The sequence below is a fragment of the Pelobates fuscus genome, chromosome 5 (assembly GCF_036172605.1).
Source record: "Pelobates fuscus isolate aPelFus1 chromosome 5, aPelFus1.pri, whole genome shotgun sequence".
In the NCBI taxonomy this organism is placed as follows: Eukaryota; Metazoa; Chordata; class Amphibia; order Anura; family Pelobatidae; genus Pelobates; species Pelobates fuscus.
This window is the reverse complement of record NC_086321.1, coordinates 43,327,020-43,570,812: the sequence shown is the minus strand read 5'-3', so window position 1 is coordinate 43,570,812 and position 243,793 is coordinate 43,327,020. Positions and strand designations below refer to the sequence as shown.

Below are 243,793 nucleotides of genomic sequence, written 5' to 3'. Positions count from 1 at the left end.
TTGTCAGGAATTGAAAGCACATTTCAAACCTGTAGGACAAACTAGCTAAGCAGGAAGCATAGCTGGCGTGAGTTGTTTTCCACTTTGGCTATGTTTTTCCCACCAAAATTTTACTCTCTTTGTCTTCTCTTTGAATTCAAAACAAACAATTCACACTTTAGTGCATAGCCTCTTGTTTAATATATTTAATTTTATTAAATGCTGTAACATCCCTTTTTTACATTCTCCCCCCCACCTTCACCCTCCCAGTGATTGAGTGAAGCACTTTGCATATTGTAATATATTTAATAAAAGATATCTCTGCTTATTCTGCTGACAGGTTTAAGTTTCCTAGAATGTTATTGTCAGAGACCGTTTACTAATGAGACCCATGCCACGGTCACTGCTGCATTGTCTGAGATAGAGAGGATGGCTCGGAGCTAGAATAACCTGCCCGGCGTGTTCTGTTTAATACTGTCCTGGGTTTCCTAGGTGAAGCATAATACCAAGGAAGATTATAAACACACTTCTTCCTGAGCCTTTCCTGTGCCTGAAGGGGTTAACAGCATGCTGAGTAGCTCTGGCACTTGTCCTGTGCCCACCTTACAGTATTTCCCAGTCCACAGGTGTAATCTAATACCTGTTGTAAAAGAGAAAGTCCAAAGGCCAGCTTTTTTTATTTGCTCTGTCCTACCCAGCCCCGTCACCTGCCTGCCTGTCACAAGTGTCTGCTCTGTGTTAGTCCCCAGTGTCCTGCTGCTGGTTAGTAACGAGCCGTGTGAGGTGACACAAAGCCCCAGTCACGTCCGCCCCCCAATGGACTGCCACTTATGACCAGGGCTCAAGCAAGATTCGGATCCTGGAGATAAGTGAACTTGAACTGTGCCCAACGCTAGAGCCCCGAGGTAAGAGAGCAACTCTGTCACTTCGCTTTCCTTAACAGATCCTTTATGTGCTTACAGCATGTGAGTAATCCTCTGAGCCAAAAAGCTAGCACTCTAACTAGTGAGATGTGGATATTTACAGGTTTACCTGTTTGGCGTTAAAATAGTTAACCAGGTTAATTATTTGTAACCATTCACTAGTAATTAAATGTTAAATGTGACACTGAGCAACTTTGGGAGGTAGAGATTATAAATGACTAGGAATGGGCATTTAGTGAATATTACTAGGGATGGGTTCTGATTATATAATACTAGGGATGGGGTCTGATTATATATTACTAGGGATGGGGTCTGATTATATATTACTAGGGATGGGGTCTGATTATATATTACTAGGGATGGGGTCTGATTATATATTACTAGAGATGGGGTCTGATTACATATTACTAGGGATTGAGCTTGTACATTATTAAAAATTAGGTTCCTCCAAATAGATTTGTCCATAAAAAAAAAATATATACAAAATAAAAAATTCTGTGTCCATTCGGGAATCGTGGCCTCTCAGCTCAGATTAATTTCGCCTGTGCATTAATTTCAGGAAAATGATTTGGATGAACAAAAGGGTGCGAAAACAGGCCAGTCAGTGTACTGCAGAATATTAATGTAATATAAATATAACATATATATATGGAGCAATACATGGAACATATAAATATATATATAGCAATACACGGATAGGTGCATTTCCCGCCATTTGGGTCATAGATCAAGTGAAAAGGAGTAACCAATAGATGGGAAAAATGAGGAGCACTTAAAAATGAATAAATAAAAAGATTTTAAAATGATATTTATATATAAAATTTACGATACATTATACATTTTTTTTCCTGCTCTTCCTCCTGTTACAACTCACTGTGTCTGTGAATAAGATCAAATCTAGGGACTGTCCTGTAGCCATCAATTAACTCTCCCCCCCTCCCCCCCATCATTCGTTTCTTATATTTTTTTTTATTTTGGAGCCACGGACTGAGCTCACAATGACAAAGAAACAAAACTTTAGAAATTTAAACTTTTTGGGAATTTGGTTACATTTGAAGCTGACTGCACAAGTCTACTAGGGATGGGTTTCTAGTATTAATAGGGGAGGAGTGTGATTATATATCACTTGGTGACTGAGCAAATATAGCATAAAATGTGTTCTGATAATATATATATCCTAGTTTGATACTCTGGACAAACCTCCAGAAAGCACAAGTGCATCATTAAAGGATAACTGTCTTTACAACAGGTTACACCAAAGTTCCCTCCAGCGGCGTTCTCCGCTCCCAGCTTCTGCAATTTCAGTTTTATGCATTACGTGTCTCCAATGCTTTTTTAAACAGTGCTCTGCATATGGGTATTCCTGGGAGGATAGCTATCAGGGCTGGATGTCAGTACAATGTATGTGTGCCAGACTGGGGTCCCCCCACTGTGCCAGGCCCTCACTCAGTCCTGATAAGGTATCTCTCAATTTTGGCAATTCTGCCACATGTTCTTGGAGGGGCCTGCTTGCCAGCCTCCTGCCAAAAGACTATGGGCCCTTTAAAAACGTATGTGATTTATGTACGTTTGTACTGCAGAAAGAGAGACCAACCGTTGGCCCTAATTCCTTGGAAATGTTTTGGGCATAGGACCATGTGCACGGTCGGTCAAAATTATGACTTCCATGGAAATCCTGAACCCCTAAACTGATCTGGCTAATTCTTGGATATGTTGGTCCCCCAGATCAGGGCTATCAGGGGATGTGACTTATGTGGGGTTTCCATGTATTTTGGGGGTACTTTCAAGGTGTTGTTAAGATGTATGTTTTCTGTACCTGGAGATTATTGAGTCTAGTACAGTTCCTGACTCAATTATCTCTCAGGCACAGGGGAGGTATGATCCTGTTTTGTGTGGGAGTGTCCTGGACCTGAGATCCAATGGAATTATAGTGTGTACTTTGTCACAGTCCCCTCTCAGGTCCAGTGGAGAATGCCCCTGGAATATGTTATGGAAAACCCCTTGCATGGGGACCTGCATATAAGGCCAGTTGTGTCAGCCATTTATCAGTTCCTCTTCACCCTCAACATAGAGCCTTGTCTCATGTGTGGAGGGAACATCTGTATTCACTCTGCGGGTTGCTATACTCATTATACTCCCTTGGATTATAATCACTAGCTCTTGTAAGAGCTATCCTGCAATATTCTCTCGATTGGGAGAGGTCTACCCACTGAAAGCTGGGTCCTGGTCTTGGATCCAGGGTGGGTGGAGGACAGCGAGACCCCAATCAAGCTGTAACGCTGGCTGCGAGGTTAAGGTGGTTATGGTGTCTGGTGGAGTGCTTGGAGTACTAGATGAGCACTAGGAAGCATCGATTGGCGGAGGCACCCAGTTGGGGTGCCAGGCGGTACGCCACATATTGTAAATACTACTTGAAGACCTCTGTGTTTCTCAGGTTTAAGTGATCTTTTTAAATTACACAGCAATTCCAAATTACAGAGCTGCTCCCAGCTTTCCAAAGTGCAAGAAAGACTAAAAACGTCTTAGAAGAACCTGACAAGCCCCAATACCAGTAATATCACAAAACCTCAGATTGTTTGGATCTAGATGTCCTCAATCGAGACACCTGGGTTTAAGTAGAGGTTTGAGGTATCATCGAATCGTTGTAACAGTGAAACCCAGAGATTCTGCCCTATTACCCTGATACCGTGAAAATCTGACCATTTTGGATTGGGGCTCTAACAAGCTGCCCATTCACCCCAACAATGAGAATTTGCTCATCCGAAGACTCTGACAATCCATTCACACTAATCTGTTGTTTCGCTATGAAACCCTGAGAATCTGCTCCTTCATTTTAAGAACGAGGTTACTATAAGACGTGTTTCCTGTCTTCTAACAATGTGTTATCACAGGGGAGTTGGGCATGGTGAACTTTGATACATAGCTACTGCATGATGAAATGCATGAGGCGGCCACGTGTCGGCTTTTAGCACCTTACTGACAAAAGGTAGATCTGAATGGGATATATGCTGCACCTACTTTCAATCCTACACATAATAAGGAATTTTACGTATATAATACATAGGAATATCATGCATTGTATAGATGAAATTAATACATTTGTCTATTACCAAAATTAGGAATATATTTGTACTAATATTTTGGCAATGGCCATGCACATCATATCCTGCCTTTAATCAAACAAATCTGAGTGAGTATGTATTTGGATAGATACTTTGTAGCGTATACTTCCATAGTACCTTAGATCCAGCCAGACAGTCCTGATTCGAGACCTGAATCCAACTGTCCTAGTTTAAGGAGCGAAAAACAAGTAGCAAGAGAGGTGAGAACGGACAACAGCTCAACTAGTAGCCCTTCGGTTTGGTCCCCGCTCAGTTCTCAAGCTGGTTTTAGCTCATCTTGTGCCATTACGAAGAGAACATATCTGAAGCATATCAGACTGGTCCCACCTATACGGGCAGTCCAGATCTGAAATGCCAGCAAGTTCCATCTGCACAAGAGATACGGCAACCCCAGACGATCGTTTCAACCTTGTAAGGTATCATCAGTGAGGCATAGCCAATATCCCTCTAGGCACCGTGAGCAAGGGGTCCACGTCTGGATTGCCCTTTAAACTTAAAGAGAGAAAAACAAGGCGCAAGAGAGGTGACCTCAATTAGCCTGCCCTTCGGTGGGTCCCTGCTCAGATCTCAAGCTAGTTTTAGCTCAGTTTAAGTCTTTAGTGTTATGCTCCTCACAGCTTTGTACTCTTTACACTTTAGAATCCCTTTATTCTACAGTCATACAGTATATTTGGCCAGCATGATCTATTAAGAGTTGTTATTGTTAGTGTGTATTGTGTATTAGTGTGTAGTTCTATGTCACCTAATTTGTACACAGTACTTTGTAATACTACAGAGGTGCAGTTTGCTTTAACTCGTCATCTCATTACCGGTTGTCAGAAGTGAGGGGTTATGGGAACCATTATAACAAACTCCCCCCTCGTCTACACTAACATTTACACTCCATTCACACGGTTCAATTTATTACATGTATTTGGTAATTGCTGTAAGTAACAGTCTCTTTTGCTTAATGGAATGAAGTATGCTCACCTCACTACTTCATTCACTATACCAGGTGTTGTTTGGGGGTATGTCATACTCTCTTATATGATGTTATATATATTAATTTTCGGTTACTACGCAAGTCCTTCCTCGCTGTTATGTTTTGTCCTTCATCTTTCTGTAACAATGCCCAATAGCTCAAATCTTGTCTGGTTATCCACAGGGCGATATTTTATGGTTATGTACCCTCGCCTCTAGGTATTTAACTGACGGGGTCATGTTATTCATTTATACTAGCCACCACCTTCATGGCCTATATCATCTATCTATAAGAACATATCCGTACGTATGCTTCATACCAGCCTTTGAATATCTGAGGCTAGTTTTAACATATATGGTCAACTGGGTCATTTATTATACTGTTCAATTTTCTTTGGTTGGTTTTTGTAACAGGAATCTCTAGAGTATTTTGGTGTTCTGGGCTCATTTTACTTACTTTATCTACCTGACTGGCAATGACATTGCCACATTTTCACTGCGTTAGTGTCTAGGACTAATACAAACACACGCAAACTATGGAGCCCTTTCCCTATACACAAGTACATATTAGGTAGAGAAAGAAAAAAGGTAGAGAATAGTCAGAGACGCCAAGGTCAGGAGAGGAGACAGAACTATAATCATAGAACAAACCAAGGGACAAGGATACCAGAGTAACAGAAAAAAAGATACAATGCCAAAGTCAGAAACCAGAAAAGTTAGAACTATACGAATGACAAAGACCGCGACAGACAAGGAAGTGATGTCAAAGGGAGGAATAAATAGGTCTAGGTCTGTGTTGATAGGCTAGGGAACTAATTTTTATTTTTATATTTCAGAGTTTTATTACCTATTTATTTTTTATTTCAGAGTTCCTCTACCATTATGAACAGAGATATCCTCCTCAAACAATTTTAATTTAATATATATTTTGTTTATTTTTTCTTATTTCAAGACATCTCATTAATGCTGGATGATCTAGTTTACATTTATAATGTGTCTAGTTTTTAATTTATTATGTGAAGTATCTTGTATTACTTGTACTTGTATTTATATACTAGTTCTGTTATTTTGGAATGATTGTACTACATATCATAACATCAGATGACTGATTTATTTATCCATCCATCCATCGACTTACTTATGCATTTATTATCTGAGATTGCTCAGATTGCCAGAAAATTCAGTAAACCAATCAGACTAGGACCTTTATATAGATAGGGATCTATCTAATTCTTATTTTAATCTCATTTATTCTCATATCACATTTTCTACATCTTATATTTTATATATATTAGGACTATATATTTACTCGCACTACTAGTCAATATTACTCCCTTCATTCTTATTCATTCTATTCCTTTATTATTTGTTTCTATTTGTTTCTATCTCCATGTGTATTTATTTCTATTTTTATTAGCCTTGGATCTTTTTCTGAACCTTTTTTATCATCCTTGGATTTCCTTCTACATTCGTTTTTAATTTCTATTTACATCATCTAATTCCATCACTTACTCTTTATTCCAAGTTTAAATATAAGGTCTTGCTGCTTAATATCTTTACTTATGCTCAATTAACATCGATTAATTATTGTATACACTTTATTCTTCAAATGAATTATAGAAGAATAATCATGCCACTTTTATTTAATGTCCGCTTTATTAAATTGCTGTTATGTTTAACAGAAAGATATTTCTGTATTGCCACCACTGTTATCACTTTGTTAATTGAAGATGTATCATATCGTTTTATTGTCCAATAATCATCTAAGTGGATGTAAATTATTATTATCCATCAATTGAAAGTGTATTTAAATTGTCACTCAAGCACTAAACTGTATTCAGTCTCTGAAGAAGTGGGGCTGACTCCCACGAAACGCGTCAGACTGAACAAGCAGGCTACAGATTCCATCTATGTTCCAGCCAGTGGTGTAAAAATTTGACCGCGAAGCCTTCTCAGTCCCGGACCGGGAGGTCTGCATCACTCACCTCTCTGAGACGCACACCGTCTTTACCGGCAGCTGGCAGCTGGAAAGAGGAAAGTGTTCACACCATCCACAGCCATCCGAACCGGTCCTTGAGGCTGACTTCTATTACTCTCATCCACTGTGCTGGTAATCATTCTGGACTTCGTTCCTGACATATATTTTTATCTATATTTATTTTAAATTGTGGATAAACTGGTTTTTACTTTCACCCAGTTTTCTACTATTCCAATTATTTGTTCCAGTGGCACTTTACAGCGATATCACAATTATATTGCACTGCAGGAAACAGTTTTTTGCACATACTGTTTCTTCTGCCTTATTTGGTTTATATCTTTTCACTAAAAGTATATTATTTGGTGTTTATTCCATATATTCTGCTTATAGCCGTTCTTAAAGGTATACACACCATACATTTTTGCTGCACTTTATCCCAGTGTCCTTTTTGAAGTATTTTCATCACCCCTTTTTTTTATATATATATATATATATATATATTTCTAGGTCACTATTATACCACCACCACTATTTGTAATCCATTTATTTATTTATACATTTATATTTTCATATTTTTATTATTAGCCATTTTTGCAAAGTCAGCTCCTGGATCACGTACACTGCACTTAGGGTGTTACCCTTCATTATAGGGAACTAATCAGGTTAGTTAGTTAGTGAAAAAGTATAAATGGAGTGCATTTATTGGGCTATTTTAAGGAACCAAGAAAAATGACCAGGGGTAAGGCGCATGCCCCTTAGCTGTTATTGCGTTCATGCTCGCGTGTGAGCCCTCATGATGTTGGCTGAACCTCGGGACACCATGGGGCAGTAGATCCAGTGTCTGCAGAGACAGTGGAATCGAAGCGGAGCGGGCCGAGAGGAGGTATGACAGTAGTTCTAAATTATAAACAGTACGTTCTCTAGTGTCACTTTCCGTTTTGGGTTTAGGTTATTGAACCATGGTCCTCCACGTTTCTATTCACCTTTTCTTATTGTCAACTTCTAGCATTCTAACTTTCATCAATGTGCCAGGTGTATGTTTTTAGTCATGTCACAGTTTCAAGTGACTAATTTTTTACGAAACTACCTCCCTCCTTATGACAACCACTTGTTCTACAGAACATTAGGTTTAGCTTGGTCTGGCAGTTAGGGTACCCTAGGTGCCATAGATAGTGCTTTTTTTTTTTTTGCTTCTATAGTATTTTATTTTTTTGGCTGCTGCCATTACATAGCTGTCCCACAAGGCCAACTCCAATCCTCAATTAACAAGGCATTTCGCCCGTCGGCCCAAATCATTGTTAGTGCCTCACATCTCCTCCTTCTTGGCACAGCTGTTAGGGCCTCACCTCTCATCGCCACTTGGCAGCTAGTTACGTTCCCAAGTCTCTAATCTTAGCTTAATTGTTCCGCCACTTGGCATAACAACTAGTACCTGGGTATTATGCAGTTGTTCCCATTACCCACGATTTTCTGTTTCATGGTTATAACTGCCACTACCAAACATGATAGAGGGGAGAAGACAAAGAACAGGGGATTAGAGCTTCGATAAGCATTCTGATAATTAGTTTCAGGTCCAGTTCTGGAAGATGTAGTGAGAAACAAGCCTTGGGAAGAGTCACTATTTCCTAACAGCAGCTAGTACGAAGCACCACTCACATCCAATACATTGTGTTACAGCCAGCATAGTTTCACGTTTTTCTATATTCCACACTGTGTTACAGTATCATTTTTGCACAATTTGACCAATTAATTACATCTTTAAGTCCTCTATGTTTATCTGGGACGTTTCAACATTATGTAACAGTTGCTGTATCAGTTAAGGCACATATAAGCATAATCATAAAGGGGACTTTTTTAATTATGTAGTTACGAGTTTATGTAGTTTTTTTTTAACCTTTTTTTCAAGCCTACCTATTCGTCGGTTTAGGCACACCGAAACCGACTGCTACTACTGGTATAGCTCAAACTTATTGTATGCACTCAGCTCCCCACCACAAATATATCTGGTCTTACAATTCAACACTACGTTCCTCTTTAAAGAACTATATACCTAATTTACTGGAGCACAGGAGCTGCCTTTTTCTATGTCTGACTGATGGTGTGAATGCAGACTGTGTTGTCTGGGTGTGTTTAGCAGTTTATTTTTAAAGGATCACTATAGTGTCAGAAAAACAAACTCGTTTTCCTGACACTATATAATTCTTGGGGGACCCTCACCCTCAGGGTCACCCTCCCGCTGGGTTGAAGTGGTTAAAACCCCTTCAGCTACATACTTTAATCCAGCGCCGGGCTCCCTCGGCGCTGGTGAACTCTCCTCCCTTGCCGATGTCAGCTCCCGAATGGAGTGGAATGCGTATGCGCGGCAAGAGCCGCACGCGCATTCAACCAGTTCATAGGAAAGCATTTCTGCACGCTGGATTCGATTTTTGAATCCAGCGTCGCAGAAGCGCTTCTTGCAGCTGTCAGGAAGACCGCCACTAGAGTCTGTATTAACCCTGCAATGTAAACATAGCAGTTTCTCTGTAGCTGCTATGTTTACATGTGAAGGGTTAAAACCTGAGGGACCTGGCACCCAACGTCATTGAGCTGAAGTGGTTTGGGTGACTATAGTGTCCCTTTAAAGATGTCTGGATGTCCCTTATTCTCTTTTCTGCTGTTGTGCCATTTTGCTGCTTTTATCCTTTGGATATGAGATTTGCCGGTGAAGCACCATTTGAAGTCATTTTTTTGTATTGCTGCCCTGGGTCCTTGATGCCTGCTAAGACCCTTTACTATTTCCACTTTAACTTGCATTTCTTCAACATCGTCTGACATAATATTTTATATTCCCTTTATGCAGCCTCTCTGCACGACTGGCAGACCCTCACTGCTACCTACTTTAGAAGGATATTGTGCTATTTAAAATCAGTAGATAGCATGTAGATGCAGCAACATTCTTCATATTTTCTATTATTGTTTTATTAGGTAATAAGTCACAAAAAACAGCATTTATATACAGCAGCACAAAATACTGTCACACGAATTTACATTTTTTTTATTCTTTATTCACAAACAGAGAATTGCACAGTACACGTAAATGCCTGTTTTTTTTGTGCTCTCTAAGTTTAAAGGGTAATGCAGTCATGGACACCTTGCTCACGGTGCCTAGAGAGATATCGGCTATACCTAACTGATGATGCCTAACAAGGTTGAAACGATGGTCTGGGGTTTCTGTATTAGACATGTGCAATTTGTTTCGGTCCGAATATGTATTCGGAACAATTTCGGACAATTCGGACATTCGGGTACTTCCGAATGTCCGAATTGCCGAGGTCCCGAAGTTCCGAAGTGTCAAAGTGCCGAAGTTCCGAAGCACAGTATTGCCTAAGTACTAATATACTTACCCAGTGAAAGAAGAAGAATGTTACATTGTAAATAATTTTAAATAAAAAGTATACAAACATAGCTAGGATTCAGCTGTAAGCATTTGCAACATTTACAACAATCAAGTAACATATATTAATATAAAATTTAAGTTACTTAACCTGTCCATGTAATGACCGGAATGAATAAGTAGATAACTCCCTAATTCCCACGGTATTAGGGAGCTATCTAGTAAAAGGCTGAAAGACCTAAATTGGTCTTTCAGCCAAATTTACTAATACTAAGTAAAGATTACTTAGTATTAGTAAATTATGCCCCTACTCGCTATACCGCGAGTAGGGGCATGTCTATTTAACAGTGAGCAGCCTGTGGCTGCTCACTGTAAAAAAAATAAAAAATAAATTCCCCCCTCCCGAGCCCCTGGCCCCCACCCCTGAGCGGTGGGTGGGGGCCCTAATGTAAAATAATGGGTGGGGACCTATTGTCCTCACCCCGGGCCCCCACCCCTGAGCGGTGGGTGGGGGCCCTAAATCAGAATAAGGGGGGGACCTAATGTCCTCCCCCCTGGCCTCCACCCCTGAGCGGTGGGTGGGTGGGGGCCCTAAACTATAATAAGGGGGGGACCTAATGTCCTCCCCCTGGCCCCCACCCCTGAGCGTTGGGTGGGGGCCCTACAGTAAAATAAGGGGGGGGACCTAATGTCCTCCCTCCTGACCCCCACCCCTGAGCGGTGGGTGAGGGCCCTACAGTAAAAGAAGGGGGGGCCTAAGGTCCTCCCCCCTGGCCCCCACACCTGAGCGGTGGGTGGGGACCCTAAATACTAATAAGGGGGGGACCTAATGTCCTCCCCCCAGCCCCCAGCCCCCACCCCTGAGCGGTGGATGGGGCCCTACAGAAAATAAGGAAGGGGACCTAAGGTCCTCCCCCCTGGCCCCCACACCTGAGCGGCGGGTGGGGGCCCTAAATACTAATAAGGGGGGGGACCTAATGTCCTCCCCCCTAGCCCCCACCCCTGAGCGGCGGGTGGGGGCCCTAAATACTAATAAGGGGGGTCCTAATGTCCTCCCCCTGGCCCTCACCCCTGAGCGGCGGGTGGGGGCCCTAAATTGAAATAAGAGGGGGGGACCTATTGTCCTCCCCCCTGGACCCCACCCCTCAGCGGCGTGTGGGGGCCCTAAATACTAATAAGGGGATGGGACCTATGGTCATCCCCCTGGCCCCCACCCCTGAGCAGTGGGTGGGGGCCCTAAAAAAATCCCCCCCAGGTGACTAGGGGTCCCCAAACCCCTAGTCACCCCCCCAATAAAAATTATCCCCCTACCTACCCCCTCACCCTAAAAACTAATGAGGGGGGGGACCTTTAACTAAGTACCTGTAAAAAAAACTTACCATTCAATGTTTTCTTTCTTCTAAAAATACCATAATAACCGACACAATTATAATAAAAAAATTAAAAAACGAGCACAAAAAAAAAAATCCTTCTTCACCCGGCGAGGGCTCCACGCAGACTGAGCTCTGCAGGGAGGGGGAAGGCTTATAAAGCCTTGCCCCGCCTGCAATTAGGCTCAGAGCACTCTGATTGGTGAGTTTAAGCCATCCAATCAGACTGCTCTGACAGGTAAATGAAGAGACTGACAGGTAAGTCTCTACATTTACCTGTCACAGCACTCTGATTGGTTGGTTTGAAATCCACCAATCAGAGTGCTCTGTGTCATTTTACACAGCGTGGGAAAATTCTTTGGAATCTTCCCACGCTGTATAATTTGACTCATAACTCTCTGATTGGTGGATTAAGTAACCAATCAGAGAGTTATGAGTCAAATTACACACAAATTAGGGCCGGGGGGGGATTTTTTTTTTTTTAAAACAGTGAGCAGTCACAGGCTGCTCACTGTTTACTAAACATGGCCCTACTCGCGGTATAGCGAGTAGGGGCAAAATTTACTAATACTAAGTCATTTTTACTTAATATTAGTAAATTTGGCTGAAAGACCAATTTAGGTATTTCAGCCTTTTGGTAGATAACTCCCTAATACCGTGGGAATTAGGGAGTTATCTACCAAGCAGCTGCAAGAGAAGTCCTGAGGTGCCGAAGTGTCGAAGTTCCGAAGTGCCGAAGTTGCCGAATTTCCAAAGTGGTGAAGTGCCGAAGTTGCCGAAGTTCCGAAGTCTTGAAGTGCCGAATTGCCGAAGTCCCGAATTGCGAAAATCCCTAATTTCGGAATGCCTAACCGAACCGAACATTTTCCCCATGCACATGCCTATTCTGTATCTCTCTTGCAGGGAGAGAAAGCCTGCATTTCAGATCTGGACCACCCTTTTGGGTGAAATCAGTCTGATCTGCAAATGACCCTGGTTCTTTTTGTAATGGCACATGATGAGCTAAAACCAGCTTGAGGTCTGAGCGGGGACCCACCGAAGGGCAGGCTATTTGAGCTGTTGTACGTTCTCAGTGTTCTCTAGCACCTTGTTTTTCGAATTCCATACATGCTATTCCATATACAACTCAATATTAATTTTTTAACATTTAGTTCAGCTTTTAGATGACATTACTTTTTTTTTCTCTTCAAAAACTGTAATGAATAAAATTACCATAGAAACAAAATATGTGAAACGAGTAAGGGGAAGGGAAAGGGATGGGGTGCAAACCGCGGTGTGAAACTCCCAGCAGAGTTCTAGTTGGCCACACCAATTTTTAAGTGCAATTAACCGGCAGAGCATGGCATAGGTAAACCAGAAATAAATAAGTTTTCTTAGCAGTCCGAGGGTTTAGATAGATAACGCACTATATAGTGAGAAATGGAGCATGAAAACATACAAAAAGGAAAAACATTCCTCATGCAAACTAAGCACTAAATACGCCTTATGAAACATACCAACAGAGGAGGGTGAATGAAAGTACCCCACAGAGGTAATAGCCTACTAGAGCCGGTAGTATACTTGTTGCAGTAAACGTGAGAGGATAAGCAAAGCTATGCTAATGTCTTTTTAGACTACAGAGCCCAAAAAGAAAAACCAGGTTCTAGAAGTTTGAGAAAATGACTCCTGGTTATCAGGTTGTAGGGAAGTCACGTAATGTAATCCGTATCGGTCGCTGATACTGCTGATGGCTGGAACAATGGGAAACATGTCTCTATTAAATGACAGCTCGTGTTTTTAAAACCGTATAGAAGAATGTGAGGATGCAGATTATCCCCACATCTGCCATAAGTGATTTCTTGAGGTCCTGTAAGAGAGCCGTGAATATCCCATTTAGTTGGTAATTTCTTTGCGCCAGCTAAACAGAAAATGGCTAAAAAAACATAACAATTGGAGCCATTGGCTGCTATTTAGTGCCTGGATTTAAGTTCCAGCACTAAGTAAGTCTCCATCAATATTGCTGAAAGTTTGTAGACTCGCTAACAGACTTTTTAACGAGTAGAGACTGGTAGTAGAAAATAATTGGAAATTAATTCAACATTTTTTTAATAACAGCTGTCCTTTAATGGGGCACTTCCTTCATGCACAATTTGATTTTTATCAATAATATAGTGGGACAGGAAACTGAAAACTGGGATTATGCAAGTATGTTTGAGATCTTGCTTTAACTTACTGTTTAGTAGATTTATAGACTCAAACATAAGTTTTAGCTGGTACGAAAGAATCAAATGTTTTTTAATCTGTGGCTGAGTGATTCCATCTGTCCAGGATTTACCTGTGAAGTCTTGCTCATTGATAAAGACTCCACAGGTCATTCCCAGATGGGTCCATTCGTTAAACTGGACCCATCTGGGAATTCGTTGTCTATTTACAATGTAAGTTTGTTCGAGCAGGGCCCTTAATTAACCCCTTAAGGACACATGACATGTGTGACATGTCATGATTCCCTTCTATTCCAGAAGTTTGGTCCTTAAGGGGTTAAAGGGACACTATAGTCATCTGAACAACTTTAGCTTAATGAAGCAGTTTTTGTGTATAGAACATGCCCCTGCAGCCTCACTGCTCAAACCTCTGCCATTTAGGAGTTAAATCCCTTTGTTTATGAACCCTAGTCACACCTCCCTGCATGTGACTTGCACAGCCATCCATAAACACTTCCTGTAAAGAGAGCCCTATTTAGGCTTTCTTTATTGCAAGTTCTGTTTAATTAAGATTTTCTTATCCCCTGCTATGTTAATAGCTTGCTAGACCCTGCAAGAGCCTCCTGTATGTGATTAAAGTTCAATTTAGAGATTGAGGTACAATTATTTAAGGTAAATTACATCTGTTTGAAAGTGAAACCAGTTTGTTTTTCATGCAGGCTCTGTCAATCATAACCAGGGGAGGTGTGGCTAGGGCTGCATAAACAGAAACAAAGTGATTTAACTCCTGAATTACAGTGAATTGAGCAGTGAAATTGCAGGGAAATGATCTATACACTAAAACTGCTTTATTTAGCTAAAGTAATTTAAGTGACTATAGTGTTCCTTTAACACCCTCTGTTCCTGTGCGTCCAACTTGTCTTATTGCAAATACTTGTCTGTTCGGCCAGCTTTTGTATAGCGCTGCGGAATCTGTTGGTGCTTTATAAATAATAATAATAATAAACATTGCCTATAATCATATTTAAATTATATTTTTTTTTATCTTGCCTTATTGCACGGGTGTTCAGGGGTGAACTTTGGGGTCCCTGGCAAAATAAGACCCCAGGTCTATTTTTTTTCCTTTTGCCCTTCCTTTTCAAGCATCTATCTCTAACTTTTCCATCTCTATTTACCTCTCTCCATGCTCCCTGTTGTCTCTGTCAGGATGCTGCTCTCTCACCTTGGTGGCTGTGCGAGCGCTCTGCATAACAAGAGAGCGCAGGATGTAAAATCACTTCCTGTCCTCGCATTACACAGAGCGCCGCGCAGATCATGCTGCCAGATCTCACTTAGAAGTGGGGCAGTGTGATAGGTTTCTGGGGCCCTGCGCCTCATCACAGGCCCCATAACCTATTGAGAGAACAGATTTTGTAATTTTGTCTTTCCAGTTGTAGAGATCTGTAATCTCTTCAGCCGGAGCTGTAGCTCCTGGTGGTCTCGGGTCCTCTGCTAATGACCAAGTGCCCAAGTGGGCAGTCCGCCCCAAGTGTGATTAATTGAAAGTTCTCATCACCTGCTCTGTTAATAGCCTGTTAGAGCCTGCAAATCAAACCAATCAAATGCCTTTTAATCTAAGCTTGAATGAATCGTTCAGTCCAGGATTTACCTGTGGTGTCCTATTGATTGAATTAGATTCCACAGGTAAATCACGGATGGGTTGACTCGTTCGTCCAGCCGAAAAGCATTTGTGCGCAAGTCTAGTCTGCAGCAGCCTCCTGTGTATGTTTGGCAACAGAATGGATGTGACTAGCATGTCCCTTTAAATTATAAAAAAAAGTTCCATCCTTTTTTCCAAAACACACTTTTCTAACTCGCTCTTATCAGTGATTGTGTGGAGTAAACTGTCTTTAATGTTAGTGCCCCTTATGAACATTCCTTAGAAATATTTTTGTATTATTAGCAAGTCCTTTGAATGTAAATTGCTTAGAGTTGCTAGGTGGGACCAGACACACTCAGCATTGCAATGCTGTGACTTAATAAGTCAAATGTCCTCCTAACTGCGATTGTCTGAGTTTCTTTTTTCCATCTTTGCTGCTCAAGGAAAGTGAACGTTCAATGATCACTGGAAATACACCTACTGGGGTATGTTCTAGTTACCTGCCGGCTGTCTTGGATTGTCACTGTAATCAAGATTTGAAATAATGTCCAAATACTGTCCAATGAGTTTGCAGTGTGTTGGAATAAATAAATCACCTAATTAGTATTAGCTGTAAAAAGGCACACTACAGTTTTTCTAAACAGAACCATGCCTCCCAACCGTCCCAATTCTGGTGGGACAGTCTTGATTTTCATGGTCCTGTTCCCACCAGTTAACTGTCCCTAACAAGCATATCTTCATTAGACGTGCTCATACTATGTTCAGAGCAATAGGACCCTGCAGGGAGCATTGAAACAGTGCATCCTGCCAGGTCTGCCCTCAGTGGGCCATCGTGTCACTGTTCCGCCGATCGGCACCCATCCCACCGGTGTCCAAATTCTATGGGCATAGGAATTGGGGAGTAGTGAGATCCCAAACAGCATATCAACGATCAGGCCTCCCAACTATCCCAAGTCCAACAGGACAGTCCTGATTTTGGGATCCTGAGTATGTTCCCTGGTATCCCACTGTTGGAGACCAAGGAACTGTTTTTGAGAAGTTGTAGTGCAAGCGTATAATTAGAGTGCTTGCACTGTGCTAAGGACACTAAGCCCACTGAGCACACTGTAGGAGTCATGGTGCCCCCACTATAAGTAGTCAAACCATTTTAGAACGGTTTGCTTCCTTACCTGGGGGCTCCCTGCCTCCATGGCCCATCAGACAACTAGAAGCTCTCAGTTTGAATTAACCACAGAGGTGCAGGGCTTAAATCATTGGCTGACGCTCTCTGCCAACGAGTTAGGCCTGCACTGTATGGCTTATCTCGGGAGAGATGCTTAGAAGTTTACGGCTCTCCATAAGTGGAAGCAGAAGTGGTGCCACCAGCTAAGAATTCAAATCTTTCTAAACTGGTTTGACTTCTTACAAGGGCACACTTGGCACCATAACCGCTTCTGGTGCTCGGATGTTCCTTTAGTGGGGAGCAGTGTGTGTAATAAACCAAGTGACGTGAGCACTGAGGGTAATGGGCGTGCAGTATGTGTAATAATGAGAGGGGACAGCGAGTGAGTGGGATGGGCTGTGCAGTGTGTAATAATGAGAGGGGACAGCGAGTGAGTGGGATGGACTGTGCAGTGTGTAATAATGAGAGGGGACAGCGAGTGAGTGGGATGGACTGTGCAGTCTGTAATAATGAGAGGGGACAGTGAGTGAGTGGGATGGGCTGTGCAGTGTGTAATAATGAGAGGGGACAGCGAGTGAGTGGGATGGGCTGTGCAGTGTGTAATAAGGAGAGGGGACAGTGAGTGAGTGTGTGGGATGGGCTGTGCAGTGTGTAATAAGGAGAGGGGACAGTGAGTGAGTGTGTGGGATGGGCCGTGCAGTGTGTAATAATGAGAGGGGACAGCGTGTGAGTGGGATGGGCTGTGCAGTCTGTAATAATGAGAGGGGACAGTGAGTGAGTGGGATGGGCTGTGCAGTGTGTAATAATGAGAGGGGACAGCGAGTGAGTGGGATGGGCTGTGCAGTGTGTAATAAGGAGAGGGGACAGTGAGTGAGTGTGTGGGATGTGCAGTGTGTAATAATGAGAGGGGACAGCGAGTGAGTGGAATGGGCTGTGCAGTGTGTAATAAGGAGAGGGGACAGTGAGTGTGTGGGATGGGCTGTGCAGTGTGTAATAATGAAAGGTGACAGTGTGTGAGTGGGATGGGCTGTGCAGTGTGTAATAATGAGAGGGGACAGTGAGTGAGTGGGATGGGCTGTGCAGTGTGTAATAAGGAGAGGGGACAGTGAGTGAGTGTGTGGGATGGGCTGTGCAGTGTGTAATAATAAGAGGGGACAGCGAGTGAGTGGGATGGGCTGTGCAGTGTGTAATAATGAGAGGGGACAGTGAGTGAGTGGGTGGGATGGGCTGTGCAGTGTGTGTAATAAGGAGAGGGGACACTGAGTGAGATGGGCTTTGCAGTGTGTAATAAGGAAAGGGGAAACTGAGTGGGATGGGCTGTTGAGTGTGTGTAATAAGGAGAAGGGGCACTGAGTGGGATTGGCTGGGCAGTGTGTAATAAGGAGTGGGGACACTGAGTGGGATGGGCTCTGCAGTGTGTAATAATGAGAGGGGACACTGAGTGAGTGGGCTGTGCAGTGTGTGTAATAAGGGGAAGGGACACTGAGTGGGATGGGCTTTGCAGTGTGTAATAAGGGGAATGGATGCTGAGTGGGATGGGCTGTGCAGTGTGTAATAAGGAGAAGGGACACTGAGTGGAATTGGCTGCGCAGTGTGTAATAAGGAGAGGGGACACTGAGTGGGATGGGCTGTGTGGTGTATAAAAGGAGAGGAGATTCTTAGTGGGATGGGCTGTGCAGTGTGTAATAAGGAGGGGGGACACTGAGTGGGATTGGCTGTGCAGTGTGTGTAATAAGGAGAGGAGGCACTGAGTGGGATGGTCTTTGCAATGTGTGTGATAAGGAAAGGGGCACTGGGTGGGATGGTCTGCGCAGTGTGTGTAATAAGGGGACACTGAGTGGGATGGGCTATGCAATGTGTGTAATAAGGAGAGGGGAAACTGAGTGGGATGGACTGTGCAGTGTGTAATAAGGAGAGGGGACACTGAGTGGGATGGGCTGTGCAGTGTGTAATAAGGAGAGGGGGTCACTGAGTGGGATGGGCTGTGCAGTGTGTAATAAGGAGAGGGGACACTGAGTGGGATGGGCTGTGCAGTGTGTAATAAGGAGAGGGGACACTGAGTGGGATGGGCTGTGCAGTGTGTGTAATACGGAGAGGGGACATTGAGCGGGATGGGCTTTGCAGTGTGTAATAATGAGAGGGGATACTGGGTGGGATGGGCTGTGCAGTGTGTAATAAGCAGAGGGGACACTGAGTGGAATGCAGTATGTAATAAGGAGAAGAGGCACTGAGTGGGATTGGCTGTGCAGTGTGTACTAAGGAGAGGGGACACTGAGTGAGTGGGATGGGCTGCACAGTGTGTAATGAGAGTGGACACTGAGTTAGTGAGTGGGATGGGCTGTGCAGTGTGTAATAAGGAGAAGGGACACTAAGTGAGTGGTATTGGCTGTGCAGTGTGTAATAAGGAGAGGGGACACTGAGTGAGTGAGTGAGTGGGATGGGCTGTGCAGTGTGTAATACGGAGAAGGGGCACTGAGTGAGTGGGATGGGCTGTGCAGTGTGTAATTAGGAGAGGGGACACTGAGTGAGTGGGATGGGCTGTGCAGTGACTGTTATAAGGAGAGGGGCCACTGAGTGTGTGAGTGAGTGAGTGGGATGGGCTGTGCAGTGTGTGTAATAAGGAGAGGGGACACTGAGTGAGTGAGTGGGATGGGCTGTGCATTGTGTAATAAAGAGAGGGGACACTGAGTGAGTGAGTGAGTGAGTGAGTGGGATGGGCTGTGCAGTGTGTAATAAGGAGAGGGGACACTGAGTGAGTGAGTGAGTGAGTGAGTGAGTGAGTGAGTGGGGTGGGCTGTGCAGTGTGTAATAAGGAGAGGGGACACTGATTTAGTGAGTGGGATGGGCTGTGCAGTGTGTAATAAGGAGAGGGGACACTGAGTGAGTGAGTGAGTGAATGGGATGGGCTGTGCAGTGAATGTTATAAGGAGAGGGGACACTGAGTGTGTGAGTTAGTGGGATGGGCTGTGCAGTGTGTAATAAGGAGAGGGGACACTGAGTGAGTGAGTGGGATGGGCTGTGCAGTGAATGTTATAAGGAGAGGGGACACTGAGTGTGTGAGTGAGTGAGTGAGTGGGATGGGCTGCGCAGTGTGTAATAAGGAGAGGGGACACTGTGTGAGTGAGTGGGATGGGCTGTGCAGTGTGTGTAATAAGGAGAGGGGACACTGAGTGGGATGGACTGTGCAGTGTGTAATAAGGAGAGGAGACACTGAGTGGGATGGGCTGTGCAGTGTGTAATAAGGAGAGGGGACACTGATTGGGATGGGCTGTGCAGTGTGTGTAAAACGGAGAGGGGACATTGAGCGGGATGGGCTTTGCAGTGTGTAATAATGAGAGGGGATAGTGAGTGGGATGGGCTCTGCAGTGTGTAATAAGCAGAGGGGACACTGAGTGGAATGCAGTATGTAATACGGAGAAGGGGCACTGAGTGGGATTGGCTGTGCAGTGTGTAATAAGGAGAGGGGACACTGAGTGAGTGAGTGGGATGGGCTGTGCAGTGTGTAATGAGAGGGAACACTGAGTGAGTGAGTGGGATGGGCTGTGCAGTGTGTAATAAGGAGAAGGGGCATTGAGTGTGTGAGTGGGATGGGCTGTGCAGTGTGTAATAAGGAGAGGGGGCACTGAGTGAGTGAGTGGGATGGGCTGTGCAGTGTGTAATTAGGAGAGGGGACACTGAGTGAGTGAGTGAGTGGGATGGGCTGTGCAGTGAATGTTATAAGGAGAGGGGGCACTGAGTGAGTGAGTGGGATGGGCTGTGCAGTGTGTAATAAAGAGAGGGGACACTGAGTGAGTGAGTGGGATGGGCTGTGCATTGTGTAATAAGGAGAGGGGACACTGATTGAGTGAGTGGGATGGGCTGTGCAGTGTGTAATAAGGAGAGGGGACACTGAGTGAGTGGGGTGGGCTGTGCATTGTGTAATAAGGAGAGGGGACACTGATTGAGTGAGTGGGATGGGCTGTGCAGTGTGTAATAAGGAGAGGGGACACTGAGTGAGTGAGTGGGATGGGCTGTGCAGTGAATGTTATAAGGAGAGGGGACACTGAGTGTGTGAGTGAGTGGGATGGGCTGTGCAGTGTGTAATAAGGAGAGGGGAGAGGGGATACTGAGTGAGTGAGTGGGATGGACTGTGCAGTGAATGTTATAAGGAGAGGGGACACTGAGTGTGTGAGTGAGTGAGTTGGATGGGCTGTGCAGTGTGTAATAAGGAGAGGGGACACTGAGCGAGTGAGTGGGATGGGCTGTGCAGTGTGTGTAATAAGGAGAGGGGACACTGAGTGGGATGGACTGTGCAGTGTGTAATAAGGAGAGGGGACACTGAGTGGGATGGACTGTGCAGTGTGTAATAAGGAGAGGGGACACTGAGTGGGAGGGGCTGTGCAGTGTGTAATAAGGAGAGGGGACACTGAGTGGGAGGGGCTGTGCAGTGTGTAATAAGGAGAGGGGACACTGATTGGGATAGGCTGTGCAGTGTGTGTAAAAAGGGGACACTGAGTGGGATGGGCTGTGCAGTGTGTGTGTATTAAGGAAAGGGGGCACTGAGTGGGATGGGCTGTGCAGTGTGTGTAATATGGAGAGGGGACATTGAGCGGGATGGGCTGTGCAGTGTGTAATAAGCAGAGGGGACACTGAGTGGAATGCAGTATGTAATAAGGAGAAGGGGCACTGAGTGGGATTGGCTGTGCAGTGTGTAATGAGAGGGGACACTGAGTTAGTGAGTGGGATGGGCTGTGCAGTGTGTAATAAGGAGAAGGGACACTAAGTGAGTGGTATTGGCTGTGCAGTGTGTAATAAGGAGAGGGGACACTGAGTGAGTGAGTGAGTGGGATGGGCAGTGTGTAATTAGGAGAGGGGACACTGAGTGAGTGAGTGAGTGAGTGAGTGAGTGGGATGGGCTGTGCAGTGTGTAATAAGGAGAAGGGGCACTGAATGAGTGAGTGAGTGGGATGGGCTGTGCAGTGTGTAATAAGGAGAGGGGACACTGAGTGTGTGAGTGAGTGGGATGGGCTGTGCAGTGTGTAATAAGGAGAGGGGACACTGAGTGTGTGAGTGAGAGGGATGGGCTGTGCAGTGTGTAATAAGGAGAGGGGACACTGAGTGAGTGAGTGAGTGGGATGGGCTGTGCAGTGTATAATAAGGAGAGGGGACACTGAGTGAGTGGGATCGGCTGTGCAGTGAATGTTATAAGGAGAGGGCACACTGAGTGTGTGAGTGAGTGAGTGGGATGGGCTGTGCAGTGTGTAATAAGGAGAGGGGACACTGAGTGAGTGAGTGGGATGGGCTGTGCAGTGTGTAATAAGGAGAGGGGACACTGAGTGAGTGAGTGAGTGGGATGGGCTGTGCAGTGAATGTTATAAGGAGAGGGGACACTGAGTGTGTGAGTGAGTGAGTGGGATGGGCTGTGCAGTGTGTGTAATAAGTAAAGGGGACACTGAGTGAGTGAGTGGGATGGGCTGTGCAGTTACTACTTCCTCGGTCTGTTTGCAGTGTGAGGGAGGGGGGACCTGGAGCCATTCATGTATTTACTATCTGCAAGAAACAGAGTGAACTCAGCTCTGGGACCCTCCACTCCAGGCAACCAGACATCGCACTCACCGAGTGCCACTCACTGCCTTCCCCTGAGGACTGCCATGGCCAAGCTGCACTATACAGAGGGTCGTTATACAGGGTGAGCTGAGCCTTTTACTATCTCACTGTGCCAGATGGATCACTCAGTGCTGTAACACAGGGCTCGGGGTGTCTGTCCCTCCGGGCAGGGAAGGGGTTAATGCTAATGTCTCTGGAATGTGTGCCCGGGGGGGTTGGGGGGGAGGTGAAGCCTCATTAAGCGAGCTGTAGTATTAACCCCTGCTTGCCCGAGCTGTGAGTGGCTCCCTGTTTGGTGCTTTATATTTCTGTTATTATTGCACGTTATATGTTATTATCCAATGATATCACGGGCTGGCTGAGGGTCTGGGAGTTTTACTCCATTATAACCCCAAATTAAATACCGGTTTACCTGTGAATCGTAATAGCAGAGCCATTCACTAAACTGTGATTTGTAAAGAACTCGCCAGGAAATTGTGACTTTAATTCCAAATGTGCCTAACGACTGCAAACTACAAATACTTAACTAGAGGTTTATATATAAAAATAAAAAAGTAAACTGTAATGAATTTAAAGCCTCATGGACATATTTAGGCAAAAAGTTCAGAGACAACGTGTTCCAGGTCAACTATAGTCACATTTTGGCCATTTTATCTAACAGTTTGCAATTTAGTTTTCAGTTCACTGCAATTCACTTTTTAGTGAATAATCTCCTAATATACCCTGGATTTGCAAAGTTGGGTAAATATTCTCAAATGTTCCCCAGAATTCCAATGTGGATATTATCAAAGGAACATGATGCGCAATATAAATAAAACCACAACTTCTTCCTTTAAACTGTTTATTTACTTATAAATTAAAACATTTAGTGAATGGCCGTTACTTTTATTAGGGATTTCACAATTCTGATTTAATATCCATAATAAACTAAAAAATCATTAACCATTTCCAGGCTTCGCCCCTTTAGAGCCAGGAGCCATAAATATATATTTTCCAACCAAATAAACCAAATCCACCCTCCTGTGATGCCCAGAAGGGTGACTTATATCCCAAGGCCACCAAACTTGGTGGCCCACCAAAGCCCACGGCCATCTCCACCGTAGCCTGAATCCCCAAATGAAATATGCCTAATCCTATGTCTGACAAATGAATCGCATCGCTCCTATAAAAACCAATGTCGTTACCTCCTAAATGAACTATAATTAAATCTGGATAAGGAAAAAGCGATAAACACTGTTTCAACATTGCCAATAACTGTGACCACTTGGCACCACCGGTGCCTTTCCAAAATATTTTTACTGAAGTGCTCTTCAAACCAAGATTCTCTTCATATGTACGCTCATGTGCCCTCTTCTGGGCCCATGCCACAAACGGCAAACGGCGGCTTCTTATTTCCTAACAGAAAAATATTAATATATACCCCCATTGCATGAAAACCAATCTTTATGAACTGATTACCACTTACACGTGACATTCCTTGATCACAAACGCCCCCCTTTTTATTAATTTTTTTATAACAAATGAGGCCTGACATACAATTGGAATCTGTTAGAATCCCATCTTCCCAGCTTTTGAATGATTCCATCACTTAGACCTCACCTCGCCGCCTCCTGAATGAATGTGATGAATAATGCTCTTTACCTAAATCTAATTTTGCCAAGCACCCCTAAAAAAGTTTTAAAAATTGATATTAGTTAGCGGGCTAGAATCAACATGCAAAAAGAATTGGCCTTCCACTCTTGGTCGCATTAATAGAAAATTTCTAACGCTGCGAAAAAGGCTATGGTAAACAAACATCTAAATAAAACTAGCTCAAAGGGTGAATAACAAACTATTTTCAAAACTTCGAATAACTGTGCTAAAACTGAAAATGTAATGGGCTTTCCATTATCCATAACCCAAAACTTTCTACTATAACCCTTCAACAGCTGATGGATTATGAAATACTGTTTGATTGGCTTACAATCACACAATTTTCGAAAGAAATCCCGCCTTGCTAAATGTCCATGCCCTGACATAACCTATCCAAATAAAAGCGGCCACTGAATTCCTTAAAAAGGCACTTAACTGTCCCCAATCAATTCCCAAAGGTCTGGCAAGAACTGTATTCCTTTCGCCTCCGCTCAAGGTGCCATTTCCCGGAACTCCTGTAATTGCAATCGTGAAAGAGCATCAGCCAGTCTATTCAATTTACCTGGTATGCACCTAAAAACCAAATGCCTAAGCAAATTGATCACCTTTTTACACTTAGACTGCAACGAATTGATCACTATAACTACACTTAAATTGTCACATGTGGCAATCAAACGCCCTTTTCTCCACTCCTCCCCCCAAAGATATATGGCTGCTACGATGGGAAACCGTTCCAACAATGTTACATTTTTTGTTAACTCTCCTTGCGCCCACGACTCAGGCCATTCCAATATATACCGAAACCAATGGCCCCCGCTGCATCTGTGAACAGCTCCAGACTGTCAAAATCTGCGAACTCCCTTTGCCACAGCGACCTTGCATTAAAATCTTCTAAAAAACATCTTCCACGCTTTCAGGTCCTGTTTCACTTCCCTTGTTACGCTGATGTGTGCAAAGGGCGACTTAATGTTTTCCAATTTCCGTGCCCAACTTCCTAGAAAATGCTCTCCCCATCGGAATCACCCTTGGTGCAAATGTCAACACACCCAAAAACGACTGTAGCACCTTTTAAGGTCACTTTTTTACAATCCATTACCTGTTGAATCAGCATCTTAATCTTTGATATTTTTTCTTCTAGCAACCTAAACTCCTTGCTAGATGAATCAATGATTATACCAAGTGAGTAATATCGTCTTATCTGCAGCCAAAGGGATACCTAATTCGTGTGTCACCTTCTGAAAAAAACCCAATGAGTTAAATGACTCCGGGTGAATAGGTAACAACTGAAAGGCAGATTCTATATCCCCCCCTTCGCCATCAACGCTCCCTTTCCGCATCCCCTTACCAGGTTCAATGATTTATCAAACGTTGCATAAGACTCTGATCTCTCCTCTTTAGCAATCATGTCATTTAACGAATCACCTTTAGGATATGACAGGTGATATATTAGCCTACCTTCTTCTTTGGGACTAAGCCTAATGGGGTAACCGAAAACGCTTAAAAGGAGGGGCGTCAAAAGGGCCTTCTATTCTACCCAACTTTAACTCTTTAAAAATCTTCTCCCAAGTTATATCTGGCACCTCTAAAACTGATTTTAAATTCTCAACCCAACAACATTGAACCGAACTATAAACAGGCAACTTAAAACCGCTCTCAAATCCTTCCTTAATTAGCCTGGCTTTTGCCAAATTTGGATACATTTTGGCAGTAATTTTTACGACCTCACTGGATTCTGCGCTTTTCGAAACTGTGTTGTTTGACTGACTTCTTTTGAAACAACGAAAACTAGGGTGCACACCCGAACAGGTACAATTACTCAACCATTTACAATGAGATTCATTAAACGCCCAACAAACTCCTTTCTTTTGTGAAACATTCATACCAACCTGTCTGTTAACATAAGCTGGCTGTCTCTGTGGTAACCTCATGCTCACCCAAAAACCTACATCCTTCACACCCCATTTCAAATTACCGCTAACTTTTGATGGAAATGTTCATCATAATAAAAGCATGCATAACCCCCCAAAATTCTTATACGCCCCCAAAATAGTTTCTGCATGCTGAAATAAACCTCAACATAATTCAGGATATTTTTCACCTAATACACTGGACTAAATGGGGAAAAAAGGGCCTGAAGCCAATTAGTAAGTGACCAGGGTATAAATTGTTTTTTCTCTTCATTCCTTTTCTCCCTATCCGGCTTAGTAAACGCTTTTACTGTAGGTAAAAGCGAGAGGATATCAACGTACTCCCCCTTCCATATCCCATCTTTTATTAATTTATTTAAATGTAAGCCCAGAGGGGAGCCTTCACACCCTAACGCTTTCTACGCGTTTCTTTTACCCTAACCACCTCCCTCACAGACTGCGTCACTTTAGGACTAGCTGTGACTATTTCTTTGGCGTTTCTGCTCTGTTTCCACTGCCTCTTCTTACGTCTTATTAGAGATGGTGAAAAAGTCTCCCTGGATCTTGTAATCCTTGCCTCAACGCATCCTGCAAGCGCTGCTCTCACCAAATTTTTCTTTCAGTACTGGCCCCTTAATTGTAGGAGGGTAACAGCCAGCACCCTCCTCCATTGTCAGCTCCTCCTGTAGTTCCACCCCTTCCTCTTCCAATTCGGTCACACCTGAAGTACCAGGGGCTGACTCCGGGCATGCTTGCAGCCACTCAGTGTCACCACAGCTTAGCGCCTTCCTTTTCAGCTGTTCCAAAAGAAAATCCATTGTGCCGGACATATTCCTAAAGGTGAGGGCTTTATACTTACAACAGCCAATCTCCGATTTTGTTCTGTCACCGGCTGAGGTGAATTGAATTTTGGAGACTTTGAATATAACACCCCTGCGGTTCCCGTCACCCGGTGGCACGCGCTGCAACTAACTAATCAGGTACTTAATCTGAGCGCAAGCTTCCCGCCACAACCTGCTGCACGCACTGCCCTGCGTCTGACACCTACCCCGCGCTACCCCTGGAAATTGACCTGTTGATACTTACCCACAAACCTCCGCTCCATCACACCCCATGAGGCTGCTCCTTCTGGGTCCGTCCGCCCGCCTGACACTAGAGGAATACAAACATATATTTCTGACACTATTGTGCTGGAATAACCCCTGTCTCCAGAGATTAAAGGAGATTTTATTCACCTTTTCTCCCACATCTTGCCGGTCTCACATTCCCGCATCTTTTGCTGACATCGTCAGTTTTGATGGTCTCAATCTAATGCTTTACCATAAGAAAGCATGCGCTAGAAATCGCCGTGCTGCACCAAGCAGCACCTCCTCATAGAGACACTTTGAATCAATGCATTTCTATGGGGAACGTTCAGTGCCTCCATGCTTAGCGTCTGAGTGACTGCCACTAGAGGTGTAACTAGCCAGAAATTGCTAAGGATGCAGGGACATGCTATAGACACCAGAACCACTACATTAAAGGGACACTGTAGACACCCAGACCACTTCAGCTAATTGAAGTGTACTGGGTGCTGTGTCCCTTTTGCACTTAGTGCTGCAATGTTTACATTGCAGCATTAAGTCTGCCCTTAGTGGCTGTCTACCAGACAGCCACAGGGGGCTTTTCTGAAACCGAAACCGTAACTGCTCTGCATGAGTACCTCCAGCATCAGATTTTCCCCATAGGAAAGCATTGATTCAATGAGAGGGCGGAGCTTCGACCCAGCGCCGATATCCCTTTAATTACAGCATAGGAGGGGGCGAGAGGGAGGGGGACGCAAAGGGATCGGTAGTGCCAGGAGTACAGCTTTGTATTCCTTGCACTACAGTATCCCTATAAGCTGCAGTGTTTCTGGTGACTTTAGTGTCCCTTTAAGTGTAAGGCTGATTAAAGTACCGGACAGATGGTCCTTTGTGCCAGTCTCAATTTTAGATGAATTGATATAATTCTTGGCATTCAAACCTGGAGATAGCCCTCAGTTACCAGCCGGGAATGGCCCTATAACCTCTATTAACATAATTTAAAATCTACGAACATTGTTAGTACAACTGGGGCGTAATCCACATCCTTAATCACGGCCATTCACTACCTATTGATCGCATCAGCAGCTTGGAAGCATAAGTTATTATATACCACCACATATTATGAAGAAGCTAGGTAGATGGAAATTGCCAATTTCTGGCCCTAATTCTGTATTACCTGATACCTTTTCAAACTTGACTTTGTAATAGTAGTCTATTTGTATTTTAGTAAAGATGTTATGGGAGTTATATTGATTCTTATTTTATTCGCCGTCTTCCGGACTATCATAACCAGCGGCCCTGGCACACCTCGGTCTACATTATATGCTTATTTTTAGGCCAAGTCACAAGAGGCTTCTTTAACGGAGTGATTCACATCCTCCCGCTGTCTCCCATAGTTTGTCTTCACTACCCTGGGTGGCCATCTTTAGACCTACCTTAGCTGCAGGACCTGGCACACTTCAGAACGTACACTATAAGCTTACGTCTTAGGCGAACTCCGCAATGCAATTAAGGGATTTTTGGGGGAATGCTATTGGTTGTGCTCATGCAGTTTCAAGCAAATCAGTGTCTGTTAAAAAATGATCACCATAGCATTTTATTTTATTACACCAGGGATTAGGCATTTCCTGCCATGGCATTTTGTTATCATATTTTAGCCATATAGGGCAACTAGGCATTTATTGACATGATGCTTGAGGGGCCCTGAGCATCTATTCATTATAGTGTTAGGACTGGGTAAAGTGTTGGGTCTGGACACCTAATGCCATATTTATAACTTGCAGACTTGATAAAGACCCCATGGCGTGGTCGAAACATCATTTTAATGCACTCAAAAACTGCAATCTAACTCGTATCTGTAATGTTCATATTTATCACATGTATCAGCTGCAAACCGTATAATAGTTAAGAGCCTGTGTATGCTGTAGTGCCGCTTGGTGATTGTAAAATTAGCAAAATGTTAGGCAGAGAATCTTCACCATTGTTCATTGTATTATGGTAGAGGTTACATCTAGCAGATGACAAAAAGCTTTAAATTAAACACCGTATTACACCCCAGACAAGTTGCATTAAATAAAAAAAAAAAAAAATTGAATTGAAGTAAAAAGTGCAGGAGTTCATTTCCATTAGTTGTACAAAGCATTATACTAACTTTTACTCTAAAAATACAGTGTATGTTTATTTTCGGTAACTTGTAAAACTGCTAAGCGTGTATTATTCATGGGAGGTCAATTTCTCTTCTCAAAACTATGGTAAATAAAGGACCTTTAAAAAGCCCACAAAAGTTTAAACAAGTTAAGTTAAAATGAACTCAGTGCTCTTCCTTCTGGCCAAATACAAAATATGTTTGCAGCTACCATTAAATGGTTACGCTAACCTTTCTTCAATTTTTAAATCAATAATGCCGTATTGGGCCTTATTCTTTACCCCCCTACCCGAATGCTAAAACAAGTTATGAAGTTAGTTTAACTCACCTGAAACCCAGCGCCAGGCAGAGCCCCTTCTGATGTCACAGCAGCCACGGTGAGGTCCAATTAAAGTTTTCTCATAGAGAAACATTCGATTTGAGCATTTATATGGCTCCCGAGTTCATGTGCGCTCTCTGAGCTTGCGAGGGGGTGTGAGGAGAGTTGCTATGAGAGAGGGGAGACACAAGAATCAGATTACGTCTGTTGACAGGAAGCAGTGCGTGCTGACGATGGACTTAAATTTTGCACAGAATTGACATTTGGTCGTCGTACTGCCAAATAACTCAGGATGTTAAGTGTTTCAAGCAGAAACGCTGCACATCCAGATCCCTTCCTCCATGACCACTTAAAAAAGCAGAAGTGGTCATGGATGATGGTTTACTCTTTGAGATGTACTTGTTAGCAGCAACTTGAGTTGAACAGATGTTGGAGCCATTGAGAGTCAGTACTGGGGAGATTGTAATAATAGTGCATGGAAAATTAATTCACTAAACGTGGAATTGTGGAGAGCTGGGAAAAAAGCTACAAATGTGCGGCTGTATTGTCAATGCAGCTGGTTTTCTAGCTTGTCTATTCCATTCTACATGTTGCAGATTCCTTGCCAATTATTCACAGTTTCTGAGTTTAATAAATAAATCCAAGATTTCCACTCCCTGTTAAAGGATCAATCTTAAACCAGCATCTCAATGTAGTGGTTATGGTGCATGGGGTCTTTGGATGCCATCCCTCCTTTTTCATCACGCTGTTTTCAAGGGTTTACTAGCACTCAAAACCCAACATCTTTCCTGCTGCTCTGATAAGGTGCTAGCTTAACTCCCTAATTATCTATCTAAATCTGGGCATCAATGCAAGGCTGTGAGCAATGGGGTTTTTATCCAGGGCATCTGCTGAAGTTTAAATATGGTGGAGCGCTAGACTCTACCCCTTGAATTTGTCTATAATTCCTGCATTTGTAAGTACTGTTGTTACTCAATGACAGCCAAAGGGCATTAAGGATCTTCCGGACCAATGCAAAACCAATAGGTGACATCATAGATCCTGCTAAGCATGTCTAAAGGGTGTATACCTTGAAAATGGGAAAACCTTTCCGAAAATGCCCTAATATTTTGACCCGATTTGTTGCTCAGCCTCAAAAACGAGAGGGGTGGCACCGAACACTCCTTTCACCATAACCACTGCAATAAGCTGTATTGGCTATGGTTCTTAGAGTGTTCCTTTAACAAGGACTGATGCAGCGTCTAGAACATAGCACTCCGGTGAGCTCTATGTTACAACATGAAAGCAGCTTTTTTTATATATCTGAGTCACCGTATAAATATGTGTTCTGTATATGGGATAAGCAGTTGTCTGTGAGTACTTTGCATTATTCCAGGGTGTGTGGGTGCATGGATTCTGAGCCCACTCTCATAGCAGGTAAGTGGATTATAGCAGGTAAGTGTTGTAAAATCAGGCCGAGTGTCAATCACGCAGCCCGCGACTCCTATTTGTGGCTTGGCTACCAGGATCAACCTTGTCCGTACTCTTTCTCTCTACTTCATAGACAGAGAGCTGAGCTACACGTCTTAAATATGGGAAAAGGCATAAAGTAAAGGATTGTGCAGAAATCTGTGGATGAAAAATGTAAATGTGAATAGAAGACTTGTATAAAATATTTTAGTAATGTATTCTCTATATTATTAAATATATACGTGGGTTGATGTGGGGATTTGGAGAACGGCCCTTTGCTCAGGATAGAGAAAATAATGCAAAAAGCTTTCCATTTAAAGGGGCAGTCTAACCACCATAACCACTAGCACCAATCTGACTAGAACTGGTTGTCCCACAGGCACTTACTCGCCACATCACTAACATGTAAACGCCAGTTTAGCATTAGCAATATAATTGTATCCATATTTGGACCGCAGTGATAGGCTGAGAGAACATCGCCTAGTGGGCTTATCCTGTTACTGACATCCAAATGTAGGAATACAGTGGAATTGACGCAAATACGGCCACAGGTGCTTCGGACAACTTCTGTCTTTCCAAAATAGATTGAAAACTTTAGCATAATAGGCGGTGGGCAGGGGGTAGGGCACCCGCAGCCTCCTAGCACAATAACCACTACTGTAGTGGTTATAGTGCTTACACGGCTTCTTTTTGTAAATAAATAAAGGAAATAGAGAGATAATATGTATGGGATTACACAAGAGATAAAATGCCATGTAAATGGCAGAAGGTTGAACTATTTAACCTCTCGGGTACTGATGAGCACAAGATATGCCAATCACTGGGTCAGGTTACTGACAGGACATTTTCCAATTCTGGGCGTGGTTTCTGGAAGCCCATTACAGCGTCAGTCCTCAGCGTCTGCTGGAATTTTTACAGGAGTCACGTTGGGAGCTGTGGGTGGTTATCTTAAAACTATCTATTAAACAGGAACAGCTTATAACAATTTGCACCAGCTGGTTTCTTTCTTCTGTTTCCTGAACGGCAACTTCCCAAATTCACAAAACCATATAAACGTATATATATATTATTTGAGTGGGCGCGCTTTTAAAGTAGAGTTTATTCTGGAACGTAAATACTAAAGTAAAGAATTCTGAACTATTAACCAGATCCCTGCTACTCTGCCTGTTACTGTCTGTATGTAACTGATCATCTTGTGGAATGGCTTAGTGTGTGTTAGGACACCCTGCGTTACAAATGAAAATATTTTAAGAGCAGCTTTCACTACTGAGATTCTTGCACAATAGGAAAAGTTAGTTTCGTTTTGTTCTGCAGAATATTTTAGTTTTTTTCTCCATCTTTAAAAAATTTTCATTTGTAATTAAACTTACATTCAAGGCTGCTTAGGCACAACTTGGCATACAATGTAAATCTGTGGCGTGGATTGGTGTTATGTGTGTGAACGCACATAGGTATGATTTAGTAATTACCTACTAAGCCCTCAATGAATATTTTTTTTAACAACCTACTTCGTACCCCTACTTTTACCCTTTGTGTCACTATACCCCACTCCCCCTAGAATGTAAGCTCATTGAGCATGGCCCTCCACCTCTCTGTTCCTGTACATCCAATTGTCTGTTTAAAATTACATGTCTGTTAGTCCACCCATTGTACAGCGCTACGGAATATGATAAATAATAAATTACGGAATGTGATAAATAATAAATTACTAATAATAATAATATGGGATGTAGATCTCTGAATTTTTGCTTGAAGTATCCTTGAGGTGGACAACTTGCTTCCCATCCAACTCAGGTAAATGCATCAATACCATTTATTGGCTTATCAAGTCTGTCAACAACTCCAAGGTGACAATTATGACTAAATAAAGAAACCAAATGAAGGTGTTGATCACAAAAATCCTTTAATACTGACTCGAAGAGTTGATTTGTTCATAAATGTGTGTTTCTTCGTTTAAAAACAATGCAGAAGGGGGGCGGAGCCAGCGCCAGAGCCAGCAAGACGCACACTACCACAGCTCCGTCGGCTTAACCCGCAATTGACCGAATTCGGACACTAAAACGGCACATTGTCCGACTCTACACAGCTCCACAGGAGCCTTAAAGCATGGGGAAGAAAACTAAGAAGTCTCGAGCGGACCCCGGCCCGGGCTCCCAGGATATTGGGACTTTCATGCGCACGGCCATGCGGCCTGACATCCCCAAGATGGCGCGAGCTGAGGCCTACTCCTCTCCCTCGTCGGACGACGACGGCCTGATAAGCGACTCACCTGCTCCGGCTCGGACGAAGCCCACGGCACACATGGATCTGGGGGACACTGCCCCGGCCACAAAAGCCGACATAAAGCACCTGATGAAGGACATTCAAGCTATGTTCCAGGCCGATATGGCGCAGGTACGAGGGGAGGTCTCCACACTTACAAGCAAAGTAAACACGGTAGAAACAAATGTCCAAAACATTGGAACAACACAAATGGCCGCAGATACTGCCTTGCATTCCCTGCAGCAGCAATGTACCTTACTAACGGCACAAGTAGCCGACATAGAAGACAGGTCTAAAGCACGCAATTTGAGAATCCGAGGAATCCCCGAGAATATCACTGAGGCTGAGCTGCCACATTACTGCAGACGGCTCATAGCCACCCTCCTCTTGCCTAAACAAGTAAAACAGCTGGGAATTGACTCCTGCTTTCGCCTACCCAAAGCCAGCAAAGCACCAAAAGACACCCCGAGCGATGTCTTACTTAAATTTGTGAGAGACTCTGACCGAGGGGTGATCATGGGGGCGGCTAGAGGCTCTCCAACAATCCCCTTTGAAGGGGCTCACCTGGCATTCTTCAGGGATTACTCCAGACACACACTTACATGGCGGAGATCCTTTAAGCAAGTCACGCAGCAGCTCCGGGACAACTCCATACCATACAAGTGGGGACCCCATCGCCTGATAGCGGAGAAAGAAGGCAAGAAGCACCCTCTCTTTCAAGTCTCGGACGCTCCGGCTTTCCTCGAAGCTCTCGGGGTGCCGAATACAGCTCCACAAGCAGCGCAAAGTCAAACCTGGAATATGGCCGATATTAGACCTTTTGTACCAAGGGGACTTAAACCGAACACCTCCGAACCTCCTGCCTGAAGTTGCCGGCAGTTGCTCAACTGGGACTCTGTGGTTACGCCTTTATGTTTAGTTTATACCACTCGGTATCTATAGTTACACTGCTGTGATGTCCATTTCATTTTAAGTTTGCATTACTTTGTGTTTTATAATTTGTATATATACTCCAACTGGCTCCGTAAGCGCAAAATCAGACACCTAGCCTAAATTGCATCCCCCCCTACTACATTCAACGGGCCGTACGAAGCTCCCATCCATGCTGGTGCAAACCATTACTAGCACGCCCCGAGGCAGACCTAATATAGCCTGCTTTTATACCAGCTATCATGACACACGCCTTAGGTCACTAACCGCTCCTCAGGCTGAGCGACACCTCTTACATACAAGCGCCTTAGGCAACTATTCTAAAAGCCCTATACCTCCAGAAATCAGGGCGCACCCCGCTCTTACCAAGCACCCTCCAGTCCTAGTAATACGCGCTGTGGCGCAGACATGAGGGAATTTAGCAAACAAACTCCTAAACACTCACAAAAAAGGGGTTAACATGATGCATATGTTGTTGTACTATAACCTGAAACCGTGTTATTGTCTGTTCAATGTCTCTTTAACTTCAACTGAAAAGCTTTGTTATTAACAACCCGCAAAAATAAAGAATTTAAAAAAAAAAAAACACAATGCAGAAAAAACGTATTAAGTACATTTATGTTGACCCCAAAATAACCAGCATTAAGGAACCACTATTGTGCCAGGAAAACAAACTTGTTTTCCTGGCACTATAGTGTTAATAGGTATCTAGGGGGAGGAAGGGGTTAAAATCTTACCATTATCAATGCTTTCCTATGAAAGCCACAGTGAGAAGCGCGGAAGCGCCTCTAGCGGCTGTCAATGGGACAGCCACTAGAGGCTGGATTAACCCACAGGTAAACATAGCAGTTTCTCTGAAACTGCTATGTTTACAGCAGGCAGGGTTAACCCTAGATGGGCCTGGCACCCAGACCACTTCATTGAGCTGAAGTGGTCTGGGTGCCTATAGTGGTCCTTTAAAGATGTCCTTGGTGCTGCCATTTTCTGGCAGCCATGTTTCTCCACATATTTTCCATTATCACTTCATGGCGCTATTCTTGTGATGGCTCTACATTGCCAACAATGTAAGAATATGCGCAATGTGGGCCAAAGCACGGAAAGAGGTCTCTTTACATATTACACAGGATTAGTTTATGTTTGTTTCTAAACAGTTAAGAGTAAAGTTTGTCAGCTTCTGGTAGGGAATACAATGTTCCACATGTGCCACGCATGCTGGGATCACCAGCAATGCATTGTGGTTGTGTAGAGTCTCTCTCGATTTAATATTGTTGAATAAGTTTTTCAAATGATTTAATATTTTTGGATAAACTTTTAAAATGGTTTAAAGGTACATTATAGGCACCCAGACCACTTCAGCTCATTGAAGTGGCCTGGGTGCGGTGTCCCTTTTGCACTTAGTGCTGCAATGTTAAACATTGCAGTTCTAGAGAAACTGCAATGTTTACATTGCAGCTCTAAGTCTTCCTCCAGTGGCTCTCTACCAGACAACCACTATAGGGATCCTGGATTGAAACTGACTTTTGGTCTTCGGAGGACATCCAGCGTCAGATTTTTCCCCATAGGAAAGCATTTATTCGATGCTTTCCTATGGGGAGGACTAATACGCCGCACATGTGCATTAGTGCCGCTTCTAGTGGGCACTGAAAAAAGGTAAGTAAATAAAGTGTTTTTAACCCTTTTATTTACCACGGCCGGAGGCGGGAGGGAGGGGTGAGGCAGGGGAAGCGATAGTGCCAGCTTTGTATTCCTGGCACTATAGTATCCATTTAATATTAGGACATTGTTTTTAATTTTGTAATATTTTTTATATAAGTTTTATATATGGTACATTTGATATTTTAATATATTAATATGTAAAAAAAAATAATTTGAAAAGTTTATCCAAAAACATGAAACACTGTATTTTGACACTATGACTTATTGTAGTTGTTCTGGTGTCTATAGTCCATCCCTGCTGGCTTTTTAATATAAACACTGCCTTTTCAGTATAAAGGCAGTGTTTACTTTGCTCCCTAGGGACAGCACCCTTGACGGCCACCAGAGGTGTTTCCTGGGTCAGTGTTGCACAATATGCAGGACTTTAAGATTCCTTTAACCCCTTAAGGACCAAACTTCGGAAATAAAAGGGAATCATGACATGTCACACATGTCATGTGTCCTTAAGGGGTTAAGATTCTGGACTTTGAGGAATTGCTTCGAGTGGAGCTCCTTTGAGTAGGGCCCTCATCCCATTGTTCCTGTAACATTTTCTTATTTTGTTATTGTTAGATTTCCCCATTTATAATATTGTAAAGCGCTGCAGAATATGTTGGCGCTATATAAATGGCAATAATAATAATAGAATATGTATCTTTCAATTTATTTATCATTACATTTGTTTTCACATTATTGTTACTTGTATGGTTGTATTTTTTTATTTTTTTTTTCTGTGACATTTTGTTTTCTAGGTTATTAAGCTAAATATCAGCACCTTGTCATCTTTTTACACTGGTGACACTTTTTTAAAAAAAAATAAATAATTAAAACATTTGAAAAGCTTGTCCATCAATATCAAATCAAGGTCTATATATGTACATCTCTGGTGCGCGTTAAACCTTTCTTTGGGCTCACACTATTAACGTAAAGTGGCCTTAGCCCCAGTGATGTGTTCCTTCTCACAGCTCTAGGGACTTATTTTTGCACAAGAAGTGGTTAAACACGAGCTGCTTACAGATGCATGATGGGAAAGTCAACCCTGGCTGGGTTAGTCTGGAGAAGGAGGTGCGGCTCCTATTTTTGGGAAGAGTGTAGACAGCTATAGAGATAAACCAGCACAGGGAATGTCATTTTCACAGTAAAAATCATGTTCTATTAACCCATCGTGCTCCAGAGTGGTTTAAATTTAAATATAAATATTTCTTGAAATCACTGCACATCTGCTTGTATGCCAGCACTGATACTTTTTACCATTCAGTTAGCTCCGAACAACCCCACAGACAATGTGATTTACCTTTACAGAACTCTCACAAATGTGCGGTGTTCCGATTCGCTGCCGTGGTGGTTGTAGTGCGCACTGGTTCACTATCACACGTTTAGTGCACACTGGTTCTCTCTATCGTACATGTAATATGTTCTGATTTACTCCCTGATATGTGCAGTGCTTATTTATTTGCCCTCAGGCTTGTGCAAACAACGAAAGCAGCATTCACTGCTTTCCAGACCTGCTCTAGCATAGCTCGTCGGCAACAGAGCTATCGGTAGAAGAAAAAAAGACTCCTTGGCGGTCAGATACTCAGCCAGGAAGGTGTCCTGCCCTCGGTTAGAAAAGTGCTGATTTCTATTGAAATTAGCACATTTTTAAACTGTCGGAATAAAATGACAGACTCCAGACACATATAGCACTTAATGTGACTGTGGTGTTCCTATAAGAAGCCTGAAAATCAGGTGTTCACAAATATCCCTTTTTGCCTTCACTCGTTTACATGAATTAATTGTTTGAGTTACGGTAAGTGACTTCCTCCACTAGCAACTGTCTATCTCTTATAGTCCCCTGTGGTAAAAACTGTTAAGATTTATTGTCTTGAAAACTAAATTTTTATTTCTTTATCTCAAGGATAAATTTTATGTACCGTAATAATGAAATTGGCAAAACAGTCTATGTCTAGTTCTGCCAATTTATTTATCAGATACGATATTCTGAAATCAAGATGGGAAAATGTAGTTTTCAGCACAATAATCCTCAAATCAAAAGTTTATTTTTATTAATTTTGCTTTATGTGAATTGAAATCTTTAAAGGAACACTATAGTGTCAGGAATACAAACCGCTCTAGGTAAGGTCATCTCTGGACGGTAGCTGCAGATCTGTTTAAAGGACCACTACAGTGCCAGAAAAACATACTCGTTTTCCTGGCACTACAGTGCCCTGAGGGTGCCCCCACCCTCAGGGTCCCCCTCCTGCCGGGCTCTAGGGGGAGGAAATTTACCTCTTTCTCCAGCGCCGGGTGGGGAGCTCTCCTCCCTCTTCTTCCGTCACCTGCTGAATGCACATGCGCGGCAAGAGCCGCACGCACATGCAGCCAATCTCATTGGAAAGCATTATCAATGCTTTCCTATGGACGCTGGTGTCTTCTCACTGTAAAAATCACAGTGAGAAGTGCGGAGGCGCCTCTAGCAGCTGCCAATGAGACAGCCACTAGAGGCTGGATTAACCTTATTATAAACATAGCAGTTTCTCTGAAACTGCTATGTTTACAGAAAAAAAGGGTTAATCCTAGCTGGACCAGGCACCTAGACCACTTCATTGAGCTGAAGTGGTCTGGGTGCCTATAGTGGTCCTTTAATCTGTCCTGCGTTGGAAATTGGAGGATAGACACCGCAATGTCCTAATACCGTGTAACGCAATCTGTGGTTGATTTCCACCATTTTAAAATGTGGGTGTGTTTGATGTTGCCAGTAATAAACATTGTACTAGGTATTAAACAATATTGCACCATCTACTTTTACATCTGTTCTGGAGTTTTACAAAGAAGGCTATCCTAATACAGAGAAAAATCACCATTAGCTGTACAGAGTGAGAACAATAAATGTCTCTGCCTTTTAAAGCACATTGATAGGAACACTCCGAATATCATACCCACTATAGCCTGCTGTTGTGTTTATGGTGTCTGGAGAGCCAGGCGCTGTCCCGGTATGATCTGTCAGACTTGCTTGACACTTACCTGAGCCATGCCAGGCTCCCGCCCTGGTTCCAGTCTTCTTAAACAAGAGAAACCAGCTGGGCAATTCAGATAAACAAGCTGACATCCAACTTTGCCAGCTCTGGGAGCCCTGAAGTAGTGCCCAGCGTGCCCTATGTAAGCGTCAAAACGTGCTAACATGGTTTGATAGATTATACTTAGTGGTTATGGTACTTTGAGTGTTCCTTTAATAAACTATAATATGATTTTATTGCCTTTTTTGTTGGATCTTGGTTTTATGGTTTTGGTTAATTTAAGGTGAGAGTACAAATTTATTATTATTTATGTATAAAGTGGCAATATTTTCAGCTGTGTTGTGCGCAAGGCATGCAAATAAGCTCAAATCAAGTTTGTTTTACATTTTATTTTTTTTGCAGCACAAATATTTCGTATTGTAAATACTTTTTGTCTGCATGTTTATAATATATTCCCTACCTGACAAATCCTTCTCTCCACCCCACTCCAAGCAGGGTAAAAGAGGGAATTATGAGGCATTTGTGGGTTGACCCCTATTCAGTTCATTTTTAAAAAAACACTACCCAATATGCCCCGTGTACCTCCCAACCATGCTGCCTTAGGTTTTACAATCTTGAATTTGGGGTTCTGTTCCCCCGCCTGGCTGTACCCCCTACCTCACCCGAGAAAGTGCAAGAGCATTAGTAAGTGCGATTTAATCTGCACCCGGGGATTCAGGCCATGGGCCGAGCAATTAAACACATGGGAAGAACGGAGTTGGAATGGCTAGCAGTACAGTTATCCATCGTAGAATAATCTTTTTTATAATGTAACCTTTATTATCTAGTAAAATAAAGTGTACGCTATATAAAGTTTTTTTACATTTATTTTTATTTAAGACTATAAAGAATTTATTTCACACGGTGTGCGACAGACTTCCTCAGTGAAATTATTTATTAGTTTGTTCCTGCAACTGAACTAAAGTAAAAACAATCGTAGTCGTCAAAGTGTGAGAAATGTTGCCCTGTTTCCTGATGAGAAATTCTGTAATAATTTAACGTGTTTGGAAAGCAAATTATTGACTTAATGTGGCAGGTTGGCCTGACGTTATGAGAGCAGAGGAAGTTGATTGCATAATCCTCAAGTTAAGGACAAGTAGAACACAGAAAATCTCCAGTTCCCCTGAGTGCCGCACTGCGCCATTCTGATCATTCCTGATTCCAGTCTTTTGAATCAGGTACCAATAGAACGCTTGAGTTCTAAAAAATATCTGCAAACAGTTACTTTACAGACATGTATTTGTTAGTCAGATTACTGCTCAGCATGAAAGTCAAAAAGCTTAGCTTTGTACATTGGGCTGTATGGATTACGTACGTGTGTGTGTGTCAGAAATTGGTCACCGGCCTACCCAGTGCTATATCAGTGCTGTGCGGGTTTGTACGTGAGTTGGTGGTCCATAGTCTCAAGGCTCTCCAGCACAGGACAGATCCACTGGATGACTCCTGGGAGATTGCAGTATCCGAGGCCTAGCAGGCTGTCAGACACAATATGCATGTATAATGTGGAGCTGTTTAAAAGTGGCTAGACAGAACATGAGACATTGCCGTGAATGCTTTCATGGGAAACAAAGTTTAAAAAGTATGGGGCTATTCATTAAGGTCCTACTGGGGCACAACCATCAAGGTGCACACAGGGCCATTCGAGCTGCAAATTCCAGACATTGTGTTGGATTTTAATAAATTAATTTTAGCCGAAACCAAACGCTGCTGGACGACTGAGAGCCAGACCAGAATGCTTCAGATTCAAATGCTTTACCAAAAAAATAAATGAATTGGAAATATTTGGCCGCTGGAAGGCAAGCAGCCAGCAGTGAGAGGGTTAGTTAGAAAATAAGTAAATAAATAAAAAAAAAACCTACGGGAGTCAGCAAACCCCCCATATTAATAAAAGGAAGGTTTTAAAACCTTCCTATGCCTCCATCTACCATATGGCAGGTCTGGGCAGACATTGGTGGTTATTTAATAAAAGAAAGGGGGGCGATCTGTCCACCCACCATTATTTATTTTAAAGTCCTCTACCTGATGCCCATTGGGGGAACTATTGGGGGGACACTGCCAAGGGTTTTTAATTGTGCCTGCTGGTAGCACTTAAAAATAGTTTGATTATGCAGACCCTAATTTTGCGTGGATTTATAATTCTATTGGGCATAGTTATTTACTTTCATTGTTGGAGCACAGAGACGACTTGGGAGCCAAGATTTAATGAAAGCAGACAGATGATTTTCAGTAAAAAAAAAAAACTCTGGGAAGGAAATCTAAAATGCTAAAATGAGATTATTTAAAAATAGACGGAAAGAACAGAGAAGGAGAAAGCGAGTCATGGCCGAGACTAGTACGGAAGAGGGTTTATGCACCCTCGAAGTGGCCTCAGTAAACACAGGGTTAAATCCTAGAATTATTGTGCAGTGTTACGTAACAGATGCTGAGCCGACATGTTTCTGGTAGGAATAAATGACTCTCATTTGTTTGGAAATCACACTGTGTATATCCAGTTACAAGGAATCCTGAGGCTCTGCAGTTGGGTAATGTCTGAGCCCCTGTTACGTCTCACAAGAAGCCGTCTGGCATTGCAGAGTCTAACAGAGAGGATAGAAATATTGGCACCAGAGGTGAAAGTGACAACACGTATTCAAAAGGGTGGAGTAGGGAAAATTTTGCTAGAGTGTATTGTGTGTCATAGTAATTTATAGATCCGCTAATGACTTGATGGAAACAGCTCTTAACTCTTTTTTATTGTTTAACACACTGATGACTAACATTAGTAACCCCGAAGATTCTGAACTGTTTCCCATGATGCTCAGCCAACCTTATTGCACCTGGGGTGCCAACGTTTGTCATGTCAGGCCTGCAAAGCATTACAATCTTATTTATTCAGAAGGGTTTATGCATTGCAGCAGAAATCGTGCACAATTCACAAGGAAACTGCAAGGTTGAGGCTAAAATAGCGGAGGTTTAGAATTTAACAAATTGGACTATTTGTGGCCTAAAATTTCCAATTATCTACAGTTTAAATAGAACGAATAAACACCCAATGTGTTAACGGGATACCTGTGTGATGTTTATTATGATAATATAGACATCCTTCTGTTTCAGAGTTGGGGTTTATTCAATTAACTGTGAATTGCAGGGAATTGATACCAAAATGGGGGTGATTTCAGGTATCCCTTGATTTACTCAGGGATAGTTACCAACTAGTCGCTAAAAATCTGCCGTAGGCTGTCACTGTTAATAGGACACTATAGTCACCAAAACAACTTCAGCTTAATGAAGCGGTTTAGTAGTATAGATCATGCCTCTGCAGTCTCACTTCTTAATTCTGGCTTAGCTCATTGGCTGAGAATGGTCAGTTGACACTTTTAGATTAGTTTGACCATTTACCTGGATCTGCCTGGTGCCCTCAACACATCCGGTCTTTACCCAGCTAGAGCTCTAATCCACGGCCTGAGAGTGCTCACAAGATGCTAACAACCAACGAGAGCAGGCTAAGCTCATTGGATTTTAATAGAATGCTATTTTAATGGAGCTCTGTACCAGAGTAGGGTCTCTCCGTCACTTTGTCTCCCTCCTCAGTTCAGCTACCTCGGAATCAGCATAGCAGCCAATCCTTATCCCCATACACTAGTCGAGAGTAAAACAAGCACTGGTTTATTATCGAACACATATTTATACAGGGTTGACTATATGTTCACCCTCCAGGGGATGATCCACTTAACAAATACAGTTCCCTCCCCGGGGCCACCAAGTCTGGGTTGATAAAAGTTAATTAGATCAGTTCAGGCTAAACGACATTACCGATTTGCCGTGTTCTCCCCAGACAGGTGCGCCAGGGAATCTAAACCTTAAAAGTCCCCTTTCCCAACATGTAACTCCCAAACATTATATATCCCTGAACAGCTTGCAAACTCAGCTATCACCTTTACAAAGAGCGCCAGGATCAGGGGTACCCTGTCCAAGAAATAGTACTTAAAGTTTGGCTGGGTGGTGGCCATCCACTGATCCGGCACAGATGTCAGGGTACCTGAGGTCTCTACCTCTGAGAGAGGTAGAGACTTAGAAGTTTATCCGTCCGGACGGCATGTCTCCTCGGCCTCCCGCGGTTCACTCGGTCTTGCTAACGCCGGCCGCGAGGGAGTCACTTCCTTTTATAACAGGAGGACCGGAGGTAGACGTCATGACGCCAACCCGGAACGTCCTGTCACTCAAATCTCGGGAGACGAATCAGGACTCGCCGGAGGCGTGTCTTCTCTCCCTAGCCAGGATACTTAACAGTGGCTCTCTCATTCACTCATTGCCCTGTCGTGGTTCTAGTCCGCCTAGTCACACAGTGCTTTGTTATTCACTTGTCCTTTGGTTCTGACCCGGCTTTGTTGTTTACTCTCCTGCCTTTCTGTTATCCTTGACCCGGCTTGTCTCTCGCTTACCTGTTCTCTCGTTCCCTCGACCTCGGCTTGTCTCTGACCATTCTATTGTAGTTATACGTTAAGTCCGGCCATTCTAAGGACCGGTATACGTATCTGCTACTCTTTGTACTCTGCGTGTTGGATCCCTGACCCGATCCTGACATTACGACAGGGCCATGGATCCTGCAGGTACAAATTGTCAGCTTGGTTCTCCTGATCCTAGGTTTGACGCCATGGATCATAGGATGGATCAGATGGCTCTAGCACTACAGGCGCTGCTGTCTCGCCCTATTAATCCACCTGAGGAGATGCGTAATACGTCTGCTTCTTCTGTGGGTTCGGGGCTAGAGGTAGCTACTGTAGGTGCTTCTTCCCGAGTTACCCCACCTGTACGTTATGCTGGTTCTCCTGAGAGGTGTCGTGGCTTTTTGAACCAGATCAGTATTCATTTCGAGCTACAGCCCCGTTCATACCCTACTGATAGGGCAAAAGTGGGATTTATTATTACCTTACTCATTGAGAAAGCTCTGAGATGGGCTAATCCGTTGTGGGAGAATGATAATCCATTAGTCTATAACTATAATTCCTTTGTAGCTGCTTTTAAAAGAACTTTTGACCCTCCTGGCAGGAGGGCCAATGCAGCCAGATTACTGTTGCGCCTTAGACAAGACAACCAAACACTTGTGGATTATGCACTAGAGTTCAGGTCTTTGGCGTCAGAGGTAAAATGGAATGAACAGGCCTATATAGATGTATTCTTAAATGGATTATCTGATGTAATACTTGATGAGGTAGCGACAAGAGAGCTTCCCGAGAATCTGGAGGACTTAATTTCCTTTATCTCTCGTATTGACGAACGTCTAAGGGAGAGACAGAATACTCGAGATAGAACCGCTAAATCTTTCTCTAGACTAGCACCATCATTTCAAATTTCTGAAACCAAAAATCCACAGGTTTCAGAACCTATGCAGTTAGGCCTTACTCGTCTCTCAGAGGAGGAGAGACAGTACAGGAGAAGAGAGGGACTGTGTATGTATTGTGGGGCCAGAGGTCATGTACGTTTGAGCTGTCCCAGCCGTCCGGGAAACGCTCGCACCTAAGTTTCTCTAGAGGACAGACCTTGGGTGTTTCGATTTTGTCCTCTACTCATAACTACAAAGAACATAGACTCCTATTACCGGTCTCTTTAACTTGGGAGAAGGGAACTTTAGAGACTATGGCATTGATAGACTCTGGCGCTGCTGAGAGTTTTATCGACCAAAAGTTTCTCACCAAACACACTATCCCATCCCAGTTAAGGAAGACACCCTTGGCTGTTGAAGCCATTGATGGTAGACCTTTAGTTGAGCCTGTGATTTTCCGGGAGACCACACCTCTTTACTTAACTACTGGTATTCTACACAAGGAGGAAATATCCCTACTACTCATTTCATCCCCTTCTGTTCCCATAGTCCTGGGATACTCCTGGCTTAAGAGACATAACCCCGTTATAGATTGGAGATCAGGGGAAATAGTTTCGTGGGGTCAGAATTGTCAAGAGAATTGTTTAAAGAAAGTGTCACCTCTTTGTAGTGTCAACTCATTTAATAACGCTACCGACTCTACCAAAGTACAGATACCGTCCTTGTATCAAGATTTAAAGGCAGTATTTGACAAAAGAAAGGCTGATACCTTACCACCACATAGGCCTTTTGATTGCAAAATTAATTTACTTTCTGGTACCATGCCTCCCAGGGGTCATGTATATCCTTTGTCTACGAATGAAAACTTAGTTCTAGAGGAGTATATTCGTGAAAACCTAGACAAGGGGTTCATTAGAAGATCCTCCTCTCCTGCTGGGGCTGGATTCTTTTTTGTTAAAAAGAAGGATGGTTCTTTAAGACCTTGCATTGACTACCGAGGCCTTAACAAGATAACCATCAGAAATGTATATCCGATTCCCTTGATCACCGAGCTTTTTGATCGATTAAAAAGTTCTAAAATTTTCACTAAGTTAGACCTTAGAGGTGCTTATAATTTGGTGAGAATCCACGACGGTGACGAGTGGAAAACTGCATTCAATACTCGATTTGGGCACTATGAGTATACTGTAATGCCTTTTGGTCTCTGCAATGCCCCGGCGGTATTTCAGGACCTTATTAATGAGGTTCTTAGGGAGTTTCAAGATGACTGTGTGATTGTATACCTTGATGATATACTTATACATTCCAGGGATATTGAGACTCACCACGGACAAGTCAGAAGGGTTTTGCACAAACTTCTTCAGCATGGCTTATACTGCAAACTAGAGAAATGCAGCTTTGACCAATCCCAAACTACCTTTCTTGGTTATGTGATTTCTGGGGAAGGGTTTGAAATGGATCCGGAGAAGCTCCAATCCATATTAGAGTGGCCTTTACCTAAGGGTCTCAAGGCTATCCAGAGATTCATTGGTTTCTCTAATTACTACAGACGTTTCATTAAGGGATACTCCTCTATCATTGCTCCCATCACCAATATGACCAAACAAGGGGCTGAGACTAAGAATTGGTCTACTGAAGCACTTCTGGCTTTTAAGACACTCAAGGAGCTGTTTGCTTCCGCACCAATTTTAGTTCACCCTGATACTACTCTACCTTTCCTACTCGAAGTTGACGCTTCTGAGACAGGTATAGGTGCTGTTCTGTCCCAAAGGTTGGGTGTAGATAAACCATTACATCCTTGTGGATACTTTTCCAAAAAATTGTCAGGTACTGAAAGCAGATATGACATTGGTGACAGGGAACTACTAGCGGTTATAATGGCCTTGAAGGAGTGGAGACATTTATTGGAGGGTACTTTGCATCCTGTTACTATTTTGACAGATCATAAAAACTTATCCTATATTGGAGAGGCTAAACGACTATCATCTAGACAGGTTCGTTGGTCCATATTTCTCACTCACTTCAACTACGTACTCACATATAGGCCAGGTTCTAAGAATTCTAAAGCCGACGCCTTATCCCGCCAATATGAACCTGCTGCCGTATCTGAGCCGGTTTTGTCCTCTATAGTACCCAAGTGTAACATTATCGCTAACACTACTCTCAAAGTTCATTCTCCGCTACTTGATCAGATAAGGAACTTGCAGCATCTGGCACCTAGACTGACTCCGGCTTCCAGACTTTTCGTCCCTCCTGAACTCCAATTGGAGCTCTTACAGTGTCTTCACGAGAGTAAGGTGGCTGGTCATCCGGGTGTTCGCAAGACGTATTCTTTGATCTCCAAGGATTTCTGGTGGCCGTCGTTACGGAAGGATATTAAGGATTTTATCGGGGTTTGTGTGGTCTGTACTAAAACTAAACTACCGCATTCGCTTCCTTGTGGCCTTCTACAACCTCTGGAAATTCCTGACAAACCTTGGTCCTGTGTGGCAATGGACTTTATTGTGGATCTGCCTGTTTCTAAAAAGCACACTGTTATCCTCACCGTAGTCGATAGGTTTACCAAGATGGCACATTTCGTACCTTTGCCTAAACTCCCGACTTCCCCTGAATTGGCGGAAGTCTTTGCTAAAGAGGTTTTTCGCTTGCATGGGATTCCTTCGGAGATCACTTCTGATAGAGGCTCCCAATTTGTTTCACGTTTTTGGAGGTCGTTCTGTTCTCAATTAGGCATCAAATTGAATTTTTCGTCCGCCTATCATCCTCAGTCTAACGGAGCTGCTGAACGAACCAACCAGAAGATTGAGCAATACTTAAGTTGTTTTGTTTCCGAACACCAGGACGATTGGGTCGGTTTGATTCCTTGGGCGGAGTTTGCGCACAACAATCTCGTTTGTGACTCTACGCATTCAAGCCCCTTCTTCATGAACTATGGCTTTCATCCATCTATTCTTCCCCCGGTTTCTCCTTCCCAAGGAGTGCCGTCGGTTGATGTCCATGTGGCCAATTTGAGGAAGTTGTGGGATCAGACTCGACAGATTCTTCTACACAATTCTGTACTGGTTAAGAAACATGCTGACAAACGTAGAAGGGCGGCTCCGAATTTTGTTCCAGGCGATAGAGTGTGGTTGAGTACTAGGAATATTCGTCTTAAAGTTCCTTCCATGAAATTCGCTCCTCGTTATATTGGTCCCTACAGGATCTTGACTCGAATTAACCCAGTGGCGTATCGTCTAGCTCTTCCAGCTACTTTACGCATCCCGAATTCCTTTCACGTGTCATTGCTGAAACCTCTAATCTGTAACAGATTCTCCTCCACAATCGCCCCTCCGCGCCCTGTTCAGGTGGAGGGTCAGGAGGAGTATGAGGTTAACTCCATTATTGATTCTCGTGTCTCCCGGGGGCGAGTACAATATTTAGTTGACTGGAAGGGATATGGTCCTGAGGAGAGGAGTTGGGTACCACAAGAGGATGTTCATGCTCCTCGTCTTCGCAGGGCATTTCACTCCCGCTTTCCATCTCGCCCCGGCTCCTTCCGCCCGGTGGGCGTATCTGAGAGGGGGGGTACTGTCAGGGTACCTGAGGTCTCTACCTCTGAGAGAGGTAGAGACTTAGAAGTTTATCCGTCCGGACGGCATGTCTCCTCGGCCTCCCGCGGTTCACTCGGTCTTGCTAACGCCGGCCGCGAGGGAGTCACTTCCTTTTATAACAGGAGGACCGGAGGTATACGTCATGACGCCAACCCGGAACGTCCTGTCACTCAAATCTCGGGAGACGAATCAGGACTCGCCGGAGGCGTGTCTTCTCTCCCTAGCCAGGATACTTAACAGTGGCTCTCTCATTCACTCATTGCCCTGTCGTGGTTCTAGTCCGCCTAGTCACACAGTGCTTTGTTATTCACTTGTCCTTTGGTTCTGACCCGGCTTTGTTGTTTACTCTCCTGCCTTTCTGTTATCCTTGACCCGGCTTGTCTCTCGCTTACCTGTTCTCTCGTTCCCTCGACCTCGGCTTGTCTCTGACCATTCTATTGTAGTTATACGTTAAGTCCGGCCATTCTAAGGACCGGTATACGTATCTGCTACTCTTTGTACTCTGCGTGTTGGATCCCTGACCCGATCCTGACAACAGACCAGTACCATACAGTTTTGCTGCTACTCCCAGTCAGAGTTGAAGCAGTCTAGGAGCCAGGTAGATTGCGCATCCAACTCCTTGATACACCCAGATGACTCTTCACCTCCCTGACATCCTTCCCAAAGAGCACTGTGATTGGTGGTTAAGGCACCCAGCAACACCTGATAAAACATTCAACGGATAGCATCGCAGTTCCAATCCAGTGAATAGTTACATAGTGATTTATGGTATTTCCCAGTGAGGGGCTCGGTGTGATAATGGGTCCAGGCGATACCCACAGTTCAACTAGCTCCAGCTGGGGGGCAGGAGGGCTTAGAATGAGCCCCCACACACACATAAACCCCTTCCGCACAGGGACAATAGCTCTCTGGTTAATTTTAGACGATACTGGAACAAAGTCCATAGTCTGTGGGGAGGAGGTTGTCCTTCAAGCCCTGGATCGTAGGCATTCGTTACAACCATATTGGTAATGTATTTCTCCTTTAGGATGTATAGAGAGTTTGCGGATAACGTCTTTGCACCAGATAAGAGCAGGTGTTTTGAGGGTTAGTGTCAGTCATTAAACAGTAGCATCTGGGTTGGAACCAGTCAGAAACCAGTTTCTTAGTAGACGTCAGCGGCTCCCATGAGAATTATACATACACTTAAGCAAGTAGTGGCAGTCAGTAAAAAAGCAACAACACGGGAAACAAGTCTTGCCGTTTCATTTAAGTGAAGTTCTTTATTTTGTCATGGGATTATGTTTCATAGGATTAAACATTTGAGTTATGTTCGTATGTTTAGACATTACTGTGGCAGTATCTAATCACTGTTTTATCTTGTGCCTCGATGGTTTGTGTGGTTTGCGGCTTTAACTTGAGTGTATGAGTTTATCATTCTTGTTGTGCCCTTCTCTTACAACCTGCATTAGCAAAACAAAGCACGTTCCTGGGACCTCAAATAAGCGTGTTTCTCTGCTGGAAAAGGCCAAAGCAAATACACCTTAGCACATAACACAGCTCCTGTGCTATAAATAAATTAATGAAAGAAGTGTACAGCCAGACATGCTGATTAGAGACTTCTTCTTCCAATGTGCTCGATTTAACCGTGTGAAACAAAGCCGCGTTCAAATAGTGGAAATGTACCTGAGGTGTGTAACCACAAAACACAGCCTCGTCTAACATTCCCTAAATGTTCAGACAATCTGTCTGTGGTGTAAAGCATAGAGTATATAAGAGTATATTTGATGGTCAGTTCCGAAGGGAGGGCTTGGCACTTGGCAGCTATCCACATATTGTCGAGTTTCAACACTTGTCACACTCACCCAGACGGTGGGCTGTGAGTTACTCACAGGGGCCATAGATCAAAACAATGTTTCTGCTCCATTTTCACCCATACACTTTAAGTTATTGTATGGCATTTTGTGTAACCGTTATCACATAGGGTGTTATAATGACCACATCCTCCTTTTGTCTGTTCTGTTTATCAGATGTTGTGTTATTTTACTGAGTATTACGACATTCCTTTCTTCTGTTTCCTTCAAATTGGAATCCAGCATATAATAATAACAGTGTCACCTCTGAAAGAACTTGCAGAATGTTAACTCAATACCTGCCATGCGACCATGGAATGCTTTATTTTTTTATAGACCATATGAAAAGGAGCACTCTAATACCTCGTTTCCACTGAGCGGAACGGTTCGGGTCAGTACAGTTTGCAAGGTTTAGAATGGTCCAGCCTATTCAGGTGAGCGTTTCCACTGCAAGTCCGTCCGCCAGGGGCCATGCGGGGTTTAGAAAAAATGCATAGCGTGTCATGTCCTGTCCGCCAATCAATGGATTGTAAAGTGTGACGCTAGTAGCTCCGCCCCAACTGTACCGTACCATTTCGTATGGCCCTACATCTAAAGGAGGACCATGAATGGTGCGGTACGGTTCAGTTGTATGGGTCACTTTCATAATGGAAACACTCAAAATAGCGTACCGTACCTAACCGATCCGCTCACTGGAAACTAGGCATTAGTAACATAGCCAGTTCAGCGCCAGAAGTACAAGGTTTGTCAAGGTTTGACACTTACTTGGTCCCTTTGGGTGCCCGCGAGGTACCCAGTCTTTTCAGAGCTGAAGATTTGATACATCTATACCCATCTGGAGGGAGGTTCTGTATCTGGTGTATCTATCTCATCTGTCTGCACATGCTTTTTTTACACAAATAAAACGGATTGCTTCTTAAAGTGTGACAATAAAGAAAAAAAGTAGACATAATTATGCCAATAGTTGAAGTTTTACAGATTTTAGATTTCATTTGAAATAGTAATGGTTGCAGTTAAGCAAGTGCCAGGAATACTCTGCCTACCTCCTCCCTCTCCACCCCCAGCGGTAAAAAAAACCCGTTAATAACCCTTTCTTTACTTTCCTGTTCCCAGTGCAATGTACCTTGGTCTTGGGTCACGGCTCCGTCTCCTCCCAGGTCACTCGACGAGATGGTGCTAAGTACAGCGCGCCCATTAGGCCCTCCCTATAGGAAAGCTTTGAATCAATACTTTTCTATGGAGAAAAATCTCAGAGAGGATGTCTTCAGAGCGTGAAGACATCCAGCGTCAGTTACTGGACCAAAAGTCTGGTAAAATTCCAGAAGTGCCTCTAGTGGCTGTCTGGTAGACATGGCAGCACTAAGTGCAATAGGGACACTGTACCCAGACCACTTCAATGAGCTGAAGTAGGCTGGGTGCATACAGTATTATTTTACAATGTATAAAATGTTTATGTTAACTGAACAGTAGAAAGTTTTTGTTGAATTTTTTTGTAGATTGATCAACCCCTCCTATGCTGGTGTCTATTTTATATGTCATTCAATACATGGCAGCAGTTTTATTGATTAAAAGACTCGAGAGAGAGACTGTGCTTTCCAAGCTAATATTAACTACATATTGCCTTATATTGCCTTGCTGAAAACGTTTGCTGGTGTGTTTTTCTATAATGGAGCTAGTTGAATTTATGCATAGATACCCATGTAGGCGCCTGCCATACACATACGTACAGGGTTTGGGGAACTATTGCGCTCATTCAATAATTCCATACCTATGAGACAATGGGGTTATTGGAAATTATGCGATGGAAGGTGTTCATTGAGATGCTGGGAGAGAAATTACACTTGAAATTGTAGATTTTCTGAAGATTCTGGGCTAATGATGAATCAATGGTAAAAGCCCACTGTCCCCCTGTCACTGATTGTCAGAAAGGAAATGTAGTCATCCTTAGACGAGTTAGGGGATGTTTTTGCTTTATAATCCGTGAGATGCTGGTGAGTGAGGTACGTTTGAGAAGTATGTGGTAAAGGAGATAGTGTAAGTGCGAGGCGGAACGTGGAGGCTGTGGTTTTTCTATATGACCAGCAGCATCACTTGAAAGGTTATTTTATACACGGTTTGATTAGATTTGTAGCCTATCCTGGTTATAGTCAAGACTCAATGAAAAAGGCAATATTAACATTTCTCAGCTTGCCTTCCCGTGTGATATAACAGGAACAGGACACCTACTCAGATGGGAAATCAAAGCTTGTAAACTGGTTCGAATATATCTAACGCAAATATCACAAGAGGTTTAACAAAGTACAAAATGTTAAAGGAACACTATAATTCTGGAATAAAAGTTTAGGCATCCAGCCCCCCTCTCTGTGCAGCAAAAAGATAATTTTACTCACGTTTTCTCCATTACAGTGCTTGTCTCGCCACAGCAGTGGGAAGCCATTGCTCATGTGTGGCAAAACTCTACGCTGCACCAATTGGCATCTCCTTAATGCATCTCTATGGGGAGTGTTCAGTGTCTCCATGCAGAGAGTGAAGTCGCTGAACGTAGGTGCTGCATCTTTAGTAGCCGTCTGAGTGTCTGCCACTAGAGGTGTTAGGCACCAGTGTAAAAACTGCCTTTTCTCTGAAATGTCATTGTTGAGCCTGCAGGGACATGCTATAGACACCATAACCACTACATTAAGCTGTAGTGGTTCTGGTGACTATAGTGTCCATTTAATATTTTTTGTATAAAGAGTGGAGCTGCAATGTGAGGAAATGATCTAAGATGCAGGGACTTTAAAGGGACACTCTAAGCACGAAAAGCACTTCATCTTAATGGAAGGATTTTGATGCACAGATATTGTCTCGCTTTTTTGTAAAAAAAATAAATAAAATGACCTGTTTCAGAAAAATTACAATGCTTACAATTGTCCTATGCTATGCCCCAATGGAGGAAGCGACAGGTGCCTGGCAAACGGCAGAGAAGTTGTTAAACCGTTAGCAAATGGTTTGATTATACCGAGTCCTTTAATTAGTTATAGATGCGTGTGCTAGCATTCCAGCAGAGGTGGTAGAGACTCATACAATGGGCAAGTTTACAAAGGCATAGGAAAGATGCAGATTTTTGTTTCCTGAGCAGGGAACAAAATCCTGAATAAATATTATACTTTTTCATTGGAAATGGTCAGAATAGATGGTCAGTTATATCGTATCTGCTATCAAAATCAAATCGATATTTGCTATTTTGCACAGGCCTTTTGCAATCATAGGAAATTAAGCAAACGCGCCGCTATGTGCTTAAGATTCTGCCATAGAGTATCATTGAATACAATGATTCTCTATGGCAGACCGTGATGGCACAGCGTGACTGATGTCACGGCATGTTATAGTATGAAAGCCAGGAAGTAAGATTCTCGTCTCTCATACCTAGAGGCCTTGGATGCGTGGCTTGAAACTGTCCTTCCAAGCCTTCTTATTAGTGAAATAAAGAGTTTTGGGGTCTAAGAGGGTGCAGGTCTCAGGGACTATAACAACTTCAATGAGGTGAAGTTGTTAACGCACCTACAGTGTTAATTTAAGAACTATTAGACACTTATGTGACTCTGTCTGTTACCCCTAGTCCTTCCAGTGTCTTTGCTATGTTAAAGTGGAACTTCATACTTCTGCATTGTTACATTTTGTAAAAGATTTGACCGTTTACCGTGGGACTGGACCACTACTGTTTTCTGCAGTGGTTTTGGTGCTTAGAGTTTCTCTTTAACTCCACGTAGCAAAGGGTTAGCTGTGATTATATCTTCAGCATGTTATCTGACCATTAGAAGTTTAATGACAGTCCTTCTGTCGTACACGTATATAATTCTAACAATAACAGAGTTTTATGGCACTTGCCAATGTTGCAAAGGGTTTATTCGCTAAACAGTGAACATTTGTGAATTGAAACAAGAATTTGTTAAAATTATACCAGAATAGCAACACTGCGAATACAGGTGAGTCTGTAGATTAATCCAACTCTGGTATTTTGACCCACATTATGAAATCCAATTTTCAAATCAAATTTACCATAAATTCACTGTTTAGTAGATAAATCCCCTAAATCAACAACACCTGGCGCTACAAGGCTCTTTACTGTCCTTTGACCTTTATTTTATTAGTCTTTCTTTCTCTGGGTTGTGACATGGCTTATCGCCTGTTAACATCTTGGGATCAATAATTCAGAGAGATTTTATAGCTATAGAACAAGTACAGATTTGGCTGTAGTTGTAACTGCTTTGGGAAATAATTTACAGTAGGTAAACCCACTTTATATATTTACATATTCATTTATTAGAGCTGCTTTCCTATGAGGAGGGCCTAATGCGCTTGCAGATGACATCAGAGGAGGCAGAGCGACAACCCAGCGATAAGGAATATCAGTGTTGGAATCGGATAGGTGAATAAAGATTTTTTTAAAAACCTTTATGTGCCAGAGGTGCAAGGCAGGGGGAGAACAGATGGCAATATAGTATTGGGAATACAACTTTATATTCCTAATACTATAGAATCTCTTTAAGAAACAGCTTGAGAGGGGTTAATGCTGTAGTACAAGATCTATTTAGGATTAGTGTTGGGTTACATTTAGGAATTGCATTTTAGGAGTATTGTGTTTTGGGCTAGAGTGGGGTTAAATGTAGTATTGGGATACAAAATGTGTCAAGCTTTTAACCCCTTAAGGACCAAACTTCTGGAATAAAAGGGAATCATGACATGTCACACATGTCATGTGTCCTTAAGGGGTTAAGGAAGTTATGCTGTGAGTGTTGGAGTTTGATTGGTTATTTGTAAAGTACTCACCCTCCTATGTCTTCTGTAGACCAGTCAGATTGATGATATTAGAGCTGCAGGAGCTGTGATACAGTGTGCATCACTCAGAGCTTGCCCTGCTCCTCCTGCAAGGCATTTCCTGTGTGAGAGGCTGTTAGTGGGCAGATAGGAAGTGATCTCTCCCACTTCCTGTCCAGCCTCACACACACACTGGAGGAGCTGGGACAGCACTGCTCAAAAAGGCAAAATATTTAGAACAATAAACAGATGCCCTTTATTGGGCAGGTCCGGCTCTGGGTCCGACGTCTCATTTGATTGACTAGAATTTGGAGGTAGAAAAATACGATAACCAAGATTTATTTATAAAATATTTTACTAGGAAGAACACATGATATAACATCTGCCGTTTTCAATGTTCTACTCAAACCTACTTAAAATCTTGTTTTCCTTATAAAATCTTTTTTTTTTCTATCACTTATTTTGCCCTTTTAGATATGTAAAATAAATCTGCACTTGAAATTGTTAAAACCCTGATGATCATTAGTGCCCCAGAGTCTTTAAACTGTATATATATATTTCCACCAGCTAGAAAATCCAAATGCAACTGCTACTACTCTAAAGCTTGGCTGGCCAAGCATCTTGAGAGTCACAGTTCACGTCAGCTGGAGTGTCAATCATCTTTGACTTAATCTGTAACAATATAAGTATATTGTTAAAACGTGTAGTGAGATTGTCAACAGAGGAGAATTGGTACTTTGGAAAAACTGGGGTGAGTTTTACTACCCCTAAATATCTTATCAGGATATAATATAATAAAGTAAATATTGTAGCTCAGTCTTGGTACGAATTTAGAATATGTATAGCAAATAAAGGTAAGAATAATGATAAGGACATGTCACAAGGCTGATAAAACAGCTTTGCTGAATGGAAATAATTAAATAAATAGGAAATTGACTTGAAAACCTATAAATATGATTGATGAAGATAAATGGATGGATTTGTCCCTAGGGAAACATACAATGTTTTCTACGTTGGTTCTGGCAGTAGTGAGAATAGGCAAGACGAGACGCTTTGTAAATCGCAAGCCTCTCCACCAATACAGCCAGTACTGTTATCCCTACTGCACCCCTGATAGTTTGTGAAATGGCACACAGACTGCTTGATACTATGCCTAATTTCTGGAAAATATGGAAATCGTTGTAGGACCTCCTTCTCACCCGATGGACCACCTCTCTCTTGCTTTTTTTCGCACCCGCATCTGTTATGTTCTAATACTGAACGCTACCCTTCTTTTCTCCAACCCTTTACACTCCCCTACGAGTAGTCAGAGTATCAGCCAAGGTGTGCTCTGTTATCCTTTACTACCGCCATGCTCATACGTTCTTTTACAACCACATGTTGCTAATGCAGTGGGATTTAAACGAGTTTGCCTTAAAGGGACACTATAGGCACTCAGACCACGTCAGCTGATTGAAGTAGTCTGGGTGCAGTGTCCCAGTCCTACTTAGTCCTGCAATGGTAATCATTGCAGTTTTAGAGAAACTGCAATAATTACATTGCAGGACTAAGACCTCCTCCTGTGGCTGTCAATCAGAAAGCCACTAAAAGCACTTAATGCTTGCTAGGCGACTTTTGGCCACAAGGGAGGGGGGGGCGGACATAGGGAACTATAGTGTAAGAAATACAGCTTTGCATTCATTACATAATAGCAGTGGTTCTCAACCAGAGGCGTAACTAGAAATCACAGTTCAGTGCTATTGATTATGAATATTGACGGGAACTGGCTTTCTGCGCTGTGTGCGGGCGATCATTTTGCAAGCTATGCTATGGTAGAAGGAATGTAGTTGTAACGGATCGCCTGGCACCCCGATTGGGTACCTCCGTTAAAGGATGACTCTGGACTGGCTCATCCAGCCTGGCTTTTATTTCCATCTCACACATACAGGCCACACCCAGGGGAGGCATAAAATGACCAATAGTATCACGGGTGCAACCCACACATCCCCTCCCCTTAGTGTGACACATAATCCCATTATGCATACATTTTAAAATATACTTTTTACACAACTTTCATAACTCTAAAACCATACATCACATTCACATAAAAATACATATCCACAATCAATCCATTCAGGGGAACAACATATTAAAAAATGGCATGAATCCGACCAGGGGTTTAAAAGTTACTAAAAGTATCTTTTGTCCCTTACTAGCCGCATGGCAAACCGGTTTAGACAGGTTTTACATAGGCCTCTATCCTGGAGACAAAGAGGAAAGTAATCCAATTATCCAGGGCTAGAAGCAGACTCCATTAACCACATGGTTACAGAAAGACATAAAACACTTTAAAATACAGAAAGTTACTTTTTATCCATAACACACAGACATTTCACATATCCCCAGATAGCTGGGATCTGAGCGCACAAAACTACCGAATAGCGCGCAGATCCTATTCACACAGTACAATTGCCATGGAGCTAAAGTCTTTCCCATAGTCTTTCATTATATGAATAGGCTCCATGGTATAGCTATCTGGGGTATCACCGCTCACACAGGGCCATAATCACTGAATAAAAGTCCATACGTTTTCAGGGGCCATAGTCTTAAAGGGTATTGTTACCCAAAGTCTCAATATGTCCCCAGACAGTTCTTAAATGGCCAGCAGCAGTACAATAAAATACCATTCACTGTGCTTAAAGGGCCAGCAGTCGCACAATAAAATACAATATGCCCCAAATAACCCAGGGGCCATAGTCAGCAGGTAGGAGGCGGGCAAACAGGCTTCTCCAGGGCCCAGTGGCGAGGTTGGTTTCGCCACAGTAGTAAATACACTGATTGTACAGAAGTTGGGCTGTGGGGTGCGTGGATACATTAGGAAACGTGCTCTCTGCCCCATGTGGATTATAAGGATTCTAATTCTAGAAATGGTTCTGGAGGTATAAATCTGTATGTGCAGTGTTACTGCCCACGCGTCACGTTCCGGGCTGCCTAATGTCAATAATGTGCAAAAATGACGTATTGCATGCTGGCGACAGGCTTTATTAGCTTCTGCCCTTGCAGGCAGCGCTGTAAACTCCCTTTCTTGATGCACTCTGTCCATGCCTCCCTTTTTTGATTATATATGTATATTTATTTAGATTTTATTTATCTACCCTCCCTCCCTTGTCAACCCCCACTCTCTCCCTCCTTAGCTCAGAGCGTGCGCATGCACTCTGAGCCTATGAGAACTGTCCAATAAAATGCTTGAGAAGCATGCTGGATCTGGATTCCTGATAAGTTTTTTTTTTTAAAGGGCTTTTTAACTTAAAAAAAATATGGTGTGGACAAGCTGCAAGTGCCCAATAGGGAATTTTAAAATAAAAATAAAACTGTCCGTTTAAAAATGGGTTTATATGGACTTCTGATCTGCTTAGTACTGTACAATTATCAATAAACCGACTAAAACTCAAAGAAATTTTACTTCTGAATATCATCCACTCGTCAAGGATAAGTTACTTTTTATATAGGATAATATGACTTTTTATAAGACAATGTGTCGGCATTGAGTGAGATCTTAATTAGTTTTTCAGACTGTTTGTTCATAGCCTTCTCCAATGCCCAGCCAATCTGTGTTTGGCAGTGAGGAATAGGGGTTCTGATCTATTGCATGAATAACGATTCACAAACACCTAATCTGCTTGGTGGGATGTTTGGTCCACAGGGACAGGAGTTGCAGAGTTTGACCATCCCTGCTCGGAACGGAAATCGTTTTATTAGTAAGAGTTTTGACCTGAGAGGGTTTGGTCCAGAGCAGGAAGTTCTGCTGAAATGCAATAGAGAGAGTCTGTTTCTAAAAATAAATGTTTCTGTTATTCTCTTTTCCCACCAGGATTTCCATGGGATTGTAGCCAGCACCACATCTGGGGATGCCTCTGTTTGGGTTAAACTGCGGGAAGAAAAAGCTGGAAGGTAAGTTTTATTAACATATCAAATGAGACCATCCTTGTACCCCTTTATATTATGAAAATGACCAACTGAATCCATTAACTGCTCTACAGCTGAAACCAATTTTACTCTGTTTCTTAATACAGAGCTGCCACGACAATCTTTTGGTTTTGTCTTTTGAATCACATTAATGCCAGGCAGTGCCAAGTTTGAAACCTCGTCCATGGACAAGCAAAAGCTTTGGTCCATTCCCAGTTTGTGATCTCACACCGAGGGCTATATACTGAAAAACTGAAAACAATTTGGCGATTGTGACCTAAAATGTTAAATTTAGTTTGAATTACCAAACCTCCCCTTTTAGTGAGTAATCCTGACTTTATTGGGCTTAAATGTGTGCTAATATAGTTTGATAGAGCCACGTAGCTCTGTGGTGGTTTATCACTCCTAGAATCATGTGGTACAGGGATATGATGCGTTTATTGAAATGTGACTGTAATATTCTAATGCAGTAGCCACCAGTCGTAATACCCATATTTGAGGAAAAAACCCTGATAGCTATACATTAAACCTTCAAAGCTTATTAATATTATATCTGTGTGGTACACAAGGAGGGGGTGTGGTTTAGGTAATCTCACCCTAGCATTATTCATTATAGGGAACAAAGACCATAAATTAGGATTTCATAGTAAGATATTAATACTTTTTGAAGAATTCTTAATTAGATGGTTCATGTTTTTAAAATGTTATATATAGTTTTCGGTGCTAATCCGAGAGTATTGAATTGTTTGGGATTATTAAAGTAATTAAGGCATGGACTCCACACCACCTAGTCTGAACGTGTTCTGTTGTGTCTGGCACCAAGTCATTAGCAGCAGTTCCTTTAAGACCTGCAATGTGCAAGGTGGATCCTCCATGAATCGGATTTATTGTTCCAGCACATCTTATAGACGCTCAATCGGATTGAGATCTGGGAGAATTTGTAGGGCAAGGTAACACCTTGAACTCTTTGTCATGTTCTTCAAAACATTCCTTAACACTTTTTGCAGTGTGTCAGGGTGCATTATACTGCTGAAAAAGGTCAGTGCCATCAGGGTACAACATTGCCATAAAGGGGTGTAGGTGGTCTGCAACACCCAGGTGTTCTGTAGACAGTGGGTTTTACAGGGCAAGGCCCTGCCCCCTCAGGTAGGTTCTGCCGCATCTTGTAAGGCAACGCCCCTCACGAGGTGCACTTGGTTGCAGAAGGATGGGGCCCAACAAGAGGGGCAACCTACCTGAGGGGGTGGAGCCTGTGACAGGTTTGTGAGTCTATTGCGGTTATTCCTTCAATCCTTCACTAGTCCTAATTCCAGAGGTGCTGAATATAGTGAAGTATTTCCTATGTGTAGAGTTTCCCCAATATAATGGACGCAACCAGTCCTATTTGGTAAAAGTAGCAATCTGAACTTTATTAGGCCACACTCTGCTTCTTATGCAGTGCCCGTAGCATGGGGTTTCTAATACAAAATCACAGGGGTTTCCTTCCCACAAGCCATTGTGTTTCAGAGATAACTGAGCTCCAATTATGCTACTCCAATTCTCTCTCAAATAGGAAAACTTACATACAATTTTTACATATCACAAAAATACATGACAGCCGCATTGGAACCCTACAAAAATTATATTCCCGAATAGCCCCAATCTGAGTGCACAACATATCCAAAAAGCGCTCAGATCGGTTCCCGTAAAACAAAAATTATGTTCGTGCATATATGAACTGGCTGCTGGTAGAGGTGGTATTGTCAATTTCAAAAGGGGTTAATTTGATTCTAGGTAGGTCAGAGCTAACAACCTAAATTCCTCTTTGAAGCTGGGACCCCAGCAGAGCTACTCTGTAAGGTGTGAAAAGTCACAGATAAGTGGTCTGGAAGTCTGGTTTAAATATAAACTAACTCTCTAATTTGCCATATGTCTTGATTCCCTCTTAGATAGGGGGTCCTTTGATATCCATTGTACAGCGCTACGGAATTTGCTGGCGCTACATAAATAATAAACTAAAAATAATAATAATAATATGTTAATGGCCATTAGCCTTGTGTTCTAGTATCATATCCAAAAGGAACACTAATACCCACCCACAGATTAATAATCAAGCCTCATTCCTATCATATTTAGAATGGGAAAGCAAAATCTTCTTGTCAAGCCTAAACATGATTTGCGAAAAAAAAGGGGACCCTACAAACAATACATTGTTAAATAGCCCTGATCTGAGCGACCATGTTCTCCAAATAGCGCTCAGATCCATGCAGTGTATGGTAAACGCCACTGTGTTACAGTTCTGACCTGCCGCACACGTGGTCCTATGCCCAAAATAGTTCCAGGGCGTTTGGTGCTTTTGACGGTCAACTTTCGGGAGCTCCTGCGGCCGCAATACAGGGTGTTCCGCCTGGCTCTTATGTAGCTTTGTTCCCCTTAGTCTCAGGCACCCAGGGAAAGCTACTAATGGCGGCTGGGCAGGGTAACTCCCAAACGGTGTCCTAGACCTGGACCATAGTCGGTGGGCAGGAGGCCGGCTTCTACACTCCTCCAAGAGTCTGTGGCAAATTACGTGGGAAGGAGCATTTGCCAGAGAGCCTATCACTACACACCCAGCAGAGTACGTGGATGGTCTGCACCAACCCAGGATCAGCTCTGGCCTGCATATTGCTGCCTCCACCGGCCTGCCTACTTCCATATCTTCCCCAGATAAACAATGCACATGCAACTGGTCATTTACCTGATCTAAAAGAAAACGCAATTCATCAGACCAGGCAATGGACAGGGGTCATCATGTGCACTCTGACCGGTCTGCAGCTATGCAGCCCTATATGCAGCAAATTGCAATGCAATGTGTGCTCTGACACCTTTCTACCATGGCCAGCATTAAGTTTTTCATCAATTTGACCTACAGTAGCTTTTCTGTGTGATCAGACAAGATAGGCTAGCCTTCACTCCCCACGTGCATCAGTGAACCTTCGGTGCCCATGACCCTGACGCTGCTTCGACCAATTATTCTTCCTTGCACCACTTTTGGTAGGTACTAACCACTCCATACCGGGGACATCCCACAACACTTGCTCCTTTGGAAATGCTCTGACCCAGTCTTTTGCTTGCCCATTTTTCCTGCTTCCAACACATGAAATTCAAGAATTGACTGTTCACTTGATGCCTAATTTAACCCACTTTTTGACAGGTGCCATTGTAACAATATAATTAGGATTTTAGATATTGCCTTTTTGAATCCTATGTTGTCCTGTCTTTGACGAAAAAGTTTTATAAAAATGACTTTGTATATTAGATTTTGGAGTTTGATTAGTCATTTTATTAGATTAATAGTGTACAGTTTTAATCTAATGCCAAGTTAACACTTTTGTCTAATGAAATCATGACCATACTGGGAGATCTGCTCTGCTGTGTAACTGTGTGTTAGCACGTTCTTTCAGGCTTTTCTCATTTACTTTTTGGCATATCCTCAGTTTATTGTGTGTATATATATATATTGGCTAAATATGCAATTGACAACATCTGCTTTTGTGGCTGAGGTTGCCACGGCCTTCCTTTTTAGAATGTTGTATGATTCAGGAAGTATGTACATGAGTGACACTAACTGGGCACACGATTTTGTATACACACTCATTGTGCAAAAAGAAAAAACAGAGACACGCTACAATTTATTTTAAACATTTTTTTTAAAGTTTGTGTGATGCTCTGTCAAATGCCTACTTACAACCCCGTGGGCCTCAATCATTCTTTTACGTAGAGGACATATTTTGTTTTCCTGGTTATCCAAGATATATTTTTGCACATATCTAGTGAATTTTCTAGTGTAGTCCTATTGTTTGGGTAGTTTTTGTTTTAACATCCTACGTTTATAGATTTTTCAATAAGATACATACAGCACATATAAAAGGTACAAAGATAGTGTACAACAATATACAACAGTGTACAGCGACAGTTCTAGGAGAGCATTTAAGGAAACGTACATCAATGAAATACACTGGGATGCGTATCACAAATCGAGAGTAAGGAGACAGTATTTACTAGGCACATGAAAATACATTGAGTCATAGTGCTTCAAGGCGTTCAACAAAAGATCTGTGAGCTTAAGAATAAGGTTAGTATATTAGGACCAGATGTGCAGAAGGAGAGTATACTATCATCCCACCAGGACAGTAAAGTCTTATGTAATAAGGAGAAATAAGTATGCGATATGTAATCACTGATATGTATACATAGATATGTAGGTCCCCCAAGCGAAACTGCTTAAATGTAACAAAATAAACAAAACAAGGTCTAAGGAGATATGGCTCAGTAAAGGAGTCACAAAGAGGATTTGGGTAGTTTTTTGCCCCAGAATACTTTTACATGGATTTAGTGTACCGTAGAGAATAGATGCTTTCATATCTAATTCTAATACCATAAAACATCATCTCTATGAAAGAATAGTCTGTAGTAAAATCCTAGTATATCCTTGTCCCACAGTGAACTTCACTCATTCAAACACTCACATAATAAAGTTACTTTGAACGTTTGCAAGTTTAGTATAAGACGAATGTAACACTCCGGAATAGTGCAGTGTTTATTTAGTAAAAGAAAGAAAGTGATAGTAAAACAACACGTTACTTTGTTTTTTTGCAATAAAATCTCGTTTAGTCCGATGACAACAACATAATGAGCAGGAATTATGTAATGATTTGGTTTTAAAAGGGCGCTAGTTATGTATCTTCATGTTCTTATTACAGCCATCAATGACTTCTTGTAGCGTTACTTACCTTATCCAGGGGCCGGCCGCGGTCCTCTCTTCGAGCCGCACACGGTCCTGCTGCTGCACGAGCCGCGCGCGGCTCATCCGACGGCTGCAACAGGAAAGCGGGCAGTGACCCCGAGAAGCGGTCACGTGTCCCGCCTGAATCCCGCGGGTCTCGGGCGCGCTCTTGAAGAAACAGTGGGAGCCTAAATTGGCAAAAGGCTCCCATTGGTCCCTGTCATGCCACACTCCCCATACACTTACCTTTTGGGGGTGTGGATATGACAGGAGCCAATCACATTAATTTAGAAGGTACTTATACTCACCTTTTTCCCTTAGTCCTTGCCCTATCGTGGTTTCTGTTGCAGTTCCCTTTAGCGCTTGTTGTGTTCAGTAGTGTTCCTTTGTATTGACCTTGGCTATGTTTCTGACTATGTTATCTCTTTATCCTTATCTGTTCTGTTTGCCGGCTTGCTGTTTACTGTGTACCAGACCCCGGCTAGTCCTAGTTTACGCTGTCTCTTTGTGCCCTTGACCTCGGATCGTTCCTGACTCTGTCTCCTCTCATATACGTCGAGTCCGGCCATTCTAAGGTCCGGTAGACGTATCTCTCCTCTGTGTTGTCTTTTGTTGAGTTGAATCCTGCGAGTTGGGGTATATTTTCGTTACATTACGATAGGGCCATGGACCCCGCAGATTTAGCTCAGCAAATGGCTTCTCATGAGGCTAGGTTTGTAGAGCAGGACCACCGTATGGATCAGATAGCTCAGGCTCTCCAGACGCTCTTGTCTAGAACTATTCCTGCAACCGCACCTAACCCTCCTACACCTCTTCTTCCCGAAGTATCCACTATGCCTAATACTTCGCCCCATTTAACACCCCCTCCCAGGTATGGAGGGGAGGCTAAGACATGCAGAGGTTTCATTAATCAAATAGAATTCCACTTTGAGATGTATCCACGTTCCTTTCCCACTGATAGGTCTAACGTGGGGTTTTTGATGCATCAACTTACTGACAAAGCACTTGAGTGGGCAAATCCTATTTGGGAAGCAAATGGACCTATAGTGCATCATTTCAATAATTTCCTTACGGCTTTCCGTAGAACTTTTGACACCACTAAAAGGTCAAAGAATGCCGCCAGAACATTAATGAGAATCAAACAGGGCTCTAGGTCTGTGGCTGACTATGCCATTCCGTTTCGTACCCTTGCTTTACAGGTAGATTGGACCAACAATGGGTTACTAAGAATTTGCGTATTCCTAATGTCTTTCACACCTCATTGTTGAAGCCTTACGTACGCAACCGCTATACCCGGCATGCTCCCCCTCCCCCTCCTGTCTCTGTGGAGGGTCATGAGGAATTCGAAGTTTCTGCTGTTCTTGACTCTCGTTTCCTTAGGGGTCGACTTCAGTACTTGGTGCATTGGAAGGGCTATGGGCCTGAGGAGCGCAGTTGGATTTCAGCTGATGCTGTTCATGCTACTCGCCTTGTGCGTTCTTTCCACTCTCGTTTTCCTGCCAGACCTGGCCCTACCCGCCCGGAGGGCGTGTCCTCGGGGGGTAATGTAGCGTTACTTACCTTATCCAGGGGCCGGCCGCGGTCCTCTCTTCGAGCCGCGCGCGGTCCTGCTGCTGCACAAGCTGCGCGCGGCTCATCCGACGGCTGCAACAGGAAGGCAGGCAGTGACCGCGAGAAGCGGTCACGTGTCCCGCCTGAATCTAAGAGCGCACCGCGGGTCTCGGGCGCGCTCTTAAAGAGACAGTGGGAGCCTAAATTGCCAAAAGGCTCCCATTGGCCCCTGTCATGCCACACTCCACATACACTTACCTTTTGGGGGTGTGGATATGACAGGAGCCAATCACATTAGTTTAGAAGCTATTTAAACGTACCTCTCCCTTTATTCCCTGCCCTATCGTGGTTTCTGTTTCAGTTCCCTTTAGCGCTTGTTGTGTTCAGTTGTGTTCCTTCGTATTGACCTTGGCTTTGTTTCTGACTATGTTATCTCTTTATCCTTATCTGTTCTGTTTGCCGGCTTGCTGTTTACTGTGTACCAGACCCCGGCTAGTCCTAGTTTACGCTGTCTCTCTGTGCCCTTGACCTCGGATCGTTCCTGACTCTGTCTCCTCTCATATACGTCGAGTCCGGCCATTCTAAGGTCCGGTAGACGTATCTCTCCTCTGTGTTGTCTTTTGTTGAGTTGAATCCTGCGAGTTGGGGTATATTTTCGTTACACTTCTATAAAACGTGTGGCCTTCCTATTAAGATGCTAATTACGGGGAGGTTTGTGGTAATCACACTGGCATAGCAGTGGGCAAATTTTGTCCCCATAGAGGCCCCCTCATCATATTAAAAAAGAAAAAAATGGATGTAAAAAGGCTCTTTATAGCTTCCAAATGAATCCCATTAATTAAAAAAAATTGTATATGTATAGTAATGACTTTGAACATATAAACATTTAATGTTCAGATTCTCCTTTTTCAGTGTGTACTTAAAATGATATCATAAAAATCTTTACTTTAAATGGAGCTCCCTATTCAAACATGTTTTCCTGACCCTGTAGTGTTAAAACCACATCTATCCCCCATGTGCCCCTCACCCCCCCCCTCCCGCTTGCACCCCTAAATATAGTCAAATCTTACTTGTTTTCAAGTCTGAAGCTGCTGCCTCTGCCATTGACCTGTCTGCTTACAGCTGATATCATCAAAAGTGATTCTGGGAGCCAATCACAATGCTTTCCCATAGGAATGGCTGAGACTGTCAAGGAGGCAGACCAGGGGCACAGCCAGCACAAGTCAAACACATCTCTGGCAAATCAGCATCTCTTCACAGAGATGAATTGCATCAATGCATCTCTATGAGGAAAGTTCAGTGTCTGCATGCAGAGGTAATTTGTGAAAACAAAACAAGTGCACACTCTTACAGCTAAGTATAATCAGGCTGGCTCTAGTGATAGACGCCTTGGGATCTTTAAAAGGGGATCCACTACCCTCTCTTTATCTCCTCCTGGTTTCTTCCACTACCAAATGTAAAAGTAGAGATGTAGGCAGGAAGGTCTCCAAGAATGATCAAAATGTAATTTATTCAATGAAATCTACAAATAAAATAACTTAAAAGTTTCTACTGAATCAAGTTTACATAAAATAAATCCTTGAAATAAGTCCAAAACGCGTTTCGCCAGCGAACTGGCTTCCTCAGTTGGTGTGAAAATACAAATACAAACATACATACATACATACATCTGTGAGGGCGGGCATGTATGCGTTCCACTGTATCCGGAATTTGTATAGTCCGTAATTTAAATATAATCCAAGTGGTTTTAAGTTCATTCTCACATTGATGAGCATATGGAAGAAGGGGGAGGTTTGGGAAAGAAAAAAAAAGGGGGGGGGAAGGGGAGGAAAGGTATCAGATCTCAAATATATCGTTATAAATCTTAATAAAACGACATTAAATGAACTAGCATGAAAATATACAGTATGGGGATTTTTAAGAAACATAATAAATATGTAAGACTAAAAGTACAAAAGGGTAAAAGGCAATGTACATAATATAATTATGAATAGAAGATATATGAGATTTAAAGTACAAAAGGGTAAAAAGCAATTTACATAATATAATTATGAATAATGAATATATGGGGCTAAAAGTACAAAAGGATAAAAAGCAATATACATAATATAATAAGAATAGCAGGATAAAAATAGGAGTGTAAAGTGCACATAGTGAACATGGGCAGAAATTAGACCCCTTTACATGCATAGGCTTTGCATGCAGAGGGTTGAGACACTGAATGGCAGTGTTGCACAGTGTGCAGCACTGCCACAGGAAGCACCTCTAATAGCCTTTTGAGGAAAGTCCAGTGGAGTTATCACTAGGCTGTAATGTAAACACTGCGTTTTCTCTGAAAAGACAGTGTTTACTGCAAAAAAGCCCAAAAGGAATCATTCTACTACAATAAGCTGTAGTTGTTCTGGTGACTAGAGTGTCCCTTTAATAGGCTAAAGGGGATGAGATGCATCACTATACTTATAAGCCTACATCAAAATGGGGCTGTCGCGTCCAAATAATGTTTAATATAATGCTTAGTATCTTCACTATTTTGAATAAATGCCCGATAGTGAAGTATTAAAAATAAAATTATATTTAAAATTCCACATTATTATATTTAGCTGTACCCTGGAGCCGAGAACCTCCATCTTGGCTTACCGTCAATTATTTTGATAAACTCTGCCATTTGTGGCGTTGAACATATTATGTAATTGAGGAGAAAAAGATAAACATTTTCTTTCTTTCTTTCTTTCTTTCTTTTTTTTTTTGTAAGTAATTTTTATTGAAGATTACAACATTATAAAATGTTAACAGACCATGAATCCAGTAATACAGAATGTCACAATGTTAACAGAATATGACTCATAGAATATACAATTATACTATTAAGAACCGGGACGCTGGTCCCTTCATAAACTTTCCATTAGATATGTTACAGACGCAAAGCTATGAAGAAATTCTCTAAACAGACAGAAAATGTATTATATAACCTGTTTCTGGGTGTTATATCCACTCACAAAATAAAACATAGCTCTACAAAGCGAGCCAACTAAAGACAGAGATGGAGGAAAGAAAAAGGAGGGGGAAAAAGGAAAGCGGGGGTGACTATTCAAAGAAGACCCCCCACAAAAAAAACTGGGGGGGATAGCTTTGTCTTATAGTAAAGCCTGAGGTTCACAAAAGGCCGAGCTCTGCAGTCAATATAGTTTTACACATTGTAAGATGTCATCTATCCCATGGTTTTGCAAGATCATCCATAAACCGAGTATTGGGCAATCATGCATGCGCGAGAGTTCAGCAATAACATGGCTTCTGACAAATGAAGCACCAGGGGCCAAAAAAAACACCTACCTTGTGCTGGACCCTAACCAGAGATGTCTCCTTTGGGGCCTTTGCAAAATATGTAAAGACCCTCAAAAGTGACAGCTATGCTTTTATACAAATTATAGGTAAAATGGCCATATTTTATTCAGCGCTGTCATTTGCAGAGAAGTGAGAGTTTCCCGTTAACCTCATAAGGAGGGGAAAGGCTGTCTTCATCTCTTATCCGTAGCTTGTGTTTTGTTAATGTCACCAAGTCACAGTGTAGTGTCTGGAAACCAGACTGGGGTCATAGAAGGTTGCAGTTTCCTGAAGCCCTTGTAAACCAAGGCTGCTTAACACATCTAAGTCATTTTTCTCTTCTGGGAGAAAGGACAAATAACAAGTGGTCATGTAATAGGGAAGGTTAAATGGTAAATCTCTAAAGGCAAAAGCTTTCTTTTTATTCCATGCCAGCATTTAAAAGGGCAGCCAGCTGGAGCAAAACGCCTAACAGATTTTGCAGGACTTTGATAAATAAAACAAAATAAGTAATACAAATATATTTAGATGAGCAGGAACCAGAACTGACGTCGGCCCTAATCAAACAAGCTTACAGTCTACGGGAAATGGATAGTAATTAGTATATTCACACCAATGGAAAATTGCAGTGTATCTAGGGGGAAAGCTAGATTGCTAGGTGTACAATCTGTCACTAACAATATAAAAATGATAAGCTGTGTATTGTAACAATAGAGTAAGAATCTTTACCTCTGTTGTCGATGAACTTAATTTTGTCTGTGAATTGCGTGCCGCATTATATCTCCATTGTAAAATGCTGCGGACTATGTTTGCTCTGTATAAACGATGACACTGGTGATTGGTCTATGGGGAGAAATTGTATTTATTGAAGTACTACAGCAAACAGTACATCAGAAACCGTTAAGGAAGGACTAAGGAGAGAAAAGAAAAATCCAAACTGACCGTAAAATCCTTGTCATTAATAATTAATCGATGTTAAGGAGACATGTCAAGTGAACAGGTCTGTGGTGGTGTTTTATGGTGAAGATCAGACCTCTCTATAAATGTAAATTGAGGAATTGTTGGGGGGGGGAAAGGCAATTAACAGGTGCTGCTGTGTTTTCTTAGTGATGGTAACTCTATGACCAAGACAATGGATACTCAGCCGATACCAATAATAAAAATAAAATATCCCAGAGCACTGTTAACCTGACTCATTTTTATTGTTAAAGGACCACTATAGTGCCAGGAAAACAAACTTGATTTCCTGGCACTATAGTGGTAATAGGACCCCCCCTCCCCCTCCCCCTCATGGCCTCCCTCCCGCCGGGCTCAGGAATGGTTAAGGGGGTAAACTCTTACCTTTCTCCAGCGCCGGGCTCCCTCGGTGCTGGGGACTCTCCTCCCTCTTCCGACGCGCCCGCATTCAATCAGTCCATAGGAAAGCATTTCTCAATGCTTTCCTCTGGACGGCAGCGTCTTCTCACTGTGATTCTCACAGTGAGAAGCGCGGAAGAGGCTGGATTAACCCTATGTTTACAGCAGGCAGGGTTAACCCTAGATGGACCTGGCACCCAGACCACTTGATTGAGCTGAAGTGGTCTGGGTGCCTATAGTGGTCCTTTAACCCCTTAAGGACACATGACATGTGTGACATGTCATGATTACCCTTTATTCCAGAAGTTTGGTCCTTAAGGGGTTAATCTGATATCTGATAGTCCTGTCTGCATAATAAAACTCTCTTATTATTATTAATATTTAACAAATTCCTCAGCGCTGTACAATAGGTGAACTAACAGACATTTTTTTGTAACCAGACAAGTTGGACACACAGGAACAGAGGGGGTTGAGGGCTCAGGTCAAATGAGCTTACATTCTCTTATTTGTCTACATGTCTTTGGCTCTGTGTACACATAGCATTATTTAGACGTTGGCGTTTTTTGAGGAAATGCCCCGATGTTTCCACTCCGTAATTATGGAAATCGTAGAACCTGGTACAATTCACCACCTGTTTGATTACACCTTTACAACCCCAGCAGCTGGTAACCAGGCAACCTCTGATATTGACACACAATGGCCGCACAGGACATCCCTCCAGATGGCAAATAGTGCGTATAACTCACAATTAGTTAATTTTCTTACTAAGATTTCCAGTAAGATGTTGTGTGAGTGTCAATTGAGAATTGCCATTAACATCCCATGAGAAATGGTACTAATCCAATTTTTGACGCATTTAACATGCATTGTGCTTGGATGTGCTAGAGTATGTCTCTAGATTGGCACCTAATTAATGACGTTTGCCAATCGCATTTTAAACCACGCTTCCTGTCTAACATGTTATTCTCAAAATTCCCATTGGTGCTGTGTATTGCACACAGATGGCTGCTATTTACTTGTTTAAAGTGGCTGTTTCCACATTAAATATTTATACAACATTTTTTCCATGTATGGAAAAGTACAGCTATCCCCAAAACACAGTGTGAGAGATAACTAGTATCCTCTTTGATACTGTCTGAAAGTCTGCTTTTATAATGTACTCTTACCTTTTTGAGTATAATGTTGTAATAAAAGGTAATTATTTAGATATGATAATCTGAAAGTGTTGTTTTGTAACATTTTTAGACCCTTGACTCATAGGAAAAGATACATTCTAAGTGTCCTTCTTTAGTAGAGATAATTCCTATTTTGGACCCAAATCCATCTATTCAGCCCTTCAATTCAAGTGTCCACTTTTCTAGGTGTTCCAGAATGTTGGTGTTTCATGAGTAACAACAGAATTTAACGGTTAGAAAACTCACAATAAATTGCCGGTAAACTACAATACATTTGTTTAGAAATTAGCCTGTTCTGAATCAATTTTTCATATAGCAGGTTATCGATTCTCCTAAAATATTTTTAATGCCAACTCACCCAGGCATACCTCCTGCTCACACCTATCCATGGCCCTTCAAAATGCTGGGAGAGGGTGTAGTCCTATTTACTTATAGTGACTAAAAAGGCCAAGTTGTGTCTGCAGTTGAAATAGAGAAAAAAAATAATTATGCCTACATTTTGCTATTCCGATTTAATTCACCACAATTCACAGTTTAGTTAATAATCCTAAGAGTGAGTGTGTTAATTAACTGGACGTCATTTCAGATTAATTTTCTCTTAAAAGGTAATAGCACATTGTAAAACAAATTACATATTAGAAATTTCTTGTACTTTTATGTATTTACTTATCTTTGTATTTTTTTTCATTTGCATTAGGCACGTGAAACAACTTTGCATCAGATGCAAGTTAGTAAGTTTAGATAGAACAAAAAGGTTGGCTATTATTTGTGTTTTTTTTCTTTTTTTAAGATAAGCCTTTGTTTTATGGTTTTTTTTTTTCTTTTCACATTTGCATTTTCATCAAGTGCAGCCTGTAAAGGTGCATTTAATGCAAATGAACGTAGGCTCACAATTCCCTGCATGCGGATATTAATTGCTCGTGCTTGAACAGAGAGTTGTGGGTTACATACCCACCTAGCTTTAGTGGCCATGATGCTTAGAGCTCTCCTTAAATGCATTATCTATGTAATGCATGAAAAAAGAATGGGGGCCTTCTTTGAAATCTGCGTTCCAATTAATTCCAAAGCTGTTCAGTGCTCTATACAGGCCATTCGAGTTCCTCCACACTAAACTCGTCAAATCATATCTTCTTCTGTTCTGGACCATTTCTACATGGTAGCGCAGTTGTGCTTGAACAGCAAAGGGCTTTCCACAAACTGTTACCACAAAGTTGGAAGCATCTTATTGTCTAAAAGGTATGCTATATTCTTCAGCATTAAGATGACCCTTCATTTGAACTAAGGGGGCTATCCCAAACCTTGGAAAAAAGCCACAGCCCGTTATCACTCCTTTACCAAACTTTACCGTAGACAATGTGTGTTTTGGTAGGTAGCGTTTACTGCTCCCACTAACATGCATGCACACAGTCACTGACATGCAAACATGTACCCATGCATGCACAATTAATAATTGTACCAGCATATATCTGCTTATTAGGAAGAATGATACACATTAATGTCACATATAATTCTGGTCGATAGAGACATCTCATTTTTAAAATATGAAGTTAGTTGATTAACGACAGATAGCCAAACATTTTAGAAAACTCTGGATCAGTGTATAAGAGAAAGAAAAAGTAGACTAAGCAGCCAGAGACCCAACTTAATAAGATAAGCAGCACCGACCCAAGCTTCCTAAAACTTTGCCACTCAGTGGGAAGGCAAGTACACAATGTTGCACCAATGCTAACATTGCTCCAATCTGCTCCCTGATATGAATCACCCAAGAACTGTGGATTGTTAAGTAGCCCCCCTGGTTCCAGGAGCAGACAGCAGTCTCTTTTTTTCTCTGCTCAGGTCAAACATGAGCCTAAAATCGTGGCTCCTCGAATGTCCAAAATGTTGTGCCTAATCATTAAATTCATGAAGCACCAATATCCAAAACAAAAGTAATAATCAATACCTAATAAGGTTTAAAGCGACCCAATACAATATAAGTTGTACTCTCATTTAAGTTATTGCATGCATTCACATCAAACAGCTTAAGTATCCAGATATCAGTTTAAGTATACATCAACATTAGAGAAGCTTAGTTGTCACTCCGCTGCACACGACTGGGGGAACTCAGACAGTCAGACTTGGAGGGACCCTCTCTACTGGGAACAGCAAAGACCAGCAACACGTCCATATTACAGGTAGGTAGTTCTCAAAGGAAGTGCCAAGTCTCACCGTCTTTTATACCTTTTTACTAATGAGATGGATAGTCTGTACTTTTCCACCACTTTTCTTATCAGTCCAGTCCAGCATGTATATGTCATGCGCATTAAGTAATCTTTATGGTTGATCAGGCCAGTCATGACCACCCAAGGCTTATGCCAAACACATGCATTAACTTTTCTCTGAAGCTATGTCCCTATACTCAGTCTTTCTAAACATTGCTGGCACCAAATCTGACTTCCAAGCACGTAGGCCACTTTGGATATTGGCCAGACATGTTATAGAACATTCTATGCTTTGTCATCTTGTTTTTCTTAGTGCGACACAGTTTAAGACCAGTGTCATCTTAACTATCTATAATAGTTTAATTTGCTTAATAGTCATCAATCATTCTTAATAAATATGGAATAATATTATCACACCCACCTTAAGCCCCGCCAGCCAGGGATGCCATATGAGAGACTTTCTCCATATGCACAGCTGGGGATCCATAAATGGCTCTGGAACCAGGTGAGTTATCAGCATTCCCTGTCTCATCAGGAGGAACCTGCTGTAGTTCTGTCAAGTGTGGTCCTGGTAAAGCAGTCGAGTTGTTTGGCTTTGCACTTGCTCTGTGAGTCAGCTTCTCTCAGAAACAAGCACAGAGTTGATTGAAACTGACTCGCTAGCCCTTGGATTGATCTGTTGAGTCTGTGGGCTCCTCCTGTCTGCCCTGGGATGAGATGTCCGCTATTTTGAGTAAGAGGATTGTCAGATGTGGGACACAAATGCGGATTGATTGACTTGCTTGTAGCAAAGCTGGTTTAGATGAGGGTGCAACAGGGGAAGTTCAACTGCAACTCAGTGGTTAACAAAGCTGTCTCTTGACAAGGAAGTTAAGTGGAGGTGTGGCCACATTAGATGTGGAAGTTGGAGCTAAGACATAATGGTGCGATAGTGGAGTGAGGTAAAGGTGAGTCCTGACAGCGACGGTGAGTAGTTATAGGCCCAAAGTACCAATAGGTGCTGTGGTAAGTTTGGTGGGGATAACCGCCGCCAGTCCAATGGAGGGATCGGGTTCTGGTGACTCTGTCACGATAAGCAGTTTCTCTCCAGGCCTGGGGGTTAGCCACCTTTCCCGCCAGAACAGACGAGTAGCTGCAGGTGCTAACAAACATAAAATACAGGCAAGTCGCTAAACTCTTAAAGGAACACTATAGGATCAGAAACACAAACATGTATTCCTGACCCTATAGTGCAAAACTCACCATTAACATTGCTTGCCCCCCTCCCCCGCTTACCTTAAAAGCATGGAAAACTCACCTTATTTACAGTGCCGTGCGGGTCTGCTGGCACTGGCCCCACCCCCTTGGTGACATCATCAGAATAGACGAATTTTAGCCAATCCAATGCTTTCCCATTGGGGCAGGGCCAAACGCCATGCAGAGCGTGAAGACGCTGAACAGCACTGCTGCCTACTGTGCAGCACTGCCCCAGAATGCATCTTCAGTGACCATCTGAGGAGTGGCCACTTGGAGGTGTCCCTAGGGGCAATGTAAACACTGCCTTTTTTCTGAAAAGGCAGTGTTTGCATGGAAATGCCTGCATATAATGATTATATTGACCAGAACAACTACATTAAGCTGTAGTTGTTCTGGTGACTATAGCGTCCCTTTAAGATAGTTGAGTGCCTCACCGTTTCAAAGATCCAGGGAGTGTGACTGGATCAAGAACAAAAAAGCGATTCAAGCTCCTAATTAGCTAAATTGAGTTGAGTATCGAGGAACTTCTCTGCACGGTAGTCAGGCCCTGCCCCCTATGCACTATTATTTAAACTCTTCTCCCCAGCAGCCACCAGGGTACTTTACTGGTAACGCAGCCTGGCCTCTTCGCGACCCAGTCAGAGTCTCGGCCACTGTGAAATGATGACGTTGCATCCAGTAGGCCTTCAGCAGTTCGCCCCTAGAGAGAATGGCCCATTAGGAGATTTCCTTGTTTCTCCGTGGGTCAGTCCATATTTTATTTTTATTTATTTGATGGATTACTTGAAGACATTTATACTTCAGGCTTGCAGTATAATTATGGCTGTCCTGCAGGTTGTATAACAGCTGTTATACTTGTCATAAATACTATAGGCATCATTGGGTAAACCTGTTTTAAAAAAAAAATAAAAATCTAATTACCGTATATACTCGAGTATAAGACAAGTTTTTCGGCACATTTTTGGTGCTGAAAACCCCCCATTCGTCTTATACTCAAGTCAATGTCAGTATTATGGCAACTTACATTGCCATAATACAGACCAGGACCGCCGGGCTCATTACAAGCCCGGTGGTCCTGTTGGGGGCTGGGAGCAAGCTGTTACTTACCGTTACAGCAGCTCTGTTATGCTCCCTTCTCTTCCGTTCCGGTCAGCTCCACTGTAAGTCTCGCGAGAGCCGCGGCCGTCAGAGTGTTGCCACGGGTTACCGTGGCAACGCACCGCGCGGCATGCAAACCGCGAGACTTACAGTGACGCTGACCGGAATGGAGGAGAAGGGAGCTGAATGGAGCTACTGTAAAGGTAAGTAACAGCTTGCTCCCAGCCCCCTCCTGCACAGCCCATCCACTGGACCACCAGGGAATAATATAGCCCCCCTCCCTGGCCAGCTAACAAGCAGGGAGGGGGGACAAAAAAATAAAAATAAAAATTTAAATAATATTATAATAAAATAACAATTTAATAATATAAAAAAATAAAAATAAAATTTAATATTAAAATAATAATAATAATAAAAAAAAAAATGCCCACCCCCCACCAAGGTTACACACTGCATCACATACACAAACACACTCTGCATCACATACACACACTGCATTATATACACACACTGCATTCATACACACACACACACTGCATTATATACACACACTGCATTCATACACACACACACTGCATTCATACACACACACACACTCTGCATTCATTATATACACACACACTGCATTCATTATATACACACACTACACAAACACACACACACTCTACATTATATACACCCACACACTGCATTCATTATACACACACTGCATTCATTATATACACACACACTACACAAACACACACACACACACTGCATTCATTAACTACACACACTGTAAATAAATATTCAGTAAATATAATTGTTTTGGGATCTAATTTTATTTAGAAATTTACCAGTAGCTGCTGCATTTCCCACCCTAGTCTTATACTCGAGTCAATACGTTTTGACCGTTTTTGGGGGTAAAATTAGGGGCCTCGACTGATATTCGGGTCGACTTATACTCGAGTATACACGGTAATTTAAATATATTGTTAATATTTGTATTCTGTTAGTGCCTCTTAAATAAATGATATTATTAGCTGAGCCCAACTGCCACAGGCTTAGAGAATAAGGAATGTTTACATACTTTAATATCTCTGTAAATCTTAGCAACTCCCCTCCTGCTCAATACAACAAATAAATTGGACACAGCTCAAAATAGAAATGTTTTCATAAGTCCAACGCGCCAACTAAAGCCATTACCTCTTAGGTGGCCCCATACACATATTGTTTATAGTATTAAAGAACTTGCAGCCCAGCATGACAGCGTCCAGAGTAATGTGCCCATCATGGAATGGGTTAATAAATGCATGCTTTATTACAGTGCAGCACATAATTACATTACTCCTCTGGCCGGCTCTGGGCAATAGAGAGCAGGCTTAGATTTAATTAGATCTGCGTTTATGTATAATAATATTCAATTAATTGGATGAGACAGGGCAGGCAATGTCAATTGCACTTAATCTTTGCCTATTGTTCTAATCTATACAGTGGGGTTCTAGTCTTGCATGTAGAAGATGAACTCTTAAAGAGATACTCCACTGCCTAAATAAAAAATAAATAAATGAAATGAAAACTTGCAGGCATTTAATTATGCACTTTTTCACTGAGGGTATTTCTAAAAACACCTTGGAAAACCTGAAATTCTATTGTCTGCTGCCTTTGCAAACACTCCCCAATTGACCCCGCCCAGACTTTCTGAAGCTGTCCAATCACAGACTTCCCAATGCAGCTCAATGAAAAGTATTTGCAACGCAGGTGCTCTGAGTACTCTGAGGTGCTCGTAGCTCTCCACTGAGCTAACCAAACCAGGCAGTAACCGACCAGAGTCTAATGGACAGTCAAGGGGGTGTAACAAGGTTAATTTATAAAAAATAGCAATTTCTAATTAAATCTGCACTTTTTGTAAAATGGAAAAAAAGAGGACATAGTCTTCACACATAAAGGTTTTCAGTGTCCCTTTAATAGGGCTGATGATCCTTATTTAAAGGTACAATCCAAACACACACAAAAAATTTTTTTTTGCAAAGTATATGGAGTAATGAGGTCCCCAGCCCCCGTCTCCTTGCACATGCATTTTTATAACTGCAGTGTTTGCAATAATTTCTATAGTTGCAAGACCATCATCACCTCACTGTGAGCTACTTTCGGCATAAGCAGAAAGAGCAATTTCTGTCATCTGATGCTGAATTGCCAGAGGAAATAATGAGAGCATCAGGATTTGCTGAGCTACTTACTGGTTTGGTGAGTGCTCACTGCAGACGCTGCAAACCCTAGGTGTTTTCTGCAAATGCAGGAGCATCAAAGGTGAGGCGTGTTTTTTTTTTTGTTTTTTTTTTTAAATATCTCATTATAGCATGTAAAATATTAAATTTTTTATATTATTATTTTATATGTATTTCAGATTGATGTATGGTTGATCATGAGGGTCATGAATAGATGACAATAGGTGTTGCAAGCTTTTTTCTATTTTTGAGTGTTCATGGTTATTTTTATGTGACACAGAATAACAAATGTATATATATGATACCAGGCGAGCTATTTACCAAAAGAAAGAACAATATGCATACATCTTTAACCCCTTAAGGACACATGACATGTGTGACATGTCATGATTCCCTTTTTTTATTTCAGAAGTTTGGTCCTTAAGGGGTTAAAGGGACACTATAGTCACCAGAACAACTACAGCTGTAGTTGTTCTGCTGAGTATAATCATTGCCTTCAGGCATTTTCATGCAAACACTGCCTTTTCAGAGAAAAGGCAGTGTTAACATTGCCTCCTAGGGACACCTCCAGTGGCCACTCCTAATATGGTCACTGGATGTGCTTCCTGAGCAGTGCTGCACAGTGTGTAGCACTGCTGTTCAGTGTCTCCACGCTCTGCATGGGGACGCAGAATTTTCCTCAACAGAGATGCATTGATTTAATACATCTCTATGAGGAGGTGCTGATTGGCCAGAACTGTGTTTGGCCTTGCCCCCATCCTGTCTGATTGCCGATTTCATCCAATCCAATGCTTTCCCTATGGAAAATTCTGCTGATGTCACCAAGAAGGCATATCAGGGGCAAGGCCAGTGCCGGCAGACCCGTGCGGTGCTGGAAATAAGAGGCGAGTGTTAATAATAAGGCAAGTGCTAACCCCTTCTAAGGGAGCTAAGGGGGTCAAGCCACCTAAATGGTAGTTTTAACACTTTAGGGTCGGGAATACGTTTGTGTTCCTGAACCTTACGATCCATGTCTGTTTCCCTTCATGGGTCTCCCCCCATTTCTCTCTCCCATCTTCCATCCATGTCTTTCTCCCCCCTTCCATCCATGCCTCTGTTCCCATCCCTTTCATGTAATTCCCCCCCATGTGTCTCTTTTACCTGACATCCATGTTTCCCCCCCTTCCCTCCATGTCTGTCACCAATGTCTCTACCCCCCTTCCATCCATGTCTCTCCCCCACCTTCCATCCTTATCTCTGTTCCCCCCTTCCCTGTCTCTCCCCTTCCATCCATCCATGTCTGTTTCCCTCCATGTCTCTCCTCCATCCATGTCTCTGTTCCCTCACACCCATGTCTCTCTGCCCATCCATATCTCCCCCACCCTTCCATTCACATCTCCCTTCCCCCTTTTCATTCACCCCCCCCCCCCTCTCCCCTTTTCATTCATCCCCCCCCCCCCCCTCTCCCCTTTTCATTCATGTCAAAGATTTAAAGTAACAAACCATTATTTTTCTTTGTGGCATGTCCAGAAGCCGTGCACATATCCATGGCTGTGTCTTAGCACAAATGCAACATTACATACTCTGGGATACAGAAATAGGGATTACTAAACTCCTGTCAACATATAAATTACACGCAATATAATCCATTTGAATAATGGTGACTTTCGATTACTTTCCATGCTGTAATGCAAACACCGGTAACTCTTATCTCCTGTCTTCATTGTTGTACTAACATTACAGTAGGTTCCATTTAACAGACCAACACCTACAGTGGACCTGGAGGAAAAAGTGTCCCATTAATCACTAGAGCATAAAAAACACAGAGAAGTTGTGTTAATGTTTGTTTAAAAGGCTCATCAGATCAGCAGCTAATAGATTTTGCATAGTACATAACGTATCTGTTGTGTTTAGAACATACTATATTGTTGTGTTTGTTAGCATTATATTTCATCCACTCAAGCCATAAGTTAGTGTCAGAGAAACCCGTCTCTACAGCCATAGTGTCCTCATACGTGGGGTTAGCTATAGCTATCATCTCTTTTAGAGTTTTGATATGTGGCTTAAGAGGATTAATAGTCATGTGTGTGGCTCCTACCCATTCAGGTGAGTCATACATGTCCTGTAAGTAAAAGGTCCCCTGTTTATTGTATGAACCTCCTCCCTTCCAGTACATTCCCATTACATATTGTCCAGCATCTCCAGGACTGGGGTGTTCTATGTTTAAGGCTAGTTTCATAGGTGTCGCCCCCCCTGGTTTCCTGAACGTCATTCTTTTCAGTAAGGACTCCCCATTTTTATCTAATCTGTCTAAGGCACTTTGTGGTCTATAGCCCCAGGCTGGCCCTGTATTCCACCCTGCTGCCTTCCATGAACTACACTCATATCCCCAGTAGTCATTAGTCACACATATGTATGGGTCCTTAATGTTAGGTATATCTTTGTACACTGTTGACAACAACGCTGGTGGAAAAGTACAGTTTACGATATCACAATAATCAAATGCAAATGTGGCTACCCGTGTATTAGAGGAATTGTACCAAAATGTATAAACATGATTGTCTTTGGTTATAGCGACTTGTTGGGCCTTTATCAGACCTAGCAGCAAGAACAAATACACAAAATTCATGTTATAACAGGATCTGGTTCCTCTGGAGCTGGAACTTTCTTGCAGTGTGAAGCGTGTATCCAAGAGTTCTTTCCAGCCAATTTAACTGAGGTAGTTGTGGTTAGAAGGACTTGGAACGGACCATCATATCTGGGTTCAAGGGTATGTTTTCTCACGAACTTCTTAACCAGAACCCAATCACCAGGGAGCAACTTGTGTGTGCCTGTATCAGACTCTGGATCTGGAATGGAAGAAAACACTTGGGCATGTATCTTGTTTAAAACTTGGGAAAGAGCAGTCACATAATTAACCATAACATCTGATTGCAGTTGGAGTTGTTGAGGAAAGTAACAACCTAACCTAGGGGCTGAACCAAACAAAATCTCATAGGGAGACAGGTTAAACTTCCCTCTTGGTGTGTACCTGACACTAAATAGAGCTATGGGGAGACTCTCTGGCCAGGGTAGGTTAGTTTCTTGGGCCATCTTAAGCATTCTGGCTTTTAAGGTGCCATTCATACGTTCTACCTTACCACTACTTTGTGGGTGATAGGGTGTGTGAAATGCAAGGGTCACCCCCAGTGCTGCCCAGACTTCCTTAGTTACTAGTGCTGTAAAAGCCGGGCCCTGGTCACTTTCAATCACTTCAGGAACTCCATATCTACAGACAATTTCAGTGAGCAACCGCTTGGCAGTGGTCTTGGCGGTCATATTAGTAACCGGGAAAGCTTCTGGCCATCCTGAGAACATGTCCACCATAACTAGGGCATATTCATACCGGCCACTCTTTGGCATCTGAATATGGTCAATTTGGACTCTCTGGAATGGGTAGTGTGGCTTCGCCAGATGTTTGGGGAAAACTTTCTCCAATTTTCCCGGATTGCACTTGGCACAGATAGCACAAGACTTACAGTAGTTTTTAGTCAGAGTGGTAATACCTGGTGCTTCGAAATATTTAGCAATTAAAGAGTTCATGAGGGTCTTAGACAAGTGCGCTGCTCCGTGGGCCCATTGAACCACAGCCGGATACATACATTTAGGCAGACAAAATTTGAGATTACTAGTATATACTCCATCCTGTAAGGTCGCTCCCTTCTGTTTCCAGCTTTGCTTTTCTTCGGGACTTACAGCTGCTTGCTGTTCCTTCAAAAACTTGAGGTCCGTAGGTAAGGTTTGCATGGGAAAAATAGTAATTTCCTCACCGGACACTTTTCTGTCCACTTCCCTTGATTGACATGCAGCATCTTTGGCAGCTTGGTCAGCTTTATGATTGCCACATGTTTCTTCCGAATTCCGTCTTCCATGGGCCTTTACTTTCAGTATGGCCACTTCTTCAGGAAGGAGTAAAGCATCCATCAATTCCTTGATAGCTGTACCATGTTTAACTGGTGTACCGGTTGCTGTTAGAAAACCTCTTGTTTTCCATATTAATCCAAAATCATGTGCTACGCCCAGGGCATATCTTGAATCGGTATAAATATTAACACGCTTCCCTTCAAACATTTGGCATGCTACAGTGAGGGCTTTTAGTTCAGCTTCTTGAGCAGACATAGACGCAGGAAGTGGGGATGCTTGAAGTACCTGATCTACTGTGGTCACTGCAAATCCAGTGTGGTATCTTCCTTGTTCATCTGCAAATCTGGAGCCATCCACAAACAGTGTGCAGTCAGGATCTGGCAGAGCCGTTTCATGTACTGTAGGAAGATGGGTTGTTTCCATCTTCATCTGTTCAAAACAATCATGGGGGATGTCTGGGTCAGAATCTTTGGGAGGGGCATCTTCACATATTTCTGTGTGATACTGTGGGTAACCAGTAGTCTTACAATTCACAGTTCGTTTGGTAACACCTTCTGCAGAAAGTTGGTCTTGATCTGTTGCACTCCATGCTTTGGCTAATGGACCAAGTTCCTTCCATGAGATATTTGGAGATTTAGTAATAGAGACATGAGGAACTGCCATCTCCCAATGGTGGTACATATGAGTCACTTCTGTGGGTAATTGGACTAAAACTACAGTGTTACCTTTTGTATCACAGTATATGTCTGTCAAAGTGAGAGGTACTTCAATCAATTGAAACAGTTCTTCTTCATACTGAGGGTCAGGCCCCGACACGTCTCTGAACCATAAAGTACAATGCCATAGAGGAGATGGCTGTTCATCGTGTGGTACTGTGGGCATATGGACATCCAGATCAAGGAAGGCATCAGGATCTATGTTCAGACTGTACCAACAGTGTGGTACTCCCCCCTTGGGAAGTGGCAGAAGAGTGGCAGGATTCAAAGTGTAACATCGCTGTAAAGAGACATTATCGGGTAACATTAATGTTGTTTGGAGACGAAGATGTCTTTGAGTAGAGAGATGTTTAGGTTGAACTTGGTTTAGTATCGCAGAAATATCATGGGGAGCGAGAATGGTTAGCTTGTGACCAAGGATTATGTCACATGTCTTGTCCAGCAGAGCACTTGCTGCAAATACAGCCCGAAGACAGGAGGGTCCTCCTCTGGCCACAGGATCCAACTGGCAGGAGTAATACCCTATTGGACGTTGACGAGACCCATGAGACTGAGTGAGAACACCAGATGCATGGCCCATCTTTTCGTAGACAAAGAGCTTGAAGGGCTTCTCGTAATTGGGAAGGCCCAGAGCAGGAGCAGTAACAACAGCACGTCGTAATGCGAAGAAGCTGGTAAGGGCTTCAGGAGATAAAGCAAATGGTTCAGTTTTGAGGGCATCGTAGAGCGGCTGCAACAGTGTAGAGGCTTCAGGAATCCAGGCTCTGCAGTAAGAGATAAGACCCAGGAAGGCATGGAGGGACTTATGAGCCGATGGAGGGCATAGTGATGTAATACCCCGCACTCTGTCTCTAGTAAGGTGCCGGGTGCCATGAGAAAGACAATGCCCCAAAAAGATCACCGATGGTCGGCACCACTGCAATTTCTTCTTAGATGCTTTACAACCTTGGGCGGCCAGGAAACAGAGGAAATCTTCAGAGGTACATTCTGCAGTCGGGAGATCATCAGCACAGAGAAGGAGATCGTCCACGTATTGCAGGAGGACCACGTCTGTGTGTGATTTCTGCCATGGTTCCAGGATGTATGCCATGGCTCTTGCAAACTGGCTTGGGGAATTTTGTGCTCCCTGGGGCATTACAGTCCAGGTGTATTGTTGGCGGTCATGAGTAAATGCGAACAGGTATTGGCAAGAGGGATGCAAAGGCACGCTGAAGTAGGCATTTGCCAAATCCACCACTGTGAAGAATTTAGCTGATGGAGGGACCTGGGATAGAAGAGTATGAGGATTTGGAACAATGGGGGTTTCCAAGATGGTAACATCATTGACTGCTCTGAGGTCTTGAACCATCCTGTACTTGTCCGGCTCACCCTTTTCGGTCTTTTTCTTAACTGGAAACAAAGGAGTATTACAAGGCGATACACATTTAACCAGAGCACCCGCAGCCAGCAGAGTTTCAACTTGTTTGGAGATAGAAAGGGACTGAGCAGGAGTCAATGGATATTGTGATCTTCTGGGCAGACTTGCACCTTGGAGCAACTGCACAAGTATCGGAGGAACTTTAAGACGTCCAATATCATCGGGACCAGTAGACCACAGTTGCACAGGAACTCTGTCAAGCGCACTGGGGGAATTATCTGGGACCCTTGCATTCCCATGGGGTGACTCCATGTGGAGTAGGAGGGGTAAAGAACAAAGGGCTGAGGTATCATCACTGGAGAGAGGGGTCAATAACTGAACTTTACCATCTGGAGTAAAGGAGACGGAGGCTTGCAAGCGGGACAGGACATCAGCCCCTAACAAATTAAGAGGACAAGAGGAAGACACTACAAAACGAGTAAGGAGATCTGGGAAAGTACCCACGCGTAAGGGCTTAGTTAATGGGTTGCTACGAGGGGTTCCATCAACACCTATACAGGAAACATCTATATTAGAGAGAAAGGAATCGTCAGGCAGGTCACATGCTCTAAGTACGCTACGGGCTGCGCCTGTGTCAACTAAGAAGGTGGTTGGGCAGCCTTCCACAGGTAGGACCACTGTAGCTAGGGGCCCCCCTTTATCCCCTGTATACACTGCCATGACAGGGGCATTGGACACAGGTTTGCCTGTTACCTATTGGACAAGATCAATATGAGACTGGTCTGGACCAGGGTATGTACGTGTAGGTGTAGTTGGATAGTATGGTTGCCGAGCATGCTGTGTAGGGCGTCGTTGTCTAGGCATTGGATTGTTAGTGGGCAGATAAGTTGCAGAGGGTAGGTTATTAGGATAATAATGAGAACCAGGTAACGGATAACCAAGCGCCTGGGCAGGAGGATAACCGGCCACAGGATATGGTGGCCTTAGAGCATGTGTGCGCTGCCTAGGTGCATGCAGACTTGGACACTCATTTCTAAAATGTCCTAGTTGCCTACAGTGATAACACGTTTTGAGTGGTGGTCCTGGGGCCTGAGCTGTGAAAGGGTCCAGAGGTGATGGAATAGGGTACCCGCCAGGGGCAAGATGAGTTGCAGGGTCAGATAAGGAAAACATTAAAGGATTGGATTTCTTTTGCAGGGGCAATTGGATTGACTCCAGGCCTTTAGCGACCAGGAGGAGAGTGTCCAGGGGAATTATCCTGAATTCGGGACGGGACTGGACCAGGCCTTTCCTTATGGGTTCCTTAAGGCCTGCAACGAAAGCAGCTGACAGCATCTGTGTGTGGGACTTATTACATGTGTTGAAACCTAGATCAGAAAAGGTTTGAGTTAACCTAGAATGAAATCTTTCAACTGTTTCTGATTTTTCTTGAACAATATCAGCAATAGAAATAGCCTGATCAGTCAACTTATCTTGAGCCCATGCACGGAGTTGTTCACAAAATGTGATACCAGACTGAAAATCTGTATCCGTAGTGAGACGGGCATCATCAAAGCTCCTTTCCATTACGGGCCAGTAAGCATCCCCTGCCTTAATTTCACACAGACTAAACAAATCGCGCCATGCTGCAGAGTAAGTTTTACGGATCTGAACAATCCGACGGAAAAAGGGCATGGGCTGTTTCTCAGGGTCAGGAAGTGATTGTACCAGTGTTGCAGCTTGGGACGGGTTGAAGGTAACATACATCAAAGGGGCACCCTCCTGATCATGCTGGGCACCGCAAGCACCTGCTATAGGACTGGAGGGTAGATTAGTTGTGGTCTGTGGAGGCTGCGCCTCTTGGACACTACTATCGGCAGTGAGAATGGGAATCAGACCAGCTGTAGTACTGGTCGCAGGGTGATTAACTGTAGTAGTAATTTGGACCGAATCAAGTTGCGAGGCAGGGGGAGAAGTGGCTAAGGAAGCTGTGGAGGTTGCAGGATAATAACCTGATGCTGCCGGGGTCGCAGCAGGAGGAAAGCCTGATGCTGTAGGAACAGTGGATCCAATAGTCATAATAGGGAAAGATACACTGGGGGCAGCCATAAGAGGGGTTGGAATGGAAGAGGATACAGAAGGGGGGGGGGAAGAGACCACAGGGGTGTTGGTAGGGTACGTTACCATCATGGAAGGGATGGGTGTGTTAGAAACAGGAAATGGTGTCAGTGAAAGGGCAGAAGGGAAGGATTCCACAGGAGAAGTAAGGGTGGAAGTTATAGGGAGAAGTGAAAGGAATTGGGCGTGGACAGAAGCAACAGGAGCCGAAAGAGAGGGTGTAGCTGCAGAGATGGGCAAGAGAGGAGGAGGAGGCAGAGAAACAGGAAGGGAAGGGGGAACTGAGACTTGGAGTGGAGAAGGAGTGGGGGTTGGAAAATAACATGAACCATCTGCTTTAAGAACAGGGTACAAGGCAGCAGGGGCTGGAGAGAGGGAGCTAGCATGAATGGGCTGTGGGGGCGCTCCAGAGGCAGGTTGAGCCACCTCCCTTTTAGGCCAGGCTTTATCATATGGAGGAGGGCTGGAAACGTCTGCAACAGATTCAACAAAACAACCTTTTTCATGATATACAAAGACTTTTTTTCCTTCTAGGTCTATCTCCTCCTCAATCCACCCCTCCTTCTTAATTACACAAGCAACCTTATACCACGCATCAGCTGATTTCTTCAACCCATGATCTACCAAGATCCCATGTTTGTCGTTTAAAAGTTTTCTCCAGTCTTCCGCCTGCAATCTGCCCCTGGGGGACATATTAATACTACACAGTTTAATAATTTTCCGGAGTTTGACCACAGCTAAGTCCCCAGCTCTTTCCTTTACAAGATCACAGGCTAACCGACCACGGGAGGGGTTAACATGAGTCTGACCCATTGATAAACTACAGTAGAACTGGATAGAGAGAAACAGGGAAAAGAGACAGCAAGCAGACCCTTGACCAAAAGAGAGTGAAGATAGTGAGTGAAGAGAGTGAGTGAGAGAGTGAGTGAGAGAGAGAGAAAGTGAGACAGAGAGAGAGAGACTGAAAGAGAGAGAGAGAGACTGAAAGAGAGAGAAAGAGACTGAAAGAGAGAGAAAGAGACTGAAAGAGAGAGAAAGAGACTGAAAGAGAGAGAGACTGAAAGAGAGAGAAAGAGACTGAAAGAGAGAGAGGGACTTAAAGAGACAGAGAGAGACAGTGAGACAAAGAGAGAGAGAGAAAGAGAGAGAGAGAGACTGAAAGAGAAAGAGACTGAAAGAGAGAGAGAAAGAGGGACGTAAAGAGAGAGAGAGAGAGAGACTTGCAAGAAACTTGCATAAAGTGTCACACCAAGCTAGCAGAGCACAGAAAACACCCAGAGTGATGCAAAAAAAACAAAAAAAAAACTAACATCTGGCAGCACAGACTCCAAGGAATGGAGGGGGCAGAAGGGGGGGGGGAAAGGGGGAAGTAGGAGAAAGTGAGTTGCAAGCAGCACAAAGTATTTAACCATGTGAGTGCCTAAGCACAGCTCTCCTGAAGACAAAAGATAGAATAGGAGAACTACAGGACACAGATAGAATATATAACAAGTAACATATACCCCAAAAAAAAACCAAACAAAAAAAAACAGTATACATGCAAAAGCACAATATATATGCCAAAGCACACAAATTCTTTAAAATTAATGCCAGCTGAAAATAGACTCCTTAAAATAAACTCAGTACATATACACATAGAAACTCACACTCAAGCACACATACAACAACTTAACTCTTTGTTTGTTGTTTTTATTATTTCAACAAACTAAAACCAATTACGCCAGTTTGGTATTTCCCAAAACCGAACTTAAAATAAAAACAATAGAGAAACTCCAGGATTTAATATTAAAATATTACTATAATCCGGCCAAAACCGCCAGGGTTCAACACCCCCTGATCTCAAAATAAAAACTACGCCAGGATTTACAATTAATATAATCCGGCCACAACCGCCAGGTTTCAACACCCCGACCTCAAATAATCAAAAGAAAGCAAAACAGATTCTCAAACAGACACTTTCACACATAAAAACTCAAACTCTGGATTTAGTTAGGCTGTAGATAGACAAGTGACAGGGTTTATATAGTTCTATAAGGGGACATATGGGTATATATATACCTGTCTGAAGACGACATTCACACGAAGCCGTAGTGAAGCCACGGAGAATAAACGAAATCCAAAGAAAGGAAAATATAGGTAGGTAATTAACTCATTTACCATAGCCAGAGTTGATCAGTCTCCTTTTCCAATCTCTGGTAGTCCTTTTGTTCTCCCGTCTTGTAATGTATATACGGCTTTCCAAGTGAATTAACTACCCTTAATGTCCCTGTTCGGGCGCCAATTTGTTTTGGATCAAAGAAAACTTTGATTATTTGTCTATCTACACCTTCCAAATTGATTGATGAATGCGTGCACGCTTTCCCTAGAAGTAATTCACACCGGAGACAAAGTTTCTGATCAGTGAAATACTAAGGAATGCTTTATTCCCCAGAGGGGGGTCTCCTTCTTAAAGAAAAAATACGTCACAGTTTAAACATACAATATCAATTCAACAATTGGTTAACAGTCAAAAAGGGTCCCACCCTACAGGATGTGATGTCATCATTACAGAGCTCTTCCCCCCATATTCCAGCTCTGGCTTGGATACATAAAGAAAGGGGAAGTGAGTAGTTTCTTTGTTACTTTAACAGTGATTCTCCATTTTGTTGCACGTGGAATTGGCACAAAGGAAGTGGGGGAGGAGTTAGCAAAGGAGGCTACCTATTAACACAAGAATGTGTAACAAGAAACTTGCAGAGGAAATAATGACTGAACCATAAAGGGGGAAGGGAATATTTACTCTAGCAGCCAGTTTTAACATGGTGAACACAGAATAAATAGACATTAGTAAATAGCTATTTTGGTTTAATTCTTCTGTCCACAACAATATACCTAATATAACAGTTAAGTGCTCCACTGTATTTGGTATACAATATATACCTGACTGGTACTGTTAACTATGGTTAACCTCGGTGCTTACTATTTTTTATATCTTTACTATTTTTTCTTGCTTTCTTTCTTTTTATCTCTTTCTTTCTCTCTCTCTTTTTTCTCTCTCATCAAAATGGTGCAGCATCAAAAGGAAATTTGTGTTATTACAGTGTTGAGTAGACTTAGGAGTTCCTAGGATTACGAGGTGTATAGGGTTAGTCTCGCAACCGTCAACACCCCTTACCCTAAGCACTCTAACTGTAAGTACCCCTAAAACGAAATACTTCTAACCCTAACTTCCTCCTTCACTTAAAGGATCACTATAGTGTCAGGAAAACAAATCGGTTTTCCTGACACTATAGTACCCTGAGGGGACCCCCACCCTCAGTGTCCCCCTCCCGTGGTGCTGAAACCCCTTCAGTTACTCACCTTATTCCACCGCCGGGCACCCTTACCTCTCCTCCTCCGCCAACGTCAGCTCCGTCTGACGTTAGCGGAGCGGAATGCGCATGAGCGGCAGTGCCGCGCGCGCATTCAAAGTGTCCATAGGAAAGCATTTCTCAATGCTTTGCTATGGACGCTCTGCATGATGGAGGCATAATATGCCTCCAGCGTCGCAGCTGCGCCTCTAGTGGCTGTCCGGAAAATTGGCTGGATTAACCCCAAATGTAAACATAGCAGTTTCTCTGAAACTGCTATGTTTACAGCAGGCAGGGTTAACCCTAGAGAGACCTGGCACCCAGACCACTTCATTGAGCTGAAGTGGTCTGGGTGACTATAGTGTCTCTTTAACTGTAACATCTCCCGGTCTTAACTGCAAATGTGCATCAGGTCCCCAATGCTCCTCTACTAGGGGCATAGAATTGGATCACGACAGAGGCCATGCCTCGTACATGATGTCATGGGGTAGGAGAGGTAAGCAGTGCAGAGGGAGTCTGGTAGTTTACCTAATTTTATTAATGATATGTTTATATTTAAAAACTAGCAAAATTGGTTAAATTGCATTTTGCAATTCTACATATCTTTTTTTAATATTATTAGCATTTATATAGTTCCAACATATCTGCAGTGCTTTACAACTATATATTGAGATATTTAGAGGTGAAGAAGGCCTCTCTCAAATCTATAACTACAATCTATAAAGATTTGAGGTTGTCCGATATATATCATTAGGTGTCTTGTTCGGGGACAATTGCTGGTGAGCTTGGTGATTGCATTCAACTATTACACTCCTAGCACCATAACCAATGCAGCCTGCTGGAACTTCCGTTAGCTAAAAGAGCTTAACTCAGTGTGAGAGCTTATGGGTGCACAATGGGGGGCACCGACGGACTCCAGGTAAGTTCTCAAACCATTCTTGCATTCCACATCTTACTGTGGGAGTGCTCCAGGGTGCTCCTGGCACCATAATCACTATTGCAGGTTGTAGTGGTTATGGTGCTTTTAAAAAAAGCATTAAAAACAATAAAGCTGCAAGACACTGGAGCTTAGGTTTATTAATCATTTACACCTTTACCTCGGCTGAATGTCTGGCCTTTTACTGTGCTGGGAGCAATGCATAAATCATATGAATGCCACCACTGTGGGTTATATTGTGTATCTTACAAATTGGCAATGCTTTTAGCAGTAGTTTCAAAAGAGTTTTGTATTGTTCTGTGCCAAATTCTTTCATTTCTATAACACTTCTACTGCGTGATTCATTGCATTACACAATAAGTTACGTGGTTGCAGCAATCCGTATTTTTATCCACAGAAACTTTTCTGTAAATTCTGTCAATCATTACATAAGAGATCAATAAATAGCCATCACATGAAGGCGGGAAGGAGTAGGTTTCATTTCAGGAAATCTGAAGGTGCTTTGTCGCATGAATTCCAAAGCCACAAAGAATGATATTGCATTAATTAACGCAGTCACTGCACTGGTGTTTGTTTTTTTTTTAAATTGGAACTTTTACTTCTAAGACTTGAACGATTTTTACATGTTTTATGTTCCCGGTAGTTTTAGTTGTTTGTTTTACCTGGGACATTGGGCATATTATGTCATTCCCATTAACCCCTTTAATGCAGCATGGTTGGACACGTGTATGAACACATTTCAAACATGGTTATAAAGAGATTCCATTTTTAGTTTTTAGAAGAAAAAACAAATAACACATTCTGCCCACTTATTTTGCACCGTTCCCACCTCTAATCAGTTTTATTTCAGTGTCCAGCTTGCTTGCTATCATTTAGAAATATTATTAGAATAAAGCATTTGTGCTACCAGGGCCGGCCTTAGGCCGCTAGGCACCTGTGCGACAAATCTTCACAGCGCCCCTCCCTGGCCACACCCCTTCATCCATGTATATGTAGTGTTTGTATAGGAGAAATATTAAATTAACAAATATCCATTCCCCATTCCCTGTTATTACCTTGCAGGGAGGGGGGCATGCTGTTCTCTGGTGGTCCATTGTGCTGTGAATCTGGTCTGCACCTCCACCGAATGCAGACCATGAGTAACTGTCTCGCGAGCTCAGGTACTTACAGTGTCAGAGCTTTTATGTGGTAATCTGCGGCAACGCTCTGATTGGATGGAGCTCTGGAGACAGCTACTCAGCATATGTTTTTGTCACAAAATACTGTGAGTCGTTTTGCTTTGGAGCTCTGGATTTTCCTTATTTACTTTGACTTCTTTGGCATAAAAACTCACAGTATTGCGCTGTGTTTATCCATTTGTCATCGAGCTCCACAGTAAAAAAAAAAAAGTAACCCTCACAGTAGTATTATTATATATTATTATAATTTTTGGCATTTATATAGCGCGAACTTACTATTTGGTGTGTGCACATGTTTATCCCACAGCCCAAGCCCCACCCAACTGAGGGTATGGCTATGGCAAAGGTTCTACGTTCCTTATAGCCATTCCAATTCATCCCAGTTCTGACACTCTCAGTAATCACAGCTGCCCATTACTTCTCACAATAATGTCTCCTCGTAAGTCAAAGCAGCACAGAGGGTGAGTGCTGGCGATGCTTGTTTAGCATTAAAATAATAAAAGCAGTTTAACGTTGAATGGAAGCATAGTGTGCCAGGGGTCTACACACACTATAACCACTTTAATGAGATGAAGCAGTTACAGCTCTATTAAGCTGCTAAGAAATGCTGAACAGCATGTCCATTAAATTACTTTGTACCGGCTTAATGAAATATAGTCAGTGATTCCACTGAGATAAGTGGGAGGCCTAGGATTGGCTGGGAGGTTTCAGGAGGTCACTGCAAAATGTAGGTATCTCAGGAGTGCGTGTGATTAATTATGATTTTTTTTTGTTTATTATTTACTTTTGTTTTTTCCGTGTGTTATATTTTTAGAAGAACAGTCCCCAACGCTCTCCCTGCCTGGTCTTTAAGACTGGGTGTCCTCCAAGCAGGCACACCTGTGGGCATCACTAGTGAGGTGGGCTGCGTCACCTGCAATGCCCATTCAGGCCCCGCCTACCCCGTCTCAATTCTCCTCTCCTGATTGTTAGCAAGTATGCATAATGATTTTTTAATGGATTGACTACAGTCTGAAGGGTCTTGTCAAGTGCCCTCCAACCTGCGGCCCACCAGATGTTGCTGAACTACAACTCCCATGATTATTTTAGTAAAACTGATATCCAGGTAATCATGGGTGTTGTAGTTCAGCAACATCTGGGGGGCCGCAGGTTAGACAGCCCTGTTAGTGACCTTTGACTTCATAGCAGCACTGATTCAGCATTGTGAATTTCTACACTGTGCTTGCATATCAATGTTTGTTTTGGAACATGTGGCTGGCAGGGTGGCGTGTGACTGGTAATCGAAAGCTTGGCTGTCGGTCTGTAAGACCTGGTTATTTTGTCCCTCAACTGGTCTTGCCAAAGCAGATGGTCATGATGACCTTGTTCGACAGTCAAAATGCTCTGAACTTCGGTACAAGGGTGAAACTAAAAAGGGACACAGATTTTCCATGAATGGAAAATGGGAACAGACCCAAAAAACTGCCCTTCTTTGTGGTCAGGACACTTAATTTTGGATCTGTCGGTTTTGGCTACAAGGACACATCAGAACTTTTATGATCAAGAATTTGGAATTGCATCTTTGTAGTTTTAAAGATAAAAAAATTAGCCTCAAGTTTAACAACTCTTAAAGCGGCACGGTCATGGCCGAATCCAGTTTTTTGTAACCCCCCCTCCCAACTTTACTACATCTAATTGCCGCGAGTATGGGCATGTCTACTAAACAGTGACCAGCCTGTGAAGAAAAAAGCCCCCCCCCCCCTCCAACAAGTAGCCACATGGTGGGGCATATATTAACTAGCAGGGAGGACATAGTGGGGGGGCTATGCAAATAAACGGGGGACATAGGGTCTCCCTTGGCCCCCCCTCATGAGCGGTGGGTGGGGGCCCTAAAAGACAATGGGGGGAACCTATTGCCCTCTGCTGCTCATGGGTGGGGGCCCTAATTGAAAATAGGGGGGGGGGACACCCATGAGCGGCGGGTTAGGGCTAAATGTCAAAACACCCCCTCCCAGGTGACTAGGGGTCCCTAAGCCCCTAGTCATCCCCCCACCCCAAAAATTAAATTAAAGTCCTATCCTCCCCCCTCACCCTAAAAATAGTGAGGGGGGAGATTAATTACTAATACCAAGTAATCTTTACTTAGTATTAGTAAAGTTGGCTGAAAGACCATCTTGGTCTTTCAGCCATTTGGTAGATAGCGCCCTAATACTGTGGGAATTAGGGAGCTATCCTAAAGATGACGTCTAGCACCTCAATGCCTGAATTCTGAGTACTCTAGTTGCCAGTATTCAGAAGATCATCACATGGTTGTGATGGCTATTTTTCTAGTTACCGTTTTCCCCACAGTTTCATTCTCAGGTGTTTTTTTTTTGCATGTATACACTTTTTTCCTTATATAATGATGCTGCAAGCATCACGACTTTAGCACTTTCGTACTCGGATTACAACATTATGTTAAAGCAAAAAGACACTAGACTCGTTTCCTACCAAAGCAACATTTAGTGACACACTGATCAGCCACAACATTAAAACAAGGTGAAGTGAATAACATTGATTATATTGTTACAATGTCACCTGTCAAGGGGTGGGATATATTAGGCAGCAATTGAACAGTCAGTTCTTGAATTTTATGTGTTGGAAGCAGGAAATGGGCAAGCGAAGAGAGACAAATAGTGATGGCTAGTTGATTGGGTCAGATAATCAACAAATTGGCAAGACATGTGGGGTGTTGCCAGTATGCAGTGGTTAATACCTGCCAAACGTGATGTAAGGCAAGACAAGCAGTGAACCGGATTCAGGGTAATGGGTGTCCAAGGCTCATTGATGGACTTGAGCAGCTGAGGCTAGCCCGTCTGGTCCAATCACACAGAAGAGCTACAGTAGCACAAATTGCTGAAAAACATAGTGCTGGCCACGGTAGAAAGGTGTCAGAACACACAGTGATTGTTGCAGTTTGCTGCTTATGGGGCTGAATATCCACAGACCTGTCAGATTATCCATGATGACTCCTGTCCACCTGTCTGGTTTGGTGATATGAAACCCAAAGTGTAGTACTTGTGCTAGCAAATAACACAATAAACAAAAGTCCAAGGCAAAAGTAAGGTCAGGTAATCAAATGATCAATATCTAGTCTCCCAAGTGTCTATCATTGCCTGGGAGACGTAACACAACCGGAGTTCGGAGATAACTCCTTCTACCTGGTGCCAAAAGCATGTATCAAATGTATCAGGAAGGCCTGGCCAGTGAGGGAAATCTTATATCCTCCCCTCTAGCCATCGAGCCCCCTCTCTACAAGAGTGCTGACCCTGTAGTGATTGGCTTGGGAGATTTCCCCTGTTGGTCTTGGTCCCGGCCCCATGCCAGGAAAATTGTCAGGCCAGTGGTGGATTCCATAAATTTCCCTAACGTCTGTGCTTCCTGATGCCATGGCCTTGGTGGCATTTTGCTTGTGGATGTATCTCGGCTTTAGATCACCAGGCTTGCAGCTTCCCACTAGCTTTGTTTTCAACTCTGCATATGTGTTTCTCAGTAATGAATGCTTCTTTGGGAGTTATCATGCATTGGTGGTGAGATATTGGAGTTTCACCTCTCTGTCAACATTTGTTGTTTTATATCCCCACTGTATCGTTTTAAAGGGGTGCGTGGCTCTATATAAATGTAATAATACTCAATTTAGCTGTTTAGTTAGCATTTTTCTTTAACAATATAAAGAATGTTGATTCAATGAAAAGCTTTTTAAGTGTAATAATTTAAGTCTAAATTGCTTTTGTTAATTGGTTAAAATTTCAGTTTGAGAAGATTTAAGGGCAATATTGTATTTTAAAATTAATAATTATTTTTTCCTCTGCAGAGAAAGAGAGGTGTCTACGAGCCAATGACAGAGAATTCAACTTGAAATTCAAGTATGCGGTAAGAAACTGGGACCATTATTTCAATATTATTTTATTCCATTTGGGCCATTAAGTTAGGGATCATGGTATGTTGTTTAAAATTATTTAATATTTTGAAAAATATTTTTATATTTTGATATTTTTTGATTTATTGATATATTTTTTATATTTTATAATTTTGAAAAAAAAAATTCGGTTTAACCCCAAAGTCTTGAATTCAGAGCTGTTTAGTTTTGCCCCTGTCCTTTCCCGTCTCTTAAATTCTTGAAAGAGGAAGCCTGCGTGGGGTGGGAACTCATTGGCTGAGTACTTAAATATGAATGGTTTAAAATTAAGACTAGACCGCGCATTATAACTACTTATTTCCAACTAAGTTGTTATGGTGCCTTGAGTTTCCCTTTAAAATAATTTGAACATTCTTTTTTTTTTATTGAACCGTTATCAGTTATTTTTAACATATCTTTTATTACTAAGGTCCATCTGTTTTGTTTCCGGATTTATTTGTCATTAAAATGTTTATTAGTGTCTTCTTCTGACTTGTCAAATAAACAATATAAGCATAAAGGCAATATGAAAGGAAAACAGCGGAAAGAGAATGTAGCCTTCATTGCAGAGAGCTGGTACAGTTTTGCTGGTTTGCCTCTCTGGTCCTGTTTTAGTAAATAGCATCTAGATGTGTCCATATTGAACACAGGTTAATCATCAAGGAATAAATTGGCCTATCTTTTTGTTACTAATTTTGCTAAACAGGTCATCCACGTCATGCTTGCAGAATCGGTGCATCATTGTTAGATGGTACAGATGTCTTTAATAGAACATTTTCAAATATATTTTCATTTTACTCATTATTGTGTACATCTCTTTAAAGTTACTGGTCGCGTCCTCAGATTATTATTATTATGTTTACTTACCTCTACACTTAATAAATTTGTATTTGTGAGGTTTTTAAAAAAAAAAAAAAGTAAAAAAAAAAAAAAATCAATGGTGATATTTCTCCTTGTCGTTTGCAATGTTCGTTCTGGTTGTGCCCGGATTGGGATGTCATTAGTTTAATTTTTATTGTAAATCTAAAAGAAAACAGAGAGTCACATGATATAAAATAAATGGTTAACACAAGTTATAGGTGATTCTCAGAGCTTTATTCAATGGGTTAAATTCTATAGAAGTGAATTTCCACTTTAAGGAAGTCACATCACTTAAATCTGAAAGTACCAATGTGGCCATGTTGGGTTATCAGGATTCACGTCTCTGAATGCTTAGAGTGACTTAGTGTAATATTAGAAATGCCTAGCCAAGTGCAAAATATGGACCTTTACCGACAGATTGAATATATGGGTGGGCCAAAATTCAGAGTAGGATTTGACAGGTAAATAACTAATTTACCTGTTGCAGGTATATATTATAACTGAGTCTTGGAAGATTCATCATGGGTAATTTCACAAAAGAATGAGTAGAAACAGTAGAATTTTATTTTGAAACTGGCAGGTCCATTATCATTTAAATGGCTTTGTCAGTAAGCAAAACTGTCGGGTACTGTGGGGTACAGAACATCCACGGATAATTCAGCAGCGCCAATTGCACCCTGTGGGGTGACATCACAGGAAGTTATCGGGCAAAAACTCGGGCTCTAGAGCCTCAAACTTTAAGTAATGATATGAACAATTTAAAAGACGTCATCTTACCTAGTCAAACAAATCTCCATAGGTTAAGCATTCATTGCCTGTAATATAATTGAAATCGGTTCGTTAATACAAATAAAAAAAGTAATTGTCTCCTCAAATCCTACCCTGAATTTCGGCCCACCCTGTATATGTATTTACAATGTTAGCTGTACTATGTATATCCAAACACAGATCCAAGCACAGTAGCAGTTAAACATATTGAGGACTGTGCCCGGTGCCACTATGGGCGTTGGTAATGGCCAAGTATAATTCCTATCAGTGTAATGCCGAGTTATAATACCAGGAAGTCCACATCCTGTGCACCTTGCTATAAACAGCTCCCAAATCCAGGGTGAATCTTTTAGGAGGAGAATGAAATCATATCCCTAAACTTTGCCAACTAGAGGTCAGGTGAGACCCTTTATTATAGACCAGTGACGGTTAGCCTTGGCACTACAGGTGTTTGCGAACTATATTACCTTGATGCCTAGCCAGCCTGAATGTGGTACACAAACCTGTGAAATGCCCAGATGAGAATCACGTCTATTGACTGCATGCTGTACAGTGAGCCAGCAATCTCTGATAAAATTTTAGCACTAAAAAAAGTCACGGAAAATATCATTTAAATTAAAACATCTGCAAAGTTAAAAAAATTATACGCCTGGCTGTTTTACAGATATGGGACAAATGTGCTTTTTCTTTATGTATTCTTGATAATGCCTACTGTGGAGGATTGCACCATAACACAGTTTGTACATATAAAAAAAAAAACAGACTAAAAACTCCCCAGTCATTTTAAATAAACGTTAGTGCGCTCACAGTATCGCAGGGTTGGGGTGTTTATAGTAATACTGATCACCACCAATTTCCTGACGTTTTTCTTACTTTTCCCTGTATATAATCCAATTTATTAAAATGGTATTAATTGTCTAAGGTCAAACGTTTAGCGTCTCCCTTCACATTTCACGTTTTAAATGTAATTTTCCTATATTTATGTATTTATTTTATCACCAATATCCTGCATCCTGGATTTTATGTGGTGGAGTACCGGGATAACAAAGACTGGGAACACCAATATCTAGACTCTCAACAAATATCCACTATATCCTCCGTTTAAAGGGACACTATAGTCACCAGTGCAACTACATGTATTCCTGACCCTATAGTGTTAACACCACCATCTAGCCCCCATGGATCCCTCATGCCTCCATAAATATAGTAAAACTCTTACTGTATTAAAGCCTGAAGCTGTAGATCTGCATGCTGTTTGCCTAAAAAAAAAACAGTCTGCTGACATCATCAGAAGTGGTAGCCTGATCCAATCACAATGCTTCCCCATTGGATTGGCTGAAACTGACAAGGAGGCAGATCAGGGGCAGAGCCAGCATGATTCAAACACAGCCCTGGCCAATCAGCATCTCCTCATAGAGATACATTGAATCAATGAATCTCTATGAGGAAAGTTCAGTGTCTGCATGCAGAGGGAGGAGACACAGTGCTGCCCTGTGCTCTGCTGACAGCAGATCTGAGTGGATTGAGGAGTTTTATGCCTCAATCAACTCGGAAGTCCCTCTGGTGGCATTCTGAGTGACTGAGTAGCTTTCAATGTAAACACTGTATTTTCTTAGAAAATACAGTGTTTACATGAGAAAGGCTGCAGGGAGCTATAGTTCTCACCTGAACAGACTCATTAAGCTGAAGTTGTTCCGGTGACTATAGTGTCCCTTTAAAGCTTTTAGTCTGAGACGTCTTTTTTAAGTGGCTCAGAACCATGTGAGTTGGACCAGTAGAGTGTATACTTATATTCTGTATTTTACTGTATTACCTTATTGTATTTCTAGATCCTGCTACAGCACTAAGATTGTGGTAATTTTTAGATGCACTGAGTGCTCTCACTTTTTAACTATAGTATGTATTTATTTTGCATGCTTCTCCATATTCAGTTTTGCTTTTATCCTTACACTGTATCCAGTTTCCAGGATATTGTTGTGTATATTCCTAGTAGTGGAATATTAATGGGCTGTCCCATCAATGTAACCTGATTGATGAAGTCAGCCAACAGTCAAGCTATACTTAGAGATTTGGGAGAATAATGAGGATTGTTTAAGTATGTACTGGAAGATAAATAATGTCCCCGTGTTTCCTTCAGTTGTCTTCAGGAAGAGAAACCAATAGATTTGCCTTGTTCATACTTGTACACACGCAATAGCTTGAATTCAATAAAATGTAAAAAAATATAAAAGAGGAATTGCAATATTGTAGACAAAAATCAACAAGCCACGACAGACCAATATGCACATTTAGGGACTGTAGTGATCTTGAAGTGGGGGGCACTTGTCAGTATATGTTAGGACTGACTACAATTCCCATGATGCATGATAATAAACTTTAGAGAGTGATCAGAGAGGCCCTGCCTGACTATATCAACATTTTTATTTTTTTATTTTTTTTTAAATAAGAGCCTGAGGGCTTGGGGACCTTCTGACCTTATTTCATTAGGATCAAGGGATGTCCATTTCAATTAATTATTATCCACCACCCCTCGGGTCACAGAGTGGGCATGGTGCCAGTCATCAGGCTCTCATCTGTTTTCATTACTGTCCAACCGACCACACATGGGGTGGAGAAAGAAGGGGGCTATTTGTTGAGCCTCCTGTAAATGGTGCCTATGTTTACCCCCGTTAACATATTATCAACAACAGTTATATGCCAGGCTCTCTGTATTGTTTTAATTGTTTGTTTTAACTTTTTTTTTTTGCTGGTCCATTGCTAATGCCAGTGTGATTTGTAGCAGAGAGTTAGCAAGGTTGTACTTATGTAGAGAGTGTTTTGAATTCTAATAACTGAAGCTGTAAGAGTCCAGTTAGTTTTTAAATGGTGCGTAACTGCCTTTTTCTTGGGTGCTCCTTTTAAAGAGCCTTATTTAGTCCTATAATCTGCAAAAAAATGTAGTTATTGTCAGTTTTTACGGTGCCACCCATCACTTAATAAGCGTTCTGGGAATAAAAATGATTAAAATGTCAAATAATAAAAATAAAAGTTATTAGCGTTCTACTGTCAACTGTTAATTCTTCCAGCAGATCTGACCTTTCTTTTTAATTTTTAGCACAATATTTTTCTTTGTCTGAACGAGTAGGGGGTATATTTGTATTTTCAAATTGTAAAACAACAAGTAAAGTAAACCTGTCATGCTTTTGTTTCAAATTTTCAAGTTATTGTTGTGTAGCATGATAGCCTGGGGGTTAGCCAACAGTCAAGTTAATTGTAGTGAGTTCTAGGAAAAGGAAGGGTATTTGTGTATTTGTTGTGACTCCTTTTTTTGTTTTACAGCACTCTGTAAAAAAAAAAAAAAAATATGTACATAGTTTGTGTTAAAATAAATCCGAACATCTTATCATTGTAGGTGATCATAATGCCCTTCACTGCCATTCTCTCGCCTGTCTGCAAAAATACATCTTTGGGAGGTCAAAATATTTAATTTGAAATTAAAAAGCAATTATAACACATTTATACACTATCTTCCATCTAACATTTTCATTAAAAAGGCAAAGGCACCTCACATACCATAGGTTGGCAACACCTGATTTAAAGGGACACTATAGTCACCCTTCTATTCCAGAAGTTTGGTCCTTAAGGGGTTAACCCCTTAAGGACCAAACGTCTGGAATAAAAGGGAATCATGACATGTCACACATGTCATGTGTCCTTAAGGGGTTAAAGGGACACTATAGTCATCTGAACAACTTTAGCTTAATTAAGCAGTTTTGGTGTATAGATCATGCTGCTGCAGTCTCACTGCTCAATTCTCTGCCATTTAGGAGTTAAATCACTTTGTTTATGCAACCCTAGTCACACCTTCCTGCATGTGACTTACACAGCATTACTACACTCTGGTATTGCAAGTTCTGTCTAATTTAAGATTTTTTATCTCCTGCACTGTTAATAGCTTGCTAGACCTTACAGGAGCCTCTTGTATTGAAGGAACACTATAGGGCCAGGAACACAAACATCTATTCCTGACCCTATAGTGTGAAAATCACTATCTTACCCCCACCCCCCCCCCCCACCCCCATGCACCCCTAAATATAGTAAAATCTTACATTTATTCTAGTCTGCTCTGCTAGCTCTGCCCCTGATCTGCCTCCTTGGCTGACATCATCAGAAGTGATTATCTGAACCAATCACAATGTTTTCCCATAGGAAAGCATTGGATTAGTTGAGATTGTCAGCATAGGAGATTGCTCACGTTTTTAATGTTACAGATATAGTGATAAAAGATAAAATAAAATAAAATAAAAAATATATAACATGAGAAATAGCCCTCATTGCCTAATGCAAGTATTACTTAAAGGACCACTATAGTGCCAGGAAAACAAACTCGTTTTCCTGGCACTATAGGGTTTTTAGTTCCCCCCCACACTAGCCGGGCTGAAGGGGGAGGAAGGGGTTAAACTCTTACCTTTCTCCAGCGCTGGGCTCCCTCGGCGCTGGAGAACTCTCCTCCCTCTTCCGACGCACGCGCATTCAATCAGTCCATAGGACAGCATTTCTCAATGCGTTCCTATGGACGTCAGCGTCTTCTCTCTGTGATTTTCAAAGTGACAAGCGCGGAAGCGCCTCTAGCGGCTGTCAATGAGACAGCCACTATAGGCTGGATTAACCCTATTGTAAACATCTCAGTTTCTCTGAAACTGCTATGTTTACAGCTGCAGGGTAACCCTAGATCAGGCATAGGCAACCTTCGGCACTGCAGATGGCATTGCCAGCATTATGGGTGTAAGAGCATTATGGGGGATGTAGTCCACAACATCTGGAGTGCCGAAGGTTGCGTAAGCCTGCCCTAGATGGACCTGGCACCCAGACCACTTCATTGAGCTGAAGTGGTCTGGGTGCCTATAGTGGTCCTTTAAGTAAAACATATAAAGTACTTTAAACACAACCCAATTTTACTTTTCCCACTTTGTCATACCTCCCTACATTTGAAATGGACACAGGGATACTTTTTAGGTGACATAACAATTTATGCAACTGAAATGTAATTTAGAATTTAAAATATGTATCCTATTGAAGCACAGACTCATTTCTAAAAATATGACCTGATGAACACCGAATTCAAGACTTTAAGGTTAAACCATCAATTTACAGTTTTATCCCTTGAATTAAGTCGGCACTCAGGGACCTCCTCCTTGTGCCATAATACCTTCATTCTAATGAAGTTGTCATGGTGCCCCGAGTGTTCCTTTAAGTTCTTCAGAGTCTAATCTTATCTAATAAATTCCTGTCCAGTAGAATAGTATGGGATATACAGTTCAGCCCACAGCAAAGGTTACATTCCAATCAGGATTTCTGGAGCTGCTGAATGAAATGAGAGCAGCCATTTTGTGGCCACTATCAGCCTGTTGGCCGATATATTTGGCCGCCATATTCACTGTTTTACAGAGGCTGGGCACATTGTTTTTCTGAGATGCCAGCCGTGCGTGCACACAGCCATTTGGCTATATCTCAATGTGAGCTGTATGTACCCACCCACCATGTGCAACCCATGTGCCCGTCCACACAAAACATCTGGACATTAGAAGAATAAATGAGTCCTTTAATGTCAGAGAAAAAATGGGCAGTTTGTTTTATAGATTAAACGTTTTTTTCACAAATCATGTTAAATATAAGCAACTGTGAAAGAAGATAGTGAGAGGGCCTCCTTACACTGTAATCTATACAGTGACAATGCATTGATATGTTGCTTAGAAAGGCCCACTATTGATTTGGTTGGTAGCTTAGAAAACGCTCGGACTACCCTGACCCTGGTTCTCCACACTGATTAATTTGTGTGTTTCAGTCTTAAAATCTTTAATTCACTTCACGTATCAATCAATGCAGTATGGTCCAATGTGACTACAGATCGAATGCAACCAATGCTGGTAAAGGTCACTTGTAATCTCTGTGCATTTGTTTATCTGTGATAACACAGTGAGTAAGGTACAGTGTAACATTGTTACTAACCTTTACTCCCTCCCACTAGTATCTGTGTGTTTTCACAAGTACACTGGTTTCAGTGACTCGCTCCGTTATTAAACGCCTCCATGTTGTGAGCCATCAAGATGTGGGCTAGGGGCTATAAAGCCGATCTCAGAGGTTTACTTTGGTTTAAAAAACAAACACTTCTTATATTATTTGTTTATTACTTAAAGCGGCACTGTCATGCCGAACTTACCTTTCCTCAATCTCTTCCTCTTCTCCCCCTCTCTCGGGATCTGTTATTCTTTTCTTCCTGTCTTCTTTAGTTTTCTTTAAATTCATAAGACAAAGTAGGGACTCTTTGCCTTATGGAGGATTCCTCCGCTTGACCAGCTCTGTCCAGCGGCGGAGCAAAGTGTGCTTAATTTCTGCTGGTCAGAGCAATTTTCCCATAATACTTACCTTTCCTCTGTGTTCCCGCGATGCTTCCTGTCATTTTAGACGAAACTGCCGAATCGCATTCTAACTGAATGAGAACAGTATGTTCGTTTGTTTTAGAACGCAATTCGGCACTTTGTTCGGATCGGAATTTCATTCGAATGAATAAAACTCTGATCCTATTCATTGCTGTGGCTGCATCTTGCAGCCGCTTAGTAGATAACTCCCTAATTCCCACGGTATCAGGGAGCTATCTACTAAAAGGCTGAAAGACCTAAACTGGTCTTTCAGCCACATTTACTAATACTAAGTAAAGATTACTTAGTATTAGTAAATAATATGCCCCTACTCGCTATACCGCGAGTAGGGGCATGTCTAGTAAGCAGTGAGCAGCCTGTGGCTGCTCACTGTAAAAAAAAAAAACAACAAAAAAAACCTATTGGCCCCCACCCCTAAACGACGGGTGGGGGCCCTAAAGTAAAATAAGGGAGGGAGACCTATTGTCCCCCCCTCCGACCCCCACCCCTGAGCGGTGGGTGGGGGCCATAAAGATAATGAGGGTGGGCGGACCTACGGTCCTCCTCCCCGGCCCCCACCCCTGGGCGGTGGGTGGGGGCCATAATGGTAATAAGGGGGGGGACTTACTGTCCTCCCCCCCGGCCCCCACCCCTGGGCGGCGGGTGGGGACCATAATGGTAATGAGCGGGGGACCTACTGTCCTCCCCCCCGGCACCCACCCCTGGGGGCGGGTGGGGGCCATAATAGTAATGAGGGTGGGGGGGGACCTACTGTCCTCCCGGCCGGTGGGTGGGGGGCATAATGCTAATAAGGGGGGGGACCTACCGTCCCCCACCCATGGGCGGCGGGTGGGGGCCATAATGATAATTGGGGGGGACCTACTGTCCTCCCCCCGCCCCCACCCCTGGGCGGCAGGCGGGGGCACTTAGTCAATTCCCCCCATCAAGGTGACTAGGGGTCCCCAAGCCCCTAGTCACCCACCCCCCACCCAAATAAAAATGCCCCTACCTACCCCCCTCACCCTAAAAAATAGTGAGGGGGAATAAAATTGCTAACCTGTAAAGTAAAATTAAACTTACCATTCGACGTCTTCTTTTTTCTAAAATCTTCATTTTTCAGCCCCAAAAAAGGCCAAATAAAAAACCATCATACCCGTCGAACTAAAAATAAAAAACCCGAGCGCAAAAAAAAAACCCAACGGGAAAAAAAAAAAACGAGCGCAAAAAAATAATCCATCTTCACACATGGAGGGCTCTGCGCAGACTGAGCTCCGCAGGGCGGGGGAAGGCTTTTAAAGCCTTGCCACGCCCTGCAATTAGGCTAAGAACACTCTGATTGGTAGGTTTAAGCCAATCAGAGTGCTCTTTGTCATTTTACACAGCGTGGGAAAATTCCAAAGAACTTTCCCACGCTGTGTAAAATGACACAGAGCACTGTGATTGGATGAATTTCAAGCCATCCAATCACAGTGCTCTGTGTCATTTTACAAGCGTGGGAAAGTTCTTTGGAATTTTCCCACGCTTGTAAAATGACACAGAGCACTGCGATTGGATGGCTTGAAATCCACCCAATCACAGTGCTCTGTGTCATTTTACACAGCGTGGGAAAGTTCTTTGGAATTTGACTTAGTGCCGCCGCCCAGGGGTGGGGGTGGGGGGAGGACATTAGGTCCCCCCCCCATTATCATTATGGCCCCCACCCACCGCCCAGGGATGGGGGCCAGGGGGGGAGGACAGTAGGCCCCCCCCTTATTACCATTATGGCCCCCACCCCGACAGTAGGTCCCCCCCCCCCTCCTTATCACCATTATGGCCCCCACCCGCCGCCCAGGGGTGGGGGCTGGGGGGAGGACAGTAGGTCCACCCCCCTCATTACCATTAAGGCCCCCACCCGCCGCCCAGGGGTGGGGGCCAGGGGGGGGAGGACAGTAGGTCCCAGGCTGCTCACTGTTTAATGGACAGTAAACAGGCTGCTCACTGTTTAGTGGACATGCCCCTACTCGCAGTATAGCGAGTAGGGGCATTGGGGAGATTTTAATCTCCCTTGTGCTATTATGGGGGTCATATTGACCCCCATAGAGTGAGGGGGGAACCTGAGGGGCTTAGGAAGTAGTGGGGAGCACTGCTCCCTGCCGCTTCTATGTTTACATAATACAAGGAGGGAGCTGCACGCCGGTAGCTCCCTCCTTGTAATAAACCGAACAAACAAACGAACACTGATACTCAGTGTTAGTTTGTTCGTCTGATTTTTTCTATTCATTCATTCGTCTGTCTGATGAATGAATGAATAGGTGAAATTCCCGTTCGCATGTCCAGGTGTTTAACTGGGCATATGCGGGAATCTCAGTGCTATCTAGTGTGGGCAGATGACGTGTCCCACAGGGACTTCACCTACCCACACAAAGATGGCGGCGCCCTGAATAAAGATCGGGGCAGAAAATAAAGAATAAAAAATAGGTAATGTGGGGGGCTTAGGGGCATTTGGGGTGACTAGGGGGTCAAATGGATGTAGTGGAGACGGGAGGGGGGTTTAAAAAAAAACGGGATTCGGCATGACAGTGCCGCTTTAAGAAATCTCTGGCCAATATAATATGTGATTATGTAGCAGCTCTGTAATTATAAATGGCAACCATCAAAATTGCTGGTAGCATTTTATGTACTACAGGGGCGCAGTGGGCGTGTCAATCACAAATACATAGATTCTATGGGGATTTGGAATATATTACATTTCTAAACAAACACTTTAACGGACCGTTTCGCTCACCAGAGGTTAAAAACCGTTAAAGCGATATTCCCCTTTCCAGATGCACAGGCAGCAACTGTAAGCACCAATCTCCCGAACTGCAAACTCTACGAATCCTGGAAACAGCCGAACAGGAAAACCATACGAATGGGTTACACTCCTGGCAGTCAGCATGCAATCCAATTCCCCCAATAACGAGACGACACTTCGGTTTGAGGGTTAAGCAGAATCTGACTGTCCTGGCACATACAGTCTCTTTTATTCCCAATCCACAACCACAGTACAGCGCACAGGGTATTACAGAACAACCAATCAATCCGTACAATACACACAGACACTCCCACACAAAATCCTCCCCTCTGCCTGTGATATGATTACTGAACACAATGGGTAATCTCATTATCACAGGCAGAGGAATACAGTTTTTACACAATATTTATAACTTCTAAAATATACATGCCACAAACATAAAACATATATTTTCATAATCAGCATGCGAGAAATAAACACATACTCAAAAATCAGGGCAATCGGTTCAGGGGTTAAAAAGTTATATGGAAGTCCTTTAGGACTCCATAGATTTGGGCTGTGCGGTCGGTCTATTTCAGGCTGAAAAAATGACTAAGTGCCATTTGAACGAGCGTTTGAATCTAGGTAATTGTTTTTATTTACTTACAACTGTCTACAAGCAAGATAATATACAATAAGTATTGCTGAAGGTGGTGTGACAAATTTGCACTCTTTCTCGCCAGCCCCTGTCTGTGGATTTAGAAGCAGAAGTAAAAGTCAGGGAAACCAGAAGTACTAGGGTCGATAGCCAAGCCAGGGTCAAGGGTTACAGAGATACACAATGTCAATAAACTATCTGGGGTGAAAATACCAAAGGGCAACTAACAAACGTGCTATCGGAATCAAAGGAGAAAACCTTCGTAAAAGGTTTTAAATAGTGGAGACACAAACCCTATTGGCCAGCGTGGAGTGTAGCATTGCATGATTTCAGTATCGATCCAGTGCGTCTGACCCGCATGTTCGTTGCAGAAACCTTGTCCTGACTGTGGATGTTTGCTAATGTTCTATTTAGGATGCACTTGGGTTTCCCCGGTAGGAATTCCTGTTATGCTGAATCCGTTCTTTCAAATGTTGATGGATTCTTCCTCACCTCCAAAATAGAAAATAAATAAACAAATGTAAAAACACTGTTTAGCCAAAATAACACAAATGATAACATGCATGCATTTGTCTCATTGGGGACAGATCTAAAAACAGCATGTAAAAGCTGCAGATCTCTTGTCTGAAGCCTTTCCAAGCCCCCCACCCCCACCCTTCTTTCCCAGCCTTTCTGTGGCTGTCCAATCACAGACTTCCCAGTGCAGTTCAGTGAGAAGTCTTTGCAAGGCAGGTTCTAAGCATTTGTCTGACTATTGGGATTAGCACCATTGAGCTAAACAAACCAGGAAGTAACAGGATTAGTTGTCTGATTGATAGGGGGTGTAACAAGGTTGATTTCTATATGTGGCAAATTACGTGGAAATTAACACTTTTTGTAAAATGAAAAGGCATTTCAGCTAAAGTGCTTAGGGGTCCAAAGTGTCCCTTTAAAGGACACAAAACCACTACAGCTTAGTGTAGTGTTTCTGGTGTCTGTAGTCTATCCCTGCATGCTTTTCAATGTAAACACTAGCTTACATTGGTGCCTTGGAACACCTCTAGCAGCAGTCACTCAGAAGGCCACTAGATGTGCTTCCAATTCCAGTGATGCACAGTGTGCAATACTGGAGTTCAGTGTCTCCATGCACTACATGGAGACACTGAGCGTTCCCCATAAAGATGCATTGATTCAATGCATTTCTATGAGGAGATGCTGATTGGCTGATGGGAGAAAATCACCTTTTTTACTGAGATCAAAAGGGGGCTGGACACCCAAAAAGCTACATCAGGACTATAGTGTAAGGAATACATGTTTGCACTCCTGACACTATAGTGTACCTTTAAACTTTCCCGATGTCCATGTTTATGCAGAAGACATATGCTTCATGTTGTGGGGCAGTATGTAACATTACCGTAATTTGGGAATGTGCCTACTGTATATATTATTGTTTATCAAAAAGTATGCAGCTGAGTCACTCTGTTCCTTATACAAATACAGAATCCTGGCTATAATCATTCACATTATACTTTTTAGCATGTTTGTTAAGCACTAGAGGAGGGTGCCATATTCTAGGCACAAACATTAGCCCACCTTTAAAAGTTAAAAAAGAAACACTATAGGGTCAGGAACATAAAAATGTATTCCTGACCATATAGTGTTAAAAACATTAATTAACCTCCTTGACCCACCCTATATATAGTAAAAGCTACCTTTAATCGAGTCTGCCGGTGCTGGTTCTGTCCCTGATCTGCATCCTTGGCTGACATCACCAGAAATTATGATCTCAGCAAATCACAATGCTTTGCCATACGAAAGCATTGGATTGGCTAAGATAGCTAATTCTGATGATCTCAGTCAAGGAGGTGGGCTGTTGCCGGAGCCAAAAACCGCCATGGCCAAACAGCACCTCCTCACAGAGATGCATTGATCAATGCATCTCTATCAGGAAAGTTCAGTGTCTGCATGCAGAGGGTGGAGACACTAAATTACAGTTCTGCACAGTGTGCAGCACTTTCCCAGTAAGCACCTCTAGTAGCCATCTGAGGAGTGGCCAGTGGAGTTATCCCTAGGATGTAATGTAAACACTGCATTTTCTCTGAAAAGACAGTGTTTACAACAAGACGTCTGCAGGGAATGATTATACTCACCAGAACAAATTCAAAAGGTTGTAGTTGTTCTGTTGGCTATAGTGTCCCTTTAATGTAGCACTGGTATCTGAGAATCATCCAAAGCTTTCTTTCTAATGTTTGCATCATGTATGCTATAAATTCTATAGTTTGCGTAGACCTCACATCCCATTCCACTGTCCTCTTCTTCCCTGGGAATTTAATGACAGGAGCAACCAAATTCATGTCCTGCAGTTAGAGGATTCCCTTGCAATAGCAGTAGGTGCAGACTTTCCATCCGCTCCTGGGTCTGCCGTATCTTAGGTGGCCATCAGGAACAGCAGAATAAGTGCAGGCTGGGAAATACTGACTTCTTTACGGTAGAGATAAGCAATTGAAATGGGAGGAAAAAAATCAAAGTATATTCAAAGCAGTCTGATTATTTTCAGAATATGACCTTTGACAGTTTGATCTGTAGGCTATAATGAGTAATTCCATGTTCTCACAGGGAATAGGTGCAATCTGGGAGTTACCTGTAATTTATCAGCATAATTCAGGCTAGTGGGACGTGGACAAGGACACAGAAACAATGTTTTTAAACAGTTTAACACACAATACCAGGATTGTTTGTATTAAAAGTATGTCTGTTAAATTGTTGTTTTCTCCTCTTTCTTACAGACCAATGCGATTAAGACCTCGAAGTATAACATCTTCACCTTCCTGCCCCTCAATCTCTTCGAGCAGTTCCAGCGAGTGGCGAACGCTTATTTTGTGTTTCTCCTCGTTCTTCAGGTAAAACATTAGAGAGCAGGCGGAAAGCACAGTATACACAGTAATACATTCAATGCAGATAAAGAACGAGGGATATTTACTGATACTGTAACAGGTTTTGCAGAAATGAGTCTCCTAAACCGGCTAATGGAGGCTATCTGCCAACATGAGATGCAGTTAATACTATTGGGACACATTATAAGGGGGTGAATACCCACAAGCATCGGCGACCCTGCTGGATGGCTTAGTTAGCATCATAATATCATAATCTCAGTACAGATTTAAAATAACAATAGTTCACTTCGTCTCAAAGATTCTCAACAAACAAGAAAATAAGCATACTGCATTTGGTTAGGGTCTGTTAAAAGGGTAATCCTGACATAGACGCCATGCTCACTGTGCCTAGAGGGATATCCGCTATACCTCGCTGATGAGGCCCAAAGAAGGTCGAAACGATCGTCCAGGGTTGCTGTATCTCTCGTGCAGAAGGAACTTGCTGGCATTTTGGATCTGGACTTCCCTTATGGGTTGTCTAATGGGTCAAACCAGTCAGCAGCGGTTTGCCTTTGTACCTGGGCCCCCGTATGCTCTGAGACTCTTTCAGCGCTTTTGTCACGTCTGGCTTCTTCAGCAGCTGAAAACTGATCCGGTCCCAATCCATTAGCTGCTCTCTGCGAATGATTGGCAAATTTGCACAGAATTCACATTAGCCATCCCAGAACTCTTTCTCCTGGCTGGCTAATGATACCCTAATGATGCTGCCGGAGGTGGACTTACACCTCTGTAGGCAAAGGGGTTAAACTCGCTCTGTGCGTTGCTTCATACTAAAATGCTGCACATACAGTCTCCAGGCACCATGACCACTTAAAATCACTTAAGTGGTTATGGTGTTTGGGGTAACTATTTAATGCAAAACTGAAAATGTTACCAAACAAAAGGAAACAAACTTTGTTAGCAAAATCAAATCTGATGAATTAAAAACTGCCACTGCCCTGGGTTAGAGCACTAAAGCACTAGCACAAATTAATAGAACATACTGCAGCTTTGGAAAATGAGGTCTCCACGATCCCCATTGATAACTGTAATAATCCTGTACACAATCTCCTCTCATCCCACACACTGAGTTAGTGACCAAGTAAAAAACGTAACATTTCCGAGTCTGAGCATCATGGCACATGTTGTTGTGAACCATAGTTTAAACATGACTGCTCTATAACAATGTCTCTATGTTAATGTAAGTGATCTCTTTCTGTATTTACGCAGTTAATCCCTCAAGTCTCCTCCCTCTCCTGGTTTACAACTGTGGTCCCTCTGGTTCTGGTGCTGACCGTGTCCGCTGTTAAAGATGCCATTGATGACTATGTAAGTGGTGAAGCTTCCCTTCACTTGGTAGCTTATCTGAAGAGCTCATGCGGGAGAGTAATATGTATTAGATATATTAAAGGGACTCTCCAACCACCATAACCACAATAGCTTATTTTAGGCGTTCTGGTTCAAGGCGAAAGTTTTTGAAGTGCATTCAGGTCTGTTTGTTTTTTCCGACATTTTTGTCAACTGGTGTGATAAAACTTGGTAAATTCAGGACCTCTAAAGTCCAGTTTCTCAGTATTGTTAAAAATATTTATACGTGTAAGTAGGATTCAACATTAAACCTTTCTGAATGGCAGACCTGGCCTAGCCTAAGGCTTCCTAGCCTGTGTCGGTTCAACGGCGCAGAGAGGGCTAATGCTGAATATTTTCTGTTTCTTGACACATTAACCATACCGTAACTGACGGAACACTGTGATTATTGATATCCTTATCTGTTTGAATCCATTGTGTGGGGTACATGCTCCAGCTGTGACATATTGGGGAGTATCTCTATTCTTTATAGCGTACCTCCTTTTAACATCTTTGCTCACTATTCTCTTTGGCTGAGATTCTCTTCCCATGCCAGACTGTCCTGCTGCTCACTGTGCCTGAGGATTTCCTGCTCTTGCCCTTTCCACCATCTTGGGATTGTCTTTCTGCAGAGCTTCCCTGTCTGAACTTCTCCTGCTCTCCTCCTTTCACTCCTCCTGAGGGTCTTCACCCTGCATGTGATGTATACCGGGGTAGGTTGAATGCCACCTAGCCCTCCTAATGTTCAAAAATGATCCATTTACCTATGACTCCTCCTTTACATTCTCGTGATATTTTACAGCACCCATTGTTTAACCTCTTGCTCCAGTCACAGGGCACTGAATTACATTAACCTAATCCATGAAGCCATTAGTAACCCACTCGTTGGTACAATAAGAGTCCCGTTACACTCCCCAATGCCCTAACTCCCACTTCCCACGTGCTAACGTGTGCCTTATACCACGTAGCATTCACCATTTTATAAACCAACAAAAAGTGTCATTTTTAGACAACAAACTGCTATAGCACCTCTACCAGAACACTATGAAGGGGCTGCTCAGCATATATGTACTTACTTCACTTACTGTACTTTCACTTCACTACATTGTCTGAGCAGATTTTGCTTCATTTAAACAGCTAATTGTAGTAAGCTGAAAACTGTGTTGCGTGGCTGTATTTACCTAAAGTTTGCAATTTGCTTTTTAAGTATAACTTGCTATTTATTGAATAAATCCCAGTAAGCTTTCCATACGTTTAACTTGCGACAGTTCACAGGAATGTTTTGAAAACGTTGTATACTATGAGCTTCAGGTATGTCAATTTCTAATTAGCTGCCACATACCAAGTGGGCATGTCACCTGCAAAAAGTACAAAGACCCCAAAAGTGACGTAGCCACCTTAAAGGCAGCCACTACTTACCAGCCACAAACAGTAACATTCTGTATCATGTAAACAGCCACAATTCGCTAGTAGCCATTATAAACTTTACTGGCTTGTTGGTTGCAGAATGTGACCGCATTTACATCTGCAAAGTTACACCTTTACTAGACAGCTTTCCATGTGTCCAGTGCAGAGCATCAAGGGACTAGTTGTCTACAGTTGGAGGTCTCATATTTTCAGTCTCTACACCTTGTTAGTATTTATTGTTAGACAGACAGTTTTTGTTGTTTATATAGCTGAGAATCTTATTAGACTTTTATTCCAGTTGACATTTTGTTTCGTACTGTATGTCTGTATTTCTATATGTTTACATATATTTGTTTTTTCCCCTAGAATTCACAGTTTAGTCAATAAGCCCCTGTCGCATGACATGTGGATACTAACTAACTTTCTTGTTTTAGTATCGACACAAAAGTGACAATCAAGTCAACAACCGGCGAGTACAAGTGCTCAACGAGGGCCAGTAAGTTACACATAAAGTGATCATATACATAAAGTGATCATTAGATATACAGCAGCTAAACCTCACGTGCAGACAACAAAACGAGTAAAAGGAATATTGCATTTATATATAAAATGAAATCTGTGTGTTTGGATATAATGACTGCTCAAACTTGAAAGAATAAAACAAAATACAATATTAAAAAAAAAAAAAGATGCATTTATGTGTGAAAAAGAAAATGTTTTTTTCGTTTGTTTTATCTATGTGCTTGTTTGCTATTTAATCATAAGACATGTGTATGCTTTGTTTCCGACATACGTAGCCTTCTTTTTCTGTAGCTTTTAGAGGTCAGTCAGTTGTTACCCCAATATATTTTTAGAAAGATATTACTGATAGGAATTTGTATTTCTCTTATTTTCAGTAGTGTTGTCATATAAGAATTGCATGGCTTAACAGATCTAGATAATAGATATATAGGATAATATTCTATCTTTAGAATATAGGAGAAATGGAAACCTAACAATTCTATTAATTGTATTAATAAATATAAAAACAACACATTTAGATGGGCCTGAAGTGACCGTTCCTTCCCCCCCAGTAAATCTTACCAAGGATGGGTAGTGCTGCAGAGGTAATGAAATAATACGTCCTCTCCTCTGCTGTGCCTCTGTGTTGCGGCGATCTTGCACGGGAGCATTAATACATGCTCCGCTTTCTAATGGATACATGCTGCACACACGCACTCTTGCCCCTTTGCCCAGCAGTGCTTGACATATACGACTTTACTAGCGCTAGCTGATTTACATACTTTGCTGGCGGTGCCTGGTAAAGCGTGCAAATACATTTTTTTTTTTTTTTTTTTTTTATCGCATCTAACCTCATTTCACAACCAGAAATCCTGTGAGAGTAGACTAAGCATGTCAGAGACATTTTGACATGATTAGATGCTCAGCTTCTCAGCAACATCTGCAGACATCAGTGATTCGGGACACACTGACACTGATGTGCTGTCAATGAAACCAGCATGTCAGGTCAGCACGGAACATATCCCCAAAGCAAGGCCAATGACAGCATTTGGGGGCAGCAATGGAGGGTGGGTGTTACAGCCAGTAAGTGCTTGAACTGCTTACAATGCTGTTATAGTATTAGGGGACAATTTAACCCCTTAAGGACCAAACTTCTGGAATAAAATGGAATAATGACGTGTCACACACGTCATGTGTCCTTAAGGGGTTAAAGGAGCAGTCTAAGCACCATAATTGTTGTGGATATATAGGATATATAGATATATAGTTTAACTTCTAGTTTCAACAGCAGTGATAGGCTGAGAGCTCAGGGAGCTGGGAGTTCTGCATGTGCCGCCCATCAGTACTTTCTAAGGTTAAAGGATGTTGGAACAGATATTGCAGAAGTGAAACTTTCATATTGTGCAAGTGGCTGCACAGGGTCTGAGCGGAGAATGGTTTTGACAGGAATTGTGGAACGGTATCCAAAGATTTATTTTAATGCGTTGCACTGGTATGCTGACTAAACGCCTCTTTAGACAATCCACATAGAATAAATGTACATTCAAGTTTTTCCTACCGAAGGTGCCGCCTTATCATTTTGCATGACTAATGCTGTTTAAATAAGATACCAAACATTTATAGAATGTTCGTGGTCTATCTTGTAGTCAATAAGAACGCTATCTAAATGAAATGATCTCTTCCCATTTGGTAATAATAAACACTGCTTCTTTTAATTATGTAGTACTTAGCGGATGCTGTTCCTCTCAGCTGTACTAGCCTAAACTGCACAATTTCTGGCTATTCCCATTTCAGTGAATTACGATGTGTGAACTATCTATGCATATAAGACCGTGACACAAGCTTTAAGCCACATTCTAAGCACCATAACCACTACACATCAATGTAGTGGTAGAGGTTCAATGAGTCTTGGGGTGCTGATCCTCTCCTCGACCACATCTCCTGTCAAACATTTTTTGAACGTTTCATTTTTTTTTATGGGTATTTTGCTTGTTTATAAAATAAATGCATTTTCTCTTGCAGGTTTACAGATGAGAAATGGATGAATGTGCAAGTGGGCGATATTATCAAGCTGGAAAATAATAACTTTGTAACGGTGAGAATGGAGAAAGTCTGCCTTTAACCACACTAATCTCAAAAGTCATCACAAGTCCTTAGTATTATTCAAATAGACTTGCCACACACTACATACCTCTGTAATTTCAGAAGAGTCCTGCTACACCCATTCTTTGTAGTTTACAACATCCTAAATATCAGAACAATCCTGCCATATCCCCTCTTTTCATATTAAAGTTACGCCATATCCCCTTTATCCATATCTCCTAAATGCTTGCCTCATTTTTTTTCTACTACCCATCTTGTATTTCTCTAAATGGTAATGCTTTCCAGATTCCTCTCCAAACCAGTTATAGAAAAAATTAGCAATGTTTATTGTTACAATTGGACAGATGACTTTAGTCGGGTCAGTAAACACCTATTAAACTCCATGCAAGGTGTTGAATATGGGTGAAAGTCATTGCCATTAGTGGCGTACCCCTAAGTTTAGATTTAGGGTGAGGTCCTTACTCAACTTTATTATGAGCTTAGTTCATTACAGTTTAGGGAGGGGGGGTATGAGCTGCTTAGCATAACCAGGTTCAAAACCTTGGCTAGCCAGTAAAGAAAAGAAAACTCATTTGATAAATTCATGTGCTGCAGACTCACAGTTCACGTGACATTTTGCATCAGATTTGCAGTTGGTTCTAGTAGTTAACATACTATCGCTCTGACCATCTTATTTGGACTAATACAGAGCCCAGAGTGGACTTATTGTTTAATTGTGTGATGTTATGAGTTGTTGACTCATGGTTGACAAACTGAACGTCTCCAAATGATGGTCCACTTTTGAAAAATTGTTGAAGTTCTAGTCACCTTACTGAACATCTCCAAATGGCTGCCTTAGATTTGTGTTATGTCTATAACTTTGAGGAATGTAGAGAAAGCTGAGTATGAGGGTGTGAATTTGTATGTGTGTATAACGGCTCTCCTGTCTTTAGGCAGATCTTCTGCTACTATCCAGCAGTGAACCCAACAGCCTGATCTACATTGAAACTGCTGAGCTTGATGGGTTAGTGTCTCACTATTTTTCCAAGAACAATACTCTGCTTTTACTTTGTGTTCTGCTAATGTCTACATTATGTTTATCACATGTCAAACATCTGTTCTCCATTTACATGGTCATCAAGAGATCACTAAATGGTTCCTTGATATATTTAATTAGCCCCCTGAGAATGGCAGAAACATTAATGTTTCTTGCATTTTATACAGAACCAAGAGTCTACATGAAACACTCACAGGAGACTCCGAGCCCTAAAAAGCGTACAATGTACCGGTACATCCTCTAATTTCTCATCTTTTGTTTCAGGGAAACCAACTTAAAAGTAAAGCAGTCACTGACGATCACAGGAGACCTGGGCGGAGACCTCCATCAGCTGTCACAATTTGATGGTTGGTTTATCATAAGAAAAACTATTTTACTCCGACATAAAAGTATTATATTAAGGGATCATTTCATATTTGAGCATATACCTTATTAAACAATCATATAAAACAGACTATATTAAAGTATTCCTTTATTGGTTAGACAATAGTTACTTCTGCACAACTCGGCCTAGTGTTGTCTCTCAGTTTTTTTTTTTAAATGCTGTATAATTATTTGCTCTCTTATTCTGAGCTTGTATTCCTTATTCTCATTTGTGAAGAACATATGACATTCCACCAGGTAGAAGTCATTGTTGACAAAGAATAATTCTGTAAGTGAATATGTAATCCCCAATGAAGGTGGGAGTTTGAAAAAAGCCTACAGAGAGGTATTGGCAATCTTGGGATGTCCACAGCCTGTAAACAAAATCTTATAGGCTCTTCCACCAGTTCGCTGGTAAAGTAGTCATACTCTAGTGGAATAGTGAAATGGCCCTAGTTGCCTGTCCTTTTGCTAAAGTAAGCCTTAACAGAACCCAGGAATCTGGTTTAAAATGCCTGGCTTATGTCTTTAACATAAAACATCTATCTATCGTACTATCTATTGTACTATTCTGTTAATAATTAATACATTGTCTTTCTCCTTTTAGGTGAAGTTGTATGTGAGGCTCCAAATAACAAGCTGGACACCTTCACCGGGACTCTGACCTATGAAGGCGAGAAATACTCTCTGGACAATGGGAAGATCTTGCTACGGGGCTGTACGCTGCGGAACACAGAATGGTGCTTTGGAATGGTTATCTTTGCAGGTCAGACTACCATTCAGTTTAAGCTTAAATGGATATAAAATAAATAATCTGTAGCTTAATGAAGCATTTTTAATGTATAGAAAATGCCCATGCAGTCTCACTGCTTTATTTTCTGCCATTTAGTAGTTAAATTGCTTTTGCTTCTGTTTATGCAACTCTAGTCACACCTCCCCTGGCTGTGACTGACACAGCCTGCATAAAAAAATGGTTTCATTTTCCATCAGATGTTAACTTACTTTGAGGGTTTTTATCTCCTGTTCTTTAAATCGAACTTTAATCACACACAAGAGGCTCCTGCAGGGTCCAGAATGCAATTAACAGAGAAGGAGATACGAAATTCTAAATTAACAATGTGCCATAAAGAAAGTTGAATAATTAGATGTGTGGAAGTGTGTAGGAAGGCTGCATAAGTCACATGAATTGAGGTGTCACTCGGCCTGTATAAGCAAAGTTATTTATCTCCTAAATGGCAGATAATTGAGCAGTGAGACAGCAGGGGCATGATCTATACAACAAAACTGCTTTATTAAGCTAAAGTTGTTTTGGTGACTATAGTGTCCCTTTAAAGCAGGGGTTCTCAACCCAGTCCTGAAGGACCCCCTACCAGTCCAGGATTTAGGGATTACCTGTGTGTGTCTAAGGTGTTTAGAAAAAGAGAAAAAAAAAACACTTTAGACACAGCAGGGTAATCCCTAAATCCTGGACTGGTGGGGGGTCCTTGAGGACTGGGTTGAGAACCCCTGCTTTAAGGGAACCTGTGTGATTGTATTTAAACCATGGCATGTTCATTTAAAAGAATGGCTATATCAAGTCAACTGATAACAGTAACATAATTAGCCCTGCTGGGTAAAACCTTCCTATTGGTTTCACACCTACCTTGTAGTATCTGCAGAAGCAGTATGTACATTCTTGTTAGTACCTACAGATGTAGTAGATGCATGATTTGAAGCTTCCGATATTGACAATACACGACTGTTAGTACTTGCCGACCCATTACCTGTCCACTTTTAATTTTCCGTGTAGGGCCTGACACCAAGCTAATGCAGAATAGTGGCAGGACCACTCTTAAAAGGACCAGTATTGACCGTCTCATGAATCTCCTCGTCCTCTGGGTATGTAGCAGAAAACAGGGTGGGGATGTTACTGGGCTTTATTTTTGTCTATTTGATTGAGCAAAATCGCAAAATAGAAGAAAATGTTCTCTGTTCTATTGTAGATGTTTTTTTCCTGTCCCTTCTCTTATTTCTGTGGATTATTCTTTTTATCTTCTAGATTTTTGTGTTTCTGGCTGTCATGTGCATAATCCTGGCTATTGGGAATGGCATTTGGGAATCAAAGCAAGGCTATTACTTCCAGGTCTATCTTCCGTGGCAAGATGGTGTCACCAACGCAGCGTTCTCAGGATTCCTTATGTTCTGGTCATATGTCATTATTTTGAACACTGTGGTACCAATTTCTCTCTATGTGAGGTAAGGCCTATACTGAGTAGAGATCTTCCTAAATTAAAGCTCTGTTATATTGGGGAGAAGCACACGCGATAGGAAATACTTAATTCATATTGAACTTGTTGAGTGCATGGATTATCGTCCCACCAGAATTGAAAGTCAGGTACAGGGGGCAGATGGCCCAGACTGGATCCTGAACAAAAAGTTTGCCCATAGGTTTCCTTAGAGTGGCCCCAAACAGACAGATTGCACAGTGGTTTTAGACACGTAAAAGGACTGCAATTAAACCTAATTTGTTTTTTTAAGAGTGGCAGACAAAACCTCTCTTGATGTTTCACTAGACTCTTCTTTCCTTTTTATGTGATTTTTATCTTCTGATGGATTTCTCATAGACTAGACTTTTCTCTCTTATCAGTTTTTTCTCTGTCATCTTTTTTTATACCACTTCCTCTCTTCCAGTTAATATTAAACATGACATGGTTAGTAAATATATTAACAAAAGTGCATCTTTTCATATTCTCCCCCTATCTTTGTCAATTCCATTCTCTCTAATGTTATTTGATCTTCTCCTCCTCCACTCATTTCATCCTCCTGATTGGATTATTTCCATTTTCTTACCAGTGTTGAGATCATACGATTAGGAAACAGTTTTTACATTAACTGGGACCGCAAGATGTATTATCCAAGGAAAGACACCCCAGCCGAGGCTCGCACCACAACTCTTAATGAGGAGCTGGGCCAGATCAAGTACATCTTTTCCGACAAGACCGGAACCCTCACCCAGAATATCATGACCTTTAATAAGTGTTCCATTAATGGCAACTCATACGGTATGTAGTGTTTATATAGAAAGTTATTATTTAAACACATAACGATTAAAATAAAAATAATTACAAACACAGCTCTGTAACCGTTCCTCACAATATCCATCGACTTTAATTGCTAAATACCTTATAACAGTACTTCAAATGGGTCCTGCATGAATTAAGCCCCCTACCATCTCCACAGGTTTCCCACTGGTGTCTTCTGCATGACATCCATCTTTATTTGAAATGCTCATCCTTGCCCAAACACTACAAAGATATTACAAAAAATGCATAATGGGTGCGCAATAAAACTTTGCACAATAAATATGTGTATAAAAATAAAGTGTAAACTAATAAACAATTATGAATAAAACTAAGACAAAGGGAGTGGATAAGTGTCATTCCACAGTATCGGGCATAGGGAGGACCAATTCCTAGGAACAAGTTAGGTCCCAAAGAGGGAGCAAAAAAGTCCAAATATATCCAAAGCTGTCAGATATATTAAAACCTCAAAAGTGTCACGGAGTATAACCATAACACGCAGAGTTTAGGATAGCAAGGAACAAACAAAGGGAATATAAATGTCTTACCGGGCATATAGAGTAAAGAGTAGTTGACATGCAAGCCGAGGTCTGGGTAATGCAGAGACAGCCAGTTCCGATACACAGTAAAAATCAGAGGGGCAAACAAGACAGGCAAGGGTTAAAGAGTCAGGAAACAAAGCCAAGGTCAATACCAGAATATAATACAATAATACAAGGGACGCACTAAAGGGTACTAGGAACAGAAACCACAATAAGGCATAGAAACTAGCGTGAATGGGGGCGCCGGATTGATGTGGGCCAATGGGAGCTGACTGCAAGGTTAGGCTCCCATTTCCCCTTTAAGAAAATGCTCGCAACGAGCAGCGTTCATAATAATGTATGGACCGCGCATCCAATCAGACTGTTCGGAGCGCACGGCCCGACAGGAGCCAGAAGTGTTCAAGCTGCACACGGCTAGCCTGGAGACAGGAGTGGACTGCGCGTTTCGCCCCTCCTGTTGGGGCTTTTTCATGCACCTACTGGAGTGGCAGTGATACCACTTCTATCTTGTGAGTTATATTCATGCACTTTTTGGGTTTCTAATTGTTTATTGGATTACACTTTATTTTTTATACGCATATTTATTTTGCTAAGTTTTTTTGCCCACCCTTTTTTTTGTAAATATCTTTTTATTGATTCATGAATAGGAGGAAACACGCAGGTTTCATGCATGGTAATGAGTGATTAAGATTTTGAGATACGCAGATCTCTTGGTTAGCATCAAGTAAGGAGACATGCAGTTCTCGGTTTGGAGTGGTTATAGCGCTCCCTTTTTATGCATTTTTTATTACATCTGTAGCATTATTAATTAATTAATAATCGGTGCTTCAGAGCTTCCTGCACATTCATTACAAGGTACCATCCCCAGTGTTACCAGAATAACTGCGCAACACAAACAGTAGTACATTGAAATGTAGCTTCCACACTCACCGGACCTTGCTGTCTCCAGGGAGCCGATCTTTATTCTTGTGATATGTGTCTTCTCTTTTAGGAGACGTGTTTGACTTTGCCGGGAACAGGCTGGAGATAAATGAGGTAGGTTCTCATGTCTACGGTTCAAACGATTTCCAGTTATTATTTCACTACTTGCCTTATTAGGATCCTATAAACAATAGTATTTCCCAATTATCTCGGTCATATTTAATAATTGAATTGTCCTTATAATTATGACCTAATCATTTACTAATGGAAGTTACTAATGCTCTTTACTTACACAGCATACAGAGAAGGTGGATTTCTCCTTCAATCCTCTGGCTGACCCTAAATTTGCTTTCCATGATCACCGATTGGTTGAGTCTGTAAAAATTGGAGATTCTTTTTCTCATGAATTTTTCCGCCTTCTTGCCCTGTGTCATACTGCCATGTCGGAAGAGAAGAAACCAGGTGAGTGTAGAGGATGGCACTTCATGGATATGTACAGCCTTCTGTGTACCAAGGCACCTACCTAATACATACGTTAGGCCCCTGGGAACCTACATAACATAATGATCCCTGTATACTACAACAATGTATTATATATTGGGAATTACAAAAGACAGCAGCAAATATTTGAGCTGTTTAAAGCACAATTTACCTTTAACCGATTTGCTTAGGTAGTGATTCCACTATCATTGTTTCTGGTGTATACTTTACATTTAACGATGGATAGTTGTTTTTTTGTTTTTTTTTCTTCTGCACTGATACGGTCATTGTGTTAAACGCTGATGCTGTGAATAATATTTTTATACCACACCGGACGTCTCACCCAACATTGGATTGTATCTTAAAATGATGTCCAACCTGTGTGTGCAGAATACTGGTGTTTTATAAATGCTGAAATCTGACAATGCAATTGGATTCCCAGTGACTCATATTAAAGTGCCAATTCAATTCAATTTAAGCCACTTTATCCAAGTTAGAACATTTCTCCAAATCTCCCTTGTTTTCAGTTCAGATATTTTGGCTTAAAAATGTAAACTAATTTTGAATTCTTTAAAATGGACACTTTACTGAATAACCCTGTAATTTTCCAGATAAGCCACCATGACCTAAAAATTTGAAATTGATTGCTAAATATCTTATATATTGTTTAATCACTCAGGACAATAAAATCCACCTCTTCTCCTTTAGCTGCTTCCTTGTCTAATTATGAGGCTCTCGGCATGTATCACACTGAGTGTTTATAACATTGTATTAGTAGTGCACATACTTAAAAGGAGAGCACATTTATACCGAAATTTGAAATCCACTTTGAATTCCTGACATTTCTAATTTAAACCCTGATAGTGTAACATAAACACAGTGCATTCTAATATACTTTTTTTTTCTTTTATTAATACAGCAATTTACGTTTAAAATAAGAAAATACTATATCTTGTCTCCCTGAATGTGTCTCATATGTTTTTTGCTCTGACCAGTTGTGTTTTTCGGTCCTAGGTGAACTGGTCTATCAAGCTCAGTCTCCTGATGAGGGCGCTCTTGTGACGGCAGCTAGAAACTTTGGATTTGTGTTTCGATCCCGTACCCCAGAGACCATCACTGTGGTAGAAATGGGAGAGACCAAGGTGTATCAGCTGCTGGCCATCCTGGACTTCAACAATGAGCGCAAGAGGATGTCTGTGATAGGTGAGCTGTGGGTTAGCTCAATAGCAGGATGTCTGTGATAGGTGAGCTGTGGGTTAGCTCAATATCACTGTACAAATGGCCTGCTAAAGTACAGTGGTTACTAATTATCCATTACGTTTGTATCAGGACCGGATACATTTTAATTCCAATCTACTTACAGGAAAACCAGAATCTTCCTTTGCATTCCAAACAAATTGTGTATTACTTGACAAATTAGTTTCCTTCCAGATGGTGAGATCAAATGAGTCATGACATATGTGCAGGTACAGATACCCATAATGCAATGCTTCAGCACACTCTTCCCTCGCCACTCTAGAATGCTCAGTTCCACATATAGCCAAACAGAGGAATAGGAAAAGCTGAACCCCCTTCCCCCCAACAAAGCAAGCAGGGCAGTTGAAGTACAAGCCAAGCATTGACATTCAATGAAGGACATGGACTTCGTAGGCTCTCGCCTTCGGAACAGGAACAGGAAAGGAACAGAGGGGACCTGTAGAGCACCTCTGGATGAGATCTTCTTATCCTATGGATACGCCAACTAGTCACCAAGAAGCCTTCCAGACCAAAGCCAGAAAGGACCTTGTTTTGAAATAGCAATGAGAAGAAATTCAACGTATGGCCCTGAAGGAGGGCAAAATTTGAGCGCTAGGATATTACTAGTACGCTCAGCAGGACTCAGATGTGTTTGGCACAGGACGCATAGTGCAAATCAAGTCAGCAATCCCAGACTTAGCATAGGCCTTGAAAGCCAATAATATTTTTCCGTGATCAGCAGTAGCACCGACCTCCTTCTCACCCAAGAGCAGCATCAAAAAGACCTATCCTAATGGCGATGGCGCCCTGATCAGTGCTTATTTGCATAAAAGCTGTCGAGCAGGTGTAAATAATTTCTTTATCCCATATGTCACTACTTATGGGCTCTCACCATCCAAGGAATGGAATTATTATTTTTTTTACCAATAATATCTCTTAAGCAGCCATAGTGTCATGTATGAAATCCAAGTAAGATTGCATTATGTCATATTCTAATAGTATTTCTTCTGTCCACAGTGAAAAGCCCAGAAGGACGTCTCACCCTCTATTGCAAAGGAGCTGATACTATTGTGTATGAGCTTCTGGGCCGGTCAAGTGAGGACCTCAAGGAAGTAACCACTGACCACCTTAATGTAAATACTTTCACATTTATATGTTGGCTTAGCTATATACGGTACTGATGGCCAAACAATTGCTTTCCAGCTATTTGTAGTTTGGACTACTGGAGATGTCTGTGATGTCAGATGACTGGCTTCAAAATGACAGGTCCAACAATAGCTAGTGTTCTTATTCCTTCACTACGTATACAATGTATTTAAATCGAAATCTCCATATTATTGTAGTTCATTTTGCTCAGGCCTCAAATTCTTATTTGTGGATACGTTTTTCAAACAATATAATATTTTTGGATACCTTTTTCAAACTATATATATATTTTTTTTATAGATCTTGATAAAGACCTGCGGGTCGAAACGTTGATCTTTTCACACAGATAAAAAAAATTTTTTCATCAAGCCCTTTGGAGTGCTCTGAATCATTATCCTCTAAAAATATTAAATATATATATATTATATATTTAAAAAAATGTTTTTTTAAACTATGAAACCATTTTTCTAAAAGTATTAAATTAACGTCAAAGAAAGTGAAGTTTCTTATGACTTGAGTTAGGTAAATTGTTGACTAGGTAATGTCCTGCATGAATCACAATACACCTAAATTACATTCCCGTGGGCAAAAAATAAATAAAACAAATGTCTTTTTATGGTTAATTCATAAAGCAATATTGTACAAACCTCAATGAAAATTTGGTAAATGTCGGTACCATGTAAACCTGTCATATCGTTGTCAAGATTCTAACTACGCTGGGAACTGGCATGAGTTGAAAATGCATTTTCTAGTCAATTTTCAATAGTTGTGGTTTAGTTAGTACGTCTATCCTGCATATTTGTTTGTTTATCTTTCTTTCACTGCACCATCTTTTCAAATACCTAAAAAACAAAGGTCACGATGTATAAGTGAACAAAAAATAATAATACATTTGCAAAGTTTTCAAAAATCTGCTTTTTGCTATTGTTATGGAGTATTAAGTGTAGATTGATTTGAAATAAAGACTGCCACATAACAAAATAAAGGAGTCTGAATAGATTCCGAATACACTGTATTTTGTTTAACCCCTTAAGGACCAAACTTCTGGAATAAAAGGGAATCATGACATGTCATGTGTCCTTAAGGGGTTAATATGTATTTTATTAAGAGATTATATGGTTTAACTCAGCAGATGGAAATATTTTATTTTCTTTCGGGAAAAAGCTGTCACTGATCATATAGCCACACTCATGCTTACAATTAACTAAACAATGTGTGAATTTCGCAGATATGTTCTATTTACCTCTCTGTACCCTGTGCATCAGTCTCTAAAGACATGCACAGGATTCCACAGCCTGCCTTTGACTCCTTTATTTTTACTTATCTCTTGGTCGGCAGGAGTTTGCTGGTGAAGGCCTCCGTACGCTAGTTCTCGCCTATAAAGACCTAGACAAAACCTACTTTGCAGATTGGAAGAAACGTCATCACAACGCAAGCACCTCTCTGGAAAATCGAGAGGAGAAGCTGGGGGAGCTATATGAAGAAATTGAGAAGAACCTTAAGGTTAGAGACCACATTCAGGACTGCCTCTTTGGACCCCTTCAAAACTACTAGCTGGCTACCCCCTTCAAACTCACACTTCCTGATATACGTAACTACACACAAACACACCCTCTTAGACATGGGTATAGACTCACACATATGCAGTTATGAATTCCCAGACACACTCACAGATACACACACAAACACACACAAATACACACACACTCCTAGACACGGATATACACTAACACATACACAGATACGCTTTCCCAGACACACTCACATAGTGGTACACAATACCAGATAGACATTGTCAGACAATCACACACACACGGACACAGAAACACAAACTGTGAGATAAACACAAACACACACTAATACAGACTGAAAAATGCATACAAATATAATATACACACTGTTAGACACAGACACTCACTTACAGATACACAATGACAGACACAAATTCTCACAAACGAGTATTAAAATAAATGTCGGTTTTAACAATGTTCTGGTCAAGCATCTATGTAGGGCCACAATGCTTGACCAGGTCCCGTATCTAGGGAACCTAGCTACTTATAATCAACCAAACCTGTATCTGTGTGTGTGTGAAAAAGCATTTTATATAATATACAATCTAAATATTCACAACAACAAAGGAAAACCGTTGCACTCCATTTACATCATATGACTTTATTGAAAAAAAACCTTTTGAAAAAAATAGAGAGCAAGTAAATATAAAAAAAAATCTATTGCCATTTCCAAAACCGAGGATGGTTGTCAATTGACAAAGGAACTGAAAAATGTGTGCTAAAATATTGATATATTTTTTTTTGTTCGTTAGAACATGTTCTGAAATGTGCAATTACCCTGTTAGTGTGTTTAACACATAAAATGCTTTGTGCTTTATTCAGTGCCTCCTAGAGAGTGACAATCATAGGCTTAGACTAATTTACCAGTACCAACTATCATTTTATGATTATGTTCTTTTTTTTTTTTTATCACATTCTTTTGTGGGTGATGTTTTTATTTTTTTTGTTGCATTTGCTTTCTTACTTGTAAGATGAGCACCCAGCAAAATTCTTAGTAATCTTATAAAATTACTACAAACAGCTTAATGTTAAGTTATTTTACTCTTACTGGTGTTTTATTAACTCCAGGCCTGCCTTATTAACCCAAAACCCGTTACCCTGGGAATCAGCATCGAACTACATCTGTCTCGGAACATGACCTCCCCAAGCTATAATGACGTAGAGAAACATTTTGCAAACCCAATTACCTTTTTTTTTTTTTTTTTTTTTTTTAAAAGGAAGCACTGGAAGGAGAGATTATGTTGCCGGCCGTGACCTCTTCCTTATTGATATCCATGTGACATGACCCGATACACAATAAAGCAGATTGATAAAGTCCCTTCTTTTGTGGAAAACACATTTTCCCACATGCTTTTTATAGCACAAGCTGCATTTAAGTTGCCAAGTCATCAGAACAGTTATCCTAGAAGGGAAATTTAAAAACGGCAACACTAATATTTTCCTTATAGTGGTCCTTTTCCATATGCCTTGTGAATGGTTACTGGCTGTGCATCAACCATTCATTCAGGGCTGGGATTGAACCCGCAAGCAAAAAAAACCACCACCACCACACTACTTAACTTGAGAAAGTAGTTATGGTGAGGGATTGCAAAGATAAATCTTTATTTGTTTATAAAATGGAATTTATTCATAATTTATGTAAAAAAACAAACAACAAAAAACCTTGAAAATGTATAGTTAATTCTTTTGAAATAACCATCACGAAGCCATCAGCAAAAATAAATCACCATAATTTCCCAAACAAAAGCACAAGAAGTCTAGTGAGAATCCTAGTTGTCACCAACACCCCAGTTAACTCCCCAAAAACCGTGATAAACACAAAAGGCAAAATAAATGGTGTGGTGTGCTACAATTACATGTGTGAGATAATATACATACACTGGTTATCGGTCTCCCGAAATATACTGGTAGTACTCCAGTTAGGAAATGATATTCCAGCTTTTAATCACTTAAAACATTAACATAAAACAAAACATAGTGTAAAACTGTTGGATACAATGATAAAAGATAAGTTGATTAATGCACTCACAAGTGGTCTGCCACTAACAGTGGCCAGAAAGGCACATCAATAGGTCAAAAGACCTGCCACAAAGGGACTCCAAGATGTTCTGAGTCAGTTCCTGAACACACCAAGGTTCTGGATCCCAAGGTGTAATAAAGGAGTGAGTTTTGGATAAGGATGTCCCAAATAAGTCCCATATAAGTCCTGAGGATGAAACCGGTCGGACGCATACGGAGCCTCCATAACTCTCTATTTGGGACATCCTCTCCAGTCCCCCCTCGGTGGTCCTCCCCTCCTTAGTGGTCCTCCCCCCTCTTCCCTTAGATGTCCTCCCTCTCCCCCAACACCTTAGTGGTCCTCCCCCACCCCCTTAGTGATCCTTCCTCCTCTCTCCCCATCTCTCAAACACCTTAGTCGTCCTCTCCAGTACCCCCTATCCCCCCATGGTGGTCCTCCCCTAGTTAGTGGTCCTCCTTCCCCTCCTTAGTGGTCCTCCCTCACTGCTGTGCCTCCTACCTATGTAGCGTGGCCAAGCGGCGCGGACCGCGGTACAGGAACTTCTATTTTCTGTACCCGGCCGCCGGCGGACTGACTGGAAGTGAGCACTTCCTGTCAGTCCGCCGGCGCCCGGGTACAGGAAACAGATGCTCCTGTACCGCGCGCCGCCCGACCCCACTACATTGAGTGGCAGGAGGGAGAGCTGTGCACTTAAATCTGACACCCTCCGGACCGGTGCGCCCTAGGCGACTGCCTAAGTTGCCTGTCGGACACGCCGGCCCTGCGAACATCTCCCACTATCCATCCTACACCTGACGAGCGTCTCCCACTATCCATCCTACACCTGACGAACATCTCCCACTATCCATGCTACTCCTGACAAACATCTCCCACTATCCATTCTACACCGGACGAGCATCTCCCACTATCCATCCTACAGCTGACTAACGTCTCACACTATTCATTCTACATCAGGTCGGACATCTAACCTTCATGTATTTGGAAACACATAAGAGACTCTTATGTCCCTAATATTAATTTAACGGATACTTCTTTGTCTTTTAAGTTAATTGGAGCCTCTGCTATTGAAGACAAGCTGCAGGACGGAGTCCCCCAGACCATAGAGACATTAACAAAAGCTAATATTAAGATATGGGTTCTAACAGGAGACAAACAAGGTAAGATAGTTACATAGATACATAGGCTGATAAGAGACATGTGTCCAAATTTCGCTTTCCTCACACCTGTTTTTTTCTGTTGGGTAAAAATAAAAACAGTTTGAAGCACTTCCAATTTTGCAACAAAATAGGGGGGGGAAATCCTTCTTGACCCCAGAATGGCAGTCAGATTTATGCTTGGATCAAGAAGCTATTACTCTACAGCTATATCATTAAATATTATGTTTTTGCAAGTATACATCTAGTTGCTGTTCAAACATCTGTACAGATTCTGATAAAATAACTTCTTCAGGCAGAGAATTCCACATTCTCGTATTGTTCTTACGGTAAAACAACTTTTCCTTTGCCTTAGACAAAATCTTCTTTCTTCCAGTCTAAACGCATGACCTCGTGTCCTATGTAAAGTCCGGTTTGTGAATAGATTTCCAAACAATGGTTTCTATTGGCCCCGAATATATTTGTATAATGTTATCATATCCCCTCTGAGGCGACATTTTTCTAAACTAAAGAGGTTTAAATATGTTAACCTTACTTCGTAGCTAAAATGTTCCATTCCTTTTATTCATTTTGTAGCTCGTCTCTGCACTTTTTCCAGTGCCATAATATCCTTCTTTAGAACAGGTGCCCAAAATTGCACAGCATATTCAATATGTGGTCTTACCAGTGATTTATAAAGAGGCAAAATTATATTCTCATCCCGAGAATTAATGCCCTTTTTATGCCCTTTGTTTATGCATTATGCCTTAGCCACTGCTGATTGACATTGCAAATTGTTGCCTAGTTTGTTGTCTATAACAATTCCCAAATCCTGTTTTTATCCTTAATACACTACCATTTAGGGTATAAGTTGCTTGTGCATTCTTTACACCGAAGTGTCTCTACATTAAATTTCATCTGCCATTTGAGTGCCCAGTCCCCCAGTCTTTCTAAATCCCTCTGCAGCAAAGTAATATCTTGCTCACATTGTATTACTTTGCAGAGTTTTGTGTCATCTGCAAACACTGAAACATGACTTTTTTCAAGATCATTTATAAACATGTTAAATAGAAGGGGTCCCAGAACAGAACCCTGAGGGACACCACTTACCACTTCTGTCCAGCTTTAAAATTTACTATTAATAACAACTCTATGTACTCTATTTTTAAGTTATATGCAAGAACAAGAATTTTCATCTAGAAAAAAATATTTGAGTTTGAACACTAATCTATAGTGTGGAACTGTATCAAACGCATTGGCAAAATCCAAATAGATCACATCCACTGCAACACCCTGATCTATACTTCTACTTACTTCTTTGTAGAATGCAATTAAGTTAGTTTGACATGACCTATGCTTCATGAAACCATGTTGATGTTTGCTGATAACCACTTTCTTCTCAATGAATTGTTGAATATTATCCCTTAATAACCCTTCAAAAACCTTCCCAGCCACAGAAGTTAAGCCTACAGGTCTATAATTTGAAGGCAAGGATTTTGAACCCGTTTTGAATATAGGAACAATATCTGTCTTCCTCCAATCCTCTGGTACAATTCCTGAAAGAAAAGAATCTTAAAAGATTAAAAACAGAGGTTCACTTATTTCCACTTATTTTCTTAACTACTCGGGGATGAATACCATCAGGCCCTGGAGCTTTATTTGTATTAGTTTCTGCAACACCTTGTCTTGAGTCATCCAATCACAATTTTTCTGCAAGTTTTTTTTCATCAGTTATTTGTATATCTATAGCCAAAGGTTCTTCTTTAATAAATACGGAGGATAACTGCATTGTGAGATCTCTGCGGTAGATCTTGCAATCTCACTGTAAGGAAGTAAACAAGGTGTGTCCCACAGGTAGCCCTCCCATGCTGTTCTTAGTACTGATGTTACACGGCATACAGAGCCATACTTTCTGAAATTAATCATAATAATCGTTCCCCTGCTGTTTCAGCTATAGATTGGACCAACAAGAAGGACTTTATTAATACCTAGCTACTCTGCCTTGGTCAGGGAGATGCTGATGTCCTAAAATAAAATTATTGGTAATAACAAAATGTAGCCGCAGTACATAAGAAACTAGTGAAAGGTGAATGTATCCATGCTGAAAATGCCTTTATATGATTATTGTTAGTATCATTATTGCAAATAAAGATTAGACATAAACTACCAAGATAGTACAGATGGTCCAGGCATTAGAACACAATCTCCACCTTGTGTCCCTTTGAATGAGAGAACTGTTAATACTCCATAGTTATCACCACAATCCTCCTAAAAAGTAGGATGTTGTGCTACACTGTAAAGTGTGTTTTTAGGATAGTGTGGATATGGCTGTTGTACATGTAGAGGACGGGTGTGTATGATAGTATGGTGTATATTCTTGTGCATTGGTGGTTATACAAGGCTGGTATGTAAACACTGTGACATTGCTGGTTATAGCGGGCAGACATATTAATCCTGTGATGTTTATAGAAGGCAGACGTGTTAATCCTGGGGCATTGGTTGGTATAGAGGGCTAGTGTGTAAATTCTGTGACATTAGTGAGTACAGAAGGGAGGAGTGTGAATCACAGGAGTAACATTTAAATCCTCCATGTTTCCCCAGAAACGGCAGAAAACATTGGATACGCGTGTAACATGTTGCAGGATGAAATGAAGGAGGTTTTCGTCATTAAGGGTACCAGTTCATCAGAGGTGCTGGAGGAGCTCAGGTAATATATCGGTTAGTGGTATGTGGGGCAGGGGAGAAAATCCTTATTACTTAATAGAGGTTAATATTATGTTGGCCCTGCTTATTAAACAGATTCTGTTTAGCCTGTTTATATACGCGTATACGCTAGACAAGCAGGGTTAGTCTGCTTATTATTCTTATCACATGTTATATTTTACTGAAGCAATGAAAATTTCGGCTAAAGGAGCCCGCTCAACATAAGACAAGAATTCTGGTTCCACTTATCCTAATTTTATTATCTAATACCTAAACATCAACCAGATTGTATGATCCTTGACCTTTAGATGTACCATTTTCCATTTCTCCTGTAGCTAACATAATTATGTTAAGCCTTTACTCAAAAATTAAAAATGCGCAATTGTCTCTGCCACTGTTTAGCCTGTTTATACACACATGTACGCTGTTGTGGCGTTTGTCAATGTTTTTGTACTCACCTGCGCAACAAAAATAAAGAATTTAAAAAACAAACAAACAGATTCTGTCTGTTTGGGAGTCTTTGCGTAACACAGAGATTTGGGAAGCTGGAGTCTCTGCATATCACAAAAAAATCATGCAGTTTGTTCTGCGTATCATCTGAGGCACTTTGTTTACTGTTTCTAACTGCAGATGATTGCAGTTTTGGAACCAGCAGCTTGAGACTGATCTGTGCTATACTTGGCTTTATTTATTTTAGGTATGCAAGAAAAAAAATGAATCCAGACTCATTTCTCAGCAATAACGAAGTGAACATTCACATCGAGACAAATTCCAAGAAATCGAAAATCATTCCTGATGATGAAATGAAAGGAGAGGACACATATGGCATTCTTATTAATGGACACAGTCTGGTAAGTCGATACACCTGGGAAATTGCAGTAAGTTATTGTTCCACCTAGGTTCTCTTCCTTGAATAGGAAACAACACCTCAAATGTCATTGTGGTCAGCAGAGGGAGATCTATGCCAGATACCCTGGCCAGAGAGTGTGATAATATGGACTGTCCCTTGATATGGTTTGCATACCGTGACTCTTACACCTGTTTATCTTCATAAAGGCTTACGCCCTGGAAGAGAAAATGGCAGTTGAGCTCCTAAGGACAGCATGTATGTGCCAAGCCGTGATTTGCTGTCGGGTTACTCCCCTGCAGAAAGCTCAGGTGGTTCAGCTGGTGAAGAACTACAAGAAGGCTGTGACCCTGGCTATTGGAGATGGCGCTAATGATGTCAGCATGATCAAAAGTATGTCTGTGTAAGCCAAGCATGTCAAATTCAAAGGCTAGCATGGGCCAAATAAACAAGGTTTAAGTTTATGCGGGTCGCAAAAAAAACCCTTAAATTCTCATAAAAACGTAGGTTTATTTTGAAAAGTACAGTATAAAAAAAAAATAACAGCAACCCACTCTACTAAACTACAGCACTCTGCTCTACTAAATCCCAGCCCCCCCTCTGCTAAATCCCAGCCCCCCCTCTGCTAAATCCCAGTCCCCCCTCTCTACTAAATCCCAGTCCCCCCTCTCTACTAAATCCCAGCCCCCCTTCTGCTAAATCCCAGTCCCCCCTCTCTACTAAATCCCAGCCCCCCCTCTGCTAAATCCCAGTCCCCCCTCTGCTAAATCCCAGTCCCCCCCTCTGCTAAATCCCAGTCCCCCCCTCTGCTAAATCCCAGTCCCCCCTCTCCACTAAATCCCAGCCCCCCCTCTGCTAAATCCCAGTCCCCCCTCTGCTAAATCCCAGTCCCCCCTCTCTACTAAATCCCAGCCCCCCCTCTGCTAAATCCCAGTCCCCCCCTCTGCTAAATCCCAGTCCCCCCTCTGCTAAATCCCAGTCCCCCCTCTGCTAAATCCCAGTGCCCCCTCTCTACTAAATCCCAGCCCCCCCTCTGCTAAATCCCAGCCCCCCCTCTGCTAAATCCCAGTCCCCCTCTCTACTAAATCCCAGCCCCCCCTCTGCTAAATCCCAGCCCCCCCTCTGCTAAATCCCAGCCCCCCCCTCTGCTAAATCCCAGTCCCCCTCTGCTAAATCCCAGTCCCCCCTCTGCTAAATCCCAGCCCCCCTCTGCTAAATCCCAGCCCCCCCCTCTGCTAAATCCCAGCCACCCCTCTGCTAAATCCCAGCCCCCTCTCTGCAAAATCTCAGCCCCCCTTCTGCTAAATCCCAGCCCCCCCTCTGCTAAATTCCAGTCCCCCCTCTCTACTAAATCCCAGTCCCCCCTCTGCTAAATCCCAGTGCCCCCTCTCTACTAAATCCCAGCCCCCCCTCTGCTAAATCCCAGTCCCCCCTCTCTTCTAAATCCCAGCCCCCCTCTGCTAAATCCCAGTCCCCCCTCTCTACTAAATCCCAGCCCCCCCTCTGCTAAATCCCAGCCCCCCTCTGCTAAATCCCAGCCCCCTCCTCTGCTAAATCCCAGCCCCCCCTCTCTACTAAATCCCAGAACCCCTTCTGCTAAATCCCAGTCCCCCCTCTCTACTAAATCCCAGCCCCCCCTCTGCTAAATCCCAGTCCCCCCTCTGCTAAATCCCAGTCCCCCCCTCTGCTAAATCCCAGTACCCCCTCTACTAAATCCCAGTCCCCCCTCTCTACTAAATCCCAGAACCCCTTCTGCTAAATCCCAGTCCCCCCTCTCTACTAAATCCCAGCCACCCCTCTGCTAAATCCCAGTCCCCCCTCTGCTAAATCCCAGTCCCCCCCTCTGCTAAATCCCAGTCCCCCCCTCTGCTAAATCCCAGTCCCCCCTCTCTACTAAATCCCAGCCCCCCCTCTGCTAAATCCCAGTCCCCCCTCTGCTAAATCCCAGCCCCCCTTCTGCTAAATCCCAGTCCCCCCTCTCTACTAAATCCCAGCCCCCCCTCTGCTAAATCCCAGTCCCCCCTCTGCTAAATCCCAGTCCCCCCCTCTGCTAAATCCCAGTCCCCCCCTCTGCTAAATCCCAGTCCCCCCTCTCTACTAAATCCCAGCCCCCCCTCTGCTAAATCCCAGTCCCCCCTCTGCTAAATCCCAGTCCCCCCTCTCTACTAAATCCCAGTCCCCCCTCTCTACTAAATCCCAGCCCCCCCTCTGCTAAATCCCAGTCCCCCCTCTGCTAAATCCCAGTCCCCCCTCTGCTAAATCCCAGTCCCCCCTCTGCTAAATCCCAGTGCCACCTCTCTACTAAATCCCAGCCCCCCCTCTGCTAAATCCCAGCCCCCCTCTGCTAAATCCCAGTCCCCCCTCTCTACTAAATCCCAGCCCCCCTCTGCTAAATCCCAGTCCCCCCCTCTGCTAAATCCCAGTCCCCCCTCTCTACTAAATCCCAGCCCCCCCTCTGCTAAATCCCAGTCCCCCCTCTGCTAAATCCCAGCCCCCCTTCTGCTAAATCCCAGTCCCCCCTCTCTACTAAATCCCAGCCCCCCCTCTGCTAAATCCCAGTCCCCCCTCTGCTAAATCCCAGTCCCCCCCCTCTGCTAAATCCCAGTCCCCCCCTCTGCTAAATCCCAGTCCCCCCTCTCTACTAAATCCCAGCCCCCCCCTCTGCTAAATCCCAGTCCCCCCTCTGCTAAATCCCAGTCCCCCCTCTCTACTAAATCCCAGTCCCCCCTCTCTACTAAATCCCAGCCCCCCCTCTGCTAAATCCCAGTCCCCCCCTCTGCTAAATCCCAGTCCCCCCTCTGCTAAATCCCAGTCCCCCCTCTGCTAAATCCCAGTGCCCCCTCTCTACTAAATCCCAGCCCCCCCTCTGCTAAATCCCAGCCCCCCTCTGCTAAATCCCAGTCCCCCCTCTCTACTAAATCCCAGCCCCCCCTCTGCTAAATCCCAGCCCCCCCTCTGCTAAATCCCAGCCCCCCCCTCTGCTAAATCCCAGTCCCCCCTCTGCTAAATCCCAGTCCCCCCTCTGCTAAATCCCAGCCCCCCCTCTGCTAAATCCCAGTCCCCCCTCTCTACTAAATCCCAGCCCCCCCTCTGCTAAATCCCAGCCCCCCCTCTGCTAAATCCCAGCCCCCCCCTCTGCTAAATCCCAGTCCCCCCTCTGCTAAATCCCAGTCCCCCCTCTGCTAAATCCCAGTCCCCCCTCTGCTAAATCCCAGTCCCCCCTCTGCTAAATCCCAGCCCCCCCTCTGCTAAATCCCAGCCCCCCCTCTGCTAAATCCCAGCCCCCCCCCCTCTGCTAAATCCCAGCCCCCCCCCCTCTGCTAAATCCCAGCCCCCCCTCTGCAAAATCCCAGCCCCCCTTCTGCTAAATCCCAGCCCCCCCTCTGCTAAATTCCAGTCCCCCCTCTCTACTAAATCCCAGTCCTCCCCCTATACTAAATCCCAGCACACCCCTCGAGCCAACAAGCAGACTCCACTCACATTGCCCCTGCCAGTATCGACTCTCGAGTCCGTCCTCTGGTATATCCCAAATGGCGCCGTCCGCACCCTGTGCCAAAGCGGATCCTCCCTCTACTTCTTGAAACCCTGTGAAGGTTGAGTACGTTGATGTCACATTGGAATGTGACGTGGCTTGCAGGCCTCCGTGCACCTCCAGGTACTCCACTGTCCAGCCACGGCCATCAAACACTGACCCACACACACACTCACTGACACACACACTCACTGACACACACACACACACACACACTCACTGACATACACATACACACTGACAGACGCAGACAGACACACTCACTGACAAACACACAGACAGACACACTCACTCACTGACACACACACACACACAGACACACACTCACTGACAGACAGACACACTCACTAACATACACACTCACTGACAGACACTGACACACACACAGACACTCCATGACAGCACAGACAGACACACTCACTGACAAACACACAGACAGAGACTCACTGACAGACACACACTCACTGACAGACACACACACATTTACATATTCTTGCACACACTCACATCATTCCCTGGGGTCCCGTGGGGATTTTCAATCTGGAGATCTCCATACTGCTCCTCACTGCTCCCTCGCGCGCAGTTTAGTGATGCCGGGTGCTGGAATATGACATCATATCCTGCCACCTGGCATCACTACAGATGGGGCGCGCAAGGAAGCAGTGAGGAGCAGGAAGACTGAACTCTCTCGCTGCCGCCATCGTCCTGCTTCCTCCCCGGGTAAATTTTATCAGAGTAGGCACCTGCAATGTGAAGAAAGCAGGTGCCTACTCTGCTTTAACACCAAGCATGTACTCGTGTCTCGCCGGGCCGCAAAGATGTCCATTGTGGGCCACCAGTTTGACATGCTTGGTGTTAGCTGTTCTTCTTGAGTGAATTGGGGTTTATGGGTAATAATGGTTGGCCTGCTAAACCCAACCCAATGACATAGTATTAGCCAAGAATGTCTTAACATTTGTAACACAAACCGCAAATATACATTAGAGACTTTTATTAGATGTTTTTTGCCCACAGGTTGGGTATGGATGGATCCATTGACTTGTGATATGTTCTATCTTTCTTTTCCAGCGGCACACATTGGAGTAGGAATAAGTGGGCAGGAAGGCATGCAGGCCGTACTTTCTAGTGATTTCTCTTTCGCGCAATTCCGGTACCTGCAGCGATTACTGTTGGTGCATGGACGCTGGTCTTACATTCGCATGTGCAAGTTCCTGAGTTATTTCTTCTACAAGAACTTTGCCTTCACATTGGTTCACTTCTGGTACGGCTTCTTTTGTGGATTCTCCGCACAGGTGAGTGATAACAATATCCAGGGGATTTCATGAACAGTTGGGGCAAACACAGCGCCATCGCTCTGCACATGTGCAGACTGGTGGGAGAGAGGCTGGACAGGTAGTTGTGCTACGAAAGTGCAGGTATACGGAAGAGATCCTGAACCGGCCCAGTCTGAGAGTAAATTTTCCCTCACATGTATTGACTTAAGCTCCTGCTAAAAGGTAACCATGCGAATGCCATGTCCTGTACTAAACCACAAGATGTTCTATGGATCTCATGACACCAAATTGTTAAATGAACTCAGATTATTATTTAAAACCATTTTTGTAAGTGCCACTCCTGCTGTGTTAGCCCAGCACCATACTGTATAAACTCTGCACTCACAGCATCAACACCAAACGTACATTATTAAACCAGCACCCACTGCTTCTAAACACTGCACCCACAGCAATACCATAACACTGTATTGTTGGTGCAGGGTTCCAATGTAGTGGGTGCAGGTTAAATGCTGTAATTCCAAATTTAGTGTATTAAAGTGACACTGTCAAATAATGTTATTGGTGTTGTTATTAATGGGGACTCAAAGCTAACAGCACCTTTTCTGTGTAACTCCCTTCCCTTCACCGTTAGACTTTCACCCAGTCTCCACTCCTTCAAAACAATATTTGCAAACACACTTCTTCAGGATAGCATATCATTTAAACTGGTAGCAGATTTTAATTCCCCCCCCTCCCCCCCCCCCCACCCTCTCTCCATTACTCCTCTCCTGCAACTATAAAAAATAGCCTACTAAGTTCCCAGTGAATACTTTTCTTGCAACCTATTTAATTTCCCCTACTTATACCCTTTGTGTCACTATACCCCACTCCCTCTAGCATGTAAACTCAACCCCTCTGTTCCTGTGCGTCCATTTGTCTGGTTACAATTACATGTCTGTTAGTCCACCCATTGTACAGCGCTACAGAATTTTGCTGGTGCAATATAAATAATAAAAATAATAATATTAACAGTGAAAGGATGCCAAAAAAACGACCTATTGCAAGACCATAGCAACTACATGGGTACCTATTCTGGGTCTGCACCTGCCTTGCAAAGACTTTTCATTAAGCCACATTTGAAAGTCTGTGATTGGACAGACACAGAAAGTCTGGGCGGGATTAGAAGAGGAGGGCTTGCAAAGGCTGCAGACAAGAGATCAAGAGATCTGCAGCGTTTGCAAGCTATTTTTAGATATACCCCTAATGTAAAAAAGCACAATTACATTCATGCATGTTTTCGTTGGGGCATATCTACAAAATAGTAAATTTAGTTTTGCTATTTGGGCAGTGGCGTGTCCCTTTAATGCCGTGTCCCTTTAATGGGAGGAATGCCGAAAACGTTGTTTTTTTTATTTTATTTTTTTGTAATAGCATTTTTATTAAAAGAAAAGAGGTGTTCATGGCATGACATACTTGTCTACAGTTTTCAGCGTACCCTGAAAACATTCATAAGAGTCAACAAGTTGTTTCCTTTCTCTTTTCCTGAAAATGTAGTTTTGCTGAGAATGTGCTGGCCAAGGGGTGAACTTCTGGATACGTGGTTGTACCAGGAGTATTTAAGATGGAGGGAGAGATGCTTGCCATTTGTTTGTGATGCATTAAGCAGGCTGGTTGGAGAGATGCTGAAAAGATGGCTTGGTTGCTTGTGGATGGAGATCTGTTTGGGATGACCAAGCACTGCCACCTAGTGTCCATAAATCAGTACTGATTGAATATCCTCTTTGGTTTTTATTACAGACTGTTTATGATGAATGGTTTATCACCCTGTATAATCTGGTCTATACTTCGCTGCCTGTGCTGGGAATGAGTCTGTTTGACCAGGTATGTAATTGGAGGTAGACATTATTATTAAATAGCCAATACATTTCTTACAAAAGTGTCTAAAAACAAACAAACGTGTGCATACTCTGGTACTCTCATAACTTACGTGTAAGGTTATAGTTAATATACCCAAAGGCACTAACCCTTAGGAACAATCTCAATACCATTGTCTTTACTAGCATGTACCTTTAGACCTGTGTTACTGTCATTTCTCATGATTTCTAATACTCTTCTTGTATTTCATATAAAAAAACTCGCTACTTCTTTCTGTTGAATCCGATAGCATTTATGACTAACCTACTACATTTCCCTGCACAACAAAAATAAAGAATTAACGGGACACTATAGCCAACAGAACAACTACAACCTTTTGAATTTGTTCTGGTGAGTATAATCATTCCCTGCAGACGTCTTGTTGTAAACACTGTCTTTTCAGAGAAAATGCAGTTTTTACATTACAGCCTAGTGATAACTCCACTGGCCATTCCTCAGATGGCTGCTAGAGGTGCTTCCTGGGACAGTGGTGCACAGTGAGCAGCACTGACATTCAGTGTCTCCACCCCCTGCATGCAAACACTGAACTTTCCTCATAGAGATGCATTGATTCAATTAATCTCTATGAGGAGATGCTGATTGGCCAAAGCTGTGTGTGACTTGTGCTAGCTCTGCCTCTGATCTACATCCTTGAAAAGCTCAGCCAATCCTATGGGGAAGCATTGTGATTGGGTCAGACCACCACTTCTGATGATGCCAGTAGACAGCGGCAGAGCCAGCAGCTGCAGACTTGAATACAAGTAAAATGGTACTATATTTAGAGAGGCAAGGGGTGGCCAGGGGTGCTAGATAGTGTTTTTAGCACTGTAGAGTCAGGAATACATGTTTGTGTTACTGACCCTATAGTGTTCCTTTAAAAAAACAAAAAAACTTATCTATATAAAAAGTAACTATCATTAAAGGACCACTATAGTGCCAGGAAAACATACTCGTTTTCCTGGCACTATAGTGCCCTGAGGGTGCCCCCACCCTCAGGGACCCCCTCCCGCCAGGCTCTGGGGAGAGGAAAGGGCCGGGCGGGGAGCTCTCCTCCTCCTCTCCGATCCTCCCTTTCGGCTGAATGCGCATGCGTGGCAAGAGCCACGCGCGCATTCAGCCGGTCTCATAGGAAAGCATTCTCAATGCTTTCCTATGGACGCTTGCGTGTTCTCACTGTGACTTTCACAGTGAGAATCACGCAAGCGCCTCTAGCGGATTTGGAGGCTGGATTAACCCTCAGTATAAACATAGCAGTTTCTCTGAAACTGCTATGTTTATAAAAAAAAAAGGGTTAATCCTAGAGGAACCTGGCACCCAGACCACTTTGTTAAGCTGAAGTGGTCTGGGTGCCTATAGTGGTCCTTTAACTCTAACTGTTGCTGACATGCACAGTAATTTACTAAGAGAAACTTTGAATACTAAAATAGGCTGCTAACACTGCTAAAGAGTGTCTTGAATTTATAGGATTAATGGAATCACTGTCTCAGGGACCCAGATTGCTAAATCTCAGAAAACTTTCTGTGAATACACATTGCACACTAAAAGTGTAAAGAGATACTCTAAATACCGAAACAATCTTAGCTGTATGAAGTGGTGTTGGTATATAAGTCATTCCCCTCCAGTCTCACTGCTTAGTTGTCTACAATTTTGGATTTAAATCACTTTGTTAATGCAGCCCTAGTCACGATTTCTCTGGCTCTCTTTGTGTTTGGATCTCTCTCACGAGTCTGTCTCCACTCTCCATATGAGAGTCTGTTTCATGACTTTGCTCTCGGTGTGATCTTTCGCAATCTGTCTGTGTCCTAGGATGTTGATGACCGATGGAGCATGGAGTACCCGCAGTTGTATGAGCCAGGGCAGATGAATCGTTATTTCAACATAAAGGAGTTTGTGAAGTGTGTGCTACACGGGGTGTACAGCTCGCTCGTCCTGTTCTTCATACCGTATGGTGCCATGTATGACACAGTGAGAGATGATGGGAGAGTCATTTCTGATTACCAGTCCTTTGCTCTCATGGCGCAGACCTGCTTGCTGCTGGTGGTGTCTGTTCAGGTAAATCATCATCTTTGGGGAAAGTGTCGACGTTCATTTCTGTTTTGCTGTTTCCATACACACACAAAGGTAGAATGAAATGTCCCCCGCGTCACTTTGTCAAGCCTCCTTTATCCTTTTTAAACCTTCTCTGCTAGGGCCAGTGGTGATTGATCAATCAGTCACGGTATATCTCATTGTCTTATTTTCTACTGTAAGGTTAAACACGGTGCGGATATTTACTCCATGTTATTTCTAAAGAATAAAAAAAAAGATTGTTCCTCCATCACAACTATTTAATATTAAAACATAAAGTATAATAAAAACGATGTGTCTTATTACAGTGCTAGTGTAGATTGTTTATATTTTTTTTGTTATTGTATTTTTTCCGTGTTATGTTCACTCGTTTTTGATCACATGTGAAAACCATAAAACACGATGGATCCCATGTAGCTATTGGGCAACAGCCACCATTTCACAAAATCTCGCCTCAACATACCTTGTACCAGGGGTCCTCAAACTCCGGCCCCCCCAGATGTTGCTGAACTACAACTCCCATGATTCTCTGGCTATCTATGTAATTCAAAGAATCATGGGAGGCCGGAGTTTGAGGACCCATGCTTTATACAGTGCAGGTACTCACCTTCCTTTATACAATGCTGACACTCACCAGGCTATATACATTGCTGTACTCACACAGACCTGCTTCTCACATATTCCTCACTCCGTGCTGTCATTGTAGATTGGCCTGGATACGTCATACTGGACGGCTGTGAACCAGTTTTTCATCTGGGGCAGTTTGGCTGTTTACTTTGCCATTATCTTCACCATGTATAGTGACGGAATGTACCTGATATTCACTGCCTCGTTCCCGTTTATAGGTAAGTGTCAGACTATTACCCAAAGCAATGGCTGAGGATTACTTTCCTATAGCCTTGCAGATATATTGCCATATTTGGTGCATTTGTGTTTCCCAGTTACATTAGCCATCGTAGTCCAACCGGGACCCTTTTGGAGCCTGATTTTTGCCTTGTTCGTTCCTAAGAACTTCATAATCTTATAATAATAATATTAATAATAACTAGTATTTATATAGCGCCTTTCTACTAGTGGGACTCACAGCCCGCTCTCAGAATTAACCAAATCGCAGCTGAATAGTAATAGATGTTCTTATTACCCTATTGATGGTACTCATTTTATCAACCTCGGAAGGATGAAGGGCTGAGTTTTGCCGGGATTTGAACCTGTGACCTTGCATTTTTGAACAGGCTTTGTAGTCAGGGAATTTACCAGCTGAGCTAAAACTCTGAGTATGTTCACAGTTTAGCTTTAATTTTGCGATTGGGCTATAAGTTATCTACCATTTGGAGTTTAGTGAATACGCCTCATTGTGTAACATAAAGAGGGATGATGTAAAGCTGTAATATTAGGGTTACCATAGAATCTTACATTTAGCTGAGTATGCCGAAGGCTGGACTTCATTACGAAGAATATATTGTTATAATATTTGAGATTCATTTTATTAATATTGTGTGGTTACTTTTTCTATGAAACGTTCTGTTCTAATTGCAGGTAATACTAAAACCGCTAGCTGTTTTTTATTTGTTTCATTTGGGAATCTCTTGTTCTCAAGGGAACTCAGCTTTTAAAGGCTCTATTATCTTGATGGGATTTCAAGTGATATTGTAGAGCATTCAATTGTTAATTTAACTTCTTCAGGGACGGCTCGAAATTCACTAAATCAGCCCAGTGTCTGGCTGGCCATCTTCCTGACTACCATTCTCTGTGTCCTACCTGTGGTGGCCTACAGGTTCTTGCGATCTGAGCTGAAGCCCACCTTTAGCGATAAGGTAAGAATTTCCTTTCATGGGTCCCAACTGCTAAGTGAAAATATTAAGGGCTATGTTTAAAGTGACATCAGGACCTCTTAAGCACCTTAACTTAATGAAGTGTTTTATGTGTCAAGAGTGTTTTTTCTTTTTTCATTTAACAAAAAGTGCAGATTTCAAGATAAATTGGCACTTTCATACCTTGTTACGCCCCCTGGCTATCAGACAACTGCTTCTGCTACTTACTGGTAATTTAACCCTAAAAGTGGTGCTAAATTCAATTGCTCAGAGCACCTTCTCATTGAGCTGCATTGGGGAGTCTGTGATTGGACAGCCACAGAAAGTCTGGGCGGGGTTAGAAGGGGAGGGCTTGCAAAGGCTGCCGACAAAAGATCTGCAGCTGTTACAAGCTGAGTTTATTTTAATTAATTATTTAAAGCAATTAACCATTACACTAATATAACCGTGAAGTCAGTAACAAATATGCATGTTAACTCTATCAAAAACGTCCCATTTGAACGGTAAACATACAAACATATCAGTATCTATTTGAAACACAAAAGGTTAATGACACGTCACCTTTTGTCATCATAACTGCACTATAAAATGAGTCAAACCGGCAGGTCAGATCTCTCCATTTGAGATATATAGATATTGATAGACTAGTTGAGTCAAGTAGTTCGTATCTGCTACTGAGAGTGGCACTTTCGGTACCCTTTATATATTAAGGCAAGAGTTAAAGAGTTAGCCTTTAGTATAAAATATTTTTGCCCTAATGGGCAATATTCACTAGATCCCAAGTAACTTAATAGCCAATCACAGAACCTTCCAGGCAAATGTGTGTAATAAAATATGTGTTTTCATATGATGGCAAATATGCAATATTAGGTTTGGGTCCCCTCGTGCATGCATTTGCCCTGAGTGGGATCTAATAAGTAAATATTCCAGATTTAAAATAAAAATGTGTGCGCTAACGTTTAGCATATTTTTAAAATTTTTCTTTATTGCTTAGATATACAATCAATATGTTGTGTAAAACACGTTAGGTTGTTTGTTTGTTTTTTGTTCATGTTTCACAACAAACACTTTTCTTAATCACACTTCCTTTTTAATATCACTTCTTCTTTTTGGCGTAGGGCTGACTTACTAAATCCTTTCAAAAATTATTATTATTATTAATACGACATCTTATTGCTTTTTGGTTTTTTTTTCCCTAAAATTCTTTATGCTGAATGCACATTATGTGTTTTGTTTGTTTCAACATTCAGGTCCAAAACAAAATCAGAGAGGCCAAGAAGCGACCTCCGCCTCCCCCACGCAGGGCCAGGATTCGCCGCACCAGCTCCCGACGCTCTGGTTACGCTTTCTCACATCAACAGGGATATGGTGATCTCATTACCTCGGGCAGGAACTTCCGACCTAAGATTCCTTTTCACCAAACGGGCAAGTTTACTCCGAGTGACAGGAGTCGAAGCACAAACTATTAGAGAGAGACTAATATGGCAGATCAGCAATTTTCAAAGGACAATTCAGGATTGTAACTTGGGCTCTTTAAAGGACTCTGCCTCATGTGATAATAAAATAGGTCTCAGCCGCTCCATGACAGCAACAGATGAAAGAGCACAACACCAGGCCTCACCGTGGTTTGATCACTGGGCAGCCATTTTAGAATTGTGATTGCAATCACGATAGGGCAGCTATGTCATCGAGCTTTAAACGACTGAAAATGGTTTCTGATGAATAGTGCTAAATATTTATAAAGACAAGACAATAAAAAGGGTGGGAAAATACATTTATCGCTACCCCTACTGTATTGACATTGCTTTATTTTTTACATAGTTTAACCAAAGAAAACTAACAGGGCTACAAAGTTTCCAGGGACCTGTAACCAACATAAAGCATTTGCACTACACCCTCTCCTTAAGCAGAATATCAGAATTCAAAATAGCCTCCACCCGAGTGAAGATGAATGTATAGTTACATTTGTTTAGTGTTGTATACTATACTGTTTATATGTTTTATGTTGTATCTTCACAAAAGTTTTGACACCATTCCATGTTCCTATTAAGAAAGGGTTAAACTGCAGCCTAGCCAAAACCCTTACAGCGCCACTGCTCTGCATACATCACTGCTTTGATACTGACGGGAATCTGAGATAGAATGCAGTTAATCACTTGGGGTTTATGAGGAAAATTTAAGATAATGTGCCATATTGCCTTTCAGTTGTCTCCTGTATATAATTATATATTGTATATAGTTAGTGCCAAAGGAGGGATTATCTTGTCTTTAGTTGAGGTCACAGTGTCCGTGTCATACACTTAGTTAGGACATTTCAAGGATTTGACCAACCTTGACTTGTGAATTGCTGTGGATTAGAACTCCAATGAAGCTTAGTCAGCCTCTGAGAAGAATATATAGTCCAACACAGATGGAGTAGCATAGTGGTTGCTTTTTCTTGAGTCTGGCTAGAAGACACTACAGGTGGGTGAAGGGAAACCACCCTGACATCTGCTTCTCCCTGATTAGCTCATGCTGCTGTTTGATTGATATGAGGGACTGGAAACTATGTACATAAAATGAACTCAGCGGTTCTGAAATAGGTTGTAATTGGTCTAAGATGCCCCCAAATCAGGGAAGAGAACGAACTTAGATAGTGTGACTTTGGTGCTGTGCTACTACGAGCAATAACTAAATATCCTGAATCAATAGACTTAGTGCACGCTGCGTGTGACTGTCGATAAGGTAGTCTCAGAGTTCCATATAAAAACACCTGTATACCATATAGGTACAAGGGAAGTTCTGTAGGAGTGTCTAACTCAGGATCCCAGTCTGCTGTTAGACTCTGACTCATATAATTCTTTACCGGCCATTGACAATCAAGAAATTATGGGAGTTGTAATACTAGCAACAGATGAAAGGCCTGAGTTTGATATTTCTGCAATAATACTCCTCCTGATGAAACTGGCAGGACAAAATTGAGGAAATCAAAGCAACGTAGCTACCCCCAGTAGATAGGCATTTTGAATGATGGCAGATCCCCTTTAATTTCTCAGTATATTATTTTAAACTCATTAGTGCCAGAAACCTAATTCAGAACTCTGATTGTGTTTTTGTAAACTAAGTTCTCAAATAGAGGCTGCAAACACATGCCAAAATGGTCTGCTCCTGACAATAAAAAAATAGGTAAAGTGACATTTTAAACACCATAGTCACTACAGACCTGTCAGCTTCATGCCTCCACCACACCATCCTGGGAGCTGAAAGTGCTCTGTCTGAGCTAAGCCCAGCAGTGCAAGCCTGATGCTCTCCTCCATTGAGTTAGCACAGGACATCTGATGGAAGCTCCTTAGCAGGAACTTCTGGCTCCCTGGCTGAGGTACTGGAGGCAGGGAACAACTCCCAGCAGATATTGGGTAAGAACTCAAATCAATGTAAAATGGATTGCCTCCTTAACATGGTGGAATGCCAAAGCTTTCCTGGCACCATAGAGTGTGCTGTTATGGTGCTTGGAGAGTTATTGAATGGATTAAACAGTTGTTGTTCAACCCTTACTGTGCCAGTGTTGCAAAAGGACTTACAGGTAAAAGTCATATCTTTGTGTAGGAGTATAGTTTTGGGGTTCACTCATTTACACTAAAATCTATCCACTGTAAACCTAGCAGAACTTCTGGAGTGTCCTCAAATATTTGTTTAATGGGTTATTTTTTTTTTCTATTAATGTTCATTTTTAATCCCTCCCCCCAAAAAAGGCATACAATAATAATCTGTGTATTTTTTATTTTATATGAAATATATATAATTGCAATAAATGCTCACAATACATGACTGTTTGAATGACTTTGTACTTGTCCTATTAAAGTATTACAACAGTAGATTTCTGCCACATGGATCTTACATTTTGGGCTCCTAGTTTCTGGTTTTCCTCTGGAGCATTGATGATGACTGACGAAAATGTCACACATTACGGCCATAAAATGTCACATTCTTATATTCCACCATATGTATGAGACAGACATGTCAACCCTTAATGACTTGACAGATTCTCCACTGAGGGTCAAATATTACCAATGGCGGAATAAAATAATTGTTTGCCTCATTTATTGCTCTGCTTATTGTGCCATAGGTAACTCCTACCCACCTAGTACTCCTAAACATATTTATCAAATTCTATACTGTGTCAAATTCTGTGAGAATGCAGGCAGTGTTTGCAGTTATAATATATCCCAAACCTCTTGCCAGACAAGGTTCTAAAACCGGGATGGATGCCATTCTGACAATATATTAATAAACGCTATAATGTTAAGAATACAAACCCATATTCCTAATGTGATAGTGTTCCTGTCCCTAGTAGTATTAGGTGTGCCCCCCATTAAAAATTCTTCTTTACTGCATTGTGGTGGGCGCATTCAAACTTTCCCATAGGAGGTAAAGGCTTCTGAGGGGCTTCTGTACCATGGATGTGACAGCCACATTGCAGTTCCTGAGTCATTGAGATGAAGTGGTCTGGGTGACTATAGTGTTCCTTTAACTTGGTAAGCGCTCTCACAATCACACTCAGCATCACACAGATCCCATTCACCAATTCCTCCACACACAGAAACAGTTTGCCAACTACACACATACACATCACAATCAGCCAACTCGGCACATACATATAAAATTCCTAATAAAGGTTTCTCAAGAACAGTGGAAATCCAAATAGACCGGTAAGAGTATCAAAACAGTGCCTGAGAGGGACACCCAAGGCACCATAACACTTCAACTATTTGATTAATCCATTTCATAATTATCAGAATATTTTTTTAGAAAGATGGCGCCAAAGATGGAAAACATCACGATGGAACCAAACTGTACCAAAACTATTCTAGTGGTTCGAACAACTTTACTAAGTAAAATATAGTTTACAAGAACTCAATGGGTCTGGATAGAAGGAATGCCCCGAGGCTGTCTGTACATTTTGAAAACGCTGAGTATCAATGATATACATTAGTTGTCAATCCTGGCATTTTGATCATTCAAATTTTGCCAAGATGTTCAGGGTTATTCACTAAAGTGAGAATTCAAATGAATTCAAAATAAATTTTAAATTGAAGGTAAAAATAGTCAGCTATTCTAGCCTTAAGTGGCACTATAGTGTCAAAAAAGTATTTGGACAAATTGTATTTTATCATCGTACGGTAACTGTCTAGTAGCTGAAAGGATGGCTCTTCAACGAGTAGTGAAGACTGCTCAATGTAGTATTGATGCTCAACTTCCTTTATTTGAAGAAATCTACAACACGTGATGTGCTCAGAGAATAAGTGGAATCATTAAGGACACATTCCATCCCAGTTATGGATTCTTCGATCTACTTCCCTCTGGAAAACGCTATAGGAGTCTGTATTATGGAACCTGTAGGTTTGGGAGTAGTTTTGTTCCCTCTGCAGTGATGTTTTTGAATGCAGTCTATAAGTGAAAGTTTCCTAGGAATATAATTGTATTAAGATTTAGGTATACTGGTTTATTTGCTTGGAGGATACATTGTGATAGTACAAGTTTATGTATATCAATTGGTAATTTCCACTTAGTGGTTTTTAATTTGCACTTGTGTAAGTTTAATATAGTACACTTTATGTATGTGGCATTGCGCACATTTGCACATATTACTGTGCTCACATGATCGTTGTGTTCGCACATTGCACTTATGTACATGGTCAATGTGATTATGTTCTGCACTTTTATGCACATGATTGTGTCTTCACATTTTGCACTTTATATGCATTATGTATTTTGCACATGATATATGTTGTTACATTTTTGTATTTGTACATTTTTATGTGCTTACATTTTGCACTACCATATGTTTTATGCACTTTCTGCAGCACTGACCCAGGAAGCACCTATAATGGACATCTGAGGAGTGGACACTAGAGTTGTTCCTAGGCTGTAATGTAAACACTGCCTTTTCTCTAAAAAAAAAAAAGAACCCAAACGACTATTTCACACATTTAACTCTCTTCTTCGCCCTGCTGTTCCTCCTCCACCTACTAACTTGACTGCATCAGACTTTGCAACTCACTTCACTGACAAGATCTCTACAGTCAGAGAAGAGATCTCTCATCTTTCTTCTTCCCCTTACAATACTTCCCCTAACTTCACTCCCTCTGCTGTTCTATGTTCATTCGCACCCGCTCCCTAGATCCAATTCCCTTGCATCTCATCCGTACTCTGTCTTCTTCTCTTTCTCCGCCTCTCACTAAAATTCTCAATCTCTCTCTCTCCTCTGGTATATTTCCATCGCCCTTCAAACATGCAACTGTAACACCAATTCTCAAGAAGCCCAATCTTGACCCTAACTCCCCATCCAATTATCGTCCTATCTCGCTACTGCCTTTTGCATCCAAGATCCTTGAAAGAATTGTGTATGCGAGATTGACAGACTTCTTCGAATCCAACTCTCTGCTAGATCCGCTTCAGTCTGGTTTCCGCGCTAAGCACTCGGTGGAAAAGGCACTGACCAAAGTATCCAATGATCTCCTCGCTGCAAAATCTCGTGGTCACTACTCTATCCCAATTCTCCTTGACCTGTCTGCGGCTTTTGACACTGTTGATCACTGTCTTCTCATCCTCCGCAATATCGGTCTACAAGATATTGCTCTCTCCTGGTGCTCCTCCTACCTCTCCCAGCGCTCTTTCAGTGTTTCTTTCTCTGGCTCTGCTTCTTCTCCCCAACTCCTCTCTGTTGGTGTCCCCCAAGGTTCAGTCCTTGGTCCCCTACTGTTCTCCATCTATACTGCCTCCCTTGGTAAACTCATTAGCTCCTTTGGCTTCCAATTGTCAGGGTACCTGAAGCCTCTACCTCCGAAAGAGGTAGAGACTTAGTAGTTTACTCCTCCAGCAGGTCGGCTTCCTCCATCCCTCGCGGCTCCCCTAGACACTCTCACGCCGGCCGCGAGGGATCCGTCTCATTTTATGACGTCACGCACGCTGCCCGACGTCATGACGTCAGTCCGGACCGATCTGTCACTCAAGTGACTGGAAGCCACTCAGGACTCGTCGGAGGCGGGCATACTCACTGTAACCAGGGTATTTAAACCTGTTTCTCCCATTCACTCATTGCCCTGTCGTGGTTCTAGCCTGTCTAGTCACACAGTGCTCTGGCGATTTCAGTTATTCCTTTGGTTCCGACCCGGCTAGTTTGACTTACTCTGTTTTCCTCTGGTATCCTTGACCCGGCTTGTTCCTCGCTCACCTGTCCTCTCGTTCCCTCGACCTCGGCTTGTTTCTGACCATTCTCTTTACTCTCCGTACGTTAGTCCGGCCATTCTAAGGTCCGGTATACGTACCCTGTCCTGTTTGTACTTTGCGTGTTGGATCCCTGTCCCGATCCTGACACCAATATAATTTCTATGCAAATGACACGCAAATCTACCTGTCCTCTCCTGATCTCTCCCCGTCCCTCTTGACTAGTGTCTCTGACTGCATCTCTGCTGTTTCTAACTGGATGGCTGTCCACTTCCTTAAACTAAACTTGACCAAAACTGAAATTCTGGTCTTTCCTCCCTCAAGTGTTGTTACTCCTGTGTCTGTCTCCCTCCAAGTCAACGGTGCTACCATCAGCTCCACCACGCAGGCTCGCTGCCTAGGTGTTCTCTTTGACTCCGACCTCTCCTTCAAGCCTCATGTTCAATCTATCGCCAAATCCTGTCATTTCCATCTCAAAAACATTGCGCGCATCCGCCCCTACTTGACGCCAGATGCGACTATGGTGTTGGTCCATTCCGCTGTCCTTTCTCGCCTTGACTACTGTAATCCGCTTCTCATTGGTCTTACGTGCTCCCAACTTGCGCCGATACAGTCGGTAATGAATGCGGCGGCGAGGTTCATCTTCCTGTCCACCCACACCTCCCATGCCTCACCCTTCTATCAGTCCCTACCTATAAAAGAATAAAAGAAAAATAGAGCTCAATTTAAAATTCCCGTTCTTGCTTTCAAATCGCTGCATAATGCTGCTCCCATCTATCTATCTATCCTCCCATATACACAAGTATGTCCCGTCTAGGCCCTTACGATCTGCTGAAGACTTACGTCTATCTTCTGTCCGTATTCCCACCTCTGATGCTCGCCTTCAAGATTTCTCGAGGGCTGCACTGTTCCTGTGGAACTCGCTTCCCTCCTCCGTTAGATGCTCACCCAGTCTTCACTCCTTCAAAAAATCGTTAAAAACCCACTTCTTCATAAAAGCGTATCAATTAAACTGTTAATAGCTCCCAACTGATTCCTCTTCTGCAACTGTCACTAGTCTAATACTATCCTTACCTTTTTGTGTCATTTTACCCCACTCCCTCTAGCATGTAAGCTCATTGAGCAGGGCCCTCAACCCCCCTGTTCCTGTGTGTCCAACTTGTCTGGTTACAACTACATGTCTGTTCGTCCACCCATTGTAAAGCGCTACGGAATTTGACGGCGCTATATAAATATCATAATAATAATAATCACCAAAACAACTGTCCCTGCAGGCATTTTCATGTATAGTGCCCCTTTAAATGTGAAATTCACTCTAAATTCACTTTGAGTTCTCACTTTAGTAACTAACTCCACTATCCTTTGCTGTATCATGTACCATCACTTAGTCAGTTTTGCATGTAAACCAGCAGACATTCTCGGGACACAGAAGGGGAATATAACAGTTGATTGTGGCTAGCTTGCTGGGATGTAGCAATTTCCACATCTCTTTTTTTGTTCGATGACTGTGTGCTGCAGGAAAATGCTGTCACAATAAAATTAGAAATGTCCAGAGCCAAAAGAAGTTGGTGATTGCCACTTTCCAAACTCAGGTACTTCCCAGATCCAATCATTTGTAGAGTAACAGAGTTGTGGTTCTAGGGTCAACTAAGGAACTATTACTTTTACCAGTAAGATCATGTCTGTGAATTATCTACGGTACTGTGACTGTCAGACATCATTAGGCAGAGACTAAACCATTTGCTATTTTGAACAAGGTGATTTTGGCTTCACAGGTCTAGTCTTCATTAACTAACAGACGCATCTCTGTTTCCAGTGTACCTACACTTTATTTTTTATTTATTTTTTTTAGAATTGATGTACTTCATATTGATGCACTTCATATTTTAAGTATTGTCTGCAAGTGTTTGAGATACTAAAATACAAGTTAGCACTAGGTAGTTCAAATGACAGAAAAACCATGGCCCATCAGTAGCCATACAAAAAGAGGTAAGGAGGAGTCTACACATGGCCGTAGCACAGTTACCTCCACTGGTATATATACGTGTAGTTTTAATTTAGGACCGAATGGCAAACTAATTTTATGGTTGCAATTAAATAGGAAAATGCGGGAGATGTGTACGTCCAGAAAATGCTAGTACACATTCAAGAGCAGTAGATGTTAGTAGTAGAAGCATTAAATGTTAAACAGGTATTGTCTGTAATCGGTTGTATTAACCAGCAAACAAAAAGTTGGCATTAGGAGTGGTTCAGATGATCGAAAACTGTCCTGTCCCATCAGGCAGTGTATATGTTAAAATGTAAAAAAGTAAACCTTCTCCTTTAATATCTTAGAGGTACAAAGTCTCTTTAGAATATGGGTAAGTCCAGATAACTCAACATTCAAGTCTCTCAGACTTCGTGGGTGGTTAAGATGGTGAAGATCCGCCTACTTTAAAGAAGTAAATAAGCGAGTGGTACCTGTAGTCACTCTTTGGCTGTAAACCACTCGCAGGGAAGCATTAGTAAGTGCAGAACAGTCATAGCCAATGGTAGTTGAGTGTCAGGAGGCAAGATCCCCAGGTCACGTAGAAAGATGGCTGGATCACCATGTAGTTGCAGAGCAGAAGGGCAACCATCCTTGAAAGCCAGCTCACTTTCCCTTTTCAAACACAGTGCTAATCCGTTTGGCAGTAAACACTAAAAATAGAGAAGACAAACTGAATAGAACTCTCGGATACTCTAAGGTTTATTCGTCAAAAAAAGAATTGTGGACAATGTATTGATAAAAAAAATATTAAAAATATCAAATTATTAGGATTTTTTTGTTAATTCTTTAGTACAGGCACCCGTCATATCAGCATTGACAGAGTATCATACAGCTTTAAATTATACCATAAAGACAACACAAGCTATAAACAGCAGAGCATACGCAAAAAAGCATCTCTTTAAGTGCAGTGTACAAGGTGCAGGTCATGCATCAGGTGCCTCAGTGGTCAGATTTCTCCTAGAGCGCAGTGTGTTCTATTAGTTGTTGTAACCAAGATTTTTTTTTTACTTTGATGAAAAAAAGTATTTGCAGATGTGTGGTGTCACCATGGGAACAAGTTTCGCACCGAGCTTTGTGAGCATGTATGTGGCTCATTGGGAATCCTTGTTTATATGAAGACGCTGCATAGACGACATTTTAATTATTTTGAAAGGTAATAGTAGCATTTTAAAACAGCTTATTGAGAGTATCAATCATTATAGTTACAATTTCTACTTTAGTTCTGAAATTCGTGAGAAATCTACAAACTTTTTAGATTTAACTATTCGAGTATAATAAAAACAACAACATTTATTAAACCAACAGATTGCAATACAACTATAAATAACACTAATCTGAATTAATCCTTCTTGGCTGTCTAATATGTCACCTGGGGAAATTACTTGATTAAGAAGCAATTCTACCAGTCTTAAAGTATTTGAACATCAATCTCAAATAATAATAAATTCATAGGAAAAGGTTCTGATATACAAAAATAAGAGAATGAAAAATTGATAAAAACATATATTGATAAGATCTCTTTTCTAATACAAAAACTGAAAAAGACATGAAAGAAAATATCAAGACATGGTTTTGCTTTCATTAACCAATACAATGCCCATGCAAGAAAGATAGGTAAATTTTTAAATACAATATACAATACAAACATGGATTAGAACCTAGCTTAATGCCTTAGTTTAAAATTCCTACTCAGAAAAATGTCTTAAACAGGATGCCAGAAGATTTTCACAAGGAAAACTTGCAAATACCAGGAGAAAAAAAAGACTAGTGTGCTTAAGGGGTCTGGAGTGTCCCTTTAATACTAGGAACCTGCTCTTTTTCTTTCCCTCTGTACAATACCTCCTTGTTCTTTCGGTTACATTTTCACTTCTATAGCTCCACTCTTTAACAAATTGCATTTCTTCCCACAATTTCAGTTTTCTTTTAAATTACTGGGGGTTATTGAAATTTGTCCTGCGCTAACTATATTCAATGCCTTTCAGTTGCGTCTTTCTAAATGTTTTCGGATAACTATTGCCTCTTTTGTCTCCACGATTTTCTTTATTCCATATGCAACAGTACCATACCTAGCCTGCTTTAAATAAGTGATTGTGAACTCAAAATAATTTGTCTCAAGTTTATTTTAAGGAATTAGCAATACGCATTTTGCTGAAATTTGAAACATTTGATGTTGGTATATCTTTTCTACTGGCAGTTGAAATTCAAGACTACTGGACTGAGCCCTTAAAACAGCACATCATTTTCTTAGCTTGGAGCAGCGAAGGAGAGTTTATATTCATCTTAAGCAGGAGTTTTATGATTGAGCCGGTGCATGTAGCCAACGTTGGAGAAAAGAATGAATATGTAAACATCACAATGTTCCCCCGTGTTTTGTAGAGGTCCAGTAGAAGATAATTCACAGGAGATGAGTGACATGTAAGAGATAGAGATGGTCAATGTGATTATGTTCTGCACTTTTATGCACATGATTGTGTGTCCACATTTTGCACTTTATATGCATTATGTATTTTGCACATGATTTATGTGTTCACATTTTTGTATGTGCTTACATTTTGCACTACCATATGTTTTTGTACTTTCTGCAGCACTAACCCAGGAAGCACCTCTAATGAAGGAGTGAAAATAAGATTGCAGAAGAAATAATCGAGAATGATGATGAAGATCCCTCCACGTGCATATAATTTGGGAGAACGATCCTGGCCTTTAAAAAAAAAAACGTATTGCAAAAAGTGGGATAAAAAAAGAGCGAGAGAAGATGATGTGGTTGTTTTAGAGGATTGTTTAACCCCTTAAGGACCAAACTTCTGGAATAAAAGGGAATCATCACATGTCACACATGTCATGTGTCCTTAAGGGGTTAAAGCAATATAAGGAGGATAATCTTAACAACTGTTAATATATAAAATAAAACATTGCAGAAAATGACGTGCTTAAGGATCCTGAGTGTCCCAATAAAACTATGAACCTGTTTTCTTTCTTGTCCTCTGTACAATTTTTGACAAACTCACATTATGGAAGGCTGTATTGTACATTGTAGTAGGGATAGATGGACAAATGTGTAACATTAATATACAGACACACAAGTGGGCACTAAGGACTTCATATGAAATTAATTTTACATTATTTATTACCCTCTCTACTCTCCATGTAATCAGTTCAAAACAAAATGCAGTTATTTCATCACTATGAAATGGAGCTTAAGTTCCAAGAAGAAAGAATAATTATCTACAGACAAGTGGGGATACATCTGTCCAGAATTTAAAAATGGACAAAATTGAGTCTTTAATGGGGATAACTATGTCAAGGCCTCTGTTCCCTGATGGAAATAAAAGACATGAACATTATAAAGGCAAATAAACATATAATAGTACTCAATTAAAGTATGGATACAGAACGAGTAAATGATTTGTATTAATCATTGCATGTGTATTGGAAATATACAAAACCAATTTATAAATATAACTGCAAGATGCAATGAAGGTGGCCAAGCAGGGTTAACAGATATGCTAAATAATATTTTTTTTTAAAATTCCAAATTCAATATAGCTGCCACATTGGATGAAGTATGGGCTCCATTTTAACGAAGGCAGTTCACAGCACATATATTTATCATTACTCCAATTTTGAAAAAATTAAACAGTTCTCATTTTATGTTTATTTGAAAAATATATATTAATATGTTTGCTCTTTTAAAAATAGTCATATGTCCAGGACTCAGAGATTGTAGCGGTACTTACCCTTTCCAGGGGCCGGCCGGGGTCCTCTGTTCTCGCCGCGCGTGGTCTTGCTTCTGCACGAGCCGCGCGCGGCTCATTCGACGGCGAAATCAGGAAGGCAGGCAGTGACCGCGAGAAGCGGTCACGTGTCCCGCCTGACTCTAAGAGCGTGCCGCGTGTCTCGGGCGCGCTCTTAAAAGGACAGTGAGAGCCGAAATTTGAAACGGTCTCCCATTGGCCCCTGTCATGCCACATTCCCCATACACTCATGTTTTGGGGGCGTGGATATGACAGGGGCCAATCAAAGTGAAGTCTAGGGTATTTATACTCACCTGTTCCTTAGTACCTTGCCCTATCGTGGTTTCTGTTCAGTTCCCTTTAGTGCTTGTATCGTTCAGTTGTTTTTTTGGTGCTAGACCTTGGCTTTGTTCCTGACTCCGTTTTCTCTTTATCCTTGCTTGTCTTGTCCGGTTTGCTCTCCCGTGTACCAGTCCTCGGCTTGTTCTAGTTTTCGCTGTCTCTCTGTCCCCTTGACCTCGGCTTGTTCTGGACTCTGTCTTTTCTTGTCCTCGTCTAGTTCGGCCATTCTAAGGTCCGGTAAGACGTATCTTGTTTTCTTGCCTCTGACTCTCTGGACTATTCTTGCGTGTTGGGGTATATTATCGTGACAGAGATTTCCCAAGTAATTTCATCCCTCCCAGCATAGTAATTACCAGGCCCCCGACGGTTTGCCTCCTATATATTAGAACACTTTTATGGATATGTTAACTCAGGATGACACAGGTATGCTACATAAAGAAACACGGATAGGTATTATTGCCACCCTGCCCAAACCAGGTATATCTGCTACTTTGTGCTCCAATATCCACCCAATTGCACTGCTCAATACTGACACTACATGGAATGCTAAAATATTGGCACTCAAACTGCCATAGGTATTGCTAGCTCTTGTTCAATATACCCAAGTCAGTTTTTTGTTAAACGACAATAACTGTAAGGTATTGAATATACTACATTTTATTGTACAGATGAAGCTACTTCATTTTATTATATAGATGAAGCTGGACGTTTTATACGTGACAGACGTAACTAGGAATTTATGAAGTTGGTTTAAGTTTTCCAGACCTGCTGATAGATGCTATCATGGCTTTACATACTCAACCAACAGCTAGGGTAATGGTAGCTATTTTTTCTCTCAGCCATTCAATATAACTAGCGATGCTAGACTGGGTTGTCCACTTCACTTTTAGGATGATCTTGGGTTTCCTACAACATATGTATTCTTTTTGAATGGCAGTTGTATTCTATTTTCTAATTTGGCAATTAAAATAGCAACTTCTATACCAAAAAACTTTCAAATTGAAGTATTCACTTCAACTAAATTAGGTGCAGAGACAACTCCTCGGTTTGTTGGAAAGGCAAGCTAATTTATTTGGCAAGGAGAATACATTTCTTTACAACTTAACTTTTACCCTCATTCCAGAGTGTGTACTCCTTTATCCCCTTGCAACGTTTGCTTTTCCAGTTAATATGTTCCAATAAGAGAGCAAGAAGGGTGCATACAAAAAATGAATTGTCTCTTCAAATGGGAGTTATAGAGGCACCTGATATTCCGGGTTACTAAAAAACTGCTATAATTGCACAAGCAATTATTTTACATGCTCCGCTGGGACTTATTCAATAGCACTAATCCCTCTCAACATTCCAAAAAAGCAACTAAGGAGCAGTTCAGCAGATTCTAGTTTGTCTTTCAATGTAGGGTCCCCAATGACTGGTCTTGGTGGTGATGAATCTGATATTGGTAGTGAATGTATATAAATGTGTGTCTGTATGAGTCTGTGTATTCATGTGTGTTTTTGTATTAGTCTGTGTTTATAGATATCAATGTGCGTCTGTGTATATGTGTCCATGTGTGTGTATATCAATGGATGTGTGTACATTAATTGTCAATGTATGGGTGTAATTTACCTAACACAGCAGATTGGGAGTGGTCAGAAGAAGACCCCCATTTTCTTTTTTTTTTTACACTTCAGGGGGAGATGACAGGCATTTCCACCCTGTGTGAAATCACGTAACCTAAGGACACCTTACAGGTTAAGAATTGTTTGTGGGGGGTCAGGGGGTTCCACAGATTTTAAATATTCACTTAGTAGTAGTCTTCCCAAAAGAAGAATCTTTAATATTTAAACGGATTTATTTTTTGGGATAAATAGGTGAGGAATCTAAGTATTAGCACTTTGGGTGCTTCTGTGAAAATGAAATGTTGTATATTAATAGCGCAAGAACTGGAATATGATAATAAAATACAGTTATATATACAGTTATGTAAAATAGTTTAGTATTGACCTGTGAGGCAGCAGCCCATAATCCTCTGTATACTAGACACCCTGGGGTGGCAACTGTCCCATGTCCCTCTTGCCATCCTTCCTTGGTCTTGGGTCTCCATGATCATTTTTTTCCATCATTGTCTTTTAGAATTCTAGTCTGTCATTGTGTTATGTCATACCTTTCAGTACGTGCCCTTTTGCATATTAGTTCCACTTTCTAGTCCCAACCCTTTCAGTATTTGCTTTCGATACCATATATGAGACACTGACTGTTTCCTTACCTTTGTCAGAGCCAGCACATACACAGAACATCTCAGAAGACTAAAATTAATGGCCATTGCGGGAATTTGGAATAATCTTTGTATTTGTTTTAATAATTTGTTACTATTACAGTAACATGAACAATTTCAGAGGATCATATTGACTTCATATATGCTTTATTTTAAAATATTTATTCTATTATGCTAACTCATTAATAACACAGACACCACCTCGACCTGAGAAAGGTAAGTATGGAACCCACCTGATTTAAAAAAAAAAAATAATAATATATATTTGTTAGGTTATCTATAGACATCACCTATTTTGTATTTCATTGGATGTGATCTTCTTCTTACTGAATGTTTATTTATTTATTTAGTTATTTATTTTAAAGATAAGTTAAATAGACCTTCCTATAGTAGATGCATCAACTTTGTTAACATTGATTCCATTAATCTGTGTTGGCAGCAAAGCAGTGTTATATATGTATATATATATATATATATATATATATATATATATATATATATATATATATATATATATTAACACTATACTTGCATGTGCACTTTATTCATGTTTGATATGTTTTTCTTTTTCCTTTTTTTGTTTGTTTCTTAGGTTTTCTCATTTCATGTGGCCAATGCATTTTGAATATTAGATCTTGTTAATTTTAATTTTCTATATAGTATTATCCCCAATGACAGAACAGCTGTACGGTATGGAGATAAGCGGGCCTAGAATATATTTTAATAAGATATATTTTGCGTGTAAATTAAACATGCTTTCAGAAAATATAGTTAAATGACATTCATGTTTGTGGACAGAGAAGAATTCGTTTTTGCACAATTTCTCAGGAAGTTGGTCATAAATGTGAAAGAGGAAGTAAAACAGCAAATAATAATATAACAATCTTCCCTAACCTTACAAGTTCCTTAAAAAAAAGATGTACTCAAAAGAGTACATAGCTGGCATATTTCTATATTGCATTTTAGTAAAAAACAAAACAAGTAATACAAGAGATGGATCAATAATACGAAGTTTAATAAAGAAAATAAAAATGACAAACAATACCATAATATGTACACAAGGACTCAGACAGTGTGAGTGTAGCCCCTTGGAGCGAGTGCAGTTTAGTAGAAAGGGGCCCTGACAGGGCTAGTAAGCAGGCATAGGTGGAGCAGTAACAAGATTAGTAGATTGGGTCTAAGGGGTAGGAGCATATTTATATAGGGGCAGCCATCTTAGGAATAGGCAATTTTAATGTACTCACTTTTTTTTGAGTGATTGAGTGATTTTGTTTTCTCCCGCTTGGCCACAGCGGTGGGGCTGGTAAAGGAAAGAAAATGGGGAGGGATAGGGACTTTGGAGTTCGAAAAGGAGCAAGGAGTAGGTAAAAAGGAATGGTGAAATACAATTGGAGTTATCAGTTGGTTATGGTGTTGGGAGGTTTCAAGTCCGTAGGTGGCTCAGAACCTCGGAGGGGAGAGGGTGTCCGGGTATACCCTCACCACTGGGCTGTTAAGAAAATGTTGTCACTTTATTGGTTATGTGGTATATATTAGTATATGTTATTTATGGTTAGTCATTGCCCTATGTATTATTGCGTCTGCTAAAATTATAGGACGGCAATAGGTGGGGGGCAATGACTTTTATTTATTATTATATGTTATGTTCAATAAAAGCTGTGGACAATACACAGACGTGTTGTGTTTTATTAAAGGGCGTGGGCATGGTTTGATTGGTACAGATTCACCTGCCCATACGGCGACTCTGCACCTGTCATGTAGCAAATCTGCCTGGTGTTCAAAATTAAGAGAGAAGCTCTTTTATTGGCTTTTGTTAGTTTACGCTCTTGTTGTTATTGTACCTATTATTTTTGTTTATTACTTTGCTGTTGCTGTTTTTCGAATGGCTTGGCTCCATAAACATATCTCCCCAAGACTTCTTATATTTGGCTGCTTGCCTCTCTATTAAATATCGCATCTCTTTGATTTCTCAAATCAGCAGGCTGTAGTGGTTCTGAAGCTTGGCTTATGTATATAAAAGGATGCATACCAAACTAAATGTTTATATACAAATTGCTATATTTATTACACTAATGCACTAATAAACAATAGTCAATACCACAATGCACACATAATATAAAAGAAAGTGATCATCAGCAAAAAACGTACATGCAAAGACAGTGCTTACATTGCTGAGCCCGCAGGAACTTTAAGCTCTAGTGGTTTTGCTGACTATATTAGCCCTTTAAGTAAGCCTTTCGGCCATTTGGTCTATGGTGAGTTTCTATTCATTTTCTGACTACATGACAGAAAATTATTGTAATTACGGGCCATTTTTCAGTTCTTCAAAGACATTACACATTAAGTCATGTTGTTTGTGCAGACCTAGCCATGCCTTCCCTGGCTGTGTGAGGGAAGTTTAAACATTAGAGCACTTTTCAGGAAGCGTGTAGGGAGGCTATACGAGTCACAGCCAGGGTAGGTGTGGCTAGGGCTGCATAAACAAACTGATTTAAAGTCTACATGGTAGATCATTGAGTAGTGAGACTGCAGAGATATTTTCTATAACACCAAAACTACTTCATTAAGATAAGGTTATTGTGGTACTTAATTAATTTTGGTTACCTTAATCAGACATACATGAAGAGGTTTCCAAGCTCAAACATTGTAAAACGTTTGTTCCGATTTACTTTACTATTAATTCTTCATATTGATTTTACTTAATCTACTCTGTTTTTTATAACTAGTAAATAGAAATATCTAGGTATACTAGTCGGTAATAACTGCATCCCATCAAGAACTGAATTTCTTTGTGAACTTGTTTCAGAACTGGTCAACAACTGTAACAATATAGACAGCATGTTGGTGGATAGACTATCTCAGAAACCTGCAGTGTGATAACATCCTTACTTTATCACATGCCACCAAAAAGCATTAAGCAACTCTTGCCTCGTCAGCTGTTTTCATAACTACATAATTCTCTTATATTATAAATGTAAACTGTCTAAAACATAAAACAACCTCAGAAAAACAAAACAACAATAAAAGAAAACAAAACGGAGATTTTACTTTCAGTAATTTTAATTTCCAGTTCGTTTTCATAGTAGCATTGAGGGTATATTGATGGTAGCCTGCTGCCTTTGCAATTTTAAGTATGCATTTATCAGAATTATAACCATTTGTTGTATTACTTGATGTATATTACAGGTCTTTTTGGAAAGATTTGGTTTTTTTTTCACATATCGGGTTTTTTAGCTTTATCTTTCCATGGAAAATCAGAGTTCTTCAGATGACTCTACAGACTTAATAAATATTTGTGAGTTTGAACCATCATTCATGCCACGTTTTCCACTAGCCTGGATGAATTTAGATATAAGGCAAGCCATCCTTCAAGCAGACGAAAACCACCGTAAAATACGTGAGCAGTTGCCCAGGGGCCCCAATTATTCAATGAGAAGTGAAGTGGTCAGGCTGAAGAAGACTTTATTGGATCTGGCACCCATGTCTACCTGGTCACCTGCAGAATTGTCTGCTGCTGGATTTTATGCCACCGGTCTAGAGGACAGTTCTCAATGCTTTTGCTGTGGATTGGTACTGTGCAAGCAATCTCTAAGCAAAACCCCAATGGAGAACCATAGAAAGTTCAGTCCAAACTGTGGGTTCATTCAAAGAGTGGACTCCGGGAATATCTCAAGATATGATATCCGTCTTCAGCCATCAGATGATGGTCTTTTAAATAAAGATTTAATGGAAAGTGAAGAGAAGAGACTACAGTCTTTTACACACTGGCCTGTGTACTCCTTGATAGAGCCAGCACTTCTTGCACAAGCAGGTTTTTTCTTTATAGGTAATGTGATTATATTGGGATTACGCTCTGAATGACGTGTTTTCTAATATCAAATAAAAATGTGTGATATTTTGCAATAACCTTCGTGCCTTCTCTTCAACTATTGCTTTTGATGTGCTTAATTGTAATACTTTAATTGCAGAATCTCTAAGCAAAACTGCAAAATGAAAACAAAATACTAACTGAATGTCCAGTCTAGGGATTGTTAAATGTATGGTAGTAAATTGAAGGGACACTATAGGAACCCAGACCACTTCATCTCATTGAAGTGGTCTGGGTGCTGTGTCCCTTTCCCTCTTAGCCACAGTGAAATGACACTGGACATCCTCAAGCTTTGCATTATATATTAAAATATTTAACTGAACCCTAAGTCCCTTGAATACTACCCCAAATCTAAACCCTCCAACTCTAAAATGTTACCTCTAACCTGAACTTCCCTAATCTTATTATAGCAGTGTTGAATTTAATAGTATCATTTATGAACAGGTCTTCTGAGGAATTGACTCATTGTAAAGCAAATATTAAAGTTGTTCACCAAAGTAGATATTGTGTTTTTATGTATTTATGTAGTGCATTTTCTAATTTTATTTTGATGTTATTGTACCATCTGGTTAAAGGAAGAAGAGACCATGTCCAGTGCTTCTCCTGCTCAGGATGTTTGGGAAACTGGTCAGAAAATGATGATCCTTGGAAAGAACATGCAAAATGGTTCCCAGAGTGAGTCCAGTAATATCTTCCAACAATGTATGGGTGGAACAAAATCGAGAATGGGTGGATTTCTTTTTGGGCAAAACCAAGGTCTGCTCAGTCGGCTTAGTAGATGCCTAATTGAAGAGTGGTATGTTAAAAAGAAAAAGAAAAGAAATGGAGTAGAATTGTTTGAAAATCTGCATGGTGTGGTGTGCATAGTCAAAGTAAATAAACATTACACAGTATCATGTATTTTAGCTACCTAGTGTGCTTAACTAGAAGTGACCCCATGCCTTCAAGATGTCATGAATCCCAGAATCTCCTTTTCAGGATAGTGTGCCTCAGCCAAGGAGGTCTGGGTACTAAGTGGCCTGCACTGCTGTTAGCTCCATGACCTTGCTATAGCCAGAACTACAGTTGGAGGTAAAAGTTGTATAACATCCAAACTACCAACTTACTCCCTCTAAAAGGACACTATAGGCACTATTCCATCTCATTGATTTTGTTATAGTACCTGGAGTCCTCTGTGTTAAACCAATTTCAAGTAGATTAACACTGAATAAGGGTCCCTGGACGCCCTACCGGAGGTGTGGCTAAAACAGAGATTACCCACTTCCTTCTAGTTGTACCAATCCATAATGCCAGTGGGCACTGCGATAGGCTGAAAGCGGTCAGCTGACACTCAAGCTAGTGCTTACGTATTAGCCCAAGAACCATAGAGGGGATGGACTGCTGGGGACTCTTGTTTAACATTAAAACAATAAAAACAGTTTAATATTGGAAAGCTTATCACTTAAAAGTAGGCATGTGCATGGGGAAAATTTTCGGTTTGGTTCGGCATTCCGAAATTTGGGACTTCGGCAATTCGGGACTTCTGTATTTTGGGATTTCGGAACTTCGGGACTTCTCTTGCAGCCACTTAGTAGATAACTCCCTAATTCCCACGGTATTAGGGAGTTATCTACCAAAAGGCTGAAAGACCTAAATTGGTCTTTCAGCCAAATTTACTAATACTAAGTAAAAATTACTTAGTATTAGTACATTTTTCCCTGGCTCGCTATACCGCGAGTAGGGGCATGTCTATCAAACAGTGAGGAGCCTGTGTTAAAAAAAACAGTGTCCTATTGACACCCCCCGGCCCCCACCCCTGAGCAGCGGGTGGGGACACTAAAGTAAAAAAAGGGGGGGACCTATTGTCCTCCCCCCCGGCCCTCACCCCTGAGCGGCAGGTGGGGGTCCTAAAGTAAAATAATGGGTGGGACCTATTGTCCTCCCCCCCAGCCCCCACCCATGAGCGGCGGGTGGGGGCCCTAAATACGAATAAGGGGGACCTATTGTCCTCCCCCAGCCCCCACCCCTGCTCCGGGTGGGGACCCTAAATTAGAACTAAAAAAGCTACAATTTCTGGGGAAATTGTGAAGTGTTCTTGCCTCCACCAGTAGTATACAACTGGAGTGGGCGGAGTAACTGTTATTAAGTGTTCTTGCATAGCAAGACCACTTAATGTTATCTCACATATATATTATTAAGTGTTCTTGCATAGCAAGACCACTTAATGTTATCTCACATATATATTATTATTATTAAGTGTTCTTGCATAGCAAGACCACTTAATGTTATCTCACATATATATTATTATTATTATTATTAAGTGTTCTTGCATAGCAAGACCACTTAATGTTATCTCACATATATATTATTATTATTAAGTGTTCTTGCATAGCAAGACCACTTAATGTTATCTCACATATATATTATTATTATTATTCTTATTATAGCCAAATTTGCCACCCTAACTCCTCCCACAGTTTTTACACTACATAGACAAAAATTTACCAAAATGTGCAGATTGTTCCCGATCGCATTGCTATTACTTTGTGGAACGTTTCGCTGAATGGTTCTCGGAATATCGTCATTCTTGTGGCGAAATTTGTCCCATAGGAATGAATGGCAAAGCTAGAGTGGGAGCTGGCAAAAGCTGAAAAATCAGGACATGATTTCTAAACTGCCACTACTCCCTCATTTTCAAGCCCACCTACACAAATCTTATATCAAAACGTTCAGCTATCCCTGCTGCCACTAAAAATGTCCACGGCTAAGCCATAGTCCTGATTGTTTTTGCAATATGACCATTTGTTTGCAACTCACGCAGTCCATTGACATTCATTGAAACGCCACTCTGCAAAGCTCACATTTGAAGGGCAATTTCTAAACTGCGACTGTGCCTTCCTTGTTAATATCTCAGAGACATACTATACATCAAAATGTAGGTCTGGGTCTTGTGATTCTCACAATATAAAGCTCTTCACTGTAGGATTTATAGTTTTTAAAATATGACCGTTTGAAGATGGCAACCGCAAAAATACTCTGACCTGTGCAAGGCTGCAGCAGCAAGTGATGTCATAGACAAAGCCTTTTACACCTGCTAATGATTTTATAACTGTATGTTTTAATGTAACTGTGAAGCACTTTGGGCAACAACATTGCAATTAAATGTGCTATATAAATAAATAATAACAGTTACTCCGCCCACTCCAGTTGTAGACTACTGGTGGAGGCAAGAACACTTCACAATTTCCCCAGAAATTGTACCTTTTCTAGTTATTCTTATTCTTATTATAGCCAAATTTGCCACCCTAACTCCTCCCACAGTCTTTACACTACATAGACAAAAATATACCAAAACGTGCAGATTGTTCCCGATCGGATTGCTATTACTTTGTGGAACGTTTCGCCGAATGGTTCACGGAATATCGTCGTTCTTGTGGCGAAATTTGTCCCATAGGAATGAATGGCAAAGCTAGAGTGGGAGCTGGCAAAAGCTGAAAAATCAGGACATGATTTCTAAACTGCCACCACTCCCTCATTTTCAGGCCCACCTACACAAATCTTATATCAAAACGTTCAGCTATCCCTGCTGCCACTAAAAATGTCCACGGCTAAGCCATAGTCCTGATTGTTTTCGCAATATGACCATTTGTTTGCAACTCACGCAGTCCATTGACATTCATTGAAACTCCACTCTGCAAAGCTCACATTTGAAGGGCAATTTCTAAACTGCGACTGTGCCTTCATTGTTAATAGTGCAGAGACATACTATACATCAAAATGTAGGTCTGGGTCTTGTGATTCTCACAATATAAAGCTCTTCGCTGTAGGATTTATAGTTTTTAAAATACGACCGTTTGAAGATGGCAACCACCAAAATACTCTGACCTGTGCAAGGCTGCAGCAGCAAGTGATGTCATAGACAAAGCCTTTTACACCTGCTAATGTATTTATAACTGTATGTTTTAATGTAACTGTGAAGCACTTTGGGCAACAACGTTGCAATTAAATGTGCTATATAAATAAATAATAACAGTTACTCCGCCCACTCCAGTTGTAGACTACTGGTGGAGGCAAGAACACTTCACACAATTTCCCCAGAAATTGTAGCTTTTCTAGTTCTTATTATTCTTATTATAGCCAAATTTGCCACCCTAACTCCTCCCACAGTTTTTACACTACATAGACAAAAATATACCAAAACGTGCAGATTGTTCCCGATCGGATTGCTATTACTTTGTGGAACGTTTCGCCGAATGGTTCTCGGAATATCGTCGTTCTTGTGGCGAAATTTGTCCCATAGGAATGAATGGCAAAGCTAGAGTGGGAGCTGGCAAAAGCTGAAAAATCAGGACATGATTTCTAAACTGCCACCACTCTCTCATTTTCAGGCCCACCGACACAAATCTTATATCAAAACGTTCAGCTATGCCTGCTGCCACTAAAAATGTCCACAGCTAAGCCATAGTCCTGATAGTTTTCACAATATGACCATTTGTTTGCAACTCACGCCTTCCATTGACATTCATTGAATCTCCACTCTGCAAAGCTCACATTTGAAGGGCAATTTCTAAACTGCGACTCTGCCTTCATTGTTAATATCTCAGAGACATACTATACATCAAAATGTAGGTGTGGGTCTTGTGAATCTCACAATATAAAGCTCTTCACTGTAGGATTTATAGTTTTTAAAATACGAATGTTTGAAAAGATGGCAACCGCAAAAATACTCTGACCTGTGCAAGGCTGCAGCAGCACGTGATGTCATAGACAGGGACTTTTGCACCTGCTAATGTTTTTATAACTGTATGTTTTAATGTAACTGTGAAGCACTTTGGGCAACAACGTTGCAATTAAATGTGCTATATAAATGACAACAGTTACTCCGCCGACTCCAGTTGTAGACTACTGGTGGATGCAAGAACACTTCACACAATTTCCCCAGAAATTGTAGCTTTTCTAGTTATTTATTTATATAGCACATTTAATTGCAACGTTGTTGCACAGTTACATTAAAACATACAGTTATAAAAACATTAGCAGGTGCAAATGGCCCTGTCTATGACATCACTTGCTGCTGCAGCCTTGCACAGGTCAGAGTATTTTTGCGGTTGCCATCTTCAAACGGTCGTAGTGGCAGTTTAGAAATCATGTCCTGATTTTTCAGCTTTTGCCAGCTCCCACTCTAGCTTTGCCATTCATTCCTATGGGAAAAATTTCGCCACAAGAACGACGATATTCCGAGAACCATTCAGCGAAACGTTCCACAAAGTAATAGCAACGCGATCGGGAACAATCTGCACGTTTTGGTAAATTTTTGTCTATGTAGTGTAAAAACTGTGGGAGTAGTTAGGGTGGCAAATTTGGCTATAATAAGAATAAGAATAATAATAATAATAATAATAATATATATGTGAGATAACATTAAGTGGTCTTGCTATGCAAGAACACTTAATAAGGGGGGGAACTAATGAGCGGTGGGTTTGGGCCCTAAATATTAACATGGGGGGGACCTAATGTCCCCCCCCCACCCCCACCCCCACCATTGAGCGGCAGGTGAGGGCCCTAAATACAAATAAGAGGGGAACCTAATGTCCTCCCCCCCGGCCCCCACCCCTGAGCGGCAGGTGGGGGCCCTAAATATTAATAAGGGGGGGACCTAATGTCCTCCCCCCGGCCACCACCCCTGAGCAGTGGGTGGGGGCCCTAAACTAGAATAAGCGGGGAACCTAATGTCCTCCCACCTGGCCCCCACCCCTGAGCATTGGTTGGGGGCCCTAAATTAGAATAAGGGGGGACCTATTGTCCTCCCCCTGGCCCCCACCCTTGAGCGGCAGTGGGGGCCCTAAATAAAAATGTAATCACCCCCAGTTCTTTTTTCTAAAATCTTCTTTTTTCAGCCCCAAAAAAGACCAAATAAAAATCCATAATGACAGTCGCAATTAGAAAAAAAAACAAAAAAACAGAGAGCAAAAAAATCCATCTTCACCCATGGAGGGCTCCGCGCAGACTGAGCTCTGCAGGGCGGGGGAAGGCTCATAAAGCCCTGCAATTAGGCTGAGAGCACTCTGGTTGGTTGGTTTAAGCCATCCAATCAGAGTGCTCTGACAGGGAAATGAAGAGACTGACAGGTAAGTCTCTACATTTACCTGTCACAGCATTCTGATTGGTTAGCTTGAAATCCAGCCAATCAGAGTGCCCTGTGTAATTTTACACAGTGTGGGAAAGTTATTTTGAATTTTCCCACGCTGTGTAATTTGAGTCATAACAACACTCTGATTGGTTAATTGAAAGCAACCAATCAGAGTTTATTTTGTAGAGTCTCTTCTCTAGGAATTTCAATTGCTCTCTTTAGTGCGTCCTCTACTATATCCACCGCATATCCTTTGTCTAGAAATTGTGTCTTCATTTCTTCCATCTGGGATTTACATATTTCCATTTCTGAGCAATTTCGCCTAATCCTTCTGAATTGGCTACAAAGTTGCAATTAAATATGCTATATAAATGATAACAGTTACTCCGCCCACTCCAGTTGTAGACTACTGGTGGAGGCAAGAACACTTCACACGATTTCCCCAGAAATTGTAGCTTTTCTAGTTAAGTGTTCTTGCATAGCAATACCACTTAATGTTATCTCACATATATATTATTATTATTATTAAGTGTTCTTGCATAGCAAGACCACTTAATGTTATCTCACATATATATTATTATTATTATTAAGTGTTCTTGCATAGCAAGACCACTTAATGTTATCTCACATATATATTATTATTAAGTGTTCTTGCATAGCAAGACCACTTAATGTTATCTCACATATATATTATTATTAAGTGTTCTTGCATAGCAAGACCACTTAATGTTATCTCACATATATATTATTAAGTGTTCTTGCATAGCAAGACCACTTAATGTTATCTCACATATATATTATTATTATTATTATTATTATTATAGCCAAATTTGCCACCCTAACTCCTCCCACAGTCTTTACACTACATAGACAAAAATATACCAAAACGTGCAGATTGTTCCCGATCGGATTGCTATTACTTTGTGGAACGTTTCGCCGAATGGTTCACGGAATATCGTCGTTCTTGTGGCGAAATTTGTCCCATAGGAATGAATGGCAAAGCTAGAGTGGGAGCTGGCAAAAGCTGAAAAATCAGGACATGATTTCTAAACTGCCACCACTCCCTCATTTTCAGGCCCACCTACACAAATCTTATATCAAAACGTTCAGCTATCCCTGCTGCCACTAAAAATGTCCACGGCTAAGCCATAGTCCTGATTGTTTTCACAATATGACCATTTGTTTGCAACTCACGCAGTCCATTGACATTCATTGAAACTCCACTCTGCAAAGCTCACATTTGAAGGGCAATTTCTAAACTGCGACTGTGCCTTCATTGTTAATAGTGCAGAGACATACTATACATCAAAATGTAGGTCTGGGTCTTGTGATTCTCACAATATAAAGCTCTTCGCTGTAGGATTTATAGTTTTTAAAATACGACCGTTTGAAGATGGCAACCACCAAAATACTCTGACCTGTGCAAGGCTGCAGCAGCAAGTGATGTCATAGACAAAGCCTTTTACACCTGCTAATGTATTTATAACTGTATGTTTTAATGTAACTGTGAAGCACTTTGGGCAACAATGTTGCAATTAAATGTGCTATATAAATAAATAATAACAGTTACTCCGCCCACTCCAGTTGTAGACTACTGGTGGAGGCAAGAACACTTCACACAATTTCCCCAGAAATTGTAGCTTTTCTAGTTCTTATTATTCTTATTATAGCCAAATTTGCCACCCTAACTCCTCCCACAGTTTTTACACTACATAGACAAAAATATACCAAAACGTGCAGATTGTTCCCGATCGGATTGCTATTACTTTGTGGAACGTTTCGCCGAATGGTTCACGGAATATCGTCGTTCTTCTGGCGAAATTTGTCCCATAGGAATGAATGGCAAAGCTAGAGTGGGAGCTGGCAAAAGCTGAAAAATCAGGACATGATTTCTAAACTGCCACCACTCCCTCATTTTCAGGCCCACCTACACAAATCTTATATCAAAACGTTCAGCTATCCCTGCTGCCACTAGAAATGTCCACGGCTAAGCCATAGTCCTGATAGTTTTCACAATATGACCATTTGTTTGCAACTCACGCCTTCCATTGACATTCATTGAAACTCCACTCTGCAAAGCTCACATTTGAAGGGCAATTTCTAAACTGTGACTGTGCCTTCATTGTTAATATCTCAGAGACATACTATGCATCAAAATGTAGGTCTGGGTCTTGTGATTCTCACAATATAAAGCTCTTCACTGTAGGATTTATAGTTTTTAAAATACGACCGTTTGAAGATGGCAACCGCCAAAATACTCTGACCTGTGCAAGGCTGCAGCAGCAAGTGATGTCATAGACAGGGACTTTTGCACCTGCTAATTTTTTATAACTGTATGTTTTAATGTAACTGTGAAGCACTTTGGGCAACAACGTTGCAATTAAATGTGCTATATAAATGATAGCAGTTACTCCGCCCACTCTAGTTGTAGACTACTGGTGGATGCAAGAACACCACACAATTTCCCCAGAAATTGTAGCTTTTCTAGTTATTATTATTATTCTTATTATAGCCAAATTTGCCACCCTAACTCCTCCCACAGTTTTTACACTACATAGACAAAAATATACCAAAACGTGCAGATTGTTCCCGATCGGATTGCTATTACTTTGTGGAACGTTTCGCCGAATGGTTCTCGGAATATCGTCGTTCTTGTGGCGAAATTTGTCCCATAGGAATGAATGGCAAAGCTAGAGTGGGAGCTGGCAAAAGCTGAAAAATCAGGACATGATTTCTAAACTGCCACCACTCTCTCATTTTCAGGCCCACCTACACAAATCTTATATCAAAACGTTCAACTATCCCTGCTGCCACTAGAAATGTCCACAGCTAAGCCATAGTCCTGATAGTTTTCACAATATGACCATTTGTTTGCAACTCACGCCTTCCATTGACATTCATTGAATCTCCACTCTGCAAAGCTCACATTTGAAGGGCAATTTCTAAACTGCGACTCTGCCTTCATTGTTAATATCTCAGAGACATACTATACATCAAAATGTAGGTGTGGGTCTTGTGAATCTCACAATATAAAGCTCTTCACTGTAGGATTTATAGTTTTTAAAATACGAACGTTTGAAAAGATGGCAACCGCAAAAATACTCTGACCTGTGCAAGGCTGCAGCAGCACGTGATGTCATAGACAGGGACTTTTGCACCTGCTAATGTTTTTATAACTGTATGTTTTAATGTAACTGTGAAGCACTTTGGGCAACAACGTTGCAATTAAATGTGCTATATAAATGACAACAGTTACTCCGCCGACTCCAGTTGTAGACTACTGGTGGATGCAAGAACACTTCACACAATTTCCCCAGAAATTGTAGCTTTTCTAGTTATTATTATTATTCTTATTATAGCCAAATTTGCCACCCTAACTCCTCCCACAGTTTTTACACTACATAGACAAAAATTTACCAAAACGTGCAGATTGTTCCCGATCGCGTTGCTATTACTTTGTGGAACGTTTCGCTGAATGGTTCTCGGAATATCGTCGTTCTTGTGGCGAAATTTGTCCCATAGGAATGAATGGCAAAGCTAGAGTGGGAGCTGGCAAAAGCTGAAAAATCAGGACATGATTTCTAAACTGCCACTACTCCCTCATTTTCAAGCCCACCTACACAAATCTTATATCAAAACGTTCAGCTATCCCTGCTGCCACTAAAAATGTCCACGGCTAAGCCATAGTCCTGATTGTTTTCGCAATATGACCATTTGTTTGCAACTCACGCAGTCCATTGACATTCATTGAAACGCCACTCTGCAAAGCTCACATTTGAAGGGCAATTTCTAAACTGCGACTGTGCCTTCCTTGTTAATATCTCAGAGACATACTATACATCAAAATGTAGGTCTGGGTCTTGTGATTCTCACAATATAAAGCTCTTCACTGTAGGATTTATAGTTTTTAAAATACGACCGTTTGAAGATGGCAACCGCAAAAATACTCTGACCTGTGCAAGGCTGCAGCAGCAAGTGATGTCATAGACAGGGCGATTTGCACCTGCTAATGTTTTTATAACTGTATGTTTTAATGTAACTGTGCAACAACGTTGCAATTAAATGTGCTATATAAATAAATAATAACAGTTACTCCGCCCACTCCAGTTGTATACTACTGGTGGAGGCAAGAACACTTCACAATTTCCCCAGAAATTGTAGCCTTTCTAGTTATTAAGTGTTCTTGCATAGCAAGACCACTTAATGTTATCTCACATATATATTATTATTATTAAGTGTTCTTGCATAGCAAGACCACTTAATGTTATCTCACATATATATTATTATTATTATTCTTATTATAGCCAAATTTGCCACCCTAACTCCTCCCACAGTTTTTACACTACATAGACAAAAATATACCAAAACGTGCAGATTGTTCCCGATCGGATTGCTATTACTTTGTGGAACGTTTCGCCAAATGGTTCTCGGAATATCGTCGTTCTTGTGGCAAAATTTGTCCCATAGGAATGAATGGCAAAGCTAGAGTGGGAGCTGGCAAAAGCTGAAAAATCAGGACATGATTTCTAAACTGCCACCACTCCCTCATTTTCAGGCCCACCTACACAAATCTTATATCAAAACGTTCAGCTATCCCTGCTGCCACTAAAAATGTCGACAGCTAAGCCATAGTCCTTATAGTTTTCACAATATGACCATTTGTTTGCAACTCACGCAGTCCATTGACATTCATTGAAACTCCACTCTGCAAAGCTCACATTTGAAGGGCAATTTCTAAACTGCGACTGTGCCTTCATTGTTAATATCTCAGAGACATACTATACATCAAAATGTAGGTCTGGGTCTTGTGATTCTCACAATATAAAGCTCTTCACTGTAGGATTTATAGTTTTTAAAATACGACCGTTTGAAGATGGCAACCGCCAAAATACTCTGACCTGTGCAAGGCTGCAGCAGCAAGTGATGTCATAGACAAAACCTTTTACACCTGCTAATGTTTTTATAAATGTATGTTTTAATGTAACTGTGAAGCACTTTGGGCAACAACATTGCAATTAAATGTGCTATATAAATAAATACTAACAGTTACTCCGCCCACTCTAGTTGTAGACTACTGATGGAGGCAAGAACACTTCACACAATTTCCCCAGAAATTGTAGCTTTTCTAGTTATTATTATTATTCTTATTATAGCCAAATTTGCCACCCTAACTCCTCCCACAGTTTTTACACTACATAGACAAAAATATACCAAAACGTGCAGATTGTTCCCGATCGGATTGCTATTACTTTGTGGAACGTTTCGCCGAATGGTTCACGGAATATCGTCGTTCTTGTGGCGAAATATGTCCCATAGGAATGAATGGCAAAGCTAGAGTGGGAGCTGGCAAAAGCTGAAAAATCAGGACATGATTTCTAAACTGCCACCACTCCCTCATTTTCAGGCCCACCTACACAAATCTTATATCAAAACGTTCAGCTATCCCTGCTGCCACTAGAAATGTCCACGGCTAAGCCATAGTCCTGATAGTTTTCACAATATGACCATTTGTTTGCAACTCACGCCTTCCATTGACATTCATTGAAACTCCACTCTGCAAAGCTCACATTTGAAGGGTAATTTCTAAACTGCGACTGTGCCTTCATTGTTAATATCTCAGAGACATACTATACATCAAAATGTAGGTCTGGGTCTTGTGATTCTCACAATATAAAGCTCTTCACTGTAGGATTTATAGTTTTTAAAATACGACCGTTTGAAGATGGCAACCGCCAAAATACTCTGACCTGTGCAAGGCTGCAGCAGCAAGTGATGTCATAGACAGGGCCATTTGCACCTGCTAATGGTTTCTATAACTGTATGTTTTAATGTAACTGTGAAGCACTTTGGGCAACAACGTTGCAATTAAATGTGCTATATAAATAAATAATAACAGTTACTCCGCCCACTCCAGTTGTAGACTACTGGTGGAGGCAAGAACACTTCACAATTTCCCCAGAAATTGTAGCTTTTCTAGTTATTATTATTCTTATTATAGCCAAATTTGCCACCCTAACTCCTCCCACAGTTTTTACACTACATAGACAAAAATTTACCAAAATGTGCAGATTGTTCCCGATCGCGTTGCTATTACTTTGTGGAACGTTTCGCTGAATGGTTCTCGGAATATCGTCATTCTTGTGGCGAAATTTGTCCCATAGGAATGAATGGCAAAGCTAGAGTGGGAGCTGGCAAAAGCTGAAAAATCAGGACATGATTTCTAAACTGCCACTACTCCCTCATTTTCAAGCCCACCTACACAAATCTTATATCAAAACGTTCAGCTATCCCTGCTGCCACTAAAAATGTCCACGGCTAAGCCATAGTCCTGATTGTTTTCGCAATATGACCATTTGTTTGCAACTCACGCAGTCCATTGACATTCATTGAAACGCCACTCTGCAAAGCTCACATTTGAAGGGCAATTTCTAAACTGCGACTGTGCCTTCCTTGTTAATATCTCAGAGACATACTATATATCAAAATGTAGGTCTGGGTCTTGTGATTCTCACAATATAAAGCTCTTCACTGTAGGATTTATAGTTTTTAAAATATGACCGTTTGAAGATGGCAACCGCCAAAATACTCTGACCTGTGCAAGGCTGCAGCAGCAAGTGATGTCATAGACAAAGCCTTTTACACCTGCTAATGTTTTTATAACTGTATGTTTTAATGTAACTGTGAAGCACTTTGGGCAACAACATTGCAATTAAATGTGCTATATAAATAAATAATAACAGTTACTCCGCCCACTCCAGTTGTAGACTACTGGTGGAGGCAAGAACACTTCACAATTTCCCCAGAAATTGTACCTTTTCTAGTTATTCTTATTCTTATTATAGCCAAATTTGCCACCCTAACTCCTCCCACAGTCTTTACACTACATAGACAAAAATATACCAAAACGTGCAGATTGTTACCGATCGGATTGCTATTACTTTGTGGAACGTTTCGCCGAATGGTTCACGGAATATCGTCGTTCTTGTGGCGAAATTTGTCCCATAGGAATGAATGGCAAAGCTAGAGTGGGAGCTGGCAAAAGCTGAAAAATCAGGACATGATTTCTAAACTGCCACCACTCCCTCATTTTCAGGCCCACCTACACAAATCTTATATCAAAACGTTCAGCTATCCCTGCTGCCACTAAAAATGTCCACGGCTAAGCCATAGTCCTGATTGTTTTCGCAATATGACCATTTGTTTGCAACTCACGCAGTCCATTGACATTCATTGAAACTCCACTCTGCAAAGCTCACATTTGAAGGGCAATTTCTAAACTGCGACTGTGCCTTCATTGTTAATAGTGCAGAGACATACTATACATCAAAATGTAGGCCTGGGTCTTGTGATTCTCACAATATAAAGCTCTTCGCTGTAGGATTTATAGTTTTTAAAATACGACCGTTTGAAGATGGCAACCACCAAAATACTCTGACCTGTGCAAGGCTGCAGCAGCAAGTGATGTCATAGACAAAGCCTTTTACACCTGCTAATGTATTTATAACTGTATGTTTTAATGTAACTGTGAAGCACTTTGGGCAACAACGTTGCAATTAAATGTGCTATATAAATAAATAATAACAGTTACTCCGCCCACTCCAGTTGTAGACTACTGGTGGAGGCAAGAACACTTCACACAATTTCCCCAGAAATTGTAGCTTTTCTAGTTATTATTATTCTTATTATAGCCAAATTTGCCACCCTAACTCCTCCCACAGTTTTTACACTACATAGCCGAAAATTTACCAAAACGTGCAGATTGTTCCCGATCGGATTGCTATTACTTTGTAGAACATTTCGCCGAATGGTTCACGGAATATCGTCGTTCTTGTGGCAAAATTTGTCCCATAGGAATGAATGGCAAAGCTAGAGTGGGAGCTGGCAAAAGCTGAAAAATCAGGACATGATTTCTAAACTGCCACCACTCCCTCATTTTCAGGCCCACCTACACAAATCTTATATCAAAACGTTCAGCTATCCCTGCTGCCACTAAAAATGTCCACAGCTAAGTCGTATTCCTTATAGTTTTCACAATATGACCATTTGTTTGCAACTCACGCAGTCCATTGACATTCATTGAAACTCCACTCTGCAAAGCTCACATTTGAAGGGCAATTTCTAAACTGCGACTGTGCCTTCATTGTTAATATCTCAGAGACATACTATACATCAAAATGTAGGTCTGGGTCTTGTGATTCTCACAATATAAAGCTCTTCACTGTAGGATTTATAGTTTTTAAAATACGACCGTTTGAAGATGGCAACCGCAAAAATACTCTGACCTGTGCAAGGCTGCAGCAGCAAGTGATGTCATAGACATGCACCTGCTAATGGTTTCTATAACTGTATGTTTTAATGTAACTGTGAAGCACTTTGGGCAACAACGTTGCAATTAAATGTGCTATATAAATAAATAATAACAGTTACTCCGCCCACTCCAGTTGTAGACTACTGGTGGAGGCAAGAACACTTCACAATTTCCCCAGAAATTGTAGCTTTTCTAGTTATTATTATTCTTATTATAGCCAAATTTGCCACCCTAACTCCTCCCACAGTTTTTACACTACATAGACAAAAATATACCAAAACGTGCAGATTGTTCCCGATCGGATTGCTATTACTTTGTGGAACGTTTCGCCGAATGGTTCTCGGAATATCGTCGTTCTTGTGGCGAAATTTGTCCCATAGGAATGAATGGCAAAGCTAGAGTGGGAGCTGGCAAAAGCTGAAAAATCAGGACATGATTTCTAAACTGCCACCACTCTCTCATTTTCAGGCCCACCGACACAAATCTTATATCAAAACGTTCAGCTATGCCTGCTGCCACTAAAAATGTCCACAGCTAAGCCATAGTCCTGATAGTTTTCACAATATGACCATTTGTTTTCAACTCACGCCTTCCATTGACATTCATTGAATCTCCACTCTGCAAAGCTCACATTTGAAGGGCAATTTCTAAACTGCGACTCTGCCTTCATTGTTAATATCTCAGAGACATACTATACATCAAAATGTAGGTGTGGGTCTTGTGAATCTCACAATATAAAGCTCTTCACTGTAGGATTTATAGTTTTTAAAATACGAACGTTTGAAAAGATGGCAACCGCAAAAATACTCTGACCTGTGCAAGGCTGCAGCAGCACGTGATGTCATAGACAGGGACTTTTGCACCTGCTAATGTTTTTATAACTGTATGTTTTAATGTAACTGTGAAGCACTTTGGGCAACAACGTTGCAATTAAATGTGCTATATAAATGACAACAGTTACTCCGCCGACTCCAGTTGTAGACTACTGGTGGATGCAAGAACACTTCACACAATTTCCCCAGAAATTGTAGCTTTTCTAGTTATTTATTTATATAGCACATTTAATTGCAACGTTGTTGCACAGTTACATTAAAACATACAGTTATAAAAACATTAGCAGGTGCAAATGGCCCTGTCTATGACATCACTTGCTGCTGCAGCCTTGCACAGGTCAGAGTATTTTTGCGGTTGCCATCTTCAAACGGTCGTAGTGGCAGTTTAGAAATCATGTCCTGATTTTTCAGCTTTTGCCAGCTCCCACTCTAGCTTTGCCATTCATTCCTATGGGAAAAATTTCGCCACAAGAACGACGATATTCCGAGAACCATTCAGCGAAACGTTCCACAAAGTAATAGCAACGCGATCGGGAACAATCTGCACGTTTTGGTAAATTTTTGTCTATGTAGTGTAAAAACTGTGGGAGGAGTTAGGGTGGCAAATTTGGCTATAATAAGAATAATAATAATAATAATAATATATATGTGAGATAACATTAAGTGGTCTTGCTATGCAAGAACACTTAATAAGGGGGGGAACTAATGAGCGGTGGGTTTGGGCCCTAAATATTAACATGGGGGGGACCTAATGTCCCCCCCCACCCCCACCCCCACCATTGAGCGGCAGGTGAGGGCCCTAAATACAAATAAGAGGGGAACCTAATGTCCTCCCCCCCGGCCCCCACCCCTGAGCGGCAGGTGGGGGCCCTAAATATTAATAAGGGGGGGACCTAATGTCCTCCCCCCGGCCACCACCCCTGAGCAGTGGGTGGGGGCCCTAAACTAGAATAAGCGGGGGACCTAATGTCCTCCCACCTGGCCCCCACCCCTGAGCGGCAGTGGGGGCCCTAAATAAAAATGTAATCACCCCCAGTTCTTTTTTCTAAAATCTTCTTTTTTCAGCCCCAAAAAAGACCAAATAAAAATCCATAATGACAGTCGCAATTAGAAAAAAAAACAAAAAAACAGAGAGCAAAAAAATCCATCTTCACCCATGGAGGGCTCCGCGCAGACTGAGCTCTGCAGGGCGGGGGAAGGCTCATAAAGCCCTGCAATTAGGCTGAGAGCACTCTGGTTGGTTGGTTTAAGCCATCCAATCAGAGTGCTCTGACAGGGAAATGAAGAGACTGACAGGTAAGTCTCTACATTTACCTGTCACAGCACTCTGATTGGTTAGCTTGAAATCCAGCCAATCAGAGTGCCCTGTGTAATTTTACACAGTGTGGGAAAGTTATTTTGAATTTTCCCACGCTGTGTAATTTGAGTCATAACAACACTCTGATTGGTTAATTGAAAGCAACCAATCAGAGTTTATTTTGTAGAGTCTCTTCTCTAGGAATTTCAATTGCTCTCTTTAGTGCGTCCTCTACTATATCCACCGCATATCCTTTGTCTAGAAATTGTGTCTTCATTTCTTCCATCTGGGATTTACATATTTCCATTTCTGAGCAATTTCGCCTAATCCTTCTGAATTGGCTAAATGGAATATTCTTTAGCCACGTCTTCTTGTGGTGGCTATCAAATAGTATGAAGCTGTTACAATCTACTGTTTTTTTTATAAGTCTTTGTGTGGATATTACCCTCTTTAATGTAGATCTCTAAATCCAGAAACTCCACCTTTTCTTTTGAGTGTTGGAAAGTACATTTTAAATTATATGGGTTAAAATTAAGGTATTGTTCAAATTGCTCCAGGGACGTTATTTTTTTCATGTGTACCATACTATTAATATTATTTTCAGTGTGCTACTAGAATAATATTGTGCTCCCACTGGCTAGTTTTCCCTTCTGCTTCAATAGAAGGGATTATAGCCATAAATAGGAGCATACAGTTTAAAAGACTTATTAGGACTGTTTCACCCACGGAGGGTGGTTGAAATTACTAAGGATTGTTACAATTTTCACAACTTATTGTTACAATTTACACATTTCCATCTGATTTGCGCATATTGTAGATTTGAGCATCATTATTGCTACTGTGATTTATTTATTTTATAACATTGTTTAGCAGATCTACCACTGTTGCTAATTTCCTATTCCATTCTAAATACTGTGATTTTGAATATACCTATTCTATTGTTATAAGTGTTAGTAACGATCTCCTGGTCTCAGCAATAGGTTTCTTTCCTTTTGCTATCTCTATTCTTTCTATTATGGATTTTTAGTTGGCCTTTTTTTGGGGTTGAAAAAATAAGATTTTTGAAAAAAGAAAATATCAAATTTTTATTTATTTATTTTTACAGGTACTTAGTTAAAGGTCCCCCCTCATTATTTTTAGGATGAGGGGGGTAGGTAGGGGTTAATTTTTCAATAACAATAGGTCCCCCCCCTTTTTACTTTAGGGCCCCCACCCGCCGTTCAGGGGTGGGAGCCGGGGTGGGGGGGGAGGCAATAGGTCCCCCCTTCAGGTTAGAAGCCCCCACTTGCGCGGCATGGGTGGGGGCTCGGGAGGGGGTAAACTTTTTATTTTTTTTTAACAGTGAGCAGCCTAATAGACATGCCCCTACTCGCGGTATTGCGAGTAGGGGTATAATTTACTAATACTAAGTAATCTCTACTTGGTATTAGTAAATGTGGCTGAAAGACCAATTCAGGTCTTTCAGCCTTTTAGTAGATAGCTCCCTAATAGTGTGGTAATTAGGGAGTTATCTACTTTATTCATTCCTGTCATTCCATTGACAGGCTAAGTAACTTACATTTTATATAAATATGTGTTACTTGATTTTTGTAAGTGTTGCAAATGCTTACAGCTGAATCCTGGCTATGTTTGTATACTTTTTATTTCAACTTTTATACCGTGTAACATTTTTCATTCTTCCACTAGGGAAGTATATGGGTAAGTATATTAGTACTTAGGCAATACTGTGCTTCGGAACCTCGACACTTTGATACTTCGGAACTTCGACACTTCGGAAATTCGGCAATTTCGGAATTTCAGGACTTCGGTAATTCGGGACTTCGGCAATTCGGCAATTCAGCTATTCGGACATTCGGAAGTATCCAAATGTCCGAATAGCCCGAATTTCGGCAGAATTTACATTCGGACCGAAACAAATTGCAAATGTCTACTTAAAAGGAGTGAACTAAAGAACCTAACAAACAGGGAAGTGATAACGTTAGCTTCTATGTGTTTATTTGATGTTGCATTTAAGTCTGAAACAATGTGCTTTCTTGGTTTTAGATGTGCGTTTCTTCGAAACATGAAATCTGAAGGTGAAATCAGACAATACATTCAACATTACTGGGGATTTGCAGGTTTTAATGTACGTACTATTCGTGCTTAGTGGTGGCATGACACCCATATTAGTAACTATGGCAGCTTAAGCAGTAATGATGCAGATTAATAGCATTGTGTGTGCTAATTTTTCTAATGTTATACAGAGCACTAGGCTAACACCAACAGGTAGAACAAACGATTCAGAGCTTGTTCTGTGTTTTTGTTTCAAAATGTAAATCTTTCACCCAGAGTTATTTTGTCAATGTGAATGTTGTTTAACATTCTCATCATTGGGGGGATGAGAATAATGAGAAGCAAAATTTTAAAAAACTTTAATGTTAACTTTGTTAATGCTGTTTCTTGTAGGGTGCAAGTTTTGCAAATATCTCGGATACAGAAAACATGAGAGACAAGTTAGGTATGTCGAATTTTATCATTTATTATATATTGACAGGGCATGTTATTTTAGGGCAGGGGAAGGCAACCTTCGGCACTCCAGATGCTTTGGACTACACCTCCCATGATGCTCTGTCAGTATTATCACTGTGAAAGCATTATGGGAGATGTAGTTTACAACATCTGGAGTGCCGAAGTTTGCCTACCCCTGCTTTGTTGTTGCTGTTTAGTCGTTCAGTCGTGTCCAACTCTCCGTGACCATATGGACCATAGCACACCAGGTACATCTGTCAGTCACTGCCCCTCTGAGCTCCAACAATTTCATGTTCATGGCTTCAGTGACGTCATCTATCTCTCTTCGTCTCTGTCGTCCCCTTCTTTGTGTGCCTTCCATCTTTCCCAGCATCAGAGTCTTCTCTAGAGAATCCTGCCTTCTCATTATATGAATTTAATATAAATGCTTTAGGGTGAAGTAAACCTTTAAAAAATGAAAAATTGTGAGACCATGCTCTGGGATTTAGGGCAAGCTGCAATCTGTAGGATGTTAATATATAAGATAGAACTATCAGGGTGAGTATTTTTTTACCCAAAATTCACAAAGACGAAACCAAACCCCCAGGAAGACCAATTGTATCAGGAATTGGCTCTCTCTTGTGTAATTTATCCCAATACATTGATATCCTTCTACAACCATCAGTAAGATTAATTAAATCATATCTAAAAGATTCTATGTCACTTTTAAGATTTTTATGTAATTTTAATTGGAATCCAAATCTTATTTTAGTTACATGTGATGTACAATCATTGTATACAATAATTCTCTATGATATAGGTTGCGAAGCTGTCAAAAATACCCTTAAGACTGAAGCACGAATTCCTGACAATAAAATTGATTTTATCCTAGAAGGCATCAATATTATACTTAATAATAACTATTTTTGGTTTTAAAATTATTTTTATCTCCAAAGGAGAGGCACTACTATGGGGACCAGGTTCACCCCCAGCTATGCAAACCTCTTCATGGCCGATTGGGAGTCCACGGCCATTTGGGGTGAGCATGCTTGGCGGACGAACCTGGTCTCCTATTTTAGATATATAGGTGACCTGTTTTTTTTTATTTGGGAAGGTTCAGAAGATTGAATTCTTATTGTACCTAATTACGATGTTTTCTGATTGGTGGACAGCCAATGATGTAATTTTGGCGCCACTTTTAACCCCTTAAGGACACGTGACATGTCATGATTCCCTTTTATTCCAGAAGTTTGGTCCTTCAGGGGTTAAACTACCCTCTCCCCTATATAAGCCCAATCTGCGAGGTTGTCTGTTATTGATCCATTTGAGAGAGCCTACATGGCGAAACGCATTATGGACATTACTTTTTAAGATTTATCATATTGAATAAAGGATTTTGGTTTTACTACAACCTACTACCTCCTTATTTGAATAATCTACTTTCAAAATAACAGATTTTTTCCTGGCATTTGATCTAGTCTTACCTAAAGACCTTTTATCAATTCTACTCTCAAGAACATCATAGGTGGGGATCATACCACTAACGCTGTCGCCATAGAGCAGTGAGTCTGCTCCACGCTTGTGAGTAATATTCTGCTTATTTTAATATACTTGTATTATATTACTGCAAGCACTATTTGTGGCTATTTCTTCTTCTCTGAGTACCTAGATAATCATCTCTTGTCTAAGACCACCATCATCATATCCCATAAGATTATACCACTATATGCGATATATACTAGAGCTGGTCATAGCTCTTTTAAATGTGAGTGCAATATTTTTACTTCGTATGTGTTCTCCGTCAATCCCAGACATATTTACACTTCTGTTAGAGATTAGTCACACATTTTTTTGTATTTATATGATCTCTAGAACACATTGTAGACAGGTGGAGTCAGCAGCTAAGGCTTAGATTATAAAGGCAAACAAGATGTGTTACTGCTTCCCTATCTACATGAGATGAGGTTCCACTGGGTGGCCTGGCAGGTGACCTGCTATTGCTAAAGTGGGATCAATAAAGGTACAGGATGCAAACGTAAACTATTTAGCATGTGGTCGCAGGGAGGGGGGGTATGTGTACCACCGCTTTGGGCCCAAGCTGGGGGCTGAGTTATGCAGGCAAGGAGTCCCTCAGCCCATGCCTGTACATTTGAACTTTGCAACATCTTAAGTAAGGACAACTAACTAACAGACAGTAAGTCAGAAACAGGCATCAGCTCAGTTCTCAGTTGTGGTAGACGATATGCCTCCCTGTCCGTCGCGGACGCGGGTCTGGATTGCGTCCATAAAGGTAAAAAAGAGTGGTCGGTAGTCGCAGAAAGTTCGGCAACAGTTAGGGAGCGCTAGTGGTAGAGGACCAGAGAAAGTTAGCCTCTTGTGGGCCACTGCTGCGGCCTCCATCCAGATCAGCCATGGGGTAATTGCAGTGGGTCGAGCCTCCGTAATTTCCAACGTCTGTTTTTGACTGGCGATGTGGTGAGTAAGCCCTTTGGCCCCAGACCCGTGCCAAAGTCCGCATCTTCAAGCCGCCAGCCGAGGGTTTTGCATAGTCCAGGCCTTTCCCTGTATAGGGAAAGTGGGGCCGGGTCGGGGTCTTGCGTTGCTGTGTGGGTAAAAAGCTCCGCTTGCGAGGTCGGTGCCGGAGAGCTGGTCGTTTGGCGACCCTTTTGGTGACCCCCGGACCGGGTCCAGGTTGGTGGTTGCTTCCTGTGGCGGGTGCTGGGTGGTTTTGTGTGCCGCTTTGTAATCCGCGGCCATTTTATGCTCTCCACCTCTGTTTTTTCCGGTTGGAGCTTGCCTCTTTTGCCGTCAGCTTCGCCCATAAAGCCTCCAGGATAGCATCAAGTTTTGTCTCCAGGCTCTCCCGAGGCATCGGTCTGCTGTGTGCGCTTGTTTGCAGGGCTCGGCTGTTGCAGAGGAGTGTGTCCGCCATCTTGTGTATGGGATTACTCTTTGCTGCTCCACTGCGTTTGCTGCCCAGAGCCTTCTGCTCTGCTGTCAGTGGAGTGTGGACCAGGATATCCCCCCCCCGGCCCAGAGGGGGGGGGCGGGGAACGGGACTCTTTGTGGTCCTGCTGAGGGTACAGGCAGGGGACAGGAGATCGGCCGTCTCTCCCGCCTGGAGCTGCCACCAGGACGCAGCCGCTCTTTCACGTTTTGGACAGGCGGTAGCTCTATTTTCCGGGCCGGAACACTCCAGCCATCATTCTCGACAATTAAGTCCCTCTTCTGTGCGGTTTGTGAGCGGCAGGAGCCTCGGTAAGACATTCTAGGAGGTAGTTTGGTAGAGAGCTCCTGCATGTTGCGGCCGTTCACCATGCTGGTCAGGCCCCGCCCCCCTATTTACACTTCTATTAGGCCGCTCTGTCTTTTCTATTTCTACATACGGAGACTGAAGAGGCCCAGACCTTCCACATCCCCCAAGTACAAAGAACCCAGAAGCCACAGTTGCATTTATTTATTTTTAATAAGACATTTTATATGTAATATATCTTGCACTATTGTGACAAGATTTTAAGTACTCTTTTCTGTGGCGCAGCCCTTCTCTATCTGTTTCCCTTTTTCTGTATGTGATTTTGAAGGGTTGAAAGGGATCCCCTTCTTAGGGTTGCTGCCTTATCTTACTCTTGTTATTTAGTGCTGACCCACTCTGTGTTTTTATCTGTCTGAGTTGGTCTGATTGCATGCAAATGGCGTCTGTATTCACTGACTGCGCTGTCGACACATGGTCGCAGTCTGCTTCTAATTGCAAGACACTGTGATGTAGGCCTTCTAAATCATCGCGCAGGGTGTGCAGCTCTGAAGTGATAGACTTCCGTAAGTCTGCATTCGCCTCCCTGAGGTCTGATTTCATTGGTAGGTTGCTAAGCAGGGCCACCTAGTCCGGTGGAGCGTCTGCGGGAGCTCTGGCAGGCGAGTAATTGTGGCTGGTCTCTCTCTTCTGGAAGGGTGATTGCAGGCAGCTCACGGTCTCCAAGTCATTGAAGGCCTGCAAGGAGAGATCCGCCGGGGTGATCAGATATTGCCTTAGTGACGAGGTGGGAGAGCTCCGAAGGCTTCCGCAGTCTTGAGGACTTCCGATGCTCTGCGTGTTTTCCACATTGTCGGACCTGACACTCAGCATGGTGTGGAAATGTGTGGAGCCGTCAGGGAGCTTAATCTCTACGCGGCCATCTTACTTGTCCTCCAAGCCACACCCCCCACCAAAGCATTTATTTTTTAAGTAAAAGAGGCTTGCCTCCTACCTTAAAAAAACATCAGACCGTGTAAGAGGGCTTGTGGACACGGTATTCCTGATCCGACATACACCCTGTAGTCAAGAAAAATACAATCTATAGACAAGTATATAAGTGTAAAAAAATCACTACAATAAATAATATATAAGTGACAAAATATATACTTATCTCAGTATTTCAAATGAGACAGCCTCCCAGGTCATCACCCAGATCGGATGACCTTTACACAGCAAGATATAGAACAACAGGAATATTTGGGAGACGGCTGAGAAATCTATAATTGAAACATAAAAGTGTACATAGTGTAAATCTACATAAAGTAATTAGTAAGTGATCATGAAATGCACTCACGAGATGTAGATGAAAAGATAGCGTTTCAAAGGTGCCTCCCCCGGTAATGATGGGAGGCTGATGCCTTTCTCCACTTGCTCCAGACAATAGATGAGAAAAACAGGACTTCCAGGTGGTGGAAAAGATAAAACAATTTATTAAGGATGAAAAAAATCACCCAGCAATAAAAATAGGAATACAGGCTTTAAAAAGAGGTCCTACGCGTTTCGTTCACAAATGGAACTTCCTCAGGGACCAAATGAATTAAAATTACATGTAGAAATCACAGACATGAAAAAATACAGCCTACTCCCACCCTCCCACCAGTCCTGTTTTATAGGGCTAGTCCCTGAGTTAATTGATGATCATCTGGGCGTTCTCCTTTCTTTCCTCCCTCATTGGTGGAACAGTGGGTCATCTCCAGCTGATTTCTTTCAGTATTAGTTGAATTTCCCGGGTTCTGTATCGGCCGAAAACCGGAACCGGAAGTGGACCTTCACTTCCGCGTTCCACTGAATCATGCGTTCCAGCAGTGGAATTCAAAGAGGTTAGGATATGTGATGGTGTGGCCATCTAGTGGTCGCCAGAAGAACAGTCCCAGAGAATAGGATTTTTAAATAGATATGAATCTAACAAGAAAGAACATAATGATATCGGCAGCAAAAAGTGGAAAATAGATTTATGCAACGTACATCACTTATACACCATGAAAATCAGTACAAAACACAATTCATATATAATTTCATATTGGAATATATAAATTTGAAAGAATAGTACTACATCTATGTAGATAATGTTTACTAAAATGCCCTGTTTGTGCTCAAATATATTAACAAAATCTAATATATTTGAGCACAAACAGGGCATTTTAGTAAACATTATCTACATAGATGTAGTACTATTCTTTCAAATTTATATATTCCAATATGAAATTATATATGAATTGTGTTTTGTACTGATTTTCATGGTGTATAAGTGATGTACGTTGCATAAATCTATTTTCCACTTTTTGCTGCCGATATCATTATGTTCTTTCTTGTTAGATTCATATCTATTTAAAAATCCTATTCTCTGGGACTGTTCTTCTGGCGACCACTAGATGGCCACACCATCACATATCCTAACCTCTTTGAATTCCACTGCTGGAACGCATGATTCAGTGGAACGCGGAAGTGAAGGTCCACTTCCGGTTCCGGTTTTCGGCCGATACAGAACCCGGGAAATTCAACTAATACTGAAAGAAATCAGCTGGAGATGACCCACTGTTCCACCAATGAGGGAGGAAAGAAAGGAGAACGCCCAGATGATCATCAATTAACTCAGGGACTAGCCCTATAAAACAGGACTGGTGGGAGGGTGGGAGTAGGCTGTATTTTTTCATGTCTGTGATTTCTACATGTAATTTTAATTCATTTGGTCCCTGAGGAAGTTCCATTTGTGAACGAAACGCGTAGGACCTCTTTTTAAAGCCTGTATTCCTATTTTTATTGCTGGGTGATTTTTTTTCATCCTTAATAAATTGTTTTATCTTTTCCACCACCTGGAAGTCCTGTTTTTCTCATCTATTGTCTGGAGCAAGTGGAGAAAGGCATCAGCCTCCCATCATTACCGGGGGAGGCACCTTTGAAACGCTATCTTTTCATCTACATCTCGTGAGTGCATTTCATGATCACTTACTAATTACTTTATGTAGATTTACACTATGTACACTTTTATGTTTCAATTATAGATTTCTCAGCCGTATCCCAAATATTCCTGTTGTTCTACACCCTGTAGTCAGTCAGATCTATCAGTGTTTAAATAGTTAGGATGATTTCAAATTTGACGCCAAATAGCGTGAGCCCATTTGAGCATGTGTAGTAGCATACTACAGATGCAGTGGGACGCATGGCTACCCGAGCATGCATTCCAAGCTACCGTGATAAGTACCACCACTCAGGGCTGGGCTCTTTAATGCCAAGCAACTCCAGCGTGCTTACCGTCTTTCCTCCTTATTCTTACCGATACCCAGTTGCAGAATTTGCCGGCATTCTGACACTATCACCCAGATAGCTCAGCTCAGAATGCCTCCCTATACAGCAACCCATTCTTTTACACCAACCTGCTGTCTGTCAAGTTGCCTGTCTGTCCTGCTTGCAGGACAAGTAATAACTTGTGTGCTGATTCTACAAGGGGCTTAAGGGTTTAGAAGGGGGAGGTCTTAATAAAATATATTACATTTGTGCCTATAGAAGAACATCCTTATGGTACCGTCTATATACATTTGGAAAATAACAAACATGTACATAACCCATTATGCTAAGATGAAAATCACACAGACAACTAAAGTCTCGTACATTGAAAAGAAAGCACTGAGAAGCAGGAGGGCAATTGGCACCTTCTTTGGAGATAGAGACATGATGCTTCCTAGGAGGGAACTGTGGGAGTCTTAACAGTCACTATGGACTTCGAGATATAAAACAATGACATTACTGCAAGTATAAGTGTCAGTGGAGTAATGGCTTATCTTCCACACCAGCAGCCAACTAGGATAGTCTCCCAACTCTTACTGTAGCTACATGGTCCATCTGTCACATCAGCTCCACTGATATATTCCTTGACTGCAGCTGTAGCTTCATTACTGCCTGCAGTATCATTCCTTTTTATCCTGTGTTTCAAACTCTCCACTCCTCCTCCAAACCTTTTGGTCTCTACCCTCCATCTCCCTTACGTGCACTCAAACACACAATCACACTCAATCTAACACACTCTCCTTCGCAAAAAGTCCAACACATACTCACTGATGCACTTCCACTCATTGGCCAAGATAAAAAAATAAAAAATGTGTGAAGTGCAGTGTTTAATGTGGACAAAATTTCTCCAAGCCAAATGAGATTTCATTTCCTAATTTACATGTTCACAATCCATTATCCATATTATATTATTGTCATGTAATTACCGTGATTTCGCTCCGCGAAGTTACTTCCTTGTTCGGAAGTAAGCTCCTCCCCTTATGATGACGCTCTATTCAATTGCCTTATAGGCAAGCCGCGCCAAACTTTAATTGCTGAGTTATTTTGAACCTACCTCTGTCTCCATGCTGAGTCTTTCTTTCTGTATCGCTGTAACGTTCGTTCTTCATTGTTGCTGTAATCTACAAGGATTCCTGTAGATACTTACAAACCAAACAACCAATTGTAGATCTTTACCATCCTTGCTACACGTACAGGACTCTCTGGATAAACCACAAGTATCTACTTACTACTTTCTACAAACTGCAATTAAGTATATTACACTTATCAAGTATAAATATTACTTCAACCTGCAATTAAGGATGTTTCACTAATTAAGTATAAGGATTACCTTAATCTGCAATTAAGTAAGTTTCACTAAACAATTATATACACATTTTTAACCACCATATAGTTTAACCATTGCTGCTATATACTAATTAAGTATTTTTTACTACAAACATCATAAGGAAAATCAATTCCAACTGCCATTCATTTTTCTCTGAAGATTAATTGATACTAGAAACCGATTAATATATGAGGGGACTTTATTATTGAAAATACTTTTTCATGGGGGTGGAGCCTGACGACGAACCTGCACGGACACCATCTTCCACAGCTCCTGGTCTGCCGCCCGCAATCTTGCGAATATCTCCCGACAGAGGGGCCATCCTCCCAAACAAAACACACACCCGGACCCACAGTGACGGGGCGAACAGGTCGATGTCCTTCTTTCAAGCCACCAAGCAACCTAGGCAGCGGCGCAAAACCACGGCCTACCACGCGACGCCAATTCTCAAGCTAGAGGCACTTTTCAGCAGACAAGGGGATAGCCGCGACCACCAGGCATACACCCAGCCGGACACACTAAACATGGGCCGCCGCACACCCAAGCCTGCAACCGGAGCCAGCACCCAAGGTAGGGACATTGGGGAAATGCTGATCAGACCGGGGCTGGCCACACCAAAACAAATGGATCCCCCACCAAACATGGCCCCTGCCCCAGGAACAGAGGGTAGGGGGACCCCAAACACACAGAACCCTCACAGAGGGCCCAGCCATACCCCCTGTCTCACCAGAGGATTCAGCCCCCACCACCAAAGGAGACTTAAAGGTGCTTTTGGCAGACATCCAAAAACTGTTGGCCGCTGACGTTGCCCTGATTAAAAGGGACATGCAACAGATCACAGACAGAGTCACTACCACAGAATTGGACATAACAGAAGTCCACAACACCATAACCACCTTGCAAGACTTGGTCCAGCAACTGCAAACAGAACAATATGTCCTAGCAGCACAATTAATGTCCCTAGAAGACAAACAACGCCGAACACACATTAAGATCCGCGGCATACCTAACACCATCACCAATGAAGAATTGCTGCACTACACGCGGCGCCTCCTGACGCACCCAGTGGCGAAAAAAATCACACTGGATGGAATATACCGGGTAACCAGCTCAGCCCGCATCTCACCTGACACCTCCAGAGACGTTATCTTAAGATGTGCTACCACACATGACAAAATCCAAATAATGACTGCCATAAAGGGCAAAATGCCACTAGAATTTGAGAACACAAACCTTTTGTTTTTCCAAGACCTAACCAGGGCCACACTACTCAGATGCAACTGTCCTGCGCAAAGCCAACATACCATATAGATGGGGCAACACCGGCTCCTTACTTGTCCATCATGCAGAGACCACCCACAATCTCACCTCCCCGATGGGGGCCCCGGCATTCTTGTCCGCACTGGGACTTCACCTGGAACAACCGTACACTGCAGAAGACGCCCAAACCACTACCTGGGGAACAACAGCCAGCACCTCAACCGACCAAGCGGCAAAGAACCAACAACCCCAGAGTTCCTGAACCTGCTAAGGGACAGTGATGAACTAGCCTAGACACAACCACAACACTACCCGGCCCACACCGGCCAAGCTGACAACCTAAACTCTCATACAACCATGGAAGGCCTATAGCCTTATGTTACTTATCTTATTGTTTAGCTATTCTGTTCATGTTATTTTATGCATATATTACGGCTGCACCAAACTCACACGTATCCCACAGACGTATCCCACACAGGAACACAACCACGATCCCTGAACACAAAGGGTCTACACACCCAGCCCACTCAACAAATAAACCCCCCCCCCCAGGAAAAACCAAAAAATAAACACCCTAGACACCCCGAAGACTAATGGCATCCTGAACACCCCCCCACCACTTCCCTCCAGGCCAGGGGCAACATTACGCAAGCCAAACCGCTACTGGGACCAACGCATACGCACACCTGACAAGCATGCCGCGCACAGCACCCAGGAGATATACACAACCTGGCACCCCTCACACAGCAAGAATCAAACACGGGACCACACAACAGGCTCCTCAGCAACACGCATCCGCCTGCACCACAAAGGAGCGTACACCACACGCTTGTAGCACCCCGGAAACACAACACAAACCAATCACTAGCATACCACCACTCAGACAGACCTGGGCTTGCCCCCAAACATGACCACGACACAAAGGTGCTCATCACAAGCATTTCACTTGAAACAAACCACAAATGTTATATAAATATGTGTAACCGCCTTATACATGAAAATTGAAAACCCAAGAAATGCCTGAAATGCTCTTCCTGTACAATTGAGCACGGAAAATAACAAATAAAGAATAATAAAAATAAAAAAATACTTTTTAATGCAAACAAGCTATTTGCATTCAGCTTTCTTTTTTCCTTAATGCTATTCTGGAAGAAAGAGACTATTTGTTTTAACTGATTCTATAAGAGATAATAAAACCTCTTTCGAAATTATATTGGAAGTACTCCTTGTTTTTATTAAAGGTGTAGCTCCAACATTTAATTCTGCAGTTGTGTTCCACAATTCTCTATAAGAATAATTGATTTATAACAATTATGATCTTGTTTTATCAAGGTAAACCCATGTTATAGGAAACCAGCATGTAGGTGGCGATGTGTCTAGGTACTGTGTCCCACCACACCAGGGTCCGTAGAACGCGCTGCCGGCACTCTGATGGGGTCTGTTCTAATCTAAAACTGAGTTGGGAACCCGATGCACATGTGCCTGGTCGTGCGCTGTGGCGCTTTAACAGCGCGACTGAGCCCCTTCTATCATGCACAGAGAGCTGGGAAGAAGTGACAGTGTATCACATTCTCCCAGCTCAGTCATAAAGCCGCGCAGGAGGTGGAAGCCGCAAGGATGGGGCCGGGTAGGGAGAGCAGGCCCCCACCTCCCACCAGCCACAGCCAGCAAAAGGTTGAACCTGTTGCATGGCTCAATTTTTTAATGTGTGTGTGTTTGTGTGTGTGTGCGTGTATCTGTGTGTGTATCTGTATGTAGTGTGGGTATCTGTGTGTTTGTGTGTGTATCTGTGTGTTTGTATATGTGTGTGTGTAGTGTATGTGTTTGTATGTGTGTAGTGTGTATATATCTGTGTGTGTGTGCTTGTATGTGTGTATCTGTGTATGTGTAGTGTGTGTATCTGTTTGTATGAGTGTAATGTGGGTGTATCTGTGTATGTGTAGTGAGTAGTGTGTGTATCTGTATGTGTATCTGTGTAATGTGTATACATGTATGTAGTGACGGTATATGTGTGTTTGTATGTGTCTCTGTGTATGTGTAGTGTGTGTATTGTGTGTGTGTTTGTTTATGCTTGTAGTGTGTATCTGTGTATGTGTAGTGTGTGTCTGTATGTGTGTAGTGTGTAGTTTGTGTATACTGTATGTGTGAATATGTATAACTGTATATGTGTGTGTAGTGTGTGTATATGTATGTCTGTGTATCTGCATGTGTGGCAGTGTGTGTATCTGTATGTGGCAGTGTTTGTATGTGTCTGTGTGTATGTCTGTGTATCTGCAGGTGTATCAGTTTGTCTGTATATCTGTATGTGTGTCAGTATCTGCATGTGTGTCAGTTTTTGATACATATACTGACACACATACAGTTGCACAGACACACTGATACACATGCAGATATGCAGACACACAAACATTACCACACATGCAGATATTGAGACAAACAGATACAATCACTGACACACATAGAGATACAGACACACAGATACAAACACTGACACATGCATATACACAGACACAGTGTATAGGTAAGGGTACACAAACTACATCCCCAGCATACACGCAGACAAACGCTACATCACCAGCACACACAGACATATACTACATCCCCAGCACGCACACAGACACATACTACATCCCTAGCACACACACAGACACACTACAACCCCATCACACACACAGACACACGCTACATTCCCAGCACACACACACACTACATCCCCAGCACACACACAGACACACGCTACATCCCCAGCACGCACACAGACACATAGTACATCCCTAGCACAAACACAGACACATTACAACCCCAACACACACACAGACACATACTACATCCCCAGCACACACACAGACACACTACAACCCCAGCACACACACAGACACACTACATCTCCAGCACGCACACAGACACATACTACATCCCCAGCGCACACACAGATACACTACAACCCCAGCACACACACTGACACACTACATCCCCAGCACACACAGACACATGATACATCCCCAGCACACACACAGACACACACTACATCCCCAGCACACACACACAGACACACTTCATCCCCAGCACACACACAGACACACACTTCATCCCCAGCACACCCACATAGAGACACTACCATTGCAGAAGCATATATGTTGTTTTTGGGAGTTTTTTTAAGGGGAATGGGGCAGCATTTCAGACTTGGATCCAGGCAGCACAATGTCTTGGGCCAGCCCTGCGACACACCTTAATGTTAACTGTTCTGCATTTTATTGGATGCCTTTTAGTTGTTACTTATTTATTATACACATCTTTATGTTCCATCTTAGTTCACTGTCTATCATTGTTATAAGCATTGTTCTGGCATTGGACAGAAATTAGAGGATATGAATGTCACGGTACTCACAGTGACATGTAGACGGCCAGACAAGGTCGCCCCAGAAGTGCCCAACAAGGACTTTGAACCTGGGGGCTTTATGGTTCTAAGCCTGTGTGTCAGGATCGTGACAGGAATCCAACACGCAGAATGGAAACAGTAAAAGGTACGTATACTGGACCTTAGGATGGCCGGACTAACGTCAGACAAGACAAAGAATGGTCAGGGACAAGTCAAGGTCGAGGGAACTAGAAGACAGGTAAGCGAAAGCCAAGCCGAGTACAAGGGTAGGAGAAGGTAGCAAAGTCGATAATAGAGAGCGAAGACAAGAACCAAATAAACAATAGTAATAAGAGCACTGAGGAACCAGACAAGCTAGAACCACGACAGGGCAATGACTCATTGCAAATGAGTCTCTTTTATACCTTGGTTCCTTAATTGATGACCACGCCCCCACAATGTCCTGATTTGAAGTTTTTGGTGGGTCTGAAATTGCTCTGATTCGCGCATTTTCATCCCTGAGAAGCCATAAATTACCATTTCTCAAGATACAAGCAACGTCTGTCAATATTGCAAACTTTGCAGAATCTAACTGTGAAAAAATGAAGGTCCTCTTCTCCATTTCTGACCATATTGAACTTACATTGAACATATGCAGTGCTTTTGTCCAAAATAACAGGTCAGCAATCGAGGGGAACTTGTCTTCTTTCTCTGGGTGTATCATACAAGACACAGAATTAAGTGCAGAAGAACAAGGACTGATTCTCAAGATGTCTTCACTGGAATACTTACATTTAGGCAGCACTCGGGAAACACCACCAGCAGGTACTAAAGCTCTTAGCTATTTTGTATATAATTAATTTTATTAACTGCACATTATTGTGCTAAAGTGTGTGGTAGTAGATCTAGCAATGCATAGTGTACTGTGCTGATTGTGTAACACCTCTTCTGGAAGAGGACATGCCAGAGACAATATATATGGGGTTTTGGGTACACACATTCTTATATTCACAGATTTAGCTTCAGCATAATGGGAAATCTGGGGTCTCATGGTTAGCATCTGCTGCTGTATAGTATAGCAGTTGGTTTCCTTAGAGGTTCATCTGGAGGAACATGATCACAATATGGATGAAATTATCAGGCTCTCCACAACTTGGTAGCATGTATCTACCTTTCTCCACTGAGTAGTGAAAATCCTCTTGTGGCTTCTCAGTAACCCAGACTTTGTGTGAGAGGTGCAGTGTATGTGTGAGTGTATGCAGTGTGTATGCAGTGTGTATGAAGGGTGCAGTGTATGTGAGGGGAGCAGTATATGTAGGGCTGCAGTGTGTGTGAGGGTGCAGAATGTGTGAGGGGTGGAATGTATGTAGAGGTGCAGTATGTATGAAGGTTTTTGGTGGGTCGTGACGTCATTGACGTCATGACGTCGGCTATCGAGCGCCGCGTCAAAAAAGGAGGCGGGGCTATCGCGGCCTGGGTGTAAATGGCCGAAATAACTGAAATGATCGGGTGCACATGCCCCATCCCGAGGGACCACGTCCAGATGCCTGACCTCCTCTGAGGCAGATACAACAGGTACCATAACACTGTGTTCCTGCCTCTGGGCCACTTCAGTTCTTTGTTTGGCCAGAAACCTAGCCCTGCCATGTCTCCAGCACTGGGGGCTAGACTTAACCTGTAACTGCTCCTGTCAATCATTGTCCACCTGTATATTATCTCTGATTAGCCAGGGATAAGACACTGCCTCTCCCTGAGGGCAGTGTCAGTTCATTGACTAGTGATCCAGTGTTTGTATTCAGACTCACAGGCCAGGTGAATTCTTACTTGACCACCTTGGTCTGTGTTTAATTGCAAGGGTGATCATATATGTCTGCCTACCGGACTCCCACCTCAGGTAAGTCGTTACAATTAAGAATTAAACAATGTTTCTATTTCTCCTTCCCATTTGCACTGTTTTTCCTGGCTTTGCCTTGTCTAGACTGGATTGTGATGTAATTTGCAAACTCTTTAATATAAATTTGAAAGAAAATATAGTGTCTCGTGGAAAAAAAAGGTTAAAACAAGCTATAGGTGATTTCAATGTTTATTAAATGGTCTAAAAAGAGACAGTTCTGTTTCTTATAGTTACATATTTTTCCTCATTTGATTTTATTTATTCATATTTTCAGCTTCAAAAAACACAATATTTCATCATTTTGAAGAAGTCAAGTTTCTGAACAAAGAGCTCATTACAACCTATAATGAAACAACCTTTCGGAACTCATCACCCTTTGGAGATTATTCTGAAATGCACATTGATCTCAAGTCCCTCTTTGCAGATATATCTGTGGTCTTGAAGGACACCAGGAATCAGCCAGTGCAGCAGCTCACATTGCCTGATATTTTGTCCATACTGAGCGATATCACCATGGTAGAAGGTGAGGCTGGCAGTGGAAAAACAGCTCTGCTTCGGAAAATTGCCATTCTGTGGGCCTCAGGAACCTGCCCCATACTAAGCCGGTTCAGTCTTGTCTTTTATATCTCAGTTTCCTCCATTAAAAACCCAAAAGAAATGTTAAGTGACATCATCAATAAACAGCTGGCTTTAAACAAAACAAGTCTGACAGAAGAAATACTCTGGAAAATTATAAACCATTTAGGAAACCAAATCCTGTTCCTAGTAGATGATTATAGTGAGATGGACTTAATTCCTGAGAAAATAAAGAACCTTTTAGAACAGAATCCTGCAAATAGAATGAGTGTGGCAGTCAGTGTTCGTACCAGTATGGGCAGAAAGCTTCGTCATATGTCAAGGACAGTTCTGAGAATCCAAGAATTCCCTTTGTATAGCACTCTCTACTTGACCAAAAACATGTTTTCATGTGACATGGAATGGTTGAAATCATTTCTTGTAATATTAGAGCTATCGAAAGGTTTACAGGCAACTCTGCAAACTCCCCTTGTAACACTAGCCTTGTGTTCCTACAAAGTCCAATTTCCTGATGCCACCAGAGTCAGCGATACACATGTTTTTAAGGCATATTTAACTTATCATATCCAAAAATTCCCTATGCATCTTGAGAAAGTAAAAGATCTTGTTTCATCGTGTGGAGAACTTGCTCTCCGTGGTCTCTTTCAGTCCTGCTTTGAGTTCACAGATGAAGACCTCAGCCAAGCTGGTATAGATGGAGATGAAATCATACATTTTGGTCTACTTTGTAAATTCACAGCACAAAGACTCCGACCAAAATTTAAATTCTTCCATCCTTCATTCCAGGAGTTTCTTGCAGGAAAGAGGCTTAGTGAACTACTGGAGTCTGACGAACAAGACATCTTGGACAAAGGGTTACATTACCTTAAATACATAGACACATTTCTCAAAATGGTAGGACGTTACCATTATTTGTTGAAGTATGCTCTCAGAAACTCAGCCAAGGCAACGTTAAATATCTTGTCATATTTATTCAGTTTGTATGACAGCGCTAAAGCACTGGATTGCCATGTAGATAGTAACGAACATTTACAGAGACACCCTGAACTTGATATACCAGAACATGTGTTAATCTATAGCATAAATGGACTATTTGATTTGAACCTTGAATCACTCAAATCAAATCTTCTGCTCAATCTTGCTGTTGAAGCTGGAATTGAAAGCCAGTTCCTCTCTGCCTGTACAAGCAAAATAATGGAGTTTATTAAGAGTAAAATGTTTAGCTATACTTTAAACCCATTTTCCAGTGATTCTGAACACAGTATGTTCCTTTTCATACAAAGATATCCCGAATGCATTTCCCTCATGCGCTGTTTTCAGATTAATATTTCTCCAAACAATCCACACACTCTACCTGACTTTTCTGCAATGTCAAATATACCTAAAACACATGGGATTCCGTTGATAGAAAGGGAGTATTCCTCTTCCTACCTTCATCTTAAAGATGTAATGGAAGACAAGCAGAAAAAAATAAATGAGACGAATCAAGTGTTGTCATTATTTCCCCAGGAAATTAGAATCGGCGATGCTCTGATTCGCGCATTTTCATCCCTGAGAAGCCATAAATTACCATTTCTCAAGATACAAGCAACGTCTGTCAATATTGCAAACTTTGCAGAATCTAACTGTGAAAAAATGAAGGTCCTCTTCTCCATTTCTGACCATATTGAACTTACATTGAACATATGCAGTGCTTTTGTCCAAAATAACAGGTCAGCAATCGAGGGGAACTTGTCTTCTTTCTCTGGGTGTATCATACAAGACACAGAATTAAGTGCAGAAGAACAAGGACTGATTCTCAAGATGTCTTCACTGGAATACTTACATTTAGGCAGCACTCGGGAAACACCACCAGCAGGTACTAAAGCTCTTAGCTATTTTGTATATAATTAATTTTATTAACTGCACATTATTGTGCTAAAGTGTGTGGTAGTAGATCTAGCAATGCATAGTGTACTGTGCTGATTGTGTAACACCTCTTCTGGAAGAGGACATGCCAGAGACAATATATATGGGGTTTTGGGTACACACATTCTTATATTCACAGATTTAGCTTCAGCATAATGGGAAATCTGGGGTCTCATGGTTAGCATCTGCTGCTGTATAGTATAGCAGTTGGTTTCCTTAGAGGTTCATCTGGAGGAACATGATCACAATATGGATGAAATTATCAGGCTCTCCACAACTTGGTAGCATGTATCTACCTTTCTCCACTGAGTAGTGAAAATCCTCTTGTGGCTTCTCAGTAACCCAGACTTTGTGTGAGAGGTGCAGTGTATGTGTGAGTGTATGCAGTGTGTATGCAGTGTGTATGAAGGGTGCAGTGTATGTGAGGGGAGCAGTATATGTAGGGCTGCAGTGTGTGTGAGGGTGCAGAATGTGTGAGGGGTGGAATGTATGTAGAGGTGCAGTATGTATGAAGGGTGCAGTGTATGTGAGTAAGGGGTGCAGTATGTGTGAGGGGTGCAGTATGTGTGAGGGGTGCAGTATGTGTGAGGGGTGCAGTATGTGAGGGTGCAGTGCATGTGTGTAAGGGATGCAGTATGTGTGAGGGTGCAGTATATGTAGAGGTGCAGTGTGTGTAGGGGTACAGTGTATGATTGTGTTGGGCGGTACATACACTGCATCCCTCACATATGGTGTGTTTGTTTGGAGGGGGAGGGGTTAGATGGGAGTATATATATATATATATATATATATTTTTTTTTTTTTTTTTTTTTTAATTTAAAGGAACACTATAGGGTCAGGAACACAAACATGTATTCCTGACTCTATTGTGTTAAAACCACCATCTAGCCCCTCCTGGCCTCCAATAGCCCCCTAAATATAGCACAATCTTGCTTTTATTCCAGTCTGCTGCTGCTGGCTCTGCTCCTGATCTGCCTGCTTGGCTGATATAATCAGAAGTGATTCTCTCAGTCAATCATAATGTTTTCCCATAGGATTGGCCTTCAAGAAGTCAGATCAGGGGCAGAACCAGCACATGTCAAGCATAGCCCTGGCCAATCAGCAGCTCCTTATAGAGATACATTTAATCAATGCATCTCTATGAGGAAAGTCCAGTGTCTCCATGCAGAAGGTGGAGACACTGAATGGCAGTCACACTATGCAGCACCTCCCCAGGAAGCACCTCTAGTAGCCATATGAGGAGTGTCCAGCTGAGGTATTACTAGGCTGTAATGTAAACAATGCCTTTTTTCTAAAAAATACACTGTTTGCAGGTCTGGGAATGATTCTACTCACCATAACAAATACAATAAGCTGTCGTTGTTCCAGTGGTTATAGTGCCCCTTTTAAGTTTAATATTAAAAATAAACAAAAACATTATATACCCCTCCCTACTTACCATTTTCCAGGAAGGTGGGACATAGCAATCCCTGGTGATCCGGTGAGGGTGAGCGACTGTAGCCTGCAGCTCTTTGTGTTGCAGGCTGGCATTGTTCCTTGTAACGGATCGACGGGCACCCCGACTGGGTACCTCCATTAACAGATGCTCCTAGGGCTTCCTGAGGACTCCAAGCACTGCAGCAGACACCACAACCACCGAACCAGAGAAGCATACGAATGCTCTCAAGCATATGAATGCTGTAAACAGCTGAACAGGAAATGCATACAATCAGCTTACACTCCTGGCAATCAGCATACAATCCAATTCCACCAATAACGAGACGACACTTCGTTTTGAGGTCAAGCAGAACTGACTGTACTGGCACATACAGCCTCTTTTATTCACAATCCACAAACATAGTACTGCCCACAGGGTTTTGAAATACAACCAATCAATCCGTACAATACACACAGACACTCCTACATAAAATCCTCCCCTCTTCCTGTGATATGATTACTGAACACAATGGGTAATATAATAATCACAGACAGAGAAATACAGTTTTATAAAACATATCACAGGGACCCCAAAACATGCAATAACCCTATAAAAATATAAAAGTATATCCTCGGAACCGGGGGATCTGGGTGAACCACATATCAAAAATTCACCCAGATCCGTTCAGTGGTTTGGAAGATACAGTTTAATGCAGATTCCGCAGAACATATACAGGATATATAAAAAATAATTACTGGGGGGCGGGGCCTGACAGCCAAGATGGCCAGACGTGCGTCCTGAGTCCTCCGGCACCAACAGCCACGAATTCGACAATTCTGCCCAAACCACGGGTGCTGGCGACTCAGGGTGCTTGGATCGGGCTGCAGTACCAAGCAGGGAACACAAAGATACCAGTCCGGCACAGATCCGCGCCGGTAGAGCCTGCACCGGCCATGAGGCCTAAAACGGAGCGGAGCCTGCAGCAGGGTGGAGGCGGCCGACCGCCCGGCAAGGGACCCGCTTCCACACGAGACACACGCACAGCCCTGCTACCCCCCCCAATGGACCGGCGGGGGTTATCCCGGTCCTCGCTGGGGACGGTTACCCCCATCCAAGCGACAGAACCAGCAGACAGGCAGCACTGCAAGGGCCCAAACAAGATGGCAGCTAGGACGAGACCCGTGAAGGGGAGAACTCGCATCAAGCCACCGGTACACGCTCTGGAGTTCTTTGACCGGCTGAGAGCACGCCTCTGGTCAGTACTCCACACTAAAGATCAGACCTTCACGCAGGTATTGAGACACGCAGCGGCGTGGATTCGCCCCATGACCCGCCGCCACCTAAGCAGACGACCGCCAGTGGCACCCAGGGCGGCCGCCCGACGGTGGTTGCACCAAGCGCCCAAACAGCAAAAAAAAACACTACAACTCCCGGGCGCTAGCTCCCGCTCGAATGCTCACCAGAAGGGGACCACACTTCTTGCCAGACCCACTTCCCGCCCAGCGACATCTACAACCTGCACAGCGGCGCCATGCAGCTTGAGTGCAAACACTGACCCTCACCCCCTAGAGCACAAGCCTGCTAGACTGGCCTCCCACACAAGCTACCTACAAGCTCCAAGAGCCGAAGTCCAGCTAGGCTCGCATCTTCTCCTGCACGGCGCAAGGACACACCGGGGGATCATCTCACAGACCAACGCACATCCAAACGACACAGGGACACCAAGCTCCCACACACTAGAGAGACCGGGCCAAGTGCACCGACCAACGCAGGGGGCACATACTCAGCCACAAAACGGCATCGGCTGACCCACCAGGGACTTGGACTCAATTTCAGGCACATTGCTCGTTGTAACCCAGCCTCATATGCCTCGAATGGTCCCCCTATTACAATGTTTGGTTCTTCTCTTATGTTACCTACATTGTTTGTTTTCGTTGTCTCAATTACTGCTCCTGTGTACGCTACCAGAGGCCTAACTATCACCCTAGCGCAGCCAGGTGTAACCCTGTCGATGTCTCCCCTAGTACTCACTAAGCTACTGTGGACTTGTAATAAGCTATGTCTTAGCCAAAATCCCTTTACCTACTGAATATCTTCATTGTGGCATAGTTGATCTACTTTGTTTTAGTTACAAGCTCAATATATAGACGTCCACCATCTTCCTAATACCGCAAATCTAGACATGTTAGCCTGAATCATATCAAGCGTGTTAAAATATAAGTTTCTTAAACAAACGCTCCTTTAGCGATGCTTAGCCTAGTTAATGCGCCTCACGGAATCATCATTTTAGATTGTTCCTTCATATATCGTGTTTAATATAAGCTTCAACTTGCAGTAAAAGCTTAAGCATTGTCACACTTTAGACCAATTTGTTATATCGTGTTTAGCCATGAACATCAAACCTGTATATGAAGCCTATCTTTATTAATATTGTTTCTCAACCAAGCTTGTATTACTCTGTTTGCATGAGTGTTTCACAAAAAAAAAAAAAACATGGCAATCTTTCTTTGAGGTGCATTGCACACCATCTTGTTATCATATACTCGTGTTACCCCACAATGCCTCCTCTTTTTCTTCTGTACCCCATGACGCATATGCCATAATAAAAGAAAGATTTACAAAAAAAAATAAATAATAATAATTACTGTACAATGTGTCCCCTGTTGTATAGTTTAAAACTACTGCACTATGTCTTTGTGCACCAAATACCGACGAGATGGCACCGTGTAGAAAAGTCCAAACAGTGTCTGTGAGTTAAAATGGATGTCATCCATTGTTCTCACCATGTGCTTCATCCATTGTTCTCACCATATGCCTCTGATACATGAAATGGTGGCCACCCAGTAACTCCACAGTATGTCCCCAGATGGTTCTTAAAGGGCCAGCAGCAGCATAATAAAATACAATATGCCCAAATACTGTATTTAAAGGGCCAAATCTCCCAGGGGCCATAGTCAGCAGGCAGGAGGCGGGCAAACAGGCTTCTCCAATGCCCAGTGGCGAGGTTAGTTTCACCACATTCCTCGGGCGAGATCCGACACTGCGCCGTGTTGGGGCATTCCCATGGTAACCCACAGCAATGCTCAGATCTGCCAGCTCGCAGGAGGAACATTCAGCCTCCTCTCTCCTCACTCTAGTGGGCCAGTGAGAGAATCTTTGATATCCCCACCTGCCCGCGAAGGCACATAGCAAGATTTAAAAGCACTAAAGCTTTAAAAGCACCAGCTCTGCATGGGCTGCCAGGGGAAATGCTTTGATCTCCCATGTCGGCCACGGCCATGGTGACACCGGGCCTGTACTCAAGTCCAGGCTCAGTACAACTTGTATTAGGCAGCCTATCAATTCTTAAAGACAATTTGTTCCAAGGCAATGCCACCAAATCACCAGAATGTTTTCCTTCATATGTTCAGACTTGCAGTAGCAAGTTATAAACTTTATTGAAACATATGATGAAAAACATGCATGCTAAAATCTTTATAGTTTTTGCACAAAAAATACATATTTTGCAGAATGCTACAACACCATCAGGGCCATATTAAGAGCCCATTAGGCCTGGTGCTAAACATTATGATGGGCCTAAGTATAGAATCATATTGACAGAAAAGTCTAAAACAGTTATACCTTCCAATCGTCATGTATGGATATAGCAATAAGAAAACACATACCCTATGCTTATATCTTGCTTTTATCTTTCAAGTAAATCCAACTGCAGTGTCTGGTAAATCAGGATTTCGGTAGGTGGGGTAAAAGGGTGGGCCACTGACGCGACTCACATATCCAGAACCCAATCCACACATGCCCAAAAAATCTGCCCGAGGAAGTAGAAGGTCAGTCTGGCGTGAGTGCATGTCATGCAGGCTGGCCAACTAATGGCATTGTATGCAGACAGCTCCCTGAGCTTGGCATAAATGCATCAAATGAGGCACTTACTCCATGCTTTCTAAGGACTGTCCCCTAGCACTCACATGTCCACTTGTCTCCTTACCTTCTTACTAGCAGGTAGAAACTCCCGTTATACAATATGGGACAGAGAAAAGGTGTATGTAGTGAGTGTAGAAGAAAGGGAACATGCCACAGTGTTAGAGATTCTAAAGCAGCAAGAGCATTTGAATAGTGTGCAAAATCAGCTTTACCTTAACTAATTTCATTGTCAGCCAGTCCACACAAATTTTGTTTCCCTATATCCACATGTGAAGAGTAGTAAAAAAATTTCACTGCAAAAAAAGAAAAAAGACTTCCTTATAAAATGTATGTACAACTAAGTCATTGCCATCACTGAGTGATTTGAACTACAAAGCAAAAATATTTCCCATCTTAAAGGAACACTATAGGGTCAGGAACAGCTTCAGGCTCCTCTTGCCCTCCCTAAATATAGTAAATTCTAGGAATATGCATGGGGAAAATTGCGGTTTGGCATTCCGATATTCAGGACTTCGGCAATTCGGAACTTCGGGACTTGTTCGTCACTTGGACACTTCGCAACTTCAGAACTTCGGCATTTCGGAACTTCGGCATGTCGGAATTTCTCTTATTGGTTAGCTTGAAATCCAGCCAATCAGAGTGCTGAGTGCCATTTTACACAGCATGGAAAAGTTCTTGAAAAAAAATGAATTTTCCCACGCTGTGTAATTTGACTCAAAACTCTCTGATTGGTTACTTTCAATCCACCAATCAGAGTGTTGTTAGGTACCTGGAAAAAAAAAAACTTACCATTTGATGTTTTCTTTCTTCTAAAATCTTATTTTTTCAGCCCCCAAAAAAGGGCAAATAAAAATCCATAATAACCGACGCACTTTAAAAAATAAAAAATAAACCCATCTTCACTCATGGATGGCTCCGCGCAGACTGAGCTCTGCAGGGCGGGGGAAGGCTTATAAAGCCTTTCCCCACCCTGCAATTAGGCTCAGAGCACTCTGGTTGGTTGGTTTAAGTCATCCAATCAGAGTGCTCTGACAGGTAAATGAAGAGACTGACAGTTAAGTCTCTATATTTACCTGTAACAGCACTCTGATTGGTTAGCTTGAAATCCAGCCAATCAGAGTACTGTGTCATTTTGCACAGCGTGGGAAAGTTCTTTGGAATTTTCCCATGCTGTGTAATTTGACTCATAACAACACTCTGATTGGTGGATTGAAAGTAACTAATCAGAGAGTTATGAGTCAAATTACACAGCGTGGGAAAATTCCAAAGAACTTTCCCATTTTTATTTAGGGCCCGCACCCGCCGCTTTGGATGATGTAGAAACCTCAATACAGTGATTTGGATGATGTAAAACCTAATTTGTCCATTATTCACCTTGGCTAATAAGTGCAAGGAAGAGTCAACTAAAACATGAAAGAAAGGTCAGAAAACTGTATTGAAAAAGTATGATAGACGATGGTTAGGAAGGAACGGAATTAAAGTTGGCATATTTGAAAACAAGAAATTACGAATGTCAGCAAAGAACATCTTTTATTTGAAAAGCAGTTTAGGAGCCGACACAGGTTCTGCCTCTGCCTTGAAATATTTAATATGCACACAAAAAAAATAATGAGGAAATAGCTGACTTCCACCAGTATAGAGTATATAAAAACAATACCTTAAGTGAGTGATTACAGTTTCAATACTAGGCTGGGAAACAGCTTTACGGTTGGCTTAGTTTACCCATATATGTGTCTCCATATAGTTTTATTATATCCTCTATCCTCTTAAGTGTTTAGCCTGGCAACCTTCAAGTCCAGTGATACATCTGTCTATCTTTTCCCTACTGTTGTCACGACAGTGACCCAAACACGCAAAGTGCAAACCCTAACAGGAAACGTATTACCGGACCTTAGAATGGCCGGGTTTAATGTGGATAGAATAGTTGATAAATAGCCAAAGACAAGGGAAACCAGAATACAGGATAACAATATAACTAGCTGAGTCAAGGAACCAGAATACAGGAGAAACGAGAAAACAAGCCAAGTCAGGAAACCGGAATGGAGAATAGTCAAAAATACAAGCCGAGTCGAAATACCAAGATACAAACAGGAAGAATACCAAGCACTAGAGGGAACAAGGAATAGAACCACAATAGGGCACTGAACAAGGAAAATGGGCGCCCTTTTATACCAAAGCTTCTGTGGCTTTAACACCACGCCCCCAAAACTTCAGGGAGCATGGATTAGATAGAATATACGCGGTAGTCTTTCTGTGTGTGTGCTCTGGTTACGTGGGTTCCTATGAGGTTGGGTTGGTCATCCACTATCCTGTGTGTGTGTGTGTGCAGGACCTAAATAACGGGGAGAAACGAAAGATGAGAATGTACGTTTGTACATGGAAACGCCTGTCTATAAGTGAGTAATCACTAGGAACTTAAAGGCATAAGTGTGCCACAGTTGTGTCGGCTAGTCTTGCGGCAGTTCATATCCTTCTTGGATCTGGATGTTGCGACCCGCTGGGTCCCGGTTCGGACTGGGTGTTGCTCTCAGGGTCCTGTGGTGTCTCGATCCTTTGTGGTGTAGTCGTTAGGTTAGACAGTCCCAGGGTGGTCAGGAGGGGAGATGCTTCTTCCACTGAGGTCAGGATATGGGTAGTTCCCTCATGGGTGGAAGGGGGAACCCTATGGGGTAAGCTGCCCCAGAACAGCACAGACACCACCCCTGGCTGGGGCCGCACACCAGATATACGACAACCAAGGCACACATACTGGGGAACAGGAACACACCCAGAGACCATGGTGGGGAACCTTCTGCCGACTAGCCCCAGGACACACAGTTAAATAGCCAGTGGATAGTAGCGGGGAACTGCGACTCCTTACTGGGGACTGCTAGATCTACCGGTGGGAGGGCTCGTACCCCCATTTTCTTCTGGCAACTTGTAAGACCAGAAAACGTTCTTGTTACACTGTATGAGTTACAGATATGTTTGACACTGTTTTATATGTTATGTTTTTCTTTTTATTATGGCTCAAACTGGAGAATCAAGGGTACACACCGAGGGACACAGCCCATGAGACCCCTTCTCAGGCGATACACTCCACATATGGGTTTAAGACAGCTGCTTTTGCAACGCAGGGTTTTAGGCAGTGTTTCACCCCACGGTCTTGACCCTTAAAATCATATCCTGAAATGTGAAAGGTCTCAACACGCCTAATAAGCGCAGACTCATGCTTAGGGACCTAAAAACTAAGGGAGCGGACATAGCGCTCTTCCAGGAGACACACCTCCCTAGGTCAGCAATCACCTCACTAAAGGACCGGAATTACACTACAGTTTATGAAGCGAGACACATCAGGAAAAGGGCAGGGGTGGCGGTGCTCATCCACAAATGCTGTCCTTTCGTTCTCACCGCTAGCCAGACAGACCCAGAGGGGCGCTACGTAATAATAACGGGCACCTTCCACAACATAAAAATAAGCATAATAAATGTCTATGCTCCCAACGATCCCGACGCCCCTTTCTGGACTGCACTGGAAACCCTCATAACGACACTGGACAGGGGAACAGTGGTGGTGGTGGGGGCGGGGATTTTAATGCAGAGCCGAGCCCAGCGATAGACAGGAGTACAAAACCAGGGACTCTACGATCCCAGGGCAGAGGGAGGCAGGACAAGCTGCTACATAATTATCTGACCCGCACAGGCCTATTGGATGCATGGAGACTACAACACCCAGATACACAAGACTACACTTTTTAGTCACACCCACACGACCCATACTCCCGAATTGACAATATCTTTGTATAGACGCAGCCATGAATAAAGTAGTCCGTCCAGAAATCAATAGAATTACATGGTCGGACCATGCCGACATAGCTATAACTCTAGGCAAATCTTGTTAAGTATGCAAAATACAATAATTGCTACACTTATGGTAAAAGGCTTCTGCGTAAGCCATGACATATACAACTGCTCTGTTATTCTGTAAACGCAAAAATAAAGTAAAAAAAAAAAAAATATATATATATATATATATATATACATACATATATATAATGCATTGTGACAAATAATAAATAATATTCCTTAATTTCAGCTGCAGTCTGAAATCCTGAATTATAATTTTCCTTTTAGCTAAAAGTTTTGAAATCTGATCAGCATCATCCAGGTATATTTCTGTTTTTAGTAATAATTAATTTATATAATTACCAATCTGGTAAAGATTTTCTTTATAGAAGTTATGTGGCTGGAGATAATCCAATGGATGTATGAGTGTGCGGTACGAGTGTTTAAAGATAGAAGAGATGGAATAACAAATTTAAAAACAGTTCTGCAAAAATTTCTAAATCCAGAGTTGGTCTGGCTAAAAAAGAAAGTTTCAGAATTTTAATTAAGTACTATTAAAGGAGTATGTCTTACGTTACTTTTCACTTTTTAGGAGATTGTTCCCCATTTCCATTATTGAACTAATAATCATTGCAGCTCAATATAGTGGTCAAGTTGATACAAGCCTTTTTGTGCCATGCCCAGGACTTTAGCTAAACCCTTCAGGAGTGCTTACTCCAAAAAAAAAAAAAAAAAAAAAAAAAAAAAAAAGGATCTCTCCAGCACCCAGAGACCACTCATTTACTGACGCATTGATGAGGCAGAATCAAAGGGACACTATAGTCACCTGAACAACTTTAGCTTAATGAAGCAGTTTCGGTGTATAGAACATGCCCCTGCAGCCTCACTGCTCAATCCTCTGCCATTTAGGAGTTAAATCCCTTTGTTTATGAACCCTAGTCACACCTCCCTGCATGTGACTTGCACAGCCTTCCATAAACACTTCCTGTAAAGAGAGCCCTATTTAGGCTTTCTTTATTGCAAGTTCTGTTTAATTAAGATTTTCTTATCCCCTGCTATGTTAATAGCTTGCTAGACCCTGCAAGAGCCTCCTGTATGTGATTAAAGTTCAATTTAGATATTGAGATACAATTATTTAAGGTAAATTACATCTGTTTGAAAGTGAAACCAGTTTTTTTTTCATGCAGGCTCTGTCAATCATAACCAGGGGAGGTGTGGCTAGGGCTGCATAAACAGAAACAACGTGATTTAACTCCTAAATGGCAGTGAATTGAGCAGTGAAATTGCAGGGGAATGATCTATACACTAAAACTGCTTTATTTAGCTAAAGTAATTTAGGTGACTATAGCTTCTATATTGTGATCATAGATGGTGGTGAATGAGCACTGAGGTGGTGGTTAGAACACTGCCTATAGTGGATTATTTGATATAAAAATAAAACAAATGACATGTTTGTTTCATGTTTAATAATGTATATTGTGCTCTCTCTTTCTTAAAGCTGAGTTTTTTAATCATTTTGTAAATCTGGAGGTTCTGCACCTACAGTTTAGAAATTATCCAGATTTTAAGGGCCTCATGACCTCAGTTGCAAACTGCAAGAATCTTAAAGAGCTGCACTTTCCGGGCTCATCCTTTCAAGATCCTGACATAGCTTTCCTAGGTAATGTTTTAATATTCATTATATTCAGTATGTTTGGTTAACTCAATTTGTTTAGGATACATTAACTTTGATGACATTAAAGGACCACTCTAGGCACCCAGACCACTTCAGCTTAATGAAGTGGTCTGGGTGCCAGGTCCTTCTAGGGTTAACCCATTTTTTCATAAACATAGCAGTTTCAGAGAAACTGCTTTGTTTGTGAATGGGTTAAGCCTTCCCCTATTTCCTCTAGTGGCTGTCTCATTGACAGCCGCTAGAGGCGCTTGCGTGATTCTCACTGTGAAAATCACAGTGAGAGCATGCAAGCGTCCATAGGAAAGCATTATGAATGCTTTCCTATGTGACCGGCTGAATGCGCGCGCAGCTCTTGCCGCGCGTGCGCATTCAGCCGACGGGGAGGAGAAGAGGAGGATCGGAGGAGGAGAGCTCTCCGCCCACCGCTGGAAAAAGGTAAGTTTTAACCCTTTTCCCCTTTCCAGAGCCGGGCGGGAGGGGGTCCCTGAGGGTGGGGGCACCCTCAGGGCACTCTAGTGCCAGGAAAACGTATGTTTTCCTGGCACTAGAGTGGTCCTTTAAGTAAACGTCTAAAGCCCAATAACATTTTGAAATTCAAACCAGATTGCACTGTATGTGTCCTACGGATTATAAATGGCACCTTGATATAATATACTGGCACCCAAAATAAATTATGACTGATGACCATATGAAACCAACAGGAGACAAAAGCAATCAAGAAATGAGCAAACAGACTATATGATATTTTCCCCATTTCACCTTGCTACCATAGATGAGGCTTAGGGTTGCCAAATCCACCATGTTTTCTTGACACATATGCTGATGGGCAGTATATGAAAAGTTCTATTGAGCAGTATAATATATACGGTACTGTAGGAAGGAAACCAGTTAACTCATGAAGGAATCCCAAAGGAACTTTGTAGCAAACTAATTTCCATTCTTGATCATGTTAAGGATATATATATATATATATTAGGGCAGGGGTGCCCAACAGGTAGTTCCCCAGATGTGTTAAAACAACATCTTCTATGATCCCTTGTCATTCTAAAGGCAGAGCTCGAGTCCAGCAGGAATGCGTGGGAACGGCGTTCCTGCACTTTGTTTAGAGCAGGAACGCCGTTCCCGTTTGTGGTCCTGCAGGCACTAATGCCCCCCCCCCCCCTCGGCCGGCTCTTGTCTCGTTGTCAGACGCGGCGAGGGAGCAGTGTTCTCTCTGCTCCCTCTCGCCGTGCAGTTTGCTAATGCCGGGAGCCAGAATAAGACGTCATTTCCGGCTCCCGGCATCAGCAGACTGCCCACGAGGCGAGAGGGAGCAGAGAGAACACAGCTCCCTCGCAGCGTCTGACAGCGAGACAAGAGCCGGCCGCACTGAAGCCCCACTGGACCCCAGGGACAGGTCCATGCCAGCTCTCCAGGTAGGGAGGCTGGGTGGACATTTTTAAATTAAAAAAAATATATACAAATAATTTGTGTGTATATTTGTGTGTCTGTGAGTGAGTGTGTCTGGGAGTGTATGTGTGTGTTGGTGTCTATATGTGTGTGTCTGTGTATGTGTCTGTGAGTGTATGTGTGTGTCTGGGAGTGTATATGTGTCTGGGAGTGTGTATGTGTGTGTGTATGAGTGTATGTGTCTGTGAGTGTATGTGTGTGTGTCTGTGTATGTGTCTGTGAGTGTATGTGTGTGTCTGGGAGTGTATATGTGTCTGGGAGTGTGTATGTGTGTGTGTGTCTGAGTGTGTGTCTGTGAGTGTATGTGTGTGTGTCTGTGTATGTGTCTGTGAGTGTATGTGTGTGTCTGTGAGTGTATGTGTATGTGTCTGTGAGTGTGTATGTGTGTGTCTGTGTATGTGTCTGTGAGTGTATGTGTGTGTCTGTGAGTGTATGTGTATGTGTCTGGGAGTGTATGTGTGTGTGTGTGTGTGTGTGTGTGTGTCTGAGTGTGTCTGTGAGTGTGTATGTGTGTGTGTGTGTGTGTGTGTCTGTGAGTGTATGTGTGTGTGTGTGTCTGTGAGTGTATGTGTGTGTGTCTGTGAGTGTATGTGACTGGGAGTGTGTGTGTATGTGTCTGGGAGTGTGTATGTGTCTGGGAGTGTGTGTGTGTGTGTGTGTGTGTGGGAGTGTGTGTGTCTGTGAGTGTATGTATGTGTGCATGTGTCTGTGAGTGTATGTATGTGTGTATGTGAGTGTGTGTATGTCTGGGAGTGTGTTTATGTCTGGGAGTGTGTGTGTATGTGTATGTGTGTGTGTATGTGAGTGTATGTGTCTGGGAGTGTGTGTATGTGTATGTGTATGTGTGTGTCTGTGAGTGTATGTGTCTGGGAGTGTGTGTGTATGTGTCTGGGAGTGTGTGTATGTGTCTGGGAGTGTATGTGTGTGTGTCTGTGAGTGTATGTATGTGTGTGTGTCTGTGAGTGTGTGTGTGTGTGTGTGTGTCTGTGTCTGTGAGTGAGTGTGTCTGTGAGAGTATGTGTGTCTGTGAGTATGTGTGTCTATCTGTGAATTTGTGTGTGTGTTTGAGTGTGTGTGTCTTTGTGTGTGTCTGTTTGTGTGTGTCTGTTTGTGTGTGTCTTTGTGTGTCTGTGAGTCTGTGTGTGTGTCTGTGAGTGTATGTGTGTGTCTGTAAGTGTATGTGTGCACCTGAGTGTGTGTGTACGCATTTATATATGCATACAAGTTTTGGGGTTTTTTTTGGTGGTGGGGTGGGGGTGGAACTCAAGTGAGTTCCCACACTTTATTCCCCAGGACTTGACCCCTGTCTAAAGGCATGCAACACATCATGGGAGTTGTAGTTCTACAGCATCTGGGGATCTACCTTTTGGGCACCCCTGCTTTAGGGCAACATGCCTTATGTACTGTTGATTAGAAAATAATTGATGTGTGTCCAGGAAAATATGGAGGATCCATACAACCCATGGAAGGTTTAACAATAAAAACGGCTCAAAAATGTATTTATTTTTTACATAAATGGAAATAGCTAAAAAAATAATAATGGTGCATTGGATTAAAAGGATACTCCAAGGCTAAGCACCAGGCCAGCTTTAGCTCAATGAAGCCGTTTTAATGTAAAGATCATGTATGACAACTGAAGAACGGATCACAGAGCTAATTATTTTACAGCCGATAAATGGGTTATAAAGCTATTGCCATGTGTATTTAGTATAAATTATTATGAGTGTAACAGTGTTTGTTTCAACCATTCTCTTTCTTGCAGCTGATACAATGAAGAATTTTACATCACTGAAAGTTCTAAATTTGAGGAATCAGATAATTACTGCAGTTGCTGTCTCTGAAAACTTGGGTAAATCCTTCAGCCTTCTAAAATATATTAATTGATATAGGTAAATGTGTAAATTAAATTTGATGATGACCCTTTCCACCATAACCACTAAAATTAGTTGTAGCGGTTATGGTATTTACAGTGATTCTTTAATTTGTGAAGAAAATGTACATGCAGCACATTTATACATAACTCCCAACTCCAGCGTACATTGAATCAGGACAGTGGTAGGAGTAGGTTAGAGGATGCAATTACGCCCCAGGTCAAAAGGCTCTGCTAAGGACTCACCCTTTTGTGGCAGGTCAGCCTGGCATGAATTCACACCAGCTTGCCTATCATAATATTTAAGCCCACTGTGGGCAGACTCCTGTTTTTTATGCTCCCTGCAGAGTCCTAGTGCTCTGAACATAGCGCGAGCACGTCCGCCAAAAGTAGGAAACTAGGGAATTAAGTCAGGATGGTAGAACAGGACCCAAAAATCGTGACCGAAATGCCCTAAATCAGGAATGTTTATGTTTTGTAATTTTATATGGATTCTACTGGGGCTTCCTAACAGAATAAGTGGATAGGACTGACTTTAGAGATTATAAACAATGAATTCTATAATATACTGGGAATATCTTATTGTTTAGGTTTAAAGGACAGTTTCAAAAATTGTTTAATCTTAATTTAGTTGTTTCTCTAATGTTAATATTGAAAATTTAGTCTGCAGTTTTATTTACTAAACTCAGAACGGACAACAGAACAGCAACATTTGTTCAACACTCCTGAATTGTAATGTTTGCCTCTGAATATCTCTGGATGGTCCCAGGGTATTTTTGCTGTCTGGGATATGAAGTTCATTGTATAACTGTGGGTGTAGTGCGTCTCTCTTACTCTTTGAGTCCAGCAATCCATGAAGAAGTGCCTGTAATAGCACAATAAAACCAACCTCCTTTGAAATGTCAAAAATATATCATATTCCTGTCCAATGTAACACACTAATAATTTACGTCATGCCATTAAAATGCTATGCTGAAGGATCACCCATATACCTGTATTTGTTCTCACTATCTAAAACCCACATCATTTTAAAGGATCACTATAGTGTCAGGAAAACAAACCCATGCCCCCACCCTGAGGGTCCCCCTCCCTTGGCGCTGAAGGGGTTAAAACCTCTTCAGCAGCTTATCTTAACCCAGCGGCGGGTTCCCTCGGCGCTGGTGACCTCTCCTCCCTCGCCTTCGTCAGCTCCCGAGTGGAGCGGAATGTGCATGAGCGGCAAGTGCCGCGCGCGCATTCAAACAGTCCATAGGAAAGCATTTCTCAATGCTTTCCTATGGACGCTCTGCGCGATGGATGCGATTTTCGCATCCAGCGTTACAGATGTGCCTCTAGCGGCTGTTAGGAAGACAGCCACTAAAGGTTGGATTAACCCTGCAATGTAAACATAGCAGTTTCTCTGAAACCTGAGGGACCTGGCACTTTTTCCAGTTTGGTTATTTTTACCTTGAATACTAAGTTTAGTGAATAACACTGTTGATATATATATATATCAGGGAGGGACTAAAACATTGACTATGTTTTGCACAATACCAGTGCACTTCTTTAGGAATATTATGTTAAGGCACAAAGTTGCATCAAGACGAGTACAGGACGACAGTGTGTCGAGTGCTGAGCCCACGTTGGATATATATATATATATTAACAGGGTTATTCACTGAAGTTAGAATTCAAGGTGAAAGTAGCCGACTGGAAAAATTCTCTCCATCACCATGTTTTCGGATAAGCCACTCTGGTCTTAAATTTGAAGTTTGAAATTCACTTTGAATTCTCGCGTTAGTAGTAAATAACTCTGTATATTTACATAAGTGCTCTGACTAGTGGGTATTACTATCACAAGCAGAATGTTTTGCTGCTGTAGAGGCGAATACCAAATCAACGTATGGTTAAACAAATTGCAAGACAATAAATGTAACTAACCTAAACAATGGTTTTATTTCAGCTGTTGCCTTGGGGTCACTTGTTCACCTGGAGAAGCTGCTGTTACCAAAGGGTGAAGGAATGGTGGATGCTGCTATCTTGTTTATACAACAACTGCAGAATCTGCATAACCTCCAGTTTCTCTCTATGACGGAGATATTAAATGATGAAAGTATTGAACATTTAGGTAAGTAGCCATCAGTGCAGGTTGGTCCATAGAGGCAGGAGGAGTTGCGCATCCCACACTTTTTGATGCAATAAAAAATAATAATCTATTATTGTAGTAAGGACTAATGATAAATGTGTATTAGAAAGAAATGTGACATGTCTGCTATGATTGGGTCTGCAGTATCTCCAACCCACCCCATGAATGGCTGGAGATGCTGCTGAGATGCTAAGCAAGTAATCATGCCAACATGTATTTGGAATTTTCTCAAAAATGCCCCACTTTCTGGTTATAGAGCTCTCAACATGCTTAGTCTGCTCTATCGTGATTCCTGAGGTCACCCATAAGCTTTGCACTGGATCAGAAGATCATAGATGGCCAAAAAAAGTGAAGATGTATAAGGAAGTATCTCTTACTCAGACACTATTAGTAGATGAGAGGAGCTGAGTAGCAATATCTGCAGGGGGGCTGCCATCAGAAATTTTAGGGCCCCTGACACAGCTCAAGATCTGGGCCCCCGGGGCCAGCCCCGAGTCCACCCACAAGGATGAAGTGTATGTGTGTATAGTGGATGTAGAATGTGTGTCATGGATGCAGTGTGTATAGTGGATGTAGAATGTGTGTAGTGGATGTGGTATGTGTGTCATGGATGCAGTGTGTATAGTGGATGCAGATTGTACGTTTGTGTAATGTATGTAATGTTTGTATGCATGCATTAGATGCAGAGTGTGTGTGTAGTGAATGTAGGTGTGTATTGTGAAAGCAGAGTGTGTGCTTTTGTAGTGGATGTAGTGTGTGTACAGTGAATACATTGTGTGTTTTTGTAGTGGATGTAGTGTGTATAGTGCATGTAGTGTGATTGTGGTGAATGTAGTGTGTATAGTGCATGAAGTGTGATTGTGGTGAATGTAGTGTGTGTAGTGAATGTAGTGTGTTTGAAGTGAGTGTGAAATGTGTATAGTGCATGTAGTTTGATTGTGGTGAATGCAGAGTGTGTGTATAGTGAATGTAGAGTGTTTGTAGTGAGTGCAAAGTGTGTTTAGTAAATGTAGTGTGTTTGTAGTGAGTGCAACGTGTGTATAGTGAATGTAGTGTGTGTGTGTGTGTGTGTAGTGCAAAGTGTGTTTAGTGAATGTAGTGTGTGTGTTTAGTGAATGTAGTGTGTGTGTGTAGTGCAGGATGTGTGCTTGTAAGGATGCAGTGTGTGTGTAAAATAGAGGGATGGGGAGTATTTTTCTTTTTAATCTATTTGTGTATATTAAATTTTTATTCTCCCCTCACTGCTTCTTACTGTGCCAGGGAGGGGGGAGATCGCATTTTGGAGGGAGCCAGCCGCGGTACATGGCAGAGAGGGGACCCAGCAGCACACTGTCTTTCTTTCCAGCTCCTCTCTGACTAACTCTCGCGAGACCGGCCTGCGTGCTGTGCAGAGCATTGCCATGGTAACCCGTGGCAACGCTCTAGCTGCCGCTGGGCGCAGGAAAGTTGGGCAGAGAGAATCTAGAAAGGAAGACAAAGTGTGCTGCTGGGCCCCCTCTGCAATGTACAGGTAGCAGAGGGCCCGCAGTGCACATATGGAATGTGGGGCTCAGACTGCCAGAGTAGTCCGTGCCCCCAGGACTGCCGGGCCCATGACAACCGTTATGGTTGTCACGCCTTGGTGGTGGCCCTGTCTGGAGTCAATGACTTGACTTATGCTCTCATAGGGTTTATAATAGGCATGTGCATGGGGAAAATTTTCGGTTCGGTTCAGTATTCCGAAATTCGGAATTTTCGCAATTCGGGAATTCGGCACTTCAACACTTCGGAACTTCGGCACTTCAGCACTTCGGAAATTCAGCAACTTCAGCACTTCGGAACTTCGGAACTTTGGCACTTCGGAACTTTGGCACTTCGGAACTTTGGCACTTCGGAACTTTGGCAACTTTGGAACTTTGGCAACTTCGGCACTTCGACACTTCGGCATTTAGGAACTTCGGAATTTCGGGACTTCGGCACTTCTATTGCAGCCGCTTAGTAGATAACTCCCTAATTCCCACGGCATTAGGGACTTATCTACCAAAAGGCTGAAAGACCTAAATTGGTCTTTCAGACAAATTTACTAATACTAAGTAAAAATGACTTAGTATTAGTAAATTTTGCCCCTACACGCTATGCAGCGAGTAGGGACATGTCTAGTAAACAGTGAGCAGTCTGTGGCTGCTCACTGTTTTTAAAAAAAATATAGGCCCCCCGGCGGGTGGGGGCGCTAAAGTAAAATGATGGGGGGGACCTATTGTCCTCCCCCCGGCCCCCACCCCTGAGCGGTGGGTGGGGGCCCTAAATACTAATAAGGGAGGGGGACCTAATTTCCTCCCCCCTGGCCCCCACCCCTGAGCGGCGGGTGGGGGCCCTAAATTGGTATAAGGGGGGACCTAATGTCCTCCCCTGGCCCCCACCCCTGAGCGGCGGGTGGGGGCCCTAAATACTAATAAGGGGGAGGACCTAATGTCCTCCCCCTGGCCCCCACCCCTGAGCAGTGGGTGGGGGCCCTAAATTGGTATAAGGGGGGGACCTATTGTCCTCCCCCATGGCCCCCACCCCTGAGCGGCGGGTGGGGGCCCTAAATAATAATAAGGGGGGACCTAATGTCCTCCCCCTGCCCCTACCCCTGAGCAGTGGGTGGGTGCCCTACAGTAAAATAAGGGGGGGGACCTAATGTCCTCCCCCCTGGCCCCCACCCCTGAGCGGTGGGTGGGGGCCCTAAATCCTAAAAATGGGGGGACCTAAGGTCCTCCCCCCTGGCCCCCACCCCAGAGCGGTGGGTGGGGGCCCTAAATACTATTAAAGGGGGGGACCTAATGTCCTCCCCCCTGGCCCCCATCCCAGAGCGACGGGTGGGGGCCCTAAATTGGTATAAGGGGGGACCTAATGTCCTCCCCCTGGCCCCCACCCCTGAGCGGCGGGTGGGGGCCCTAAATACTAATACAGGGGGGACCTAATGTCCTCCCCCCTGGACCCCACCCCTGAGCGGAGGGTGGGGGCGCTAAATTGGTATAAGGGGGGGGACCTAATGTCCTCCCCCCTGGCCCCCACCCCTGAGCGGCGGGTGGGGGCCCTAAATACTAATAAGGGGGGGACCTAATGTCCTCCCCCCTGGCCCCTACCCCTGAGAAGTGGGTGGGTGCCCTACAGTAAAATAAGGGGGGGGGACCTAATGTCCTCCCCCTGGCCCCTACCCCTGAGCGGCGGGTGGGGGCCCTAAATCCTAAAATGGGGGGGGACCTAAGGTCCTCCCCCCTGGCCCCCACCCCAGAGCGGTGGGTGGGGGCCCTAAATACTAATAAAGGGGGGGGAACCTAATGTCCTCCCCCTGCCCCCCACCCATGAGCAGTGGGTGGGGGCCCTAAAGTAAAATAAGGAGGGGACCTAATGTCCTCCCCCTGGCCCCCACCCCTGAGCGGCGGGTGGGGGCCTTAAAAAAATGTGTGTGTGTCCCAGGTGACTAGGGGTCCCCAAACCCCTAGTCACCCCTCCCCCCCCCCAAAAAAATGATCCCCCTACCTACCCCCCTCACCCTAAAAATAATGAGGGGGGGGCATTTAACTAAGAACCTGTAAAAAAAAAAAAATAACTTACAATTCGAGGTTTTCTTTCTTCTAAAATCTTATTTTTTCAGCCCCAAAAAAGGCCAAATAAAAAAACCATAATAACCGACGCAATAAAAAAAAAAAAAACAAGCCCCCAAAAAATAATCCTTCTTCACCCATGGAGGGCTCCGTGCAGACTGAGCTTTGCAGGGCAGGGGAAGGCTTATAAAGCCTTGCCCCGCCCTGCAATTAGGCTCAGAGCACTCTGATTGGTGGGTTTAAGCCATCCAATCAGAGTGCTCTGACAGGTAAATGAAGAGACTGAAAGGTAAGTCTCTACATTTACCTGTCACAGCACTCTGATTGGTTGGTTTGAAATCCACCAATCAGAGTGCTCTGTGTCATTTTACACGGCGTGGGAAAGTTCTTTGGAATTTTCCCACGCTGCGTAATTTAACTCATAACTCTCTGATTGGTGGATTAAGTAACCAATCAGTTATGAGTCAAATTACACAGCGTGGGAAAATTCCAAAGAACTTTCCCATGCTGTGTAAAATGACACAGAGCACTCTGATTGGTGGATTATTATTTTTTGCGCTAGTTTTTTTTTTAATTGCGTCGGTTATTAATTTGGCCTTTTTTGGGGCTGAAAAAAGAAGATTTTAGAAGAAAGAAAACATTGAATAGTAAGTTTTTTTTTTTTTTTTTTTACAGGTTCTTAGTTAAAGGTCCCCCCCTCATTATTTTTAGGGTGAGGGGGGTAGGTAGGGGGATCATTTTTTTGGGGGGGGGGAGGGGGTGACTAGGGGTTTGGGGACCCCTAGTCACCTGGGGGGGGGGACTTTTTTTTAGGGCCCCCACCCGCCACTCAGGGGTGGGGGCCGGGGGGAGGACAATAGGTCCCCCCCCTACTTGTATTTAGGGGCCCCACCCGCCGCTCAGGGGTGGGGGCCAGGGGGAGGACATTAGGCCCCCCCCTTTATTAGTATTTAGGGCCCCCACCCGCCGCTCAGGGGTGGGGACCAGCGGGGAGGACCTTCGGTCCCCCCCCCTTTTAGGATTTAGGGCCCCCACCCGCCGCTCAGGGCGCATTAGGTCCCCCACTTATTTTACTGTAGGGCCCCCACCCACTGCTCAGGGGTGGGGGCCAGGGGGGAGGACATTAGGTTCCCCCCTTTTACTATTTAGGGCACCCACCCGCTGCTCAGGGGTGGGGGCCAGGGGGGAAGGACCTTAGGGCCCCCACCCACCGCTCAGGGGTGGGGGTCAGGGGGGAGGACATTAGGTCCCCCCCTATTATAATTTAGGGCCCCCACCCACCGCTCAGGGGTGGGGGCCAGGGGGGAGGACATTAGGTCCCCCCCTTATTATAATTTAGGGCCCCCACTCGCCGCTAAGGGGTGGGGGCTCGGGAAGGGGGACCTTTTTTTTTTTTTTTTAACAGTGAGCAGCCACCCTCTGCTCACTGTTTAATAGACATGCCCCTACTCGCGGTATAGCGAGTAGGGGCATAATTTACTAATACTAAGTAATCTTTACTTAGTAAATTTGTCTGAAAGACCAATTTAGGTCTTTCAGCCTTTTAGTAGATAGCTCCCTAATACTGTGGTAATTAGGGAGGTATCTACTTATTCATTCCTGTCATTACATTGACTGGCCAAGTAACTTACATTTTATATGAATGTATATTACTTGATTGTTGCAAATGCTTGTATATGTTTGTATACTTTTTTTAAAAAATTGTATACAATGTAACATTTTTCTTCTCTCACTGGGTAAGTATATTAGTACTTAGGCAATACTGTGCTTCGGAACTTCGGCACTTCGGAAATCCGATAATTTCGGAACTTCGGGACCTCGGCAATTCGGCACTTCGGCAATTCGGCGCTTTAGCAATTCGGACATTCGGAAGTACCCGAATGTCCGAATTGCCCGAAATTCGTCCGAATTCATATTTGGACCGAAACAAATTGCACATGTCTACAAACAAGTGACTCAAAGAAAAGCTGGCCTCTATGTATTCGATTGCAAGGCCCACAGGAGACATGTTTGATTTCCCTGAAAAGATTTTTAAAGTTGTGTCTCTCGATACATTCGTAGGAGCCCCTGAAAAAGGCAGGGAAGTCTTTCTTGAGGAAATTTGCTAAAAAAATAAATAAATAAAGATTTTTATATGAATGCTCATGTTTTCAGACTTTGGAGTTTATGTAGTGTCAAAAATCTTAAATTCTGTAACAATTTTAGGAATATTGGATTTTGAAGCATTTTTTAATTGTGAGCACATATGGTGTCCCCATTTTTAAGTCTACAAAAAATACATTTTGTTATGAGAACCCTACGGTTGATCCTTGAATAATTTAATATTTGGTGTTATATATACAGTATTTTATTTACTGCAGGTTGTATTTGTTTTATAGTCTGCACTGTAGTTGAGTTTTTATTGACGATCTAGCGATAAAATAACGTACGTTTGTATCTGACTTTCTAAGGGGAATCGGCACAAGCTGGACACTTGACAAGAATTTGCCATCTTATGTTGGAGATTAACCACCGTATTACAGAATCTGGGTGGAAGGCATTTTTCCAGGCTGCGGATAACATGTCACAGTTATCTCACCTAGATATAAGCAGAGTTTACAACCAACAGATAAAATGCCATGCCACCACAGTCACCTCTTTTGTTCGGTTTGTGTCCAGGCTGCCCAGTCTTGTGAAACTTTCAATGCTGGGATGGTTGCTGGATGAAGAGGACATGAAGATGCTCAATGCAATGAAAGACAACCATCCTCAATCAAATAGTCTATACATTCATTATAAGTGGATTTTACCTTTATATCCAAATATGGAGGAAGAGACATAGGGATTTACATTAATTTATTTTAAAATGTCCTGGTGGGCACAATAAAAAACAAACATACATTTAAAATATGTCTTCTACAAAGGAGTGTGATAACATGTATTCAAGGTCATTTTATTGCAAAGCCTTTATAATCCTATAAAAAAAAAAAAGCCCCAAATCATCTAATTGTGAATTTGAGGCTTTTTTTATTGTATACACCAGACACCAGCCTTGCATGTAAATGTTGTTTCACCATCTGCAGAGAACAAGCGGTGATTATTAGTTAATAAAGCTGCCTACCTCTATTTGACATAACAGGAAAACAAGAGGCTTTGGAATAAGGAACACAAATGTACCACTAATTATGGTAAAATGACCTGCACCCCAATTGCTCAGAAGAACTATAGTGTTGAATAGATTCTAGCTATTGAAGCAGCACAACATATAATAAGTTAGCCAAATCTATGAAGAAACAGGTCTTCATGTTCCATAGTCTCATGTCTATGATTAATAATGAAGTCAAACTCCAGGATGTAGTGAAAAACCCTTGGTGTCTTTCTTCCCTGCACTGGATTAACCCCTTAAGGACCAAACTTCTGAAATAAAAGGGAATCATGACATGTCACACATGTCATGTGTCTTTAAGGGGTTAAAGAAGGAGGGCCTTGGTACTATCAGCATGTTACAATAGCACGTTGGTCTTTGATTAAATTGATTTTTTTTAACCTTTTGATATAACCATGTTTAGGCGATAGTCCCTTTCTTTGTTTTTTTTTAACTTTACTAACATTTTAAGGATTTTGTTCTACGCAGCAAAATACTGAGAAATCATGAGTTTCTAATTGAGATAAAATAATGCCAGTTAGAGAATGATAGGCTGTATTTATGGCCCCCAAAATGTAGTGCTCTGAATGTTTGTTAACTTTTGTTTGGTACAAAGTTACATCACGCCCCTAGACATGAATACACTTTATAATGTTGCTTTGCATTAAAATCTTGGGCACTTCTTTATGAACCGGTGTGATTGTCATTTATTTGAGGCTCCCCCAGCGCTGCAATCAATAAAGGTTCAGGTTTAAGTAGAGATCTCTAAATTGAAGTCTATGGTAATCTGGTTTATCATATACGAGGCTCTTTACCACCGAAAATAATTTTCTTACAGTATTCTTGGCAGTCTTCAAACTAATGCAGTGTCACAGAAAACCAAACAAAAATCACCTTCTAAAGAAGTACAAAGTGCTCTTCACACTGTAAAGAATTCCTCTAATGTATCACTGTACTCAGAGCTCTCTCTCCTACCCCACTGCTAACGTAGCTATTAAGGTTACCTACAAAGGTTTCTGCATTTGGAGAGTGATGGAGGCAGTGCCAATGGCAGTCCCTCTTCCAATTTGTAAAGGGACAGAATGAAACCCTTCCAGTAGGAATAATACAGAAAGTTATCTTAAGGTATTGAACCTGGTTCACACTTCAAGCAAAATACACAGAAACTGATTTTTTTCCTCTTTGCATTATCACCTTCCCTTACAAATCACACTCATTTTGATTTTCAGAACAAAATTACTACTAAACTAGAACAGGTTCAGCCCAAAATCAAAGCACATAGCTGTAAATAGATATCCATACGTACTTACCATCTGGTTCCAGAAAGGTGGGTTCTCCAACCAGTAAAAACTATGGAACTGCAACACCGGGTCCCAAAAGAAATACTCATTCAGGTTCGACCGGGCGAGCAAAATCCAAGGTGCATTTTTTGCTCTTAAATCACACACCAGTGCACAGAGAACGGCACTGACAGGGAGATGCTTACACGTTTCATGCCCGGAAGGTACTTTCTCAGTGATTTAGTATATTATGTCCAAAGACAAGATTTTTTGCAAAACAAAATCTGCAACGCCCTGTATTGAGTAGATGTTTGGTGTAATGGCACTTCCGATATCTTGGCATAAAGTCCACAAAGGAGAATGGATAAAGACCTAATAGCTTGACTTATTGATAGTTCCCACTCAGGTCTCTAATAGGTGTTAACTCACGCAGGCCATTACTAAGGAAATCTACACCATTTGCATATCAGACTCATCCTATGCATAAATAAATGCACTAATAACAGAACACACAAAATACATATGTATCTTAATTGAGTTCTTCAAAAAGGTTTACTTCTTAAATTAGCAAACAATGTTGCCATCTTTCTACCGGGACGTCACCAGGAGAGGCCAGAAGGGGAAGAAGTATGGGACCCAGAGGTCAACCACCCAGAAGGTACTAGATAGTCCTATCATTAACCTTTCACACAGAACTCTGACTGATATTGAAATTAACTTGCTATCCAAAGGTTTTTCATTTGTCCCAACGACTAGGGCTGACAGCTTTGAATGGGATATAGATCAGTTCAAATTCAATCGTAAATTGAAATTAGCTGAGTACTTTAAATCTTAACCACTTCAAGATAAGAAGAATGCAACATGTAAACTATGAAGTACTGTTGATCCCTCCTCCAACAATGCATCGTTGAAAGTATTTGCACACAATATCAAAATTGATACTATGAAGTTATTCAACAAAAATATACCACCAATGCCAACATTTCTAAATATGAACGTGAAGCTCTAAATGATTTAGCAAATGACCTATCAATAGTGATTCGCCCGGCTGATAAAGGTGGAGCTATCGTCATTATGCAGTATGAGGACTACAAATCTGAAATAATGGGACAATTGTCAGACCCTAAGGTGTATCGATATACAGCAAATTATCCCTCTCTTGAGTTCAGCAATATCATCAAGGGAACACTAACAAGAGGTCTGGAAGCTGGATACCTGTCTCAAGGTGAATTAGATTTTTTATTTGAAACACACACTCAATATCCAATAATTTATACTCTTCCCAAGGTGCACAAAGACCCACTATACCCGCGTAGTCGACCTATTGTCTCGGCAATAGGAGGTCTACTAGAACCAATTGGCAAGTGGCTTGATAATAAGTTTAAAGCACCGATCATGCTGTTAACAACATGTGTGAAAGACACAGTGACAGTACATTATATTGTATTACCTAATGAAGGGATTCTACTGGCCACCATTGATGTCAGTAGCCTATACACAATAATACCCCATGATGAAGGCATACAGGCGATGAGTGATGTATAATTGAACCATGATGTCACGATTTCTCCTCCCATTGAATATATTATGGAATTATTACAACTGTGTTTAACCTTGAATTATTTGGAGTCTGGATTTTACATTCAACTAACTGGAGCATCCATAGGAGCACCCATGGCTCTGATGTACGCTAATGCATACATGCACTCTTTTGAAGCGAAATCTATCCTGGCCAAATATGGTGAACGAATTGTAAAATACCTTCGCTTTATAGACGATATCCTCATCCTATGTAAAGAAGATGAACAATCATTTGTGTCCATGATGAATTCATTAAATATGATGAACTCTCCTGTAAAATTTACTTTTCAATTTAATAAATCTCAAATTGACTTTCTGGATCTTCGAATCTTCATCAAGGCCAATAAATTGGGATACACTTTATATTCCAAAACTAGTGACAGAAATGCAATCTTACACGCTTAAAGTTTCTATCCGAAAAAACTTAAAGAATCCTTACCTATCTCTCAATTCTTGAGGGTGATACGGAACAATTCCGACCCTGTTTTGGCCACAAATCAATTGGGTCACATGTATCAAAAATTCCTTGAGAGGGGGTACTTAAAATCAATTCTGAATTGAGCGATGGAGCAGGCACAGAAATCCATCACAGAACAACCGATGCAATGCGGGATATGTAATCGACTGATCTTCCCGCAAGCCTTACATGCTGAATCCCCTCTATTAACTGTGAGAACTGGGGGATACTCAATAAGGATACATCCCTACCACCTTCCTTTCAACAAGACCCGATTATGAGCTATAGGAGGGGGAAGAATTTCTTAGTTCATACAGACCACTTTGCAAAAATTCAGCAACAATCTGAGAGTATCAACTTGCTGTTTCAGATTTCTTAAATGCACAGCCTGCAACTTTATGACCCCCGGAAAATAATATTTTCACTCGAGATCTGGGAAGAAATATAAGATTAGCTATAGAATTACCTGTAGAACAACATATGTTGTATATTGGATTGTGTGCCCATGTAGACTGGTTTACGTGGGTAAGACATCAAATGATTTGAGAGAAAGGATGAGAAGACACAGTGGCTATATACAACTCTGCGAATACCCCTGTGGCCTGACACTTTCTAGAGGCAGGACATACCTTACCCTGTTTGAGATTTATGGGCATAGATCACGTTCCGGTACCAACGAGAGGTGGGAACAGAGATATACGACTGCTGCTAAGGTTAGGCGTTCTGGATACACACACTTAATACGCTATCCCCCCGTGGACTCAATGAGAAGAACCCATTATATTGTTTTTTGCCAAAAAGATAATGCCTAATATATTTCATGATAGACAGTTCTCTTTCATGCTTTTTAACCAATGGTTCTAGCCAATCTTTCTATTGAATAATTAATTCAGCTTATGTGATTAAATGCTTTAGCTGATGTGATTAAATGTTCTAATTAATTCTCTTTTAATTAAGTTCTCAATGAATTTGCTAAATTATTCACTTAAGTGTTCTTCTTGAGTAGGAATTTTGTCGGAAATGTGTATTCTCAGAATGGTAGCAATCCCATGTATAGAATAAACGTAATCATGTAAGATAGTATTGATACAATATGAAAAATGATGATGAACAGTTGCCATCTACTTTGCTACAAATGTAACGAGTATGTATTCTAACTAAGTTATTGCACAGTAGAATAATACTGTGATTACTTGATGCCTCTCCTGTGTATTCACAAATTCCTGAATATTAACTGGCACATAGTGGGACAAGTCCTCGGTGTTGGGAGTTAGACTCTTTGATTGTTATGGATATTTTTGTTAATAGGCACTCAAGAAATATAGATAACGTTTTGGTATAATTTTGAAATTTCCTTATCGGTTATGGTGGAAAATTCTGTTTCGAGAGTGTCCTAACAATATCCCTACAACCATCTCTATATTGTGTAAATAGATGTATATAATTCCTTTATACTTTGTTTCCTTTTCTATACCTAATCACTCACTCCTGTGGAGTATTGGGATAATTACACTGATGATGTTTTTTGAAATGAGAGACGTCACTAATGACATCACTTAATCTCTTTTTCATTTTCACCCTCCAATGAACAATTGAGCACTGCATATCTAAATGATTTTTGTATCACTGTTAAATTGTCTTTGTAAAAGTCCGGTTGGACTGAAACGTTGAAACTCTGGATATAATTACTTGTTGCTGAAATAAAAAGCACTTTTTGAAATATATTGAGTCCTGTGAGTTCTCTCCATCAAGGTTCTATATACGAAGGCCGGAGAGTGCAGCGAGGCACTAACGAGACCGGGAGCTGTGACTGGGTATTACTATTACAAGCTGAATGTTTTGCTGTTGTAGAGGCAAATCCCAAATCAGTGTATGGTTAAACGAATTGCAAGACAATAAATGTAACTAATCTAAACAATGGTTTTATTTCAGCTGTTGCCTTGGGGGTCACTTGTTTAGTTTACCTGGAGAAGCTGCTGCTACCAAAGGGTGAAGGAATGGTGGATGCTGCTATTTTGTTTATACAACAACTGCAGAATCTGCATAACCTCCAGTTTCTCTCTATGACAGAGATATTAAATGATGAAAGTATTGAACATTTAGGTAAGTAGCCATCAATGCAGCCAGGTCCCTAGAGGCAGGTCGGGCAGTACATCATACACTTTTTGCTGCTCTAAAAAAATATCTAATCTATTATTGTAGCAAGGACTAATGATAAATGTGTATTAAAAAGAAAAGTGACATGTCTGCCATGATAAGTTCTGCAGTACCTCCAACCCACCCCATTGATGGCTGGAGATGCTTCTGAAATGCTAAGCAAGTAATCATGTCGAGATTTATTCTCACTCCCCGTAACTCCGGCTGTAGTTGGGGATCTGGGCCGGCTGCCAAGCATCCCTGTAGGGCCGGTGGAGAGACCGGCCCTACAGGATGTCTTCCCAGGACAGATCTATGATGTCCCCTTCTTCTGCAGCTGGTAGTGAAGTAGGGGGTACCTTGGCCGGGTCTTCCCAGCTGTAGGGTGGCAGGTCTGGGTCTGCCACCTACCTCTCCTGTTCTGTGCCACTGTCTGGTAACTGAACTGCGTCAGTACTGAGGGATACTGCAGCACAGCATTCCGGTAGGCATAAATGGCCCAGCGTCGTGACTGAGTAGGACTGCCAAAGTCGTTGTCCTCCTCAAGGGCCCTCCATAACAGGCCGGGGCCACCGTAGTCCTTCCCTTCCGGCGAAGTGCCCTCCAACAGCCAGGCATCCTGCTGTACTGTGTGCCACCACAGCGTCTGGTAGGAATTATCTAGTATCAGTTCCCGCTCCACTAGGGATTCCAGGCATCTTACCCGCTCTGCCCTGGGTTGCTCTCACAGAAGCGGCCTCCACTGGGCTACCTGGTCCCACAAACGCTGGTATATACTTTGGAGTCTCTCTCCTCACTGAAATGGGATCTCTTCCAGGGCCGCTTCCCAGCGTCGCTCTCGGGCTATATTCCTCCATTCAAGGTCACTCTCATCTGAGTTTGAATGCTGATTGCTGGCCAGCTCGCTCCATTCTGCTGAGGTCCTCTGTAGACAGTGAGGCTGTATGAGTGCTAATGTTGCCCTCGATTTGTAAAATCAAACGGGTGTCTGCAGGATGCTTCTCCTCACACTAGGAAGTCATCCCACTGCTACCACCAAATGTGACGGACCGCCTGGCACCATGAACAGGTGCCTCTGCCAATTGATGTTCTTAGTACTCACCAAGGACTCCAAGCACTCCACTAGACACCATCAGCACCATAGACCCCACAAACTGCCGCAGCTTGGTTAAGGGTCTCCATGTCCTCACCCACCCTGGTCCCAAGACCAGGACCCAGCTTCCAGTGGGTGAACCTCTCTGTCACGTATTCATCCGCTTATAGAAATGTGGTTAATGACATTTACTGTCCACACAGGAAAAGTTGTGCCGAGCAGCAACCTAATCCACAGAAGGGTTAATGCTGAGCAGCAATTATGCAAATGAAACCTGGTAACTGATTTTGGGTCAAAGGCCAGTTACAGGCTATCAGAACTAAAGGAGGGGTATTTAGGCCCAGTTCTCATCCTGCTCAGTGCCCGGTCGTGGTTTCCCTTGTGGTTGTCCAAGAGCGCGTTCCTGTTATTAGTTTTCTCCCTGGTTTTTGACTTTGGCTTTGTTTATTGACTTCTTTATATTCTGGTATCCTGACTCCTGGCTTTCCTCATCGCTGCGTCCCTTTCTGTGTTCCCTGACCTCGGCTAGTATTTTGACTATTCTATGTACGTTAAATCCGGCCATTCTAAGGACCGGTAATACGTTACTTATTTGTCATCCGTGCTATACAGTTCTACGTGCTGGATAAAACAGTAATCCTGACATTACAACATGGCCATAGATCCTGTAGAACTGTGTCAGCACATAGCTGCTTGCGAGAGGCAATTAGAGGAGAATGATCACCGCATGGATCCATTCGCTCAGGCTTTCAGAACGCTTCTCGCTAGAACGGCGCATCTGCAGCCTGCAGCGTCTCCTCCTATAGCACCTCTACCCTGTGTACCTCCACCCACTGTTAATAGGACTCCTAGTATCTCCTTATCGCCATCCCTACAGTTTGATGGCAATATCCAGGAATGCAGGGGTTTTCTTAATCAGGTGGTGTACCATTTTGAGGCCTCACCAGGGTCGTTCCCCACGGACAGAGCAAAAATTGGTTATCTAATGAATCAATTAAAGGGTGAGGCCCTTGCCTGGGCTAATCTGTTGTGGGAGAGTAATCGGAGCATAGCTCATAATTACCAGGAATTCCTTGCCGAATTCAAGCTCACGTTTGAGCCATTGGGTAGAGAGGATGACGCCTCCACTGCCCTAATGCACATCAGACACACACACACACACACACACACTATCAGACACACACAGTCAGAGACACACACACACACACACTATCAGACACACACAGTCAGAGACACACACACACACACTCACATTAACACATTTTTTTTTTATTTACTCCCCCCCCCAGCCTCCTTACCTTTGGGAATGCTGGGGGTGGGGGGGTTCTCCCATTCCCTGGTGGTCTAGTGGCTGCAGGGCGGCACTGGCGGGCAGGCTGGGCGGCCGGCGAGGGAGCTCTTCCCCTGAGCTCTCTGCTCAGCTCCCTCGCGCGCCGCCCGCAGAGTGAGGCTGGGAGGCGGAGCCGGAATATGACGTCATATTCCGGCTCCCAGTCTCACTCTGCGGGCGGCGCGCGAGGGAGCTGAGCAGAGAGCTCAGGGGAAGAGCTCCCTTGCCGGCCGCCCAGCAACCAGCCCAGCATGTCTGTTAGCCACAAGGCTAACAAGACATTTGCCTTGGGCATTTGGGGGCGGCGTTTTTTGCCGCTCCCTGGAAAATGCCGCCCAAGGCAAATGCCTTGTTTGCCTCGCGGCTAATACGCCCCTGGCTGTCCCTCCAATGATGGGAGAACCAATCCGCGGTGAGATTGGTCTCCTCCGGGAGGTACTCTGCCCTCAGGGAGATCCTGTGAGGTAGGCGAAATTCAAAGATGTCCTTAGTGATGTCAGACAGGAGGCGAGAGTGGGCGCCGCCCAATGCGATTGAAATAGCGCACTGCCCACACATTATCCATCCAGAGCAGAATGCAACAATGGGACTTTCCCTTTACCAGACAGCGAATAGCTAAGGAATTCCAGGCAGTTGGTGTGAAGGGAGAGCTCCTGAGTCGTCCATACGCCTCCCGTGGACGCACTCTTGCAGGTTGCTCCCAAGTCCTACAGGCTGGCGTCTCACTCCAGGATGAAATCCGTTTTGTCGCCTAAAATGGCACGGTCGTTACTGGCCTGCATGCTGTCCAAGCACCATTGGAGTTCTCCTCGCACCTCATTCATTACCGGTAATGGTTGGTCATAGGTGGAATTTCCCTGAAGAAACCTGGGCTTGAGGCATTGCATGGCCCGGTAGTGCAGCGGGCTCGGAAAAGATAGTCTGGATGGAGAAGGACGATCCAGGCGAGCGTGCGGAGAAGCATAGTGTCACAGCTTAGTACCCTGTGAATCTTCTTGCGGATAGCGAAAAGCTTCGAAGAGGGCAGCTTCAGGGTGCAAGACAAAGAGTATATTTTGAGCCCCAAGAACTGGACCATCTGAGAAGGAACCATCGCAGATTTCCGTCTATTCGCTACGAAACCAAACGATTCCAGTAGGTCCATCAGGACCGATAGGTACAGTCTTGTGAACCAGTCCACTTCTTGAAGAAGGTCTCTTAAAAAGTGTATGGCTTCCATTTTGAAATTACGTATCTCACATGAGCTATGAGGTCTTGCAGGTTGATGAATGGGCAGAAATTGTCAGTTTTCTTCTGTACCAGGAAGATATTGCTGTCATAGTGTCAGGATCGGGACAGGGATCCAACACGCAGAGTACAAACAGTAGCCAGATACGTATACCGGACCTTAGAATGGCCGGACTAACGTAAGTAGTACAGTATAGAATGGTCAAAGACAAGCCGAGGTCGAGGGTAACAGAAGACAGGTAAGCGAGAGACAAGCCGAATCAAGGGTAACAGAGATAAGCAGAGTAAGGTAAACAAGCCGGGTCAAAACCAAAAGGGATAATAGAATACACAAGCACTGAGTGACTAGAACAAGCTAGAACCATGACAGGGCAATGAGCTAATGAAAGAAGCTCTGTTAAATACCCTGTTCAGAGCAGTAACCACGCCTCCGAGGCGTCCTGATTGGTCCTGCAGCAATTGACTGACAGGTCGTTCCGGGGGAGTGTCCTGATGACTACTTCCTGCCTAGATGCTGTAAAAGGCAGTCACTCCCTCGCGGCCGGCCTAGCATGACCGGATAGACCGCGGGGAAGGGAGCCATCAGACCGTCTGCATGGAGGAACAGCTAAGTCTCTACCTCTTTCGGAGGTAGAGACCACAGGTACCCTGACAGTACCCCCCCTCTCAGATACGCCCACCGGGCGGAATGAACCGGGACGAGATGGGAAGCGAGAGTGATACGCCCTGCGGAGACGGGGAGCATGAACATCCTCCTGAGGTACCCAACTCCTCTCCTCAGGACCATATCCCTTCCAATCAACCAGATATTGTACTCTCCCCCGGGAGATTCGAGAATCAATAATAGAGTTAACCTCATACTCCTCCTGACCCTCCACCTGAACGGAGCGAGGAGGGGCTATTGTGGAGGAAAATCTGTTACATATGAGTGGTTTCAGCAATGAAACGTGAAACGAGTTCGGGATGCGTAAGGTATTAGGAAGAGCTAAACGATACGCAACTGGATTGATACGGGTCAGCACCCTGTAGGGTCCAATATAACGAGGAGCGAACTTCATGGAGGGCACTTTTAAACGGATGTTCCTCGTGCTCAGCCATACCCTATCACCAGGAACAAAGACCGGAGCCGCCCTTCTACGTTTATCAGCGTGTTTCTTGACCAACATAGAGTTGTGCACAAGGATTTGTCGAGTTTGATCCCACAACTTCCTCAAATTGGCAACATGAACATCAACCGACGGTACCCCCTGGGAAGGAGAATCCGAAGGAAGAATAGACGGATGAAAACCATAATTCATGAAGAAGGGGCTTGAATGAGTAGAATCGCAAACGAGATTGTTGTGTGCAAACTCCGCCCAAGGAATCAAACCGACCCAATCATCCTGGTGTTCAGAAACAAAGCATCGTAAATATTGTTCAATTTTCTGGTTGGTACGTTCAGCAGCTCCGTTAGACTGAGGATGATAGGCAGAAGAAAAGTTTAATTTAATACCAAGTTGAGAGCAGAAGGACCTCCAAAAGCGGGAAACAAATTGGGAGCCTCTGTCCGATACAATTTGAGAGGGTATCCCATGTAGGCGAAAAATCTCCTTAGCGAATATCTCTGCCAATTCGGGAGAAGACGGGAGTTTAGGCAGGGGAATGAAGTGTGCCATCTTAGTAAACCTGTCAACCACGGTGAGGATAACAGTCTGTCTTTTAGAGATAGGTAGATCGACAATAAAGTCCATGGCCAAACAGGACCATGGTCTTTCTGGAACCTCCAAGGGTTGCAGGAATCCACATGGAAGCGTATGGGGTTGTTTGGTTTTAGTACAAACTTCACATGCAGCGATGAACTCCTCAATATCCCTCCGTAAAGCAGGCCACCAGAAGTCCTTAGAGATCAACGCGTAAGTCTTGCGAATACCAGGATGTCCCGCCATCTTGCTATTATGTAAACACTGTAAAAGTTCCAGTTGAAGAGCAGGAGGAACGAAATGACGGCCCGCAGGAGTCTGTTTAGGTGCTAGATGTTGCAACTTAATGATCTCGGCCAATAATGGAGAATGAATCCTGAGATTCGTATTAGCAATGATATTGCATTTCGGAACTATAGAAGAAAGAACTGGTTCAGGTACAGTAGAAGGTTCATATTGGCGAGATAATGCATCGGCTTTAGAGTTTTTAGAACCAGGTCTGTAAGTCAGTACATAATTGAAGTGAGTCAGGAATAAGGACCAACGAGCTTGTCTAGAGGATAAGCGCTTAGCCTCCCCAATATAGGACAAGTTTTTGTGGTCCGTCAAAATCGTAATAGGGTGTAGGGTCCCCTCCAACAAATGTCTCCACTCCTTTAAGGCTTTAATGACTGCTAACAGTTCCCTTTCCCCGATGTCATATCTGCTCTCAGGCCCAGAAAATTTCTTAGAGAAGAAACCACAAGGGTGTAACGGTTTATCCACCCCTAACCTTTGAGACAGAACAGCCCCAACTGCTGTCTCAGAGGCATCGACCTCGAGCAAGAAAGGCAGAGTCGTATCAGGATGGACTAGAATGGGAGCCGAGGCAAAAAGTTCCTTGAGAGTCTTGAAAGCACCCAGAGCCTCCTTAGACCAGAACTTAGTATCAGCCCCTTGTTTGGTCATATTGGTAATAGGCACAATGATAGAGGAGTATCCTTTAATGAAGCGCCTATAGTAGTTGGAAAAACCAATAAACCTTTGGATAGCCTTGAGTCCTTTGGGCAAGGGCCAGTCTAAAATAGATTGAAGTTTTACAGGATCCATTTTAAAACCTTCCCCAGAAATCACGTATCCAAGAAAGTCTACCTGAGACTGATCAAAACTGCACTTCTCCAATTTGCAATATAGACCATGTTGCAGCAGCTTGTGTAATACCTTTCTGACCTGTCTATGGTGAGTCTCAATCTCCTTAGAGTGTATTAGTATGTCGTCCAGGTAAACGATAACACAATCATGCTGAAACTCCCTAAGTACCTCATTAATCAAATCTTTAAATACTGCAGGAGCATTGCATAGTCCAAATGGCATCACAGTGTATTCGTAATGGCCATACCGGGTATTGAATGCCGTCATCCACTCGTGACCTTGCTGGATTCTCACCAAATTGTAAGCCCCTCTGAGATCTAACTTGGTGAAGATTTTGGAGCCCTTAAGACGATCAAATAACTCGGTAATCAGTGGGATAGGATAGGCATTTCTGACAGTTATTTTATTCAAGCCTCGGTAATCGATACAAGGTCTCAGCGTGCCATCCTTCTTCTTAATGAAAAAGAACCCAGCCCCGGCCGGAGAAGAAGACCTCCTGATGAATCCCTTTTCTAAATTCTCCCGAATATACTCCTCTAGAACCGAGTTTTCCTGAACAGACAAAGGATATACATGGCCCCTCGGAGGCATAGTGCCGGGTAGAAGCTTAATCTTACAGTCAAATGACCTGTGTGGAGGCAAAGAATCGGCATTCTTCTTGTCAAACACTGCCCTTAAGTCTAGGTAAAGGTCTGGTATTTGTCTTTCTGTGGACTGAGTAGGATTCTCCGGTATGTTAATATTAGCTAATGGAGAAACCTTGCACAAACACCGATCCTGGCAGCCCTGGCCCCACGAGAGTATCTCTCCTAACTCCCAATCGATAATAGGGTTATGTTTTTTCAACCATGGGTACCCCAGAACTATGGGAACGGAAGGAGACGAAATGAGCAGAAGAGATAAATTCTCCACGTGTAGGATACCAACATTTAAATTAATGGGTATGGTCTCACGAAAGATAACAGGGTCTAGTAGTGGTCTACCATCTATGGCCTCAACGGCCAAAGGTGTCTCCCTTAGCTGGGATGGGAAATTGTTCTTACTAGCAAAGGCTTGGTCGATAAAATTCTCAGCAGCACCGGAATCTATCAATGCCATAGCCCTTACTACTTCCTTCCCCCAAGTTAAGGAAACTGGTAGCAGAAGCCTGTGATCTTTATAATCAGGAGTAGAGGACAAAATAGAAACACCCAAGGCCTGTCCTCTAGAGAGACTTAGGTGCGAGCGTTTCCCGGGCGGTTAGAACAGTTCGAGAGTAAATGACCCTTGGCTCCACAATACATACACAAACCCTCTCTTCTCCTGTGCTGTCTTTCCTCCTCAGAGAGGCGGGTATACCCTATCTGCATAGGTTCAGTAAGCAAAGATATCGTGGAGTCAGGACTTGGAACAGCGGGAGCTAACCTAAAAGAAGGTCTCTGGTTCCTCTCTCGAGTGTTCTGTCTCTCTCTTAGACGTTCATCTATACGAGAGATGAACGAAATTAAATCCTCTAAATTCTCAGGGAGTTCTCTGGTAGCAACCTCATCAAGGATTACATCAGATAGGCCATTCAAAAATACATCCATATACGCCTGCTCATTCCACTTGATTTCTGCCGCCAGAGACCTGAACTCTAGTGCATAATCCACCAGTGTTTGGTTCTCCTGTCTCAGGCGCAACAGTAATCTGGCTGCATTAACCTTTCTACCTGGAGGGTCAAATGTTCTTCTAAAAGCAGCTACAAATGCGTTATAGTTATAAACTAATGGATTATCGTTCTCCCATAGTGGGTTGGCCCATCTCAGAGCTTTCTCAATGAGTAGGGTGATAATAAATCCTACTTTTGCCCTATCTGTAGGATAAGAGCGAGGTTGCAATTCGAAGTGGATACTAATTTGGTTTAAAAAACCACGACACTTCTCAGGAGCCCCACCATAGCGTACTGGGGGGGTAATGTGAGAAGAAGCACCCACTGTGGCTACCTCTAGACCTGAACCGACAGGAGAAACAGGGGTATTACGTATCTCCTCTGGTGGGTTATTGGCACCAGCTAATAGAGCCTGTAGCGCAAGCGCCATCTGATCCATTCTGTGATCCATGGCTTCAAACCTAGGATCAGGAGCAGCCAGCTGACTGTTTGTACTTGCAGGATCCATTGGCCCTGTCGTAATGTCAGGATCGGGACAGGGATCCAACACGCAGAGTACAAACAGTAGCCAGATACGTATACCGGACCTTAGAATGGCCGGACTAACGTAAGTAGTACAGTATAGAATGGTCAAAGACAAGCCGAGGTCGAGGGTAACAGAAGACAGGTAAGCGAGAGACAAGCCGAATCAAGGGTAACAGAGATAAGCAGAGTAAGGTAAACAAGCCGGGTCAAAACCAAAAGGGATAATAGAATACACAAGCACTGAGTGACTAGAACAAGCTAGAACCACGACAGGGCAACGAGCTAATGAAAGAAGCTCTGTTAAATACCCTGTTCAGAGCAGTAACCACGCCTCCGAGGCGTCCTGATTGGTCCTGCAGCAATTGACTGACAGGTCGTTCCGGGGGAGTGTCCTGATGACTACTTCCTGCCTAGATGCTGTAAAAGGCAGTCACTCCCTCGCGGCCGGCCTAGCATGACCGGATAGACCGCGGGGAAGGGAGCCATCAGACCGTCTGCATGGAGGAACAGCTAAGTCTCTACCTCTTTCGGAGGTAGAGACCACAGGTACCCTGACACATAGGCGTGCGCAGCCTATTGCATTAGGGTGTGCACCCTAAAGCACAAGCACACGCCGCATATATATATGTATATATATGTATATATATATGTATATATATGTATATATATATATATATATATATATATATATATATATATATATACACACACATACACATACATACACACATACACACACTGCTGTGTGTGTGTGTGTGTGCTGTTAGTGTGATGTGTGTGTGACGGTGCTGGTAGTGTGCTATGTGGGTGAGGGTGTTTGTGTGTGCGCGCTTGTGAGGGTGCTGTTAATGTACTGTGTGTGAGGGTGCTGTTTGTGTGTGTGTGTGTGCGCTTGTGAGGGTGCTGTTAATGTACTGTGTGTGAGGGTACTGGTAGTGTGCTGTGTGTGTGTTTGTTAGGGTCCTGTTTGTGTTTGTGAGGGTACTGTTAGTGTGCTGTGTGTGTGAGGGTGCTGTTAGTGTGCTGTGTGTGTGTGAGGGTGCTGGGTGTGGGTGCTGTATGTGTGTTGGTGCTGTGGATGTCTGTGGGTGCTGTATGTGTGTTGGTTCTGTGTATGTCTGTGGGTGCTGTATGTGTGTGGGTGCTGTATGTGTGTGGGTGCTGTATGTCTGTGGGTGCTGTATGTCTGTGGGTGCTGTATGTCTGTGGGTGCTGTGTATGTCTGTGGGTGCTGTATGTCTGTGGGTGCTGTATGTCTGTGGGTGCTGTATGTCTGTGGGTGCTGTATGTCTGTGGGTGCTGTATGTCTGTGGGTGCTGTGTATGTCTGTGGGTGCTGTATGTCTGTGGGTGCTGTATGTCTGTGGGTGCTGTATGTCTGTGGGTGCTGTGTATGTCTGTGGGTGCTGTGTGTCTGTGGGTGCTGTATGTCTGTGGGTGCTGTATGTCTGTGGGTGCTGTATGTCTGTGGGTGCTGTATGTCTGTGGGTGCTGTGTATGTCTGTGGGTGCTGTATGTCTGTGGGTGCTGTATGTCTGTGGGTGCTGTATGTCTGTGGGTGCTGTGTATGTCTGTGGGTGCTGTGTGTCTGTGGGTGCTGTATGTCTGTGGGTGCTGTATGTCTGTGGGTGCTGTGTATGTCTGTGGGTGCTGTGTATGTCTGTGGATGTTGTATGTGTGTGGGTGCTGTGTATGTCTGTGGGTGCTGTATATGTGTGTGTGCTGTGTATGTCTGTGGGTGCTGTATGTGTGTGTGTGCTGTATGTGTGGGGGTGATTGTGGGGGTGGAGGTGGGGGTACATTACTTGCTATCCCCCCTCCCTTCTTACCTTTTGTAGGGAGGGGGGATCCTTGTTGCTGCTGATTCCATCCCTGGTGGTCCAGTGGAGAGTGAACTCTAGCCCCTCTGGGGCTAGAGTTCACTCTCGCGAGATTTGAGCGTTGCCGCGGCAACGCTCATATCTCGCGAGAGGAACCCGGCAGAGCTGCCGGCAATAGCTCCGCCGGGTCCTCTCCTGCCTCCCTCCTTGCATGTGGGTCAGTGAGGAGGGAGGCTGAGAGCAGAGCCGGCGCTCGGATAGCGCCGGCTCTGCATGAGCCGACAGGGGAGATCCTGAGATCTCCCCTGCCGGTCTCAATATACATAGGCGTGCCGCGGGATTAGGGTGTGCCCAGGCACACCCGGCACACCCCGTGCGCACGCCTATGATTGCTGTAGATACAGTCAGACACTCCGACCAGTTGGATGGCCCCTTCAGCAGGAGTTCCTGGAGTTCCCAGTCTATGAGACAGGGTCATTTAATTTTTGTTGCCATATTTTGTTTTGTGATTGTGCCATTCTGTTATAACCTACAGCTGAATATGAATCCCACAAGAAATAAAAGAAATGTGTTTTGCCTGCTCACTCATGTTTCCTTTAAATATGGTACAAATATTACCAATTCTCCATGGATATGCAAACTTTTGAGCACAACTGTATAAGGAAAGTGTAATTTCTGGTTAAACAGATATTAAAACCTATATGATTTTATTATTTTTATTGTTTTATTTAAACGAAGAAGCAGTTTTTGGAAGTTTTATATTGTGCTTTCTAAATTGTTGTGTTTGCATATATTGCCTGCTGTGTCAGAACCGAAGAATAATTAAAATTTTCAAAATGTTTATTGCAGCAGCCAAGCATTCCTTAAACAGAAAAATGTGTAATAACTGATCACAGACATACAAGTATTTTTGTACAAATAATTGATGTTGCTTTTTTCCCCACTTGCAAAGGTTTATTAATTTCACGCAAATTAAAATTTACATTAAAACGAGCCAACATATAGACATAGCGGTGATTGAACAATCATTGTTGTCATTATACAACGTTGCAGAGAGATGTGATGGATACATAGTATTCGAAGTTGGAATGTATAAGTCGATAGAACAGAATGATTGCTTGTTATCACTGTTATTTCGAAATAATATCAAAATCTAGTTTCACTTTCACTTTCTTGCCATTTAAGTGACAGACATTCACTAGTTCTGGCACAGAGCAGCTGCAGCGAGACTCTCATATACATCTCTTCAATAAACCCTATCGCACTTTACGGTCTACGTCAATCAACACAATTTCTTACATTTTTGTAAAGCAGATTTTCAAGAAAGAATTCCTTCAATTTCCCCACTTTACAGCTATCGCAAGGTACGAGGTAAGAAATCAATTATTTTACCACATGACAGGAGGCTTCGTATTTTGCATATCTCTCTTTACTAACTCCATACAGCAGTAAAGAAACACATAGATAAAAGAACCGATCACAGGAGAGCATGATATACACAAGGCAATGTGACCTTATCATTTCCTCTTTCTTTACTGCTCCATCAAGCAGACAGGTCAGAGTATTACTCTCCTCCATTACTTTATGTTTACAGTGCCTCTTTGAGGTTGTTTCTGTATTATATATTTTTATATACTTTGCTGTATGTTCTTGCTGTGCTTCTGTACTATGTGCAGCTGTGTTTTTTCTATGTTATTTCATAGATATTATGTAGATTTAATGTTATACTTATTTCATAACCTTTAGTTGTGATTAAAATCACTTGTAATTTATCAGTTTTATAGGCGTTTCATCCTTTGTTTTGATAAGTATTATACATACTTTATATGTATTTAATAGATGTCATATGTATTTAATAACAAGCATTTAATAGGTGTTAGTTGTAAATTTTATTATTGACTTGATAGGTTTTATGTGTAGTTATGGTAGATGTACTTTATACCATATGTATCATGACTTTTCTGGCGATTTTCCTGGCCTTCTATACCTGGAGCATCTGGGGACCCTCTTTTCCCGCTTTCCTCCTTTCCCCCAGGGTCTCATGGGGATTCTGGGTCTGGCTGGGGCTTAACCCCTTCCCTCCCGCGGTTCCCATTGGCTCTCACTGGCTCCCGGGCATTAACCCCTTCTTCCGGCCTATCCGTTCGACCCCTTCCTCCTACAAGCCTCAGGGGGACGGCCGGACTCACTGCCCTCGCTCTCTCAGGCTGCCCCATACAATGCACCCGGTAATGTGCTGGATACTTTCCAACATCCACTTCCTTGGTGCAGGGCAGTTTGTGGGGCGACCGAGCATGACGCGGCGGCCATCTTTAATCTTGCATCTCGCGAGATTATGGGCGCCCGTTTTGCTACTCTCGCCCACCACGATTTCGCTGCTCGACAGTAACATATACCTGGGCTGTCAGTTAGCCTTGCTGGTCTCGTGTCTTACGATTCTCTAACACAGACGTTGGACCCCAGGGTCCCAAGTTCGAATCCAGGCAAAGGCAAGTATTCTAACTTGCCTATTATTTACAGATTTGAGTCTCATGTATAGTGGTTCGAGGTACTGGAACCTTTAACCCCTTCAGGACGGAGTCAATAGTGCACGTTCTGTCAATAGTGCACGTTCTGACAATAGTGACGTTCAATAGTGCACGCTATTTGTCTGTTCACCCGTAGTTCCCCTCTTTTATATTATATGCACCCACACTTATTATATATAATTTTGTTCAGGAGAAACAGGGCTTTAATTTACCATTAACTATTTATATATGGAACATAATTTATTATGAATAAAATAAAAAAAACTGTGAGAATTTTTTTTTTTTTTTTTTAAATGTGTAGTTCCGCCTCACATTTTAGCTGTAAATGTCATAATACTGTTAGGTTTTACTGCAACAAAATGCACATATTTGTAATCAGCGATGTCTCGCGAGTACAACAGTACCCCCCATTAACAGGTTTTATGGTGTTTTGGAAAAGTACAGGGTCAAATATAGAACGTTCCATTTTCAAATTGAAATTTGCCAGATTAGTAATGTTACCTTTGAGACGGTGTGGTAGCCCAGGAATGAGAATTACCCCCATAATGGCATACCATTTGAAAAAGTAGACAAGCCAAGGTATTGAAAATGTTTAGTCTTTTTTAGTAGCCACTTAGTCACAAACACTGGCCAAAGTTAGCGTTCATTTTTGTTTGTGTGAAAAAAGCAAAAAAACGAATATTTGGCCAGTGTTTGTGACTAAGTGGCTACTAAGAAAGACTGGACATACCCCACTTGCAATACCTCTGGTTGTCTACTTTTGCAAATGGTATGCCATCATGGGGGTAATTCTCATTCCTGGGCTACCATACGCTCTCAAAGGCAACATAACCAATCTAGCAAATTTCAATGTGAAAAAAATGAAATGCAAGCCTTATATGTGACTCTCTAACTTTCCAAAACACCATAAAACCTGTACATGGGGGGTACTGTTATTCTCGGGAGACTTCACTAAACACAAATATTAGTGTTTTAAAACAGTAAAACATATTACAACAATAATATAGTCCATAAAAGTGCCGTTCGTTTGTAAAAAATGCAAAAAACTTATCTTTTACTTAAAATATCATCGTTGTAATACAATCTACCAGTTTGAAACACTAATATTTGAGTTCAGCGAAGTCTCCCGAGTAAAACAGTACCCCCTATGTACAGGTTTTATGGTGTCGTGGAGAATTACAGGGTCAAATATAGTGCTTGCGAATTAAATTCTCTGCACTTTCTTCCTGTGTTGTCAGGCATGTCAATCAAATTTTAATTAATCAAATCACATAATTATGTTAAAAGATTACTTAAATATACATGTAGAATTTTAATATATATACATATATATGTATTTAAATTCTACGTGTACACTAAGGTAATCTTTTATGTAATTATATGTATTTATCTATCTATATATACAGGGCCGGCCTTAGGCATTTAGATGCCCTGTGCAAAAAATCTTCACAGCGCCCCCCCCCCCCCCGGTCATCCATGTATGCTGTAATGTTTGTGTTGTCTGTGTATGTGATAGTAGGTGTGATGACTGTGTGTGATATGTATGCTATGTGTGATATTTGTAATGGGTGTATTAACAGTGTGTGATATGCGTGTATTGGTTGTATGTGACACACACACACACAGAGTCAGACGGCCATACACACACACAGGAAGACATCCACACACACACACAGGCAGACAGTCATACACACACACACACAGACACACAAAGGCAGACAGTCTCACACACACACACAGACACACACAGGCAGACAGTCAGTCATACACACAGACACACACAGAGGCAGACAGTAATACACACACACACGCAGACAGTCATACACACAGACACACAGTCATACACACACACAGACAGTAATACACACAAACACACACACACAGGCAGACAGTCATACATACAGACACACAGAGGCAGACAGTCATACACACACACACAGACAGTAATACACACACACAGAGGCAGTAATACACACACAGAGGCAGACAGTCATACACACAGACACACAGAGGCAGACAGTCATACACACAGACACACAGAGGCAGACAGTCAAACACACACACACAGACAGTAATACACACACACACACAGAGGCAGACAGTCATACACACAGACACGGACAGTAATACACACACACAGGCAGACAGTCATACACACAGACACAGACAGTAATACACACACACAGGCAGACAGTCATACACACACACACAGACAGTAATACACACGCACAGGCAGACAGTCATACACACACACACAGACAGTAATACACACACACAGGCAGACAGTCATACATACAGACACACAGAGGCAGACAGTCACACACACACACACACACACAGACAGTAATACACACACACAGGCAGACAGTCATACACACAGAGGCAGACAGTCATACACACACACACAGACAGTAATACACACACACAGGCAGACAGTCATACATACAGACACACAGAGGCAGACAGTCACACACACACAGACAGTAATACACACACAGAGGCAGACAGTCATATACACAGACACACAGAGGCAGACAGTCACACACACACATACACAGACAGTAATACACACACACAGGCAGACAGTCATACACACAGACACACATAGGCAGACAGTGATACACACAGACAGTAATACACACAGGCAGAGAGTCATATACACACACACACAGACAGTAACACACACAGACACACAGAGGCAGACAGTCATATACACACACACACAGACAGTAATACACACAGACACACAGAGGCAGACAGTCATATACACACACAGACAGTAATACACACAGGCAGAGAGTCACACTCACATGACAAGCACACAGTTACCTGTGGAGTTCATTGTGGAGGCAGTGCAGCTCCTGGTGACTGTTTGGTGGGGAAGCAGGGACTCCATCCTGCTTCCCCTGCTGCAGTTTTCCGGCGCGTTTAGCTCCGCCCCCGCCGCACGGTAAGCTCCGCCCCCGCTGCAAATTTAAAAAAAAAAAAAAAAAACATTTTTTTTTTTAAATCCCGGCCGGCTGTGTGGCCGCACGGCGCCCCTTGCTCCATGGCGCCCTGTGCGGCCGCACAGCTCGCACACCCCTAAGGCCGGCCCTGTATATATATATATATATATTTGCGGTTATTTGTATTTTATATATAGATAGATATATATAGAATGTAATTCTAAGTGTATTTTGTTACCAATATATATATATTAATAACAAAATACAGTTAGAATGAAATTACATATGAATATATAATTTATATTAAATTTTGTTTCAATATTTTATTTATTTATTTTTTAATTTTATTTATTTATAATTTTAATTATACGTATATATATATATATATATATATATATATAATATATACATGTAGATTATATATATATAATATATATACATATTATATATATGTAACATCATTCTAAGTGTATTTTAATGCTAATATATATACTTATATTAGTATTAAAATGCACTTTGTATGACGTATTTATATGATATTTGAAATTTATTTTTTAACGTTTAATTTATTTTTTTTATACTTTCTTACCAGCAGGGGGACTGTCTGATATTTCAAACAGTCCCCCTGCTGGCAGATCCATAGCCAGCTATAGGGGGCCATGTGATCGCTCTTTGAGAGCGATCACATAGCCCCCGGGGGCCTCATTTGCCGTGGGGGGGCTGCCTGGGTGGTCAGGCAGCCCCCCAGAAGAGGATCGCGGCAGAGTTGAGTATAACTTACCTCCTGGGGCTCAAAGCCGTTACAGCGTTCCATGCCACCGCAACGGCTTTAAAGCCCATTATAATGGGGGCGGCATGGAACGCCGTAACGGCGTTAACGGGTTAAGGGATATCACCCCAAAAAAAATAAAAAAATAATAATCCCTTAAAGTCATAGCACCCTCAAATTCCTTAAAGATACCATTCTTGGACCCTTAGAGGGAACTCCTTAAAATGATACAACTCTGGAACTACTTAAAAGGGATACCAAATCCTTAAAGGGATATCACCCTTGAATTCCTTAAAGGGATAGCACCTTTGGACACGGAGTATCAAGATGGTACTGTATAAATACATATCAGTGATGGGAGATTTGAAGGGATCAGGGTTCAGGAATCTACAGCAAGACTATATGTCTGGTAATGGATGCTCAAAGGGATGACCCCTATCACTTAAGACTACCTGTCAGAACACGACAGAGCTTAGAGCTAGTGTTATATCCTATTATCCCTCAGAGGTCAGTCACTTTTGTCTCATTACTGCCATATTAGGCACTAAAGGGCTTATTACCCTGTGCCTGCCTGGGGTGCTGCCCCTATTACCGTGCTGCTTTTTGGAGGTCGCCCTGTGGCCACCTCTGTGATCCTGGGTGAAGCCCAGTTATACAAATCCCAATATTGTGGTTTGCCCTGCTGGGACAATTTGACAACTCTAAGTGACAGATACAGAATACCCTGCCGGGGTTATTACACCTTATTGTCATTTATACAGACCTGCTGGGGTCCACTGGCATTATTTACATTACAACAGATATCAACATATCACACACCCTGCTGGGGTTGTTTTGGTACTTTGAGACAATAAATTGCACACAATAAGTGCACACTACTGCATATCGCACACCCTGCTGGGGTTGTTTTGGTACTTTGAGACAATAAATTGCACACAATAAGTGCACACTACTGCATATCGCACACCCTGCTGAGGTTGTTTTGATACTTTGAGACAATAAATTGCACACAATACATTGCACACTACTACACCCTGCTGGGGTCTGCATGGTGCATTGCACACAATGAAACGGATTGTGCTCTCATCCAGTCTGTTTTATTTGGCCGCGACCCATGCTGGACGGGTACATACCCCGCGCACCTGAGGTGATCTCTGACTAGGTATAAGCCAATCTATTCGGCAAAAAGGGGGACAGAGTTGATAGAGCTGTAGGACACTCTCTATCAGGCTGATGGCCAGCACTGATGGGTTCATACCCTACTACTAAGCTTAGGACATGGGACATTTAGGGTTAATGTTAGGGTTCAAATTAGGGTTCGGATTAGGGACTTGTTCACATTTAGTGATATTTCACATTAGGGGAATATCACTAAATTGTGATTTCACACACTCTATTTTAACCCTTACCCCAAGGGTTAGGGTAAGAATAGAGAGTGAGAGAGGTTAGAATCACTTACCTAACCCTAATTCGAACCCTCACTTAACCCTAAATGTCCCGTGTGCCTAAGCTTAGTG

General features: G+C 42.3%; 3 protein-coding genes across 5 annotated transcripts; all 3 read left to right on the top strand.

Annotated features, from left to right (window-relative positions):
- The first annotated feature begins 537 nt into the window (after positions 1-537).
- LOC134610670 (phospholipid-transporting ATPase ID-like) lies at positions 538-145,617 on the top strand. Of its 3 annotated transcripts, none has more exons than XM_063453758.1 (28): positions 538-884; positions 58,083-58,162; positions 94,395-94,453; positions 108,681-108,794; positions 110,037-110,135; positions 111,995-112,056; positions 114,084-114,156; positions 115,097-115,167; positions 115,465-115,547; positions 116,171-116,329; positions 117,353-117,441; positions 117,602-117,798; positions 118,396-118,604; positions 120,156-120,199; positions 120,382-120,547; positions 121,580-121,768; positions 122,819-122,934; positions 124,286-124,450; positions 127,584-127,695; positions 130,273-130,378; positions 131,072-131,225; positions 131,431-131,614; positions 135,822-136,045; positions 137,804-137,887; positions 139,727-139,972; positions 140,694-140,832; positions 141,671-141,801; positions 143,049-145,617. In XM_063453758.1, the coding sequence occupies exons 2-28, from the start codon at positions 58,120-58,122 to the stop codon at positions 143,265-143,267; spliced, it is 3,537 nt and encodes a 1,178-aa protein (XP_063309828.1). In that variant the 5' UTR covers positions 538-884; positions 58,083-58,119; the 3' UTR covers positions 143,268-145,617. The 3 variants fall into 3 exon arrangements, with proteins under 3 accessions (XP_063309828.1, XP_063309827.1, XP_063309829.1); XM_063453757.1 differs by lacking the exon at positions 538-884 and adding an exon at positions 22,152-22,354; XM_063453759.1 differs by lacking the exon at positions 538-884 and adding an exon at positions 39,805-39,889.
- A 14,939-nt stretch (positions 145,618-160,556) lies between these two features.
- LOC134610674 (baculoviral IAP repeat-containing protein 1-like) lies at positions 160,557-197,430 on the top strand. The gene is made up of 5 exons (XM_063453774.1): positions 160,557-161,192; positions 161,810-161,909; positions 179,825-179,906; positions 180,227-180,278; positions 194,959-197,430. Exons 1-5 carry the CDS (start codon positions 160,613-160,615, stop codon positions 197,151-197,153), a joined length of 3,009 nt encoding a protein of 1,002 aa, XP_063309844.1. The 5' UTR covers positions 160,557-160,612; the 3' UTR covers positions 197,154-197,430.
- A 10,288-nt stretch (positions 197,431-207,718) lies between these two features.
- LOC134610677 (baculoviral IAP repeat-containing protein 1-like) lies at positions 207,719-220,043 on the top strand. Its single transcript, XM_063453780.1, has 4 exons — positions 207,719-207,991; positions 211,218-211,304; positions 213,268-213,432; positions 219,470-220,043. The coding sequence occupies exons 1-4, from the start codon at positions 207,907-207,909 to the stop codon at positions 219,838-219,840; spliced, it is 708 nt and encodes a 235-aa protein (XP_063309850.1). The 5' UTR covers positions 207,719-207,906; the 3' UTR covers positions 219,841-220,043.
- Positions 220,044-243,793: the final 23,750 nt, after the last annotated feature.

Excerpts from the sequence above, each read along its gene's own strand:
- LOC134610670 (XM_063453758.1), top strand. The coding sequence starts at position 58,120 with ATGCCTCTGTTTGGGTTAAACTGCGGGAAGAAAAAGCTGGAAG. Across the intron at positions 94,454-108,680 it reads ACTTGAAATTCAAGTATGCG|ACCAATGCGATTAAGACCTC; the intron begins GTAAGAAACTGG and ends TCTTTCTTACAG. Across the intron at positions 139,973-140,693 it reads TGCTGGTGGTGTCTGTTCAG|ATTGGCCTGGATACGTCATA; the intron begins GTAAATCATCAT and ends CTGTCATTGTAG.
- LOC134610674 (XM_063453774.1), top strand. The coding sequence starts at position 160,613 with ATGGAAAATCAGAGTTCTTCAGATGACTCTACAGACTTAATAAATATT. Across the intron at positions 179,907-180,226 it reads GGGGATTTGCAGGTTTTAAT|GGTGCAAGTTTTGCAAATAT; the intron begins GTACGTACTATT and ends TGTTTCTTGTAG. Across the intron at positions 180,279-194,958 it reads AAACATGAGAGACAAGTTAG|CTTCAAAAAACACAATATTT; the intron begins GTATGTCGAATT and ends TCATATTTTCAG.
- LOC134610677 (XM_063453780.1), top strand. The coding sequence starts at position 207,907 with ATGACCTCAGTTGCAAACTGCAAGAATCTTAAAGAGCTGCACTTTCCG. Across the intron at positions 211,305-213,267 it reads TGCTGTCTCTGAAAACTTGG|CTGTTGCCTTGGGGTCACTT; the intron begins GTAAATCCTTCA and ends GTTTTATTTCAG. Across the intron at positions 213,433-219,469 it reads TGAAAGTATTGAACATTTAG|GGGAATCGGCACAAGCTGGA; the intron begins GTAAGTAGCCAT and ends TGACTTTCTAAG.